This window comes from Erythrolamprus reginae, chromosome 7, assembly GCF_031021105.1.
Source record: "Erythrolamprus reginae isolate rEryReg1 chromosome 7, rEryReg1.hap1, whole genome shotgun sequence".
Classification (NCBI taxonomy): domain Eukaryota; kingdom Metazoa; phylum Chordata; class Lepidosauria; order Squamata; family Dipsadidae; genus Erythrolamprus; species Erythrolamprus reginae.
The window spans coordinates 29,468,213-29,756,570 of record NC_091956.1 but is presented as its reverse complement, the minus strand read 5'-3'; the positions used below and the strand labels follow the sequence as shown (position 1 = coordinate 29,756,570).

The 288,358-nt window shown below is 39.6% G+C and overlaps 1 protein-coding gene across 1 annotated transcript; it reads left to right on the top strand.

Annotated features, from left to right (window-relative positions):
- The first annotated feature begins 55,501 nt into the window (after window positions 1-55,501).
- On the top strand, window positions 55,502-226,149 carry TLL1 (tolloid like 1). Its single transcript, XM_070757256.1, has 21 exons — window positions 55,502-55,751; window positions 151,490-151,600; window positions 159,312-159,392; window positions 164,557-164,709; window positions 169,233-169,350; window positions 174,980-175,158; window positions 177,551-177,656; window positions 179,259-179,383; window positions 185,659-185,774; window positions 190,620-190,722; window positions 192,509-192,625; window positions 195,763-195,908; window positions 197,427-197,622; window positions 200,895-201,020; window positions 204,167-204,327; window positions 207,219-207,399; window positions 207,591-207,716; window positions 209,513-209,640; window positions 219,174-219,387; window positions 219,816-220,066; window positions 224,352-226,149. The coding sequence occupies exons 1-21, from the start codon at window positions 55,595-55,597 to the stop codon at window positions 224,484-224,486; spliced, it is 3,030 nt and encodes a 1,009-aa protein (XP_070613357.1). The 5' UTR covers window positions 55,502-55,594; the 3' UTR covers window positions 224,487-226,149.
- Window positions 226,150-288,358: the final 62,209 nt, after the last annotated feature.

Sequence of the window (288,358 nt, the reverse complement as noted above, 5' to 3'; positions counted from 1 at the left end):
TCAAACCCAACTCATATATTTTATGAAAGTAATTTTTCTCATGAGAAAGGAAAAATAATGCTGTACACTCTGCACTTATTTTCAGGGATACATATACCCCATTGCATAATGTAGAGAAATAGGGGAAAAAAACATGTAAACCTGTCAAAATACAACAGTAATAGAAATCCAGATCAGTTATTCATCACAGTGCTGTTTTTAATCTCTCACACATAGAAATACTTACACCTTCATATAAAAGGTACAGCACAATATTATACAGCACCATGAAAAAAATCTTCATTAAAAAGGCATTTTATGGAATATACTCTTGGACGTTAAGAGTAGTAGATCTATTGAAATCAATAGGAAATAAGTCAGACTTGTTTAATATGCATTGCTAATTTCAATAAGTCTGATCTAAGCTATTTATTGTCTTATTTATTTATATGTTTAATCCACAGCTTAAACTTTGATGAATAAAATTGATTTTCATTGTGGTTGGAAATTTTGGGAACTGCAATTACAATAGAATTTATGAGAAAGGGAACAATGGAAACTAAATCAAGGAAAACTGATAAAATATTTCTTTGGTCTTTATTAGGTGAGCACTTATTTTAACAGAGTTGGAAGGGACCTTGTAGGTCTTCTAGTCTAACCCTCCACCCAAAATGTGATGAAACTCCCACAACATCTGAATGCAAGCTGTTCCATTTGTTGATTGCTCTCACTGTTAGAAAATTTCTACCTATTTACAGGTTGAATCTCTCCTTGCTCAGTTTCCATCTATTATTTCTTGTCTGACTTTCAGGTGCTTTAGAAAATAGCTTGATAACACACGCACACACACACGTCCTCTCTGTAGGAGTCCTATTTCAAATGTAAGTGTTGAATTTCAACCAGTTTCTGGTTTTCTTTTCCATGTAGGAGCACAATTTACCACCATAAGATGGCAACATTTGAAGCGATTCAGATTGGAATTAGTATAAAGTTTACATGAAATACAAGAATAACAGTAAAGAAATAAATCAAATCAACCAAATACATTAATCTCAATGTTTAGCTCACACAGTAGTTTGGACTTTGTTGCCTTATACCAGGGGTCCCCAAACTTTTTACACAGGGGGCCAGTTCACTGTCCCTCGGACTGTTGGAGGGCCGGACTATAAAAATAACTATGAACAAATCCCTATGCACACTGCACATACCTTGTTTTAAAGTAAAAAGCAAAATGGGAACGTACTATTTAGAGGGGGGAGAAGATCTGAAATTCATATATGTTTAAGTTTTGTTTTTAATTTTCTTTGGTTAACATCTGATTGGCTATACAAGGTTTTCTTGGCTTATGAAAAATGTATAAAGAAAGAAGGAAGCACTTTGGCATAATGGTTAATAAGTTAGAAATATAATTGGTGTTGTACTTTTTGAAGGAACATTAAGGAGGGAATTTAATTAAAAGAAAATGAATATAACTGTATGACAAAATTAGAAAAAAAAACTTTTGCAACTTTTTTGATGATTGATGTTACTTACTAACAAAATACCACATTTTATTCATGGAAAATTAGATGGTACACTGTGTTGTTTGAATGTATGTTTAGAGAAAAATTAAAAAAAATTACCCCCCCCCAAACAGTCCTTCCTTCCTCTGTCCCTCCATTTCATTCTTCCTTCCTTCCTTTCTTCCTTGTTCCCTCCATTTCTCCTTCTTTCCTTCCTTCCTTCCCTTCTTCATTCCTCTACAGTTCTCCTTCCCTCCCTCTCTTTCCCTTTTCTTTCTTTCTCTCTCTCTTTTCCCTGTGCTCTTGTCACTCACTGGCGGGCCGGATAAATGGCCCCAGTGGGCCGCATGTGGCCCACGGGCCGTAGTTTGGGGACCACTGCCTTATACAGTGTATACAATATAAAATCAACCACATATTGCTATTACAGGAACATCAGTGATATTCTGTAAAAATATTAAATTCTAGAGAATATTAAGTACTACAGAATAGGATATAAATCAATAGCTATTGTATCTACAAAGTTCCAAAAATACTCAGCTGGTGACCATAGAAACTAAAAATCATCAAACAAGCAGTTTTCAACATAAAAGAACGCACTTTCTTAACATAAAAAACTTTCCAACTATTCATGTCATTCTCTCGTGTGACTGGGCTTCAGCTCATTAAAAACAACTCTTTTACACAAAGAAATTTGTGAGAATCCTTTTGCAAATAGATGAACGTATAATATCAGCTCATTTTAAAGGTTTATGGATAGTAGACTGTGGACAATATCTGGAAAGAGGAGCTTCATGACAGGCTTCTCTAGTTTTAAGAAACTTTTAAAAAAAACTTCAGCATTTAAAAGACCAAATGGTTTATGCCAGGGTTTTTATGTGTCTTGTTCTGTAAAATGTTGGGAAACAGTGTCACTGATTTTGAGCAATTACTGTGGTAGGAGTCTCTGGGAGCTTAAGATGTCCCATTCTTATTCAAAAATTGAACAGCACTCTAGTGTTTCAAATAACTTTTTAAATTCCTTGTATTAATATTATTCTTTTGGCAAATAAAGCAATTTGAGTACTCATTATACTAAATTGTCAATTGGATCTTATTTTTTTATTATGGGCAATACAAATAGGTCAAGAAGCATTGTCCTCACTAACTTTGTTACATCATTACAGAGCCAACTGCATTGACTATCTAACAATATCAGACACCCAGCGAATGTGTTTCCTATGTTTGTCTTAGAATGAAATCAGTGTTTTCATTAAAGATGTTCCTGTAGCTTACAATAGGGGAAGCCATGGGTGAACAATCTTTTCAGTTCTGATGAATGCATATAATGATGGGCTGGGAAGCTGGGATGAGGGGGGAGGTAGTAAACCCATAGGGACACACAGAAGTTCCAAAAGCATTTTTACATCTCAGGGCTGCTGAAATTAGGAGAATTGTGAATGTTGTTAGGAGAGGAAGTTTAAAGCCATCAACATCTTCTTCTCTTGTGTGGCTTTCATGGTTTGTGAAGGACAGCTGTTGTTGATTTTTCTCAAAACCATGAACCATGGTTAAAATCTATAACTTGTATTCTGATAGGACTCAAAAGCTACTTTGTTTTATCATGAAAAAGGCAAATTCCTGAAGGGCTCTTCCTGTAATGTAGCACCACCCATGGGTGAAATCCAGCAGGTTCTGACAGGTTCTGGAGAACTGGTAGTGGAAATTTTGAGTAGTTCGGAGAACTGGTATATACCACCTCTGGCTAGCCCCAGAAAGAGGGCTTAGAGGGAGACTTTGCAATATCCTTCTCCCAGGAGTGGGGAGGGGATGGGGATTTTGCAGTATCCTTCCCCTGCCACGCCCACCAAGCCACGCTCACCAAGCCACGCCCACCAAGAAACACTACACCCACCAAACCATGCACACAGAAATGGTAGTTAAGAAAATGGAAACTAAGCACCAGCTTAGTTTAAGACCTAATATATGATACACATAGTACATGAATGAAGCCTGATTTAAAAAGTACAGTGATCCCTCGATTATCGCGAGGGTTCCGTTCCAAGACCCCTCGCGATAATCGATTTTTCGCGATGTAGGGTTGCGGAAGTAAAAACACCATCTGCGCATGCGTGCCCTTTTTTTCATGGCCGCGCATGCGCAGATGGTGGAGTTTGCGTGGGTGGCGGGGAAGACCCAGGGAAGGTTCCTTCGGCCGCCCAGCAGCTGATCTGCTCGGCAGCGCAGCGAGGAGCCGAATCGGGGTTTCCCCTTTGCGTGGGCGGCGGGGAAACCCCGATCTTCGTCTGCTCGCTGCTGCTGCGGCCGCCCAGCAGCTGATCTGCTCGGCAGTGCAGCAGCAGCGAGCAGACAAAGATCGGGGTTTCCCCGCCGCCCACGCAAAGGGGAAACCCCGATTCGGCTCCTCGCTGCGCTTCCGAGCATATCAGCTGCTGGGCGGCCGAAGGAACCTTCCCTGGGTCTTCCTCGCTTATGCCCCCGCCCGCCCGCCCGCCCGCCGCCCGCCCGCCGCCCGCCGCCCGCCCGCCGCCCGCCAGCAAGAGGGGGAGAGATAGAGAAAGAGAGAGAAGGAAAGAAAGAAAGAGATGAGAGAGGGAGGAAGAGTGTGTGAGAGAGGAAGAAGCAAGATAGAGAAAGAGAGAGAAAGAAAGATGAGAAAGGAAGGAAGAGAGTGACGTCATCGGGTGGGAAAAATCGCGATATAGCGTTTCGCGAAGAACGAGATCGCGAAAATCGAGGGATCACTGTAATAATCATAGCTTTCAACATTCATAATATAAGAAAGGTAAAATGTTCATTTATGAAAGACCGTGAGCTGGCCACCTTAGAGAATGCAATAATATTATTGCATTCTCTAAGGTATTACTTATATTATTATTTATATTATATCTAAAGTATTATTTATATTATTGCATTCTCTCATAGTATGGACCAACAGTAAACAGAAAGTGGGAGGAGGGGTTGTTAATACTTTTAATGTGTAAAATGCTTTCTTAAAATAAGAAAAATGCAAATGGTTCTTTTTATGTACTTTTAGAATAGGGCTCTATTATCTATTAAATCTGCAATATCGCAATGCTCAGCTTAAGCATCTTTGAACTTGATTTTCTGAGAAAATATGCATGGTAGCTGCTATCCTATTCATGCATATTTCAGATTATGCCCAGCTGAATTATGGTGTGACTTCATCCAAATGAATTTGCCTAGGGTTAGGCTACACTTTTAACTGAAAATAAGTCTCACTGAAGTATTTCAAAATAGAAAATAACTGAATATTTGTTGTGCTCTGTCTATTTTATTCAGGAAACAATAAATATTCTGTTGTAAAATGAATTATGCAATAAGGGAAAAAAAGAAGAGTCAATGAAATCACTTCCCATACACTTGAAAGGATTTTAAAAGAAACAGCTACTTTACAGCTGAAATAAACTGACAGCTCAGACATTAAAGTTACCAGCATTAGAAACCTCACATTGATCCAGTGCAATTTTAAAAAACCACACAATTGTGCTCTTATAAATAATACATTATACTTACAACAGTCTGCAAAATTTGATAAGTATTTAGTAAAATATAAACTAAATGTATTTATAAAATGTACTTAAAATGGAATGATGCTGAAGTCTTATGTGAAACATGTAAGACAGGTGACCTGATACTCTACTCTTAATTCTAATGATTTCTTTCCAATACTCTGGATTTCTTAAAGAAATGTAAGTAATGCTGGGCTGATTTCTGAAATAAGATACTCACTAAGCATAGTTATTTGCATGGTGCAATTGGTTTAGTGTAATTAATTTTAAAAAAAAGCATTATAATTAGTTTAATATAAAAGTAAAAGCAAAATCTCTTTTTTGCCTTTTGGTGTAAAAGAAATATATAACTTGTAAACAGTTAAATATTCACAAAAGTTTCTAATAAGATCTTCAAATTAAATTTTAGTCCAATTCAAACATAATAAACATAATAGAAAACCAGGATTAAAACCCCATTAATACAATTTATTATAATAATTAATTCATCTTACCGAATTTAAAATAACTGAAGCAGGTTGCATCAGAAATCTCAGTTAAGATGGTTTTAGGATATAGGAAAAGAATTTAACAAATATTTTGCAATGGAAACTTTGAAAATTTGCCACATTCTTACTGCTCTTCTCTAAGTAACCACATGCTAGTTACACCCATTGGCCAGAGCCCTTACTGGCTTACTGCTGACATTTCGGGCTGATTGAAACAAGTGCCAATAATAACAGCATAGTTCTAAGGGAGAACACAGCAGGAAGTACTTCATGTTAGATATACATGGAGTATTGTTACAATAATCATATTGGGAAACATTATGAGATCATGAATCTAGGGTTTTTTGAAATTAATGAGGATGAAGTTTGTTCTATGTCTCTATAAGCCCCACTAATTTTAATTATGCTTACTATGCAATTTTAAATTATCACTTTCATCTTTGTATTTCTCTATATAAAAATAAACACATGCATGTAACAACTATACATGTATACTTGCACGTGTGCATGTGTGTTCATGAATTTATTTCAAAATAATTCAACTTTCCACAGTCATTTCAGAACTAATTTAGGGATTATATTTATTTCCCATTGTCTTTACTTGCACTCATCATGAGTTTTGCCACTTTTGATTTGCCCATCTTTGCAATTTGCAATGATTTTGGATGATTTTATATGATTTTGGATGATTTTGAATGATTTTGGATGATTTTAGATGATTTCAGATGATTTTGGATGATTTCAGATGATTTTGAATGATCTTAGATGATTTTGAATGATTTTAGATGATTTTGGATGATTTTGGATGATTTTGGATGATTTCGATGATTTCAGAATATTTCGGATGATTTCAGAATATTTTGGATGATTTTGGATGATTTTGGATGATTTCGATGATTTAAGATTTTGGATGATTTTAGATATATATATGTAGATTGTTCTGAGTTCGGGTTTTGCCCCGTGTAATATTTTGAGTGTTTATGCGATGTTTCGGTGAAATCACATTCACCATCATCAGGCTGAAGTTGTAAGCTTCGTGCTGCTGTAGATATAGTTATATATATAGTTATATATTTGTTTTCGTAGATTTTGTAGATATAGTTATATATACATATACATATACATATACATACACACACACACACCACACACACACACACACATATATATATACATATATATATATATGTATATATATATATATATGTATATCGTATGATTTTCTTGTTCTATTTCCAAATGTATTTAAGAGTGGTTTTTTTCCCTTTAAGCAAGCTTGTCACTCTCTTATATAATTGTTTAGTTTAAGAAGGTGTCATTACACTGAAACTTAGGAGAAAGAATCACCCCAACACAAACGCAGTTTTACGAGTTTAATGACAGGCAGGTCAGGAATCGCTCCCTAATCTTACACACTTTTCAGCTCACTGATGACTTAATCCAATGTGTTTTCTTATCTTGAAAGTTGCATCGTGGCAGGTGATTAATTCATGTGAATGGTGGCATCATTCTGCGTGGCAAATTATTTTCTTCCAGTTTTCCAGTAATAGTACGTAGCACAAACACGGACGTATCCTGGCCAAAATAAAATGAAAGTTGACCATTAAAACATTCTTTCAAAATACTTAAAAATTCCCCAATATCCCTGTTCATACTATTTTCCAAGAGCCTTATATCCATACAGTAGGTATGGATAACAGTATAAATGAGAAGTTTACCATTCTTCTTTTTTAGAGGCGAATCATAGATTTTCCGGCACCTTTTATTCCTTCTGCTTGGAGGTACTTTACGTTCTGGATTTCTGCAGGATACTCTTCTGTGCCTTGCCATGTTGTTTGATCTTTCAAGATTTTAGGAGCAGAGACATGATTACGTGGCCTCTTTAGCCAACCTGTCTACTCAGGTGTTCTGAGAGTTTCTGAAGCCTGAATGTCTCTGGTCTCTCTTTTATAAAATCTACACTAGTATGACACTATTACTGTGGCCCTTTGTTTCATGCAATATGACCATATATAGCAACTGCCAGCTATTGGGGGGGGGGCATTTATTTATTTATTTATTTGTTTGTTTATTTATTTATTCAATTTTTATAGAAACATAGAAGTCTGGCGGCAGAAAAAGACCTCATGGTTCATCTAGTCTGCCCTTATACTATTTTCTGTATTTTATCTTAGGATGGATATATGTTTATCCCAGGCATGTTTAAATTCAGTTACTGTGGATTTATCTACCACGTCTGCTGGAAGTTTGTTCCAAGGATCTACTACTCTTTCAGTAAAATAATATTTTCTCATGTTGCTTTTGATCTTTCCCCCAACTAACTTCAGATTGTGTCCCCTTGTTCTTGTGTTCACTTTCCTATTAAAAACACTTCCGCCCTTCTCCTTAGACTCAGGGCGGCTTACAACATGTTAGCGATAGCACTTTTTAAACAGAGCCAGGCTATTGCCCCCACAATCCGGGTCCTCATTTTACCCACCTCGGAAGGATGGAAGGCTGAGTCAACCTTGATGATGATGAGACTTGAACCGCTGACCTTCAGATTTACAAGTCAGCTTCAGTGGCCTGCAATACAGCACTCTACCTGCTGGGCCACCCCGGCTCATTTTCTTTTAACAAAATGAAATATCCTAAAATTTACAGACTAGTTCACTGACAATTATTATAAAGCAACAATTAAGAGATGGTCTTTCAGAGCTGTAGGATAAACTAGAAGTTTAATCTTTTTTACACACGTGTGTTAGAAGTAAGACCCACTAATTTCAAAGAAATTTGCTATCAGGTGATTTACAATAATAAAGAATAGCAATTTCTATTTTTATTTATGCAGTCTTTATTTTATTTTAATAAGGAGGGTAGTGGTAATTAAGAGAAAAACTAAATATATTGATGTGTGAGTTGACCAAATGAGAAACAATTACTCTCTTTTTTAGCTTTACTACATTGGTAACTTTTACTCCCACTTTTAAGTGATGGTGGACTTTGAAGTCAGCAATGCAGGAAGCGTAGTTGTTCAACATATACTTCACAAATTTTAGTTTTGTTTATGTTTAGTTTAGTTCTCTTTAGCTATGCCTGATATAAACTAAAATCAACTTTTTCTGAAATATTATACTCTTCACTCATATTCAATTTGTAAAACTTTTATTTATTTATCATTTTCTCAATTTATAAGAACAAATTAGAGCATAGTTTAAAACTACACACTTCTGAATCTAAACAAAAACAAAAATCCACAGTAAAACAAAATACAGAAAGCAATTTTCCTGGTGTCCGTAGAAGTAAAGTGTAAACTTAAACAATTTGAAACATTTTTCAATGGAACAAGAAAACTTTAGAAGTGCTATCCTCCTTGTCCACATTATGGAAATAAAAGAGAAATAGACCATATTCTTGCAATGCATGAAATTTTTGGGAAAAATAATAAAATATCTGCCCTTTATGCAATTATTTAAAAGGGAGGAAAAAGAGGGGGGGAAGCATTTACCTGCAGGTTTTTAATTGACAACCTGTTAATTTTTCATTTGAACATGAATCAAACTGCCATCTAAAACATCTTCCAAACAAATGTCAATTTGTAATAGAAAGAAAACAATAGAATTTTGCCTAAAAGAAGTAGTGAAGTCCTACTGACATATTAGAGGATCCAATAATAACTTTTATTTATTTCAATTATGAGACTCTTCTAGATTGTGTTCAGAATTACAGGAAGGGAGCTCAGAGGTCATCTAGTCTAATCTCCTGATCAAGCAGTAGACCCCATACCAGGGGTGTAAAACGTGCGTCATCAGAATCACATGACATATCAGGATTTCCTTCCCTTGGCTAAACTGGGTGTGGGTGTGGCCAACGCAAAATTGTGGCCTATGGGCAGCAATTTTAAAGCCCTGCCCTATATCATTCCAGACAACTGGCCATCCAGTCTCTTCTTAAATGTTTCCAGTGATGGAGCAACCACAACCTCTGAAGGCAAGCCATTCCACTGGTTAATTGTTGCTTCTCTCCTTGATTAATTTCCATTGTTTCTAGCCTTGCGTCTGGTGCTTTGGAAAATAAGTTGATCTGCTCTTCTTTGAGGCAGCCTCCCAAATATTGGAACAATGTTATCATGTGACTCCTAGTCCTTCATTTCACTAGTCATATTGAATTCCTGCAAGTGTTCTTCATATATTTTACCCTCCAGCCCTCTAATCATGTTTGTTGCTCTTTTTTGCATTCCTACCAGAGTCTCAACATCTTTCTTATAATATGGTGACCAAAACTGAATGCAATTTTCTAAACGTGGTCTTGCTAAGGCTTTATAAAGTAGTACTCGTACTTCATGTGATTTTGATTCTATCCTTCTGTTAATGGAGCCTAAAATTGCATTGGGATGTTTGGCTTCTCCTGCACACGCATATTTAAGCGATTGTCCAGCAGGACTCCAAGATATCTCTCATAGTTACTGCTTATAGGGCCAGGTTTCACCTAATCTATACCTGTACATTTTTTTTCTTGTCTAATTTTTTCTACATTGAATTTCATTTTGCTAGATAAGGCCCAGTGTTCAAGTCTGTCAAAATCCATCTGGACCTTGAGCCTGTCTTCCAGGATGTTGTTTATTCCTACCAGTTTAATATCATTTTCAATTTGTAAATAACTCTTTTTTATAAAAAATATAATTTCTCAATGAGTATTGCTGAGTATTGCTGAGTCATATACTTACATTCTATGAACTATTAGAATTCTAATAGTTTCCAATTAATGTTTCAAATTGATCAATATAATATTGCAATTAATTTCCCCAGGTTATTCCCTACTAGGATCTTGTGCAACTCCATGCTATAATTTCCTTTTTTCTATTTTGAAAAAGCTTTATTAAAATCCCATTGAATTAAATTTTTGAACCAGCTGTACATTCACTTCATGCAAACTAGCACACTTTTAACTGGTTCACTAATTTTAATCTCATAAGGATACTTTTCCATTATTTGCAAAATATATTATTTGCAAATAACATTTTTTGTTTCTATCTTTCAAATATTTGGAGTTTAACTCATATCATACTGTATTTAGACTTATGTAAGATTGATGGCAATAGCTGTCCAGGACAAAGCAGTAGTATCACTTTGGGTAAAGCTCTCCTAACCACAAATTGTATAATTCGTTAAAGGATCAGTTCACATTCCAATGTCTTTTGTTCTACTATTATAGCTTTAAAGATCCATAGTGGCGCAGTGGTTAGAATGCAGTACTGCAGGCTATTTCTTCTGACTGTGTGCTAGGAGCAGTTAGGCAGTTCGAGTCCCACAGGTTCCTGTTGACTCAGGCGCCCATCCTTCTGAGGTTGGTAAAACGAGGATCCAGATTGTTGGGGGCAATATGCTGACTCTGTAAACTGCTTAGAGAAGTGGTATATAAGTGCTATTGCTAAGTGCTATCAAAGCTTCTATGAGTGGCAAAGAAAAGTAGTAGAGAATTCAGTCATTTGCGCCCCATGAAATTCCACATGTTCTAAAAAAGCTAATAATTTGTGTCTAAAAGAATTTGGATCTAATGTACCCCCAAATACTTAAATTTCATTCTCATATTTCAAACTATGATCAGAGTTTTTCCCAACAGTATATTTTACAGAGACACGAAAAGCAGTCCTAATGATGCTCAAAAAAGTTTATTGTTCAGCATGAATGGTTGCAGAAACTTGGTGGATCAGATATTGCAATCCTGGTCTCCTGACATGTTGCTTTTGGAGTTTGAAGTTGTCTTAGTTCAGGATCTGAAGATGGCTAGTTGTAGAAGAAACTCTTCCGGTAATAAGAGTGCCGTACACCTGTATCAAATAATCAAAAAGGTTGATACAAACATATATAATGTATGAACAAATGTAAATAGTGAAAAAGAATTATCAATTTACAACTTGTAAAATTAATATGTAAAAGCTGCTGTATCTTTAAGTTTAGAACATGGAGTCTCTTAAACTTGCCATTGGAAGAAGTTAATTGAAAATCATGGGAATTATAGTCATAAGAAACATGTTTCATTCATTCATAATAAGTCTAGTATTTCCTAATTACCTTTTCATGATAAAGTTTCCTCTATAATTATTCAATAATTGTACATTTTAAAATATTTATATAATAAATTGTCTTGGAAAATTGAAACTAAAAAGAAAGCAGCACAATTATTTCCTTCTGTATAAGACTTTCTCTCATCCTTTTCTCATTTGACATTTCTTAATCTTCCTTTCAAAACTGTTAGTTATTTTTAAAAACCTTTCTTTTGCATTCTCCGTTGTTTTCTACTAGCTCTCTTCTTTCGTTTTAAATGCCTTCTACGGTTCAGCTTCCTGCTTCTGCTGCTCTGGCGTATGTACCGCGACATAGTTTACAATTTTCAGCCCCAAATAAACCGGAAATTCAATTGCTCATCCTCAGATGGTGGTGTTATTCTGACTATGGAAATACACAAACAAATCACAAGAAGTAGTAGTAAGTAAGTAGTTTTTGTACTTTTTTTTTTTTAAAAAAAGCATTACTTTGTACTTATGCTGTTATTACAATAATTGCTGCTGACAGACTGTTCAATCGATTTCCCTCACTTTATTTTCCAGTGAACAAATGTGGGCAACAGCTTTGAAACAACAAAGACTTGCAGGTGATCTGATCATAACACTCATCCATCCAGAAACAAAACTTCAGTATTTTTTGTCTTTTTAATGCTTAATGTAAACAGTCATTTAAAAAACCTTACCTGCCACTAGTTCACTGCCCCATTGACCGCTGAACTGTTTTGTTAATAACTAAAAAGCAGTATATAGCTGCTACATCACTGACATCATAAAGAGAAATTGTGACATAATTAATGCCAGTACCCTTCAGTATGATATCACTTGTAGATGACCTTCATTCAGTCAAAGACCTTGGAGTGCTCATATCCAATCACCTAAGTGCTGGAGTCCACTGCTAAAAAAAAGCATTAAGAGCTGTAAATCTAATCTTACATAGCTTCTTCTCTAGAAACACTGAACCACTAACCAGAGCATACAAAACATTTGTCAGACAATTCTTGAATACAGCTCACCTGTATGGAACCACATTGCATAACAGACATTAATACAACTGAAAGAGTCCAGAAATACTTCACAAGAAGAGTCTTTCACTCCTCTAAAAAAAAATTACCTGACTCCTCTAGCTTTCAAATAGTATGTTTAGACAATTTACAACTAAGTCGCCTCCGAATTGATTTAACTGTTCATAAAATCATACACCATAATGACCTTCCTGTCATTGACTATTTCACCTTCAACAACAATAACACAAGAGCACGTAATACAAGCAAACTAAATGTAAATAACTCCAAACTAGACTGCAGAAAATACGACTTTTGTTATGTTTGCATGCTGTTAGAAAAATGAAGATCTCTGATTGGAGCAGACGCAGCCAATAGGAACCCGCAGGCTGACCAATAGGAAGCCTGCAAAGCACGACCAACCGGGAGCTTCAGCGCGAAGACTTGAAACAATGTCACCAATCCCGGTGCTGGCAACAAAGTATATAAGTGCGGGTTTAGCCGGGGTTTCCTTTAACTCTCTCTAATTCTTTTCCAGCCTGCGAGCTGGACTCTCGAATGCTCCTGCTGATTTAATAAAGAGCTGTTGTCACTTTCCTCTTGGCCTCTTGCCTCTGATTTAACAACTTTAGCAATAGAGTGGTCAATGCTGGAATTCACTACCTGACTCTGTTGTTTCTTCCCCTAACCCCCAAATCTTCAACCTTACATTATCTACAGTTGACCTCTTCCCTTTTCTGAGAGGTTTGCAAGAGGCATGCAGAAGCGCATCATTGTGCCTACCGTCCCTGTCCTACTGTCTTTTTATCCTATCACTACTTTTTATCATTTCTATCACTACTTTCTACTTATGTTAATAGAAACTATAATTCTATACTTGCTTGACAAATAAAATAAATAAATAAATAAATAAATAAATATAACTTATCAATATTTTTCTTTTTTCTTTAAAAATGTTTTTTTCCCATTCTGCTCGATGAATTATATTATTCTAATTTAGTGATTTTCAAATTTCAGCATTGCATCTTTGTCTCAAGAATGATCATGTCATTGGACTGAGACCTGAAATTTATTGGAAGCCACCATAGCCATATTTCCCTCCTTATTAGCCGCCCCGAGTCTACAGAGAGGGGCGGCATACAAATCTAATAAAATAATAATAATATTAAATATTGCAGTGCTTTGGTTGTAATTAAGGGGCGTGTCTAAGTGCACCAGCGCGCCTTCCATCCCCTGCCCCTAATGTTTCTTTATTTGCTACTACTAGCATGTATATGGATATTATTATTTCTAATGTTTTTTCTTTTTCTATTTTTTTCTTTACTAGTACCATGTGTATGAATATTATTATTTCACATTCTTGACAAAATAAATAAATAAATAAATAAATAATAAATTTCTAAACTTTATCTGAAAGAATCCCCACTTTTCAGGCATTGCATTAATAAACATACCAACTTAGCAAAGCATGAGTAATAAGGGTTACCAGAGCCTCTAGATTTTTGTTTTTGAAAGACCTCAACTGCTACACTACTCAAAGCTGGGCAAAGTTTCTCAGTCACATTCTATACTTGCCTATCCAAAAGTTGTGGATCTACTCTCAGGATACCATCACCCTATCTAAGCTACAGGCAAAGTCCTTTTGGAAATTGAGGATTTATCAAGAATATCCATACATCTCACAAGAGATTGGTCAAGATATCACTGCTTCTTCTCCTGTGCCCCCAAAAGAGATGTAAAGCCAGATATCACAAGCATACTGATAATATTTAAAATAGGGTGAATTATTTGTGATTTCAAGTGGATTTTGAAAAAGACAGAGAAGATGGCTAAGGATCGAGGCACCTTGCACTGATATGTCAAAAAAAAAAATCCATTTTTTTTACCCAAAGAATGCCCATTGATCTATATTAGATTTAGAATATTACATACCTATCTGCAAATTTTCTCCTTTCCTTTCCTAGATGGGACACTCTTCGGAGAAGGGCAGAATAGAACTGAACAGGACTACTCAGTCATTATCTCTCTTCTGCAAGGAGCATCAGCATCACAATTAAATTTCAATGAAATAAAGATTTATTTTCATAAAGATCTAAACATCTAAATTGGCTCATTAATGGGTCAAATAAAATATATTTGACCTCTTTCCATTATTTGTTGCTAGATTTATTATTAAACCCTGTTTATAAATACAACACACATGGCAGATTTGGCTTTGCTATATACAGTGATCCCCCGCTCGTTGCGAGGGTTCCGTTCCAGGAGCCCCCGCAACGAGCGGGTTTTCGCGAAGTAGCGATGCGGAAGTAAAAACACCTTCTGCGCATGTGCAGATGGTGTTTTTATTCCCACAGCGCTAGCGAGGAGCCGAAGATTGGGGGCGGCGCGGCTGTTTGCCGCCGGCATGGAGGGCTTCCTAGCAGCCCCCCAAACCCGGGTTGGGGGTCCGGGGGGCGCTGGCTCTCGCCGCTTTCGAGCTGAATCCGGGAGCGAATTCGCTCCCGGATTCAGCTCAAAAGCGCCGAGAACGAACGGCAAGGAACGGCTTTTCCACGCCGTTCATTCTCGCCGCTTTCGACCTGAATCCGGGAGCGAATTTGCTCCCGGATTCAGCTCGAAAGCGGCGAGAACGAACGGCAAGGAACGGCTTTTCCACGCCGTTCATTCTCGCCGCTTTCGAGCTGAATCCGGGAGCGAATTCGCTCCCGGATTCAGCTCGAAAGCGGCGAGAACGAACGGCAAGGAACGGCTTTTCCACGCCGTTCATTCTCGCCGCTTTCGAGCTGAATCCGGGAGCGAATTCGCTCCCGGATTCAGCTCGAAAGCGGCGAGAACGAACGGCAAGGAACGGCTTTTCCACGCCGTTCATTCTCGCCGCTTTCGAGCTGAATCCGGGAGCGAATTCGCTCCCGGATTCAGCTCGAAAGCGGCGAGAACGAACGTCAAGGAACGGCTTTTCCACGCCGTTCATTCTCGCCGCTTTCGAGCTGAATCCGGGAGCGAATTCGCTCCCGGATTCAGCTCGAAAGCGCCGAGAACGAACGGCAAGGAACGGCTTTTCCACGCCGTTCATTCTCGCCGATTTCAAGCTGAATCCGGGAGCGAATTCGCTCCCGGATTCAGCTCGAAAGCGGCGAGAACGAACGGCAAGGAACGGCTTTTCCACGCCGTTCATTCTCGCCGCCTTCGAGCTGAATCCGGGAGCGAATTCGCTCCCGGATTCAGCTCGAAAGCGGCGAGAACGAACGGCAAGGAACGGCTTTTCCACGCCGTTCATTCTCGCCGCTTTCGACCTGAATCCGGGAGCGAATTCGCTCCCGGATTCAGCTCGAAAGCGGCGAGAATGAACGGCGTGGGTGGGCGAAGGGCGGGCGGCAGCGAGGAGTTTGCGTGGGCGGTGGGGAAACTCCTCGCTGACGCCAGCAAGTGGGGGAAGACTCAGGGAAGCCGCCCAGCAGCTGATCTCCCGGTTGCCATCTACGCATGCGTGCCCACGGGCACGCATGCGTAGATGGTATTTTGACTTCCGGGTTGAAAAGTAGCGAAGTACCCTGTTCGCAATGGTTGGGGACGCAATAAACGGGGGATCACTGTACAACGATATCTACTAGAGGTGGGGGAAAATGATGAATGAAAAACATAATGTGATAGCATGATACAAACACGGCTTTTTATGTGTCTGAATGAGAAATTGGCATTGTTATGTCCACAGTTAAATACAAAGGAATTGTTTCTAGGTAAATTCCATTGCTTGTTGTTAAGCAGAAATCACCCAAAGTAATGTAAACTGTTTACCTGTTTCCTATTGGTTATTGTATTTGGCGCCAAGATCGGATAGCTGTCAGCCGCGGCTTGTTGCTGGGCTAAATGTTATAAATAGGACGGCTTCTGGTCTTACGCGTCTTCTGCTGGAAGCGCGGCTGAGTGAAAGTGTTACAGCCGCTTGTTAACCTCCTGCTGTGAATAAAGAAAAGAACAGAAGAAATCTTGTACTGCATTTCTTACAGTGGCGACGAGGGTCTAGAGGTGATTTTTTTTATACAAAAAATCATAATGTCGACCCCATCGATCATCCAACCTCCTGAGTTGTTTGACCCCGAGAGGTCAACGTGGACTGCCTATATGGCTAAATTTGAAATATTCCTTGAGGCAGCAGGAATGAAGGATGCTGAAGATGGAAGAAAACGAGCCCTCTTTCTTAACTACTGTGGCTCTCAAATTTTTGATTTGGCGGGCACTTTAACTGATCCTGAGCCCGCTAACTCCGTGCCATGGGACACGTTGAGAGAAAAATTGGCATCTCATTTTAAACCCACAAAGCCTGCGCGGGTTTACAGGCACCAATTCTCCCGTACTTCTCAAGCTGAGGGAGAGTCCATTAACCAATTCGCTACTCGTCTCAGGACGATTTTAGCCAAATGCCAATTCGAAAATCCTGAAGCTCGATTGACTGATGCCATTATTTTTGGCATGCGAAATGTCACAATTAGAAACAAACTTTTGGCAGCGGAAGATTCCACCCTGCAGGATGTGATCAAGGCTGCTCAAACAGCTGAGGTAGCCGAAGCCGCTGCAGCTGACCTCAAATCAAATGACAAGCTGCCTACTGTTTGTAAGATCTCTGACACACATCGCACCCCCGGGACTCGTTCCCACGACTACCACCCTCAAGACCTCGATTCCTATGATGACTACTGCTGTCAAATACGAGGACCACCAACGAGACAGCCCCGTCAGCCGTTCCAGCCCTGCGCCGGATGCCGAGGCCAGCACCCGAGATTCAGATGCCCCTTTAAAGATGCCTTCTGCCGCCGCTGCGACAAGCGAGGCCATATTGCCGCCATCTGCCGGGCCACTCTACCAGATGATCTCTCAGGCAACCAAGAGTTACTACCCTCCTTTTCTTCCCAACGCTATTATCGCCCCTTCAGGCAGCAAGGCAGAGGAACCAGACGTCCGTGGAACCCCCGAGGTAATAACCCGCCCTCCGACTGTGGCACCTATGTCTCCCCCCCCAATAAAATTGTTGTCCCGCTCCTCCTCAATCACCTGCCTTGCCACATGGAACTTGACACTGGCTCAAAGTTCACCTTAATGCCGTGGCATAAGTTGCAGCTCTATGTGCCAGCTATGTCTCGAGACTCTTTACAGCCATTGGACATTACCATTAATGACTTTCAGGGACACCCTATTCAGGTTTTGGGGAGAATTAGAATTCCTGTCACTTTTAAAAATGTTCACCATGTGTTGCCAATGTTAGTTGTTGAAGGGGCAAATCACTCCCTTTTGGGTCTGGATTGGATGAATCCTTTAGGTTTGGCTGTCACTGGCCTCCACAAAATTACCACCTATGGAACGCCTAATTTCATACTCGAATTTCCAGAGGTATTTCAAGAGGGTTTGGGCACGTATAAGGGTCCTCCTATTTCTTTTTCATTGGATCCTAATGTCCCTCCCCTTCGTTTAAAGCCCCGGAGAGTTCCACTGCCTTTATTAGAGAAGCTGGATGCACAATTACAGAAGCTGCAGAGGCAAGGCATCCTAGTCCCTGTAGAACATGCCCCTTGGGAAACCCCTATAGTGACCCCATTAAAGCCAGATGGCTCACTCAGAGTATGTGCCGATTATAAATCAACCCTTAACAAAGCCCTGCAGCATAACTCATACCCCATACCTGTTGTACAGCAGTTGCTGCATACCCTAGGGGCTGGAAAATTATTTGCGAGGCTGGACCTTGCCCAGGCATACCAGCAGTTAACCGTTGATGATGCCACAGCTTTGGCCCAGACGATTGTTACACATAGGGGCGCTTTCAAGTGTACGCGTTTACAATTCGGTGTCAGCGTAGCCCCTGGTATTTTCCAAAGATTGATGGAAAGACTGCTGGGTGGGCTTACAGGGGTGGTCCCCTATTTTGACGACATCCTAATTTGTGGGGACACCCCTGCGCAGCTGTATGGCAGAATTAGACAAGTTCTCTCTCGTCTACGGGATAAGGGTTTGAGACTTAAGCCCGAAAAATGTGTGTGGGAATCACCATCTGTTGAATTTTTGGGGTTCCGCATAGACTCACAGGGAATACACCCCACTGACGATAAAATTAAGGCCATCAAAGATGCACCAGCCCCCACATGTAAAGCGGAGCTGCAAGCCTTTCTAGGTCTTTTAAATTTTTATTCCGTCTTTTTGAAGCAAAAGGCATCCGCAGCTGAGCCGCTTCATCGGCTCCTCCACAAGGGGGCAGCTTGGGAATGGGGAGAGAAACAACACCTAGCTTTCACAGCTGTCAAGAATCTATTGACATCAAATAGTGTTGTTATTCAATACAGCTCGACTCTACCACTTAGGCTCACCTGCGATGCTTCACCGTACGGCGTGGGAGGGGTGCTTGCTCATGTATTCCCTAATGGTCAAGAAGCCCCAGTGGCTTATTTCTCCAGAACATTATCTATGGCCGAACGGAATTATGCTCAAATCGACAGGGAAGCATTGGCGCTAGTGGCAGGGGTGAAGAAATTTCACCACTATTTATTAGGTCGCCCTTTTCAATTGGTTACTGACCACAAGCCTCTCCTAGGTTTGCTAGCCACTGGTCGCCCCACTCCTCCCTTTATGTCTCCGCGGATGTCTAGGTGGGCAATATTCCTCGCTGGGTATGATTATGTGCTCATTCATAAAGGTGGCTCAAGCATAAACCATGCTGATGGACTGAGCCGCTGCCCCTTGGGTCAGAGGGTAGAGGACCCAGCCCCTGCAGCTGATGTCCTCCTCATAGATTTAAATACTGACCCCTTGGTTACAGCCAAAGAAGTGGCTATAGAAACAAAAAAAGATACTACCTTACACAGGGTACTACAATATATTTTAAAAGGGTGGCCACCTAATGGAGAAGACCCAGGTGTGGGGGAGTACAAAACTAAACGTTTGGAATTGTCAGTCATGCATGATTGCATTCTATGGGGCGACAGAGTGGTCATTCCCACTACTTTAAGGCCACAAGTCATAAAGATGTTACACCTGGGTCACCCGGGAGTGGTTCGAATGAAAGCTCTGGCCAGAGGTTATGTATGGTGGCCTGGATTAGATAAAGCAATTGAAGATTGGGTTGCCACTTGTGCACAGTGTCAAGATTCGAGACCTAATCCACCTAAAACCACCCCTGCAATATGGGACATGCCCCAAAGTCCATGGTCAAGAGTACACATAGACCTGGCAGGACCTGTAGGCCACCAGATGTTCCTCATAATAGTAGATGCCTACTCTAAGTGGTTAGATATTATTTTGTTGGGATCCACTACTTCTACTGCAATTATAACTGCTTTAAGAAAATTATTTTCCATACATGGGTGTCCAGATGTGATAGTGTCGGACAATGGGCCCCAATTCACATCAAGGCAGTTTGAGGTGTTCTTGGCACATCTAGGGGTCAGACATGCTTTAACATCGGCCCACGCAGCCTGGTCTAACGGGATGGCGGAGAGATATGTGCGTGTGGCCAAAGAAGCCATTAAAAGGTCATCACCAGGGGAAATGCAAGAGAGGCTGGACACCTTTCTTCTTACTCAACATATTACACCCAGTTTGACCACTAATAAAAGTCCAGCTGAGCTGCTTATGGGGAGGAAGTTGAGGTCTCCCCTGGATAGACTGCACCCCTCTTTTGTGCAATTCAAAAATGTAAATATGACTATTCCTGAAAGGGCAATGTGCATAGGTCAATCAGTTTTTGTTAAAAACTTTGACAGGGGCCAGCAATGGGAACGTGGCGTTGTGACCGAACAACCTGGCCCAAAGACTTACATGGTCAAGTTAACTGATGGACGTCTGTGGAAAAGACATATAGACCACATAAGGGAAAGACAGGAGTCAGCCAGTTTAAGACAAAATGGGAATAACAATAATAATGGGGCTTCTACTCCTTCACTCCCCGCAGGGAGTTACAACAGACCGGGCAGAAACCAGGAACAAATAGACTGGGACTTACCTGGGCACTCTGACCTCTCCAGCGCTGCCCCTTCTCTGCCACCTGACAGTCGTGCAGAATCGTATGCATCAGGACATGAGGAACCCTCCTCTTCCGTAGACACCCAAGTATCCCATGATCCTCGACGGTCAGACAGGACACCCCGAAGACCTGCCCGGTTGGATGATTATATTACTTATTTGACAGAATAAAAACTAACCAGAAGGGGGAGGGGTGTTATGTCCACAGTTAAATACAAAGGAATTGTTTCTAGGTAAATTCCATTGCTTGTTGTTAAGCAGAAATCACCCAAAGTAATGTAAACTGTTTACCTGTTTCCTATTGGTTATTGTATTTGGCGCCAAGATCGGATAGCTGTCAGCCGCGGCTTGTTGCTGGGCTAAATGTTATAAATAGGACGGCTTCTGGTCTTACGCGTCTTCTGCTGGAAGCGTGGCTGAGTGAAAGTGTTACAGCCGCTTGTTAACCTCCTGCTGTGAATAAAGAAAAGAACAGAAGAAATCTTGTACTGCATTTCTTACAGGCATGATGAATGTTTGATTGTTTTAATAAGAATATGGGCTGCTTCAGTTACTTCCAGTTATAGTAAACAACCCTATTGTACTTCTACCATCTGTAAAACCTGTTTGATCTTTTGAGTGTGAGGGACTTTGGCTACGTAAACCAATAATGAAAATAAACTGGAATTCAATAATCCAAACAATTTTTTATGAATTATGGCAAGTCTATCTGAGGGTGGCTTTCTAGATTTCAGCTGATGAATTAATTTGCTGGTTTCTAGATTGAGATCTATGGGCAGATCCTCACATTTAAGTTTAAAATCAGAATACTATACCTTCTTTATATACATTTCACCAAAGAATTACATTTATCAGGTGACATGTTAAATCCTGGAAATAAACAGTATTTTGATATTGATGTAGCACAGTGGTGGGATTCAATTTTTTTTAACTACTAGTTCTGTGGGTGTGACTCGGTGGGTGTGACTTGGTGAGTATGGCAGAGGAAGGAAACTGTAAAATCTCCAATCCCACCCCACTCCAGGAGAAGGTTACTACAAAATCCCCATTTCCTCCTGATCAGCTGACACTCGGGAGGCAGAGAATAGGTGGGGGTGAGGCCAGTCAGAGGTGATATTTACCAGTTCTCCGAACTGCTCAAAATTTCTGCTACCGGTTCTCCAGAACTGGTCAAAACCTGCTGAAACCTACCTTTGATGTAGCAAATGACAGAAATAACAGTGTCAGACTGGCAAGTGTTAGTTGGTGTTTTTAATAGTATGCAACCTACTCAAGGAAGAGGAAAAAATTACAGGGCTGGTTTGCAAACATTTGCAAAACACTGCATGGCAAAAGTAGATTTAATAAAAGAGTTCCAAAAAAGAATGAATATTTTGAAAAAAATCCTCACAGACTTAAAGCTATTGTAGACTTTAATTCTGGCCAATTCACTGAATTTGTGATAAATTGTCAGGTTCTGCAAAAAAGAAAGGCTTTTTGAGGAAGTTGATTTGACTCCTTACAAAACAACATTGGTGTGCAAAGTTGAGGTTACTCTGCAGAGGCTTCAAATTATAGAACACAAAATTGAAGTGGACACAGTAAGCAATTTTTAACTGACAAAGCAGAAGTGGAAACCTTTTCAAGTCTGAGCCTGTAGATCTAAGGTCTAACTCCTCAAATAGAGTTTACTTCATTAGAACAAGATCCTCCACTTGGAAAGTGCCACAATGCATGCAGTTTTTTTAAAAAACGAACTTAAATGCCCCTCAAAGAGGGGCGTCATACAAATCCAATAAATAAATAAATAATTTATCAAAATGACATAAATAAATCATTCTATAGAAAAATTTTGTGCAAGAACTGTAGATCTCGATCATAAAAGGTTGGACAATTTAAACACATCTCTTCATCTAACAAAAAGTTTCTCAAAGTTATTTGGATTGAAATATTCATAACAATAACAACAGCATTTAGACTTACATACTGCTTCAAAGTGCTTTTATAGCCCTCTCTAAGTGGTTTACAGAATCAGCATATTGCTCCCAACAAACTGGGTCCTCATTTTACGTACCTCAGAAGGCTGGAAGGCTGAATCAACCTTGAGCGGGTAGCGAGATTTGAACTGCTGAGCTACAGCTAGCAGTTAGCTAAAGTAGGCTGCAGTGCTGCACTCTAACCACTGTGCCACCCTGGCTCATGTAGGCAAGTACTATATATTGAAAAGCCAACAAAGCCTGCCTCCTCATTTTTTAAAATAGTTCTAGATTTTAAACTATTTTTTAAAATAGTTCTAGATTTTAGATAGCAAGCAGAGGCTAACACATGTACTTGTTACTGTCAAAGTGAATATTGAAGTAATGCTCTTGCCAAAATATATATTTTTGATGGTCTGCGGTCAGGGTTGGGCTGCTGCCCAGACCAGGGGGGGAGGAATACAGTGGGGTAGCGAAAATGAAGCTCTACCCCAGAACACCCAACTTGCATTGAAAGATGTTGAAATAAAATGTGGGGCGACCTGTATAAGCCATGCCCACAGTGTCGTAGTAAAAATTTTGGCAGCCCTTCACTGTCTGCTGTGTATACAACTTGAGGTTTGTTTGTTTGTTTATTTATTTATTTATTTATTCATTCATTCATTTATTTGATTTGTATGCCGCCCCTCTCCATAGACTCGTTGTATGATACAAGTATAATATAAAACTTATAATATAAAAATATAATATAGATCTTTGCCCCTTGCCCAATGATTGTATTGAGAGAATGTGGAGTGAATGGAATGATTGTTTTTTATGGGTTTTTTGGGTGTTAGTTTAAATTTTTAATTAGTTAATTGGATTAAGATATTGTGAACAAACTTCCAGCAGACGTGGTAGATAAATCCACAGTAACTGAATTTAAACATGCCTGGGATAAACATATATCCATCCTAAGATAAAATACAGAAAATAGTATAAGGGCAGACTAGATGGACCATGAGGTCTTTTTCTGCCGTCAGACTTCTATGTTTCTATGTGTATTGTACAGTGATCCCTCGATTATCGCGGGGGTTCCGTTCCAAGACCCCTCGCGATAATCGATTTTTTGCGATGTAGGGTTGTGGAAGTAAAAACACCATCTGCGCATGCGCGCCCTTTTTCCATGGCCGCGCATGCGCAGATGGTGGAGTTTGCATGGGCGGCGGGGAAACCCCGATCTTTGTCTGCTCGCTGCTGCTGCGGCCGCCCAGCAGCTGATCTGCTTGGCAGCGCAGCAGCAGCGAGCAGACGAAGATCGGGGTCTTCCCCACTGCCCACGCAAAGGGGAAGACCCAGGGAAGGTTCCTTCGGCCGCCCAGCAGCTGATCTGCTCGGCAGCGCGGCAGCAGCGAGGAGCTGAATCGGGCTTTCCCCTTTGCGTGGGCGGCGGGGAAACCCCGATCTTCGTCTGCTCGCTGCTGCTGCGGCCGCCCAGCAGCTGATCTGCTCGGCAGCGCAGCAGCAGCGAGCAGACGAAGATCGGGGTTTCCCCGCTGCCCACGCAAAGGGGAAACCCCGGCTCCTCGCTGATGCCCCTGCTCGCCCGCCCCGCCCGCCGCCTGCCGCCTGCCAGCAAGAGGGGGAGAGATAGAGAAAGAGAGAGAAGGAAAGAAAGAGATGAGAGAGGGAGGAAGAGAGTGTGAGAGAGGAAGAAGCAAGATAGAGAAAGAGAGAGAGAAAGAAAGATGAGAAAGGAAGGAAGAGAGTGACGTCATCGGGTGGGAAAAATCGCGATATAGCGTTTCGTGAAGATCGAGATTGCGAAAATCGAGGGATCACTGTATATTTTATATATTGTGAGCCGCCCCGAGTCCTCGGAAAAGGACAGCATAGAAATTCAATACATAAATAAAACAAGTTTTAAAGGGGGAGGAGGAAAATTTCCAAATAATCAAAGGGAATAGTTTCACTCAATTCTGCACTGATTAGATCCCATCTTGAATACTCTGTCCATTTCTGGTAACATACTGTGAAGATTGGGAGAAGAGACTTCTCTGCTGTAGCCCTGGCTTTCTGGAACATTCTACCCCCTAGGGTGAGGTTTGACCCACTGAAGGTGGATACTGGACTAATTAGCTGGTCCTACCTCACCCCTCTGCTTCATGTTCCCCCTGTCCACCTTTTAATTGATATTATTGCACTTTTATTTTATGGTTTTCATTGCTTTCCTATTGTTATTTTTGTATTTTTAATCATTTTTTTCCATTTTCTTCTTGTAAGCTGCCCAGAGTAGATCCATGATGACATCGGCAGCAAATAAATGTAATAAATAAATAAATTAAATTAATTAATATTAGGAGAAATATTCAACTCATTAGAACAAATGCAAAGGAGGACAATGCATTGTGAGACCTGGAAACTAGGCCCCGTAGGAAGGATCTGAGAAAGTTGGGACTTTTTGAGAAAATATTATTGAGGAAGTTACGATAACCTTTATTTAATTATCCTAAGGGTTATCTGAAGTTTTCAGATAAAAAAATTACTTATTTATTTATTCAATTTCTATAACCACCCATCTCAGTTAATAACTCTGGGCAGCTTACAATAATACAATGCAAGAGATGGACTTATGGTTGTAAAATACAAGAAAACAAATCCTGCCACAATGTTAGAGAACCTCCCCCACAAATATATTTAGTTCAACGATGGAACCACTTAGGGCACTTCTACACTTACTTTCCATCCTACAATTCCCTGAGGGAAAAACAAATTCAATTTATCTCTATTCATTATTTTTGCTAACCTCAGAATTTATCTTTTCTTTTCTTTTATGTACATTATGTACATTGAAAGCATATGCACCAAGACAAATTCCTTGTGTGTCCAGTCACACTTGGCCAATACATGTTTCTATTCTATTCTATTCTATTCTATTCTTATAGGCTAACTGCCAGTGAAGGGCTACCAAAATTTTGACTACCACACGGTGGGTGTGGCTTATGCAGGACGCCCTGTATTTTCTTTCAACATCTTTCAGTGCAAATTGGGTGATCTGGGGTGGAGCTGTTTTCGCTATCCCACTGCATTCCCCCACATCCAGGCAGTAGCCCCCCCCCCCCGCTAACTGCCCTTTAGCTGATCAGTGGAATTCTCCCCCATCATAAGCTATTGCTGGAGGTGAACAATGGAAAATTCCCTCATCCTCAGTCCATATTAGAAAGGACACACATCTATTTGATTGTTTAAGATTAAGAACAAACAAACAAACAAACAAAAATAATCAACTCTTGCCCCCTCCTCCACAGGAAAAATTGTGAGCAGTTATGCTAAAAGGATAATTGAAAAGCCACCAATTTCTCTGTTGCATTTAAAATCTTTTTGCTAGGCTGTGATGATACAGAAATAGCATCTTGCAAGTGAACACTTTTTCCAATAGCTGTGATCTTAGCTTAAGGCTGCTGAGGTGATCTGGAATAAAGGAGAGGAGATGATGTATTTAAACAATACCTATAGGCAGGTTCCAGGAACAAGGCACTAAAGATTGTCAGTGAAGGGGGAAGAAAATTATTCACCCTCTACAAAATGCAAAGGAAATAAATTGCATAATCCTCTTGTCACCCAAGAGATGGTTACTAAATCCAAACTAAGCAGACAGCTGGCCCCCTATAGCAGGGATGGGGGAAACATAAGACATACCTGCTTACCCCAGATTAAATTGATTCTTTCTTGGGCTTTATGAAGAGTAAGACCAGTTGCAGGGATCTGCAGAGCCCAAATAATCCAGATAAATCACGACAGCATTTTATGCTGAAATCAAAAGATTGGTGTGCATTTTTAAAGTCAAATTTCCTTCCCTCTGCACCCCTCACACCCACAGAAACCTCACCTGTGACTCCTAAAGCTAAAAAATGAAAATCCTGGTGTGAAAAAATGAGGCAAGACAAGAGTCTCCATCAATGGGAAGAAACTGATTCTAAAAACAGTCCACCCACAAATGTTAGAGTTGGCGGGCCCCTGGGGGAGAGCCTTCTCTGTGGCGGCACCAGCTCTCTGGAACCAACTCCCCCCGGAGATCAGGACTGCCCCTACTCTTCCTGCCTTCCGTAAACTCCTCAAAACCCACCTTTGCCGTCAGGCATGGGGAAACTAAACATCTTCCCCTGGGCACGTTGAATTTATATATGGTATGCTTGTGTGTGTGTGTATGTTAGTATAGGGGTTTTTCTTAAATTCATAATATTTTAATTAATTGGATTAATGTATTGGATTGTCTTTTCACTTGTTGTGAGCCGCCCCGAGTTTTCGGAGAGGGGCGGCATACAAATCCAAATAATAAATAAATAATAAATAAATAAAGTTTCAGCATTGTTAAAAATAGCATTTTTGTAAGTCTGGAGGCATTGTAATTAAGATAAATAAATTACCTGAATATATGTGGGGTTGGAGAACAATGGAATTTTGGTTCTTTCTTTCTTTCTTTCTTTCTTTCTTTCTTTCTTTCTTTCCTTCCTTCCTTCCTTCTTTCTTTCTTTCATTATGTATGTATGTATGTATGTATGTATGTATGTATGTATGTATGTATGTATGTTGAAAAGGACCGTGCAGGTCATCAAATCCAACTCCCTGCTTAAGCAGGAAATCCTACACCACCCCAGCCAAATGACAGTCCAATCTCCTCTTGAAAATGTCCAAAGTTGGGGAGTTCACAACCTCCACTGGCAGGCTGTTCCACTGGTTGATCGCTCTGACCATCAGGAACTTCTTCCTTATTTCTAGGTTGAATCTCTCCTTGGTCATCTTCCAACTGTTATACTTCGTCTGGCCCTCTGGTGCCCTGGAAAACAGTGTGACCACTGCTTCTCTGTGGCAACCCCTCAAGTTCCTGTAGACTGCTATCATGTCCTGCCTGGCCCTTCTTTTTTCTGGGCTATCCTATGCCCAGTTCCAGCAATCTCTCTTCATAAGTCTTGGTTTCTAGTCCCCTAATCATTTTGGTTGCTCTTTTCTGCACGTTCTCCGGAGTTTCTATGTCTCTTTGAAGTGTGGTGAGCAGAACTGAATGCAGTACTCCAGATGTAGTCTGACCAGGGCGTTATAGAGTGATATTAATACCTCTCTGGTCTTGGAGTGTATCCCCTTGTTGATACAGTTTAGGATTGTGTGGGCCTTTTAGCCACTGCTGCACATTGCTGGCTCATTTTTAGTTTAGGCTAGATTTAGTTTAGGCTCATATTCATATTTAGGTAGATTCTATGACCTGAATTATTTATTCTAATTTTATGATTTTATTACCTTGTTTTGCCTGAAGGGATAAAAAGTTGATATCAATATAAAATCAAAGACTGTTGTTGTTGTTTTTTTAAAAGAGAAACCTATGTGCCAGAGCCCATTGTTACAACATTGCCAAAAAGGCACTAAGAGTTGTTAATCTAATCTTGTGTAGCATCTTCTATGGCAATATTACACTGCTAACCAGAGCATATAAAAGGTTTGCTTGAGCAATTCTCAAATACAGCTCACCCACACTGCATATCAGATTAATACAATTGAGAGAGTCCAGAAACATGTCACAAGAAGAGTCCTCTACTCCAGTGTTTCCCAACCTTGGATACTTGAAGATATTTGGACTTCAACTCCCAGAATTCCCCAGCCAGCGAGTTGAAGTCCAGATATCTTCAAATTGCCAAGGTTGGGAAACACTGCTCTACTCCTCTATTCTCAACAGAATACTTTAGTTGCTTGTTGTTTGTTTGTTTATTTATTTATTTGCTTACTTATTTACTTATTTACTTATTTACTTATTTACTTATTTACTTATTTACTTACTTACTTACTTACTTACTTACTTACTTACTTACTTACTTACTTACTTACTTATTTTATTTATATGCCGCTCACTCCAAATCGGACTCAGAACGGCTAACAACAAATAAATACAACAGCAATAAAAAAACAGTAAAACACATAATCATAAAATCAACAATAAAAACAATAATATCATAAAACCATACATACTTGCAATCAATCCTAATTTCAGGCCTGCTGGAAAAGCCAGGTCTTAACAGCTTTCTGGAAAACCGGTAGGGTGGAGATAATGCAGATCTCTAGGGGCAGTTGATTCCAAAGGGTCGGAGACAAAGAGAAGGCTCTTCCCCGAAGCCCCACTAACCAACATTGTTTGGCGGATGGGACCTGGACAAGGCTAACTGTATGGGCCCTTACTGGCCGCAGTGAGGTATGAGGGAGAAGGAAGTCCGTAAATAGTCTGGCCAATTTATTCCACCAGAATTGAAATTTTAGGCTTAGAGCTACGTCACCTTCAATCTGATCTAAATGTAATTCATAAAATAATCTACCACAACGTCCTACCTGTCAATGAATACTTCAACTGCAACAATACATGAGCACACAATAAATTCGAACTCGATGTAAGCCGCTTGAAACTCAGCTGCAAAAAATATGATTTAGGGCAACAGAGTGGTCAATGCTTGGAATACACGACTCTGGTTTCTTCCCCAAACCCCAAAAACCTTAACTTTAGATTGTCTACTGTTGACCTCACCCATCCCCATGTTTTGAATATAAATAAATAAATAAATAAATAAATAAATAAATAAATAAATAAATAGGTAAGTAAGTAAGTACAGTAAGTAAGTAAATAAGTAAATAAGTAAGTAAATAAGTAAATAAATAAATAAATTTAAAAAATTCTTATATCAGGTAGACAGTTTTTTGATTTTGCCTTTTTTGGAGGCATCTGGTAGAAGAAGTGGTAAGTTTGTCAGAAGAGAAATAGTGGAGTGTAAACATGTAGGAACAAGGTCACCATGCTACTTTTAAAAGTAATTGAGATTATTACATCAAGATACAGTTTGATTTTTTCCTCCCTGAATGTGAAAATGAAAGCTATAAATTACTATTCTTTATTTCTTTTCTTATTTGGTTTGGTAAATTCCACTGTTCTTTTCTATTCAGTGAACGTACAACATTTCAGAAACAAATTAGGCCTATCAGTTATTTGCCCAAGATAAAATAATTTCATAGTTCATCCCTTTGTTTCATATCTGATCATATTTAAGCCACAGAAGTTGTCATATCAAAGAGATGAGGTCATAATTGCTAAACCCTTTAAATAAGAGTGTAGGAGGCAGCAGAGCTTCACAAACTCAATCACCATCTTGCAGAACAAACTGCTCTGGCTTCGTTGAAAGACATGCTCCTCTTGGTCCTTGACTAACTCAGAACATCCCCAGAACCCCAGGAAAATGTCCCGATGTAGTTGCAGAACTTCTAAGCGAAGCAGGCGAAGACGAAAACGGGGTTCTGGAGGATCAAGGAGAAGAGGGATGGGAAGAAGAAGAGGTAAGGGTATTTTTAAAAAATGAAATACATAAAGGCCTTCAAACTTGGCAAATTTAATACTAGTGGACTTCAGCTCCCAGAATTATGGAAGTTGACGTCCACAAGTCTTATTAAAAAGTTGCCAAGTTTGAAGACCTCTGACATAAAGCAATGAAAATCAGCAAATAATCAAGTCTTTTATTGAAATAATCCATTTTCTTGATGGATAAGAAAATTGGAATTTGAATACAGATGTTCTCTCAATAAGCTCATCTCAAGTCCTTGGAAACCTGAAAGAAATTAATAGCCATTGTCTTTTTCTAGAATATTTCCAATTACCTGGTCTGTCCTAGGATTTATTGGTGTTCCTTGATCAAAATGTTAATGTGGTTACTGTTCCACCCCACCCCTCATAAGATTATTCAAGTTCAGTTGGTTCTTGCCACTTGTTTTTTATCCAGGCATTTGGATATTGGAAACTAAATACTAAGATTTAAGTTTACTGTTTTCTTGGATTCATTGCATTAATTAGAAGGTCAACATTTGTGCAGAGAGAAAAACCTTTAAATTTTTTTGGATTTTTTGTTTCCACAGTCTCTGTAGCTCATACAGTTTACTACTACAGGAAGCTCAAGTAGCTTTGCAAGCCTCCCATTCTATGCAACAAGTTTTGGACATTTCGATCGTCACCAAACCAACAAGATGATTTCTGAATGAACCACAGTTTCATCAAAGCACATTTCCGTTGCTGCTTCCCCAAAGAGGAGCATTCTGTCAATAAACTTGAAGCCGCAATGACTCTTCTGAATTGTCGATTCATATTGAAATGTATCAGTGGATTGTGTGTGTGCGTTTGTGTGTGTGCGTGTACATGTGTGTGTGTGTGCGTGTGTGTGTGTGTGTGACTCTTTTGCGAAAAGGTTTTTGAGATTTTGCAACAATGTTAGAATGATGGAATCTGAAGACCAGCTCATAATAGATCTTGCACATAACAAGATCAGCTAAAGTATATCTGACCAATTATTGGTGACTTGCATACCTCTAGTGAAAGAGAACCCACCACATTTTGTGGGACCCTTTTTCACCGACTGAAAGCTTATACAGTCAAAAATTCCTCCCAACATCTAAACTGATGACAGGAAATAGAGTGCAATAAATAATACCATATTGAATTATGTTCATAGAGCAGCCAGTTAAAGCTCAGAGCACTTTGTCCCTCATAGAAACTTAGCAATTTTAATATAGATTTGATTTAGTTTAATTTAATAACGATTTAATTTAATACCCCAGGGCTGTGTGCTCTCTCCATTACTCCTTTCTCTCTATACCAATGACTATGCCTTTAAGGATCCTTGTGTTAAAACACTCAAGTTTGCAGATGATACAAGAGTTTCAGTATTACCACCCTTGCAAGGACAAAGTCTTTCTGGCTATAGAATTTTATGAAATTTTTTATCTAGCTCAGCTGACAGTATATCACTGAATGTAATAATGTATTTTGTTCAGTATGTAACAGAGGTGGGTTTCAGCAGGTTCTGACCAGTTCTGGTCAACCAGTAATAGAAATTTTGAGTAGTTTTGAGAACCAGTAAATACCACCTCTGACTGGCCTTGCCCCCATCTATTCTCTGCCTTCCGAGTCCCAGCTGATCAGGAGGAAATGAGGATTTTGCAGTAACCTTCTCCTGGAGTGGGGTGGGAATAGAGATTTTACAGTATCCTTCCCCTGCCACTCCCACCAAGCTACACCACATCCACCAAGCCACACCCACAACTGCCAGCAAACATTTTTGAAACCCACCACTGAAGTCGTTGGTCTCACTGGTGTTCTTGAGTCTGTCTAAAATCTCTTACTAGTATCATGTATATAAACATTGTTATATCTTTGTATACTACCAATACGTACCTGACTGGCTGGCTAACTAACTAACTAACTAACTAACTAACTAACTAACTAACTAACTAACTAACCAACCAACCAACCAACCAACCAACCAACCAAATAATAAAAATAAATAAATGAATGAATGAATGAATGAATGAATGAATGAATAAATGAATAAATGAATAAATGAATAAATGAATAAATGAATAAATGAATAAATGAATAAATGAATAAATGAATAAATGAATAAAAAATTAAATAAATAAATAAATAATAAATAAATAAATAAATAAATAAATAAATAAATAAATAAATAAATAAATAAATAAATAAATAAATAAATAAATAAATAAATAAATAAATAAATAAATAAATAAATAAATAGAGGTTAAACAACTGGCCCCATGGGGCTGCCTTAACAATCTGGAACTTATAAATATAGAGATGAAAATAGATTTTACGAGAAGTCCTTCTATCACCTCTTACAATATTAGACAACACAGTATCAAGGGTTGAGACCTTCCTGGGTTCTATAATTTCCCATGATTTGAAAAGGATGCCTAATGTTAGAGCCGTCATTAAAAAGGCAAACAGAGAATGTTCTTCCTAGGTGATCTCAGAAAACTCAGATTGCCCCAGGAGCTGTTAATACAGTTCTACAGAGGAATTATTGAGTCTGTCATCTGTAATTCTATAACTGTCTGGTTAGATACAGACTTCAACAGATTGTTAGAACTGCAGAATAAACAATTGTGATCAACCTGCCTTCTATAGAAGACCTGTATATTGCACAGGTCAGAAAAAGAAAAATATATAGAGACCCTTCACATTCTGGACATAAACTGTTTCAACTCCTCCCCTCACACTGCTACAGAGCATTGCATACCAAAACAACTAGACAGAGGGGGAGATAGGTTTTTCCCTTGTGAGAACACTCTGGTGAATATCTAATTCCCCATTATTTATGAGCACTATTATCATCCTTGCATTTTTCTACTTCTTCCTTTGCACGGATTAATCTAGTGTACCAGTTGTGAACCTACTGGGATCAGGAGGCTCTCTGCAGGGTTACTCATGCCCTTTTCACCTCACAGTTGGATTATTGCTACTCATTCTACATGGGCGTTCGGAGACTACAATTGGTCCAGAATGCAGCTGCATGAGTGGTTGTCGGTGCATCTAAATACATTCACATTACACCAATCCTCCGCGAGCTGCACTAGCTCACTATTGGTCTCCAGGCTCAATTCAAGGTGTTGGTTGTTACCTTTGTCTGTTTGTTTATTTATTATTAGAGTTGAAAGGGACCTTGCAGGTCATCAAGTCCAACCCCCTGCTTAAGCAGAAAATCCTACAGCACCCCAGCCAAATGATAGTCCAATCTCCACTTGAAAATGTCCAGAGTTGGGGGGGTTCACAACCTTCGCTGGTAGGCTGTTCCACTGGTTGATGGCTCTGACCACCGGGAAGTTCTTCCTTATTTCTAGGTTGAATCTCTCCCTGGTCAGCTTCCAACTGTTGTTCCTCATCTGGTCCTCTGGTGCCCTGGAAAACAGCATGACCCCCTCCTCTCTGTGGCAACCCTTCAGGTACCTGCATACTGTTATCATGTCCCGCCTGGCCCTTCTTTTCTCTAGGCTATCCATTCCCAGTTCCAGCAATCTCTCTTCATAAGTCTTGATTTCTAGTCCCCTAATCATTTTGGTTGCTCTTTTCTGCACCTTCTCCAGAGTTTCTATGTCTCTTTTGAAGTGTGGTGAGCAGAACTGAATGCAGTACTCCAGATGTGGTCTGACCAGGGCATTACACAATGGTATTAATACCTCCCTGGAGTGTATTGCCCTGTTGATGCAGTTTAGGATTGTGTTGGCCTTTTTAGCCCCCATTGCACATTGCTGGCTCATATTTAGTTGATCCACCAAGACTCTGAGATCCCTTTCACAGTCACTATTGCTAAGTGGGGTTCCTCCCAGATTGTATGCATGTCTACTTTTTTTTTGAAAGACCTACATGCTTCTAAATTTTTTTTTAAAAAAACCCAAGATGGCAATGCATGCGCAGTGCTGGAAACCCAGTTTCCATGCATGCACAGAAGAAAAAAATCCCCTCTCCCAATTTTTTAAACATTTTTTTTCAAAAAAAATCACCCAAAAAGATGGCGATGTCCACAATCTAGCACTGACAGAACTACTTCTGTGACATCATTGTGACATCACCAGTGGGTTGATACTAGTTCAGGCAAAACTGGTTTGAACCAGGAGAAACCTATCTCTGCCTTTTCTACCATACCCTACTGTAAATTGCTCATATTTTTACTCCTTACTCCTACTCTATTTATAGGAAATTTACAACACAGAAGGTTATAAAATCTTTTTATATGACCTTATTATTGCTTCATTCCTATGCTTTCCTGTTGCATTGATTCCTATGCATTCTAACAGCTTAATGGTTAAAAAAAATTAAAAATCCACATTTCATTTTGTGTATTGTAAAAATTGTTGTCTTAACATTGTATACCATAACCACATATATGCCACACCTTCAGTCACACTCCCTAAATGTAAAACATTCTGACATTCTGAAAGAGATAGAGGCAATGGTCATATTCAAGTTAGTGTGGGGTCTGCATAAATCCATAAAGGTTTTAGATCTCATATAATATACTGCAGGATGAAGCAATTATTGCCTTTTGGAAGATAACTTTTGCAAAGAATAATTGAAATGTTTTCAATGACTAACTTAAACATTCCGAACAGCTACCTATAGGGAAAAAAAGTGTAGATTTTGCTTCTTTGAAAGGAATTATAATTAAGCACCTTGCACATAGTAGTAATTTTCAAAAGTCATTCTAAACCACTGTATTTAAATTTAGAGTTAGATTTTTAGCTTCACTTGAAAATCTTAAGTGCAGGTGCATAGACACCACAGCTATCATTTCCTATTTAGCCAAATGAGTATCTGCCTCTTTAAAAAAAAAAAAAAAAAGCAATAGCTATATAATCTTACTTTGTTAAATTTTGTTATAATATCCCAGTATTCTCTTGTGATAGCATTTTTCTTTTAAGTGCTACTGCTATTATTATGCAATTTTAATATCAAGTCAAAAGCAAGATATATTTTAGTTCTCAAAATTAGATCTATAACTCTTTAAATGGTATGGGACCAGATTACTTACAGGACCACCTCCTGCTGCATGAATCCCAGCAACCAGTTAGGTCCTACACAGTTGACCTTCTACAGGTCCCGTCAACTAGACAATGTTGCCTGGTGGGACCTAGGGGAAGAGTCTTCTCTGTGAGGACCCTGTCCCTTTGGAATAAGTTCTACCTGAGATTCATACTGCCCCCACTTTCCTCGCCTTTCATAAGAGTCTGAAGACTCATTTATGCCGCCAGGCTTGGGGTCATTAGACACTATCCCCTGGCCGATGAATGTATGGTGAGTTTGTTGAATGGATATGAGTGCATTTTAATTGGTTTTCAGGCTTTTAGATTTTAACTTTAATTGGATTTCAATGTACATTGATTTTTTATATGTTAAAAGTCTTCATCGACAGAAAACTAACAGCACACAAGCTCCCACGAACCTCAGTTGAAATGTATTTCCTAAGGGAGAAATAAGTCATTTTAGCAACAGTAATGATCACATAGATTATAAACTTTTGCAGATTCAGTACAAATACCCCATATGGAAAACTTTAGATCAGGAGTCCCTTGTGTGAACACCAAGCCAGTGCCTCCACATATGCAGCTCAACTTGCATGGGCTGGTTCCAGTGGTGAGATTCAATTGATTTAACAACCAGTTCTGTGTCCTGATGATTGGCTGGGTGGGCATGGCTGAGTGGGTTTGGGCAAGGGGCATGACAGCACTTGGCTTCCTGCAGCACTCTGCCTTTCAAAACGGGGCATAGGAGTTAATTACTGTTGTGGTTGGCTCTGGCCCAGCTCCTGCCCCAGGGAATGGGGAGGTGGATGCAGGGTAAACTTCAACATGTCACAGGCCTGTGTTATTGCCGACAGAACCAGTTCAGAGTTTAGTTTCCTCGGACGAAGAAGAAGGTGGGAGTGACTCGGCAGAGGAGGGCTTGGCATTTTGGACCCACGCAAGTGCAGAATTATGCGTAGAAGAGAGCAAGTAAGAACATATTACAGGAAATAAGGGAGGCCACCTGTGTTTGGGTGGGGCTCCAGTAATTAGGGCTGCTGCTATACATAGCAGCATGTGGGTTTGGCCATTGTGGAAGAATATCTGTTGCAGTTTCGTCAGGAATCTTGTGTGCTGGACTTTGTTGCTTTTTCACGCCTTTGAAACCCAAGCAGAGCAACGTGTGTGTGTGTGTGTGTCTCACTTCGTTGGAAGAAAAAGGGGTGTGAAGTTTCTCCACAGCTGCTGGCTAAGTACTTAATGACTGCTTAAGGGACATTGTACAGATTACCCGGTTGTTTTGGGAAGAGTGCTCTTTGCAATACAAAAAGAGTGCTTAGTTTATTTTGACTTTTGTGATAAAGAACATTGTTTTGAATTTTCAAATGTGTATGTGTCCAAAATTTGTATGCTTGAATTTTTGGGAGGTTCCTATCAGAGAGCCCGGCAGAACAATTACAAAAAGTGAACTCTGCTTTGTGACATCCAGATCTAGCGACCTGTGATTTCTGTGAACTGCACAGGAGATACACTTTTGTTTCATTATGAAGAAATATCCCCAAAATCAGATGTACACTAAATGTAGACTGACTTTTAGCTACACATCTTCCCAGCAAACAGCAAATTTTGAAGGTCCAGCTAAAGAGGATTCATTTTAGGATGAGTAACCACAGTTTGCATGATGGAGGTTCCTAAAGGAATGCTGGGTAACACTGTATTTTAAAGAATATTTGAGGGAGGGGTGCAGATAAAATCCCTTTTCTGCCTGAGGCTGTAGAGACCTGGCACCAATCAAAACACTGCTTGTGAAGCAACTGATCACAGACAGGGTAAGCCATTAGTATATGAAAATAAGAGCAAATATTAATTATGTCATTTTATAAATAACAAAAATGTTAGAGTGAATGGAAGAGGCAGACAAAGGTGGCTTCAAAACAACACCTCTTTATTTGGCAACTATTTACAACCCAGCAAAGGCTCTGACCACCAGCCCTTTTACAGAGAGCTGCCAGACAATCTAGCCAATCAGCAGTCAGTATTTTCCCTCCAGAATGGAGGACCTGATTGAAGCCTATGTGCTTCAGTATGAGAATGTAACACCCCTCCTTGGGCTAACCCAGTGCTTCTCAATTATTTTCTGTCTCTCCCCCTCCCCCCGGAAGAAGTAAACATTTCACACATACCCAACTCTCCGCCAGGGCTGTAAATAGTATCAGTATCAGGATTTAGCCAGAAACAAAGTTGAGGAGCTGATCAGCTGTGCTTTGGGTGAAGAAATATCTGTATCTGTATCTTTTGTTTCACCACTGCTGAGATCACCTCGTCTAGTGACTTTTTCTTTTATTCAGTTAAGAATGCCATCCTTCATTTATTCCTCCCTTCCCCCTCCCCCTCTCTCTGTGCATCTGGACATGAGTGAGTGAGGCAGTATTTATTTTCTTCTCAAAGCTTGGGAAGAAGAGGACTAGGCAACGAGACCCCTGCCTTGCCTTCTCTTCCCACCCAACACACAAACACAACTTTTTTTACCTCTCTCTTTGCAACTCCTGGTCTGGGGGCTGTTTCACTTGGTGCTGACTGTGTGTGCGTCTGTTTGGAGGAGAGCGCGAGCTTCCTGGGAGGCAGATTGGCTGACTTGAGTTCACCAACCAGCTCCTGCTCTTCACCACAAATTCTCCCAAAAAGATGGTGGTGCCCACAGACCATGTACCCCCCTTGGCATTGCTCCATGCCCCACCAGGGGTGCGCACCCCACTATTTGAGAAACACCAGACTAACCCAATGTGTGATGCAAATAATCAGAGTATTTAGTTCATTTTTCAGGCCTGTGCAGCTCATTGGAGGTCAGTGAGCGGTTAGGTCATATGAGCTTCTGTTGCTCCTGGCCTTGATCAATGGAAGTTCCTTGATTTCAGCCCAAGGCGTGGCTCAAACTTTGAGGACTGGTTCACTTGGAGCTTGCCCCCAGCCTAAGCATCACAAGGTAAGCCTTTTGGACTTGATTGGCTTGAGTTCTCTTTGTTAGAGACCAGTGATTGCTCCTATTGTTTTGGCATTGGCTCAGAATTTAGTTCTGGTAGCCTAAGAGTGGAGCTGCTGAGTTGCTCATAAGTTTCTTTTCAGTGTCCATAATATATATTTTAGTTTAATTACAAATATTAATAACAAACAAACAAACAAATAAACAAACAAGCAATATTAATAATGATACAAGCAAAATGCTGAAGCTACTATAAAATAAATTATTTTCAGATTTATCTGAACTTTAAGGAACATGCAATTATATATCCTGGATATACAGTATAAACCCCAAACATCTTTCTCTTACAAAAATAATATTATTATTCAAAGTGGGTATGTTTTAATTTTGTGTTAAACTTTAAATTAAAACCGTAAGTGTAGATTGTCGGGAAATATAAGCGATACTGAAATAAAGAAAATATTTAGAAAATATGAAACATTCCAGATCAGGGGTGTCAAATTAATGTCATGGCGTCATCACGTGACATATCACAACTTTGTTAAACCAGGTGTGACCAGTGCGTGACACTTCTGGCCCACGGGCCACAAGTTTGACAGCCCTGTTCTAGATTGTTGTACTATTGAAATATTCATAATATTTATTTGTGTTATAAAACAATGTGATGAATTTTCTACAAGCCCTATACTATTAAAAATGTTGTTATTTTGGCATAGGTTGAAAACAATCTTATACATTATGAACCACTAATATATAATTAAATTCTAACAATAAAAATAACAGCTACCTTCATGTGGTTAAATTTTGACATGGAAAATGACATAATTTATTTAATAACATAAAACAAGGCTGACAATTATGGAAATATTAAAGAGTTGTAAAGGATGGAGACAGCATAACACACTCTCATTGCAGAACAATAATAACGAATTGATTTTATGAAACTAAAACTATGCTATCTTGTGTAATACTAATGCTCCCGGTTCGCTCATGCTTGTGGACCATCAGAGAGCGGGTTGCAAAGGGAGTGCGAAGCTCCACCCACCCGCCCCTACACTGCCATTTGGGTTGTGCAGAGGGTAAAAGAACCCAAATGGCAGTGTCTGGGGATGTGGGTGGAGCCTTGTGTTCCCTTCGTGGCTGGCTCTCCAACGACCCACAGGCCTGAGCAAACCGAGAGCATTTCACTCCTACTAATACCACCAGAGATAGCAAACAAGGTGAAAAACATTTTGACATACCTCAAAGTTATTTAATCTCATTCTCTTTTGCAGCTCTAAACATATATGAAGGCTAGGTGGAGCTGCAATGTTCTGCATCTTTAAAAAGGAAGAATAGTATATATCAATTTACTCGTTTTTCATCTGTTTCTATATCGTCTTCTATATTCTCTGTTCCTGAATATTTTCTTGTCCTACTAAAATATATATGATGTATTAATGATGGTAGAGAATGTTCTCATATCATCATGCCTGAATGGCCTTTCCACCTTACTGAAGAAACATTCCCAGGTGGCATAGTTTCACAGACAATGGAGAACTTCAAAACTCTGCAGTTGTGGGGTAGATATGATAGAAATGCTGCCCCAAATCTTTTATATACTGCTTTTTCTAAAGAGGCATTTGTAACTGGTTCTGGCAGACCTGTTTATACCTGTAGATTTCCCCCCCTTTATTACAGATCAGCAACCTAAATAAATAAGACTTACTACAGAACATAATAAAATAAAATAAAATAAAAAAATAAAACAAAGCATACATGGTGGAAAGTGCCCACTTATGCTTTCACTAATTTGTTTCAACAGTGTGCAAGTTTTACAAGCTGTGAAAACAAACTTTGCAATATTAAGAGCTATCTTCCTCTGCCAGCAAAAATTGAACATACAATTTTTTAGTCTATCTCGGGGTTAGAAAAGGCTTTATAGTTCTTTCCATATATAGAAATTATTATATAATTGGGTATGATTTCATGTTTCAGTATTACCACCCTTGCAAGGAGTTTTTCTGGCTATAGAATTTTATAAAAATGTTCTATCCAGGTCAGCTGACAGCATATGACTGAATTGCAATAATGTATTTTATTCAGTATGTAACAGAGATGGGTTTCTGGAGAACTGGTAGTGGAAATTTTGAGCAGTCCAGAGAACTGGTAAATACCATCTCTGTCTGGCCCTGCTCCCATCTATTCTCTGCCTCTCGAGTCCCAGCTGATTGGGAGGAAATGGGGATTTTGCAGTAACCTTCCCCTGTAGTGAGGAGGGAATGGGGATTTTACAGTATCCTACCCTGCCGCACCCACCAAGCCACACCCACAGAACCGACAGTAAAAAAAATTGAAACCCACCATTTGGCATATTTTGTTTGCCAAAAAGTATTGTTTTTAAGTTAATCTAGGTACTATACTGCTTTGAAGCATGCATTGCTATGGATCAACTGTACCCTTGGGGATAATTTACTATATTCTGTATGCCATTCTATCTCAGGAACCTTTTGCTGAAGATAAGATTGCCTGATCTTGTCCAAGAACATGAATATCTACCTTATTTTTTGTCAATTTGGGGTTTACATGAGGAATCACATTTGTCAAGTAATATACACTGTGTCAGACCTTGATTGGAAATGAAACTTTAACCAGAATCATCTATTAATGCCATAAGTTTTCAATTTCTGGAAATGGAATCTAAGACCTGCTTAAAATCAACAAACTGGGCATATGCAGCCACTTTTGGTGGTTGAGCATATTTTTCAATCATGTGGAAAAGAAACGGTGCCTGATTTGTGACAGAGCAGCCTCCTTGGAATCACCCATGTTTTTTAGCTAGGAGGCTTCCTCCCCCCAGTCAGTCTAAAAAAATAGAAGAAATATTTTGGCAGGCATATATCTTATTGATAACACTCAGAAGACTCACTGGATTATAATTTGCTAACACATCCTTTCTCCCCTTTTTCCAGATGGGGACAAGATGGCTGTGCTCAGTTCCTAGGAATAGTGTTTTATTTAGTAAAGTAAAGAACAAAGCTAATACCCATCAGTCAGAATAAAAGCTCATTAGTTCAGGAGGGATTAAATGTATCTATTCATTTAGATTGTACAATGCCAACAGAATGGAGCAAATCTATACCCTGCAATATGCAATCAAAAGGGGTAAAATAGGAAGGTATCTTGTCTTCAACTTTAGTCAATCAATTGCTTTATTAATGTTTCAGTAAACATCTTATTTTTGAAAAAGAGGATAGCCCATGTCCCACAAACCAGGATGGTGGTGCTATTGTTTCCATTGTTGCAGTGGCCACAAGGCTCTTGCTTTGTACCAAAACCAGAAAAGACTATCAACTAATGAATAGGTGACCAAATAATAAAACCTTGCTACTTCTTCCAGAAAAACTAACAACATCTGCATCAAATAAATGAGATTTAAATATCCAGGCTTCTAGATTTAGCAAACTCTCTTCAGTGAAAGAATCTGTCCAAAAGGGACTAATGTGATAGAAATTTTGGTCATTAAATCACATGAAAATTGCACGACCAATTGTTTGGAAACTGTTGGATATGATAATATTGCATAGAGGAGCACATTACAATGAAAATAGAAAATAGTGATCTTTCCTATCACATAGTGTATTTTATATTGATTTACATTTATATAATTTGCATCTCTTTTATTTTGCCATTATATTTTGAACCAACATAATACATTTTGATATTACTTTGAAAGCTAATGAAGTTTATTGACGGAATAGTGCACATTAATCTTTCCAAGTAGTCTAGTATTATTAGTTCTTAGTCTTCTACTGTTTTGGAGAAATGCAAGTAGTGAATTTAATGGGGGGAAAATCTGGTGCTTAGTATCAGATCACCTGATTCTTAATCAAAATGAACAATTCCATTGAATTTCAAACCTTGCCTGATGCTATCACTGACATTTCACATACTGTTGATGAAAATGTTATTTACACAGTGGCATTAACTTGGAATTATTTTATCTTATGCTGCATAAGAAGACTGCACAAGTTTATAAATAGCAAATCTATGCACATAAATAGCCCTTTGCTAAATAGTTGATATAGTAAATTAAGTAAGAGGCAGCAACCTACCACCTAAGGGGAAACCAACATGGTTTTGGCTGCAAATCAACACTTATGGAGTTTAAAAATAACAGGGAAAGATAATATTCAACGAGGGCTTTCCAGGTGGAAGGAGATAATTAGAAGTTTGGTGGACAAACTAATCAGTAGTTTCCAAACTTCCCATAGTTGTCTAACATAAACATCCAAGTTGTCTTAGTTCAGAGGGTATGTACAGTTGGGATTTTCAAAGTGTGACATTGGTTTCTAAAGGATTGATTGCAGAATCAGGCAAGTAACAGTCAAACTCTAAAAAAGAACCTATCAGTGATGGACAATAATATGATCCCAAATAGATAGGAGCATTTTCAAAAGCAACAAGAGGATAAAATAATATTTTTTGGAGGATTGTACAGAGCAGTTTAAGTTATGTGTTAGCAAAGATTCTCATATCTTTTGATTCTACTGCTATTGTTTCTTGAGTATTTGGCACTGGAAATTTTAATTCCTTATTTCCAGATATTTGTGGTGGTTGTTCAGTAAAGGCACATATTAAGAAATGTACAGCTAACTTTGAGGCACGCTTTATCAAGAAAACACTTTTCCCTTACATTTATCATCACATATATCAAATACTGCTAAAGCCTCCTGAAGAAAAGCTTGAGTGCTTATCATTTTTATGGCAGAAATGGTATCTTCCCCTTTGATATGGAGATTCTCATTGATTTTTGTAATATGAAAAATCACCATAGGGCTTTTGGATAATCTAGAAGAGTATTGCATTGGCAGTTCTGTGTTAGCAAAAACTTCAGAAGAGAAGGATTTAGGGGTAGTGATTTCTGAAAGTCTCAAAATGGGTGAGCAGTGTGGTCGGGCAGTAGGAAAAGCAAGTTGTGATCCCCTTATATAGAGCGCTGGTGAGATCACATTTGGAATACTGTGTTCAGTTCTGGAGACCTCACCTACAAAAAGATATTGACAAAATTGAACGGGTCCAAAGACGGGCTACAAGAATGGTGGAAGGTCTTAAGCATAACACGTATCAGGAAAGACTTAATGAACTCAATCTGTATAGTCTGGAGGACAGAAGGAAAAGGGGGGACATGATCAAAACATTTAAATATGTTAAAGGGTTAAATAAGGTTCAGGAGGGAAGTGTTTTTAATAGGAAAGTGAACACAAGAACAAGGGGACACAATCTGAAGTTAGTTGGAGGAAAGATAAAAAGCAACGTGAGAAAATATTATTTCACTGAAAGAGTAGTAGATCCTTGGAACAAACTTCCAGCAGACGTGGTTGGTAAATCCACAGTAATTGAATTTAAACATGCCTGGGATAAACATATATCCATTGTAAGATAAAATACAGGAAATAGTATAAGGGCAGACTAGATGGACCATGAGGTCTTTTTCTGCCGTCAGTCTTCTATGTTTCTATGTTTCTATTTTGGGGTAAGGTATGTGAGGTATTTTGGGCTTTTACTTCCAGGCAAGACTTTGGAATAGAAATTGTTTGCATAAACTTAGTGTATCTTAGCAGATATCTTAATGTATCTTTGCAGATTGGTAAACTGAATCTTTAATCAACATTTGACATTTTTTATCATTTGGGTTAAGATTCATAAAAGGAACTTTTTTTTGCTATTCTCTCACAGTTAGACAAGTTGCTTCAGCTAAAACTGTTATCCATAGGATTTGCCTTTCCTTTTTTAATGTCTCAAAGAAGGTCAGTTGAAAAGACTATTTGTATTCAATTATAGGAAGTTTCTCACAACAGAAAGGGGAAAAAAAGCAACAATCATTTGCCCTTTCATGTATATAAAGCTTATGGGAAAAAGCATGATCACAAGGCAGAAATAATAAGCTGCTCAAAACTGATGGTTAAATTTAATTTAAGTTTAATTTCCCATTAGAATATAATTCATTTATTAGATTTTTTTAAATGCTACATTTATAGACTGGGTGTTAATACTTTAAGTTCCACATTTTATTAGTATTGCAAACATTTTTTAAATTAAAAAAAAAACAAATTCTCAAAAACTGTGAACCTCTTTTAGTAGTTAAGATTTGATTTTAGTGGTTAAGATTTTAAAAAGGTAAATGTTAAAATGGATATTTGATGAAATAGACAAGCTAAATATTATTGTTATTATAGTGTCAATATTATTGTGATGAATGTTATTGTAAGCATTTTGATTATCTAAAAAAGCTGTACCTGGAGAACACACTGTTTGTTTGAAATTGAATTTTTACATCTGTTCAAATAAAGTAAATAAAGCATTTAAAAAACTGATGAGTGAAAAAACCTGATTTGCAATGTCCCTTTTCTTAAATGCTATGAAATATCTGTTTTCCTTTTGGATATTAACTTACTTTCATGTTCTTATTTCTCCTCTCTTTGTGACTTGACTATTTCCCCCCACTCAATCAAATTAGCATATGAATCAGCCATATGATAACTTGCATGGCTATTTTTATTTGTTAAGAACTGAATTGGAAGCATTCAATCGCATGCTACTGTAGATAATTCATTGGGATGCCTACAGAAAAAAGTCCAAGGAGACGACCAGATTCTGTCAGGAAGAGTTGCTGCAAGTATGCTGGCAGTCATGCTGTTCACTAGAGGTCGCAACAGGATGTAAAAAAAATAATAAAAAATAAAAATCAGGCAGCAGTACCAAAGCTGTAACCTCAATCTTTACAAACTATTGTTAGCACAATCATTTGCACACCAATTGTACTATTTGAGAAAGGACACAAAATTAAAACTGCCCCTTTCATGAATATTATATCTCCTTGTGTTGGTTTATTACATTAGCACCAGGTTATTGAAGGAAGTTAGCAGCAACCCCTCTCCTAGAAAAATGAAATATCTTAGGAAATATAGAAAAGGAAGAATATGTTTCCTTGGATGAGGAAAAAAAATGTTTTAAAAACAAAGCAGCTTCCTGCAGCTCCCTGCCTCCATTTCAGCTTGAGAATGTAACAGGATTAAGACCTTTACTTTTAGGACATGATAGGATTAGCCCTCTACCCGTTTTACCACATAGCCCCCGGGAAGATTGCATCAGGCCCCATGGGAGTCCGACAGCCAATCAGTGTGTATTCCTTGCACAGGAGTGGGAAGCCCCCGGGGCGGGGCCAGCGAAGGGCTACCAAAATGTTTACTACCACACATTTTTTTTTATTTTTACGTGAAAGGACCTCCCTTTGCTTGCGGCGCCACTGCGGCGTCTTTTTCCGTAAAAAAAAAAAATCCATTAAAATAAAAAACGATGGGATTCCGGGGGCAGAGCTTTGATGTCACATATACAGGCAGTGATCACTTCCTGGATTCTGGGGGTGGCACTAGAATAATGGAGGGAGGATGGAATCCAGGAAGTGATCACCTTGGCGTCCTTAGCAATCTGCCGGTATACATGATGTCAAAGCTCCGCCTCCAGAATCTCTTTGTGGGATTCCCCAGCTCCTTTTGTGCCTCCCTCCCAGCCTCCCGACCTGCTGACAACTCCCTGGTGTTCGCCTTCCTCTGCCGCCACCGGCGCCCAGCTCCTCCTCCTCTTCTCAGCAGATGACAGCCGGGTGGTGGCTTTTGTGGTGTTCGGCACGAACGACGAACCGGAGCATGAATTTTTTTAAAAATTCAGGTTCGGGTTCGGCATGCCGAACACCACAAAATTTGGTACGGACCCGAATTGTGCGGGTTCGGTTCACCCAACACTAACCCTTAGCTGTCTTAGTTTATGTATGGTTTGTTTGGGTTGTATGATTATTTTTTAATAAGGTTTTTAAAACTGTTTTAATATTGGATTTGTATATGATGTTTTTATTTGTTGTGAGCAGCTCCCAGTCCTTGGAGAGGGGTGGCATACAAATCTAATAAATAGAATAGAATAGAATTTTTATTGGCCAAGTGTGATTGGACACACAAGGAATTTGTCTTGGTGCATATGCTCTCAACGTACATAAAATAAAATATACATTTGTCAAGAATCATGTGATACAACACTTAATGATTGTCATAGGGGTCAAATATCATAGTCATAATAATCTTTTAAAGGAGGTTAGGTTGAGACAGCAATTTGCCCCAAATTGCATGTGAAATTCAACACGAGTCTTCCTTATTCTAATCCCACCTTCCATTAGAAGGAGGAAGAGTTGTAAGCATCTCTTTTTTATATAATGCATTCCCATTAAAAATGGTATATGATTTTGTAAATATCTTCTATATTTTTCAGAAATATAAGGAGAGAGAAAACAACAAACTAATCTTTATGCTCATCAAGAAATATATGATATACACAGGATATAATTATCAAATATATCTTTAAAAAATATCTCAATTTCTCTTGCAAAAGAAAAAAAAAGTCAGTTAAAATTAGTTTGTTGGTCCACCATCTTATGTTTCCTTCTTTAATTTAGTTGAATCTTGTATGCAGCAGAATAAATATGGCTTGTCAGATTGTAGGAGTGGGATTTTCTTAAACCTCCTCTTCCTCTCCCCGGATTTCCCACAAATAAACATTTAGTATACCAGAAAAAAGATGCTAATTAAACTCTTCTACCTGCAAGTGAATAAGGCAACACACAGCAGCATTCAAAATGTAGTCCTACTTATATTACATCGGTGCAGAAAAAATGATCCAGGGGCTACATATTGATTACCAATAATCCTTTGACATAATGTAAAGCTAATTATAGTGAATTTGCGGCTCCCTATAAACAAAACATTTATCTAAGCCCCTCATGAATCTTGCTCTGTCAACTGTGAGCAGTCTGATGTGATGCCTGAGATAAAAGAAGTTGCATGCTTTTTCCATGCAGTTTAGACAAGTGCAAATCTTTCAACTCCTTGTGCGATTTACAACCCATTTTGCTCTCACATAAAAATTTAAACCATTTAGTGATGCCATTCCATTGGTGTTTTTTTCCCAGTTTTCTTCCTGGAATTTCAAAATTGAGAAGAAAGTACAGTATTTATTTATTTATTTATTTATTTATTTATTTATTTATTTATTTATTTGGATTGGATTGGATTGGATTGGATTGGATTGGATTGGATTGGATTGGATTGGATTGGATTGGATTGGATTGGATTGGATTGGATTGGATTGGATTGGATTTGTATGCTACCCCTCTCCGTAGACTCGGGGCGGCTCACAACACAATAAAAACAGTTCCTGACAAATCTAATAATTTACAATTGAAAATTGAAAATAGTTTAAAAACCCCATTTTTAAGCAGACATACCTACAAACATGCCATACATAAATTATATAGGCCCCGGGGAGATATCTCAGTTCCCCCATGACTGATGACAAAGGTGGGTTTTAAGGAGTTTGCGAAAGGCAAGGAGGGTAGGGGCAGTTCTAATCTCTGGGGGGAGCTGGTTCCAGAGAGTCGGGGCCGCCACAGAGAAGGCTCTTCCCCTGGGGCCCACCAACCAACATTGTTTAGTTGATGGGACCCGGAGAAGGCCCACTCTGTGGGACCTAATCGGTCGCTGGGATTCGTGCAGCAGAAGGCGGTCTCAGAGTATGTTTGTTTCATAAACATTAAAGTGTGCTTTCTCCCTCGTTTCCAATTGTCCAATCATACAAGAAACTATAAAAACTAGATTATCGGAAAAGGAAGGAAGGAAGGAAGGAGAGAAGGAGGGAAGGAAGGAAGAAAAGCATACATTTTTGTTGTTTCCTCTTTTTGCTCAAATGGTCCTCAGATTTGTCCATAGTATTAGCTAAGAACAAACACCTTACAAGTGTTATTTGAGAGAAAGCAGGTTAACAATTTTGTATGCTGTTCAATTTTGTGTATGGCCGTAGTAGTATAATGCTGTGTATACCTGGAAACAGTCTGAAGAAATGCTTTAGATTTTGCATAGGCCCAAAATCTCTGTGGTCCTCATTAAAACAGCCCACTTGTTTCAGCACTTGAATGAAAAACAGAAAGGCTGCACTGGCATCAGGTCCAAAGACATCTTCCAAACCAATTTGGAAGTGTGGAGAGGCAAATATAAGAATTGTCTACTTGGAGCGTCTTTACATAATAGACTTATTCTGATGCTCCCTTCATTAGTTTCAATCAACTGTATACTGGTAGTACTAGAATAATGATCAAACAATAATGTCTTTAAAAATAATGCATTTTGATGGGAAAGAAAGCACTCATTGTGGAATGACAATGGACAGAAAAAGGCATTTTTAAATATAACAATACAATACAATACAATACAATACAATGCAGTAAAGTTTCTTCTGTCCAGTTGAGTCTGACTCAAGGTGTGGTACTCATCTCATTTTCATAGTCAATGGAACCAGCATTGACCAAGGACATTTTCATGATCATGTGGCAAGCATAACTATATGCCAAGGCTCACAGAACACTGTTACCTTCCCATTAAAGTGGCATCTGCTTATCTACACGTAATTGCTTGCTTTTACCTTTACTATATAATTAATCATTTTGGTGCAGATTTTCAAGTGCAGTTACTAGAACTGAAAACATTTCCTGTCAAGATGATAAAGCAAGTATAGGACCTTGGTGGATTAGATCGGGGTCACCAACCTTTTGAACCTAAGGGACTACTAAATTCCTAATTTTAAATCCTGCAGCCACTAATATGATTTGCCCAATGACCAGCTGGGTGGGCCTGGCTAGGTGGTCATGTGACTGGGTGTATGTGACCAACTCAATGTCACTCATATTAAGGGGCACCTTGCCAGCCTCTATTCGCCCCTCCTTTCCCAGCCCCTTCTTGCCTGTCCATCCGGGCGCCTTAGGGCCCCAACAGGAAGCAGTTGTTGGAGCTAAGCAGCGACCATGAGAAAAAGTTGGCAAAACAGCTGGCTCAGTTCAAAGAGGAGAAATAGGATCAGCAGAAACACCTCACTGAGAACTACAAGCATTTCCAGGCAGAGGGAAGGCCTGCAGAAGTGCAAGGCCAGGTACTGATGCCTGAAGGCTCAGTGGGCTGAGATAGTCAGCCAATTCCAGGCCATGATGCAGTCCACTGGAACAAAGTTCTTCGGCTTTTCACCACCAGTGGCACCTCCCCCTTCACCCAAAGCCCCACATCAGAAGGCTGAAGCAGGCCTCAAGTCAGAATTTCTCCCCACCCTCTGACCTGCACAAAAAGACAGGGAGACTCTATGCGTGTATCCGGCCCAGGGGTCGTAGTTTGAAGGCCCCTGATTCAGTACAATATAAAAAATAGTAATAATTTTTCTGCGGACCACCAACATTTTCTCATGGACTACCATGCTGATATGAAGTGATGGGAGATGCAGTTCACATCTGGGGGAAATTTGCTTGGGTAATGTTATTGAACAACAACAATAACAAAAAAATTAACTGGAAAAGCTATTGTCACTTTCATTCTGAAGAGAAAAAGTAAAACAAAAGAAAGCCAATTAAGATAGCTGAGATATGTGTTCTTGAAGTCATTGACATATAGTATTTCTGAATAAAATCAAGAGAAAATTAACCATCACTGCATGAATAGGCTTGAAGGATTGGAAATGTATTAGACTCAATTAATACTTTCTCCCCTTGAATGAAACATTTTTAAAAAGCATTCTATCCATAACGTAAATGCTGCCACATAATAATGTAAATTAAAAGAAGTAGCCAATTGAGCAATAATATAATATAGATGCATTTAAATTTAAGGGACCAGACTGCAATGCACGTCATGAAGAATTTTTCATCTAAATATTTTCTGCTTCTAACATTCCTGGCAGCAAAGAGAGGTTATCATTGTATCTGACAACATTATACAATCAAAATAAAGAGAGATCCTTTAAAAAAAAAAAAGGCTGGCAAACAAAGCTATCTTGAAATAAACTGAAGTGTTACTGCCTAATATTTCTTTGATATTTAATGCTTTTTAAAGAGTATACTGCAATAATACTTGGATTCTTCAGAGGGGGAGGCATATAAATCCAATAAATAAATAATAATAAATAATAAAATAAATAAATAGCCTCTCTAACCTTTGGATAAACAGGAAAATGCAGTAAGGGTCACTCCAATGAGACAGCATGTGCTTTTATTATGTACTTGGGAATGGCTGTATGGACAGACTTTGATTATATATATTGACAGATGGCATGTCAGAGTTATGAGTGGGCCGATATTAGATGTTTATGTGTGATTTGGGAAGGGGGAAAAATCCTTTGGTTCAAAAGTGGCTGGTAAATTTAACAGCTTGCAAAAACATGATTCATGGACTTGTTCTGTTTTTCACAATTTTACTAGAAATGGCAAATTGAAAATATACATTTTTCTTAGGCTATTGATTTTATAATTGTGATTTCTTTGTCTTATCTTTCCAGGTCAAGTTGCCTTAGTATAGGGGTCCCCAAACTTGGCAACTTTAAGACTTGTGGACGTCAACTCCCAGAATTCTCCAGCTAGCTATGCTATACTGGCTGGAGAATTCTGGGAGTTGATGTCCACAAGTCTTAAAGTTGCCAAGTTTGAAGACCTCTGCCGTAGTATCTTGCCATAAACGTGTCCAAGACTTTTCTTAGCTTTCATAGAGGTCTTTAAGACCAATTGTCTTCAAGTATACTATTAGTGAAGCTAAAATCAGGGGCATATTGTTGTCTAGAGGTTAGGAGATTATGTGCATGTGTAACTTTCTAGAATTTCTAGGAAATTCTGAGATATGTGTTATTGAAGTCATTGAGATACTGTATTTCTGAATAAAACCAATAGAAAATTAACCGTCACTGTATGAATAGGCTTGAAGGATTGGAAATGTATTAGACTCATTTAATACTTTCTCCCCTTGAATGAAACATTTTTAAAAATCATTCTATCTATAAGATTCACTATTGATAAATGCTACCACATAATAATATAAGTTAAAAGAAGTAGCCAATTGAGTAATAATAGAATGTAGATGCATTTAAATTTAAGGGACCAGACTGCAATGCATGTCATGAAGATATTTTCATCTAAATATTTTCTGCTTCTAACATTCCTTTTCTTTTGCAGCTTTGACACCATTTGCTAAATACAGGTAATCCTCAACTTACGACAGTTTGTTTAGTGACCTTTCAAAGTTGTAATGGCACTGGAAAAAAATGACTTAGGACCGTTTTTCATTGTTACCAGCTTTCCGGCATCCCCATGATCACGTGATCAGAAATTCAGATGCTTGGCAGCTGGTTCATATTTATGACTGTTGTTGTCTCCCAAGATCATGTGATCACTTTTTGCGACCTTCTGACAAGCAATGTCGATGGGGAAGTCAGATTTGCTTAACATCTGGGCTACTATTTTATCAGCTGCAGTGATTCACTTAACAACTGAGCCAAGAAAGGTTGTAAAGTCGAGCAAAACTTACTTAACAAATGTCTCATTTAACAACATAAATTTTGCACTTCATTGTGGTCTTAAGTTGAGGATTATCTGTAGTCATTCATTAAAATCCTCTTATCTCATGTCTGATTCTATCTCAGGATAATTTCTAAGAACAAGAAAGATACATTTTTTAAAATTTGTAATTAGGGCAATTGATTGAAGTTTTTATTTGTAAGATTTGAAGGCTTTATTAAAGACTTGGATTTCATTGATTGAATTTTTGCAGGGTTTTGTGTGGTTTTTTTTTCAACCAATGCAGTATCCTGTCAGATGTGGATAAAATGAGTTTTATTGCCATACATTTTGAATTAAAAAGCCTTCTACTTGCATCTTACATCCCATTCTTAATGCAGAGGATAATGATTGCACTCCACTGTATTAAAAGTTTAACAAAGTGGAGAAGAAAATTTAAAAGAAAATACGATTTCAGCAACAGAGTGGTCAATGCCTGGGATGCACTACCTGATTCTGTGGTTTCCTCCCCAAATCCCAAAAACTTTAACCTTAGACTGTCTACTGACAACCTCACTCCATTCCTGAGGTCTATAAGGGGCGTGCATAAGTGCACCATCGTGCCAACTGTCCTAGTCTTTACTGCTTTACTGTCCAAATTTACCTGTACCGACTTTGCTTTTGTTTATGGTCATACCAATACCTGCTATCTTGAACATGTTTTGACAAAATAAATAAATAAAAATAAAATAAATAAATCTTTGGATAACATTTGTATGGTTTTAGTCTTGGTAAAAGCTATGGCACTATTGGGCTGAGATCTGTTGATCTTGAATGAAAGTTTGCAGTTCCAATTTTCCAACTTGGTTTTCTTCCAAAATCTTTTTTGAAGTATTTAGCCACAGTATTTATGACACCAAATGTAATGGGAGCTATAATTCTGGGAATTTCAAAAAATAAATCTCATTGTGATTTACAGGGCAGATTCTGCCCAGCAACTGAAGCAATAGGAAGGTATCAAAAGGCAAAGATGCTTCAAGCTTTCCGAGCTCTCCTGCGCTTCCCAAGTGTACGAGAAAACAGAATTCTGAACATTCTGAGCTGTCACCTTGGATTGCTTCTATACGTAGAATACGAGGCGGCTCTATTTTTGTCCTCTGCTTCCAGCAGAAAAATATCATGTCCCAGCTTGAGTTTATTGCATAGCGTCCATAAAATAAAACGAACATGCAGGGTTTTAAATAAAACCATTTTTATTTGATATTCTGCTTTTTTGATTGGTCTCAAAAATAATATTCTGCACCAGCGCAAACATTATGCTGTAGGGATAGAACAGTTTTTCCTACAGACGGGAACAATTTTAAGTGGAAAAATAAGCTTTTCATCAGGACAGCATGTAGACACTGGACCGTTTTTTTTAATTAACCACTAAGGCCAGGGGTCTTCAAACTTGGCCACTTTAAGACTTATGGACTTCAACTCTAAGAATTCTGGGAGCTGAGGTCCACAACCACAAGTCTTAAAGTGTCCAGGTTTGGGGTCCCCTGTCTAAGGCTACTCAAACATGCAAGAGTATTTAATAAATCCTGTGGACAAGATGCCCTGTTTCTCAAATGTTCATTTTAATCATCACATCTACAGCCTCCTGTTGTGCGTTTTCCTCAAACATTCCCTATCCTTTCCAGTCAGCAGCTTTGATGAAGGCAGATGTGATGATGAAGCAGTTTCATTGTAGATGTGGCGATGAACTCGCATGTATACATTAACCTCTGGGTGGAAATTCAGGGCTTTAGTGTTACCGGATAACATCTCAAGTCTTGGTCTTTATCTAAAAGGGCTTTTTTGCCCCAAATATGTTGCAGAGAGCAGCAGAGGGTAAACCTTACTTAACTGTTTGTTATATGCAGGGGTATTTTTGTGTGTGCAACTGTAAGCTGTAACCTGTAACCTGTAAGCATCCCAACTCATAGGAAGGTAGGAAAGCATTTTCTTTTGCATGGCCCAAATTGGAGTATCATCCCAACAGGAGTACTTGGAAAAATCTGATTAACTAAAGACTCTTTCCCCTCCCTTTTTGTATGTGTGGACTTTTTGTAGACAACAGGAAAGTACTGTATTGTGATATTTTTTTTTTAAAAAACCCACAAACATGTGAGCATGCAAGAGTTTGACACTACTTCCATTCTAATACTGGCATGCCTTATAGATCTTATGTCTAAAATGAACTATCCCAGTCCTTCCCCCTCCCTCCTTCCCTCCCCCTCATCTTTCTCCCCTCTTCCCCTCTCTCCCCTCCCCCTCTCTTTCTCTCTCTCCCTCTCCTCTCTCCCTCTTTCCCCCTCCCCCTCTCCCTCTCTCTTCCTCCCCCCTCTCTCCCTCCCCTCCCATTCTTTCTCCCCCCTCCCTCCCTCCCCTTCTCTCCCCTCTTTTCCTCTCTCTTCCTCCCCCTCTCTCTCCCTTCTCCCCGTGCCCCTCCCTCCTCTCCCTCCCCTTCTTTCCCTCCCTCCCTCTCTTTCTCAGATATATTCCCTCGCTGTGATTTTTCTTAGCGGAGCTCCGCGTTTTATTTTTTAGCTTGATCAGCTAAATCCGAATTTTAAACTCGCCGGTTCGTTCGGCTGGCTTAGAAAAAACCAAATCCAGCCCTCAAAAGCCTGCCTACGTTTTTGGAGCCTGGATCGCTGCAAGCCAACGCGCAGCGCGCGCACTTCCAAGCCAGGGAAGGGAAAGAGAAGAAGCTGCGGCGGAAACTTTGTTTCTCAAACAAACAAACAAAAAAACCCGTTAACCTTTCGCATCCGCTTGGAAAAGCCGGGCCCGAGTCTGCTTGCAAAAAATAATAAAAAAAATTAACTAACAACAACCGCTCTCCGCCGCCGCGCAACCTGCTTTAGTTTCACATATTATTCCACGGCTCTCTTCGCTCCGCGTTTGTTTTGGGGTTTCTTTCTTTCTTAAAAAACCTAGATCCGAAGCTGCTTTCCTTGGCTGAACTTTGCCCGTCGACGGTCGTCTTTAACATCCCGTTCGACAAACCGGCGGACGCCTTGAGAGAGAGAGAGAGAGAGAAAACAAACTCAAACAAAAACAACTTTCCTTCCCTTTCTCGCTCTCTGCACGGAAAGCGCAAAAGAGGCGGACTTGGGGGGAAAAGCGCCGCCAGTTCTTTCCTCCTCGCCGTTTTAACCCGTCACCTTCGCCGAACCTGCTTTCCGTCTTGACGACCTAGGAGGGGGGCACTGCGAGGCAATCAAGCCCGGCCTCTCGAGTCCCCCCCCTCCCTTTGCTCCCGGTCGCCGTCTGCTCACTGAAGTTCTTGCTGCGCTCCGCTTATCTCAACAGACAGGAGCTGCATGGCGCACGGGGCAGAGCGCACAGGCGCGCGTGTATCCTCCCCCCCCTTAAGGCTATCGGGGCAGCAGATCGGAAAGCGACCCGGATCCTGGCCCCGCCGTTCGGAATAAAGCAAGCAGGATGCTGACGGGCGAGATTCTGCTGGACGGTTTTGCTCATTAAAGGGAGAAGGAGGAGGAGGAGGAAAGGAAACTCCAGATAAATTATTGGAAAGAAAAGACGGGGAAGCCGTTGCACTTTTCCTTCCTCTCTCTCCCTCTCTCTCCTTTGCTGACGCGTTGCCATCACTGCAGGGCTGCCGTGCTCCCGGCCGTCCTCCTCCTCCTCTCCCCCCCCCCACCCGGCCAGGACATCTCTATTTTCTCCCCGTTTGCTGATGTGCAGCCCGACTCCAGCGCGGGAACAAGCGGAAAGCTCGGCAGGGAGGTCGACCGGGAGAAGGAGGAGGGATCCTTCCAACCGTCGCCACCTCCGGGCAGAAGAGTTCCCGGTAGCCCGGCGGTACTACCGCCGCCGCGGTGGCGGGGAGGCAGAAAAGTTTGCCCGGCCTTTGACAGAGAAGGAGGCGAGGAGGGGAGCCAGGCGCTGCGAGAGGGCAGGCGGGTGAGTCAGCGCCTTCTCCCGCTTTGCAACTTCCCCTCCTCGCGGGGGGTCGGACCCCTTCGCCCTCCACGCGCGCCTACACACACAAACACACAAGCGCAGCACTCACTCACACACACGCAGAGAGAAGCACTGCACGCCCACGCGCACGGTAGCCTCCCGATTCCTTTGCATGGGGGGAAGCCCCAGGCTCCGGGTGCGATCCCCTTGGAGAAGAGCAGAGCCGGTCGGCGCGGACGGAGGAGATCCTCGCGGCCCCTTTTTCCTCCCCACGGCGCCCCTTCCCTCCAGCCTTCCACCTCCCCCGTCCGCCACACGTACGCGCTCCACCGCTCCTGGCACCCGGCGCCTCGCCTCCCTCCCTCCCTCTCCCTCTCTCTCGCTCCCATCTCTCCGCCGAGGAGCCTGACCATGTTTTGCTGGAGGATGGCTCTGTGGCTGGCCGGGGTGGCCCTCTGGAACAAACTCTGCCGCTCCCGTGGCTCCGGCTTGGATTTCGACTACGTTTACGACCTCAGCCCGGAGGATCAGGCGGAAGCCATCGATTACAAAGATCCTTGCAAAGCCGGTAAGTGTCTTTTCCCAGGCGAGGTTAATCCCCTCGTGCTAGTCGCCCTGCCTCTCTCTCCCAGCCGCCCACCCACCCGGCTTCTTCCCCGTTCCAAAAAAATGGATTTTTTTTTCTTTCCAGCCGGCTGGGGCTTCAATGGGGCGGAGGGAGGAGGAGAAGTTCACCTGTTTCCTTCGCTTCGGAGAGGCGAAGTGAGAAACGCCGGAGCCAAGAAAAAAGGAAGCTTTGGGGAGGCGCGCTTGGATTCCGCTAGAGCGATGGGTGCGGGTGTGTGTTTGGGGGGGGGGGGCGGGCAGATCGCTCGAGAACCTGTTGTCTTCTTGAGGAACCCCGCCGGTTCTCTCCACCTCTCCGCGAGCCGTGTCCTCCTCCAGCCTTTTGCGCTTTGAAAAAGCCGGGTCGCTGCTTGTCCGCAAGGCTTGTCCGCAAAAGAAAAGTCCGCGGGAGAAAGGGAAATCTAGCCCCGATCCCCCACGCCCCCACGACCGGCCTTAGAAATGTCATTCTTCGAGTTGGGGGGGCGCGGTCCTCTTCTCCATCTCTCGATATGTACAATACACCTTACTCTTCCGCGTCCTCGCGCTTTAAGGGGGTGGAGGAGTCGAAAAGAAAATTCGTGAGTTTTCATTCTGGCGTGGATCGGGTCCCCCGCGAAAAAGCTGGTCTTGTGTCCCTTAGTCCATAAATGCATTGGCATCCTTCAGTCTCGAAAGGCCATGGTATCATGCCCTGGATTCCCCAGAGCATGAAGCCTGGGTAGATTAGATGAAGAGAGGCTTTAATTAAGGCAGGGCAAGGCAACCCAGAAGCCTGAAAAGAGCTATTGGTTTATTCTTTATTTTATGAGGTCATAAATTTGAACTGGGTTGTTCCTGAGGTTAAGCCTTGGCAAAGTCTATATGTACCTTTAAGAACTTATCATAGAAGTGCTGTTCAAGCTTGGTTTGAAGGCAAGGCAGGATCCATTGGGTAGAAAACTTTTGGACAATTCATTTTTTATTTTTATTTTATTTATTTGTTTTGCCAAGTAGGCATTGGTGGGTCAGGTAGTGAGTTCCGTGCATCAGCTACTCGGTTACTAAAGTTGTATTTTTAGAGCGGTTTACTTTAAGTTTGTATCTGTTGTGTGCTCGAGTGTTGTTGTGGTTGAAGCTGAAGTAGGATTGTAAGTCTAGTTGCGTAGAGTATTCTGTTGCGAGTAGAGGACTGGAGAGCTTTTCTAGTAAAGTATCTCTGGACATTTCTAGAGTGTTTCTATGATATTTTTCCAGAATATTTTCCTAGAATAGCCTGATGGCTATTCTAGCAGTTTAAGAGATACACACACAACGCTGCATCAAGTTTACTTCTGGGCAGTATGTGTGCCTATGGAGAGATTTGAATGATGGTGTCTATGTATGTATACAGGAAAAAAATTCCCAGCATTCTTACCAATTAAACAACAGTGTGTCTGAGCAATGGTAGGTTGTGGATATTGCTCTGTGATTCCCCATAGCTGGTACACAGTAATATTGTGCTGGGTCACCAACCTGGATCACCCACCAACTTTATCAGAAAGAAGCATATCTGCATTCCCGAAACATTGGCAGGAGGAAATAGATACTGAAAAAAGTCACCCATTGAAACCAGCAGGTGTTGCACACTTGGTAAATGCAAATGCAGTTAGATCTTGGGAAGCTGTCCTTGGAAGTTGTGGAAACTGATAGACCTGCAATCTAAGGGGACAGTTCTTAAGGACTTCAGGCTGGGGAAGGTTTAGACATGTCTCAAGGAAAGGAATAACACCAGTCTTCCTTATGCAGATCTTGGCTGCTGGATACGGGAGCATCTGCCCTTTAGATAAGGCCTTGACTTGAAGGAGGCTTCTGTTTTGTTTTATTTTAATGTAAGAAAGAAAGACTCCCTCCCCCTTTCCTCTGGCTGTCAACTGCTACAAAAGGCAGGTTTTTCAGATTTTTCAGAGTTCAAGGAAAAAGCTGAAGTACCATTTCAGGTACATGTAATTTGTTTTAAAAGGGAAAGAAAAAGCTCTTCTGAGAGAAGAGAATATATCTAGTTCAGGTTGAACTAAGGAGTCCTTGGCATTCTCTGACCTTCGCTATTTGCTTGTAGATATTCAACTAGATAACCTCATTGGTGCTGATAATGTTACCTAGTCTGGTAATGAAAAGTCTGCAAACAAACAAGTTCAGAGAAAGCTACCCCCCCCCACCTCCCGGCAAATCCAGAAGATGTTACAGTGGGACATGGGTGAATCTTGGAAAAATATCCAGGAACAAACCCACCTTCTTAAAAAAAAAAATAGCTGCAACTTCATATTGAACAACATTTTTGTACATATTTACCCATATTTGTTTTCCTTATTATATAAAAGTCACCCAAGAAACAATCTTTTGCCAGTCCAGTCCTCTCTATGTTTATTATGAACATTTTTTCTGTTGCGTTCTGTTACTCCAAGGTAATATACATAAAATATCAGTTTAGAAGTAGCATTTATTTCAGGATCTACTGTGTGATATATCTAAAATAAAATTCAATTATGGTTTATTTATTGCAAATGTAACTAGAATATTTTTAGAAGATTTTTTTTATTTTAAACATCCATACATATACCATAATGTCTAAACATACATAATCATACATTTCTGTCTAAAATGTTATAAACAAATATGTTACATTTGCACCTTTTGTACTTTTATTTCCTGTCTGTTTTCCTTCTATATTTCATACTATTCCCCTCTCTCCCTCTCTCCTTCTTTTCTACTTCCTCCCTCCCTCTCTCCTCTTCCTTTCTACTTCCTCTTCTTCCCTCTTATCCTCCTCTAAGTACCTCTGATCCATTTATAGTTAACAGCGATTCAAAACCCTAACTTCATACCAAAGTGGGTGCTACTCTTAAACTTGTATCTTTAAATTAGAATAATTGAGGGGAAAAGTTAGTTAATTATTGGCCTTATTATGGTTGTGCTCACACATCTGTCAGATATTTAGACTGGAATTGGCATTTTGGTCCACTTGTCAAATCCTTCCCAAGAACCTGGAATAGGCAGATGTTGTTGTTTAATAATATGAAGAAGGCATCTTTGAAGGATGTAAACTGTTCCAAGTAAAGCTTGGAATTGACCAATGGTGATATTCATAGTGCTAGTGGTTTTCAGGTAGTGGTCCATTTATTTTGAGAATCTACCCAAACAGCCTATTACTAAGAGTACTATTTTTGTTCTCTTTTGCCACAATAATCTACTTCTGTTTGTGGTCTTTATATTTTGTGATTTTGTCCAATTCTTTCTCTTCTATTTTCATGTCGCCAGGAACTGCAGTGTCTACTTATTCCAGGCTATTTTGTCTTTCCTGTCAACAGTTTTTAAGTCTGAGGTGTTCTATCGCAGTTGCTGGTTGGTTTGAATTCTAAAGTCACAAAACACTTCTAGCTTCTTTATTATTATTTTTTAAATTACTTTGTCTCTTTTGTGATACCCCCCAACTCTTGCTTGCAGGTAAATGGTATTTCCTGCAGATATTCCAATGTGCAAGTGTTGCTATTTGGTCTTTCCACCATTTGTGATCAATCTTTGTGATATTTTTGCAGTAGATGATTAGGTAGTCCACTGTTTCTTCAGCTTTTTTTCTGCAGAGGTGGCATATGCTGTCTGCTGCTGTCTTCTCAATTCTGGCTGTTTATACATTTGTTCTTAATGCTGAGAATTAGATCTTCCATCACTTTCTTCAACTTTCCTGTTCTTAGCCATTGACAGATCTTGTTATTTGCTTTGTCTTCCAGTTGTTATAGAATAGCATAGAATAGAATAGAATAGAATTCTATTGGCCAAGTGTGATTGGACACACAAGGATTTTTTTCTTTTTAATGTACTGGCTACTTTGCTTTTCAGTGTCTCTTTTCTATTCTTCGTTTGCTCTTTCTTGTAGATCAGTTTGGTCTCCTTCGTATTCAGTAAGCCTTCATGGCATACAGTACTAGCTTCACTGCATCTTCTTCAATGTCCAGCTACTTTTTCAATGCCCTATTTTCTTCTTGCAAGTACTGTACATTGTCTGATGTACTTCCATAATTTCATGTCCACCTGTGCTCCTTCATAAATGCAACCTCTTGACATTTCTTTTCTTTCAAGGTTGACTCAGCCTTCCATCCTTCCGAGGTGGGTAAAATGAGGACCCGGATTGTGGGGGCAATGTGCTGCCTCTGTTAAAAAGTGCTATTGCTAACATGTTGTAAACTGTTCTGAGTCTAAAGAGAAGGGCGGCATAAAAATTGAATAAATAAATAAATTTGTTCTAGCTTGCTTGTATTTGATCATAGCATGCTGATCTTATTTTCCAAACTATTAATTTGTTTATTGCGGTGAACTGCTGCTTATCTTCAATACTACGGTGCTAACATTTTTTAATACTTATGCTAGCTGTTCTTTTTTTTTTTTTTGTAAACAGCTTCAAAGGAAGCAATGTTACTCCCTTTTTTTGTGGTATTATAGATACTCAATTATTCTTTGCTTCAGCACCTCTTTCTTCAGTCAGAAGACATTGTTCTTTCTCAGGAGAAAACTGAGGAAGAGTAGCTGGTTTGCTGATAAAAATGGTTGAATATGGCTTCCTCTATTGCAAATTTCCCTGGTTTAACTCTACAGTCTCAGCTTTTATTTGATTTATTTATTATTTATTTATTTGTCAAACAGCTATAGGAAGATAATAGTTTGGATAAATACAAGATAAGTAAAAAAGTAATGATAAAAAAGGACAATAGGACAGTAGGACAGTGACGGAAGGCACAATGGTGCGCTTATGCACGCCCCTTACAGACCTCTTAGAAACGGGGAGAGGTGGACTGTAAACTGTCTAAGGTTAAAGTTTTGGGGGTTTGGGGAAGAAACCAGAGAGTCAGGTAGTGCATTCCAGGCATTCTACGGGCAAGGTCTCAATTACTTTGACAGATCTTTACAGTTCTTCCACGTTGCTCCTGTGAATACTTTATTTTATATTATAAATAAAGTTTGATCTGCTGTTCTCTGTTTTGTTATTTCTGATTTTGGATATTGTTGTTTCCAGATTTGATGAAATTCTTTTCAGATTTCCTTTTCCCATTGAACTTGATTTGTAATAGCAAATTATTATTTCTTTGCTTTCAATCTGTATGTTTGCAAAGGGTGAGCATTTATTTTTTTTCTTCCAGCAGTTCTATAACTGCTGGCCCTGGTTGTTCTATAATTCCTTGGTCACTAGATATCCAGGAACTCCAACGCTTAGCACCTAGTCTTTGTTGGTCTGGGCCATGACTAATCTTGTATAGGTTTCTCTACATTGTTTATGGGATACACATTCTTTGTCTGATTCCTGTCCAGTGTAGTTGAATCTCTGGCATAACTGTCATCTTCCTCATAGCATACAAGTCCCATAACGACTTATTTGGGGTTTTATTATGGTTGATCACACAGTCAGCCAGATATTTAGACTGCTTCTGCATTTTTATCCCAAGGGCTTGTGATAGGCAAATGTTATTGGATACTGTTTTAAGCATTATCATAGAATATAAGTTATTCAAAGTAAAATTGCCTTTTGCAAGTGACTAATGGTTATTTTGTCTATAACTTTGGGGTTCAAGGGGTACTCCAGATGTTTGGGAATTACATCAAAGACACCTATTACAATTAGTACTTCTTCTTTTTTCATTCTACTTCTATTTTAGGTGTTTATATTTTGTTATTTTAGGTTTTTATATTTTGTTATCTTCTCCAGTTCTTTCTCTTCAATTCTGCTGTCTCCAAGTACTCCAGCATCCACTCGCCAGACTTTTTTTGGCCTTTCTTGTCAACAGCTGTTAAGTCTTGTTAACAATTGTTATGTGGCAAATGTTTCTCTTATTTGAATTCTAAAGTCTACAGCACTTTAGCTTCTTTATTTTCTGTTACTTTGCATATTGTGTCTTCCACAACTTTTTGCTTGCAGGCAACTAATATATATATATATATATATATATTTATTTATTTATTTATTATTATTTTTTTACTAAAGAATGGACATTCTTGCACATGTTCCAATACATTATTGCTGCATTGTTTTTTTGTGGTTATTGTTTACAACCAGTTTTTGCTGTCTTCTTAAAGCAGCTAACTAGGTGGTCCATACTGCTGCATTCATTGCTTTGTATCAGTGTTAATTTTTTATGATTGCTTGGACTGGTCCCTGTAGTATTTTGGCAAGCTTTTCAGAAAGTGACTGGTTCAAGGTCATTCAATTGGCTTTCTGCCTAAGATGGGGCAAAGGTGGTTTCTTGCCTTTTACATTATTTGCTGAATCAAACTGGCTTTTTGGAAACCACATTAGACATGAAAAAAGATTACATTCTGGTTTTCCACTATGGAGAAACTATACCAGGGGATGAAAACTAATTCCTTCAAATGAGTATTTTGTATAGAACCAGAAAGCAAGAATTTAGATGCATCTCGGTTTGTCCACCAGTTGTGGCCCCACCTTGACCAGGAGGCTCTCTGCACAGTCACTCACACCCCCATCACGTCTCGTTTTGACTATTGCAATGCGCTCTACATGTTGGCTACCCTTGAAGAGTGTTCAGAGACTTCAGCTGGTGCAAAATGCAGCGGCATGTGCAATAACGGGTATAACTAGGTATGCCTGTATTACTCCATATTTATGCAAGCTGTATTGGTTGCCAGTCGGTCTCTGAACTCAATTCAAGGTGTTGGTTATCACTTTTAAAGCCCTAAATGGCTCAGGGCCAGACTATTTATGGGACCACCTCCCACCTATACCTCATTGCGGCCAGTAAGGACCCACAGATTTGGCCTTCTCCAGGTCCCGTCTGCCAAGCTCCCTACCAGTCTTTCGGAAAGCCATTAAGACCTGGCTTTTCTGGCAGGCCTGGAATTAGATTTACTGCGGTGCATGGTTCTTTTTAGGATATTGTTTTATTGTTTTATTGCATTACTGATTTTATTGTGTATTTTGATTGTATTTTAGTACTGTTGTATTTATTCCACTTGTAATCCGCTCTGAGTCCGTTTCGGAATGAGCGGCATACAAACAAACAAACAAAATATATATAATAAATAAATCAAATCAAATCAGTCAGTCAGTCAGTCAATAAATCAATCAATCGATCAATCTCCAAAGGAGTCAGTCTGGAGAAAAGGGTTCCTTCCATGTATCTCCCAGAAGAATTACTAGCATCTTTCTTTTGAAAAACCAAAAACTTGTTAACTTTCCTTGCACCAAAAATGTATTTAATGATCTTCATTTAATAAATCAGTTTATGGAATTTGGAGAAAAAAATTGTTTTGTTTTAGAACAGATGTTATTTTGATGTGCAATAAAATAGATACAAAACTTCCCTTATGTTCTGTGAATAGTGCTTTATTATTATTAATTTACACACAGTATTTGATTATATGAAGTGTATCTGGTTACTAGCTATTTAAATGCCCCTGTCCACCTACTGTAATATTTTTCCATATTTTTAAAATTACCTTTTGTTAGCGATTGGTTAATATATCAAAAGGGACATCACTGTTTTTCCAGACCTTCGTGAAACATCTGTTGGTTTGCGAGACATATGTTTTAGATTTATATGCTCTTTAAGTGACTTGAGTAAATTAATACAGGATCCATTTAATCCTACTCAGTGGCTTTCCTGGCACCAGGAATGGGGTCATGGTTTATTACATCTAAATGGCAGCATACCTTTGTAGTTTGCATGTGATGTATGTACCATATTATTTTGAAAGAGCTGTTACATGCAATCTGGAGTCATGTAGACAGTTGGAATTTAAAAGAAGTGCTTAAATTTTGCTATTACTTAATTTACATTATTTCTCTTTTCCTTGAGATGTAGTTCAGCCAAAGTTAGTGTTCATGTTGGCCACAATCTTCTAATTATTTATTCTTTAGCAACAAATGGGATTCAGTGGTTTGTGGTCTAAACTGTGATGGGTGTACTCCAAAGTCAGTGGTTTGAGGCCTGGCCCTGGTAAATGTTTTTGGTTGCCTTTAGACATTTTTATTTACACATTCGATGGTACAAAATGTGCTTTATTATTAACATTTTTTTTCTAATTATGTGTGTGTATATACATGTTTGTATATATATATCAGCAGTGGGTTGCTCCTGGTTCTGAGCAGTTCTTAGAACCAGTAGTGCCAGCAGCGGAGGCTCCGCCCACCTGTCCAGGATGCTTCTGCCACATTGCGAGCATGCGTGCGAACCGGTACCAAAATCATTTACAACCCACCACTGATATATTAACATAATATCTTGTGCGTACCTGTGCATGTATGCCATCTATATTTAAATTGCAAATACCCTTTACTTGATTGGTAACAAAACAATCATGTTTAAGTTATAAATTGTTCTAGATGCTTTAAATATCACAGTCATTTTTACCATATTTCATGCTTCTGAACAGTCTTTAGCAAGACTATTATGTGCTGGAGTTCCATGTATTTTTTCCCAATTAGAGGTGCTGCGATTTGGCACTTTGTCCCCATTTACAGTGGTACCCCTACTTACAAACTTAATTTGTTCCGTGGCCAGGTTCTTAAGTAGAAAAGTTTGTAAGAAGAAGCAATTTTTCCCATAGGAATCAATGTAAAAGCAAACAATGCATGCAATTGGGAAAACCACAGGGAGGGCGGAGGCCCTGTTTCCTCTCAGGAGATTCCTAGAGAGGCCCCATGGAGGCTTCTCCCTGCCTTTTCCGGCCCTATTTCCTCCCAGGAGATTCCTAGAGAGGCCCCACGGAGGCTTCTCCCTGCCTTTTCCAGCCCTATTTCCTCCCAGGAGATTCCTAGAGAGGACCCACGGAGCCTTCTCCCTGCCTTTTCTGGTACAGTTTCAGAGGCTCGGGTTTGTAAGTGGGAAATGGTTCTTGAGAAGAGGCAAAAAAATCTTGAACACCCAGTTCTTATTTAGAAAAATTCGTAAGTATAGGCGTTCTTAGGTAGAGGTACCACTGTACTTAGTCAGACACAAGTTTCATTGCTACCAGTACAGTTTACTTTCAAATAAATAAGCTTTGGTTTGCAACCCAGTATGGTAATTACATAAAGCTATATTCAGGGATAAATTCAATTATATTCAGTTGCATTTTTTATTCCCAGGTAAGGATGCTTGTGGTTTCAGCTAATTTGCAGTTCTTATTACTTAGCTGGTAACAAACCCTTTTAATTTTAATTTGTATGCTGCCCCAAGTTGTTGGAGAAGGACGGCATACAAATCTAATAAATTGAATTGAATTGAATTAACTGTAGTAAGGCTAATCTTGTGTGTGCTATTAAATGTGAGTATGGACTTCTATTTTAAATATTTTATTTAATCGTCAATGTGCACTGCAGTGCTCTTTCATAAAATAAGAGGCTCTGAATTTTAGATGGCTGAATAAAAATAAATGATAGTGAAACATGTTATGTGTGACATTTAAAAATATTGTGATATTTTATTTCTTTTGGTATTTTGTACAGAATAAATAAGCAATAATAACAAATAAACAAATGAGCATATATAAGCAAATGTATATTATTTATAATACCAGTAAATGTTAAGTATTCACTTGCTTGTAGTTTAGGAATTCGTGGGTGATTCTGATGGATTGTGAAACTTTATTGCAATGGGGGTGAACATGTTTTTATTGCAGCTATCACATTTCCTGGCTTCTGGTGGCATGCTATCCTGCATTCTGGGGATTTGCAAATGTGTGTGGGTAGATTTATCCAAGTTGCAGCCTGCAACAGCAAATTGCCCTTTTCTCATTTAAAAATTGGTTTGGAATTCCTTAAACTCCACCTCTTGCCCTACCTGTGCCTTGGGATACTTGATGTGAGAATACTATAAACCAGTTAATTAGTCTGTGATTTTTAAAAAAAATGGTGAGACCTCTTGTAGGGAATCGGGGTATTAGAATAGGTGCATGCCATAGTTCATTTTTGATATATTGTGAATAAATCTTATTTATTTTTCCATGCAATTGATGGTTACTATTTGGTAACTAGATGTTCAGAAATTCTCATGGAAGATAAGTTAGTTGTGGCTGACAAAATAAAAAGGTCTTTCTGGGGTAGTAGAACAGTTCCAGGTAACCAGAAGCATAGGTGATATCTAATCCAGGTAGAGGGGTGACATTCAAGTGTTGCAGAGTTTGAGTGTAGATTCTAGACAAAATTTGCCAGAGAAGTAACAAAAAGGCCTTCCCAATGTCCAATGACTCTTCCCAATGTTCAATGACTCTTCCTCTTCTATCTCTGTTGCAACTATAGCAACTATCAAATGTTAAAATGCACACTAGCAAAGTTAGTTTAGTAGCTTTAGCTTTATTGTACAGTGTACAAAATCTTTTTTTTAAAGGAAAGTTAACCTTCCTTTGTACTTCATTTCATTTCTGGATCCCATCTTTTTTATTCCTCTTTTTATAATACTACTGATTTTCTGGCTAGTTTTTATCTTAATTTTGCTCAACTTCTAAAGGCTCCTTACAGCCATATGCCCTTTGATAACCAGTTGATCACTTGGTTGGATAGTTCATAATTTGAGGCAAAAGACAAGATAAGTGCCCTTCCTTTGATCCATTTACAGAAACTGAACAAATTGATGGTTGGGTCAATCTAACTGACCAGACAAGATTTTGAGCAATAGCCAAAGCACTTAGACTTATATACTGCTTCATAGTGCTTTATAGCCTTCTCTAAGTGGTTTACGGTGTCAGCATATTGTCCACAATGATCTGGGGCCTATACTTTACTGACCTTGGAGGGATGGAATGCTGAGTTAGTCTTGAGACGGTCAGGTTCAAACTCTTAGTAAGGAGCAGAATTAGCCTGCAATACTATGTTCTAACCAGTGCCATTGTGGCTCTTTTAAATTGAATATGAATAATCAAGTTGATTCATAGTGATTATGAATCGCCTTATCCACAATGATCTGCTGTAATGGAATCATTCACTTTGGTGCTAGTAGTCTTCACCTTCTCGTTCCATCTAACTCTTCCCAAATTGTAGATTTTTCAAGAAAGGTAAGTATTTGTCTCTAATATGATAACTTGATACTGGTCATGTCTCAAGTGATAACACTGAATTTCTTTCTTTTATGATCCAATTGTTTGTTTTCTTGGCTATCTGTGGTATTTCAGGAGTCTTTTTTAAATACAGTGATCCCTCGAGTTTCGCGATCTCGATTATTGCGAAACGCTATATCGCGATTTTTCAACCCGGAAGTAAACAACACCATCTGCGCATGTGCGCCATTTTTTTTTCCTATGGCCACGCATGCGTAGATGGTGGAGTTTGCTTCCCCCTGGCCAGATCAGCTGCTGGGTGGCTTCCCTGGGTCTTCCCCCTCTTGCCGGGGTTTCCCCTTTGCGTGGGCGGCGGGGAAACCCCAGCGTTGCTTCCCAGCTGAGTGGCGCGAGCAACGGCGTGGGCGGGCGAAAGGCGGGCGCGCGGACATTGGCACACGAGCGGTGTGGCGGCCGGACAAACGGCGGCCGCTCCTGGCGGCAGCACGAGCAACACGAACGGCATGGCGGCCGAACAAACGCACGAGCAACGCAAGCGGCGTAGCGGCCGGACGAATGGCGGCCGCGCCTGGCGGCAGCACGATCAACACAAACGACATGGCGGCCGAACAAACGCATGAGCAACGCAAGCGGCGTGGCGGCCGGACAAATGGCGGCCGCGCCTGGCGGCAGCACGAGCAACACAAACGGCATGGCGGCCGAACAAACGCACGAGCAACGCAAGCGGCGTGGCGGCCGGACGAATGGCAGCCGCGCCTGCCGGCAGCACGAGCAACACGAACGGCGTGGCGGCCGAACAAACGCACGAGCAACGCAAGCGGCGTGGCGGCCGGACAAACGGATTCTCCTCCGACCTGCCCTCACCTTAGCTTCCAGCTGATGCTTCGATCCTTGGAAGAGGCCAGAGCGCCTTTCTGCACCACACTCTGCGCTCGGGTTCCTTTCCAGAAGATGGAAGTTTCTCTCTTTCCATCCTTTCTAGCAATACAATACTCGATGGTTAAAATGGTTTTAACCATCGAGTATTGTATTGCTAGAAAGGATGGAAGGATGGAAGTTTCTCTCTTTCCATCCTTTCTAGCAATAAAATACTCGATGGTTAAAATGGTTTTAACCATCGAGTATTGTATTGCTAGAAAGGATGGAAAGAGAGAAACTTCCATCTTCCGGAAAGGAACCCGAGCGCAGAGTGTGGTGCAGAAAGGCGCTCTGGCCTCTTCCAAGGATCGAAGCATCAGCTGGAAGCTAAGGTGAGGGCAGGTCGGAGGAGAATCCGTTTGTCCGGCCGCCACGCCGCTTGCGTTGCTCGTGAGTTTGTTCGGCCGCCACGCCGTTCGTGTTGCTCGTGCTGCCGGCAGGCGCGGCCGCCATTCGTCCGGCCGCCACGCCGCTTGCGTTGCTCGTGCGTTTGTTCGGCCGCCATGCTGTTCGTGTTGTTTGTGCTGCCGCCAGGCGCGGCCGCCATTTGTCCGGCCGCCACGCCGCTTGCATTGCTCGTGCGTTTGTTCGGCTGCCACGCTGTTTGTGTTGTTCGTGCTGCCGCCAGGCGCGGCCGCCATTTGTCCGGCCGCCACGCCGCTCGTGCGCCCCTTGTCCGCGCGCCCGCCCTTCGCCCACCCATGCCGTTGCTCGCGCCACTCAGCTGGGAAGCGGCGTTGCTCGCGCCAGCAGCGGCGGCACGAGCGGCGCGGCGGCCGGACAAGCGGCGGGCAGGCGGGTCCTCAGCTGTTGGGCGGGGGTCTTCCCAAGTGCGGAAGTAAAAAACACCATCTGCACATGCGCGAGGGCACGCATGCGCAGATGGTGTTTTTACTTCCGCACCACTATATCGCGAAAAATCGAGTATCGCGAGGGGTCTTGGAACGTAACCCTCGCGATACTCGAGGGATCACTGTATTCAAATTCAACAATGCATTCTTCAATACTTCTTTTAAAGTCAAGCCTTAATTTTTGTGATAGTTATTGTGTCTGTACAATTATTTTGACAGAATAATAGAACCTTTACTTATTCTTCTTCTCTTGTGTGTCATATTTCTGTAGATATTCTACTAGTTCTTGCAACTTGTTGATTTGGTATCAGGTTAGCAATTCAAGGTTGGAATCTCCTTCTGAGTTAGGAGATCTCTTGGAATATTTTTATTTTTTATTTTTAGGAGACATCTTCAGTGTAGTTATAGATGTCATTGCAAGACTATTTTTTGTCTCTTAACAGCTCTCTAAAATTATTTGTTACGTATTATTCTGAGATCTTTCTTGCCTTTGACTTGTGTTCTCTTTGTGGCAAAAATCATTTTCTGTTCTAGTGTGCAGTTAGGTATCTTCTTTCTTGGTCTTTTGCAGTTTTTCCTCATATTCATCTTATTTTTTTTCTTTTCCTCTTTTTCTTTCTTAAATTTCATTTATTCTTCAGGTTTGCTGTCACTGACGTTCAGAAGTTTGAAGTTATTTCTTGAAAATGGTGGGAATATGCTCAAGATTGTTTAATTGAAACTTATTAATTTCCCTGTTCCTCTTTAACTTGACATGGAATATCTTCGGTACCGCCTTCTGCTGCACGAATCCCAGCGACCGGTTAGGTCCCACAGAGTTGGCCTTCTCCGGGTCCCATCGACTAAGCAATGTCATTTGGCGGGATCCAGGAGAAGAGCCTTCTCTGTGGCAGCCCCGGCCTTCTGGAACCAGCTCCTCCCAGATATCAGAGTTGCCCCCACCTTCCTTGCCTTTCGCAAGCTCCTTAAAACCCACCTCTGTCGTCAGGCATGGGGGAATTGAAATTTCCCTTCCCCCTAGGCTTATAGAATTTATACATGGTATGCTTGTATGTATGAGTGGTTCTTTAAATTGGGGTTTTTAGGATTATTTTTAATATTAGATTTGTTTACATTGTCTTTTTATACTGTTGTTAGCCGCCTCAAGTTTTTGGAGAGGGGCGGCATACAAATCTAATAAATAAATGAATGAATGAATGAATGAATGAATGAATGAATGAACGAATAAATAAACAAATAAATAAACAAATAAATAAACAAATAAATAAACAAATAAACAAATAAACAAATAAATGGAACTTGCGTATGAGTATTTTGTCAAGCATAGGAAATCCTTAACTTACAATCATTTGTTTATTTTATTTATCTATTTTTCAAGCATGGACAAGATAGCAGGTATATGCATAAACATAACCATAAGCAAAGTAAGTACAGAAAAATGAGGACAATAGGACAGTAAGATAGGGACGGTAGTCACAATGGTGTGCTTATGCATGCCCCTTATAAACCTCTTAGGAATGGGGTGAGATAGACAGTAGACAGTCTAAGGTTAAAGTTTTTGGGGTTTGGGCAAGAAACCGCAGAGTTGGGTAGTGAATTCAAGGCATTGATCTCCAAGACCGCCTTCTATCTCATAGTTCCCAGCAACTGGTAAGATTCCACAGAGCTAGTCTCCTTCAGGTCCCATCAGCTAAATAGTGTTGGCTGGCAGGTCCACAAGAAGGACCTTCTCTGTGGCTGTCCTTGCTCTCTGCAACTAACTACTGCCCCCGCTCTATTGACCTTCTGGAAAGCATTGAAGGCCTGACTTTTCCAGCAGGCTTGGGGCTGTTGATCTCACAATTTTACGAGGTCCGGGCTTGAATGATATGTATGTATGTGATTTTTAAAAACTATTTTTTCTTAATCTTTTATGATGTTTTAAAATGTATTTTATATCCTGTTGTAAGGTGCCCAGAGTTCTTCTGGATTTATACGGCATAGAAATACAATAAATAAATAAATTGAGAACTCTGTTGCTGAAGTCATATTTTCTGCAGTCAAGTTTACAGTGGTTTACATTAAGTTTGTATCTATTGTGTGCTTGTGTATTGTTGTGGTTGAAGCTGAAGTAGTCATTGACAGGTAAAATATTGTGGAAGATAATTTTATGAACTATATTATGATTGTTTTGATGATTTTATGAACTATATTAAGATCATTCAAAGAGACACTAAAAAAGTGACTTATTCTTTGTACTTAAGACCATTGCAACAATATGATAACCAGCATATATTTACAATGGTTGTAGTATTCTGGGGCTATGTGATTGCCACTTGCAACCTTACAAGTAAGCTTCTGACAATCTTGGTCAATGGGGAAAACTGAATTTGCTTAACTGTATGATTCACTTAACAATCATAGTGATTTATTTAACAACCATGACAAAGGTCATAAAATTGGATGCAACTGACATAACAACAGCTTTGATTATTAATGGAAATTCTGTTTCCAATTGTGGTTTTAAGTTGAGGACTACCCATATAGACAAACAGACTGATCTTAGCCACATCTTCACCATTATAACACAAACCTTCCCTCTCCCTGCATCAATAATGTGGTCAATTTGGTTTCAGTGTGGCCTTTCTATTCATTCAATATATAGTGGTACCTCTATCTAAGAAAGCCTCTTACAAACTTTTCTAGATAAAAACCATGTGTTCAAGATTTTTTTGTTTCTTCTCAAGAACCATTTTTCACTTACAAACCCAAGCCTTCGAAACTGTAACCGGAAAAGGCAGGGAGAAGTCTCCATGGGGCCTCTCTAGGAATCCCCTGGGAGGAAACAGGGCTGGAAAAGGCAGGGAGAAGTCTCTGTGGGGCCTCTCTAGAAATCTCCTGGGTGGCAACAGGGCCAGAAAAGGCAGAGAGGAGCCTCCATGGGGCCTCTCTAGGAATCTCCTGGGAGGGGACAGAGCTTCTACCCTCCCTGTGGTTTCCCTAATCACACACATTATTTGCTTTTGTATTGATTCCTATGGGAAAAATTGCTTCTTCTTACAAACTTTTCTACTTAAGAACCTGGTCTCGGAACAAATTAAGTTCGTAAGTAGAGGTACCACTTTACATGGCCACCATCATGGTTATTTGAATGAATTGTTATTATTATTTAATGAAGAACTAATTGAATTGGTATAAACTGATAAGTTGTTTTCCTGCTTTGTTTCTTTCTTACATCAGTTAGTATTTTCAGTTTGGGCGTTCCAATCTACAATCAGTGGTAGCATTTCCTGCTTGTGTGTTCTTTGGATTGTATATTGAACATGGCCATAAAACTAATCAGCTTTCTCTTTTTCTGCTTCAGTGGTTGGAGGATAAACCTTATATGAAAAGATGAAATCTATTCAGTCATTGACTCCATTCTAGCCAAGTGCTGTCTTTATTATAATCTTTCTTGGTTCTGAAAGCAAGTCAGTTGGTAAACAGAGTGAGCTTCTGATTGCATTTGACCAGTTCCATTCCATTTCAATTAACTAATGCCTACAATGTCACTGTGTAGCCAGTTCATTTTATCTTTCTTTGTATTAAGATTTCCCATGTTAATAGTTTTTACATTCCATGTTTCCAATACCATTTTGTCTTTGCAGCTTTGGATTTTCTTTTCTTTCATGTCAACATCAGCAACTAGATGTCCTTAAGCTTTAATTTAGGTGAGTCATAAGCATCCTTGGTATTTGAAAGATCCACAGACCTTAGCAGCATGTTGAGTGTCACTCAACCTGAAGACTCAACATCTGGCACTATGTCATTAGTCACTATATTTCTGTGGTTTTCTTCATAAAATACAAGAGTGGTTTACTATTGCCTCCTTTGCAATATGAAATGATTAAAACAATAATCTGTGTTCAGTAGCATCCTGTATTGCTGCTGTCCAGTATAGGTTCCTCCTTGCTTTAGCTGGGCATTTGGGATGATCTTCATGCATTGTATGACCTTGCTGGAAATGAATGTTCTTGTCATTCTCCTTACTCTTCACTCATCACTCCCAATAATACCCCTCACCATTTGAATGAGGCAGCCTAGGAAGACATGGGGAGTATATTGTGCCCTCAAGTCTATTTTGAATCTGACTATTTGCCTGGACAAGTCTTAAGCAATTTGCCTGGTTGTTTTCTATTGCTTTTCTTGTGGGGTTGAAGAGATATTTTTTATTTTTATTTATTTATTTTGTCCAATACGCAATGAGGGTTTTAGTGGGTGTGTATATACATACATATAGTAAAATACATGATGAAGGTTATAGAGGAGATACTCATAGTAAAATATATCTAAGAAATATATCTAAAATATATCTAAGAAAGAATAGAAAAGAAGATATAGTAATAGAACATATCAATGAAAGAATAGAAGAAGAGATATAGGAATAGAAGAAAGGTATAGGAGATATAGGAGAGCAATAGGACAGGTGACAGAAGGCACTCTAGTGCACTTGTACTCGCCCCTTACTGACCTCTTGGGAATCTGGATAGGTCAACCATAGATAATCATAGGGTAAATTGTTGGGGGTTTGGAGATGACACTATGGAGTCCGGTAATGAGTTCCATGCTTCGACAACTCAGTTACTGAAATAATATTTTTTACAGTCAAGTTTGGAGCGGTTAATATTAAGTTTAAATCTGTTGTGTGCTCTTGTGTTGCTGTGGTTGAAGCTGAAGTAGTCGCCGACAGGCAGGACGTTGCAGCATATGATCTTGTGGGCAATACTTAGATCTTGTTTAAGGCGTCTTAGTTCTAGGCTTTCTAGGCCCAGGATTGAAAGTCTAGTCTCATAGGGTATTCTGTTTCGAGTGGAGGAGTGAAGGGCTCTTCTGGTGAAGTATCTTTTTTGATTGACTCGAAGTCATCCAGTTGATTTCCATTCCTAAGCTAAGATAAGGACTCTCCGCTCTTAATTCAGAAACTTAACAACTAGATCAAATGGGTTATTTTTAAATTTTAGAACAATGTGGACAACTAGGTAGTTTTGGCTTTCTTGGAGGCTCTAGTATAGTTTTTCAACTTTGTAAATGTCACAGAGAAAGTGTGAACCTTCCAACTTCCAAATTTAAACCAAAATTAACTGAAAATAAAAACACAGAGAAGCAGAAAGTTGAGATGCAATGGTGTCAGATGAAATAATGAATATAAAGAGTTGTCATGGTGTGCTTGAGGTAGAAATTTAATTTATTGTCTTGCTGATATGGCATCTTCCATGTGAAAGTTGTTTTGTAGACAGTAATTTATCTCAGAAGAGTACAAGTTATTAGGACAAATGTGACCAATTATATTCTTTGTGAAATCCTAAATCTTCCATGTTTAGTTTTGAGACAAGTTTTTGAGGACTGATTACTGAAATCAATGGAAGTATATTCAGTAAAAGAAAGAATAAAAAGTGATGCAACTCTGAAGTAGCTGTATTTTGTCTGGTATTTTGAAGAACAACTGTGATACTTATAATTCACAGATGATGAAATAAGTCTAAGAGGGACCTGTCCACTCCAATTAGTGAGTTGATACATCAAACACATAAACTCTAGTAGTTGCATTTTCTCTATTTAGTTCCTGTGATGTAAGAATGTGATTTCCCCCTTCAATACTTAAAACCGAGATTCAAAGATGTAGAGATCATTTTTTGCTCTGAAATAGCTTTGGGCTTATATTATTGAGTTATGTGAAAGGTGATGCCTAAGGGAGGGCTACTCTTGGTAATTAACCATCTGCTCTGCATGCTTAAGATTATTGAGGTGATACTTGCTTGACAAGAAGGCCAGAAATGAATAGATAATTATCCCGTAATTGTTTTTATTGGCAGGAATATCAGATAAAAATTTCAAAGGGATTTATTTCCGAGGATCATGTCTGTTCTCTGAAGTAATTAGCTACATAAATGCTCTTTTTATGCTATGAGCCTTAAAATAATAGCAACAAATGTTAGGTGAACAATTATAGTACTCTGGTATATATATTTCTCAACAATGCTCACACTGTAGTACACTATTTTGGTATCTAGCTAATAGACACATTTACTTAAGATTAAAAAAGTCATTTTATTTAAAATGAATGCATGGACCAACAGATACATTCTCCAAACTCAGGGATGGGGAGCAGGAAGGATGGGGTGGAACATAGTTCCACTAGCGGAAATGAAGATGTGTGCACAGCTCTAGCTGATTGGCGGCTGTCACTTCCGGGATTACTGGTCTCGGCTTGGCTCTCCTTTTTTTCCCTTGCTGCTGCTGCATCTGCGCTCCTTGCTTTTTTCCTCTTTCCTGCTTCTTGGCCTCGGTTGAGCTTCCCTCTCTCCTGCCCAGCTCCCCTACAGCCTCACGTGGCCACCTCCTGCCTGAGGTTCAAGCAGAAGGTGTGGGTGGAAGCGGCACTGGCAGCATTTATGCTTCTGGCAATACCTGTTCACCTAGCTACCCAGCCTGAAGCTGGGGGGGGGGGCGACCCAGGAGCATGGGAATCGCGAAGAAAATTGTCACCCCAGCAAGTGACACTGGTAAGGTTGTAAGTTGAGGACTTAACAGTTGACTTGAACGATGATGATCATTCAACCACTCCCACCTGGTCACATGGCTGGCAAGCCACTCCTACACAGTCACATGACCAGTAAGCCACACCCACAGTGTGGCAGCCCACTACTGTCCAAACTCCATATATGCTTTTGAAAAGCATGATAATATATATTCTTGCCCATTTTAGTCAAACTTTTGGCCTGGATAAGATATTCATCTTCATATAATCGTAAATTGCATTTTTAAGATCACATCATTTTGGCCCATCCTCAGGTTCTTATACATATAGCCTGTACATGGCGTTACGTTTGAACTGTTTGTGCAGTTCCAGCAGTGAATTTAGAGTAAAATTTGCCCAAGCTGTGCTTTAAGCCATGGTGTTCCTTACTAATTAGGGTGAGGAGAGAAAAGAATTTGGTAAAGTGAATTATTTTATTGTTGGGTGAAACTGAAAAAAAGGAAGGTGAGCTTGAATGCGCAAACACTATGTATCATTCAATGACAACAAAAATATAACAATATAGCATTTACTAAGTATTTGGCTATTTATTCATGAAAATTATTTCCTAGTTTCCACTTACAAAAGAAGAATACACTGTCTTCTTGTAGTTTTAACTGTAACAGCAACCTTATGAGGTAGATTAAAGAGCTAGTGATTGGCTGAAAGTCACCCATTCACTCTTATTTTAAGACTGTCCTTAGTTCTAGTACAATTCCTTAATTTTGTCATACCAAGCAAGGTGGCCAGTTTTGTAGGTTCCTCTTTGCTGATATTTTCCTGTTCACAACTGGAGGGAACAAACAATGATAATATAAAATTAAATCAATGCGGATTAGTGCTATGTGGTCTTACATTGGCTTCGGGGAGTTATCTGCTTAAATTTATTTGTATTTAGTATCCATGTTTTTCAAAGTGATTAAAATTATTATTTTGAAAATAATTAAGAGGACGAGAAAACTGAATGGCATAATAGAATATTTTTTTAATGTTCAATAATTCACTAGGAGCTCTTTTCCAACAACAAACCAGTCTATATTATTTCCATTTGATTGCTAATTCTGATAATTAAGATTGTACATGTAGTAAAGAAATAGTGCATTATCGAAAAATAATATGAATTGTTTAAATAAATCTTTTGATAAAAACAAAACTGAAAACTATGGGTTATTTTTTAAAAATCAGGAAAAATCTTAATGAGCTAAACATATGGCTTGTAAGATTACATCTATTTTAATACCAGCATAATATAAACATAGATGAAATAATATTTAAAGTACTATTCCCTATCAAAATGAATTTAAGAGTATTCATGACAACTCCCTTTATGTGCTTAGCATATGCCTTATAAGTCCATTTGCAGAAAAGAAGCAATGCTGTTAGTTGTTGTTTTCTTCTGTGTGCATCCTTTTTGAAATACTATTTTTCATTGGAATCCTTTTTACTCCCTATTTGGAGATGTTGTTTTCAAGTTTGTTATTTCAGCACATTCTGAATATGGATAAAATATCAATTGCTCTGTAGGCAATCTGGAGCTTTCACGTACTAGTAAGCATCTGTGAACTGTGATTATGCAAACTACTCATTAATTACTCACTAATTCCATTTCTTATCTTCTGGACCCTATTAGCTAAAATGTAATCCCAGTCTAATCTTTTGAATTTGTTTTAAAATCGTGGCTTAAGGTTTTTAAAACTTATGGTAATTGAAAACTAGTAGTAGCTGAGAAAAGGTGGAGGAAATGCCACCAGGTTTTCATCCTTAAACACTGCAAGTACCATTTGGTAAAGAGTTTGTGAATTTGCAAAGTTCTGTCCTATTCCATTTTGGAAAATTGAAACTCTCTAAATACTTTTGGATTTTTTAAAATTTTATTTATTTTTATTTATTTGTCAATCAAGTACAGTATAGGATAGTAGTTTATATAAACGTAACATAGAAAATAATGATAAAAAAAGACGATAGGACAGCAGGACAGGGACGGTAAACACAATAGTGTGCTTATGCATAGCATGTGTACTATAACTGAGAACTAACTTACTCCACAGTGGTACCATCAGGATCGTGATAAAATTTGCATGTGAGGTTCAACTCAGATTTTTAATTTCTTGAAACATAGTTTGAAATTAATCTTAAACTCAGCAGACAATTCTTCTCCTGTATTTATTTATAATTTATATTTATGAAACCCTAAGACTGGAATACTGCAATCAATTTTGATCACTGTACTGCAAAAAAGATGTTGAGATTTTGGAAAAAGTTCAGGGAAGAGCAAGTAAGAAGATCAAAGGCCCTAAGAACAGCTACAGCATTTGGGTTTGGCCAGTTTAAAGAAAAGAAGAATTAGGGGCATCTTGATAGCAGTATTGATAGCAGTATTCCAGTATTTGAGGGGCTACTATAAAAGAGGGTTCAGATTATTCTACAAAGCACCAGAGGTCAGGACAAGAAACAATGGTTGCAAACTAACCAAAGAAATAAGCGAGCTGGAATTAAGGAGAAACTTCTTAACAGTGAGGACAATTAACTGTAGAATAGCTTGCCCTCAGAAATCGTAGGTGCTCCATCATTGGAGGTTTTTAAGAAGAGACTAGACAGCCACTTATCTGAAATAGTATAGGTCAGTGATGGCGAACCTATGACATGAATGCCACAGGTGGCACATGGAGCCATATCTGCTGGCAAGAGAGCCATTGCCCTAGCTCAGCTCCAACGTGCATGTATGGCTCACACAGAGGCTCTGGGAGGGCATTTTTGGCTTTTTTATGGATGTGGGCACTTGATATGCCATAGCGTGTGCCCACACTCTTTCGGCACCCAAGGAAAAAAAGGTTCACCATCATTGGTATAGGTTGTCCTGCTTGAGCAGGGGGCTGGATTAGAAGGTCCCTTCCAGCTCTATTCTGTTCTATTCTTCACAATTCACTATCTACAGTGTTGCTCTATCTAACCCAGTAAGTAAAAATTGCTGCTTATCAATAGATTAAGTCAATGTTTTTCAATTGTGTCAATTATAACACTTCAACTCCCAGAATTCCCCAGCCAACCAAGCTGGGAGTAGAAGTTGACACATCTTAAAGTCGACAAGGTGGAGAAATCTCTGAGTTCTCGGAGAGGAGTGGCATACAAATCAAACAATCAATCAATCAATCAAACAAACAAACACTACCGGTACATTAAGTTACAGTTTTCAGTCCATTAAGCTTATAAAGTTGGTATGTAGATCCAAATCATTCATAGTACATTTTTTTCTGTGTATCAGACACCCCCCATGTGTCAGACACCCCCATGTTTCATGTAGTTTTTTGTAGCATACTATAAACCAGGGATCCCCAAACTTGGTGACTTTAAGACTTGTGGACTTCAACTCCCAGAATTTTCCAGCTAGTAATGCTGGCTGGAGAATTCTGGGAGTTGAAGTCTACTAGTCTTAATGTTGCCAGGTTTGAAGACCTCTGCCATAAGGTATCACTTGTTAGAATGAGTAATATAGCAAGAACAGGAAATGCATCACAGAAACAATAGAAATAAAATCTAGAGTGGCGATGTGATACAGGAAACAACTACAATAAAGAGGAATGATAGACCTGCATATAAGGTAGAGCAGAGGTTTCCAACTTTGGCAAACTTAAGACTTGTGGACTTCAAATTCCAGAGTTGAAGTCCACATCTTAAAGTTGCCAAGATTGGAGACCCCTGAGATAGAGGTTCATCCAGCATGTGCGGCCTTCTTCTTGGCTTCCTGTGTATAAAATGCACCTCAATTTTCAAATAAATATTTTAAAGAAAAATTAGCGTCTTATACATGGAAAAATACAGTAATTACACCCCCTGTGTGTATTTCCCCCCATTGCCATTCAGAAATATCATAAAGCAAAAATGTACAGTTTGAGGCTTTAGGTCTGACCTAAATAAAGGCCTGTCAAACTGGTGGCCTGCAGGCTGAATATGTCATGTGTAGGTAAAGTGACCAGACATCCTGCATTCAGCGGGACAGTCACGCTTTTCAATCATTTGTCCCGCATCCCGCCGGGTTTCCAAAATGTCCCAATTTTAACAGAGGTCCGTGTTAACAGAACTCTGTCCAGAATTTTTAGGAGAAAACCGAAGCGGTGCAGAGCGGCATTTGATAAGCCTCGGCAGCTCAGGAAGTTCCCCTTCTTCCTTTGCCTCCCCATGCTCCCCTTTGTGTGCTGCTCCTGCTGTCAATACTGTTGCTGCCGGCATCGCCGCTGCTACCGCTCAGGCTATAAGGGAAGGGTGGGGGAGATGGAGGCAGGGGGAGAGAGAGAAGATGGGAGTGGGGTCCATGTGATCCCAATGCCGCCAGTCTCCTCCTCCTCGCCCCCAGTACCTGGACAGAAGGGAGCTCCAACTCCAGGTCACCATGCCCCCTCTTTCCTGACCGCCACCACTTGCCTGTTCGTGGCTTGGTGGCGGCACCTTCAAGTAGCGCCTGAGGCACCTTCTTCAGTCTCTGGTCTTGGGAAAGAGGACGTGCGCTTGGGCCACTCCTCATCACATGTGAAGCCTGCCGTGGGGTGGCCACATTGGCCGGTCAGAGTTTTGCCTCAGGAATGGGGGCATTTAAATCACCTCCTTGGAACTAGCTGAGAATTAAACTGGCGAGAATTGAACCGCATGTTGGGAGAGATTCCGGTGAGAGAAACAGAACAAGAGGTGGAGAAGGAAGGAGAGAGAGAGAGAAAGAAAGAGAATTAGAGACGGAGGGAGAAAGAGAGAGAGAAAAAGAGAGAGGAAGAAAGGAAGGGAGGGAAAGAGAAATAGGGAAGGAGGAAGAGAAAGAGAAAGACAGAGAGAAAGAGAGAGTGATAGCGAAAGAGAGAGAGAGAGACAGAGAGAGAGAGACAGAGTGTGCAAGAGAGCAAGATTTTTTTTTTTGCGAAAAATCTTTTTGTGAATTTTTTTTAGCCCTCCCCCATGGTGTCTCTCTTTCCTAATCTTAAAATCTGGTCACTTTATGTGTAGGCAGGTGTGGGCTGCTGCCTTGGACGGGGGGGTGGGGGAATGCAATGGGGTAGCAAAAATGGAGCTGCACCCCAGAGCACCCAATTTGCACTGAAAGATGTTGAAAGAAAATGCATAAGCCACGCCCACAGTGTGGTAGCAAGAATATTGGTAGCCCTTCACTGTGTGTAGGCCATGCCCACCCTAGCTCTGCAAAGGGAAAAAATGTCATGATATGTCAGGATCCGGCCTGTGACGCAATTGAGTTTAACACCCAAGCTTTAGGATCTCAAATGATCTTGGAAAACCTTAGGTGTGGTCTTAAAATATTGGCAAAATGACAGCTTACTTTATAACAAATTATAAGGACAACTGATTATCAGTTACATTAATTATAATTTTTAATTAAATTGAAATACAATTTCAGTTAAAGCAAATATGGTTTTGGCTGTTCTGGAATAAGTCTTGCAGCATGCAATTTAAAAGACACATACAGCTTTTGCCCTGAAATCATTTGTTTATAATATTTTTTCGCTAGTGAGTCATTTATATTTTTGTATATTTGCACATAGACACACACACATATATTGTTATAGCACTATCAGCAGAATGACGTTCTTAAAGAAATGATATGCAGTAGATAATGTGCAGAATTTCTTCTTACATAATATCTGTGTATTTCAGTATGTTACTTACACAAGCCAATTATTTCTGGTTTCACGTAGGATAGTTTTAGAACAATTCAGTGGGTGTGAGAACATGATGGTGCTGAACTTTCAAAATGAATTGCCCAAATTCACCATCTGGCAAAAAATGCTTTTCTATGTTTATACAAAGACATGACATATTCTATTATTTTAACCTGCATGCTCATTGTGTAATTTCTCCTTTCTTTTGAATATATCTGAATATATTTTGTTGGTTCCTCTTTGAGGTAGTTTCATTATAGAATAATGTATATGAGGTCAAATATTGTAGAAGGGTTTAATGGTTTGCCTATCTGAAAATGTGATAAGTGAATATTCCCATAATCGCTTTGCCTTGCACAGATGTAAGAAAAAAAATACACTATACAGCTGCTAACAAATAAATTAGTACCTCTACCTAAGAACGCCTATACTTACAAACTTTTCTAAATAAGAACCATGTGTTCAAGATTTTTTTGCCTCTTCTCAAGAACCATTTTCCACTTACAAACCTGAGCCTCCAAAACTGTAACTGAAAAAGGCAGGGAGAAGCCTCCATGGGGCCTCTCTAGGAATCTCCTGGGAGGACGCAGGGCTGGAAAAGGCAAGGAGAAGCCTCCATGAGGCCTCTCTAGGAATCTCCTGGGAGGAAACATGGCCAGAAAAGGCAGGGAGAAGCCTCCGTGGGGCCTCTCTAGGAATCTCCTGGGAGGAAATAGGGCCGGAAAAGGCAGGGAGAAGCCTCCGTGGGGCCTCTCTAGGAATCTCCTGGGAGGAAACAGGGACTCCACCCTCCCTGTCGGTTCCCCAATCACACACATTATTTGCTTTTACATTGATTCTATGGGAAAAATTGCTTCTTCTTACAAACTGTTCTACTTAAGAACTTGGTCACAGAATGAATTAGGTTCATAAGTAGAGGTACCACTGCAAATTCAAATATATGTGGATGCTCAAAAGGTAATTTGATTATATTTAATGCATGGAAAAATGTATACAGGACCTTCCCCATTCCCTTGAACTAAAAGGCTTACAAGTGTCTTGTCCCTTCCATACAGAATCAGCTTTTTAACTAAAGGCTTACTGAAACAATTCTGGCACACAACTCAACTGGCCATAGTTACCTAGATACTCACACTAATAATGTTTTTTTCCAATGCTGTTAAGCATACAGGAAAAAGATTAGTATATGAATTCTGTGGTAAATATAGCTGTCAGAGACGTTTGACTAAAAAAACAAATGTTTGCTATCTCATACAATTAATCATTCTGTATTAGAATACCTAATATTTGAATGACTACAAACAGTCTTTTCAAACAGTTAGCTCATTTTTTAACTGTTAAAGTGAGTGATAGATTACTGGAAACTGCACTGCCCCTTTAAAAATTATTTATAAGTATTCATGCAAAATAAATGCTTAAAGCAAATTAGGGGAAAATATAATACAGTGGTACCTCTACCTAAGAACACCTCTACTTAAGAACTTTTCTAGATAAGAACTGGGTGTTCAAGATTTTCTTTCTCTTCTTAAGAACCATTTTCTACTTAAGAACAAGAAGGAAAAATTACCCAGGAAATTTGAGAGTAGCACGAAGGTCTGGCCAGTTTCCTGCCATTCCCCCTTTAGTCCTGGCCATCTCAGGCTTTTCTGGGATCCCAGAGTAGCCTTTCGGTGGCGCTTAAGGAGGCTTTGGCAGCCCAGAGCGAACAGGGTGTTTTCTTTCTCTGGGCGCTTGGAGAGGGAACAAACCACTTCACTGTGGTGACTCCCTTGAGCTGCCTCCCATACACCCGGCATGAGATTGCCTCCCGGAGCATCTGGGTGTGGAAAGCCAAAAGGGGGCACTTTGCCCCAGCCGGATCAACTCACCTTCAGCCAAACTGAGGAGTCACTACAGTGAAGGAAAGGCACCGGCTACAAAGCGAGCGAGAGGAGAGGGGAGCCTTTCAGCATGGGAAGGAAGAGGAAGCAGGTAGAAGTAGGTAGCAGCAGCCGCCTTTTAGTCAAAGGAGTGGGAGGTTCCCCCCTCTTGCCCGCCTGGGTTCCTCTCTCTGGTGCAGTGTATGGGAAGCAGCCTCGTGCCGGGTGTAAGGGAGGTGCATGCTCCTCCTTGCCGCCTCAGTCCCTCTTTTTTTTAAAGCCTTAAAGTTTTGGATTTTTTTAAAAATTCAACTCACCTCACCTTCTCTCGGCAGCGAATATCCTCCTCCTATTCTTCCTCGTCCTTCTCCCACACAAATTCTGAGCTTTTATTTTTTAATTGGTTTGTATGCATTATTTGCTTTTACATTGATTCCTATGGGAAAAATTGCTTCTACTTACAAAGGTTTCTACTTAAGAACCTGGTCACGGAACGAATTAAGTTCTTAAGTAGAGGTATCACTGTCTTACTAAAGAGAGCTTGGCCAAAATAATGTAGATTTATAAAAAGAGTGTATTTGTATTGTTTGTAACTTATTCCAGCTCTCTCCTCCCCACTCTCTCTGTATAATTGTATAACCATATAATCTCCAATCCCACGTATATTAAAAAATTAAAATACAAGTAAATGTATTTATTAATTAATTAAATTACATATTAATAATATAAAAATGACAAAAAATACAAAGTAACCATCATATAACCATCTAGCAGGCTTCATTCTATTATTGGATCTCCAGGCCAATTAAAGCCATGTTTTAAGGGACGTCTAGAAGGCCAACCTGAATTAAAGGTTATTGACAGAAAATGTTGTGTCCTGGGACTGAAGAGGCTTGAGACAAGCTTAAGACAAATAGCTCTGTATTGCAATTATATACAAGATCTAGCAGAGAGCCAGATTGACAGTTTCCCCTTTTATAGGGAGCTGGCAGATGGCTCAGCCAATCAGCAGTCTCTATTTTCCAGCTTGAACAGTGGACCTTGGAGTAACCAGGCAGTCTCAATATTCAACAGAAATATAGATACTTGGAGAGAAATAAGCAGGATTTGGGGCTAGATGTTCACATATGATCCCATTTTAGTTCTACCGTGTTTCCCCGAAAGTAAGACAGTGTCTTACTTTCTTTTTATCCCCAAAAGCCCCACTATGTCTTACTTTCGGGGTATGTCTTATATTGTCCCGGGCACCGGGGCCGGCTCGTTTTCGGCCCGACCCCCTGCCGCCATTCCTGCTCCCCGATCTCGCTGACCGCTCCAGAGATTGCCATCCAATCCGCAAAATGGAGAAGAGTCCTCCACTGCACAGGAAATGTGAGGGAGAAGGATTTATTTCCCTCCGTTCTAGTTTTTCTCTGTGGTTCTTCCGCAGATCTTAAACGTCACCTCCGATTGGTTCCTCTCCTCCCACCTCCTAAAGGCCCTGGAGCTAATCGCGGCCTCCTCTGGCCCGAATTCTCCGCCCCTCCCTTTTCCCCCAACCAGTACTGAGTTGCAGTCCTGAGGCGAAAGAGGGCTCAGCTCGCTCGCTCCCTCCTTCGGATCGTAAAAGAAGCCGTGGCGGGAAGAGCGCGAGGCACCCGTAAGGTTAACGCAATGTCGCGATCTGTAAACCGTCCTCTCCCAGCCCTTAAAGGACTCCTCTCCCCACAGTCCCGTTGCTTTTCAACCCGCCACAGAGGCAGCCCTGACTCCCTCTTCCGAGCGCCTCTCAGTCTGCCTTGCCGCAGTCGGAGCTCCCGCTCGTGCCGCAGCCAGAACCGCGCCGCTTCGCCTCGCCCGCTGGGTGGCCCAAGCTCTGGGCGCAGCGCGCCACCGCCAGCTTGGGCCACCCGGCGGGCGAGGCGGGGGCCCTGGCCGAAGCGGCGGAGCAGTTCGCGGCGCTGGCGAGGGAGCTGCGCGCCCAGGAGAATCTCCCTTACGCAGCCTGGTGCCAGCTGGCGGTGGCGCACTGCGTAAGGGAGATTCTCCTGGGTGCGCAACTCCCTCACCAGCGCCGCGAACTGCTCCGCCGCTTCGGCCAGGGCCGCCGCCTTGCCCGCCGGGTGGCCCAAGCTCTGGGCGCAGCGCGCCACCGCCAGCTTGGGCCACCCGGCGGGCGAGGCGGCGGCCCTGGCTGAAGCGGCGGAGCAGTTCGTGGCGCTGGCGAGGGAGCTGCGCGCCCAGGAGAATCTCCCTTACGCAGCCTGGTGCCAGCTGGCGGTGGCACGCCACGTAAGGGAGACTCAAGCGAAGGACGGCACTGGTCCGAAGCGAGCCGAGCGGGCGGCGGCTTGCAGCGAAGGCGCTCGTCCCAGCAACCGAGTCCTGCCGAGGCTCGGCTGCAAGCGGCCAGCGAGGCCGACCAGCTCAGAGGCGAGCGGCCGGAGCTACGCCCTCCTTCACCCCACCTGCCTGCCTGCCACTGAGCGATGCCGAAGACCTCCCCGAGGCGGAGATCCTGAACAGCCTGAAAATGGACCGCTGCCACTCGCTGGCCGCTCCGCGCCACAGCCCCGCGCAAGGCTCGGCCGGCGAGCGGGGCTCCCCGGGCAAAGGCCGGGGCGCGGTAGCGGGCAAGGTGCGTAAGAAAACCCCAGGCAAGAAGAGCCCTCCGAGAACGGCTCCCCCCCCCTCAATACCCCCCGTGTTTCCCCGAAAGTAAGACATATGTCTTACTTTCGGGGTACGGCTTATATTAGCCGACCCCCCTGAAACCCCCGATACGTCTTACAATCGGGGGTGTCTTACTATCGGGGAAACACGGTATGACAGTTAATAGAAAAGTATATTACAAACCTAAACTTGATGAGCTTACATAGACTTTTAATTTGGTTTCAAATCCACCTAGAAAAAAATGTTGGCCATATTTAAGATGAATGTTAATCCAGATATATTTACACCTTCCCAAAAGTGAGATGTAAGACATAAAGAACACTTTTGAAACCTATATCTCCCTGGAAAAATATTTCATTTTCTATATTAACTGTTGGCCAAAGCTTTGGGTAAGCCAGATTTCAATCTCCCTCAGCTTGAAGGCATTAACATTCCTGCTTTGCTATACACTGATGGTGCACCTGTCATTTCATGTATTCTAACTGACCTTATGAGAACCCTAAAAGCTATTATCCAGTACTGTGGGGAGAACATCCTGGTCATTATGTTTAAACAACAACTGTAATATTTCCCAAAGGTAAAAACACAAAGATGAATAATAGGACCTCCTGTGGAGAAGTTATTGCAATTTGGGCACTCAACAACATGGTTGCATTTACAGCTGTTTGCAACTCTTCCAGCAGTAAAGGGCAGCCATTTGCAGCCCTACTGGAACAGTCTCTCTCTGTGTGTGCATGTGCATCCCCTTTAACTTCCTGCACAGATTCGTATCTGAAGTACAGCACTGGATGCCCAGAACTGACGCGCCCCATTCATGGCCCACGGCACCCATGGGGGCTGCCCCTTTCTGGATTTTGGCCCTGCTTTCCCATAGCCCTCCTGCTGCTTGTGCCAGAGGGTGGCCCGGGCTCCAGCAGTGCTTCGCCAGTCTCCTCCCTGGATTCCTGCAGCTCCTTGATGGGTGGGCTGCTACATTGGCCATCTCTCCAAACTGCTCGGCCAGGATACATGCCTGCCGCCACACCTGCTCATGCCACCTGGCGCATCTCTGGGCCAAGCAGTTTGGAAATATGGCTGATGTAGAGGCCCGTCTGTCAAGGAGCCGCAGGAGTCCGGGGAGGGGACCGGCGAGGTGCTACTGGAGCCCAGACTGTCCTCGGCTGGGCACAGGTGGCAGGAGGGCTGTGGGAAAGCGGGGCTGAGGTCCAGAGAGGGGCAGCCACCATGGGTGCCATGGACCATGGCTACAGCACTTCTGGGGCACTTCTGAGGGGGGGGAGGCTCGAGCAGGCGGGGCGGTGAGTACATCTTCTGGCTGAGCAGCTTGGATAGAGGTGGCCAATGTAGCTGTCCACTGCCAGCTGTGCCTGCCCACATGCCCCACCCTGGAGGATTTCTTCCTGCTGGCTGGCAGCTTCCGGATGGGACTGACTGCCGCCGCACCTCACAGGACCCAGCCCCACACTGGGGTCAGCCCAGTGGCAACAGTGGCAGAGGTGCCCCACACCTGCTGGACAAGTGCTATGCTCTCTGGGTCCACCTGGCGTGTGCACAGCACGTGCACGCCCAGCGGCGATGGAGATGCATGCACAACTCCATTTCTGCCGGTGGAACAGTGTTCCATTCATTCCGCCTGTTGCCCACCCGTCTCCTGGTCATGTGACCACATTTCACAATGGTTTTGCTGTAAACCAGCCCTTACTTCCAGTTTTTGATAAAACAGCACAGTAGCAAACAGTAGGCTTGCTTAATCACTGCAGTGTTTGCTTAATGACCATAGTATTTGCACTTAGAACTGACACATCCATTTAACAACTGCTTCAAGAAACAATGAATGGGGGGTGGAAGGGAAACATTTAGAAGAATGATAGAGTTGAAAAGAAAGTGAATGATGGATGGTGGAAAGCCATAGAAACTTTCTTTTATTTTAGAATTATCATAATATATTTAATTATGATAATAGTACTAATTGTGTATACGTTTTGAATAAATAATCAATATAATTATTTAGTTAAAAGGTTTTTCTTATAGGTTAACAAATTTACCTTAGATTGGCATACGAGTGGTGGCATTAAATTAAATTTAGAATCAATTGAATTAAATATTTGTATTGACAGAGATAAAACAAAGAATAAGAAAGAATGAAAGTGGTCATCTGTTGGAAGAACAAATAAATTGAATAATTATTCCTATATTTGTTTGATATAAGATTTGCATAATTTGTAAATATGATATAATACAGAAATGACATAGGTGATTATTGATGCTTTTGGGATGATATAACATTTTAAAATAAATAATTAATATTATCATAAGGTCTTTATATAAAATTATGTAACTAATAGGTTGGATTTTTCATTGTGGGGAACACAACTAATGGATGGAAGAGTAATGATAAGGATTGTATTTGTTTAAACATAGAGAATGAATTAAAATAGAATTTAAGTAAGAAAGTTGGAAGGGAGGTATTAAAGAGAAAAAGGAATTAGAAATTCAGGGCATTTAGAAATAACAGATGAAAAATGAATGATGACTAAAGAGCTGGGGTGGCGCACAGGTAGAGTGCTGTACTGCAGGCCACTAAAGCTGACTAGATCTGTAGGTCAGCGGTTCAAATCTCATCACCGGCTCAAGGTTCACTCAGCCTTCCATCCTTCCGAGGTGGGTAAAATGAGGACCCGGACTGTGTGGGCAATATGCTGGCTCTGTTAAAAAGTGCTATTGCTAACATGTTGTAAGCCACCCTGAGTCTAAGGAGAAGGGTGGCATAAAAATCGAATGAATGAATGAATGAATGAATAAAGAAAGAAAGAAGGAAAGAAAGAAAGATATTAATTGAGGAGAGGGAGAAAAACAGCTTAAAATTAAAAGGCACATGAGACAATGAATCTTTGGGGAAGTTAAGCTATAGTGGCTAATTTGAAAAAAGAAAAGAAAATTAAATGATGGTTGGCCCAGGAGACCAAATTAGATTTAGAGGAGGCAGCATTAGATTAATAACATATACCCAGAATAAAGAGCTGCATGTACAGAAATGATATAAAAACAATGATTTTAGAAGAGACACCAATAGTTTAAAAATGTATGGGAATATATCCTCAGTGTGTTCAATACAGGATGAACTAGGATAAGAATCACTCAAGGAAAGGCAAAGAGGGACAAAGAGGAAGTAGAAAAGTGAAGGGGGAAGAGAAGTGGAAAGAAGTAGGAAAGGGGAGAGAAGGAGCAAGAAGATAGAATGAAGAGATGGAGACAGAGGGAGTGGAGTGTAAAGAAATAAAAAAAAACCAGACTAATGGACAGGTATAAAATAGGATATTGATTTATGGTTGAGAAAAAATAAAATAAGAAACAAAAAAGATGTATTTTTTAAAAGGACTATATATTTTCTGCAAGACTTATACATAAAGCACTTAGAGCAGAGATTAGGATGCCTAGCATAGAAATAATGTTGTGATTGATTTATTCAGTTTGTGATACGTTGAGCAAGGATGACTTTGAGACATTAGAGCAACAGAGAACACCTATACAGTATCTCAAAGCTGTAGGATAAATGACAAAGATGTAGAAAATGCTGTGAAACAATCAATCTGCTTACTTTCAGATATCCAGAGAACAGCAAGTGTTGGGGTTGGTTCAGTTTGTTTCTTTCTGGGGTTTAAACTGGACTTTAACAGTGATTCATCATTTTGGAAATAAAGAGCTCATGGTCACCAGAAGGTATGTGGGTGTTGGCAGTTTGGGAAGAACAGCAGAAATTGGGAGAAATTCTGATTATTCCAAGGAACATGACTTTCTTTTTAATTTCCTAGCTTGATCACAGGGCATTCAGTTGTTCATAGTTTTAACAGTGTGAGCTTGTTTGTACTTGATGTCTTGCAAGGATTAACTGATAACATTCACATTTTGAAGCCAGGTCTTTAATTTTATTTAATTACATTCTTAACAAATTGCAAAGTGGTAGGCACATTATTTTATAAAATAATGTTGTAAAATTAATTTAGAAATAAGTACCTAAGCCATTTAATTTTATCTTGATTGTGTAGATTGCTTTTTTTGAAAATACTGTACTGTACATATTGGAGGGTTTTTTTTTGCATTAGTCTATTATCTCTAATGTAAATGCTGATTCTGTTTGATGGAGAAATATATACTGGTCCAAAAAAAATAAAAATAAAGGGAACATTCAAACAACACATCCCAGATCTGAATGAATTCAGATGAATACTTTGTTCTGTACAAAGTCGAACTGCACAACAGCATGTGAAATTGATTGTCAATCAGTATTGCTTCCTAAGTGGACAGTTTATTTCATAGAAGTTTGATTTACTTGGAGTTGTATTGTGTTGTTTAAGTATTCTTTTTACTTTTTTGAGCAGTGTAGTTCTGTAGATCTGGTAAGGTAAGCCTGAAACCAATGAAATACATTCTCAGAAGTTTAAAAACACTTGAACTTTAAGATTATAAAACCAAAACATCAAAACTAACATGCAGCTGCCAGATAATCACTAGTCTTTCTCCCATCTTTAGTGATAGCACATTGATGCACACTTTTACTCAGACAATTTGCTGGCCTTGGCAGCCTCAAAATTGGAGTGAAACTGTCATGCATGTTGGAGATGACACCACTTGCCATGACAGGTGAAGAATATATTTATTGGAACATTTTTATAAGAGAAGAAAAGTGAAGAAAATTTGAGATCAAATGTCCATTCAGAATACTCTATAAAATAGATATCCACGTGCAGTGCAGAAAAACTGTTTCTATTAGAGTGGAATTAAAAAGTATTATATTTCTATTACATACTTTTTTCCTTAAAAATCAAAATAATACACAAGGGAACTATTCATTATCTGATCACAGCATCTTCTTGAGCGAAACTAAACTGATTTGTTTGTTTGTTTGTTTGTTTGTTTGTTTGTTTGTTTGTTTGTTTGTTTATTTATTTATTTATTTATTTATTTATTTATTTATTTATTTATTTATTTATTTAATTTGACTTCTATGCCGCCTAATCCTAAAGGACTCAGGGTGACTTACAATACTATAAAATTATAATAACAGCAACAATTAAAAGAAGTCAAGAAAAAGGAACTAATATCTAAAATCCTAATTAAAACTAAGGACAAATCAACCGCATACATACTAGTCATTCATACCAATTCAGACACAGGGGCAAGCTAGTGGTTGATTTAGTGCCCCTAGGCCTGCCGGCATAGCCAGGTCTTCGTGGCCTTTTGGAAAGCCAGCAGGGACCTCGAGGGGGGATATAGTGATTATTCCGAAGTCCCATGGTGATATAGTGATTGCAACTATGATTTTACTAGATAATCTCATCTGATAATTTATGGAAAGACAAGAGCTATGATTTGTCATAATACTGTTTTCAGAATACTAAGGATACTAATAAGGACCAAAAATATTTACTGTTTGCAGTATTCAGTTTTATCTTGGTTTAATCATGTTGCAGATATTTTCTATGATGGAAAAACCATTTTCAAATATTGCCTTTGATCTTTCTGAAGTGAAGTCAACTGAAGGTTAGCAGAATGGATTTCTCACCCTGCTTGAGAACTGACATTCATATTTAATGACATGGGATGATGTCACCCTTCAGTTAAATTCTTGGCTTTCTCATGCCTGATTATCATTCTAATCAGCAGAATTTGCAGAGGTCACTAGCAGAATAATATTGAAGTGCTTTAAAAAAATTAAAATTCACATCCAAGCTTTGAGCAGGTTGGTTCCTTTAAGATTTTAAGAGATTGCTATTATCTTCAGTTAACATGTTTCAATTTTTATAGTCAAATTTAGTAAAATATGATTTAAACTTGTGGAAAATAAACAATTTGAAACAACCTGAATGTCACATATTGTCATGAAAGAAGAAAATAATAAAAAGATCAATGTAAAATCAAAATAAAATGTAACAATGCTTGTCTAAATGAAGGGTAATAATAGAAACACAGAAAAACTAAAACTGTATGACTTCTGATCAATAGTTGAAAGTCAGATGCTCATGAACAAAGAGGGTCAAGGCCCAGATTTAATACCTGCCAACTATTGCTGAGGGCATATCTCAGGTTATGCTATTGAAAGGGAAGACAAATGTATTAAGTGCTAACATGCAAACCATAGCTACAGAAGGATATTTACTTAGGCTTGGGTTTTTTCTTAATTAACCTTGATGAAAATCAGGGGTGGGTTCCTCCAGGTTCGGACCAGATCACCTGAACCATTGGTGACCCGCTGGTGATGTGACAATGGCGTCATGGATCCGGTTCAATCAATGCCGGTCTGTGGGCTCTGACATCTTTTTTTTTTGAATTTTTTGTGATTTTTTTTTTACCGTTTTGAAGATTTTTCCTGTTCTGCTGTTTGTACAAGGGTCCTTCCGCCCACCTCTGAGTTTAAACTGTCCTTTATTTCTTTGCCCGAAGAACAGCTGATCAGTTCCTCAGCTGTGTTTCAGGGTGATTCCAGCTAATGAGCATGCTTGGGAGCCAAATTGCATGAGGGAATGTGCATATGCACGCAAAATGTCGCAACACAAACCAGCAACAAAGGTAAGTGGAACCCACCCCTAATGAAAATGCATTGTTGAATTCTCCTTACAATTATTGGAAATAATACAATGAGCTGCCCAACATTACCAAATTTGGTAAAGTAACACACCCCCCCCCAATATATCTGATTTAATATGATTGATTTGTATACTCCTAACATTGAACATGATGAGCAGTGTTAGATTTTTTTAAAAATAAACTAAAATCATGTGTAAAAGTGTGTATAGCATATTGTTAGGGCTACTAAGATCAGCATATTTTTGAAGAGCGCTATATTTTTCTGTTTTTCAAATACAACTGGATGGAATCCCCAAAAAGGAATGTTGTAATTGATGATTGATGATGGTTGCAAAATATTGTCTCCTTTTTCATCTGTATCTGTGTTCCCACCTCATGAAGTTGTGGTTTTATTTATTTTTCTTATTCCTTCATCACATGATTTATTACATCCTACAAAAATATGCCTCAAAAGTCAGCATGTGGTACAACACAGATGTGTCTTGAAATACAGATTGCTGTATGAAACAGTTCTATTAAAGAGTTATTCCAAAATATTTTTAAGCATTAAAATGACGGCAGAAGCTGAATCACCACTGTGAATTGTCAATGTCATTCCTGTGTCAGATTTACTTTTAATAGGACTGCCTGAACAACTAAATATTATTAAATATCCTATTAGCAAACAAGCATATTGTACTTCAGATAGAAACTGGGCAATCCTGAAAGTTAGCAGTTTTAAAACACAGTATTCAAACTCATTGCACATGACATTGAAATTAGCCTGTATGTTGGGTTATCGGCCAAATGGAGGTATTAATAGGGTAACTTCATCTGAACAAATAAGGCGGAAGAAACTACAATTTCAAAGAGTTTCATAAGACTCATAAGTCTTGCTTGGATATATATCAATATAGAATTTTAGATTATAACTAATTTTCAAAGCAAATTTAAGTATAGTAGAATCTAATTAAAATCCGTATATTAGCATATACATACGGGAAATGGATATTGGGATAATTTTATTTAAAATAATTTAATGAATAGGATAATTCAAAATAAGTGTAAAATAACTAAAAGTTACTTTTTGATATACCATCTGGGTGATGCTTTTTATATCAAAAGCTAAATGAATATCATTCTTTTCAAATATGGCTTTTATAAATGGAGAACAGTAATTTAAAATAAGGGCATGTAATTAATGGAACTAGTTTCAGATGGGAAAACACGTTTTTCACATTTTCTCTTTCTGAGCTTGAAATATGTACTGTATTTGTTTGCATCTTTACAACATGATATATCACTGGAGGGACAGAACTTTGAAATACCCCACACATGGCATTATTAAAAAAATTATAACCCACGTACCTTTTTCTATAGGACAAAAAGAATATCTTCTTATGAATCAAAAGATTCACAGTATGCCTGGAAAACAGAAACACGATCCTTAATTCTAAATAAATCAGTCACTCTATAAGGAAATACTGGAAATAAAAATCTGATTGAAGAGCCTCCATTCACTAAATAAGGCTATAGTATAACTTAAACCAAAAATTCTCAATTTTTAAAAAAGAGACACTAAAGAAAATACTTCAACCATTCAACTCTGGGCAATTATTTCTTCTAACACATGTCTAAATGACAGTTAAAACAGCCCATTCTATAAAGTTCATCCAATCAGTTTTAATCCTTGCTCAACTATTCTTCATATTTGCTACTAAATATTAGTAGTATAGCTACAGTAAGTTTGCTGTTCTTGTTGACAGTGTCTACTCTGTGAGAAATAATTTGTGGGCTTCTTCATTAGTAGATCTGGGATTAGCATGATATTAATACTCATTTGCTTAGTGGTTGCTAGCTGCAAAAAATCAAGTACTTTGGGGGTTGCAATTAATATCCCATGTATTTGAGAACAAGCTCCATTATGGTTAATATAGCTGAATAAATTGTGCTCTTGAAATCTAAAATTTCTACAAATTACTAAATGCTTTCGGATATTATTTAGTTTAATTAAAATTTGTCTTAATTGCTTTAAGAAAAAGAGGTAAAATAAATGTTAAAATATATACACTGCTCAAAAAAATAAAAGGAACACTCAAATAACACATCCTAGATCTGAATGAATGAAATACAGTGGTACCTCAAGATACGAACTCCTCGTCTTACGAACAACTCGTGATACGAACCCGGGGTTCAGAAAAATTTTGCCTCTTCTTACGGACTTTTTTCGAGTTACGAACTGGCGTTCGGAGACTGCTGGGAAGCCGCGTGGCTGTTTTAAAAGGTGACAGCCGGGCGGCGGGGCTTCCCAGAAGCCTCCCGAACGCCGGTTCGTAACTCGAACAAAGTTCGTAAGAAGAGGCAAAATTTTGCTGAACCCCGGGTTCGGTTCGGGAGGTTGCTGGCAAGCCCCCCAGGCCGGCTGCGACCTCTTAAAACACCCGCGCCGCTTCGCAGCTGTCTCCCGAAGCCGAACGCTAAAGCCGAACTTCCGCGTTCGGCTTCGGGAGACAGCTGCGAAGCGGCGCGGCTGTTTTAAAAGGTCGCAGCTGGCCTGGGGAGCTTGCCAGCACTCCCCGAACCCCAAACCCAGGTTCGGGGGGGTGCTGGGAAGCCCCCCAAGCCGGCTGTCACCTTTTAAAACAGCTGCGCGGCTTCCCAGCAGTCGCCGAAAGCTGTTATTTTGCGGGGGGGGGGGGTTTGGTTGCACGGATTAATTGACTTTACATTGTTTCCTATGGGAAACAATGTTTCGTCTTACGAACCTCCTCCTTGCACCAATTAAGTTCGTATCATGAGGTATTACTGTACTCTCATATTTAGTTCTGTACAAAGTTGAACGTGCTGACAACAAAATGAAATTGATTGTCAATCAATGTTGCTTCCTAAGTGGACAGTTTGATTTCACAGAAGTTTGATTTACTTGGAGTTATATTCTGTTGTTTAAGTGTTCCTTTTATTTTTTTTTGAGCAGTATATTTTTTGTATCATGGGTGCTTTTTCAAATTGAATTGAATTCCAAATTAAAACCAAGCAACAATTCATTTAACAATATATCAGCTATGGTTTCACAATTTTTCAGATATTAATGACATCAGTCTATTTCTGGCCTATGTCATTTTCATGCATTCATTCAGTTAATCATGGTGTTCAATTACTGCATTAATCTGATTTTTTTAAAAAAAGATCAGTTGCAAAATTTGTGTGAATTCTCTGTAAAATAGTTGTAGCTCACCTAGATAAATATTCATGTCTTTGAATGCTATCCATTTAGGAGACTATTTAATTAAATTAGCAGCATCAAGACCCCATGTACAAATCCATTTATGGTAGTTTAATCCTAAATTCCTGGAATTGGACATTTCATTACAGAACATAATTTTGAAGACTTTACTAATACTTTGATTATTGAATGAAAGAAAGGCACAATATATTTCAAACAAATACGTAATAACAGATTTGCTTGCAGTGACACCCAAATCATCTTGAAATTGCAGAGCCATCGTTATTTTTCAAAGGATAGGAAAAAAATCTCTTTCCCCCATTCCCTCCAGTTCGGTTTTTTGGCTAACAATGTACTTGGAGCTGTAGGGCACATCCTCTCTCATGGCCTCTCTTTGATATGTGAAACTAAGTCCCAATGACATGGTAAGCTTTGCTCTTGTCAGTTTTCTTTGACAAATGTATATGACATATTTCACAAATCTTTTCTTTCTCACAGCTGTGGCTTCTATTTGAAGCACTTCCCTGCTAATTGTCCTGGCAATAGCAGTCCTATCTGTAGTTATCTTTATTGGCCTGTTTCATCCTTAGCATATGTGCCTAAGTCCCTGTTGATGTTAATAGGAGTTAATCGCACATATCAAAAGGATCATAAACAGTTTCAAGATTCTGCAGCCATCAAGTTGGGAAATGCATCTAATTACCATTAGACTGCTTGAAAATGTCTTTCTTATTGCTTTGTGAGAAAACACACCACGGTACCAAAGTTTAGTCATTCCAGATGTTCTACTGTAGTGACTCCTATAGCTGAACATTGCTTAGCTTTCTTTGTATATCTCCAAACTGAACCTCTCTTCCTGTTTTAAATCCCTTCTTTGTTGGCCCCTAATGAGCAAGACTGCTGAATTATCTCATCGAATAATATAGTGCTAACTTGTATGAGTTTATTTTAAAGTAAATTCAAATGAGTTTCTCCCTTGAAAGTACGTATGTTTAGCCTTGCAGCCCAAAGCTACAGTTCTTTATATCGGGGTCCTCAAACGTGGCAACGTTAAGACTTGTGGACTTCAACTCCCACCCAGAATAGCTGGCTGGAGAATTCTGGGAATTGAATCCACAAGTCTTAAAGTTGCCAAGCTTGAAGATCTCTTCTTTATATAGACATCTTATAGTGTCATCAAAACGGCAGCTGAGTCACGCTAGATGTGAAAGCGAGAGGGGCAGACTCTAAATCTGATAAATAAAAATAAATAAAATAGTGACTTAGTTTGGTTTTAGCTCAGTATATTAAGTGATTGTGCTTTTACAATTTGCAACAATGGATTATAAAGTAGCACAATGTGTTAACTCAGTAAATGTGGCTCACTTAACAAATATTATTAAATCTTGACTTACTATAGTATATGCCAAGGCTACTGTCAATTTATTCTGAAAATTGCATTGTAGATATACATCTTCGGTAAATTAACTTAGTCAATTCCGACCTGGAATTTTGTTTTTCAAACAAAAATCTGGATTTTGCTGGCAATCCCCTTTAATGTTATCCTCCTCTTCCTCTTTATATTTGCGTTTCCATTATCCATTGAAATTAATTGTACAGTATTATGATGTTATGATATTATGAACTTTTGAGTATGTAAACACTTTTGGTGGCTTTTTGCTTTTAGTTATATGTAAGTAGATATGCCTGTAGTTACCGTACTTTTCAAAGACGCACCGGGGTATAAGACGTAACTTAGTTTTTCTGGAGGAAAATAGGGGAAATAATCTGCTTACCAGATATTCATCTGACTTAGGGTCCTTAGTCTGGTCAGTTTCAGCACATTATTTTATCCCCTGGCCAGGGCTTTAGGTGGATCTTATAGTCTGAAAAATATGGTAGCTCATTTGAATAAAAAGGGTAGAATTTTTTCCCCTTTTTTGTGTGTGATTATTTCCTTTGCATACCTTAAAACTGAGAGCTGATGTATTGTAGAATCTTGAGTGATCCATTAGAAGGTAAAGAAATTTGGGTTCAAATTCTGATTCAGAAAGCTGAAACTGGCCAAAACCTGAATGCAGTATTGCAAGTGTGGTCTTAACAAGACATTATGAAGTGGTATTATAATTCGCGTGAACTTAATTCTATCCTTCTATTAATGCAGCCTAGGTTGGCATTGGCTTTTTTTGTCAGCTGCAGCATATTGCTGGCTCATATTTAGGTGATTGTTCACTAGGATTCCAAAATCTCCCTTGTATTCATTCGTTCGTTCGTTCGTTCGTTCGTTCGTTCGTTCGTTCATTCATTCATTCATTCATTCATTCATTCATTCATATGCCGCCCCTCTCCAAGGACTCAGGGCACCATATAAATGCAATTAATATTGCAGTTACTGCTATTGAGCCAGCAGTGTGCAGCAGCTGCCAAAAAAGCCAACACATTCTAGGCCGCATTAACAGAGGGATTGAAACAAAACCACGTGAAGTGTTAATACCACTTTATAATGCCTTAGGAAGGCCACACTTGGAATACTGCATTCAGTTTTGGTCACAATGATGTAAAAAGGATGCTGAGACTCTAGAAAGAGCACAGAGAAGAGCAGCAAAGATGATTAAGGGACTGGAGGCTTAAACTTATGAAGAACGGTTGCCGGAACTGGGTATGTCTAGTTTAATGAAAAGAAGGACCAGGGGAGACATGATAGCAATGTTCCAATATCTCAGGGGTTGCCACAAAAAAGAAGGAGGCTATTCTCCAAAGCACCTGAGGGTAGGAAAAGAAGCAATGGGGGGAAACTAATGAAGGAGAGAAGCAACTTAGAACTAAGGAGAAAATTCCTGACAGTTAGAACAATTGATCAGTGGAATGGCTTGCCTCCAGAAATTGTGAATGCTCCAACACTGGAAGCTTTTTAGAAGATGTTGGATAACCATTTGTGTGAAATAGTGTAGGGTTTTCTGCCCAAGCAGGGGGTTGGACTACAAGACCTCCAAGGTCCCTTCCAACTCTATTATTGTTGTTGTTGTTATTATTATTTTTGTTGTTGTTATTATTATTATTGTTGTTGTTGTTATTGTTGTTATTGTTATTATTATTATTATTATCATTATCATTATCATTATCATTATCATTATCCGCTGTGGCCTTGTCCTTATAGAACAATCCACCACTGGGTGTGAGCACGGCTCCCATCCTTTTGGCCTTCCAGAAGGCTATTAAAACTTGGCTTTGCTAGTTAACTTGGCCCCCAAGAGGAGTGCTCACTGCTGGAGGTAGTTATTGGGGTATCCCCATGCTATCTTTTAGTTTTTCTACAGCTCTAATTATATTACATTTGGGCTATTGCAATGCGCTCTACGTGATGCTAGGTTTGAAGACATTTGGAAGCTACAGCTGGTTCGGAGCCAGAAGCGTGGACAGTTCTCAGGGCCCCTAGAATGGTCTATGTTATACTACTGTTCCATGAACTGCACTGGTTGCCAGTTTGCTTCCTAGTGCTATTCAAGGTGCTGGTTATAACCTTTAAAGCCCTACATGGTATGGGTGTAGGTTACCTGAGGAATCAACTCATCCTGATGAGACTGCCATGACACAGGCCCTGTTGGGCAAGGAAATCTAGCTGGTGGGTGTGGGAAAGGGGCTTTATCTTCCATGGATCCTGTCTTTTGGAACATATTATCCCTTAGGTGAGGTTGGTTCCCACCTTTCTGCAAAGGCCGTAAGACCTGGCTCTGCTAGCTGGCCTGGGGCCCCCAATGGGAAAGCATCACACTGGAGGTGGTTGATTAATTAAGAGCTAATCCTACTTTCCCACTGCACATATGGCTCCTTTCTACCCCATCTTGGGATCATGATTTCATTTTGATTGTATTGTCATTTTATTGGGTGTTCTGTCTGGGGCACTCCAGAAGCCAATACCAACCCAAAAAGAGAAGCCAGACACACTGGTAAAAGGCAAAGGCAGTTTTATAAAATTCAAGAAAAACACAGGTAACAGAAAATGTCCTTACAAACAGGAAAATGCTGTAGCTTCAGATATATCCACGAAGGCAAAAGTCCATGCAGCAATACAGAATTCTTGCTGCCAAGTCGAGGCTGTAGATAGCAGACCTACACCTCCCATGGGTCTTCCAAAGCTGCTGGGCCACAAGCCAGGAACAGAGACGCCGAGAAACAAGACAGGATAACGCAACTCCAAACTGATAACACTCCACATGGCTTCAAGGGCTTGCCTGCCTTTTAAACCCTGCTTAGGAGGACCACACCCAAACCCAGCTGTTCCTAATTCGGTGCTGATAATACTTCTTTAATTGCTCCTTTCTTTGATCTGACCGTCTCTGTCGCATGTCAATGACGGCTTGAGCTTCATCACCTAATGATTCCAAACTACTGGCTGGGGAGAGCCCCCCCCCTGGGGCTCTCATGCTGTTCTCCTTCATCCCATTCCTGATTTTCCTCTCCCCCGTCCGACTGTTCAGCCCCCTCCTCTTCGCTGTCATCCTCCTCCGGGCATGGAGCCAGCAGAGACACAGCCGGTCCCTGAGCAGCCTCAGGCTGAACCACAACAATTGGGTTACAAATATTTATTTCTGGACATTTTAAAGCTATCCAGAGTTGCTTTGAAATGAGGTTAAAACAAGTAAATTTAATAAATGAAAATACTTGTAAAAATTTAATGTATATAATTTTAATGTTTTAACATATATTTGGTTATTTTTCTATTTGCTTTTTATATTCTGTTATCTGCTCAGCATCACCTTATAGGACAGATGGATGGCATAAAAATGTAATAACATTTCACAAGTGAATAAAGTTAGCTTATTTATTTATTCATTCATTCACTCACTCACTCACTCACTCACTCACTCACTCACTCACTCACTTACTTATTAGTATAGGATAGTATTTTGTATAAGCATAACATAAGTAGAAAGTAATGATAAAAGAAGACAATAGGAAAGTAGGACAAGGACGGTAGGCCAAATGGTGCACTTATGCACGCCCCTTACAAACCTCTTAACCCTGCTGTTCTGTTTCGGGTCTATTTGACCCGAAGCCAAGTTTAAGTCCCTGTAAAAATTTTTCCCTGCATATCTGAAACTTGAAATTTCATGACTATTCATCATTTCAGGGGTTCTCTCTATGAGAATTTTTTTTGGGGGTGGGGGGTGGGGGGCTTAGTTTTTGCTGGGCAAAAAAAGTTAAAAATCTGTTCCCGGGTCACCCTGACCCGGACCGAAAACTCTTCATTTGCAGTGCTTATGTTTGGTCTTTTTGAAAGCTTTTTTTCACTTGGAAAGTAGTCTGAACATTTCTGCACACAATGATGTGAAAATTGAAATGAAAAAAGTAAATCTTATTGGTTTATTTTGCTGATATAATGCAGCCCCCCCGTTTTTGTGAAAGTGTTTTCAATTTATGGATAGTTTTGCTTGCAAAATGCATTCTATTTTACTGAAGTTGGTGTGGGATTGGTAGCTTGAACATTTCTGAATATAAGAAAAATATAAAGGAACTGAAAAAAATGATTCTTACTGGTTTTTTAACATCAGAAATAAGCCCCCCCCCCCTCAGCTGCTTGCAACCATTTTCACTTTTTATTTTTTTATGCTCCAAATCCGAAATATTCTTTAAAATCTTAGGCATTCATTTACTCAATTTAACAATGCTGATCATCAAAAAAATATTTGTGGGGGTGGGGGAAAATTTTTTTTTTCTGGGCAAAAAAAAAGTCACGTTTAGTCTGTTCGGGTCATATAGACCCGGAACAAAATGATTTTTTTAGGTACTTGAATTTGGTCTTTTTGAAAACTTTTTCAACTAGAAAACTAGTTTGAACATTTATGAACATAATGATATGAAAATTGAACTGGAAAAATTGAGACTTATATTTTTATTTTGATCAAAAAGCCCCTCCCCCCATCCTTTCTGAATTTTGTGTCAATTTCTATTTTTTAAGGCTACAAATCCCCAAGGAATTTTCCCCCAAAAGGTTTGATATACTAAATTGAACATTTATGAATATAAGAAAAATATAAATGAACTGGAAAAAATGGTTCTTATTGGTTTATTTTTGCCACAAAAGGGCCACCCCCCCCTTCGGCCTTGCTGTGTGCCATTATTGTCACTTTTTATACATATTTGGCTAGAAATATTTGGAATATCCTTTTGAAAATCAACCACATTGTAGCCAGAGAACTAATTTTATGAAACAAATCCATTTTACTAAAAAAAAGTATGTAAGTTTGAAATTAACAGCATAATTTTTATATAAATTGAAATAATTGAACATGGGGGGAGGCATACATTTATGTGCAAAATAAACCAATATGCATCAATTTTTCCAGTTCAATTTTCATATCATTATGTTCAGAAATGTTCAAGCTACCAATCCCACACCAACTTTAGTAAAATAGAATGTATTTTGCTAGCAAACCTATCCATAAAGTGAAGACTATTTAAAAAAAACGGGGGGGGCTGCATTTCATCAACAAAATAAACCAATATGCATCAATTTTTCCACTTCAATTTTCATATCATTATGTTCAGAAATGTTCAAGCTACCAATCCCACACCAACTTTAGTAAAATAGAATGTATTTTGCAGGCATAATTATCAATAAACCGAAACAAAATTCACAAAAACGGGGGGGAGGCATATTTATGTGCAAAATAAACCAATAAGGATTAATTTCTTCAGTTCAATTTTCATATCATTGTGTGCAGAAATGTTCAGACTACTTTCCAAGTGAAAAAAGTATTCAAATTGACCAAACATAAGCACTGCAAATGAAGAGTTTTCGGTCCGGGTCAGGATGACCCGGGAACAGAAGATTTGTAACTTTTTAAAAACAGAACAGCAGGGTTAAAAAAGGGGTTAGAAAAGACTGTAGACAGTATATGGTTAAAGATTTTGGGGTTTGGGGAAGAAACCACAGAGTCAGATAGTGCACTCCAGGCATTGTTCACTCTATGGCTGCATTCGTATTTTCTGCAGTCTAGTTTTGGAGTGGTTTATTTATTTATTTATGTATTGGATTTTTATTCCGCCCCTCTCCATGGAGTTTGGGCGGCTCATAGCATTTCAACAATAAACAATGTACAAATACAATTGGATCCAATTAATTAAATAGTTAATCTAAAACATTATAAAAGTTAGATATCAAAATCATTCATTCAAACACAAGCCAAGCATACTAAGCATTCAGTGGCTAGAGGCTGGGATCTAATGACTTCAAGCCTGGCAGCATAAATAAGTTTTCAAGTTCTTACGAAAAGCAAGGAGAGTTGGGGCAGTACGAATCTCCGATGGGAGCTGTTAGTCCTGCCAAGCAACATTGTCTAGTTGACGGGACCTGGAGAAGGCTGACTTTGTGGGACTTAACCGGATGCTGGGATTCATGCAGCAGAAGGCGGTCCCATAGATAATCTGGAATAATAATAATAATAATAATAATAATAATAATAATAATAATAATAACAACAACAACAACAACAACAACAACAACAACAACAATTTATTAGATTTGTATGCCACCCCTCTCTGAGGACTTGGAGCGTCTCACAACAGTAATACAATATACAATATACAATATACAAATCCAATGTTAAAAGCAAAAACAGTTTTAAAACCCTTAATTGAAAGCAATCATACAACCCAAACAACCCATACATAAAACAGAGCAGCTGAGGGGAATCAATTTCCCCATGCCTGGCAACAAAGATGGGTTTTCAGGAGTTTGCAAAAGGCAAGGAGGGTGGGGGCGATCCTAATCTCCAGGGGGAGTTGATTCCAGAGGGTCAGGGCCGCCACAGAGAAGGCTCTTCCCCTGGGTCCCACCAAATGGCATTGTTTTGTCGACGGGACCCGGAGAAGGCCAACTCTGTGGGACCTAATCAGTCGCTGGAATTCGTGCAGCAGAAGGTGGTCCCGAAGGTATTTTGGTCCGATGCCATGAAGGTCTTCATAGGTCATAACCAACACTTTGAATTGTGACCAGAAACTGATCAGCAGCCAATGCAGACTGTGTAATGTTGATGTAACATGGGCATATCTGGGAAAGCCCAAGATTGCTCTCGCAGCTGCATTCTGCACGATCTGAAGTTTACGAACACTTTTCAGAGGTAGCCCCATGTAGAGAGCTTTATGCTCGTGTGTTGTTGTGGTTGAAAGTGAAGTAGTCACTAAAAGGAAGGACATTTTGGTATATGATTTTATGATTTCATGAACTACAGTTAGATCAGATCAGAGGTGACGTAGTTGTAAATTGTCTAATCACAGTATTTCAAGTCTGGTGGAGTAAAGTATTTTGTTGCGAGAGAAGGAGTAAAGGACTCTTCTTGTGAAATATACTATCAACATTTTAATATAATTTCCCTTTCAATGAAAGTAAAGCTAGGAGCAATGAGCATATCACATCACATTTTGTGCAATACAAACATACAAGGAACAATTCCTGCTGACTCCTATTATGGCATGAATTGCCCTCTGGTATTTCACATACGGTTTGCACTCAGATTTATATATGTGAAATGCTAAGGAGACTACATTTGTCAATACCAGTAAGTGTGGCATTGCATCTGCATTGTAGGTTTATCAGATAGATGGAGAGAAATAAAACATATTTGAAAATTAAAACACAGTTGCTTAATTATATTATGGATAAAATTTCAGCCGGAAGCCACAAAAATAACCTTTGTAGCTTTTACCATTGCAAGGTAAATAAATTAATACCTCTCATAACAAGTGACCCATCCGACTGTATGTCATTAGTATTTAGCATATATTTCAGTAATTTCAGGGTACAATATGGCATACCACAGCAGTTCTTCCAAAATAATAATTAATTCTTTATCTGTTAAGTGTCAGTGCAAATAATTAATTCCAGCAAACATTATGGTTCAATCTTATACTTCCATCTGTCATTTAAAGAAAGCCAAAAAATATGTTTCTAAAATTTTAGTTTAAGAGCTGATAGCAAACTTTTATGCAAAACGTTTAGCAAATATGATTCAAGAGAGTTGGCAGTTAACTATGCAAATTTGGATTTTGTTCACTTGTGCATTAAATGTGAAGATATTCTTACACATTCAAAAATGTTAGAAACAATGGGCAAAAGTTTACAAAATCTCATACTTTATTGTTACCCTTCAATATTTTTTTATTTCATTTTATATATATAAAACAACATAGACCACTTAGCAATTCTGTTTGACCTAGAAAAAATAGAAAACCAATTATCAAGAAACTGGTATATTCCAGTGACAGATAGCTTTACTGAAGGGAGAGAAGGATAGATTTTCAAAAGTGTGAATCAAGATAATGTCATAATAACTGCAACAGGATGCCTCTTTTTCTCCCTTATTTGGGGTTTAATTTTATCAGCATAATAAGCCAATCTGGCACATCTTATTTTTCTTGTTTCTCAGTGAAATTGATGGGCAACTAGGCCAGTAGTTGCCATGTACCATAGTTGTGAAGATTTCAAAAATATTGACCAGGCTTGCATAAGTATGGCAAATATGGGCTGCATGTTCAGCGATGGGTTGCTCCCAGTTTGGTCTGGTTGTTAGAACTGGTAGCGCTAGCACCAGGAGGCTCCACCCACCCATCCAGAATGCTTCTGCTCATGCTCAGAAGTACTCCATGAAACCACTCTAAAACCAGTTTGATTTTAGAAACCACTACTGTAAATGTTGCCCAATAATAATAATAATAATGATGATGATGATGATGATGATGATGATGATGATGATTGATGATGATGATAATAATAATAATAATAATAATAATAATAATAATAATAATAATAATAATTTATTAGATTTGTATGCTGCCCCTCTCTAAGGACTCGAGGTGGCTCACAACAGCATAAACAGTGTACAAATCCAATTTAAAAAAAAAACAATTTAAAATCCTTATAATAAAATAATCACACAATCCAATCAAACGATACACCAACCTTGACAATTGGGATGTGTGTTAATTTCCCCATGCCTGGCAGGAAAGATGGGTTTTTAATAACTTACGAAAGGTGAGGAGGGTGGGGGCAGTCCTAATCTCTGAGGGGAGATGGTTCCAGAGGGCCAGGGCCACCACAGAGAAGGCTCTTCCCCTGGGTCTCGCCAGATGACATTGTTTAGTCGACAGGTCCCGGAGAAGGCCAACTCTGTGGAACCTAATTGGCTGCTGGGATTCGTGCGGGAGAAGGCGGAGGTATTTTGGTCTGATTCTTTATAGGTCATAACCAACATTTTGAATTGTGACTGGAAATTGATCGGCAGCCAGTGCAGGCCGCAGAGTGTTGATGAGACATGGGCATATCTGGGGATGCCCATGATTGCTCTCGTGGCCGCATTCTGCACGATCTGAAGTTTCCAAACACTCTTCAATGGTAGCCCCATGTAGAGAGCGTTGCAGTAGTCAACCTCGAGGTGATGAGGGCATTAGTGACTGTGAGCAGTGACTCCTGGTCCAAATAGGGCCGCAATTGGTGTACCAGTTGCTAAGGAACACAAAAACATCATGGACTACATGTTGCCAATATCTAATATAAATTCATATGAAAGTTGGATCACGAAAATAGTTAACAGTATATATGTGTTACTTATGACTGGTTGTGTATAACTCTTGCTAAGCTACTTAAGAATGTCCTGTAAGAATTCCAGTACAGTGATCCCTCGATTAGCACGGTCTCGATTAGCGCGAAACGCTGCAACGCGGTTTTTCAAAAAATATTAATTAAAAAATACTCCACGTTTTTTTTGCTATACCACGGTTTTTCCCACCCGATGACGTCATACGTCATCACCAAGAGTCACTTCTCTGTCTCTTTCTCTTTCTTTCCTGTCACTATGCTTCAATCATTTTCTCATTTCTCTTTTTTCTCCCCTTTTTTCTATCATTTCTCTCTCTCTTTCTTCCTCTCTCACACTCTCTTCCTCCCTTCTCTCTCCCCCCCTCCACTTGCCCACGAGAAGAAAAAAAGCAACCTCTGCCGGGCAGCTCCCCTTGTGCCCCCGCTTTGTGCCTGCCTCTTTTGGGGATTTTTTTTCTTTTCTTTTTTGCGCTGGCGGCGGGAGCTGTTGGGGAGGGCTCTGCCGGGAAGGCCTCTCAGCTGCAGAGCCGAATGGGGGCGGAGGCAACAGCGGAGCCCGGCGCTGGGGCCATGCGAGGCTGTTCATCCAGGGGGGCGTGGACTGGCAAGTCGCCCTCCTTTCTCTCTCTTTCTCAAGATCGCTTGCCGCTTGCCTATTGCAGCGAAGGAGGCGAAGCAAGGCTCCAAGCTGCAAAGCGGCAAGCGGCAAGCGATCTTGGGGATTCCCCTTTGCCTGGGCGGCGGGGAGACCAAGGGAAGGTTCCTTCAGCCGCCCAACACCTGATCCGCTCCGCAGCGCGGCAGCAGCAAGGAGCCGAAGATGGGGTTTCCCCTTTGCCTTTACCCCATCTTCGGCTCCTCGCTGCTTCCGCGCTGCGGAGCAGATCAGCTGTTGGGCGGCTGAAGGAACTTTCCCTTGGTCTTCCCCGCCGCCCACACGCAAACTCCACCATCTGCGCATGTGCGGCCATGAAAAAAATGGCGCACATGCGCAGATGGTGGTTTTTACTTCCGCATCCAGTATAACGCGGAAATCGGTTAGCGCGGGAGGTCTTGGAACGTAACCCCCGCGCTAACCGAGAGATCACTGTATATGAAGTCCTTGCCTAACAAGATCTCAGGATTGTGAATATATTTCTTTTTTATATACAATTTTTATTGAATTTTTTTAATGTAAAAACTAATCCAAATTAATATAAAGTAAAGAAGAGAAAAAAGAAAGAACAAATGAAAGCCAAATGGGGAAAAGTTTAAGGAAAATAGAAAATAAAGAATAAAGATATAAAAAAGTCTTCCAATATTCTTAAAAGTATACAATTATATTTTAATACGTTTAAAATTACATTTAATAGTCTTTTTTCTATAATCTGTTTATCAAAGCAATAAATCACAAGTTCATTTTTTCCCATTTATATGCTAAAATGTTTTCAGCCATCTCAGCAAGATCTGTTAATTTCACAATTCCTCCAAAGTGAGTAGCAATGAATCTTTTTATCTCTTTGCATACAATAATCCGCCGTGATTACACATTGAAATAATCTCCCATATTCTTCTCTAAACTGTTTACCCATTTATCCTAAAATGAAAAGTTCTGGCTTGGATTTAATATTAATATTTAAAATGAAAAGTTCTGGCTTGGATTTAATATTAATATTTTAAATCCCCTGGATCATAGTGTAATAATATGTATTTAACACCAATATTTTTATCTTTTTATATCTGTTTCTTCTAGTAGTTCACATTTCCAGCATACATTTGGAGTGGCTTTATACATTCTAGATAATTTCTCTGGTGTCGTATACCATGGTTTGTGGACACATTTCTTGATGGGTTAGGACCTGTAATGAGATCATGAATGCATGCCAAAGAATCATTTCTCAACAGACAAGAGTTATCTTCAGGACTGAAAAACAGGAGAAAAAAATGAAGAAAGGGCAAATAATGATGATGATAAGTACAGGTAGTCCTCAAGTTATGACTAGAATTGAGCAGAACATTTCTCTTGCTAAATGAAACAGTTGTTAAATGAGTTTTGTCTCATTTTACAACATTTCTTGCCACTATTGTTAAGTGAATCACTGCCTTAAGTGAATTAAGTTAGTAATATGGTTAAGTGAATTTGGCTTCCCCATCAACTTTGCTTGTCATAAGATCACAAAAGAGGACCACGTGACCCCGGGACACTGCCACCATCATAATAACATGCCCGTTGACAAGGGTCTGAGTTTTGATGTAACCCTGAAGATGCTGCAATGATTGTGTGAAAAATGATCACAAGTCACTTTTTTTTCAGTTCTGTTGTAACTTCAAATGGTCACTAAACAAATAATTGTAAGTCTAGGACTATCTGTACAGAAATGTCTAGAAGAAATATTTTTTTTTAAAAAAACCCCTGCATTTCCACTGTATTTGAGAACTATTTTGATACCTATCTGTGCCGCCAGACTTGAGGCCATTAGACCCTAGCCCCCTGGCCGACGAGTGTAGTATGTCTTGCTGTGTGAATAAGAATGAATGATTTTAAATGTTATTAGAGTTTTTAAAGTTTTTTAGCTATATTAATTGGATTTTTTAGATATGTATATTGTTTATTGTTTTGATATGTTGTGAGCCGCCCTGAGTCCTTGATTGATTGAATCCAATCAATCAATAAACTAAGTAAGTAAGTAAGTAAGTAAGTAAGTAAGTAAGTAAGTAAGTAAGTAAGTAAGTAAGTAAGTAAGTAAGTAAGTATGTAACTAACTAACTAACTAACTAACTAACTAACTAACTAACTAACTAACTAACTAACTAACTAACTAACTAACTAGCCAAAGAGAACATCTATGGGAAAAGCTGAGAATAACCGATAACACAAGGGTGAATGTGAGAGAGTCCAAATATGACTTATGGGGGACACAATATTTAGCCTCATTCCTAAATCCATCTATAGAAAGAAATCTGTTTTGGAACTCATGGAGCAGCTAGACTTTTCACTGTTTAACAAGCGTTCCTGAAAGAAGACAACAATATCATAACATCAGGGATGGGTTCTAACTTACTTCGCCATTGTTTTGCTTCCTCCCGTGCCTGTGTGGCTTCAAACTCCACTTCTGTGCATGCGCAGAAGCAAAACCCACCAAAAATATCAAAAAAAGGGACAAAAACAAGATGGCGACGCATGCGCAGTGCTGAAAACTCTGCTTCTGTGTGCGCAGAAGCAAAAACCAGCAACTCCCCCCCACCAAAACCAGCAAAAAATGGGGAAAAAAAGAAAAAAGGTCAAAACCAAGCTGATGGCTTCCACAGACTGGCACTTACTTACTTCTATAGAACTGGTGCGAACTGGGAGGAACACACCTCTGCATACCACTGATAGTTTCTAGATTTCTCCATGTTGCTTTGAGAGGTATAGCAATTCAGAAACACCCAGAGAAGCTGCAACTTTCAGAGGAAAGCTAATCCTGAGGTAAAGATTAATTTTGAGATAAGATTTTTTATTCTTAAAAAACTCTAGAAAAGTAATGTTAAAATATTGCTTTCAGCCATTTCATAAAAGTACAATACTTTTATAAATTTTATCAAGGATATGAATAAACTTAGAATGGCTGTTTGCCTGAATATAACTTTCCTAAATGATGAGAGTATTGACTTTGCTGCAAGCAGCTGTGAATAGCTGCCTGATCCGATATAAACAAATAGAGAGAAGGTAAATGCCTTACTCCTACCAAAAATCTCTGGATAAATGTTTTTTATATGGCTTTTCCTTGCCGAAAGACAGTGAATAAAAAGGAGTGGAGTTAGCAAGGTAACACTATTGTTTCTTTGTGTTAGACTTCCCTTTACTGGTGATATAAAGTGAGAGAAAAGAAGAGTGGGAAATTTGAATGGTTAATTCATCTTTTTAAATTTCCTTTGTGCTGGGAAGTCCCCAAAAACCTAAGCTCCCATTATCAGTCCAAAATAGGCATTGATGAGTCTAACTAAAATAATTTTTAAGTTCTATTTGGGCTCCTGGAGGACCATGGGAATGCCTTTGTAGCCATAGAGAAGATTAAAAATGCCTTTCTGGTAAGCATTGTGAAATTCACAGAGTAGCTCTGATAGTAAAATGTATCTTTTTTTGTGACCCACAACTTTCTCCTATTTCTTTTTAAGATTAAAGTAGGGAAAAGAATATTAAGGAAACATGATTTAAGTAGTTATGTTAAATCTCATTTTTCTACAGTCAATTTTGGTTTGCTTAAAGAAAAAAAATCACTTCAGTATACCGGTGTTCAAAGTAGCTTGGTGTCCAACCAAAATATTACATAACTTTATCACTGCTAGGTATTCCTGTTTATATTATTGCTAGGAAAAGCACGATGTGAGTATTTGACTGTTCATTTATCTGATACAATCTGTTCTCTTCAAGAACAAAATACACATTGCCAACCTTTTGTTATCTAATTTCCCGGTTGCAGTACAGTATTGAGTCCTGCCAAACTTGCTTACATATTACAAGTGCTCACTATTCCTTTAGTTATCTCTTCCTGGTAGCCTGCATCCTGCCCCTTAGTTGGAAGTCTCGTTTTTTCAGCAGAGAGAGAGACAAAGATGCACCCCCTCAAATTCACTCATCCTGCCTGCTTAGACTTTTTAATATTGAAATTGTTTATTGAAACAATAAATGATCCCATTACATGGGTCTCAGCTAAGTGTTAAATTGGAAAAATGTTCTCACAGGATATTTTGTTGGGATTTAAAAAAAAACCCCACCACCCTCTCATAAAAACCCACCCTCTTATTTGAAGTCCTCTCATTTTTCAAGAATTCTCTCATATTTTTTTGACATTGGCTTTGTTAAACATTGAGCATACTTTAAATACAGATTGATAAAATCCTTGTGTGAGAAATGTTATGCCACTGAGACCTTTCAGGCACAAAGGAGAGTTTTAAATGGCTATTCCTTAAAAGTATATATTTTTGAAAAGTGCAACACAAAAAAAATCATATTGAAAATTGCAGATTGAAAAACATTTCCTTATTTTTTATGCCAACTTGGCTAAAGTATTCAAAATTAATTGAATGGAAAAATAAAATTATTTTTAAAAGTATTCCTCTAACCCCAAAAATAATTGCATTCTATTTACTTCAAAAGTGCCATCTTACGAAAACTAAACATTGAAAAGGGTTCATTTTATATAAATCTTATTATATTTTAAAAATATGGGTTTTTGCCAGATTTGTTAGCAAATGGGGAGCAAAATTGCTCATAAGAAATATTCTGGATTGACAGCATCCAATCAAGTATATGTTATAGAAAAGTTATGCTTGGGGTTAATAATTCTTTGGAAAAACAAATAAACAAAACTGAGTAAAAGGCACTAGGGTGCCCCATTTACTAAAACTTGATCTTTTTTTAAAATAAACAAATAAATTTTGAAGTGAAAAAAGTGGTAGAAGCTCCATTTATTATGTTTATAGATGTAAAGATTTAAAAGGCTTTCACAATGCTTCAGAACTGACAACTAGACACAAGAACAGTTTTTTCCCGAATGCCATCACTCTACTAAACAAATAATTCCCTCAACACTGTCAGACTTTTTACTAAATGTGCACTTCTATTTCTACTAGTTTTTCTCATCATTCCTATCATCCTTTTCCTCCCAGTTAGGACTGTATGGCTGTAACTTGTTGCTTGTATCCTAAGATTTTTAATAATATTGATTGTTTCTTCATTGCTTATTTGACCCCCTATGACAATCATTAAGTGTTGTGCCACATGATTCTTGACAAATGTATCTTTTTCTTTTATGTACACTGAGAGCACATGCACCAAGACAAATTCCTTGTGTGTCCAATCACACTTGGCTATTCTATTCTATTCTATGTTGCGATTATATTATCTACCTGTCTATGCACATTAGGAAGATTGGATATTTCTGACCATTATGATGTTGAACACAGTTTCTTGTAAATATGGATTGTAGTTCACAACAAGTTAGCTATATTTTTGGGATGGAGAAAACAATATTATCTGAGGGAAAGTAAATCAGAATTGAATTATTATAACTCAGAATGGTAGCTACTATGTACAGAGTCTAGAGCAGTGTTTCTGAACCTTGGCCGTTTGAAGATGTGTTGCTGGCTGGGGAATTCTGGGAGTTGAGGTCCACACATCTTCAAACGGACAAGGTTGAGAAACACTGGTCTAGAGGTGAACCTATGGCATGCATGCTGCAAGTGGCACACGTAACCAGAGGTGGGCAGCAGGTAGGACGGGGTGGAACGCAGTTCCACTGGCGGAAATGAAGCTGTGTGCCCAGCTCCAGCAGATATCCCACCACTCCCATGCTCTTCTTCCTCCTCGGAAAGCAGCAGGGAGACCAGCACCGGCAGAAGTTGCAGGGGGTCTTTTACCTCCCCCATCTTTTCTCAACAGCTGATCGGCATCTGTTCGCCTAGCTACCCAGCCTGAGGTGGGGGGGTGGGGGTTGTGATCCAGGAAGGAGAGCGTGGGAAATGCGAAGCAAATTGTCACCCCAGAGAGAGACACTGGTGAGGTTGTAAGCAATGTTCCCTCTAATTTTTTTTTTGGTATGGGCGGAAAAGTATAGTGTCTGAGCGGCAGTCCCTTCTGGACTGGGAGGCATAGAAGTCAAAACAAACAAACAAACAAACAAACAAATAAATAAATAAATAAAATTTTCATGCCTGAGCGCCTGTTTTTTTTTTCACAGATGTCACCCAAGACAACTTATTGCGTACTTATTTGGGGCTCGGTCCTGGGGCAGAATAAGGTCCCTTCCCACTATATTATTCCGTTATTTTATATTTCAATTAATATCATTATCCTCTTATAAATCCAAATAGGCCATCATGCCTACTCCTCCTTCTTATACATTAGTCTTAAAAGAAACAAAAAACCCTTATACAAATTTTTCATAATTAGGAAAAAAAAATCCCTTCTTTTTTATTAAAAGGAATTAATAATAAAACAAAACCAAAATCTATTACTATTAAAACTAAAACAACCAGAAAAATGAAAAACACAACTATTAATAAATCCATGCTTTAAAATCTTCATTTCTTAAATATTTATCATAGTATTATAGTAATCTAATAATGCTATGAAAATCTATCTGAACACCATTGCATCAATTAATATACAGTGGTACCTTAAGATACGAACTTAATTGGTGCCGGGGGGAGGTTCGTAAGACGAAAGGTTCGTAAGACGAAACATTGTTTCCCATAGGAAACAATGTAAAGTCAATTAATCCGTGCAACAACAAAAAAAACCCGCAAAAAAACGCTGCCGCCCGGCTGTCACCTTTTAAAACAGCCGTGCGGCAGGAGATAGGCTTTGAGTTTTTGGCTGGGGGGGGGAGAAGTAGGACCTTCCTAACTCCCCCCCCCCAGCCACAAGGAGCGGCGAAGCGGCGAAGTGACGTGGAGGAATGAAGTGACGTCCCGCTCATCGCCCATGTCTGGCAGAAGCTTCTGCCCGAGTGCTCTTGGCCGGCGGGATTCAAAGTGCTGGGGTGGGAGGTGTCCCGACAGCTCCCCCCCCAGCACTTTGAATCCCGCCGGCCAAGAGCACTCGGGCAGAAGCTTCTGCCAGACATGGGCGATGAGCGGGACGAGCGGCGCGGAAGCCGCTTGCAGCAGCTGCCACAGCCACCGGCTTCCGCGCCGCTCGTTCCGCTCATTGCCCGTGTCTGGCAGAAGCTGCCACCCGAGCGCTCTTGCCCAGCGGGAGGTGAAGCACTGGGGTGGGGTGGGGGGCTGTCGGGACACCCCCCACCCCAGCACTTTGAATCCCGCCAGCCAAGAGCACTCCGGCAGAAGCTTCCCCCTCATCGCCCGTGTCTGGCAGAAGCTTCTGCCCGAGTGCTCTTGGCCGGCGGGATTCAAAGTGCTGGGGTGGGAGGTGTCCCGACAGCCCCACCCCACCCCAGCACTTTGAATCCCGCCGGCCAAGAGCACTCGGGCAGAAGCTTCTGCCAGACACGGGCAATGAGCAGGACGAGCGGTGCGGAAGCCTCTTGCAGCAGCTGCCACAGCCATCGGCTTCCACGCCGCTCGTCCCGCTCATTGCCCATGTCTGGCAGAAGCTGCCACCCGAGCGCTCTTGCCCACCGGGAGGCGAAGCACTGGGGTGGGGTGGGGGGCTGTCGGGACACCCCCACCCCAGCACTTTGAATCCCGCCGGCCAAGAGCACTCGGGCAGAAGCTTCCCCCTCATCGCCCGTGTCTGGCAGAAGCTTCTGCCCGAGTGCTCTTGGCCGGCGGGATTCAAAGTGCTGGGGTGGGAGGTGTCCCGACAGCCCCACCCCACCCCAGCACTTTGAATCCCGCCGGCCAAGAGCACTCGGGCAGAAGCTTCCCCCTCATCGCCCGTGTCTGGCAGAAGCTTCTGCCTGAGTGCTCTTGGCCGGCAGGATTCAAAGTGCTGGGGTGGGAGGTGTCCCGACAGAAATGGGCTCCGAAGTGGCGCAAAGTTATCCTGTCTCTCCACCTCCTCCCCCTGCGGCCGCCTTCCCAAAGGAGCCTTCTGGCTGCCCAGGGGGTGGGGTTAGCTTTGTGCCGGGGGAGCGGGGGCTGCCACCCGAGCGCTCTTGCCCAGTGGGAGGCGAAGCACTGGGGTGGGGGGTGGGGCTGTCGGGACACCCCCCCACCCCAGCACTTTAAATCCCACCGGCCAAGAGCACTCGGGCAGAAGCTTCCCCCTCATCGCCCGTGTCTGGCAGAAGCTTCTGCCCGAGTGCTCTTGGCTGGCGGGATTCAAAGTGCTGGGGTGGGAGGTGTCCCGACAGAAATGGGCTCCGAAGCGGCGCAAAGTTATCCTGTCTCTCCACCTCCTCCCCCTGCGGCCACCTTCCCAAAGGAGCCTTCTGGCTGCCCAGGGGGCGGAGTTAGCTTTGTGCCGGGGGAGTGGGGGCTGCCATCCGAGCGCTCTTGCCCAGCGGGAGGCGAAGCACTGGGGTGGGGGGTGGGGCTGTCGGGACACCCCCCACCCCAGCACTTTGAATCCCGCCGGCCAAGAGCACTCGGGCAGAAGCTTCCCCCTCATCGCCCGTGTCTGGCAGAAGCTTCTGCCCGAGTGCTCTTGGCCGGCGGGATTCAAAGTGCTGGGGTGGGAGGTGTCCCGACAGCCCCACCCCCACCCCAAAGATCTTCCCGTCTGCAGAGGCTGGCTGAGCCGGAAGATCGCAGCGCGCGTTGCCTGCACTGGCAAGGGAAGCCAAGCCGGGAGCGATCTTCCGGCTCAGCCAGCCTCAGCGGATCAAGCCCGGCCCGGCAGCTGCCTTCCGTCACTGAGCCTCGCCGGCCGGGAAGATCACAGCGCGCGTTGCCTGTGGCGGCGAGGGAAGCCAAGCCAGGAGCGGCGGCGACGCTGCTCCGATTGCCTGGTCCTCTCCTGCCTCCCACGCTGATGTTCCCCGCTGCGTCGGGCGCCGCCAGCCCCGAGTCGGACGCACCCTCCCCGCAGCGCCCAGCCGCTGCCCGCCCCGTCCTAGCCGGAGCCTGAGCCGGGTCCGCTCGGTTGCGCCTCCTCGCCCGCCGCCCGCCCAGGATGCAGACCTGCTGCCTCTCCCCGCGCCCGCCGCCGGCCCGATCCTGCGCCTCCTGCTTCCCCCCCCCCAGCCAAAAATACAAATGCGGTTGCCCGCGGAGCAATGAGAAGCTGAAGCCGCTGGCGGTTTCAGACTCCCGCTGCTCCACGCTGCTCCGCCCTGCCTGTCATGCGGCGGTAGACCCTCTTTGTGTTTTTCGCTGAGGGGGGGAGCAGGAGGACCTTCCTGACTCCCTGCCCCAGCGCCGGACCTCCAGCCAAAAACCCAAAGCGGCCTCCCAACCTGCCGCCGCCGCTGCCCGGCTGTTATCTTTTAAACAGCCTCCCGAAGTCGAACGCCAAACCCGAACTTCTGGGTTCGGCTTCGGGAGGCTGCTGGGAAGCCCCCCAGCTGTTTTAAAAGGTGACAGCCGGGCTGCGGGGCTTCCCAGTAGCCTCCGGAATGCCGAACCCGGAAGTTCGGGTTTGGCGTTCGTAAGATGAAAAAAGTTTGTAAGAAGAGGCAAAAATTTCCTCAACCCGGGGTTCGTATCTCGGGTTGTTCGTAAGACGAGGGGTTCGTATCTTGAGGTACCACTGTATTTCCATATTTACTTTTGTATAATTTCATTCAATATTTCCAAGCTCAATTAATTTTCAGGCACTTAGCATTTACTATTATTAACTTTCATCAACCTTCTACATTTCCAAGTATATTTTAAATTCATAATGCAAAGTCATAAAACCATACAGTACATATCATAAACCCCACCAGTGGATACTAGGGCAGCCCCTTCTCCTTTCTCTGCAGATTGCTCCCAATGCGATTCACTTTTTGGATGAGTCTGCTTGTCAGGATATGACCAAAGTACAACAGTCTCTGGAGATCTAGGCTTCAAGTGATATTTTTGGTGAGGTTTTGTCTAGGACTGTGATGGCGAACCTATGGCATGTGTACCATAAGTGGCATGCAAAGCCATATCTCAGGGCATGTGAGGTTTTGCCCTATGTCAGCTCCAGCACACATTTTTGTGCTGGCCAGCTGATTTGGGGCCTTTCATAGGGTGGGGGAGGCTATTTTTTGCCATCCCCAGGCTTCAGGAAAGTGTGGAGACTTCAATGAGGCCTGCACACATGTGCAGAGGGTAGCAAATGGGGTTATGCGTGCATGCACAGTGGGAGGACTTTACATTATGGGTGTGCCCTTTCGGCACTTGAGCAAAAAAAAGGTTTGCCATTACTGGTCTAGGACTTCTTTCTTCATTATTTTTGAAGTCCGTGGGATGCGTAATAGTTATCTCAAGTACCACAGTTCAAAGGCATTCACAACTTCTCATATTTGCCTTTTACAGAGTCCAGGTTTTGCAGCCGTAAGTAGCAATTGGAAAAAAATATTGCATTAACTAATCTACATTTGGTTGTGAGGTAGATGTGTTTATTCTTCCAGATGATATTCATGCCAGACATTGCAATTCTTCCAAAGTCTCCTTTATCTTGGTGACAGCCTTCATGAGTTGAACAGTTTCCCATCAGTCCTGTATCTCAGGTTAACTCCCAAGGAACTGTTCTGAAAGGCATCTGACAGCATGGCTGAAAACATTATGCTGAACAACGTCGGTGCCAACCCACACCCTTGCTTGACACTGTTTTTGATGGGAAAGGCCTCTGAAGCTTCTCCATTGTCCAGAACATGGGCCATCATACCATTGTGAAATTGACGTACCATCAGGATGAATTTATCAGGGCACCCAAATTTTGACATGATGCACCACAGGTCTCCACAACTGACAGTGTCAAAAGCCTTAGTGAGATCCATGAAGGTGATGTACAGTTCACGATTCTGCTCTTGACCCTTCTCTTGGAGCTGTCGGGCTGTGAAGACCATGTCCAAAGTGCCACACCTTTTGTGGAAACCGCACTGTGTTTCAGGTAATAGATCGTGTTCCTGGTGGTCAGTTAGGCAGTTCAGCAACACTTGTGCAAGGATCTTGCCTGAGATGGAAAGCAGTGATATTCCTCTAAGATTATCACAGACTTGTCAATTCCCTTTCCTCTTGTAAAGGTGTATGATGGATGCATCTTTCAGTTCCTGAGGAATGGCTCCTTGATTCCAGAAAGACTGGAACAGCTGAGTGAGTCTGTCAACAAGCACTGCACCACCATCCTTATAGATCTCTGCTGGTATCACATCAGATCCTGGGGCCTTGCCACTGGACAGCTGGTTGATGGGCTGTAGGGTTTCAGTCTTTGATGGTGGGGAATCCAAGCTGTGGTTGATATCCATCTGGGGCATTCTGTTGATCGCCTCATTGTTGATGGAAGATGGGCAGTTCAATACAGATTGGAAGTGCTAGACCCAATGCTGTAGAATCAAGGTCTTCTCCGTGTTGAAAGTTGCACCAGCTGTGTTCAGTAGAAAGGAGCTCCCTAAGGGCTGAGGTCCATACACAGATCTGAGGGCTTCATAGAATCATTTAACATCAGCAAAACTCTGAATTTCATCTGCTTTGGTACTCAACCAGGAGTCCTGCATCTTGCATAGCTTGCTTTGTATGATCCTATGAGTGTTGTTGAAGATATTTTTCTTAGTTGATGATGACAGGTTGTTCTGATAAGCATGATGCACCAGCTAAGCATTGATTTTTATTGACAAGTTTCAAAGTAATTTCATCTCTTTGCTCCAGAATATGTAGTATTCTTACAAATAATTCAAGGTGCAAATATACTTAATATTGTTTCTTTTCCCTGTTTTCACCACAACAATAACTCTGGGAGATGAGTTGGACTGAAACTGAGTGACTGATTCAAAGTAACTCACCCAGCTTTCCTGCTTGAGGTGGTACTAGAACTCACAATCTCCTGGTTTTTAATGTAGGGCTTTAATTATTAGTAGTGTTGGACGAACCGAACCTGCACAATTTGGGTCCGTACCAAATTTTGTGGTGTTCGGCATACTGGACCCGAACCCAATTTTTTTAAAAAAATTCGTGCTTTTGTTCGGCGTTTGTGCTGAACACCGTGAAAAGCCACCGCCCGGCTGTCATCTACTGAGAAGAGGAGGAGGAGCCGGGCGCCAGTGGCAATGGAGGAAGGCGAACACTGGGAAGCTGTCGGGCGGTCAAGAGGATAGGAGGGAGGCACAAAAGGAGCTGGGGAATCCCTCCCACGAAGAGATTCCGGGGGCAGAGCTTTGAATCCAGGAAGTGATCATCTTGGCGTCATTAGCAACTTGCTGGTATACGTGATGTCAAAGCTCTGCCCCCGGAATCTCTTCGTGGAAGGGATTCCCCAGCTCCTTCAAAGGGAGGTCTTTTCACGTAAAAATAAACATTTTTATTTTTACGAAAAAGGACACTGCAGCGGTGCTGCAAGCAAAGGGCAAACCTTTCACGTAAAAATATTTTTACGTGAAAGGACCTCCCTTTGCTTGCAGTGCCACTGCGGCGTCCTTTTTTGTAAAAATAAAAATAAATAAAAATAAAAAATCCGTAAAAATAAAAAACGATGGGATTCCGGGGGCGGAGCTTTGACGTCAGGTAGCATTCGGAGTTTGGGTTCGGCCAAACTTTACGCGAAGTTCATCCGAACTTGCCGAACCCGAACACCGTTGGGTTCGCCCATCACTAATTATTAGACCAAACTGATTTAGATATCCAAACCAAGATTGATATTTGTAAGCAACAAACATATTTTACATTAAATATAGTCAATTTGATTGTTGAAAAACCATTTCTGGTACATTTAAATTATCTTCAGTTATTAGCACCACGTAAAATACACTGTAGTTGCACCCTGTCATGCAACAGAATTAAATTTAGCAACACATAAAATAGTATTAATGCAACATGCGTATATTGTTAAATTATGCTGAGACAGGGCAGAAAAATCTTAAATCACTGTATATTTCCCTGTACATTCTCCCTACTCCAGCACCATTCTTGATGTTAACATATTGGATTCCAGAAACTATTATTGAAGGAAAAAAGTATCCAAGAAAATTGGCTTCATGTTTGGCTAAAGAATGTCAAGCTCTGTAGGCATTTCTGTAATGTAGGCGTGGGGTTGATTTGGCTGCTGAAAAATAAAAATAAAGCGTTAGTAAAAGTTTGTATGGGGAAGAAGATTCAGATAAAATAATTATTATTTTATTATGTAGTCATGTATCATTTACAACATTAAGGGGGAATAGAATGGATGGTTTGGAACACAAAGTATTCCACAAAGGGAATAATAATGTAGAAGATCAAATGAAACAGTAAGTAATTGTATGTACAGTATTTAGAGCTGGGATAACTCTAAAGCTAATTCCAGGCAATTATTCTCCATTATTCTTTAGGAATTTCATAGGAGGAATCAAATATTTACAAATAAGTGGAGGTAAATACACATTGCTAGGATAAGCACACTGAAAATATGTCATATAATTCTTGCTCATCTATGTCAAGAATTGCATGATGCAGCTCTAAAGATTTGAGACATGCTATTCAATAAGTTAAAAAAGTATAATTACCTGTAACTTACCTTCTGTTTTGTGTGTGTGTGTGTGTGTCGGTGTGTATGGTTTGTTGACTATATAAAAAACTATCTGCCTGGAGGGGCCAATAGGCAAAAAGGAAGCAGACCCCACAGATTCAAATCCCAGTAAGGGTATGGCTAGCTTGAGAGGCAAAGAGGAAGCAGTATGCCCCCTCCCATATTTGGGTATACCAAGGTGATTCGACAGAGAAAAAACATATAATTCTTCTCTCGTACAAGCTGAGACAGGAGGAGAACCTGTGGCCTAGAGGTTAAAGCTACTGCCTTATAGACAGATTGCCTAGGTTCAAATGGCTAGTTGATGAGAGCTAAATAGCTTGAAATGTTATACATACACACACACATATATATACACACACACACACGTATATACACACACATTTCTCTAAGATTTTTAAATTTATATTCATTTGAATGTTAAGAAATGTAATTTGTAAGTGACCTCATGCATACCAACATATTAGTAATTCCACCTGTCATAAGAATTAGCCTGTTGCCAAGCATTTAGATCTTGACTATGTGAAGTCATGCCAAAATAGTTGTAAGTACCACTCATTCAGTGCTATTGCAACTTGAGACAGTTGCTGAACAGTGTTCATTAATAAAAACTAGCTTTAGTAGGAACTGGTTTGAAATTGATGAAAGATATTAAAGATTGACAAATGAAAATCCTTTTATCAAAGATGACTTATAAATTTAAGATGTAACATATTAGATTAAAAAATTAAACACATTTTTATTATTATTATTATTATTATTATTATTATTTATGATTACTGTGATTATCATAGCAGCTGATGCCATGTTTAGACCCATGTTCCTAAAAATATGATAGAAGACAGATAAACCTTTGGTTGAGAATAGGATAGGGATAGTGATAAAGATAGGAGTAGAGATAGGACTAGGGGTAGAAATAGAAATATAGAAATATAGAAATATAGAAATATAGAAATATAGAAATATAGAAATATAGAAATATAGAAATATAGAAATATAGAAATATAGAAATATAGAAATATAGAAATATAGAAATATAGAAATATAGAAATAATAGAATACTTTATTTGGCCAAATTAGATACACAAGGTATTTGTCTCTGGTGCAAAAGTTCTCAGTGTACATGCAAATGTAACATATATTGAAGTTTGATATTACGATTAAGAGGTTGATCTAATTTTTATTTTTATTAAAATGACTTGTAATAATTTTTTGGGGAAAAAATCAAAGTACCGGTAAAAATGTGTATGAATACAAATCAAGGACATTGAAGAGAGAAAACATTGTTCCTTTCTAGAATAAGTAATTATATTTGAAATGTGAATTTCAAAATGTTATGAATTAGACCAGCTTTTTCACTACTTTTACTTCACAGAAATAATTTGCACTTAGTCAAAGAAAACTATCTCTCTATCAATTTTTTCTACTTTTTTTCAATATTGAATTTAGGATTCAGCCTTTGATCCTTGAATTTGCTGAAGTGCCTTAACCTAATTTTGGCCAATTTAATGTGCCTCTTTTCCTAGCGCAAAATTATACAAATGATTGAAAATTCCTTTTTTAGCATTCAGTCCTTGGAGAGGGACGGCATAAAAATCCAATTAATAAATTAATAAATAAACATGATGTCTACAGGAGAAAAAAGGAGCAAGTGACAAGATACTGTATGGCGAACCTATGGCACGGGTGCCACAGGTGGCACGCAGAGCCATATCTGCTGGCACGTGAGCCGTTGTCCTAGCTCAGCTCCAATGTACATGTATGTGCCAGCCAGCTGATTTTTGGCTCGCACAGAGGCTTTGGGAGGGCGTTTTTGGCTTCCAGAGAGCCTCCAGGAGAATGGGAGAGGGCGTTTTTACCCTCCCCCCACTCCAAGGAAGGCTTTGGAGCCTGGGGTGGGTGAAACATGAACCTATTGGGCCCACCAGAAGTTGGTAAAAAGGCCCTTTCCAGCCTCCAGAGGGCCTCTGGGTGGTGGAGGAAACTGTTTTTGCCCTCCCCGGGCATTGAATTATGGGTGGGGGCACTTGTGCATGCATTTTATCATGTGCACATGCTCTTTTGGCACCCAAAGAAAAAAAGGTTCGCCATCTCTGCTATAGGTAATTGTTGACTTGCAATTGAGGTCAAAATTTGACCATTGTTAAGTGACTTTTGCCCCAATTTTCAACCTTTGTTGTCACTATTGTTAAGTGAATCACTGCAGTTGTTACATTAGTAACAGTTGTTAACTGAAACTGACTTCCCCATTAATTTTGCTCGTCAGAAGGTTGCAAGAGGATCACATGACATTAAAAAAAAACGATTTTAAGATTTATCTTTCATTTACATATACTTTTTTCAAATTGTGTATTTAATAAATATTGAATTTGGATGAATTTTAAAAAGAAACATTTTTTTTAAAAAATGCACTAGTTAATTGTTTAGATCAGCAGTTTCCGAATACCATAAAATCAAGATTTTGAAAAGAAGCCAAGAGCAATGTCCTGTCCAGAAACGGGATATCCTTCAGAAAAAGCATTGCAAACATCTTCAAAAGAGATTCCTCAAAGCATCTTGTTGTAGTGCTAGAATACAGTCTTTCCTAAATAAACTATGTGTCAAGGTTCCAAATAGTATTGAAAACTAAATAAGAGTCTGAGGCAAAGTATTCCTCAAATACTTCCACAGCTTCAGCTACTGCTTTCTTGGGGTTCTCCCATCCTTTTTTTCAGTATCTCCATCAACTCAGTCAGGGACATCGAAGTGGGGGCATCCGGAGGTAGTTCAGGCCATAGGAATGAATTCCATGCCGCTGATAACCCGAAAAGGAGTTAGTCCAGTGCTGCTATGAACAGTGTTGTTGTACATCTTTTTTCCAAAAGGCAACAGCTCTGACCAATTATCTTGTCCTGGGTAGGAGTGTTTGGTTGTCTGGCTTGGCCCCGGGGGGGGGGGCGGACAGAGTGGACTTCTTGCTCTTGTCATATTGTGGTTTTCTTGACAAGGCATCAGCCAATAAATTCTTCCCAGCTGTTGTGGCCCACCAGCAGCCCATGCAGCTGATAGTAGATCCCGTTCAAGAGGAGACTGACTTGCAGTCTCCCAGCCTATGCAGTTGGCATCCGAGTCGGACAATGAGGAGGCTGGCAAGAGACTCGGTGCTAGAGGCAGAGGTTCAGCCTGGGCCTTTGGAACTTCCAGCACCTCTTGGCAGTAATGAGGAAGAAGAGGCTTCTCCTCTTCTTAATGCAAGAAGCTGCCAAGAGGCAGGAGTGGTTACTCCAGAAGAGGTGTCTTCGGGAGTAAGATTTGGGGCTAATTGGCCACTCATCTACTCTATTTAAGGACAACAGAGGCAGCTGAAAGGCTGCAGGAAGCAATTTTTTAGAATCATGTAATCTGTCATGAGTAGCTCATGTCTAAGAAACTCTCTTCTCTGCTTTCCTGCTTTGGCTTGCTTATCGAGCAAGACTTTGCCAAGCCTTTGAAATTTTGTGAGATAACAAAAAATAATTGCATTGCTCTGATTTAAGACTTTGCTGAACTTATGTCAGCTGCTAATGAAGATTAAGTAGCAGCTGAGCTTTTTGTATGAAAAGATTGCTTTTAGCTTTGTGTGTCTCCACTACTAAGCCAGTTATTAGCAGTGGTTTATTGATTAAATTAAGTTTTTACAGACTGTGGTTTTTTTACATTCGTAACTGTGGCAGAACATCAGCTGGGATGTGCTTCAGTTCAAATTTGAATCTTCTGAAGTATTGCTACCAATGTTCTTTTTTTGGTGACAGTTTCCTGGGGGGTTTCAATGCTTCAAGGTTCTTATGATCTGTCCATACCTCGAACGGTACCTTGCCCCCCTCTTGGAATAGTCTCCAAGTGAGTAGTGCCCACTGAACTGCATAGGCTTCTTTCTCCCAAATGGCTCATGTCTTCTTGGTGACTGTGAACTTCTTCAAGACATGGCAGGAGTTGGCCCCTTTTATCTTTCTGCAACAGCACCACTGCCACTGCCACATCACTGGTACCTGACTAAATTATGAACTGCCATTCTGATTCGGGATGTTGCAGAATTGGTTCTTGGGCAAAGAGTCACTTCAGCCTTTTCAACATTTTTGGCATTCCATTGTCCACTCAAGGCTTTGGCTTGGTGGTTGATGGGCCTGTCTTTAGCAGCTTGGTCAGTGGTAGACCACCTTGGCAAACGTGGGGATGAATGCTGATAGACGTTCGTGAAGCCCAAGAATCTTTGAAGTTGCTTGGAAGTGTGCCAGTCTAGCATCACTTTCACTTTTCCTGGATCCATCTCTATGCCCTCGCTGGAGATGTGATATCTCAGGTAGTCTAGGGAGTTTTTGTGAAATTCTCATTAGGAAAGTTCTGTGTACAACTTGGCAGCCAGAGGTTTTTCTAAGACGTGTTGCACTAGCTTCATGTGCTCAGTGAAGGGCTACCAAAATTTTTACTACCACACTGTGGGCGTGGCTTACGTAGGATGCCATGCATTTTCTTTCAACATCTTTCAGCGCAAATTGGATGCTCTGGGGTGGAGTTTCATTTTTGCTACTCCACTGTGTCCCCCCTGCCCCAGTCCAGGCAGTAGCCCACCCCTGCATGTGCTCCTCTAGTGTCTCACTAAAGATGACAATATCATTCAAATACATGAGCATCTCCTCGTACAGATGAGGGTTTAGTACCTTGTTAATGAATTGCATGAAGACCCCAGGGGCCCCTTGAAGTCCAAAGGGCATCTTTGAATTGGAAGTTCCCCAATGAGTTGTTAAAGGTGGTCTTTCATTCATTCCACTCTCTAATGCCTATGTGATAATATGATTCCCTCAAATCCAGTTTGGTGAATATCTTGCCTTCAGACAAGTGGTTCAGCAAGCTTTTCATGAGAGAGAAGGGATATGTGTTTTGCACACACATGACATTGATCCCATGGAAGTCAACACACATACTTTTTTTCTCTGAAGAGCGTGGAGGTTGCTATCCTCGATTTTGCCGGCTAGATGAACCCTCATTCTAAATTGGCATCAATGTATCTCCTTAGTTCCTCCAATTCTTTTGGGGTTATCAAGTACATATTTTGATTTGAGAGTGAAGGCTATTGCGCAGTCTGTCAGCTGGTGTGGGGGGAGATAGTTGTAATCTTTCTCACTAAACATCCCTTCCAGGCCCAGTGTTCTACCAGCACCTGCTGGGTTTGGCTTCAATGACCTGCTGGGTTTGGCTTCAAGGACCTGCTGGGTTTGGCTTCACGGATTGCCGGCTGGGCATGGTCTACCCCTAAGGGCTTTGCCTCCATCGGGCTGCTCTGCTTCCCTTTGGGGGTTAAAGGCCTGATGCTCATGGTTAGCTTTCAGTAGCCATACTCCCATTTAATGGTGGGGGTCCACTTGTCTAGCCACACAAGCCTCAAAATGATTGCCTCTGACATCTTGGGGGCAACTATAATTTAGTTTATTACATTTGTATGCCGCCCCTCTATGAAGACTCGGGGTGACTATGAACTCAGGGCGGCTATGAACTATGAACTGGATGAGCTCATGGTGTGTCCTATTTGCAAGGACAAATGTATATTTACCTACATTTATTTGTGTGGAGCCCACCCACTTATTGGAAGTGGATGGGCCTGGCCAAGGGCCTGGTGTGGCTCTCTAGCTTCTGTACCACTGCTTTGCTTATTAAGCATCGTGAGCAGCCTGTGTCTGTCATCACCTCCATCTCTCCTTCCTCCCTGGTCTCTGGCACCGTGTTTTTTACCTTTCGTAGGAAAGGACGGACTGCTTCACTCATAATTGAGTCATCTTTGCCACTGCCCCCCTTGTTTCAATGCAGAGATGTTTCCTCTCCCATTGACGTCTTGGCCTTGTCAAATTGGAGAGGGGTTTGTTGAGTCAGGTGGCTTTGCTCCAGTGGCTTTGGGTTTTTTTCCCTGTGTCCCAGGGGTTGGTTGGCTCTCGCTGTGGAATTGGGGATAGTGCTAAGTATTCCGAAGCCCAATACAGTGGTACCTCAAGATACGAACCCCTCGTCTTACGAACAACTCAAGATACAAACCCAGGGTTCAGAAAAAAAATTGCCTCTTACGAACTTTTTTCGTCTTACGAACGCCAAACCCGAACTTCCGGGTTCAGCGTTCAGGAGGCTGCTGGGAAGCCCCCCGGCTGTTTTCAAAGGTGACAGCTGGGCTGTGGGGCTTCCCAGCAGCCTCCGAACGCCAAACCCGGAAGTTCGGGTTTGGCGTTCGTAACACAAAAAAAGTTCATAAAAAGAGGCAATTTTTTTCTGAACCGTTCGGAGGCTGCTGGGAAGCTGCGCGGCTGTTTTAAAAGGTGACAGCCAGGATGGGGGGCTTCCCAGCAGCCTCCGAACGCGGAAGTTCGGGTTTGGCGTTCGGCTTCGGGAGGTTGCTGGGAAGCCCCCCAGCCCGGCTGTCACCTTTTAAAACAGCCGCGTGGCTTTCCAGCAGCCTCCGAATGCCGAACGCGGAAGTTCCGGTTTAGCGTTTGGCTTTGGGAGGCTGCTGGAAAGCCGCACGGCTGTTTTAAAAGGTGACAGCCGGGCTGGGGGGCTTCCCAGCAACCCCCCGAACCCTGAACCCGGGTTCAGGAGGTTGCTGGGAAGCCCCCCAGCCCGGCTGTCACCTTTTAAAACAGCCGCGTGGCTTTCCAGCAGCCTCCGAACGCCGAACGCCTAAGTTCCGGTTTGGCGTTCGGCTTCGGGAGGTTGCTCGGAAGCCCCCCAGCCAGGCTGTCACCTTTTAAAACAGCCGCGTGGCTTTCCAGCAGCCTCCGAACGCTGAAGGCGGAAGTTCCGGTTTGGCGTTCGGCTTCGGGAGGCTGCTGGAAAGCCGCACGACTGTTTTAAAAGGTGACAGCCGGGCTGGAGGGCTTCCCAGCAACCCCCCGAACACCGAACCCGGGTTAGGGAGGTTGCTGGGAAGCCCCCCAGCCCGGCTGTCACCTTTTAAAACAGCCGCGCGGCTTTCCAGCAGCCTCCCGAAGCCGAACGCCAAACCGGAACTTCCGCGTTTGGCTTCGGGAGGCTGCTGGAAAGCCGTGCGGCTGTTTTAAAAGGTGACAGCCGGGCTGGGGGGCTTCCCAGCAACCTCCCGAAGCCAAACGCCAAACCCGAACTTCCGCGTTTGGCATTCGGAGGCTGCTGGGAAGCCCCCCAGCCCGGCTGTCACCTTTTAAAACAGCCGCACGGCTTCCCAGCAGCCTCCGAACGGTTCAGAAAAAATTTGCCTCTTCTTACGAACTTTTTTTGTGTTACGAACGCCAAACCCGAACTTCTGGGTTTGGCGTTCGGAGGCTGCTGGGAAGCCCCCAGGCTGTTTTAAAAGGTGACAGCCGGGCGGCAGTGTTTTTTTGCGGGGGGGTTTTTTTTTGGTTGCAAGGATTAATTGACTTTACATTGTTTCCTATGGGAAACAATGTTTCGTCTTACGAACCTTTCGTCTTACGCACCTCCCCCTGGAACCAATTAGGTTCGTAAGACGAGGTATGACTGTAGTTGGTTTGGCCACATCTATAGCACTTTACACCTCTCATTGCTTTGGGACCTGGGGTCACAGCTTGCTTCATTTGAAATCAGAAGCCCAGAGGCCTTTCACTCAGCCAGCATTCTTGGTTGTTTGCACCTAACGGCATCCATATTATGGCTGGCAATTATAATATCTATATAATATTGGTACCTCAACATTCTAATTTACTTTTTTCCTCACAATTTTTTTTCTTTTGTATCATCTTTTTAAATAGTAAACTAGAGGTCAGGAACTTTCTATTTATATTGAGGAGTAAGCCTTTTTGGGAAACATTCCAGTTGAAAAAGAGGCTGGATATAGCACAGATAAATAAGTACATTAACCACAGTTTCTCTTTCTCTTTCTTTCTCTTTGAAGTTTTATGAAAAATGAACCATAAAAATCTATTTATGGAATACTACTTCTAAATAGACAAAAGTAATCAAAGCTATATTATTTCCCTTATTTTATTTCTGTATTTGTAATTTTCCAGGTTATTTTTATTTGTATTATTCTCTTGAGGAAATAATTTTGTTGGAATTGCGTTTTGTGTAGGGATGCATTATTACATACTGTTGATCATCTTAACTGCTTATGATAATACTAGATACCTCTAAAATGCTCCATGCTAATGTGGACATACCAGAGATGCCATTCCTTAAAAGCTCCATTAACTTTATAGAGAATTACTTGTGACAGAAGAAAAAGAAGGAAGACTGCAAAAAGACAAGTGAACAGATTAAACTAGATAGCTGGTATGCTTTCTAAAGAATAAAAGCTAAATTGTTTTTAATCCATCTTAATTCCTCACAAGTTTGATCATGCTTAACACATTTTTGAGATATGCAGAACTAAATGTTTGTATATACAGATAAATGAAATAAAATGATTCGCAAGACTAATATTGCTGAAAATCTATTCCCATCTCCACAAAGAGTATGCATGCATGCATGCATGCATGCATGCATGCATGTATGTATGTATGTATGTATGTATGTATGTATGTATGTATGTATGCCTTCTCTGTGGCGGCCCCGGCCCTTTGGGACCAACTCCCCCCAGAGATTAGAATTGCCCCCACCCTCCTTGCCTTTCGTAAGCTTCTTAAAACCCACCGCTGCCATCAGGCATGGGGGGACTGAGATATTTTTCCCCCCTTGGCCTTACAATTTACGCATGGTATGTTTGTATGTATGTTTGGTTTTATAATAAGGGTTTTTTTAGTTGTTTGGTATTGGATTGTTACATACTGTTTTTTTATCACTGTTGTTAGCCACCCCGAGTCTGCTAAATCACTGTTGTTAGCCATCCCCGAGTCCAATAAATAATAAAATAATAATAATAATAATGTATGTATGTATGTATGTATGCAGTAATGGGCTGCTGCCCCCACGGGGGGCAGCAGTGGGGGTAGTAAATTTATGCTCTATTTATTGTATACTTAATAGTTTTTTTATTGTCCTTCCTTCTCTAGTGCCTTAGAATTATCCTTAATTACTTTTAAAATAGGAAATAATTAAATTATTTAAAATTAATTATTAAATTAAATAATTAAATAATTAATGTTTTTACCCATAAACGCTTTAATCGTTTTAGTCATTATGTAGAACTGAACTTTTATAGCAATTAAAGAAAATTGAGCTACTTGCCTAATCTGTTATCATACTGAACCTTGTGGGTTCAGTACAAAACCTTAAAATGTTACTGTGCTCCTCAACAAATAATGCTATCTATCATTTGCTATTTTTGTGGGTATTCAAATAATGTGACTTAATCAACTGAAAGAGTCCAAGCACCTATTTGAAAATTTATCTTGGCCGGTAAGCCACTCCCACCCAGTCATGTGACTTTTAAGCCTCTCCGGTCACATGATTGTCAAGCCACTCCCACCTGGTCACATGGCTGGCAAGGCACTCTTACCCGGTCAGATGACCATCAAGCAACACCCATAAAATAAGCCACACCCACAGTGTTGCAGTAAATTTTTTGGCAGCCCATCACTGTATGTATGCATGTAAATATATATTTGTCCTACAGCATTGGATCCAGACTAAGCCACGTTCCCTTTGATATTAATGGAATATGACTAAGTTGTCATAGTGATTTAAATGGGGTAAGGTGAGTACAGCCCAACCTTAATGCATGGAATTAACCATAGTTGTTAGTTTACATGGTTTTAAAATTGGATAAATTCTCAAGATACAGTAGATCAGTGGTCCCCAACGTTTTTTCCACCAGGGACCAGTTTCAGCAAGACAATTTTTCTATGGCCCAGTGGGGGCGGAAAGGGGCATGGTTGGGGGCGGGATTAAGTATGGGGGTGCTGGTCCTCCCCGCCCCTCTTTCCCGCCATCGTCCTGTGGCCGGCAGAACCTGCCTCCCAAGCCCTCTTGCCCAGCGGGAGCTAAGCACTGGAGAGAGGGGGTCAGGCTGGCCCTCCTGCCTCCCCCCAGCCAAAAACGCAAAAGCGCCCCGCGGCAGAAGCCAAAAGAGGCTTGAGCCTCTCGGTCCTTCCCGCCCCTCTGTCCCATCCATCGTCCTGTGGCCGGCAGAACCTGCCTCCCGAGGCCTCTTGCCCGGCGGGAGGCGAAGCGCTGGAGGGAGGGGGTGGCGGCATGAGGGCCGGCAGCTGCTGACTCCATGGACCGGTGCAACATGCCCCGCGGCCCGGTACTGGTCCGCGGCCCGGTGGTTGGGGACCCCTGCAGTAGATGACCAAATGCATCCTCCTCCCCTGATCTATAGAACATATTTCCTATGGTTTCTGTTTCTCTGTTTCAGACAACAGGGCTCTTTTTATTGCAATTCATTTTAACTAATGCTATTCTGGAATTTAGTGTAACCTGAAGTACATTTTGAAGGTCTTGACAAATACTAACAAGGATGTGACTGTCTGGAATTTCTGTAGGGGGAAAATAACAAGTTTCAATTTATGAGGAGAAAATGGAGTTCATAGCTATTATACCAAAGCTTAAGATGCTTCTTAGTTGTTTAGGAAGGAAATCTTAACCCAAAGAGATGATCTTTGTCTGTGTCAGGTATCAAGCAAAATGCTACAGGAAGCAGATTTGTAGATTCACTCCATCTTACCAAAAGATTTTGTTTGGTCAGCTTTTCACTTCTGTGTCTTTATTTATTGGAAAAGTCTTTGCATCTTAACAAGCATCCTGTTCATGGGAAAAAAGTGTCAACGTGTTTCCTTGCCAAGTTTCTTCTCAAATATTCAGACTTGGTAATAATATGATCATAGTGACCCATACAGCAACAGCTTGTGTGAAGCTGTATCCTGAAGCATTGGGAAAACATTTTCTTACTCATATTTTTTTCCAGTAGCTAGATATACCTGACTTAATCTTATAAAAATGTGCATGCAAATATATTTATGGAACACTTTCTTAACTTTTGAATTTCCATTGTGTTTTCCCTCTTTATACCATAGAGAAAAAGGCCAAATATTTCTGTATTGTATTCCATATCATTTTACTTCACCATATAAACTCAAATTTATTACCCATCAACTCAAATTTAATGCAAATATTATAGTACAGTATTTGTTGCATATATTTACAGTAATAGTCTCTTATCAGTTTGACATCTTTTTTCTTTCATTTATGCACTATGTTTCTGTATGACTTTAACTACTGCAGTATCTTTCTGTTGTACAACAGAAATCTTTCAGTTTTCATATCCTTCAGATAATCTGAAACATTTCACACAATTGACGAATCATTATTATATTATTAACACACTTGTGTGTCTCAAAGTGTGTCTTTACATTAATCTGAAGTCTCAATATGCCTACTAGTTACTCTTCTTCTTATTCTCCTTTTACTATATAGATAATATATAATCTAATCTTGATTATTGAAAAATACTAGCATTTTCTAGCATTCTGTATCAGTTGTAATTTATCATTAATATTTATTATAGTACATACTTTTAATATATTTGGTATTAAACGTTTCTCGAGGCAGCACAAATCATTACATTCTTCTTTAAAAAGAAGTAAATAAGCAAAGTAAACTCCTTGGAATTTCCTTAAGTTATCTTAGAAATCCTACTTAATTTATTTCTAGGTATAATGTTGTACACTTAGCACTAACAACTTAAATTCTTGTAATCATTACATAGTAAAGCTTTAACTTCCTTTTAGTATTTATTCAGAAGTTTTATCATTAACTGAGCCGCCTTCCTGTTAATTAGTTTTTCCTCTTCCTGAATTAACAGAACTACTATTTACTGTTTACTAATGGCATGAAATACTGCTATTGTTGAAATAACTTCAGCAAATACTTTGAAACAATACATATGTACTTTTCACAAAGTGATATATGCATTTATTTAGCCTAAATAATCACTTAAAGTAAGTCTATGGAACAAAAGACAGAAAATACAAACTTCATGTTATAGCCCAAGTTGATCCTGGTAAACCCTTACAATATATAATTATCTACTTTACTGAATTATAATTTCCTGTTATTTTTTACTTACATCAATGTCTCTAGGTGTTACAATTTAATTTAATTAGGCTTAAGAAGGAAAACATTTGATTGATTGGTTTTTAATTTTCAAAATGGTACTCTGTGATAACATCCCCTTTTACTAAAAAGTGAATTGTTAAATTTAGGAAGATAAATAAGCAAAATCATAGGATTTAAAATCTGTGATCCTTTGTAAAATTGAGAGACCCTTTCTGAAGAGAGAATTATATATTCATAGTAATTTTATAGAATTATATTTTTATACTAATTATAGATTATATCTATAGGGTTTTTTCTTGCCCTTAATACTACTTTTTAAATAATAAATGGTAACATATTTTACAATTATTGCACTGGAAAATCGCAAAGAGCTTGGAGGAGATATTAGAGTACAATTGCCATAATAAACTATAAGAAATAGAATGTCTATAAAAGTTTGCAGAAAAAAATTGGAAATAATGCAGAGGGGTTTTTAAAGACCCTTTGCAAATTGTTATAATATTGACTTATTGTACAGTGGAACCTCAAGATACGAACCTAATTGGTTCCAGGAGGAGGTTCGTAACACGAAAGGTTCGTAAGGCGAAACATTGTTTCCCATAGGAAACAATGTAAAGTCAATTAATCCGTGCAACCAAACCCCCCCCCCACAAAAAACCGCTGCCGCCCGGCTGTCACCTTTTAAAACAGCCTGGGGGCTTCTCAGCGACCTCCCGAACCCCGAACCCGGAAGTTCAGCAAAAGTTTGGGGTTCGGGAGGTTGCTGGGAAGCCCCCCAGCGCGGCGGTCACCTTTTAAAACAGCCGCGCAGCTTTCCAGGAGCCGCCGAACACGGAAGTTCGGCTTTGGTGTTCGGCTTCGGAAGGCTCCTGGAAAGCCGCCCGGCTGTTTTAAAAGGTGACAGCCGGGCTGGGGGGTTTCCCAGAACCCCCCCGAACTTTTGCTGAACTTCCGGGTTCGGGGTTCGGGGGGTTGCTGGGAAGCCCCCCAGCTCGGCGGTCACCTTTTAAAACAGCCATGCGGCTTTCCAGGAGCCTTCCGAAGCCAAACGCCAAAGCCGAACTTCCGCGTTTGGCGTTCTGAGGGTCCTGGAAAGCCGCGCGGCTGTTTTAAAAGGTGACAGCCGGGCTGGGGGGCTTCCCAGCACCCCCCCGAACCCCAAACCTTTGCCAAACTTCCGGGTTCAGGGTTCGGGGGGTTGCTGGGAAGCCCCCCAGCGCGGCGGTCACCTTTTAAAACAGCCACGCGGCTTTCCAGGAGCCTCAGAACGCCGAACGCGGAAGTTCGGCTTTGCCGTTCGGCTTCGGAAGGCTCCTGGAAAGCCGCCCGGCTGTTTTAAAAGGTGACAGCCGGGCTGGGGGGCTTCCCAGCACCCCCCCCGAACCCTGAACTTTTGCCAAACTTCCGGGTTCGGGGTTCGGGGGGTTGCTGGGAAGCCCCCCAGTGCGGTGATCACCTTTTAAAACAGCCGCACGGCTTTCTATGAGCCTCAGAATGCTGAACGTGGAAGTTCGGCTTCAGCGTTCGGCTTCGGAAGGCTAATAATTTCTGTACTACTATTTTAATCTATATGACACATTAAATTAAGTATACAGTGGTACCTCAAGATACGAACCCCTCGTCTTACGAACAACTCGTGATATGAACCCGGGGTTCAGAAAAATTTTGCCTCTTCTTACGAACTTTTTTCGAGTTACGAACCGGCGTTCGGAGGCTGCTGGGAAGCCCTGCCACCCGGCTGTCACCTTTTAAAACAGCCGGGGGGCTTCCCAGCAGCCTCCCGAATGCCGGTTCGTAACTCGAAAAAAGTTCGTAAGAAGAGGCAAAATTTTTCTGAACCCCGGGTTCCTATCACGAGTTGTTCGTAAGACGAGGGGTTCGTATCTTGAGGTACCACTGTACACTTAATTTAGTGTGTCATATAGATTAAAATAGTACAGAAATTATTAGCCTTCACTCTTGCCAAATATGTACTTTTTGCTTCAAAATGCTAAAACAATACCTTTTACAAGGAGATATTTTATAAATGCACAGTTAAAACATAGGAACATTAGCAATGCGCTGCTGGAATAGAGTTCTGGCCCATCTCACAATAGCTAACTCATTGTATAAGGAAGTCCACTAGTCTCCTAGGAGGTACATTGCAGAGACAGACTCATGGTGATCAAAGCTTACTATACTATACATATAAACACTTATACTCATATACACATACATACATACATACATACATACATACATACATACATACATACATACACACACCTGTATTTTAGGGGCTGATGAGAAGAATGCACAAGAATGAATATCAGTGACTTTTAGGAAGGTAGGCAGGAAGTCAGAATAGCCTTGGCTGGATGATGCAAGCAATCCAGTCATCCCCTCTGCCAGTAAAATAACCCATTTACTTGCATTAATAGCATACATTTCCAGTGACTCAGTTAACTCATGTGACAGCTGTCTTCCTAGCTATGATAAAAGAGACTGAAAAGCAGTTATTTCCCTGTCTGACTTCCTTTCCTTTTACCTTATTTCTCCTCTGGAGTAGAAAGAGCCATTATGTCTAGACGTAATAATGACGTAGTAGTATGTTACCATTATTATTTAGCAGATTTTAAGTTTAAACCCACTAATGTCTTTGGAGAAATGAGTGATTTGCATTTTCCTAGTCTGTCCTCATATTGGTTCTCTCTCTCTCTTTTTTAACAATTCTATTTCAATTTGAATTCTAGTCCAAGGCTAAAATTTAAGGCATTCCTCCCTTCTTATGGTGTTTAAAATATACTTACTATTTAGCATAATGATCTCTTCCTCCTTTCCTGATGACATCATTATCTATCCATTTTTACAGAGTTGCAGATTATTCAGTTTGGGTACTTCCAGAGCCGTTACCCCCCAAAAAGCTGCCAAGTATGTGGCCCAGAAATCTGATGGAAAAGTAAAATTGTATTATTAGGTCATTGGAAAAATCCAGTAATTTTTCCAAGTAATAATGTAGACAAGGAGAGGGGCGGCATACAAATCTAATAAATAATTAATAATAATAATAATAATAATAATAATAATAATAATAATAATAATAATAATAATAATAATAATATTCTATCTATGATTTATCATTTGTTGTACCTTATGAGTAATTATTGTAACTATGAACTATGACCTATCACTTTGTGGTTTGTATCAGTGATGGTTTGCTGCCAGTTCAGACCAGTTCTTTAGAACCAGTAGCTCTGACTCCAAACTGAGAGAGAACCGATTCTCTGTATCCATGAAAGTGGGCCAACCCGCTCAGGGCTATGCTTACCTTTATCTCTGCTTCTGATGCCCAGCTGATCAGGGGTGGCAGATTGAATTGCCGCTCTGCAGCTGTTTTCCATGCTCCTCGACTAGTTTGTAATGCAGAAATTCTATTCCCTCTGAACTATGTGCATGCAGCAAAGTGTGCAGCGAAGCGCAAAGCACACACTCAGAGTACTAGCAGCGATGAAAAGCAGAACCCACCCTTGTTTTATGTGTACACTGAGAGCTTCTGCACTGGAGACAAATCCTTGTGTGTCCAATCACTCTTGGACAATAAAGAATTCTATTGTACATAAGAGTTGAACTATGAAAGAATGGAAATCAGTCAAAATCCTAGTTGAGTTTGAGATTTTAGTGGAATTTATGGCTCAAGATTCAGAGACAACATGTTTACATTCAAGCTGATTTGAGATTTCATTTAGTAAAATGTTTTCCTGTATGATACAAAGGGGAATATAAAATAAGTGTAATAAACAGCAGTGTATCCATTGATTACCATAAAGACTACAGTATAGTCCAGTGATAGTGAACCTATGACATGGATGCCACAAGTGGCACGTGGAGCCATACCTGCTGGCACGCAAGCTGTTGCCTTAGTTGAGCTCCAATGTGCATGTGTATGCCAGCCAGCTGATTTTTGGCTCACACAGAAGCTCTGGGAGGGCATTTATGGCTTCCAGAGAGCCTCTGGGGGGATGGGGGAGGGTGTTTTTACCCTCTCCCTGGCTCCTGGCAAGCCTTTGAAGCTTGGGGAAGGTGAAACACGAGCATACTGGGCCCACCAGAAGTTGGGGAACAGTCCGTTTCTGGCCTCCAGAGGGCCTCCTTAGGGTGGGGGAAGTTTTCACTCTTTTCAGGCATTGAATTATGGGTGTGGGCACTCGCATATATGCAATAACACATGCCACGCTCATTTGGCACCCGAGGAAAAAAAGGTTTGCCATCACTGGCAGAGTCCATCTTTTTGCCTCATCAAGGCCCTGTTGAGTGAAAAGGAATTGTCATGGGCCATATATAAAATATATAACATGGCTGCCCAATCTTAATCACATAATGATATTAAAAGTTTATGATTTTGTGGGGATGCGTTATTGGCTGTACATAGCTGCATGTTACTTGCAGGCCATGGGCTGGACATGCCTAGTCTAGAGATTTGCATTGCCTGTCAATTTATCAGCCGGCGAGAAAATGCTCCAGGGCTGGGAGAGCAAAGCGGGCATCTTATGATGCGTTTCCAGCCGGCGATCTCGCAAGACGTGAGATTGCCCATGCACATCAGCACGATTTCCGGTTTCCGGAGGCCGGTGCCTGGCCTGGCCTATTTAAGGCACCTGGCCACGCTGCTGCTTCCTTTTCATCCCTAGCTGTCCTCAGGCGAACACCCGCCCACCCTCCCTATCTTTCAGTGTGCCTGCGGCGTTGCCCTTGGGACTAACCTAACCCAATAACTGGACAGGGATTGGACGGTGAGCCCTCCCACACACTTAGCGTGGCTAGGTAACTGGCATTGGCACCCTTCACCTGTTTCAGCAAGGAGTTACACCCAGAATTGCCCAGGAATGTTATGGAGAATGTGTTTCCACCACAAAAGTTATTTTGTGGCCTCTGCAGGTCCAGGTCGTTTGTAAATAATCATTAATGTTTGTGGTTTATTTAATAAAGTGACCCCATTTCATTCCAGCTATATGTTGTCCGTGTTCTTTCTCCGCATCCGGCACAAATTGCATGTACCAATGCAGAAAGTTTCTGTTTCACCTAAAGAACATAAGAACTTTAAAATGGTTTTAAAAGTCTTACTATTTACTAAAGAATCCTTGGATTGCTTGGTTTTCTGGGCTGGCAGAATTGTTGGCATGGGTTATTAAGGATTGTGCTCTTCTAGATATGATGCATTACATGATATTTATGCAACCATTTAAGAAACCGCAAAAGGATGTGTGTTACTATTATTGTGTGTAAAATGAGCTATGTGGCAAAGAAGTAGTCTTTACAGGCAATAAATAGCAAAGTATTTTTTACCTACTTGCATAATTAGTTAAAAAGCTAAACTATCTAAGCAAATTTTGGCAAAAGAATAAAAGATATAAGCAACAGAGTGCCACTCTCTCATAGGTAGAGAGTTTGAAGAAGGGATAAAATTTTCTGGCTGATTACATCTGTCAACATTAGAGAGGCCATCAACCTGCCTTTAACTTTTCCATATATGGAAATAAATCAGCAATAGTGATTGAGACTCCTTAAAGCCAGTATATCAACAGAATCAATGAATACCTCACATTTCTTCAACGCCTTTAGGCACTGCTTTGATTGTATGGCAGTCAATTCAAATATTTATTTTGTGAAGGAGAAATCATCCACTACTATAAGCATTGCATAGCTAGTGAAAAATTCATTATATGAAATATTTGCATTATTGGAGAAATTGTACATTCCAAAAAAAAAAGAAAATCGGATGGACAAAGAATTGCAGGAATGACATGATGATATTGTAGCAGAATTTATATTGCGTCACAATTAAAACATTTTAAGAATGTTATACAGTTTCTCTATGATTTCAAACCCAAGAATGAAATCTGATTCTGTGTTTGAAGTGGGTGCTACTCAGTGGTGATACCCATCCTATTAAAGCATTTTGTAGCATTCCATTCCATTCCATTTTATATCATTCTGAATCTCTAGCAGGAACAGGAATAGTTGGGAAACAAAGAAGACTCAGTTGCTTGAACAGCATAGGCTTTTATTTCATAGCATCTCACATAAATCACCTGATCTCAATAGGATGAAGTATTTTGGTAGTAAAAAGCCAGTTTACTGAAGTGGTTAAGGTATCAAACTGGAAACTGGTAGACTATCAGTTCTCGTCCCACCAGAGGTGGGTTCCTCCTGGTTCAAACCGGTTCATCTGAACCGGTAGTGATCCGCCTGGTGACAGCCGCTGGTGACAGCCGCCCTGAGTCTACGGAGAGGGGTGGCATACAAATCCAATAAATAAATCACAATGATGTCACGAAACCGGATTGGTCAGTATTGGTCCACGAGCTCCACCATCTTTCCCCCCCAATTTTTTTTGATTTTCTTTTTTTGGGGGGGGTTTCTGGTTTTTTTTCTTCTGCACATACACAGAAGCCGAGTTTCCAGCACTGTATACGTGGTTATCATCTTGTTTTCAAGTTTTTTGAATTTTTTTGGGATTTTTTGCCACTGCGCATGCACGAGAGGCAGCCACATGGAATGGGAAGAAGTGAACGGGCAGCAAGATAAGTTAGGACCCACCCCTGAGTCCTACGTTGGGCCAGCCACTGTCTTTTTTAATAATAAATTTTATTATGATTAATTTTTTATAATAACAGGTACACGCTACATAAAACATAGTGCACAGTGATATGTGCCCCCACCACCCAACATCATTCACACCCCACCACCAAAATGAGGGTGTACCTTATTTATAGCATTTTAAACCAAGAACATTACAATATGGCCAGCCACTATCTCAGAGCCCAAAGAAGGAAGCAAATGGCAAATCACACATTCCCCCCCCCAAAAAAAAAAATTGCAGAGAATTGTCCAGGCAGTGTCTCAAAATAGGACATGATCAAATAGAAAGAGAAAACGTTGTTGATAATAAATACAGTTTATCCTAGGATGGCTAAGGAAAAAGCATTTATGAAACACTATTATGAAGAGAAACATTAAACAGGCTGGTTAAGAGATTGCAATCTCGTATGTGCAATAATCATAAATAATCTATTTTAAACTATTAAACTATACTACTTTGAACTAACTAAAAAGGGAAATGAATTTGGGGGAGGTGGGGAGGTAAAACAAGTTGTTCAAACTGTTATTGTTAATAAAAGATTCACATTTCAAGTTTTTATCAGCTTGATAGTTACAGTTTGGAATTTTATGTAAGAAAAAAAGCAATTAGATGATTTTAACAAAGTCCCACCCTATTAATTTGATACATTTAAAAATGCATAAATGGACAACTGTGCTCACAAAATGGAAAATTCTGCAGATGCAAGCATATTTTTATGCTTCTGTGGTAACAGTGAGATCACAGAACAATCAGTAGACTGTTCAATTCTACAATAAACAGTTATGTATTTCTAGCAATGTTTCCAGTGCTACTGATGTGCGTTTTACTATAATCCCTTTGCTGAAGACAAGCAGCAAACACGAACTAATTTTGGCTTATGTGCACTTAGTTATGTTTTTTTTCCTGTTTCTATGCTTTATTACAGCCATAATACTCCAGAGAAGTCAAGGTTCTCAATATTTCAAGCTGCTCTGATCAACTTTTTATGCATATAGTATGTGGGCTTGGAAATCTAGGCGTTGCTGTCTCAACATATTTAGATCACATAATAATAACAGGAACCAGCAGTGTAAAGCGATTGTAGAAAAGGCAAATGTAATTTAAGCTACAAGGGAAGAGTTTATATATATCTACAGAATTAGAGTTCCACCTTACTCTGCTTTGAACAGATTGCATCTTTAGTATTATGTTCTTTTCTTACATTCTGCTTTAAGAATTCATAGATGTTGGAACATTTGTTGAAAGGCTTTCAGGATGATTAGAGGTTTCGATACTCACCTGGGTATATTTAGCAATTCAAGTGGGACTGATTTATTCAGAAAGGTAGGGGTTCCTCATCAACAGATATGTCCAAATGGAGGCTCACACCTATACGTTAGGGATAGCTTAATAAGGATTCTTGCACAAGCAGTGTTTTAATTTGATAGTCTAAAATGACATTTTCAGAGACTATACTCTTTTACCATGTTAAGGAAGGTTAAAGATTTAGCGGAGAATGAAATAATGTTAAAAAACAAATACAGTGGAACCCCGACATAAGAGCTGCTCGACTTAAGAGCTACTCGAGATAAGAGCTGGGAGAGGAGAGACATTTTTTTAAAAAAAATTTATTACTTGGATTTGTATGCCGCCCCTCTCCGCGATACGAGCCGAGAAGAGCCGGGCTGGCTTACTTTCCTTCCTTCCCGCGCTGATGCAGAGCCACTCGAACAAAGCGTCGCGCCCCTCTGATGCTTTCGGCGGCTTCCGAAGCGAAGCTGGGATCTTTTGCCGCCAAAAGCATCAGGGGGGCGTGACGCTTTGTTCGAGTGGCTCTGCATCAGCGCGGGAAGGAAGGAAAGTAAGCCAGCCCGGCTCTTCTTGGCTCGTATCCCGGCACTTGGTGAGTGGAGAGGCGGTCGCCTCCCCTGCCGCCCCACTCTGGGGGTCCTTGGCTTCTGCTGGGGGTGGGGGGATCCGAACGCTGTTTTGAATTTCACATTCCGAGTGGCCCAAACGCCAAAGGCGAACTTCCGCACCTCAGGAGTTAGCTCGCAAACGGCGCGGCTGTTTTAAAACATCGCTGCCGGCCTGGGGGGGGAGAGGGAAAGGGGGGAGAGGGGGGGAGAGAAAGAGAGAGGGAGAGAGAGAAAGAGAGAGGGAAAGGGGGGGAGAGGGGGGAGAGAAAGAGAGAGGGATAGAGAGAGAGAGTGAGAGATGCTCAGTGAGCCTTTCTTTGAAGTTGCCTTTCTTTCTTTCTTTCTTTCTTTCTCTCTCTCTTTCTTTTTCTCTCTTGCTTTCTTGCTCTTTCATTCTTTTTTCTTTCTTTCTCTTTCTTTCTTTCTCTTTCTTTCTTTCTTTCTCTTTCTTTCTTTCTCTTGCTTTCTCTCCTTCCTTCCCTCCTTCCATTTCTTTCATTCTCCCTCTCTATTTTTATTTCTCTTTCATTTTCTTTCTTTCTCTCTTGTTGCTTTCTTTCTTGCTCTTTTTCTTTCTCTCTTTTACCTTCCCTTCCTCTATTTCTTGCTTTCCTTTTCCTTCCTTCCTCCCTTCTTTCCTCCCTCTACAGGATTGGGTGGCAGTGAAGTTACTCTCCCCTTTCATAAGTTTCCTTGCTTCCTTCCTCTGTTCCTGTCCCTTCACCCTTCCTTTCTTTCTTTCTTCCTTTCTTTCTTCCTTCCTTCCTTTCTTTCCTTCCTTCCTTTCCTCCCTCCATTTCTTGCTTTCCTTTTCCTTCCTCCCTTCTTTCCTCCCTCTACAGGATTGGGTGGCAGTGAAGTTGAATAAATAACTACAGTTTAATGAATAAAAATAAAAGTTTGCCATGTTGATTGTTTTGGGTAAAAAGAGGAAGGGAAGGAAAGCTCTCAGCTTATCATCTTATTAATAAGTAAAGTTACATTTATTCTTGCAATGTCTTTTTGCATAATTTAGACTAACTTTGTGAGTTTTTTGAGGGCTGGAACCAATTAAAATTATTTACATTAATTCCTATGGGGAAAAGTCGTTCGAGATAAGAGCTGCTCGACTTAAGAGCGCAGGTCCGGAACGAATTAAACTCGTATGTCGAGGTACCACTGTATATAACTTTATTGAGCCCAACTGATTTCTTGTTAAGTTCTTTAGACTTTAAAGAAAACTTTCATAGTAACTAATACCTTTTCCTAGACCAATGATGGCAAACCTATGACACAGGTGCCACAGGTGGCATGCGGAGCCATACCTGCTGGCACGTGAGCTGTTATCCTAGCGCAGCTCCAACGTGCATGTTTGTGCTGGCCAGCTGAGTTTTGGCTTACATAGAGGCTTTGGGAGGGCATTTTTGGCTTCCCCCTTGGGGATGGGGAGGGCATTTTTACCCTCCCCTCGCTCTAGGGAAGCCTTTGGAGCCTGGGGAGGGCAAAACACGAGCTTACTGGGCCCACCAGAAGTTGGGAAACAGGACTTTTCCAGCCTCCAGAGGGCTTCCAGGGGGATGGGCGAAGTGGTTTTTGCTCTCCCCAGGGGTTGATTATGGGTGTGGGTACTCACACATGTGCGATAGCGTGCCCACACTCTTTTGGCAACCGAGGAAAAAAAGGTTCGGCATCACTGTCCTAGACAAATCTGTCAGGCAGAAAACTGTAAAAACTATATTATTCTTAAGCAGAAGATACATAATTAGAACTATGATGTCAGTTAAAATATTAACTACAACTATAGGATTCAATTGATGATAAATTACTGCTCTGGAATTCAGGAAAAAACCCTCTTTCTCTGTAAATATACAGGTGTAAAGCAGGATTGGGTTCTAACTTACCTCGCTGGGATACTACTCCACAATCAAGGGAATCAATTGGAGTGGAGAGAGAATACTGTTTTGTACTGTGATACTATACTATTTATTGGTAAATAGTAATACCAACTTATTAGGATTCATTTCAAACTTGTCTTTTCTCATCCAGAGCCTTTAGGCATCACAACATCAGCAGTATCAACAAGTCTGTTTTGAGGTAATGATACAGAGTTGGGTATGGTTATTGGCAATACTAGTCCCTTTATCTTCAGGTGACCTCTCCTGAAATGTACATGGCTTAATGTAAATTTTAAGTAAGAGAGGGGAGAGAACTAACTTTTGTAACATTCTGTACAAGAGTAGCCATTGTACTGACCTCTACTCTTCCCTGCCCCAAACGGGAACCATCCTTCAAAAAATGAACAGAACCAGGGCAACAGTTTTTCTCAACTCCAGCCCCTATATAGGAATACCATAAACAGTAGTATTGAAGACTGTTGTGATGTCCAAAAGAACCAGGATGGATGCCTGTTTTCAACTCATATCCCAACCATTATCATTCATTTGCAAGCATCAATATCACCATTCCATGTCTGGGTCTATACAGACTCCAGGATTGGTTTGTAGGCATTTGAAAATTCCTAATATTGTTCAAAGAATCATTTGTCTTGATTCTTTTAACTTATCCAATACTTTATTACAAATTACTGGGTTTGTCTCGTGTATTTTTTAAAAAAAAATCCAAGTGATGGAGTCATATTGTTTGTGTTAAGGCTGAATATAGGGTCCTTGCATAAGAGCAGATTAGAAAGCAGATTAGAAAACTCATTCTTCAACAGCAATTACTTTTATAAGAACAAGCTCATACAAGATTAAATAAATACACATCTTTGTAAAATAGTACAATGCTAACACCAAAAAATATAACCAATGGCACAACGCCAGAAATTCCCAAATCCTACACGGGAAGAAACCCGAATATACCAAGACCGTCATATATATATATATATATATATATGTATAATATATAAAACATATTATATATACATGTATATAAATAATCTTCAATTGTCACAACTCTACACACACACACATCTATATCTGTCTTTCTGTGTATGTGTGTGTTTTCTGTTGAGTCACCTGATACACCTAAATATGGGAGGGAGCACACTGCTTCCTTTTGCCTTTCAGCCGCAGTCCAGGGGCCATCCAGGCTACAAACCATATTTTCCAGACTTGCAAAGAACTGATAAAGAAATAAAGGGAGACGAGTATAACTCTATTTCAAGCTATTTAGCTCTTATCAGCTAGCCATACCCTTCTAGGTTTCGAACCTGGGCTGCTTTGTCTTGCTAGGCAGTGTTTTTACTCCCTAAGCCCATACGCACACACACATACATACACGCATACAAACACACATATATACAGTATATATAGGGGACATATATACACACATACATACATACATACATACATACATACATACATACATACACTGCTGAAAAAAATAAAGGGAACACTCAAATAACACATCCTAGATCTGAATGAATGAAATATTGAATACTTTGTTCTGTACAAAGTTGAATGTGCACAACATCATTTGAAATTCATTGTCGATCAGTGTTGCTTCCTAAGTGGACAGTTTGATTTCACAGAAGTTTGATTTACTTGGAGTTATATTGTGTTATTTAAGTGTTCCCTTTATTTTTTTGAGCAGTGTACATATATAGTATAACATGATTTATCTTACATGCATCTTAGTTTCCTGGTTTATCTTTTTAGCAGCTGTTTTGTAAAAGTACTAGTAGCGAGTTAAATATAACGGTTTATTTCTGTTTGAGGTTATTTTTGTTCATTCTTATTTTACAGCTCATTAATACCACAAAATAATATGTGCAAAATGTTCAATTTCTATTTGTATTTGGTGGGGAGAGTGAAAGAATAGTTTTAAATTAATAAAACTTTTACCAACATGTCTATGTACAAAATTAATTCAATGTAGTTTTTAAGGTTCTATCTCAGTAGTACAGGGTTCTATCAGCCTTACACAGGAAAAGACCCAAATATGCCAAGACCTACATACCTATACCTGTAAAAATCTATAAAAACACATACACATATATATATCAGAGCTGTAGACGTCTTATCTCATGAAGGAATGCACCAGTGTCTTTGATCTTTGGCAGCAGCCTGGCCGCGGAACTGTTATATCTTAATTACCCTCGCTGAGAAACTTGCCAAGATTATATCACATGCATGACTTTGGCTTGTAAAAATGGGACTTTATATATACAAAGACTGATTTGAAAATATCAATGAGTGGATTCCTCTTTGTTTTCAAGCTGTGTGGGCCAGGCTAGAACAGGTTTCATCATTTTCTCAAATGAGACAAATCACTGTTGTATCATCTGCAAACTTCAGTAGTTTAACAGATGGATAGTTTGAGATGTAGTCATTGGTATATAGAGAGAAGAGATGGATGAAGTCTTAACATAAATGTTTGTGATTGCCACCTCTATCTGTATTATTATAATGTAGTACAGGGGTCCCCAACCACCAGGTTACTGGGCTGTGGCTTGTTCAGAGTCATGCTTACTACTTGTGCAAATAGACCAGTGCATGTATTTGAATGCTCACCTGCCACTCACATGGAACCATTCTTCCCCCACCCCACCCCCTCAAAAAGAAAATGGTCTGAAAATCTGGAAAAGACTGCTGGCATAGTGAATGTAATTTCATTGCATTTCATATCTCTTTTTAGAAAATTTATTAATTGTAATTACAGGTTAGTGGATTTTGGTGTTATGGTCTCTTGACTAAAGATTGTAGTAAGATGGTGTAATGATATCCTGCATGATTTCCCCACTTTGCATTTTCATGTTGAACAATAAGAATATCTATATATAATAAAGGGAGTAAACAATGGAATGGAGAACAGAATAGTTTCTACTTGTCACATTGTCCTTAAAATATTATTAAAATTCATATATGTCCAGGTGTCTTCTAACCTGACAACTTTAAGATATGTGTACCTCAACTCCCAGAATTCCGCAGCCAGCCTGATCTAATCCAAGCAGATTTTATAATTGCATTATGCATATATATTTTGGTTTTATTTGTGTTCATTGATTAAACTTTGTCATTTGTGAGCGCTCTGCATAAAAACTGCCAGTAGTCTGACTGCCAGCAGCTAAAGATTGACTCAGCCTTCTCTCCTTCCGAGATGGGTAAAATGAAGATCTAGATTGTTGTGGGCAATATGCTGATTCTGTAAACTGCTTGGAGAGACATGAAAGTACTGTGAAGCAGTATATGAGTGCTACTGCTATCTCTATCATCTCTGTGCAGTTATGACATACTGAAATAATAGGCAAGGGCTTCAGCTTTGAGGTCCGTTGACCTAGTTTTCTAAAACCTAGAAAAATTAAAAAGATTGGAAAGACTGATACTGGTTTAATTTAGATGATCCCAGAACGATAAGCATTTCAATAGCAGCTAGGTGAAAAACCTTTTTCAGCACCTAAAGTTAGGAATAAACAAAAATAACAGTGGAAAATGAATTCTGTGAATAGAATTCAAACACTTTTTGTTTAGCTAGCGGACACATTGTATTAAACAGGTGGAAATGTCCCTATGTAAGCACCCTCACTTGGCACTTACTTTCTCCTAGTAAATAACTGCAGTTAATTGCTAGTTGCATAGACAAAAATGTCAGGAGAAATGTACCGTATTTTTCAGAGTATAAGATTCATCTTTTTACCCCCCCAAAAGAGGGTGAAAACTTGGGTGCATCTTATACACTGAATGTAGCCCCAGTCACCCCCACTTTTTGGCCTCTTCCTCCCAGCAATTTACCTCCTTAAAGCAAACAGAAGAGCCTGTTAAGCCAAGCAACTCATCAGCATCTTCCCAACTTTCAGCTGATTTGAGGCTGCAGACAGGACAAAACTGAAACTGAAACTAGTTGCAAGTAGGCAAATTGGAAGGGAGAGGCAGAATTTTATTTTCTTGTGCTAATCAGTTGCTGAATCTGGATACATTTGATTACATTTAAGAAAACTTTCTGACATTAATATAATGCCATAATGTACATTTATCCAATTCTTTGCTATTTATAAGGGCCAGGCATACATGCACAGAAATACACAACAAACATTGTATATTGTATGTGCTGGGAAGCAGAGGCCTTTTTTCCTTGTTTTCCTCCCTCCAAACTAAGGTGCATCTTATACTCTGGTGCATCATATACTCTGAAAAAATGTAGTATATCTCCCATGTAAAAGTGCCTTAAAAGCATCTAATGTCCACCAGGCGAAACATAATAGTAATCTAAGATGGATCATGGCCTGATTGATATTTTGTTACATATTACAGCTTTCCAAATCACTCAACCAACGTATCTGGAGGACAACTATAGAGGAAGAATAGATTAAGTAATTTGGAAAAGGTTATGATTTGTCACTGAACTTTCCTTGCTGTTTATACATTTATAAAATGTTTGAGAAGTAGATTTAAGTAATAGAACAATTTGACTTTAAACAGAAAAGTAAAGTTAAACAGAAAAGTAAAGTTTCTTTTAAAGTAGGTACAAAGTTTCATAGTGTCCAATTTACTTATTCATTTATTCATAAAATATTTATGTGTTTTTGCTATGCAATGTTTCCCCATGGAGTGGTTTATGTAGTCCTTTAAAATAGTGAGCTGGGGAAAAAATTACTTTCTTCAAAATTGTATCAATCCAAAAAAAAGTGATTAGCACCCCGCAGTGTAAGTATGTTGATAGATTTTCTAAAGGTTTTTTTTAAAATGAAAATATAAAAATAATTCATTCACCCTGGGTTGCTGACAAGTTTGGACATGTGCTTGATTTCATCATTTTACATTCATTCCAAATTTTAAAAGAGTTAAATTGCTATATAATTGTTCTGCCTTCCAGTACTATCTGGCCTGTTGCCTATTTTGTATTTCAATATTAGTTTTTTTTACAACTTTGTGCAATGTGCCTGTCAAATTGGAATGCTGAACTACAGTTCATTTGAAAAAAGTGAAAGAGACAGAAAATATATTTGGCTTGATTATTCTTCTATGTTATTGCTTTCCTTTGCGAAATCAATATCAATGCTAGACACATTTTTAAACAGGGAATATAATTGTCAGAAAATGTAGAGAAACATAATCTTTACAGCAAAAGGAACACAGTAAAGATACCTTTTCTGATAAAAACTCCTTAAGAAAGATTGCTGAGTAACAGAATCTCTGATAAATTAAGCCATAGGTATTATAATTAGGGAGTATTCAAATTATTATAATAGTATTACTGCGAATATATACCAAAACAATATACTATAATGAAAACCACACAATTAAACAGATATTTTAGGGGGCGGGGAGCATCTACATTTAGGCAGAAGAAGGTTTGAAGGTAAGAAGCCACATTGAAGAATTTATCACTTTTATCAATAATGTAACTCTGAAGGGCATTGTACAATGTAAATACATATATTCCAGGCAAAAACTAAATACATATTCCAGGCATGATGTTAGTGCTCATTATCAGAAAGTAGAAATTTAATCTTTGCAATACCCTACTTTAAAGAAAACATTTTTCTGTATATGAAATTTACCATGATTTTTATTTGTGACAAAATAGGTGTCTTCCTTAATTCTTTGGCTTTGGGACTGGAACCACATAGAATATTTATCTGAGGCTTCCCTCATCACCCTGCCAGATAACTATCTCATTGAATGTTTCAGTCCCAGAGTTACATTTTAATTACACTTTTAAATTGCAGTCCTCATTCCACAATCTTAATCTCACCAGACTCAATTTATTTTTTCATAAATTCCATTGTCAACAATTCATTTTCTTTCACCCTTTTGATTAAGTGCTTATTAGTTATCAGAGATAAGGAGTTAGTCTAATTGGTTTTCATGAAAAAGTAAAAACAAAATACAAAGAACCCTAAATGTAAGCAAAATTTTAAAATAAGAGCTTTAGTTATTAAATGCACATTACATTGTGCTATTTCCATGATGGAGAACCTATGGCACGCGTGCCACGTGTGGCATGTGGAGCAATATCCAAGGGCACACGAGGCGTTGTCCTATATCAGTTACAGCATGCATGCGCATGAGAGCAAAGTTCCTTGTTTCTCTGTGTGTAAAACCAGCCAAAGGCGCTTGCCTCCCTTTGCCTGCTGCTCACCCACCACTGTGGCTTGCCACTGCTGCTTCCTTCCTGAAGTGAGGGGAGAGGAGAGCGAAATCCGAAAGGGACTCGTCCCACCCAGGTTTCTCCAAACAGGTCTCCCTAGGTAGCCTCCCTGTTGAACTACACCAGTAATTGCCCACTCAAAAGGAGCCCGCTCGGCAATCTCTTCTGAGCACCTGCTCTTGAGCTGGGGTCGCAAAAAGCTCTTCCCCTCTAACTGCATGTTGTTATTGGTTCTGCAACCCCCCTCCAAAGTCCAACAAGACACCGCTACCTGGGGCCACTGGCTACTACCTAGGTGCAGAGGGTTTGTGTGAAGAGCTAGGAACAGCATGTAGATAGAGGGCTAGCACTTTCTGTGCCCCCATGTCATTTGCTGCAGAAAGTCTGGGTGCTTGGAAGAGATTGGAGGGCGGGCTCCTTTTGGGTGAGTGATCAATGTCGGATTGCATAATTTATTGGGGAGTCTACGTAGGGAGACCGGTTCAGAGGGACCTAGTGGGGCGAATCCCGCCTAATTTGGCTGCATTTTTTTTTGCTTTCCAGATGAGCTCCAAGCAAGTGGTGCAAGTTGCGGTGCAAGAGCTGCTGAAGTTTGTGCACAGTTTGCTTGGAGCTGGTCTGGAAAGGAAAAAAAGGCTCTGGCAGTGAAGGAGGGAAACTCCAGCCCGCTATTCCTGCCGCCCCACCCCTTTACTCCTGGCAGCGACAGTTCTCGCACTGCTGCTTCCCTGGCGGCTGAGGTAAGCGGTAAAAGGTTGTGCTGGAATCCTCTCTAAAAAAGCTGATGCCTTAGACTTCTTTTAAAAGTTGTAATTGGTTATCCTATTATTGTGGTCGTTTTTGTGAGAATATATATTTAGACAAAAGTCAATCATGCTGAGGTCGCTGTTGGAAAAGGGCTCTATTATTTGTAGTCCATAAATTGAATGTAAACCGTTGTAGAAGATGAGATTAAGACAATTGCTGAGTCTAGTACTGTTAGTTGTTAGTTGTTAAAGCCCTAGATTAGTAATAGAATTGTAAAGGGTTGAGTGTATGTGTTTGGTTGAACATTAATATGAGGTAGGTTGAGTTGTCAAGAAAAATGAGAGGGTGTAGGTTAGAGGCTGCCCATGTTAGTAGTGAGGTTAGCTTGTTTAGTATGTTTGTGGGAATGTAAATATGCTGTAAATGCTTGTAGACTCTTCAAGAATATATTGTGGAATACCTATAGGAAGGAAAGACATAAAGTGACAACTCCCGTTACAGTTTCAAAAGTATAATGCATTGAGCTTGCATGTGAATAACCATGTTTAAGAGAGTGCCATAAACTTGTAGCTGGAAGAATAATTATTCGTTGAAATAAGTTGTGTTTTTCTTACTGGTATTTAATTTCTTGTTGAATATGAAAATTGTGTGGATGTCAATTTAATATTAAAAATGTGGGAAATAGAAACAGCATGGAATTATCTAAACTTTGTTCAAATTGATAATAATGTTGGAAGTTCTAGTTTTAAAAATCTGTTAATTTAAAATATATATACTAACGTTCCAAATTGGGACCGCAGTCACTCACATGGTAAGACGTTGGGCAGGCGGCTCGATTTCTGTGAATAAATAAATCATGTAGGGACAAGAAAGGCATTCAATGGATAAAAGATAACCACCTGAAAAAAAATTTGCAGAGGCAATCAGCCACCTCGATGATCCTTGCTAATACGTGCCATACATACATACATACATACATACATACATACATACATACATACATACATACATGTATACATGCATGCATGCATGCATTCATACTCCAAACAGTGTTGAAGTTATGAATTAAAGTTCTTTGGATTATGATAATTCTGAGTAGGAATTCCTTCTCTTCCTTTACAGGAGGCACTTTAGACATTTGGAGCTTTTGGTTTAAATCAGTAGGGTATGGCCGTGCACATGTTAGTACACAATCTGTTTTTTCTCTACTGTTAACATTTGTCCATAATGAAAGACAGTGTTTAATTGTATCTTCAGGCTATACAGTAATATATTTGACATACATATGTAATATTTCAGAACTTTCTGGTTAATAAAAAAGTAATAATAAATCTGCTAAGGTATGGTCAGAGATTTCTTAGAGATTTTATTTTTTACATGCCAAGCAGTTAAATTTTCCCACATCCATATCTAGAGATGGGACCATATTGAAAGTGTAATTACAACATTTAATCTATAATAAATATATTTTAGTGACACAAGGTGAGAAAAAACAAGTTTATTTTGCTGACAGATGGGTAGGGCTAACATTGATACAACTTTTCATATTAAAACAATATTACATAGTAAAGCAAACTTGTTGAAAATATTATATTTGTGAAAGATTGGATGGTGAAATTTAATATGTTAAAACTTACATATTTTAATAACAAAATGTTTCCTTATTGATTAGAAAAAAAGGATAACATATTTTTAATTATTGTAAAGTGCTAATTTTACCAAGGAACTGTGTAGAAATTAAGAATTATATTTCCATGGTATGTCTTTTCTATAGTTCATTTAATGTTTTGATTTTTTTTCTCTTAATGATTTGTATCCTTAACTTCCTATCCTCAAATATTCAATATTGTATAGAATACATTTAGAACACCTACATTCAAAGTCAGTATAACAATAAAGACTTCTGTAACACTGCAGCATTTAAACTCTATGATTTATCTTGTGTATTATTTATTATTTATTTATTTATTTATTATTTAGATTTGTATGCCGCCCCACTCCGCAGACTCGGGGCGGCTCACAACAAAGTGAAAACAATTTACAACAAATCTAAATTAATATTTAAAAATTTAAAAAACCCCATTTTCTAAACAAACATACATACAGACATACCATTCATAAATTGTAAATGCCATGGGGAGATGTCTCAGTTCCCCCATGCCTGATGACAAAGGTGGGTCTTAAGGAGCTTACGAAAGGCAAGGAGAGTAGGGGCAGTTCTAATCTCCGGGGGGAGTTGGTTCCAGAGGGCCGGGGCCACCACAGAGAAGGCTCTTCCTCTGGGGCCCGCCAACCGACATTGTTTAGTTGACGGGACCCGGAGAAGGCCCACTCTGACTTTTGCAAGAGACTTGAAGAAGAGATTCTTGATTTCAATATATCAAACTATCCTTAAAGATTTATATTTAATTATATCAATAGACTTCAAATAAATAATGTGTAATAGTATTTTCATATATTTATATGAAGCTTTCTTTTTGTATTTAAAGCTGTCTTTTGGGGAGATATTGCCTTAGATGTTGAAGACTTAAAAATCTTTCAGATTGATAGGACAATTGATCTTACACAACATTCAGAGGGGAAAAATGGACATTATTCTGGTAAGCTATTTATTTATTTATATATTCATGAGTTTATATATATTACACTGTTTTGTAATGTGAATTTGTAACATATTATTGGTTATGAATAATTGTAAGTTTGCAAATAAGTATAATATATATTATTTGTTCAAGTTAATTAATAAATGTAGCCAATTAGTTAATAGACATGAGAGAAAGACTATTGTTCTATTTGATACAATACAATAGAATAGAGAATGGAATAAAATTCTTTATTGGCCAAGTATGATTAGATACACAAGGAATTTGTCTTTGGTGCATATGCTCTCAGTGTACATAAAAGAAAATATACATTTGTCAAGAATCATGTGGTACAACACTTAATGATTGTCATAAGGATCAAATAAGCAATCAGGAAACAATCAATATTAATAAAAATCTTAAAGATACAAGCAACTAATTACAATCATAAGTTGGAGGAGATGGGTAAAAATTCAGTGCATTTTTACCCATCAATAGGTACCTTGTACCTATCGCTGTGAAAACTGAATTACTGACATGAAAATAAGCTGATCACCTGAGCAACAATGTAGTACAAATAGTTGAGAATATCATGGGCTATCAGAAGAACAAATGATTCAATAGTTAATGAAGCAAAATCAGAGTGATTATTGGAAGATATGACAATAAAGAAAGGGAAAAGAATAGAGATTTTACTCTGCTAGGTTGTTGCTATAGGGGGCGGTGCTCATCTCCATTTCGAGGCCTTGAGCCAGTGACATCTGAAGACATTTCTTTGATCATGTGGCCAGCATGTGACATTGTGTAGTGCTGTTTCCTTGTCAACAAAGTATTATCTGTATGTCTACTTGCAATTGCAAATAGACAGGCAGGAGCTAGGTGAAGGCAAGTGTTCAACCTGTCGCACAGCACTTGGATATCAAACCTGGGCTGTCATCTTTCCAGCTGACAAACTCATCAGTTTGACAAACCCATCCAGCTGATAACTGCTACCTGTAGTTCAGCAGTTCAAATCTCACCACCAACTCAAGGTTGATTCAGCCTTCCATCCTTCCAAGGTGGGTAAAATGAGGACCCAGATTGTTGGGGGCAATATGCTGATTCTGTAAACCACTTAGAGAGGGCTGTAAAAGTACTATGAAGTGGAGCATCAATTTCAGGTCACAATTCAAAGTGTTGGTTTTGACCTATAAAGCCCTTCATGGCATCGGACCAGAATATCTCCGGGACCGCCTTCTGCTGCACGAATCCCAGCAACTGATTAGATCCCACAGAGTTGGCCTTCTCCAGTCCCGTCGACTAAACAATGTCGTCTGGCGGGTCCCAGGGGAAGAGCCTTCTCTGTGGCAGCCCCAACCCTCTGGAACCAGCTCCCCCCTGAGATTAGAATTGCCCCCACCCTCCTTGCCTTTTGTAAACTCCTTAAAACCCACCTCTGCCGTCAGGCATGGGGAAACTGAAATAACTTCCCCAGGCCTATATTATTTATGTATGGTGTGTTGTGTGCATGTTTTTAAATTATGGGTTTTTAGTTTAAATTATTAGATTTGTATTACATATTGTTTTGCCACTATTGTTGTGAGCCGCCCCAAGTCTACGGAGAGGGGTGGCATACAAATTTAATAAATAATAATAATAATAATAATAATAATAATAATAAGTCTAAATACTATTGCTATCATCATAAACACTGAGCCATTACACCACAAATAATAAAGTAGGTAAAGTTTAAGCCTTTTGGTTGCATAAAATGAAGAAAGTGTCATTGTAAATAGTATGATGGCTTGAAAAAAAATATTAAAAGTATGGTAAAAAGAGTCCTGTGGAAGATAAGGCTACTAGATACTATTACTGATGACTCAAAGTAGGAGTTTGTATTAATTTAAAGAAGCTATTGCTGGCATACAATCTTAGTAAAAGGAAAAGTAATCAACTAAATAATAAATCCTTGTTTTATTTGTATGTTAAATGCAATAGCTGGCGTGCAAGAAATATTTAAAATTAAATTAATTAAAAATATAGAACAACATATATAAAAAATATTAAATTTTATCTGTGATACTTATTTGAAGCTAAATACCATCAAACAGGGCATTTCGGTATCAGGTCGGGAAGTAATAGGAGTATTTGTCACGTACAAATTGATAGATGTCATAGCTTCTTTTACCTCAATGTGGAAGTTGTATAGAAGGACATAAGTTTGAAAACTCATCATAGCTAAACATTACCCAAAGAAATAATCTATGCAGAATATCAATCTTCTTTACTCCAGTTGTACTGAAAGTTGAATCAGATACTAACATTTTCCACAAACACTAGAATGAGACTCAAACCTAGCATGGTGGTATTTTGTGAGTGCATTGCCCTACGATGCTGTGAGGTATTATTTTTACTGTTTCTGTTGTTCTATCAACCGCCCAGGGTTGTAATTCATAATATGAGTGGCTACATAAATCTGAATTAAAAAGGGATTTGGCCAAAAGGGGGTTATGATTTGTTATGACATTCAGTAATGAATGAAGACGTCAGGAAGGTTTATTGGCCCTTAGATGGAGAGTAGGACTATGGACATCTCTTTATAGAAGTTTGGTGCACCTTCCTTTGAAAATTCTGAGAGATAGGATTTTTAGGAGTCCCCAAATTTGCAGAAATTTAGTGGGAATACTTTCTTTAATAGGCCAAAGTTTTCTGAGTCTTGACCTTTTCATTCCGGAAAGTTTCTAATGCAGTCTAATTGTCTTTTGGGGTGCATGGAACTATGTAGTTCCTTCCTCAGTCTCAGCCATCTCAGGATCTTTCTCAGATTATTTATTTTATTTATTTATTTATTCAATTTTTATGCCGCAATATAAAGCAATTTGCAATTAATATAATATTATTTAAATTGCATTATTGTATTAATTTCCTTGAAAAAGAGCATTTCACTTAAAACATTACTTCCTAAATTAAACCTTACTTTGAAAAATTGTTGCGTCACTGGGCAGTAAATATTTGCATTCTGGGAAGTTGACAAAATAGCTCATAGAGTAGGAATGTCTTAACGTATTACCTCATTCTTCTAAAATCTAAGAGAAAAATTCAAAGCATTTTTCTCAAGGCTTGCTACAGTTATGTGACAGGGGAAGGCATTAGGTAAATTACTCAGCAATGACACAACACATTTCCCTTATATGGTGCTGTGCATTTTGTTGTAACCCTTTAAACGTCATTTAGAAGATTATATAAAGAATGCATATTGCAAAAAATCTGAGGAATTACTGAAATTGCTAACCTATGTTTCATTGATTGAATGGGCATGAAGTCTTTTTATGCATCTCATAGGCTACAAGTGTAGTGATTAAACATTCACTCATGATCTTTTTACTAATGGTAACTAAACTTGTTTTTCAGAATTAAATAGTGTAATTAGTTCAAAGAAACATAATGTAAAAGTTTTGAGTGTGATTACAAAAAATCAATTACAAGCACATTGAAGTGTTAAAACAAATGTTATACACAGTATTATTTGAAAATATTTGTTTCAAATAATGCTATATACTGTATGTTCATTAGTTAGAAGCAACATAATGTAAACTTTTAAGTGTGATTACAAAATGTCAATTCTAAACACAGTCAAGTGTTAAAATAAACAGTGTAACTAATATAAATATTATGTATAGTATTATATGTACTGTATTCTTTGTTAGTGTGTGATAGACTTCAGTGAGTTACACTGTTTTTAGTATCACATAGAATGGAAAGTAGTATCCTTGGTTAAACTTTATTATTTATTTTATGAATTCTTTGCCACAGCCAAATATACTTTACAGAAAATTTTATTAAGCTTCCAAACCTTCATTAATGTCACCAACTGGTTCTTAAGTAAGTTAGGCTTAAAATTGATCAAATTATTAAAGGTATTTATCAGGTTAAAATATTTTTAAGTTTTTAAGTGAAAATTGCAAAAGAATTGATGAGGTCACTTGGCAAAATACATTATATTTTTTACGTAATTATACATGCTTAATTTTTCTCAATCTTTTATCTAAATTTTGCATAAGGCCACAAACAAGTCCTTATTTGCATATAGTACTTGCATAAGTAGTATATAGTTCCTACTTATACTTGCATAAGTAGTATATAGTTCCTAATATAGTATAACTTGTGCAATAATTCCCTGACCATAGTAGTTTTCTCTTCTTTTTTTACAACTTTACCTATGTCATTCCCAAACTGTCAGTGAAAGTTATTCCAGGATTAAAATTGTACTTTCCCATTATACTGATGTTGAGTAAATAACCTCTTTAAAGTGTATGAAATATTTCTGATGTTTTTGCCCTTGAATGTTTACTTAATTATTTACACATTAATTAATTAATTAATTAATTCTTTAATTCATTTTTCAAATTTATGATCAACCATTTTATGAAAAGTGACTCTGATACAATACAAATTATAAAACAGTAATATAAAAATAATTAACAAACCCAGAAACTGCAAAGATGGCACAGCTATGGAAGCACCAAGAAATCCACTGGTTCCTTCAGGGCCCAACTGGGTGGATGTTAGCAGAGCATCATGTAGACCTTACTTCACAGGGAAATCTGACTGAACAAATAACAGATACATTTGGAACATTTTTCATTTTTTTTCATAAACAAAGACATCTAACATATAATATGTCTAGGTCCTCAACAGGATTCAGGCCCGGCTACAGCACAGAAACTGCTTTGGTCGCATTGATAGATGATCTCTGGTGGGCCCGGGACAGGGGTTTATCCTCCGTTCTGATGCTCCTTGACCTCTCAGCGGCTTTCGATACCATCGACCATGGTATCCTTCTGTGCCGACTTGAGGGGTTTGGAGTGAGGGGCACTGTTCTTCAGTGGTTCTCCTATCTCTCTGGTCGGTGTTAGTGGGGGGTCAGAGGTCGACCTCTAGGTCTCTCCTTTGTGGGATGCCTCAGGGGTCGGTCCTCTCCCCTCTGCTATTTAATATCTACATGAAACCGCTGGGTGAGATCATCCAGGGGCATGGGAGGAGGTATCATCAATATGCGGATGATTCCCAGCTGTACATCTCCACCCCATGTCCAGTCAACAAAGCAGTGGAAGTGATGTGCCGGTGCCTGGAGGCTGTTGGGGTCTGGATGGGTATCAACAGGCTCAAACTGAACCCTGACAAGACGGAGTGGCTGTGGGTTTTGCTTCCTAAGGACAATTCCATCTGTCTGTCCATTACCCTGGGGGGGATCACTGATCCCCTTGGAGAGGGTCCGCAACTTGGGTGTCCTCCTCGATCCATAGCTAACATTAGAGCACTATCTTTCAGCTGTGGCGAGGGGGGCGTTTGCCTAGATCGTGCAGAATGCAGCTGTGAGAGCAATCATGGGCTTTCCCAGATATGCCCATGTCACATCAACACTCTGCAGTCTGCATTGGTTGCCCATCAGTTTCCGGTCACAATTCAAAGTGTTGGTTATGACCTATAAAGCCCTTCATGGCATCGGACCAGAATACCTTTGGGAACGCCTTCTGCCGCACAAATCCCAGCAACTGATTAGGTCCCACAGAATTGGTCTTCTTCAGGTCCCATCGACAAAACAATGCTGTCTGGTGGGACCCAGGGGAAGAGCCTTCTCTTCCCGACCCTCTGGAATCAACTCCCCCCGGAGATTAGGACTGCCCCCACCCTCCTTGCCTTTCGCAAACTCCTAAAAACCCACCTTTGCTGCCAGGCATGGGGAAATTGATTCCCCTCGGCCGCTCCATTTTATGTATGGTTTGTTTGGGTTGTATGAGTGTTTTTAAATCAAGGGTTGTTAACTGTTTTGATTTTTTAATCATTGGATTTGTATTTTGTATTCCTGTTGTGAGCCGCTCCAACTCTTTGGAGAGGGGCGGCATACAAATCTAATAAATAATAATAATAAAATAATAATAATTGTGAAAAAGTAAACCTTCTTAAGGGAAATAATACTTTTTGAAACAGTGGAGTGAAGTAGGAGTCAGGTTCTACATGTTTAGGAATCAGATCAAGTAACCAGTGGTAGATATAATCAAATATATGTTTATTTGCTGTTTAAACACTTATTTCCCTTCCGGTCAGCTTCTTCTATGATTATTTTGCTTTTCTGTCAGTAAAGACACAACATCATGAGCAATATCAATTTTAGCATGTGTTGCAGCCAGGAAAATTACATCAGTGTAACCATAGCACAACTCTGACTTGATAAAAACTTTGCTTCATGTATATAGAGAGTAAGAGTAGGGATCAGTTCTGTGTCAGGTAGGACACATAAAAAGTCTTTTCACTCTGATTTGTTTTTAAATGTATTTTCTAATTTAGGGTAAGGCTGAATAGCACACCAATAGAAGAATCAGATAGGGCAGAGATCCCCAAACTTGGCAACTTTAAGACTTGTGGACTTCAACCTGAAACCCACAAGTCTTAAAGTTGCTAAGTTTGAAGACCTCTGAGATAGGGAAAAAATACTAAATAAAAATCTTGTGTCCCGGGAGATTTTTGCTGTGAATCTATTTCATTCTTTTTATTAAACTTATAAAATACTTAACTTATAAAATCTTATAAACTACTTTATAAAACTTACGACGACATAGAATATAGGAGAGAAAGGGACTTCCAAAGCAGCCTATAGAAGACAGATTGAATCCTAAAGTCACAGGCATTTGTCCTACACCATTGCGTTTGTTAGAAGATAGTCTGTCTCTTGCAGATATGCAAAAAAGCCACAGAATTAAACCAAGATTTTTGTTCTCATAAGCAGCTTCTGCCGTCAATCTTCTATGTTTCTATGTTTTCTACAAAACTATTCACATCTGAACTATTTTCAGCTGTAATAAATCATGTAATAATAGAAACTCCAGTGCCCCAATTTGAATGAGGTGCTTTAAAAGTTACTTACAAAGACAGAAACAACTTATTTCATTTGTAGGCTATCAATCTCTGGGGGGAGCTGAAGGCTCTTCCCCTAGGTCCTGCTAGCCAACTGTCAGCGAACCAAATAGTATCTGAGAAATAAATAACTTCCACGCCTGTGCTTCTCACAAGGTACGATTTATTAACAGCCATATCTGGATTCAACTTGAATCATTCCAACTCTGAGTCCCTTAGATTACATCCGGGTCAAAACCCCATATCACATCCCCACACCCACAAGTGCAGTCATGAGGACCAATCCTATGCAGGATTCCTGATTCCTTCCTGTGTTTGTTACTATGGCATCTCCAGAAAGGAATGTGTGGTGGCATATCTCTCTCTCTCTCACTCCCCCCCCCCGTTCCTCTATCACTACCAAACTGTGTCAGGCCAACCTTTGACTTCACATAATGACTTTGGGCCTGACACCGACATTGTCTGGCTAATGGGATCCTGAGGAGGCCAACTCTGTGGAACCTGACCGGATGCTTGGATTCGTGAGGCAGAAAGCGGTCTCGGAGGTAATCTGGTCAGATGCCATGTAGGGCTTTGTAGGTCATAACCAACACTTTGAATTGTGTCCAGAAACTAATCAGCAGCCAATGCAGTCCACAGAATGATGGTGAAATAAGGGTACATGCTCGGAATGGACAGCTCCATAATGCACAGTCCCTGTTGGAAAAATGAAGGGATAGGGAAGATGTTACAATAATTCAATAAAGTAACTATTTTCATTTATTTTTTTGTAAATGCATTTGCTAAATGTATGCATGCAGTTTTCCATTTACTTTTACTTTTTTTTTTTTTAAAGGTGGCTTTGAAGAACGTGAGATGTCAAAAAAAAGCAATGTTCTCTATCAGCTTATAGACAGGATAAGAAGAATTGAGTCAGGTATGGGCAAACTGCTTATAGTTCGTTCATCGTTGCATGAAATATGACATTTCATACCTTTCTTGGTTCAATCTCTTGAGTATCCATGACAGTCATTAGATAAGCTAATTGTGAATGCCAATAATGAAAGATTTTTGAGATGTTCTAAATCCAGTTTATGCAAGTGCCTAATATATGTGTATGCTATCTGTGGTCAAATTAAATTGAAATTTTAAAAAGCCTATAATACATCAGTATCCTAAACATCTCAATTGCTTTCAAATAGAGGTAGAGTATGTTTTGCAGTATATTTTTTATCACAGCATAAAGAAACCTGTTTTGGTTCCAGATATTTTACCTAATCCATTTTTTCTCCTTATTTTGCCAACCCTAATGTTCATCAATTTTAACATAATTTTCCTTACAAATAACACTGATTTTGACTTCATTTTCCTAAATGTGTTCTACCATTTATGTATGCTTCCAGTGAAAGTTGATGCATTGCAGTTGATTATATTGATACTGCTTTTCATGCAATTCATAAGTTTAGATTTTTTTCCTTTTGCAATAGCTAATTTAAATAAGTCCATAGTGGATGCATTTGATAAAGCATGCTGTAGAATTTGTTCTGAGTTCAATTTGCATTTCAGTTTCTAGAGAAGTTTCTTCTGCATATCAACTTTAATTCAGTTCAATAAAGAGAGCAACATGAAGTGTTTCTCAGCTTGGGAAGTTCGCATACATTTGAACTACAAAACCTTTTGCTTTTTAAAAATATCATTTTCATTAATCTTGATTTACATTATACATCTGAAAAGAAATTCTGCATACAAATAAAATAACTATTAGAGTTTTAGAGATATTCGGTACAAAAAATATTATTCTTTAACTAAAATATAACTTCCTTGGTACAGAAATATTGGTATGATTCATGGCATATTATTTAAATACATGTTAAGGGAAAAGGCAGGAGGAGGAGACATTTACAGTACCAATAGTGAATCAGCATAGCAGGCTGGCAGGAGAACAGAAAAGTGAATATTCTAAATACTGATAAATAATTCCTTCGCATTGAGCCAGTCATTAACGTTACTATATATTTCTTCAATCATATATATTCCCCATAATGCAAAGCTTGACTGTATAACATCAACAAACATATTGCCACCTTCCTCAACGACAATCCCTCATTCTACTATTCCTGCCCATCCTGCACACCCAAGTCAATCTCACTCGACAATTTATCCGAAGTAATCTTATCTGCAGTCTCAAAAACCCATCAAGCATATACCGAAAGTATCGAACCACGGTTCGCCTCCATAGAAAAAAATATCCAAGACCTGATTAACACCAAAACACCTAATCAACCACCCTGCAGCAGCCCACCACCACCACCACCACCACCATACTCCCAACCCAGACCACCAAAACCTCTTCCTCTAAACCCTACCACCGACATCTCCACCCTGGTGAACGATGCCATGGAAAGGGCACAAAAACGCCACAATGCCATCCTTTTTGGCCTTGAGGAAAACGGGGAAACTGACTTAACAAATATACAAAACATAATCCACAATCTACATCCTCAAACAATTACCCCTGATGTCATCCTAGAGGTCTCCAGAAGCGGCCCCACACTAAAGTACAGCGATGGATCAACGGCTCCCCGACTGTGCAGAATAGTCTGCACTAACGAATCTTCCAAACAACAATTCATCAGGACCATGAACACCATTGCCAGAAACAACACCAAATACAACAAACTCAGATGCAGACCTGACTTAACATTACTCCAACGTATCCGCTCCCGTGAACTACGCGTCGAACTCAGGAGACGGTGCGAACTCGGCGAAAATAACCTCTACATTGACTACCGCTCTGATTGCATCAGAACCAAAACCTACAACCCTCCCTTCATCGTCAAACCCACTACCCCTCCACAACTTTCCAACACTTCTCCACCCACCATCCCACATCAACAATCGGACCTCCCCAGCACCTCCAGCAATGAATAGGAAAATGCGCCCCTTACTACCTTGCCTCAATCCTGCCACAACTCAACGCGATCCAATCCCCTTCCTGAACTCAAACACAACCTCAAATGCAAACTAATCAATGCAAGAAGTTTAATCAACAAGTTATCAGAATTCCTCCTTCTGCTCAACACCAACTTATTTGACATAATCTTTGTTTGCGAAACATGGCTCAACTGTTCCTTTCCTGACTCCATCATTACACAAAATAACTACCTGGTTTTCCGGTCCGACCGCGAATCCCGCAGAGGAGGTGGTGTAGCCATATTCTACAAAAGCTCACTCAATCTAAAAAACATTCAAGTTGCACAAGATTTATTCCTTCCTGAAACCCTAATCTGCGATCTTTCCCTTAACACCACTCTCCGCTTTTTACTGTGCTACAGAGCTCCAAACTATGACACTTCCCATGCATCAAAATTAACTTCCCTACTAACATGGGCATCCTCCTGCCCCTACCCCATCATCTTCCTAGGTGACCTCAACCTACCACACATCAACTGGACACTAAACGAATGCTCCACCGAACCTATACATACCGCCATCTACAACACCGTCACCAGCCTGGGACTGGAACAATTAGTATTAAACAACACCAGACTCAACAGCTGCCTCGACCTCATCTTCTGCAATAGTAAAAGTGCTATTTATGGACTGCATATCATAGAACCCTTCTCCAACAGCGACCATAGTATGATCAACTTCAACCTCAACCTACGCCATCATAACATTCAACAGAACAACGTGTCACCTAAGTACAATTTCAGGAAAGCCAACTACGAACTCATAGACGTCAGTCTCTCATTTATTAATTGGCAATCCCTCTTCTCCAACTGCATCTCCATCGATGACCTCTACAACACGTTCTTACTCCAAATCAATAGACTTATAGATCTGTATGTTCCAATTACTCCTCCCAGAAGAAAACAGAAAAACAACATTCCCATCTCACTAAAGAAACTACAAACCAAAAAAAGATCCCTCTGGCGTAGAAACAAAAAAGGTCCTGTAAACAACTTTAAAAACCGCTACAGAAGAATATGCCAACAAATAAAAGTAGAATGTCTGAACTACCGCAGTAAACAAGAGGAAAACCTCCTACGCTCCAAATCTAACCGTGCCTTCTACAACTTCGTCAACAACAAACTTAACGACTCCAGACCTATTCCACCTCTCATTGGACCACACAACAAAGAGTACCACGACGACCCATCCAAAGCAAATCTTTTCAACTCCTTCTTTGGCTCCGTTTTTGTTAACAGTAATAACTCATTCCCCCTCTTCGCAAATCGCACTCCTAACTCATTAAATAACCTAAGCCAAATCATCTTCACCACAGACTACGTTGAAAAAGCAATCCGTGATCTCAAACCTTCCCTATCTGTCGGTCCAGATGGTCTCTGTGCATACTTCCTAAGAAAACTCTCATCTGCCATAGCTGAACCTCTAAGCATTATCTTCCAAAATTCCTTCATGACCAGCACTCTCCCCAAACTGTGGTCAAAAGCAGTAGTCATCCCCATCTTCAAAAAAGGAGACCCATCACTAGTTGACAACTACAGACCCATATCACTATGCTGTGTACCTTGTAAAATCATGGAATCAATTATAAATCGTTCAATCACTCTCTACTTAGAATCTAACAACCTACTATCAAAAAAACAATTTGGATTCCGTAAGAAACTATCCTGCAACCTACAACTACTCCACTGCAAAAACATCTGGACTACCCACCTTGATCAAGGAAAATTCATCGATGCAATTTATATCGACTTCTGCAAAGCCTTTGACTCAGTGGTTCACGACAAACTTCTCCTAAAACTCAAATCCTACGGCATCTCAGGACTCCTCCACAACTGGATTACCGCATTCTTGTCAAACAGACAACAAGTTGTCAAAATCGGAAGTGCCATTTCCTCCCCTGTCCCTGTCAAAAGCGGCGTTCCCCAAGGCAGCGTACTAGGTCCTACTCTTTTCATCCTATACATCAATGACCTCTGCGATAATATTGTAAGCAACTGTGTACTTTTTGCCGACGATGTGAAACTCTTCAACACCACCGACAACACACTCACTCTTCAAAAAGACCTTGACTTCATTTCAGATTGGTCCAACACCTGGCAACTTCAAATATCAACCAACAAATGCTCTACCCTCCACATCGGCAAAAAGAATCCAAACCACTTATATGAACTGAATAAACAAATCCTCACTACCAACCAACACTCAGTAAAAGACCTCGGAATACTCATTTCAAATGACCTAAGTGCTAAAGCCCACTGCAACAATATCGCCAAAAAAGCCTCCAGAGTTGTTAACCTGATCCTACGCAGCTTCTGCTCCGGCAATCTCACACTACTCACAAGAGCCTACAAAACCTATGCCAGACCCATTCTCGAATACAGCTCATCTGCCTGGAACCCACACCGCATCTCAGACATCAACACTCTCGAAAACGTCCAAAGATACTTCACCAGAAGAGCCCTCCACTCCTCCACTCGAAACAGAACACCCTACGAAAATAGACTAACCATCCTGGGCCTTGAAAGCCTAGAACTACGGCGTCTAAAACACGATCTAAGTATTGCCCACAAGATCATACGCTGCAACGTCCTTCCGGTCAACGACTACTCCAGCTTCAACAGCAACAACACAAGAGCACACAACAGATTCAAACTTAATATCAATCGCTCCAAACTTGACTGCAAAAAATACGACTTTAACAATCGAGTTGTCGAAGCGTGGAACTCATTACCGGACTCAATAGTGTCAACCCCCAATCCCCTACACTTCTCCATTAAACTCTCCACGATTGACCTCTCCCGATTCCTCAGAGGCCAGTAAGGGGCGTATATAAGTGCACTGATGTGCCTATCGTCCCCTGTCCAATTCTCTTTTCTTACCTCTTTTATCTTATATATTCTCTCCTCTATATATATTCTCTTCCTATCCACTTCCCTTCTTTTTACTTCCTATTTTTATATATATATTCATAATGTATATTCTCTCTCATATGTATTGTATATTGGACAAAGAATAAATAAATAAATAATAAAATAAAATGTAAGAGGAAAAAGCTCATTTATCTGAAGAAAATGTTACTGTTAGCACAATATTAAGAATGGTATTTTGCAACATAAATGTCATTGCAGGTTTTGAACAAAATAATAAAACAAAGGCAAGACCAACTTTAACGTTCTCAGGGAACAATGAGAGAAAAAGATTTTCCCGGGCAGCTACATCGCGCACAGAAAGAATATGGCCAGGAGGTGTTATTCCATACGTCATAGCAGGAAATTTCACTGGTAAGGCATGTCAGAAATAAGTTTATTTCTGGAGGTAATATTACAATGCAAGTAAAATGGTTTGTAACCATGGGAAAGACTGATGTAAGCCATAATCAGCATGTAATCATGGGTTTGCTAATTGTGTTGCAACCTGATTGGCTGTAATCTATATAATAGGAGTAACACCCTTGCATGGATGTGGTTTGTTACAGTGGCTTGTTATAGAGTGGTTTTTTGTGCTAGATGGTTTGTAGTTAGTGGTTGCAGTGGGGATGTAATAAGAGTTATATGGTAGTATTGTGGGTAATTTATTATAGCGGTCAAATGATAGTTTATTTAGGTCAGGTGATAGTTTATTTAGAGAAGCAGTTTGATAAGAAGAAAAGTAAAATATATTTGTACAAGAAAGCCTGCTGCAGTGTTTTTCATTGACGACTTCAATTAGGTATAGTGGTTAACTGTGGCTACTTAGTGGGTTACCTTCCGCATGCACAGAACCCTCCCAACAATGCAAACCAAGGCACATATTTATCAGATCCTGAACTAAGCCTTCAAAAATAGAAAAAAATATATTTAGCAGTTCAAATGGAGATGTCTTGAAGACAATTCCTTCTTTTATAATTTTATTCTATTCCATGAAATGGCAATTATTCTTAATCCACTTAATAATACCAAATTTTAAATGATTTGCATATTCTGGAATCTGAATGATGCAGATGTATTTCCATGCGTTATGACCCATTCAATGAATCCTTAAAATAAATTACATAATAAGTAAAAGTACTTATTATAAAGCTATGGAAAAGTGATCATTAACAAATTGAACCAATTTCGCTTTTAGAGGAATGTAACATACTATATTTTCTATTGATATTAAATTGGTTTTTTCCCCAGACTTAACTTTCCAGATGTTATTGCATTATAAGCTAATATTCCTGCCTGCTGTTGTTGCTGAATGGAAATAATGGTTGCCGTAATTCAACAACTCACAAAAGTTGGAAAATGCTGTTGTTAATATTGGGATGCCAAATCTATTCCTTTATTTATTTATGCAACATTATTATGCAATAATTATTATTATGCAATGGATGTGGCTTTCAAGGTTCTAATTCTGTAAATGGGATATACACATCAACAAAGGATGCACACTGTCTTTAGCAATACAGTAGTAGAGAATGCAGCTTGTAGTGTGGTATGATTAAGATGGGTAACTTAATCTACACTTTTTAAAATCTTACTAATAACGTTCAAGTAAATTGTTCAATTCATTGAAGACAAAAGGTTTTGTGGGCCTATCTTTTCATGACCAAGGTATCTGTCTACCTATGTCTAATGGACTATACCTATACCTACTGGGACAGGGTGGCTCAGTGGTTAAGACCCGGAGCTTGTTGGTCAGAAAGGTTGAGAGTTTGACAGTTCGACTCCCTAGTGCCACGTAACGAAGTGAGCTCCTGTTACTTGTCCAGCTTTTGCACACCTAGCAGTTGAAAAGCATGTAAAAAATGCAAATAGAAAAATAGGGAAGGTAACAGTGTTCCGTGCACCTTTGGCATTTAGTCATGCCGGCCACATGATCATGGAGACATTTTTGGATAGCACTGGCTCTTTGGCTTGGTAATGGAGATGAGCACTGCCCCCTAGAGTCGGGAACGACTAGCACATATGTGTGAAGGGAACCTTTATATCTATATACCTATGTCATCTATAGCAATATCAATAGGCTTATATATGGCTTTACAGTGGTTTACATCCCTCACTAAGCGGTTTACAGAGTCAGTATATTGCGGTGGAGGCGGAGTAATGCTCGAGCACAGATAGTGGGTATAAGGGGTCACTTTATTGAAATTTGATTAATTAATTATTCATGACCTGCAGAGGTGAATACTATCAATGGGGCAGAATACATTTCCAAAACATTTCTAAGCAACTATAGGGTAAAAGCTCCTTGCCTTGGTGAAGGGGAGTGGCTTTTCTTACACCTGTCCCCTTCCCCGTCCCACCTGGCATGTGGGACGGCTCACTCCCAGTCTCCCAATGGCAGCTCCCCTCCTCCACCCAGGCCGTCCGAGCCCTGTAGTTCAGGCGAGAGGCCGTCCATCATCTCCCAAGAGGTGCCCTAAAGGAGATCACACGGTTGCTGCTTACACCCATTTCTGGCCACAGCAGGGAGTAAAATGTTAATTTACGCCCCCTGCCCCCCCCTGCATGCATGTGCGCAGGAACCTCTGCAGGTTGGCCAAAAATAGACTGTTACCCTCATATGTTAAGTGAACCCCATCAGCCCTGTATAAGCATAATTTAGATGCCTTTATCTCAGGGTGGTCAACAACCCCACCCCCTTTGCAACACTCACTTTTCCATCACTCTGTTTACTCTCTTCCTGGCCCTGTTCACTCCCTTAGGGTCTCTGGCCTGTCTCCAGCATCATTGAGGGATCATGGTAGACCATACTAAGCGTGTGCCCGGCCAATGAGCACCAATGACCTCAAGGTCGCCCATTATTTGCCACAGCAGGTCAACACCTGACATAGCGCCCAAATCATTTCCTCCCAGGTGTAACACCAACCAGTCCGGCACCCTATGCACCTCCCCACTGTCGAAGAGCAGCGGGCGCAAACCACTCCAGCGCAGGCCCCTCCAGCCTAGCCTTTGGACCTCAGTCTGGTGGCCCAGCTCCAGATGTGTTCCAAGTGCCATCCTCCAGGCTCTCCTCTCTGCCCACATGACCATGCTGTTACCGCAGACCAATACCCTAGGTTTGACCCCAGCAACTGTCATCTTAAAGAAAGGGGGTAACAGAGCAGTGTAAAAAGACAGTCATTGCCGCCCCCCCAAAAACTCACCTACAGGCGAATATAGGCCTGAAATGCCATAGATCGCCATCTGCCAACCAACCTGATCTGGTCTGTGCTGAGCCCATCGATCACTGCCAGGGTTGCTGCCCCAATCTGGAAGGAATGTGACCCATACTGCTTAGGGTCCAGACCCAATTGTACTAGGGTCTTCTTTGTCACTGCCCAAAATTGAAACCGGGTCAACACCCACCCACCCTGCTGCAGTGACAAAACAGTGGGCCTGGAGCCTCACCCATTTGGGTCCAATATGTTGCTAATGCAAAAACCCGGCACACGCTAGCATCCATGGCCTGAAATAACCGCACCATAGTGCTTCTGCCCATCTGATTAGTCTTGGAGCATCTAAGCTGCAAATAAACCACCCCATGCCCCAGTGTGAGGTCACCGGCCATAAGGGCCCAGCCAGAGGTGTCCCTCCTGGATGCCGCCAAAAGTTCACCAATACGAAATGCTCCAAAAAACAGGGCAACAATGGTTGTGTGAAAAAGGGCAGCCTCATAACTGGAATTGCATAGCCTGCACCATAACATCCCAAGGCCCAACAAATGCTCCAACCCAAAGGGGTGTCTGCTATTACCCATTGTATGGCCCTTCTCCCTATGCCATGAATAAATACAATATGTATGGAATATAGAAAGGAACATCCATGTGAAAGAAGCGCATTGAAATGATTTGGTTGTATAATGAAAACAAATGACGATTAACTCATGAAAAAAATATAAGAAAGGGTTGAGAGAAAAAGGAAGGCTGAAAAAAATAAAGTTGCTGAGGTCCTCAAAATGATAGGTGAGAAATCTAAAAAAGAAGAGGTACTGGTAAGTAGATGAAGCATTGCATGTACATAGCCATAGACTCTGTAAAGGCAAACGGCATGGAGACCTATAATGAATGATGTTGATATAAACTAGATTTAATTATAATTCTTTTTCTTATCTTAAGTCTTAATTGGTTTACTCTTTTTTTTTTGCTCCTTATATAAATTGCATACTCTGAAAGAGAATAGTGTGAAGAAAACGTATATAAGTGTGTGTGTGCCCAAACAGTTTTTCCTTTGGGATGACAGTAAACATATCAATCACTGGTTGCCTTTTGCTGTATTGCCCATTATTTAATTGAATTATTTCCCATTTTGTGCATAGTTTAATGCTATGGCATTGGCTAACAGTATGTTGTTTATTATCTTGCATATACATAAAAGACCAAGACATATTATTTCCATGTTAATAACAGCTGTTGGACAAATGGCATAGCAGTAAAAATGAAATGTATTTCATGCACCAATGATAATTCACTAAGGCAAACTAATTAAGCATGTTGTACAAGGTTTGGCTGATGGCTTTGTGTCCAACTTGATGGCCACAAATTTTGTGAAATGTCAGTCTGGCAGTTGATATTTTTCTTTCTAACCCTGGGTAATTAAACATTCTTAGGTTAACATGTTTAACGTATGCAGTTTGTTTATAGAGTACTACAGAGTAAATTCTTAATGGAACAAGATTCTTGCTTTGTAAGATTTCACTAGTTACTACCCAGCTCTTCCAAAGTACTTCAGAATTCTGTTGTCTTTAAAACCTTCCTGCTCTCGTTTGATTCAAAACTGAAAATTTAACTTTACTATTGTTGCGGTGATACGTTTTCTTTTGTTTCTGAAAGTTTTGATTTTGTTACAAATTTTGATTTCAGGCAGCCAACGAGCAATGTTCAAGCAAGCAATGCGACACTGGGAAAAATATACCTGCGTTACATTCATTGAAAGAAGTGATGAAGAAAGCTACATAGTGTTTACATACCGGCCTTGTGGGTAGGTTGATATAAAAGATATGGATTCTAATGAATTATGAGCCACACTAGGGCAACCAGACCAAAAAACCAACTCCATAGAAGACTGGAACTACATTTTATTGGGAGACTATGATCAGAAAAACATGTATGAATGTGATAAATGGAAGCAGTATGAATGATAGACTTTGCCCACCTGACGCCGGAGAGGCGGGAGGGGAGGGGGCACTAATCTCTGGGGAGACAGAGGGTCAGAATATTCCTGTGTTGCTGGGGAGAGGCAGATATGGCGGGGGCCGCGGAGTTAGCCGTTCCAGGGGAACGAGGGACCGTTGCTTAATAACGATCCCTTGTTCTGGCTCCGTGAGCCCAATCTTGGGTACTGGTGATGAGTGTAACTCTGGCCCTGGGCTCAGGTTGCTGCTGCTTAATGCCAGGTCGGTGGTAAATAAAGCTCTCCTCATCCGGGATCTGATCCTGGATGAGGAGGCCGACCTGGCATGTATTACTGAAACCTGGCTGGGCCCAGAGGGAGGTGTTCCTCTCTCTGAAATCTGCCCAGCTGGGTTTCAGATATGGCATCAACCTCGACCCCAGGGAAGGGGGGGAGGAGTGGCTATTATAGCCAGGGAGAGCCTTTGCCTACGTGGACTCATTGCTCCGGAAATTGCGGGTTGCGAGTCACTCTTGATGAAGTTGGACTTAGGGGTTCAGGTGGGCTTATTTCTCACGTACCTGCCTCCCAGCTGCGTGTCAAAAGCCCTGCCTGTGCTACTCGAGGAGGTAGCCGGGTTGGCGGTGGAGTTCCCAAGACTTATTGTCTTGGGGGACTTCAACCTGCCGTCACTCGGCGAAACCTCTGGGCTGGCACAGGAGTTCATGGCCACCATGACAGCCATGGACCTGACTCAAGTAGTACAGGGTCCGACTCATGAAGGGGGGCACGCACCCGACATGGTATTCCTTTCCGAGCAATTGAGTAATGGTCTGAGACTAAGGGGCTTAGAAGCAGTGCCTTTGTCATGGTCAGACCATTTTCTACTACGGCTTGACTTCCTGGCTCCAATCCTTCCCCGCAGGGAGGCGGAACCAATTAAGATGTTCCGCCCCAGACGCCTGATGGACCCAGAGGGCTTTCAGACGGTGCTTGGGGTTATTCCAGAGGCACTTGTCCACAGTTCGGCAGAGTCTCTTGCGAAAGCCTGGAACGAGGCTGCAGCAGAGGCTCTTGACCGGATTGCGCCTTTGCGACCTCTCCGTGGCGCTAGACCCCGTAGAGCTCCATGGTTCAACGAGGAGCTCCGGGAGTTGAAACGCCAGAAGAGACGTCTAGAGAAGCGATGGAGGAAGAGTAGGTCTGAATCTGATCGAACACTTGTAAGAGCTTTTATTAAGACTTACAAAGTGGCGCTCAAGGCGGCAAGATGCGCGTACCATGCCGCCTTGATTGCATCAGCGGAATCCCGCCCGGCTGCTCTGTTTAGGGTGACCCGCTCCCTTCTTAATCAGGGGGAGTTGGGGAGCCCTTGCAGAGTAGTGCCGAGGACTTTAACACGTTTTTCGCTGATAAAGTCGCTCGGATTCGGGCCGACCTCGACTCCAATTGTAAAACAGAGTCGACTGACAACGAGTCAGTCGAGGTGACTGGGGCACGTACTTGTCCACCTGTCTGGGAAGAGTTTGATCTGGTGACACCTGATGAAGTGGACAAGGCCATTGGAGCTGTGAGTTCCGCCACCTGTTTACTGGATCCGTGTCCCTCCTGGTTGGTTTCGGCCAGCAGGGAGGTGACACGGAGCTGGGCCCAGGAGATTACCAACACTTCCTTGGGGAGGGGAGTTTTTCCATCACTCTATAAAGAAGCGCTTGTGCGCCCCCTCCTCAAGAAGCCCTCCCTGGACCCAGCCGTACTTAACAACTATCGTCCAGTCTCCAACCTTCCCTTTATGGGGAAGGTTGTCGAGAAGGTGGTGGCACTCCAGCTCCAGCGGTCCTTGGAAGAAGCCGATTATCTAGGTCCCCAGCAGTCGGGTTTCAGGGCCGGTTACAGCACGGAAACCGCTTTGGTCGCGTTGATGGATGATCTCTGGCGGGCCCGGGACAGGGGTTTATCCTCTGTCCTGGTGCTCCTTGACCTCTCAGCGGCTTTCGATACCATCGACCATGGTATCCTTCTGCACCGGCTGGAGGGGTTGGGAGTGGGAGGCACTGTCCTTCAGTGGTTCTCCTCCTACCTCTCTGGCCGGTCGCAGTCGGTGTTAGTGGGGGGCCAGAGGTCGACTCCTAGGTTTCTCCCTTGTGGGGTGCCTCAGGGGTCGGTCCTCTCCCCCCTGCTATTCAACATCTACATGAAACCGCTGGGCGAGATCATCCAAGGACATGGGGTGAGGTATCATCAATATGCGGATGATACCCAGCTTTACATCTCCACCCCATGCCCAGTCAACGAAGCAGTGGAAGTGATGTGCCGGTGCCTGGAGGCTGTTGGGGCCTGGATGGGTGTCAACAGACTCAAGCTCAACCCGGATAAGACGGAGTGGCTGTGGGTTCTGCCTCCCAAGGACAATCCCATCTGTCCGTCCATCACCCTGGGGGGGAATTATTGACCCCCTCAGAGAGGGTCCGCAACTTGGGCGTCCTCCTCGATCCACAGCTCACATTAGAACAACATCTTTCAGCTGTGGCGAGGGGGGCGTTTGCCCAGGTTCGCCTGGTGCACCAGTTGCGGCCCTATCTGGACCGGGACTCATTGCTCACAGTCACTCATGCCCTCATCACCTCGAGGTTCGACTACTGTAATGCTCTCTACATGGGGCTACCTTTGAAAAGTGTTCGGAAACTTCAGATCGTGCAAAATGCAGCTGCGAGAGCAGTCATGGGCCTACCTAGGTATGCCCATGTTTCACCATCACTCCGCAGTCTGCATTGGTTGCCGATCAATTTCCGGTCACAATTCAAAGTGTTGGTTATGACCTTTAAAGCCCTTCATGGCATCGGACCAGAATATCTCCGAGACCGCCTCCTGCCGCACGAATCCCAGCGACCGATTAGGTCCCACAGAGTGGGCCTTCTCCGGGTCCCGTCAACTAAACAATGTCGGTTGGCGGGCCCCAGGGGAAGAGCCTTCTCTGTGGCGGCCCCGGCCCTCTGGAACCAACTCCCCCCGGAGATTAGAACTGCCCCTACTCTTCCTGCCTTCCGTAAACTCCTTAAAACCCACCTTTGCCGTCAGGCATGGGGGAACTGAAACATCTCCCCCTGGGCACGTTTAATTTATACATGGTATGTCTGTGTGTGTGACTGTTAGCATATGGGGTTTTTTAAATATTTAAATATTTTAAATTTGTCTGATTGCTTATGATTTGTTTTTACATGTTGTGAGCCGCCCCGAGTCTTCGGAGAGGGGCGGCATACAAATCTAAGTAATAAAATAATAATAAAATAAATAAATGTGTGAAATTTTCAATGTAACACTTTTAATGTAATATAAACCATATTCCCCTGTATGTACGGTATGTGTGTGTGTGTGTGTGTGTGTATGTGTGTGTGTGTGTGTGTGTGTGTGTGTGTATATATATATATATATATATATATATATATATATATATATAATTTAATAATTTATAATTTATAATTTAATATAAAATATTAATTCTTTTACAAAGAACATAAACATTAATACAAATTAATATAAAGTAAAGTGGTTCAAAGGAAGAAGATAGCAAATGAAAACTGCAAAACGAAAGAATAAAAGAAATACAAAAAGCTTCCATTTCCTTTTGAGCAAACATAATTACCAAATTATCTCCTATTCTATTATTACAAAAAGAAAAGCTCACTTTTTTCTATTATCCAATTTTTCTAATTATTAAGGTCATAAATTATAAGTGCATTCTCCACCCCACCCCCCAAAAAAATTTCATACAAAAAGTCTTTTCAGGGGTTTCCGCTCAGCCATGATTATAGATACTGTTTTTTTTCTGCTCAAAGAAATTAATTCAGCCATTTTTGCAAGTGCCATTATTTTCACGAAACATTCCTCTATTGTGGGTAGTGTCGAACCTTCCCAAATTATATCTTCTTATTATAATCAAGCATGGATTTTTGTCAAATAACTTTTGCAAATTGTAATCTGAAAAGCCCTGAAAGGAGGGTTACCTGAGTATTCACTTCTGTTCCGTAGAGAACTAAAATGTTCAGGCAGGGAGCAGATGGAAATAGTGGGACAGACAGATGGAAGAAGAGATTATATGTACTAAGGACTTAGAATGATTAACTTAGAAATGATTTTCCCAAAATGTGATGCTTATTAAAATGTTTCTATTGTGATTTTATTAAATGTGACCTACATGTCCTGAACAAATAGTGGATTTCTGAAATAGGTCAAAAGCTTCTCATTTTCAAAGTGTTTAAATCTCATATGTAAAGTAGCACAATACAACCTACATTATACAATGAGTTCTGTTTCAATAGTTATGTGGCTTTAGCCCCAATCCTATAGTCTAATAACAAGCTCGGTTTCTTAATATGGATTATTATGGAAGCAAAGTATATCATCTTTACACAAGAGGAAGGTTTACCAGACTTGGAAGCATTTGCAGAAAAAACAAGAACAGCACATTTTGAAAGAGAACAGGATAATCTAAGTATAATACTCAGAGCTTCAATATATCTCATTGTGACATTTTGTTCTAAATTCTACACGTCAGTATAATTTCCAGTCTGAAGAATTCTTGAAAAAGTTTATGAATGCCTGGATGATTTGCTTTCATCCTTTAATTTTATAGTTGAAGAGCTTCGAATCAAAAGACAATAGGAGATGTGAACTTAGAATGTACATATCAGCACTACCCACTGCAGTCGTCTTCTATCCCATAAAGATATTGAAAGTTATTAAAAAATAAGCACTGTGAAAAAGCAATAGCCAAAAAAGAAACATAAGTGTCAACTTCATATGAGGTTGCAGTTTTGACCTAGAATATTACAGTACATTTTATTCAGTTTCACTTGTCTTCTCTGTAGTCACTAAAAGCTGCTATGTGCTAGCCAAAATTGTGTAGGCTTTTATGGCTTTTTAAGAGATTAAAAGTGACATATGATATTTATGTTTACTGCCTTCTTCCTGCCCCCCCTTCCAGCTCCACTTCTTGAAGAGGAATTTCAATTGTGAAAGGATTCATGTTTCTTATTTCAAAACCATATCCCCATTAGAATCGTGCACAGTTGATTTAAAAAGTAACTACTAGCTAGCACCCATGGTTAACATGTGAGCTAGTGGGGAGTTTTTGGGGGGACATATACTGTTTTAGTTACAGGATCAGGTTGCAATTGATCATATGTGAACAATCATTTTATTTTTTATTTATATTTACTCACACTATATCTAGTATATACAACATATGAAAGCATCTAGATACAAATTTATGCATCTAAGAAAATATATATTATAATCTATCATATTTATATATCTATATTTACTTGTATTCAGTATATATAATATACATATTATATAATAAATATATTTAATAAAACAATTTATTAAAACAAATCCTAGAATAAAATGTGAAATAAAAAGCTAAATAAAGATCTTGGCTCTTTCTTGGAAGTGTACATTCAAATGATTTCACTTCTTTTCTTACCCTAAATTACAGATGCTGCTCCTACGTAGGCCGAAGGGGCAATGGTCCTCAAGCAATCTCTATTGGCAAGAATTGTGATAAGTTTGGAATTGTTGTTCATGAATTGGGACATGTAATAGGATTTTGGCATGAACACACAAGACCAGACCGAGATGATCATGTCAGCATCATCAGAGAAAACATTCAGCCAGGTGAGATGATTCTAGGATGGTGTCCCACATATTTTAGGCTAATAGGTTTGAGCTTTTGACAGTTGTAGTTTCTGCAACATCTAGAACAGAAGTGTCAAACTCAATTTTATTAAGTGCCGTATCAGGACTGTGGTTAACCTCGGGGTGGCCGGGCGAGCATGGCTGACAGGGCAGGTGTGTTCAACCTGATGCCACTCCCAGGACTGTTGACATGTTTCCTCTATGCACTGTATAGACCAGGCCAAAGCTACATGGGCCTGATCTTTCCTCTTTGCACTGGGTAGACAGGATGAAGTTATGTTGGCCTAATCTTTCCTTTTCTCACTGGGTAGACCAGGGTAAAGCTACACTAGTCTGATCTTTCCTCTTCACATTGGGTAGATCAGGCTGAAGCTACGCTGGTCTGATCTTTCCTCTTCGCATTGGGTAGACCAGGCCAAAGCTACATGGGCCTGAACTTTCTTCTTCACATACTGTATTTTTTTTTGGGAGCATAAGATGCATCTTTTTAACCCCCTCCCCCTCAAAGAAGGGTGAAAAGTTGGGTGTATCTTATACCCCGAATGTAGTCCCCACCCCAGCCACCCTCACTCTTTGGTCTCTGCCTGCTAGAAATTTATCTCCTTGCAGCAAACAGCAGCAGAGCCTGAAGCACAAGCCACCGATTATCTGACTCTCAACACTCAGCTGATTGATTTAAGTTGCCCGCAAGCCCACCTGCTAAAATGAAAGTGAAACTAGAGCTGCATGGAAGCAAATTGCAGGGAGAGGCAAGGCACACTTTTATTTTCTTGTGCTAATCAAACTGTGCTGAAACTGACTGTTTCTTTTTTTGCTGCAAGGAGGTAAGTCAATAACTATAAATGCCTATAGAATGTTCAAATTATTAGACTTACTTTTAAAATAAATACTGCTTTATTATTGTTCTAGACAACTTAACAAAATAAAGAAGCTTTTTAAAATAAATGCTTGATCTGAAGAGGCGCAGTGCTATTTGTATCTTATTTTAAATAGCAGAGAATGCTTCCAGGAAGTGACATCAATTTTAAATATATGTAAAAATATAATCTAAAATGTCCTATTTTACTATTAAGTACTGGTATTAAGTATTAGTATTAAGATAAAGCAGTTGAGTTAAACCCTGATTTAGTCATGTTTGGAGTAGATCTATTTAAATAATTGGACGAGTTAGTGTGATTACATTTAAGAAAACCTTCTGGCATTAGTATACTGCCATAATATACATTTCTACAATTCTTTGCTATTTCTATGGATCAGGCACACATGCACAGAAATACACAGCAAACAGTGTACATAATCTGTGCTATTTGCTGTTTGGCAAATTGCTGGGAAGCAGAGGCCTTTTTTCCTTGTTTTCCTTCCCCAAAATTAAGGTGTGATTTATACTCCGGTGCATTTTATACTGCAAAAAATGCAGTACTTTAATTATTTGGATTATTGGTTTTTTTGATGGAGTTATTTATTACTACCTGCCCAGAGGCCTAGTAATGGGATGTGTGACCATAAAAATTGTTTATGTAAATAAATGAAGGATACCTTCACGGATGGAGTACTGTGGATGGAAAAAAGGAAGGAAAAAAATCTTTAGATGGGGATCATTATTGAAGAAATTACAAAAATAAATGTACATAATGATAATCCCCAATAAAGATTAAACCAATCTTTAATTAATCTTTAATAATAATTATTATTTGATAAATAATAACAACACAATCTTCTTTTATCAATCAGATCTGAGTCCTGTTGACTTCATTAACATATTCATATAGTTTCTGAGAACTATAGTTTGTTAGTATCACCTTCAGGGATATCCCATTCCCAATCAAGCCTACAGACCTGAAGTTTTCTGGTGGTCTGTCCATCTAAGTACTAACCAGATTTGATCTTGCGTGGGTTTTTGAGATCAACCGGGTTCAACTAGGTACTGTTCCTTCTAATGCCTGGCCTATGTTGTATTGTTAACTAATATGTGCTATAAAATTGCAACCAATGTCTTTATGTTTCCGCAATGCATTGTAGAAAATAAGAAAGTAAGCATGGAATAATCAAGTCAGAGGGTGGCAGGAAATAGTAGTTTTCTTAATATGCTGCATACCAAGATGACATTTCAGATCATTATTCCATCAGTAATTCAGTCCATGAGCAAACAGGTACATTGTTATTGCTGTTTAAAGCAAAAATAATAATAATAGGAAGCTGCTTTTTTTAACGTGTGCAAATATATCACAATCAATTAATTATTTGTTAGCCTTTGCAAGAAAACCATTTATATCTTCCCGTAATATATTATAATATTTCAATAAAAAGGAGTTATGGATTCCCTTCCTTTCTTTTTTCCTTTTGAAAAACTTTGAAATCTTCTGATTTACAGGCCAGGAGTACAACTTTTTGAAGATGGAGCCTGGAGAAGTGAATTCTCTGGGAGAAGCATATGATTTTGATAGCATTATGCACTATGCCAGGAACACCTTCTCAAGGTTGGAGTCTCAGGTTATACCTTTTGTCTTATAATTCTATTTTTCAATGTGAATATTCTGTGTGTGTTGTTCTAATGTAGGCAGTTGTCACAATTGCTTTGTGATGTTGAACCACTTTGATAGGTGCCCAAATGTATTTTGTGGCTTCATTGAAGATTTCATAGTATTTTTTTCCTTATGATTGTTTTAAGGGAAGTTTCTTAATTATGCAGTTTTGTGTCAGATTCTTTCCAAATACTTTCTGGACAGTGGGATTCAAATGTTTTTACTACTAGTTCTGTGGACCTGGCTTAGTGGGTGTGGCAGGAGAAGGATATTTTAAAATCTCCATTCCCTCCCCACTCTAGGGGAAGGTTACTGCAAAATCCCCATTTCCTCCCAATCAGCTGGGGCTCAGGAGACAGAGAATAGATGGGGGCAGGTTCAGTCAGAAGTGGTATTTACCTGTTCTCTGAACTATTCAAATTTTCTTCTACTGTTTCTCCAAACTACTCAAAATTTTTGCTACTGGTTTTCCAAAACTGTTTGAACCTGCTGAAACCCACCTCTGATTCTGGAAAACTTGTCTGATAAATGATAGGGGAATGCCCCGTGTAGACATTGCTTTCAGAATCACTGGAACCTGAACTAACAAAGGGAAGGATGGTTTCTTAGAATACTGGCGGGAAAGGCTTTAAAAGCCAGGCTTAATATCTTTAAAAAACTATCCTGTAGAAAAAATAATCACTGTGCCGATAATAGACATACTGTATAATGCTCCATCTATTTTATGATAAAAAGTAGTTTAGAGATAATATATCTTTTTTAATTATGAAGGACAAATAATTTGTCCATTTAAAATTAATTATTTTGAAAATGATGTATGTAATTACAAAGTGAATCAATCCAGTCTTATTTATCCAGGCATATATTTTGCATACAATTACATTATTTTTAAACTTTTCTGAATAGAGACATGGTTTTCGTTTCTCCTATCACTTGGATAGCCTCTTGAATGTTGATTGGGTTTAATATTATTAACATTTTACAATAATTAGTTTGTTCCTATTTGAAATGCTGTCTCTTTTGATTAAGGAACTGAAAGCCTTTTCTGATTGTGTCCCTAAGGTTTGCTGTTATTTTAAATAAATAGTTTAAGTATTCTTGTCACTGTAATGAAAATTTCAACAGAACAATGCATTAATCTCACACACATCAAAAGCTGTGAAAATTATTGTGTGCACAATAGATTCCGAGGTTTTGAAAAAGCAAATGAAGGCCTTAGGTGCAGGTTTTAATGAACTAATTAGGAATACGAGAACCAATAATTGTATTGTGGAGGGTATTTTTTGTTCCTAATATTCTGTTGAAATAAGTATAATTAAAATAATTGGTCAAGATCAACATGATATGCTGTTAGTACAAGGCCTTGAGCAGAACAGTTTCTTCACCTATTGTGTGAATGTCAGGAACAAGCCAGACTAATCAAATAACCATGTTATTATAATTGTTGACTTTTCCATTTCACTGGGTGTTTTTTGTTACTAAGGATAATCTTGTATAAATTCAGCACTCTTGATATGAAAAATAAGTTGGTTTTTTTGGCTTCTTAATTATTTTTAGGGGTATGTTTCTGGATACCATACTTCCTTCCCGTGATGATAATGGGATCCGACCGGCCATTGGTCAGCGCACACGATTAAGTAAAGGAGATATTGCACAAGCCAGAAAGCTGTACAGATGTCCAGGTATTGAATCATAGAGAATAAGCATGAAGAAGCATATTCTAAAATAATTAATGAGGTCTAACTATAATTCTGAATAAGGTGTTTTCTTATCTGCTTCTATTCAGGCAGTTACTTAAGGTGAGATCATAAGCATTCTTAAAGCATTAAGGGATCAGTGGCTTGAATCTGAGTTTACCCATCTCAAGAGGCATTTCTGTGCTTTCCTAATGTAGCTGTTCACTTGCTGGAGATGACAGTGGGAAAAAACATGATTCATTCTATCATTTCTTATTTAAGGTAGTGTACTTTAAATCCAGATCTATATTTAGACCGATGATGCATTTGTTTAGCATACTTCAACAGGGAAATCTAGCTACTCTGCAGAACAGTAGTCCTAGTTTTTTGGGTTTTTTAAAAAGAGATTTAATGAGCCATAAAGTAAGTGCAACATTTGATCAAGAAATCTAGAAAGCCTTGAAACTTGATTATTTGACTCTTACAGAAAAATTGGTTCATTTGGCCCTAAAAACCTAAGTAAATTCCTTCCTTACTGCATTTTCTGAGCTATGTAATAGATCAGAATTCCTTCCATGTTTCAATTTCTTTCTCTTCCTATGAAGTCCTATCTGATAGTACCATTTACGCAATACTCATTTTGAAATGGAGCTTTTTTTAATGGGTGCCAGTTAGGGAGGGAGATCAAAAAGAACAGTTCCCTATTTCCAAGACATGCAGTGTATGTTTGCATGTTTGCCCATCTATGTGTCTCCCCAATAGCTTCCAGCTTATAACCCTATCACAAAATGAACAACTCAGCTTAATAATTATGGTCTTTAATCAGTTTAAGTTGATAATATAAATGTTCAACATAATTGCATCTAATGACCTTTTAAGGGCTTAAAATTACACTCTTCCTAAGACTAGGTAGATATATTAATTATTATTTACTGTGCAATTTTATTACTAGTTTGGTGCAATTAGTTTAAAGGCCAATACTTTTTTATAATCTTTCTGTGCATGAAAGAGGTGGTGAAAGGGATGAGAAACACGTAGGCTTGAAACTCACAGAGATTTCTTCATTCTTTGGGGGGGGGGGGGGGTGATTCTATAATTTCCAAACTAAGCATATAAATCTTTTATTGTTTTAAGTCTTTGTAACTTAGTTGTGTTACAAAAATGAAATTGAATGGGTTAGGAATAAACTAATCCTCCGTCATACATAAATATGATCCTCATTCATATTACATTGCAACATATTATTTAATAATTGAGATTTGGTAAATGTATATATATATACATCCATAATTCTACATGAGGGCATATGTGAAGCTATATATAAAGAGATGACTTTCATACTACAATCTACAATTGATTTTTCTGTGTCACTTTAAATGTTCTACTTTTTCCGACATTGTATGTATATAAGTCTTCAACTTACAACCACAGTGAAGCCCAAACTTTTTATTGCTGAGTTGTTAAGTGAATTTTACCCCATTTTACAATCTTTCTTGCCACATTTATTAAGTGAATCATCAAAGTTGTAATGTTAGTAACATGGCTGCAATGTTAATCTGGCTTCCCCATTGACTTCTTATCAGAAAGTCACAAAAGGTGATTACGTGACCTTAGGGAACATTACAGCAGGGGTGGGTTCCTCCCGGTTTGGACTGGTTTGGATAAAGTGGTAGCAACCCAGTGGTAATGTCATAATGATGTCACCAACCTGGTTTGGTTGGTGCCAGTCCATGGGTGCCACCATCTTTTTCATTTTTTAATTTTATTTTTCTTCTGAGCATATGCAGAAGCCGAGTTTCTGGCACTGTGCCTTTGGTCACCATCTTGTTTTTTACTTTTGTTTATTTTACTTTGGGGAAATTTTTCAGCATTTTGCTTGCACGCGCGCGCCTAATGTGCTTGTGGCCACAAGGCATGTCCACTCAGCGTGGGAGGAAATAAACTAGCAGTGTGGTAAGTTAGAATCCACCCCTGCACTGCAGCCATCATAAATATGAACCAGTTGCCAAATATGCAAATTTTGATCACATGACCACGGGGATGCTTCAACCGTCATAGGTAGGGAAAATGGTTATAAGCAGGGGTGGGCAGCAGGCAGGACAGGGTAGAACGTAGTTCCACCAGCAGAAATGAAGCTGTGTGCCCAGTTCCAGCTGACCATCCCCCACTCATCCTACTCTTCCTCCTCGGAAAGCGGCAGGGAGACCAGAAACGGCAGGGATTGCAGGGGGCCCATTTCCATCCGCCTCATTTCTCAACAGCTGATTGGTGCCCATTTGCTTAGCTACCCAGCCTGAGGCGGGGGCGACCCAGGAAGGAGCACGGGAAACGTGAAGCAAATTGTCACCCCAGAGAGCAACACTGGTGAGGTTGTAAGTCGAAGACTTAACAGTTCACTTGAATGATGATAATTTTTCAAGCCACTCCCACCTGGTCACATGGGCAGCAAGCCACTCCTACCCAGTCACATGACCATCAAGCCACACCCACAAATAAGCCACATCCACAGTGTGGCAGTAAAAACTTTGGCTGCCCATTACTGGTTGTATGTTACTTTTTTCAATGTCATTGTAACTTCAAATGGTCACTGAAGAAAGGGTTGTAACTACCGGTATTGCCAGCCTGTTTTAGACTTCCAAATTATTATTATACCTCATAGTAAAAAAACAAAACCTGAGGAAAAATAATCTTTTAAATCTATATTGCAGGTGAGCATTTCAGATTGGCCGCTTCATATTGCATTTAACTCACAGATGAGTTTTGGTGACACTGCTGGCTGTCGTTCAATGGTTTTATTGTTTGTTATTCTGCTGGTTTGTTTCTTTTTTGTCCCTAAGAAGTTTTTCAGACGAGAAACAAAGTTTGATGCAGCTTTAATTCTACAGCAGCCAGCCTCAAGAAACCCAAGAAACCAAACCTCTGCTAGTTTAGTGGAATTAATAATGATTGCAGAGTTAAAAATATACTGTTGATAATTAGCTATGGTATTTACTTTGAAAATGTCTAGTGCTGAATAAATTATTTAATATGCAACTCATATTTGATTAGGATGTCATGTGATGCAGGCTTGGTGTTTAGAGTGAAAGGGAAAATATTTTAGGGTAAGCCAACAATTATTTTTCTTCAGATATGGAAAGATGTTACTCTGTGCTATTAGACATTTTCACATGGCATTACAGATTCTTTCCTTTCATTTTAGAATGAATATTAAAATTGTTATAGTCCTATATTATATATTACTGTATTATTTGTATGTATTGTATTATATTATATTGTTATATCATATCATATCATATCATGCTATACTGCTACTATTATTATTATTATTATTATTATTATTATTATTATTAGTATTAGTATTATTAGTATTATTAGTATTATTAGTATTATTATTATTATTATTATTATTATTATTATTATTATTATTATTATTATTATTTTGGCATGTTGTCATTTTTAAATTTAAGCATAACATTAGCCATAAATATAACATTAGCCAGAGAGCAATATCAGCAGTCTATCTTAATCCAATTGATAGGTTTTTTTGAGTTAACATCTAAAGGCTTTGAAAATATCTTATAATTAATTTGCTTTCAATTATTCCTGTGACTGGCCTACTGCTCTGGGATAAGGAAATGCAAGTCTCAAATATGAGATATTCGGAAGACATTCAGATCTACAGAATAAGCCACTTGTTAATTGAAGCCCATAAAGTTAATTAAGAAAGTGTGTAGTAGCAGAGGTGTCTGCAGGGGTATGATAAAAAAGGAAAGGATGTGATTGAAGCTCCACCAATGTATTGCACACTCTGTAACATTCCTGTATCAGGGAGCAGGGAATGGGTGCTCCAAAGTTTTGATACACTCCTTATTTCCTACTCAAGTTCAGCACAAAGTACAAGCCTTAGACCCGGGGTGAAATATTCCCGGTTCGCTTGTGGATGTTGGTCGTCAGACAACCTGTCATCAACAAGGTAGAAGGCTGCATAATGACTATTGCTGGGGAAAAAGGAAAGGACAATTTTTGGCTTCTTCAGGTTTCAACTTAGTTTTAAAATTAAGGTGGAAGAAATGTTGGCCTCTGCAATCTGAAAATTCTCCTACCATATCGAATCAGCTGCAGGTTAAACGTCTACAGCAGGGGTGTCAAACTTGTATCATCATGGCAGTGTCACATGACATATTGGGACTTTTTTTCCCTTTCCTTAAACTGGGTAGACCAGCAGGACCAGCATCCGGCCCATGGGCCGTGAGTTTAATACCCCTGATCTACAGTATTAGATCTATTTGTTGAGATTTTGACCTGAGTGCTGTACTAACTTTGCTTTAATCATCTTGGTGGATAACTTTACCGGATTCTGAAAGGGGGTTTATGGCCTTGCTCGTTGCTTCTGGATCTGTTTCATGTGCCCAACCAGCATGATTCACAAACATTCCTTACATGTTTAATCTCAAGTCGTTTAAACAGCCAGAGGATCATAATGTTGCTGTGTCTTAGTGATGAAACATTTAAAAATAAATTATTGCCACAACAAATACAATCTGGCATATATCCTGGATCAAATGGTTATTAAATAAAAATGGTAGTTGATTTCCTGCATCATTTATTTATTATTTATTTATTCATTCATTTTCTTTGCTGACCAACTTCCTAGAGACTTTAGGGGGCTCACAACAGGAATATAAAACAACAATAGTAATACAAATCCTCTAAAAACAATTTAAAAACAATTTACATTTAAAACAGTTAAACTTCTGCATACCATTCATTGCCAGATCTCACTGGTTACCCCCATAAGATTAACGGCCCCAGGCCTGTCGGAAAAGCCAATAGGGTGGGAGTGATCCAGAACTCAGGAGGTAGCTGGTTCCAGAGAGATGGGGCAGCCACAAAGAAGGTCCTTCCCTGTGGACCCGCCAGCCAACACTGTTTAAACAGCCAGACTAACCCTCTGGGTCCTTACTGGTCTCTTGGAGCTATATACTAGAAGGTGGACTCGAAGATAGTCTCTCCCTAAGTCCTGTAGGGCCTTAAAGATAATAGATTGCATCCAGAGATCAATCAGGAGCCAGTGCAGTTCGCAGAAGATTGGTATAATGTGGGTGTACCTAGGTGCACCCACAACAACTCACGCAGCTGCATTCTGGATCAACTGAAGTCTTCTAACACTCTTCAAGGGTAGGCCCATGTAGAGTATGTTGCAATAATCTAGCCATGAGGTGACTGTGGGAAGAGCCTCTTGATCCAAGTAGAGCCACAGTTGGTGCACTAGGTGAACCTGTGCAAAGCGCCCCCCCCCTAGCTACAGCTATCAGATGTTGGTCTAATCTTAGCTATGAATCTAGGCAGACACCGAAATTGAGAACCCATTCAGAGGGGGGCAATTTCTCTTCCCCCTCCGAACCAAGGATGGAGAGTCGATATAGTCTTTCGGGGAGAATACCTACAGCTACTTGGTCTTGTCAGGGTTAAGTCGGAGTTTATTAACACCCATCCAGATCCCCACAGCCTCCAGGCACTGGAATATCATATCCACTGCTTCACTGAACTGGCACGGGGTGGAGATATATAACTGGGTATCATCAGCATATTGCTGATACCTCAACCCATGTCGTCGGATGATCTCACCCAGTGGTTTCATGTAGATGTTAAATAAGAGAGGAGAGAGGACCGAACCCTGAGGTACCCCGCAAACAGGGAGTCTGGGGGTTGACCTCTGTCCTCCTGTCAACGCCAACTCCTGTCCCACTCCCAACTCCCTTAGTTGTTGCAGAAGAATACCATGGTCAATGGACTCAAAAGCAGCTGAAAGCTCAAGTAGCACCAAGATAGAGGAATGATCCCCATTTCAGGCTCAACAGAGGTCATGCATCAGAATGACCAAAGCAGTTTCCATACTGTAGTCAGGTCTGATGCCCAAATTGAAAAGGGTCTAGATTGAAAAGGGTCTCACAGCAATTGTTTAATTTTCTCAGCACTGTTTTTCTCCCCCTTCTGTACAATATTGTAGCAAGAAAAAAGAAAGTTTCCTTGCCTGGTTAACATAGCAGAGCAATTTTTAAAGCCTGCTGTAATTTTGATTTAAAGAAAACTATCTAGAAAAGTATTTACTCAGGGCAGACTCTTGAAATAAGGGTTTTGCTTAAAAGAATGGATAGTCATTTGAATGCAAGCATTTCTCTTTTCTGTGATGAATCTTATTAATCCCAGTAAAAAGAAGCCTGTTTACTCAAGCAAATCCCAGAGAGCTCACAATTTCTCTATAACCTGCTGTCTTTCAGCATGCGGTGAAACCCTGCAAGAGTCTACAGGCAACTTTTCCTCTCCAGGATTTCCCAATGGCTATCCTTCCTACACACATTGCATATGGAGAATTTCAGTCACTCCTGGAGAGAAGGTACTTTGCTCTGATTTCCAACTCTAGTTCCTGAGAAAGAAAACATAAATTGTATTAGAAATTTTAAAGTGTTAAAATTGTTAAGAGTGGGTTAATCAAATAAAGCCTTCAAACTACTTCATCATCAGAAATGATATTCAGCCAGTTTGAACCAGTTCAGACGAATTGGTAGTGGCGACCGGGTAGGCTCAGCCACATGCCTGGATGTAATGCTGTCTTATTGAGCTATATTTTGGAGGCTGGGTGAATATATGGAAGACATGTGCATGAGCAAAGCACATGCGTAGTAGGCTAGGTGTATGTGCAGAAGGTAAAGTTGGGCACATATGCAGAAGGTGCACATACGCAAGCAAAGTAAGCATGTGTGCATATGGAGAACCAGTGACTAGAATATGTGAAACCCACCATTGATCTTCATCCCTTTTGTTTTGACTTTATCTCTTATTGCAGGTCCATTTATGCTTGAAAACTCATGTGAAAATGAGTAGTCTGGCAATTTCACAATTAGGAAAAAATAACTACCAAACTAGCATCATGGATTTTAATTATATTAATAGTGGTGCACACCGATGGAAACTCAAAAACAGATTATCCTATTATTTTTGTAGATAGCATAGGGATTTAAAAGAATAAATGTTCTGGTCTTTTTCTTTTTTTAGAAATTTCTTAATGTTTTTCAACATACATCCCTTTAATTTGGGGAGGGGGAATAAAGTAATGTACAGCCGGTGATTTAAACACCGGCCGAAATTGCCCTGGAGCTCTGAACTTCTGGTTTCCGTCGAAACTGGAAGTTCGGCTTCTGGCAGTGCACCAAGATGGCGCACTGCCTCCTGGGCCTCGGGGGAGGTCCTAGACTGCCCTATTTAAGGGCAGTCCGAAGCGGACCTCCTCCTTTTCCCTTGGGCATCCTGAAGCGAACACCTGCCCACCTTCCTCTATCATGCAGTGTGCCTGGAAGGGGTCACTTCAGGGCCGAATAGGAATTTTTTGCGGCCTCCCCTATATGTGCCTATTCCACACTGACGGTAAGGATGGACTGGTTAGGGGGCACGGCGCCATATAGATTTACATTCAATTAATTTGGCTTCCCTCTGGTCACTGGGGTTGGCAGATTAGGGGCGGAAATGGGCAGTAGGAGCAACTGTGCGTTCTCATTTTGGGCATCTTTTCAAAAGATGATGGACCGCCTCTCTCCAACTATAGGTTGGTGCAACTTCGGGGATTGGAGAGAGGATGCCCATGGGACTCACCGGATCCAATTTCCCTCGGGGATTGGAGGGTGAGCTCCTCCCACATGCTTATGGGCGTGGCTCGGATCCTGGTTCAGCAAAGAGTTATGCCCAATAGTTGCCTAGGAAGATTTTGATAGGAATTTCCGCCCTGTTAGTTTTTGGCCTCTGCAAGTCCTTTGTTTACAGTTGAATTGAAGTTTTTTAAATTAACGTTATTTAAATTGACGTTGTTTAAATTTATGCTAATTTAATAAAGTGACCCTATATTTAAATCCATATACAGTACTGTCTTAGCGTCTTTACTCCGCTTCTGGGGCAATGTTTTTAAACTTCAAGAATCATCCATTCTGTTACCCACTGTCAGAACCATAGCTCCCCTAGAAATGTGAAGAGTTTTTAGTCCCAGATCAAAGGATGTTAGGTATTTCTTTGACACAAATGATTATTTGAAAATTGTTCATTTGATGAAAAGATTGCACTTAATTTCTTGTTTAGTTTTGTCAAATTTTGAGAACCTATTTGAGTTATCCCCCTGCATTCTGACATGTCTGTGAAAATGAAACAGATTAACTCTGCATCAGACATCATAGCTACTTCCAACTTTTTTATATAGCCCAGGGGTCCCCAAACTTGGCAACTTTAAGACTTGAGGACTTCAAGGCCCAGGATTTTGGGAGCTGAAGTCCACAAATCTTAAAAGTTGCCAAGTTTCAAGACCTCTGATATAGCCACTCAGTTTTTAATTGTGTTGGCCAATGTTCATTGATTGTTATTTGTAATCATACAATCCTCTTTAACTCTTGGTCTGCTTTTTTCTCCAGTTTTTCTGTGTCTCTGAGTTGCAGAACATACATATTAAAGTAATTTTATTGATCTTGGAGAACACAAGTAATGTCATATTTAGCTGCTGTATTATCATAACTACCAGTTTTGAAAGATTTTTGTTCTGTTGTGAAATTTCATGCCCAGTATGCCATATCTCTCCCTCGTTTAATATGATTTTTTTCTTCTTCTATTGAATGACTGTGCTATAGTACTGTCCCACTAGCCTCATTTCATAACACAAGGGAAAGAAATGTAACAAATAGTTTTTCATCCTGCCTTCTGCATTCTCAGAAGGAGAAAGAATGGAAGAACAAAGCTGAATTCTATAACTTCTTTCTTTTAGTTCAAATAATTGAGTCTGTTATGCAAGTGTGCTTGCGTTTTGGAAGAAACAGTCACTAGAAATTGACTTTTGAAAATAATTTAAAATATGCTTAAAATTTTATTATGAAGTGTGCAATTTACTTTGATTAAGCAAATCATATTTTTTAATTTCTTGCCTGTAATAAAAATATGTATGTCAGAAATCCTACAACTTTTAGCATGTAAGAAAATGAAAATAACATATTGCTAATATATCAAAGCTTTTTGGTAATTGTCCAACAGTGCTCATAAAGCTTTAGTCCATCCATTTCAATGGGTGGGCTGGAGCATGCCTAATTTTTTATTCAGTCATGGAAGTAGTTGGCAGTCGTAAACACAGCTGTGGTGCCAGACTACCATGTGTGTCAGTTCAACTGCATTGTAAACCAGTTCATGTGTGTTAACTGTTTGGATCCCAGTTTTGAACCTAAAATATTATGAACAGATTGCACCAGTCCTAATAGTCATGATCAAAGGACAGAAAAGTCCAGATGTTTACGAATGCCATAGCCAGAGTCTTAATAGTTGAATATAATGAGCATTATAGAAATCTGAAGGCTGAATTCACCACTCTGGCTCCTTGGACATCATTTGCTCATGGGAAAACAAACAGAACTTAGGCATGGTGTTAAAAGAATAAATATTGCAGATAATATCTGAGCATTATGTTACTGGGCATATTTTAACTAAAAGAAATATTGAAAATATATCTTCAAAACACATTTTTATAATAATACTGAAGTATTAGTAGAATTTAGTGTAGTACTACCATATTTGCTATCATTACTCATCCTGATTGTCATAACAACACAGGATGGTAAAATATGGTCACAGATCTCTCACATAATTACCATTTCTACTTGCTTAGTTTAAAAAAAAATAACAATGTCAATGATATAAAACAATTGCTATATAAATTATAGGCAACAGAGTAATCAGTTCCAGGGATTCATCAATAGAGAAACCAGTGAATTAACTAACTAGGTTGGTTGCCTTTTCTTCCAAGAATACATAGAGTTTAATAAACAAAGTAACAATTTTTTATATTTCATTAAGACCTTGCATGCTACTTTGTATCTTGATATATGTTGGGTGGTTATAAATCTCTAAACATAAAATTAGATAAAACTTTCCATAACTTCAGTATGATGTGAAGTTATGAAAAAATGTTTCCATAACTTCAATGTATGTATCATATATTTCAGAGTATAAGATGCACCATAGTATAAGATGTCCCTTAGTTTTGGGGAGGAAAACAAGGAAAAAAGGCCTCTGCCTCCCAGCAATTTTCTAAAGAACAGATGATATACACTGTTTCCTGTATATTTCGGTGCATGAGTGCTTGGTCATAGAAATAGTAAAGAATTGTAGAAATGTATGTTATGGCAGTATATTAATGCCGGAAAGTTTTCTTAAATGTAATCTAGTTCCTCCCAATTATTTAAATAGAGTTACTCCAAACATGACTATGTCACGATGTAACTCAGCTGCTTTATCTTAATACTAAAACATTTCAGATTATTACATTTCAGATTATTTCAGATCTTTAAAATTAATGTGGCTTTCTGGAAATATACATTATTTTCTATTATTTAAAAAAGACATAATAGCATTGGGCCTCTTATAATAGCATTTATTTTAAAAAGCTGCTTCATTTTGTTAAATTGTCTAGAACAATAATAAAGCAGTCTTTAAAAAACAAGTCTAATAATTTGAATATTCTACCAACATTTATAGTTATTAACTTACCTTCTTGCATCCAATTCAGCAAAAAATAAAAATCTGTGTGTGTCCCAGCGATTTGCCTCCTTGCAGCTGGTTTCACTTTCAGTTTAGCATATGACCTTAAATCAGCTGAGGGTAGAGAAGCTGATAATGAGTTGCTTAGCTTAACAGACTGTTCTGTTTGCTGCAAGGAGGTAAATTGCTGGGTGGAAGAGGCCGTAGGGTGAGGGTGGATGAAGCTACATTCAGTGTATAAGACATACCCAAGTTTTCACCCTCTTTTGGAGTGTAAAACGTTATGTCTTATCCTCGAATAAATACGGTATGTACCATGAAATGGATGCAATCTGTTAGGGTCATAACAGCTAACAAAAATAAAAGTTCAAAATCCTTACTACTGGATTTTATCAGAAAAATTAAGAACCCCTTCCTTCAGTTACGTCTTTAAGAGAAATTTTTGACCTCACATTTAATCGCCCAAATGTCCTCTTTTCTTCTTCTGTCTGTGATAAACACATACATGCCCCGTACGATGCTATTCAGGAGGTAAGATTTCCAAAATTATTTTAGAAATACCTCCTTCCATTTTAGAACCAATATACTGGTAACGACAGCTTTGCATTTTCCTTTTTCCTTTTCCTTTTTTCTTTTTATCAGGCTGCAAACCAATTTACTGGTTCCTTTACATTTATTCCAGATTGTTCTAAACTTTACAACAATGGACCTCTATAAGAGCAGCCTCTGCTGGTATGACTACATTGAAGTAAGAGATGGCTACTGGAGAAAATCTCCTCTGCTTGGTATGAAACTATTGTGATCAGTTTTGAAAAGTGAAGGGTAGAAATTACAATAACAAAAATGGAAATAGAGTTAATCTTTGAATCGGGTAGGGGTGTTTGTAGGGAGGGTTAAAAAAAATCAAGGTTGCAAACAAAATCATGCCATCAAAATCCTACTTCTTTTTTCATGGAAATGCTGGGAAAGATGTTAAAAGATGATGTTATGTGATGGGTACCTCAAGAAATGATTTCAGAATTAACATAGGTAAGAGTGGTTTAACAAGCATACTAAGTTAGTGTTGGTTATTTACACATCTGGCTCATTTCTGCTTCACAATAAAGTTTTTTAAAATAAATGAAATTATTTTTTTCTACGATGTTTGTTCCACATTACATTTTTATTTTATTTTCATTGGGCCGTTTATAGATCTATAATTGTCTGGTATTGTGAAATACAACTCCCTACTTTATTCCAAGGAACCTTACCATATGTCTTTACCTGAGTAAAAGCAGTGGCAGAGTGAAAGCTGAAAGAATGACTAAATCAGGGTTCCGAAAAAGCTTTGTGTTTGTGTGCGCATCGGTCCTTTGTTTTATAATCTCTTAAAGTTCCCCTAATTGTGTGACACATTGCCATTTTCTACTAGGGAATTAAATAAATGTACAATTCTAAGCCAAATTTAAACAATTTTTTCAAACTAAAATAGTACCTACCTACTTACCTGCCTGCCTGCCTGCCTGCCTGCCTACCTGTCTATATCTATCCATGCAGAGGTGGACTTCACCAGATTCTCACCAGTTCTGGAGAACCAGTAGTGGAAATTTGGAGTAGTTCAGAGAAATGGTAGTGGAAATTTTGAGCACTTCAAAGAACTGATAAATATCACCTCTGACTGGCCATGCCCCCATCTAATTCTATGCCTTCTGAGTCCCAGCTGATCAGGAGGAATTGGGAAATTTGCAGCATCCTTTCCCTGGAACGGGAAGAGAATGGAGATTTTGAAGTATTTTTCTCCTGCCACACCACCAAGTCATGCCCACCAAGCCAACCCCCAGAACCGGCAGTAAAAAAAAATTGAATCCCACCACAGGATTGATCTATCTATCTATCTATCTATCTATCTATCTATCTATCTATCTATCTATCTATCTATCTATCTATCTATCTATCTATCTACCTACCTACCTACCTACCTACCTACCTACCTACGAACCAACCTACCTATCTAGCCCTACATGGCATCAGACCAGATTACTTACGGAACCGCCTTCTGCCCCACAAATCCCAGTGACCAATTAGGTCCCACAAAGTTGGCTTTCTCCAAGTCCCGTTGAGCAGACAATGTCGTCTGGCGGGACCTAGGGGAAGAGCCTTCTCTGTGGTGGCCCCGGTCCTCTGGAATCAGGTCCCTCCAGAGATTCGCACTGCCCTCACCCTCCTTGCCTTTCGCAAGAGCCTTAAGACCCATCTATATTGCCAGGCATGGGACAGTTAAATCATGCCCCCCTTTCTGACCATTAAATGTTATGTGTGGATGTGATTGAGTTACAGTAATTGACTGCTTATAGTTTTTAATTATTAGATTTGTACACATATTGTTTTTGTATTGTATTCTGTGACCCACCCAGAGTCTTCGGAGAAGGGCAGCATACAAATCTAAATAAGAATAAGAATAAGAATATCTATCTACCATCTATCTTCTAGAACTGTAGTTTGTATCTCACACTGTTTATATCATACTGCAGGGCATCATCTTTAGAGATGCCTTAAAATGCACTCTCTGTCTCACTTTTTACATTTTTTTAGGCAGATTCTGCGGAGATAAACTCTCAAACATCCTCACATCTAGTGATAGTAGAATGTGGATCGAGTTCCGTAGCAGCAGCAACTGGGTAGGAAAAGGTTTTGCAGCCATTTATGAAGGTGAGTCCATAGGAAAATCAACTAGGTTAAAGTTTTATACCAGATTAATTTAAAAGTGGCCCAAATTCAGCTGAACGTTCATTTTGGCATGTGAATTTTAAGAAAAGAAGGGAAATACTAAAATACTAAACCATGGCTCTTGAGGTAATCACTTGCTAAAATTCTTTCCTCAGACTGCTTTTACAGTTCAAAGAGAAAAATGGAGGAAAGATTTGAGCAATTATTTAGATTACTTTTAGGATAATTAGCAGTATTTCCTACTGACCAAATTTGCTGAGCCTTTTGAATTACAGACCCAGCACATTTATAATGGATCAGATTGGGGGAGATTCCCTTATGTGTTAAAAGTAAGGATAGGTGGGTAGATGTGAATGCAGGTGTGGATATGCATGTGAAGTCCAACCCACGGATTGAATGCAAATTTGTTGCATTTTACCTCTGAATAATTACCAGGTGCCTCTCGCAGAAAATTCTTGAGTAATACAGTTATTGTTTTACGCAACTTTCAAGTATCTTAAAGTTCTTTTTATGTTTTAATCTATTTATTTATTTTGTCCAATACACAATGAGGGTTTTAGTGGGTATATTAGAGGAGATACTCATAGTAAAATATATCTAAGAAATAGAAAAGAAGGTATAGTAATAGAACATATCAATGAAAGAATAGAAAAAGAGATATAGGAATAGAAGAAAGGTATAGGAGATATAGGAGAGCAATAGGACAGGGGACGGAAGGCACTTTAGTGCACTTGTACACGCCCCTTACTGACCTCTTAGGAATCTGGATAGGTCAACCGTAGATAATCTAAAGGTAAAGTGTTGGGGGTTTGGGGATGACACTATGGAGTCCAGTAATGAGTTCCACGCTTCAACAACTCAGTTACCGAAGTCATATTTTTTGCAGTCAAGTTTGGAGCGGTTAATATTAAGTTTAAATCTGTTGTGTGCTCTTGTGTTGTTGTGGTTGAAGCTGAAGTAGCCGCCGACAGGCAGGACGTTGCAGCATATGATCTTGTGGGCAATACTTAGATCATGTTTAAGGCGTCTTAGTTCTAAACTTTCTAGGCCCAGGATTGAAAGTCTAGTCTCGTAGGGTATTCTATTTCGACTGGAGGAGTGAAGGGCTCTTCTGGTGAAGTATCTTTGGGAATTTTCATGGGTGTTAATGTCTGAGATGCGATATGGGTTCCAAACAGATGAGCTGTATTCGAGGATGGGTCTGGCAAAAGTTTTGTAAGCTCTGGTAAGTAGTGTGAGATTGCCAGAGCAGAAGCTACATAGGATTAGGTTTACAACTCTTGAAGCCTTCTTGGCTATATTGTTGCAGTGGGCTTTGGCACTTAAATCTTTTGTTATTAGTATACCAAGGTCTTTAACCGAGTGGGGATTATCTGTGATAATTTGATTATTCAGTTTGTATTTGGAGTTCAGATTCTTCTTCCGAATGTGTAGGACAGAGCATTTGCTAGTTGAGATTTGGAGTTATTTCTGGACCCTTCTCCGTAGTAATAAACCTGCAAACTGTGGCAGAATACCAGGTTCTGTATGCTTAGAGCTTCCTTTCTGATGGGAAGGGAATTTTCCATGCAGTGCAGATTTCCCATAGTGCATGCCAAGCATTTCCCTTTCATAGATGACAAAGGGAAACCCCTACATTAACAGGTATTGGCCTAGACACTGAAGCTGCTCGGTCATTTCCTATGGCTCCTATCCAGTCTGCAATTTACAATACATTCAAGAAAGTGTTCACTTCAATTTTGTTATGCTGCAGCCTAATTCTGTGGTTATTGAAATTTATTTCTTCTCTTATTAATCTGTAATCGGTAGCACATAATGACAAAATGAAAACAGAATTTTAGAAATATGTGTAAATTTATTTTTTTTAAAACCTGAAATCTCTCATTTGCATAAGTATTCAGACCCTTTGCAACAAACCTTGAAATTTAGCTTTAGCACCCCCCCCCCCCCCAATTTCTCTTTATGGTTGCTAACATGTTTATACACTTTAATTGGTGTCCACCTGAGGTAAATTTAATTGATTGGACATGATTTGGAAAGGGACACTGTTGAATATATATTGGGTCTATGTAAATAGTTGAATCAGAAATGTTTAAATGTGATTGGTTTAGAATTTACCGGGAAATTCAAGAAAGTGACAGTTGTGTTTAAGCGGGAAAGTGAGAGTATAAAAGAGGCATGCTGACACTGTTTCAGTCAGTCGCACCAAGAGCTGAAGTCACAAGTTCAATTGTATCTATGCTACCGAAAATAAAGCAATTTTAAAGAAGATGAAGTCACAGTATTCTTCAGACACATCTCTCTATAGAAGGCCTCGCAGCTGACAATGCATACTGTAGCATAACAAAAGCCAGGAGGTCAAAGGAATTCAACAAAGTTCTGAGTGAAGGGTCTGAGTACTTATGTCAATGTGATATTTTAGGGTTTTTTTCTTTTTACAGACATTTCTAAAATTCTATTTTCACTTTGTCATTATGCAGTACTGAGTGTAATGAGAAAAAAATGAATTTCAGCAACTATAGAATCAGGCTTCAGCAGAGGTGGGTTCCTCGTGGTTTGGACTGGTTCGCTGGAACCTGTAGTGACCAGCTGGTGATATGATGATGTCAGAGAACTGGGTTGGTCTTTGGACGCCGCCATTTAAAAAAAAAAAAATTGGAACTGTTTAATGTTTTTTAAATTTTATTTTTCTTCTGAGCATGAGCAGATGTTAGCTTCCGACACTGCACATTTGTCCCCATCATGTTTTTGGCTTTTTTGGGGTAGTGGTGTTTATTTTGGATCTTTCAGCACTGCGCATGTGTGCACCCACGAGGCCACATGGCATGGGAGGAAGTGAACCAGCAGTGAGGTAAGTTAGAACCCGCCCCTGGGCTGCAGCATAACAAAATTGATAAAAGTGAAACGGGTCTGAGTACTGTCCGAATGCACTGTATACATACAGTAGGTGGATTGCACTGCATACAGTTTTAAACATAAATTTTATCAGAAACACTTGATGAAGTATTCACATATTTGTCATTTGAATGGGTCCTCCAGACACAAGTAACTTCTCATTTTTTTAAAAAAAAAAGGAAATACTGGAAGTAAGCCTACATTTCTTCTTTTGTATTCTTTAGCAATTTGCGGAGGTGAGATACATAAAAATGAAGGCCAGATCCAGTCTCCTAATTATCCCGATGACTATAGACCAATGAAAGAATGTGTGTGGAAAATTACAGTGTCGGAGAACTACAATGTTGGATTAACCTTTCAGGCATTTGAGGTAAAGCCTTTTAAGTGATCTGAGCAAACCATCTTGTAGCTAACTGACACTGACATTTAAGGGAATCCTCATTAAGCCAATATAGACACAAAGCATTCTCTGTATAATATAAAGCCATACAGTAGTTCATATTTCCTTTCACTCAGAGTTTCATTGCAGAAATTTCAAAAGATGAAAGGGTTTTATATTATCTCGCTATTTGAATAGGAATGTTTTAAAAACTGACAATAGTTTCTTTTAACAAGTAACTAATCCTATTCCCAAGGCTATTTGAGGAATAGGGCTTTTATTTCTCTCTAAAATCTCGTTGTTCTGATTTCTCTCTTCATACAATTACATCATGCTGATATTTTATAAAGGGATCAAAATTGTACTGAATTTTATAATTATTTCTAATTTTAATTTTTATACAATGTAATTTTATTCAGAATAAGCCTGTAACATTAAATTTTTCTGATTTATGTTATAATCAAGGTCAGGAAAATATATTTCATAGTATTGTTCAAACTCCCTTTGTGTCATAGGGATTAGAAAGTAGGTAGATAGATAAATAGAATTATATAAGTGAAATGTAATTAAAAAAAAGTTTTATAAAGTTTTTATACAGGGTGTGCTATTTTTTTTACTATATCTCTCCTTTCTTTTCTTTTCATTAGCTGTTAAAATAATAGGAATTCAAACTGTAATCCTGCTCATAATCATTCAACTCAGTTGTAGAATTGTACTTTAAAGAAATTTCAAAAGAGCCATTCTCATTAAACTCATCTGTAGTAAAAACTGGGAGAAAAGTACCAGTATACTCAGAAAAATATAAGATACGCCCTAAATAGCATAGTTTATAGAATGGAAACTTTATGGTGCTAATATCTCTCTTTAAAGATACTGGCTTCCAACTTAGAATTGCTAGTGTCAATAGACCATCAGAGATGGGTTCTTTAGAACCAGTAGTAACTTGATGATGTTGTCAGTTCTGCCAGTATCTTCATGGGAACCACCATCTTAGATTTTGCTTCTGTACATGCGCAGAAGCTCATTTTTGCTTGCTGCATGCATGCAAAGCACATAGCACAACCCTGAGCAGCAAAAGAATCCAGAATCCACCCCTGGAGACCACTGGCCTGAATCATTGTAAAGACATTGCTTTTTTACTGTACTAAGTTTTTAAAGTCTTATCTCAATCTAATCTACATGTGGTCATATTAAAAATTATTTTTCTTGCTCAATAAATTACATTATCTGTTGAATTTCCAAGCTTTATAACTTTTCCTATTTTTGAATTTCGCATCTACCTTAAGTTCAGCTTCATACTTATTTGGCCACAGTATGGCAGTTAAACATCTCTTGGTGCCAGCCTAATTTCTCTCCAATTTAATTTTAGTTTTGAAAGAAGCCCTGCTCAGAATTTGAATAGGTTCCCAAAGAACCTATATTTTTATATTAGAATCTAAGTAATACAGTTAATTGTTAGCAGAAATATACATATTATAATTGTGATAAAATACCATTTTATATTTGCAGATTGAGAGACATGATAATTGTGCCTATGATTATTTAGAAGTCCGAGATGGAATGAGTGAAAGCAGCCCTTTGGTTGGCCATTTTTGTGGCTATGATAAACCTGAAGATATAAGATCTACCTCAAATACCCTGTGGATGAAGTTTGTTTCTGATGGGACAGTCAATAAAGCAGGATTTGCTGCTAATTTTTTTAAAGGTAACAGTTTGGGCAATTAGTGGTATAGGAGCCATGGTGGCGCAATGGTTAGAATGCAGTATTGCAGGCTAACTCTGTTCATATTGCCAGGAGTTTGATTCCCTCTATCCCGAGGGGCTCAAGTTTGACTCAGTCTTCCATCCTTCCAAGGTTGGTAAAATGAGGACCCAGATTGTTGGGGGCAATATGCTGATTCTGTAAACTGCTTAGAGGGGACTGTAAAGCACTGTGAAGCAGTATATAAGTCTAAATGCTATTGCTATTGTAAATGATAAACCTGAGAAAAAAATAATCTAGATATTTTCCTTAATTTAAATTGTATCATTCAGACATTTTTTCTACTTCTACCCCTGATCCTGTAGCCTTCACTATTGAGACTGTAAGATTGGTTTGATCTATGAACTTGCATGTTTCCTTTTCATCTTTCATTTATTCTTACTGTGAAACGGTTTCTTAACCGGAAGATCCCAAGTGGTTGGAATGCATTTCTGGGGGCAACTTCTCTCTCTAATTTTACTAAGAGCTCATTTTAAAGTTGAGATCGCAACATAATTATTTGGAAGCTCAGATTTTTTATTATACTGAAGGTAGCCTAAAAAGGAAAACCTAAACAGGGTGGAGATGGAACCTCTCTGTATAAAGTAATGACAACATACAATTAAGTGGATACAATACAAGAATCAATCCAATATACTATATTTTTCAGAGTATAAGACGCACCCTTTTCCTCCCTAAAAAGGCTGATAATTTGGGTATGTCTTATACTCTGAATGTAGCTTTTTCCCCCCCAGCCCTAACTAGCTGCTAACGATCTTCCCAGCTCTTACCTTGCAGACTCTTTCATTGTTTCTCTCTGGGAAGAATGTTTTCCAAGCCCTAAGTCTTTGCAGGTTTTTTTCAATTTCTCTACCTGCTCAGACTGTTTCTTTCCAGGTGCTAATGATGTTCCCAGATCTTACTGGATTGCAAGCGTGTTGCTTGTTATTTGTTACTCTCTCAGAATAAAAAAAAATTTAAGCCCTTAACTGGGGATAAACTAATGTGCTGAAGTTGAACAGACTATGGATGCTAGCCAGATGAATACCTGGTAAGCAGATTCTTTTCCCTGTTTTCCTCCCCCAAAACTAAGGTGCGTCTTATATTCCAGTGTGCCTTATACACCAAAAAATATGGTAATTTATTTATTTAACTGATTTATACAGTTGCTCAACTCAGGGCAGTGTATACCATCAGAAAATAGCAGAAATCAATGAAAACCTATAATCAAAGTATAAAACTATATACCAAAGCAACCATGTGCAAACAGATAAATGCCAAGAAAAAAAAATCCTCATCTAGTGGGTCACACCAGTCTCATACCCTGCATTTAAGATATTTAATGTCTTTAATATTTTCAGCAAAGATTACCAATATTATATCCATACTGTGCCCAGCTTTGAATCAAATTGAAAGTGATCTAGATCAGGGGTCCTCCAAATGTGGCAACTTTAAGACTTGTGGACTTCAACCCCCAGAATTTTTTAGCCAGCCGTGCTGGACGTTTAAAGATCTCTGATCTAGATAATCCTTTTCATCTAGTCAACAATCTTCCCTTCCTCCTTAACCACTTCCAGGCCATTGCCTCCTTAACCACATCTGGAACCATTCCTTCTCTCCAGGAAGAATCCACCATCACTTGGACCCAACCACATGTCATCTGTAGGAAGATCTTAACCAAGAAGAAGGTGCACCATCCTAAAATATAGGCTGATGCAGTTATAGCTCCACTGTCTCTATCCAGTTCCTGTTTGTCAATAGGACAAAAACTCTTCTTAGATAACCAAATCACCCCCTAACTCAGCCAACTCCAAAGAACCTCCACAGAAGAAATCCAACACAAGTGAATCCAAGAGGTTTTAATTGATCGACACAGTGAGGCAATCAGAAATTCTACCAAGCACCCTTAGAAACCCAACTGCCATCATCAGCAGAGCAGATGAATAAATCATCTCTCTGTAGAGGGGAGCAGATAAGGACAATGCCAAAGCAATCAAAAACTATATTACATGCTAATGGAATCAATGATGGGTGGTTCTTATGAAATAATGGATAATTGCAAAAACTGTGCTTCACTGAATGAAGAAAGATAGCATTCTAAGAAAAAATATGGTAGGGGGCTATCTTGTTTCCTAGAGTGTCTTCTATTAACATCATTCTTTGGCCCTCTAAATGCTTTATGGCTGAGCTGACAAAGTTTATTATTTTTCAAGTCCCTGATTAAGTAATTGGGAGGGAGGCAGTTTTGCTTTATTTTACTCCTCCTAACCAGTTCTAATTTCTCCTACACATTACCTACACTAATTTTGAATTCTTGAGATTACAAAGCATATTATTTCAGTCTCAGCTGTATCCCTAGCTGATCAATCTAAACAACAGAAGTAGAGAATAACAAGTCTCTAGGTAACAGATATTATGGACGTATGTTTCTTTACTTAGGAAAAGGAACAAAAACATTTTTTTAGATCTAGAGCAATGAGATAACACTTGGAAGCAGCTCAGGCAGACTTCTACGGTATAAAAAGGGGGATCAGGTACAACACAACAAGATTCTGTTACTGTAGCCAGTCTCAATAAAAATAATTTCAGCCTTCCTGTAGAGTTGATTTTTTGGTCTAGTCTAATGAACTGGAACTAACAGAATATAAGGCTAATGCTTAACCCTGAGGTCATAGTTTTCCAAAATATTCGAAACACCCTATTTTTAGAAATGGACCATTCCAGTTGCGAACAGAAATTTATAAAATTTGTTAATTTGATCAATAAATGAAAATTGTTAATTTGATCAATAAATAAAAATCGTAACTATATGAAGTAAATTGAACAATGCATCCTACCTATTATTTTCATAGATTAAGAAAATTGTATGAGCAGTCATTATGACCTCAAGTCTATACTTGCGTAGCCGGAATAGTACATCTGTGGTTAAGAGTTAAAGGCAGGGCTCTCCAACCTTGGCAACTTTAAGCCTAGAGAATTTCAACTCCCAGAATTCCCCAGCCAGCTTTACTTTGCTGACTGCAGAATTCTGGGAGTTGAAGTCCTCCAGGCTTAAAATTGCCAAGGTTGGAGACCCCTGGTTAAAGGGGTATGCCTATCTTCTCAGATCATTAGATGTATCCTACTTTATAAAAATGCATAATCAAACATAGTTTGAGTTATAAATGCAAATTTATTGTTATTTTATAAAAAAAAGTATGTTTATGTTTGAATGCAATGCTATTTTTATTTCTCAGAGGAAGATGAATGTGCCAAATTGGACAATGGTGGATGTGAACAACGATGTGTGAATACGCTGGGCAGTTATCAGTGTGCTTGTGATCCAGGTTATGAGCTTGGGCCTGATAAGAAGACTTGTGAAGGTAATTGAGTCCACTAATTTTCAATATTCCAGAGACTATTTTATTACATGGCTTGCTTTTATGGTAAGCACTGTATCTGCATTAAGCCCAATTTTACATTCTTGCCGAGACTGGTTTTGTGTATGTATTATAAACCTTACATCAGCTATTTCTCAAAAATGCTGACCTGACAATAGATTCCATGCACAGCGAGTTAATAAAAGTTTACTCTAGCCAGCTGGCTATTTTCAATGTCAGTATGTCTTAGGGAGATGGGTATGGATTTTATGAAATCATAGAAAATATTTAACTATTAAAAACATCTCTATTTATAACATGTGTATGTTCTAAAAGTAGCACTGCGTATATAAATAAAACAGGAAAAAGCTAAAACTTACTAGGCTGCTACTCTGTTAAGTCTCTTTACTCCCTTTATCCCTCTTTGTAGATAAGGCAGAAGACAAGGATCCCTAGCCACAAAGAACTATTAAATAAACATATAGCAGTTGCCTAATATACAGTACCCGAGTGAACCCCCAAGTGTCCATTACAGTAACTCAGAAAGATAGAAGTTAAAACATAGTGCTACATAAAGCTTTTGACTTTTTTCCATGGCAGAGGGGAAAATATCTTTGTGTCGGTAGCTTCATTCATGCTCTCAATAATTGCAATAAGGAGATGAATTAGGGCAGTAGTTTTCAAATTGTGGACCGCAGATTCTTGATGGGTCCATGATGCCATCTCACAGCGTCCATGAAGGCTTGAAGAAATGTTATGACTTAAATCTTGAGTTAAAAGCAGTCAGTCTGTGGTAAAGAATTGAATTAGGCAATGTATGTCTGGAAATCTTTTGCTGAATAAGCCTACATGTGAATAAGGAGTTAAATGTCTGGTTTAAATGAGCTAGTCCTGACAGTAGAAAAAACCAAACTCCGTCCCCAAATTTTCTTTCATTACAGAGCAATACTCCTTCAGAAAATCTGAGAAAAAAAAACACTTTTGCTTGAACAAATATAATATTTTATATGGATAACTTTACCTCAAAAGCAGTACATTTGTGAAATCACTCCTTTTCTGTATAAGAACTTTCCAGAAGAAAAGGTGTTACATATATCTTATATCTAAATATTTGTGGCATCATGTCTTTTCTCTTATTGCATTAGTATAATATAGTGTGTCTTTAAGATATTCTCAGCTCCTAGCAACCAGATAAGTAGATTTTCTTCATGATGACCTATCTGTAACCTGGTCCTTCAGCTCTTCCAACAGCATATTTGTTGTGGTTCAGCCTAAGGCTGCTCAGGGACCAGCTGTGTCTCTGCTGGCTCCATGCCCGGAGGAGGATGACAGTGAAGAGGAGGGGGCTGAACAGTCGGACGGGGGAGAGGAAAGTCAGGAATGGGACGAAGGAGAACAGCATGAGAGCCCCCCGGGGGGGGCTCTCCCCAGCCAGTAGCTTGGAGTCATTAGGTGATGAAGCACAAGCCGTCATTGACATGCGACAGAGATGTTCAGATCAAAGAAAGGAGCAATTAAAGAAGTATTATCAGCACTGAATTAGGAACAGCTGGGCTTGGGTGTGGTCCTCCTTAGCAGGGTTTAAAAGGCAGGCAAGCCCTTGAAGCCATGTGGAGTGTTATCAGTTGGAGTTACGGTGCCCTGCTTTGTTCTCGACGTCCCTGTTCCTGGCTTGTGGCCCAGCAGTTTGGAAGACCCGTGGGAGGTGTAGGTCTGCTATCTACAGCCTCGTCTTGGCAGCAAGAATCCTGTATTGCGGCATGTACTTTTGCCTTGGTGGATATATTTGAAGATACAGCATTTTCCTGTTTGTAAGGACATTTTCTGTTACCTGTGTTTTTCTTGAATTTTATAAACTGCCTTTGCCTTTTACCGGCGTATCTGGCTTCTCTTTTTGGGTTGGTATTGGCTTCCGGAGTGACCCAGACAGAACAATATTCATGGCCAATATAATTCTTGCACCTTGTTTCTGGTCTTCTTGTTCTCTCCTTTTTGCCTTTTTTAGTGTCAGTGCCTTTCCTGGAGAGCTGCAATGTCATATAATATATCCAAAATAGAATAATTTGAACCGGGGTGAAATGCTACCAGTTCAACCCGGTTCAAGTGTACCGGTAGTTTGGAGAACCAGTAGCAATGGGAGCTCAAGGCTCCACCCACCCGCCCAGTTGATGCCATTTTTGTTTTTTCATCCTCTGTGTATGCTCAAACCCTCCTGTGCATACGCAGATAGTGAAAAATTGTGCGACCTCTGAGCCAGTAGGGAAGGTAAGTCACAACTTATTTGAATCTGATCGTGTGCATTTTGAAGGAGAATTCTGAGTTGATTTGTTTTGTGATCTATTTCTTTGCTGTTGTCTAAGTGCCTAAGATATTCAGCTCTAAATTCATGAAATTCATACCTTAATTAAAGAAATTGAATCAATATAATCCTGCATGAATTACTTAACAGATTTACAAATTTATCCTGAGTTGGACAGCCTTTTTAGGGAGTGGTCACCATTCACATTCACAACAAATTCCATAAGATTTCAATTGTGTCTCCACGAATTTTTGCAGCTATTACTTATTTATTGAAGGAGGGTTGAAATTCTATGGATAATATTCCACTGTTTTGGTCACAGACATTTCATAAGTATTGGAGTGTCCATAAATACTGTATACTCCTCTGTCTGGACTAGCTTAGAATATGACCATGGAGTGACAGATTTCACATATTTTCACTAGGAAAATATATAAATATTCTAATACAAGCTCTTTAGCATCCTGGTCTCAGACCCATCATGAATTTAGTTTTGATTTGTCTTTTATTTTCTATTTTGACTTTCAGCTACAGTTTGAATTGATAACAACATTGACAATATGTGAAGAAAAGAGGGAACTGCATGATTTTCTGTGAATCACAAGATATAATCCATTACTGTTTTTTTTTAAAGAAACAATATTTATGCATGCATTTACCTTGTTCTTTAGTCTCCTTACCTCAGTCCAAATATGCCAGTAGACAATTTTGGCCATACTTTTGGATTTATCTGTTTTGTTTGTTTGTTTTCAAAAAAATAGATTACTGAATTCATTTACTTCTTGTGTGTACAGACTATGATTTTATGAACGTATAACTTTATGAATCTGTTCTTTCACTTTTATTTCAGCTGCCTGTGGGGGTCTTCTGACAAAGCTGAATGGGACTCTAACAACACCAGGATGGCCCAAAGAATACCCCCCTAATAAAAACTGTGTGTGGCAACTTGTTGCTCCCACCCAGTACAGAATCTCATTGAAGTTTGAGTTCTTTGAACTGGAAGGGAGTGAAGTAAGTTAATGACAGCCGAAGCTAATATTTACTTAGGTAATCAATAGTAGCAGAATGCAAAATAGATCCTATTAATGCAAAATATCCATCATAATTCTTGTTTACTTAATTGGCTTTTGGGTCTTATTTCTTGGGGCTGTTTTAGCTGCATGCTGAATAATTCACTTGAAATCAACACACAAATGAAATCATGACCATCTTTCTAAAATCCACTTTGAGATTGGAGATTATTACATGAGCATGCATGAATACACTCCCACAATTAAAAGCACACATCAACACATGATCAAAATCATTAAAGTTTGTTGCAAAATCAAAACCAGAAGCACACACAGATGACTGATTCATCTGTATTCAACAACTTTTTTATATAAATATAATAATGTAGATGAAGTAAATTTTACAATACCAATATGGACTCTTTTTCAAGTACAGTAATACCTCATGATACGAACTTAATTGGTGAAAGGAGGAGGTTCGTAAGGTGAAAAGTTCGTAACATGAAACAAAGTTTCCCATAGGAATCAATGGAAAAGCGATTAATCCGTGCAAGCCCAAAATTCACCCCTTTTGCCTCATTTCCGCCGGCATTCGGATTTTGTTCGGGTGTGGGTGGAGGGGGGGAGATGGGGGGAGACAGCGCAGGCTGCCCGGAGGGAGCCTCGTGGGTGGATTAACGGAAAAGTCAACAGTTACTGTCCGGCTTGCAATGACTGGAAGGGAAGGGAGGGAAACGCACGGGTGGTTTGTACGTGCGTCTTCTCTGATTTCCTCCCTCCCTCCTTCCCCCTCTCCCTCATGGCTTCCCTCCTCCTCCTCCTCCTGTATTCCGCCTCCCTCCCAGCCTCCGAGCCACATTCTCCGGCCGGCTGTCATCTTCTAAAGAAGCAAGAAGAGGAGGAGGAGCTGGGCGCCTTCCTCCGCCACTACTGGCGCCCAGCTCCTCCTCCTCTTCTTGCTTCTTTAGAAGATGACAGCCGGCCGCGCGGAGACTGGGGATGGTGTGCGTGTGTGAAAAGGGTCAGCGGGAGAACTGGGGGGAGCCGTGGCCACTGCCCCGTGGAAGGGACCCGGCTGGGAAGCTCCCGAAGGTGTGGGCTGGGGTCTTTCTGGGAGAGCAAGCAGCCCAAAGCCGAAAGAAACGCGTGGAGGCTTGTAAACAAAAGGCAGAACTTTCGGCTTCTGGGTGGATGGGAGGAGCTACAGCCCAGCGGCGTTTTACATTGATTCCTCCGGCCGCTTAGCTCCTCCCATCCACCCAAAAGCTGAAAGTTCTGCTTTTATTTACCAGCGTTTCTTTCAGCTTTGGGAGAAACTAAGCAGCAGGGAGATTTTACCAGCCCAGCCACTTAGCTCCTCCCATCCACCCAGAAGCTGAAAGTTCTGCTTTTATTTACCAGCGTTTCTTTCAGCTTTGGGAGAAACTAAGCAGCAGGGAGATTTTACCAGCCCAGCCACTTAGCTCCTCCCATCCACCCAGAAGCTGAAAGTTCTGCTCTTATTTACCAGCGTTTCTTTCAGCTTTGGGAGAAATTAAGCAGCACGGAGATTTTGCTAGCCCAGCCACTTAACTCCTCCCATCCACCCAGAAGCTGAAAGTTCTGCTTTTATTTACCAGCGTTTCTTTCAGCTTTGGGAGAAATTAAGCAGCACGGAGATTTTGCTAGCCCAGCCACTTAACTCCTCCCATCCACCCAGAAGCTGAAAGTTCTGCCTTAGGTGCCTCTTCCACACACCCTCGCCGCCCCCAGCCTCTGCGCCGCCGCCCGACTTTCAACTTGTAAAGAAATGAGAAGACAAGGAGGAGCTGGGTGCCGATGGCGGCGGAGGAAGGCGAATGCTGCCTGAAGGCTGGGAGGGAGGCGGAATACAGGAGGAGGAATAGGAGGGAGGCAGGGAGGAAATTCCGGAAATGACAGTCACAAGGCAGGGAAATCCCTGCTGCAGTAAGAGAGCACAAGGTAGAGCGCATGCGCAGTAGGAGAGCCCACGCCCCCGGCTCGGGTTCGTAAGGTGAAAATGGTTCTTAAGACAAGGCAAACAAATCATGAACCCCGGGTTCGTATCACGAAATGTTCGTAAGACGAGGGGTTCGTATCATGAGGTACCACTGTAGTTACAGGTAGCAGAGAACGGTTAGTTTCATTTCAGCAGAGCTCAGAGGAAGAGTGCAGAGTGGAGACTGGAGCCACACCTAGCCTTAAGCTTAAATATTCAGTTTTGATTCTCTGCACAGACTCAGAAGTGGTTAGCTCCCATTGGCTGACTTAGTTGCTATGCCTATTCATTGGCTGACCTTGTTACCATTGGCTCTCCCAGTTCATGAATATCTTAACAAAGATATTAGGTCCAGAATTAGAATCGCTAAGTGCAAGGAAAAACCAAGATGATTAAACACTAGGTCTTTTCATAAAGAAGTAAAAAAGGTAACAATATTTCAGTTAACAAATTAATTAAAATGTTCCAACTCATTTAATTCCAGTCTACATACAAAGGAGAGAATCATAATTCAGGTAACCAAAATGGAAAACTAAGTTTTTTAATTAAACCAAAAATATGGAACAGCAAATTAAAATGAAAAACAAAATAGATGTGGCAATACTCTTTGCATTGCTTATTATTATTAATACCAAAGGAATTTCAATCATAATGCAACTGAGCTAATATTAAGATCCTGGCATCAGTAGAGATCCAAGAATGTCACTCAAGAATAAAACCTCTATCCAGATACTCTTGTACATTTGATCAATTGTGGTATAATGAGTAATATAAACAATAAAATAAAGAAAAGGAACTAAACCACATTATGTCTCATGGTTGATGATATAAGTTAAAAGATAAATGCATTTCTTAATTTCCTTAGGATTAATGCTGGCATTTCATTTTTTTAGGTGTGCAAATACGATTATGTGGAAATCCGTAGTGGCCTTTCTACTGATTCCAAACCACAGGGCAAATTTTGTGGTACAGAAGTGCCTGAAGTTATCACATCCCAGTATAACAACATGAGAATTGAGTTCAGATCTGATAACACAGTTTCAAAAAAAGGTTTCAAAGCTCACTTCTTCTCAGGTATTAAAACAAATACAATACAGCAAATACAGTAAGTGTGATCTCTATGAATGTTTGGAGTTTTTGCAAATACAACTAAAGCTTTTCATTTTTTGATTCCAATGAAGATGAATGGCCAGCATTAAGTTTCTTTTTTACGAAATATAGAGGTAAATTCTCTTTGTAGAGTAAATGTGTTGTATATTTTATAGATAAAGATGAATGTTCAAAGGACAATGGTGGCTGCCAGCACGAATGCATTAACACTTTTGGAAGCTATGTATGCCAATGTCGGAATGGATTTGTTCTTCATGAAAACAAACATGACTGCAAGGAAGGTAAAAAGTAATATGCCAGAGAAGCTTATTTTAAAAAGTTGCTTGAGTGCATTTTATCTTATGCATGTAATCCTTATATTTGCACCTCTTTGAAGATTGTAAGATATTTCATTGAAAAGTGTTATGTAATAGGCCAGAAGTTGGCAACCTTATACACTCAGAGACATTTGGACCAGTTTCCCAGAGAAAACAAAACATCCGGAGCCACAAAACCTGGATGGTCATGGACAACTCGATGTCACTCCCACCGAGTCACATGACACCACCTCAGCCACACCTATGCAGCTTTTGTGGCTCTATATTTTCTTTTCTATGAGAAAAATGTATCTCCTTTACCTCTCTTTCTCTCTCTCCATCTCTCTTCCTCCCTCTTTATTTTTTTCTCTTTCCCTCTGCCCATCTCTCTCTCTCTCTCTCTCTGCCTTCCTCCTTCATTTCTCTCTTTTCCCCATCTCTCTCTCTCTTCTTTCACTCTCTCCCCTTTTCTCTGTGTGTGCTGAGGAATGATCACCACCCCCAGCAGAGGCTTCTCTTTGGGTGACTCTCCTCCCTCTCTTGTGACTCCCTGCCTGGCTGTGGCGCATGCAGGGAGACCAGCCTTAAGCAAGTACCTAAGCTCAGCAGAGGTGCACATGGAGGGCAAGTGGCTGCTTGTTTAAGGAGCGTCTTTGAACGTAGCTTCTCTCCTGACCTAAGGATCCATCCATTGCCTTGCTGTGTCCTGTCCCATCTCCTCTCCCCACCACCAAGCTGGGAGGTCATGAGCTCCAGCCCGAAGCAGCAGGAAGTGAAATCAGCCTTATGTACAAATGTGGCATGAAGGCAGTTACAGGGCTACTTCTCTCCTGTCCTAAGGATCCACCCATCACCTTGTCGTGCCCCTCCCACCTATGCACAAAAGAAGGAGGGAGAGGAGGGTCACTGGAGCGAAGGCAGCCTTTGCTTCCTGTCACTTTGGGCTGGAGTTTATACCACCCCGCTCAGCTGAAGAGCTGCGGAGTGGGATGGGAAGGGACATGGCAAGGCAATGACCAGATCTTTAGGGCAGGAGAGAAGCCACATCCAAAGACCCTCCTTAAGCGAGCAGCCACCTGCCTCCGCATGCACTTTTGCTGTTCTTTGGCACTCGCTTGAGGTCTCCCTATGCATGCTCACCCTCCTGACCCCGCCACAGCCAGTCAAGAAGTCGTGAGTGGGGGAGAAGGGTCACCCGAAAGGAAGCTTCTGCTGGGGATGGTTATGTTCCTCAATCAGTGCTGGAGAACCAACCCCGTCCACTTCTCCATTCCCCCCATTGCCCATATCTTCTCAGGCCAGGTGAGGGAGAGGAGGGCTAGGCCAGCCAGTGATGAGACAGGGAGCTACAACAGGAGGCCTAAAGAGCCGCATGTGGCTCTGGAGCCACAGGTTGCCGACCCGTGTAATAGGGTATACAAACTATTCAAATATTGTATGGCCATGATACCTCAGAATCAGTGAAAGCATCTTCTGTGCATGATGAATGTACAAGTGAATGAATGGGAGGGCCATTAAACAGCCACACCAAATATTCAAGAGAATGAAGATCTCAACTTGCACAACTCCCCAAATTAGTTTTATGGATGTTATAGCACATTGTTGTCAGTAATGAGTTTGCTAATCGTAAATGTTGATAGTTAAGATTGAATTATTACACCATGTTAGCTTCTAACAAATGCTTCCTTTTTCATAAAGCATAGAATTAATATCTGAGTTATCTAGCAGTGTGATATATTTTCACACGATTCATTGATGCTCTCTATCTATCATTAATCCAGCTGAATGCGAACAGAAAATCCACAGCCCAAATGGAATTATCACAAGCCCCAACTGGCCTGACAAATACCCAAGCCGAAAGGAATGCAGCTGGGAAATAAGTGCTACACCTGGTCACAGGGTCAAAATAGTAAGTAGTAATTAATATTGGTAACAAATCTATCAAAGGTTTAGCCTGAATCGATAGTACCATTAATGAAATAAAATTTGAATCCACAGATTTTTAAAGTATTATTTTGTTGGTACGAATGTTAGATTAGAGATCTCTGATAAGTACCAATACTCATATTCATATTCTAAAAGGCCAAAAAAGGTATTTCAGCTTGCATGGACACACATATAACCCCTGTCAGGAGTACCTCATAAGCAGAAAGCAAATGTGAAAGCCAAGAAAAGATGCAATTATATTGAAGTATTCGTGACCTGGTGTTATGTGTATGTGTATTTTTTGCCCTTCAAAAACAGATCTATGAACAGTGCTGGACTCCTATATCGTATCCATGGTATAGGTATTTCAGCATATCTTCCACCATCCAGACCCCATACCCATTGTGAATTCTTAATTTTCCAACTGGCTATACAACCATATTGTGATCAGAGAAGTTTCCCTCCCTGCAACATGCATTATTCTAAGTGTGCAAGTGTCCAAAAAGGTTAGAGACTTCTGTAGTAGAAGTAAAAATTTGCAGAGACATGTGGTATTTAGCACATTATAATGTAATGCTTAGTAGCTGTACAATTTTATTTTAAAAGATTTAAAAATACAAATGGGAATTCGGTAAAAAATATCTATTTCTTATTTCCCAAGTGGGGTTGAAATGACTTCATTTATTAAGTGTGGTTGAAGAGCCATTTATGAGGCCAAAAATAATCCTATCATCATGTGGGAAGTACTGGACATGTGTAAAAGTTGACAATTTGTTCTGGATTTGCATTAGAAACATAGAAACATAGAAGACTGATGGCAGAAAAAGACCTCATGATCCATCTAGTCTGCCCTTATACTATTTTTTGTATTTTATCTTAGGGTGGATATATGTTTATCCCAGGCATGTTTAAATTCAGTTACTGTGGATTTACCAACCACGTCTGCTGGAAGTTTGTTCCAAGGATCTACTATTCTTTCAGTAAAATAATATTTTCTCATGTTGCTTTTGATCTTTCTCCCAACTAACTTCAGATTGTGTCTCCTTGTTCTTGTGTTCACTTTCCTATTAAAAACACTTCCCTCCTGAATCTTATTTAACCCTTTGACATATTTAAAAGTTTCGATCATATCCCCCCTTTTCCTTCTGTCCTCCAGACTATACAGATTGAGTTCATTAAGTCTTTCCTGATATGTTTTATGCTTAAGACCTTCCACCATTCTTGAATTGTAGCCTGTCTTTGGACCCGTTCAATTTTGTCAATATCTTTTTGTAGGTGAGGTATCCAGAACTGAACACAGTATTCCAAATGTGGTCTCATCAGCGCTCTTTATAGCGGGATCACAATCTCCCTCTTCCTGCTTGTTATACCTCTAGCTATGCAGCCAAGCATCCTACTTGCTTTTCCTACCACCCGACCACACTGCTCACCCATTTTGAGACTGTCAGAAATCACTACCCCTAAATCCTTCTCTTCTGAAGTTTTTGCTAACACAGAACTGCCAATGCAATACTCAGATTGAGGATTCCTTTTCCCCAAGTGCATTATTTTACATTTGGAAACATTAAACTGCAGTTTCCATTGCTTTGACCATTTATCCAGTAAAGCTAAATCATTTACCATATTACAGACGCCTCCAGGAATATCAATCCTATTGCGCACTTTAGAGTCATCGGCAAATAGGCAAACATTCCCTACCAAACCTTCCCCTATGTCACTCACAAACATATTAAAAAGAATAGGACCCAGAACAGACCCTTGTGGCACACCACTTGTAACCTGTTTCTGCTCAGAATACTCGACATTAACAATAACTCTCTGATGTCTACGCTTCAGCCAGCTGCAAATCCACTGAACTATCCAGGGATTGTCCAATCTTCACTAATTTATCTATCAGCTCTTTATGTGGAACCGTATCAAAGTCTTTGCTGAAGTCCAGATAGGCAATATCCACAGCACCACCTTCATCCAATACCTTTGTGACATAGTCAAAGAAATCAATGAGATTAGTCTGACATGATTTGCCTTCAGTAAAGCGATGCTGATTTGGGTCCAATAAGTTATTGTTTTTTAGGTGCTGATTTATCCTCTTTTTGAATAGAGTCTCCATCATTTTAACTAACTTCTTCTTTAAAAAAGAACAGAGTGTTTGACATTTTCTCTACTTTATTTAGAGTTTTTATCACATGGCCTTGAATTCATTTGGTAGGGAAGTTTTTTTTTTCTCACTGTCATTTAGTGACAAGTTACCTCACTTAATTTAAATAACTCAAGAATCAGTTATATTCACAATGTATCAAAAATAGCATCATTTATTCTAAAGTCACTTTCTATTCTGTTCCCGAATTTGCAGTGTTGCTTATCCATCATTTATAGCCACTAATCTTTGTCTGTAAGATTACTGGCTTGTGCTATCTGAGGAAAAGAAATGCCCTATTCCCTTTGATTCCTCATAAGGTGATAGCAGTTGTTGAATCATATCCACCCAGACAACAGAGTAAGATCCTATACCTCAGTTGGGACTAGCAGGTTCTCTGACCCCTACAAATGTTTTAAAGGTGTTTGTCTAGTATTGTATTGATCACCAGAAAGGGGGCAGCAATAGTAAAGGTACCTGGTTTGAGGGCTCTTGTATGAATTTGGGGAGCTGAGTGGTTTGTCTTTGGATGGTCTGGCAAAAATGTCACTTGCTGTTCTGTCTGGGTTCCCCCAGACCTCAACACCAACTGGAAAAAACAGCTAGACACTCTGGTAAAAGCAAAAGTACTTTATAGCTGGAAAAAATAAACACAGAGGAAAACCTGTTCTTCCCAACAGACAGGCTATAATACTTTACAGCAGAGTCCTGATGTCCAGACAATACAGCAAGCTTCTTGCTGGCACACCCACCCCAAGGTTTCAGTAGTCAAAGGCACAAACCAGGATTCCAAGACGCCAAAGTTCACAGCCAGGTCCCAAGACTCTCAAAGATAAAACTCCACAAGCCAGGAAGGGTGGGTCTGCCTTTTAGCCTTTCCAAAGAGCACCACACCCAAACCCAGCTGTTGCCTCTTTAATGCTGAAAGTACCTAGCCAATTGGTCCCTTCGCTGTGTAGCTCTTCTCTGTCACAGATCAATTATGGCTTGTGCATTTTCCTCTAAGGAATCCAGGCTGCTTGCTGGGGAGAGCTCCCTCTGGGGGGACTCTGGCTGTCCTCCCTCTTCTTCAGCCTGGGATTCCTCCTCCTCGTCTGCCTGAACCTCCTGTTCCTCATCCTCTCCCTATGAGCTGGAAACCGACAGAAGATCAGCCGTTCCCTGAGGGGCCTCAGACGGAACCACAACACTTGCTGACTGTGTTTACAATGAATTACAATTCAAGGGTAGGAGGAGTGCCTTACCATCAGTTTGAAATGATGCAACACGCACAATATGAAAATCAGTTGGATGTTGTAATTAAGGCATCAAAAACTGGGAGACCATGAGTGCTAGTTCTGCCTTATACACAAAGCCAACTAGGTGATCTTTGGCCAGTCATTTTCAGCCCTAGGAAGCGGGTGACAGCAAACCACTTTTGAAAAACCTTGCAACAGAGTAGAATCCTAGTAGGACTTAAGTAGGCAGTCTTCAAGAAACTAACACGTTTCAACAGAAGAAAAACAGGAAAAGATATAAACTACACATACACAAACAAAACAAACATTTCCTTCAAGTATTAATGGGTTAACGTATTACTGAAACAACAAAAAAACTTTTATAACTGTATTGCCTTTTAGGAAAAATGTAATTATGATCAAATTTGGGCTTTGGGCTAAGATGAAGTGTATTGTGTAATTTAAATGTAAAGTTCTAGAAGTACAGTCTGGTACAATTTACCTAGGACATTCCCCCCCCCCCCCCAAAAAAAATGGAAAATCTGTACATGGGATTGTTCTATAAATCCACAATTCTATGCATACGGAGTTCAAAGATATCCCATTAAAACATGCTTCCTTTTGTGCATCAGCAGAAAGGGGGCAGCAATAGTAGAGGTACCTGGTTTGAAGGCTCTTGTAAGAATTTTGGGAGCTGAGTGGTTTGTCTTTGGATAGTCTTGCAAAAATGTCATTTTTTAAATTTATTTTTTATTTTATTCATTTGTCCAATACACAAATACATAGGAAGAAAAATAGACATGTGGTAATATATATAAGGGTAAAAGTGAACTTAGAGGAGAGGATATTTGCTGACTGTGTTTACAACGAATTACAATTCAAGGGTAGGAGGAGTGGGCAGGAAGTAAGGTTTTCCCCTGTGCAGCTGTTTGCATCTGTGGGATCAATGCTCATCTATATTTCTTAGCAGAGGAAGCCAGCATTGCACAAAGACATTTCTGTGGTCATGTGGCCAGTGTGATATAGAGAGAGAGGCATACATACATACAATTTTACAGTAAAACTAACACGTTTTTATGTGCAACACAATGGGTTGCATGCTGAGTATTAATTCTTCCAGATGAGTCTGTTAATTATGCAGCCATTTTACTATCTTTATAATTTTATGGGCTCTGAACCAGTGATGGGTTCGTACCGGTGCGGTCCAGCACACTGCTCTGGTAGCAGCTCTCCAATTGCATAATTCTGGCACTACGGCTCTAGTCTGTCTTTGTCGGTCTTTGTGCACCACCATCTATTTAATATAATTTTATGTGATTTTCGGCTCTCTGAGCATGCATAGAAGGAAAATCATCCCACCATGAGCAGAAGCAAAATCATTCTGGGGGCATGTGTGTGACTGTAACAAGTGAGCGTATGCATGAAATATTGTGATACACACGCAGAGCACCGGTAGTAAAAGGTAAGCAACGTGTCCCTGCTCTAAACAATCTAAGTAGTCACTTATTCTCCTATACGCATACCCCCACTAATTTCATCCAGTGGTGGGTTCCACTTATCTTCCCTACCGGTTTGCATCATGTTGAAAGTGCATGTGCCTATGTCATGTTGGGCAAATAACCCTCTACGCATGCACAGAAGCCTTTGTGCATGTGCAGAGGGTTTTTTTGACAGCCACTTAAAGGAGTGGTGACTGGAGGATCTGTATGGGGGTGTGGCCAGCTGGCCATCGCTGCCGATTCGGTGAGCGGGGACAAATTTCCGCCACTGGTTTGAGTGAACCGATCCGAACCGGCAACAGCCCACCACTGATTTCATCCATCTTTCCTCTGAGCCTAAGAAAAACCTCCAAAAAAGGAAAACAATATAATGCTTTCGACTAATAGCATTAGCAGTCTTTCATTGGAAAAATCCCTTTAGCCATACTTAGTTATATTTCTGTTATACAAAAGAGACATGAATTAAGTAGATTGAATAGATCAAGTTCTCTTTTTAATAGAATGAAGTAGATGTCAAATAGTACAATGATTTGCCCTTTGAAAGTCGTACAGTAATAGTGAACAAAATTTATGACTGCCATTTGAGATAATATTTCAGCTGTTAATATTGTATCTGCAGCTTTTTTCTATTAATAAGAATGCCTGATCTTTCTTAATGTAGTACGCCAAGAGAAAGTATCTCTGTTTCAGCTTGCAGTACTTGAGCTTGTTCTGATTATTTCTATTTTACTGCCAAAATGTCAACACTTGAGCGATATGAAATTTCTCAAGGACAGCTGTTAATATAAAGTGGCAACACATTGTACTTTGGCTGACTTTCATTAGGGAGTCTGCAGATTAGAACAGCCTTATTGTCCAAGACATTTTAACAGATCTCTTTGCTTTGTATTTCATTCTTGATGATTTTTATTCCTTTTAAATAGACTTAGCATTTATTTATTTATTTATTTATTTATTTATTTATTTATTTATTTATTTATTTATTGGATTTGTATGCCGCCCCTCTCCGGAGACGCGGGGCGGCTAACCACAATAATAGACAGCGTATAACAATAATCCAATACTAAAAACAATTTAAAACCCATTATAATAAAAAACCAAACATACATACAGACATACCATGCATAAAATTGTAAAGGCCTAGGGGGAAAGGGTATCTCAATTCCCCCATGCCTGGCGGCAGAGGTGGGTTTTAAGTAGCTTACGAAAGGCAAGGAGGGTGGGGGCAATTCTAATCTCTGGGGGGAGTTGGTTCCAGAGGGCCGGGGCCACCAAAGAGGAGGCTCTTCCCCTGGGTCCCGCCAAGCGGCATTGTTTAGTTGACGGGACCCGGAGAAGACCCACTCTGTGGGACCTAACTGGTCGCTGGGATTTGTGCAGCAGAAGGCGGTCCTTGAGATAATCTGGTCCGGTGCCATGAAGCATGTTAATATTATTTGCTAGAAGGTTCTTCTGATGCTCTTATTCCTATCTGATGTTTTAATGTGGGCTAGAAAACTTAAAGGTAAAGCTTTCAAGGATGTTAAATTCATTTAATATATACGTTAAGCCATGTGTGTATCAGAAAAGATGGATATTTCTCTTTTTCAATAGTTGTATTGATAAGTTTTTATAAATAATAAATAGTGGAAATCCTATGCAAATTTAGAATACTGTATTTTAAGTTTATACCAAATAGAAAAATGCTATTACTTTTAATAGAGTTATTAGGAATAATATATATTTTTTAAAAATTCTATACAGTGTTCCCTCGATTTTTGCAGGGGATGCATTCTAAGACCACCCGCGAAAGTTGAATTTCCGCAAAGTAGAGATACAGAAGTAAATACACCATTTTTGGCTATGAACAGTATCACAAGCCATCCCTTAACACTTTAAACCCCTAAATTACCATTTCCCATTCCCTTAACAACCATTTACTCACCATTATTACTGGTACTCACCATTGAATAAGACAGTTAGTGATTCTTATATTTATAAACATAATTACATATTAACAATAATTATTTTTTGTTATATATTTTCAAAAATTATTAGTTTGGCAATGACATATGACATCATCGGGCAGGAAAAACCGTGATATAGAAACTGTGGTATTTTTTAATTAATATTTTTTAAAAATATTATTGGCTATTTGCTTATCAGGCTATTTGCAAAGTTCGAACCCCCGAAAATCGAGGGAACACTGTATTCTAGCTTGCTGTTCTTCAACCTAACGGACTTTTCCTGAATCCCAAACTTCAGATAACATTTCTTTTTTGCTTTCAGTGGAAATGTCTATTTTAATCCATTTTAATTCAATTCTGTGTTCTCCTATAATCCAACGAAACTCTCAACTTGGGAGTTACTTGCCTTAAAACTGAATTTTCTATGGATTTTAAATGAAAAAAATGATGTATGACAATCATTGTCATACATCATTTTAACTTATATTATAACTTATTTTAACTTATATTAGAGCCACTGATTCCCATATTCAAGAAAGAGGTTTATAGGGAAGTTACAACTAGCAGAATGTGACTAATATCCTTAAAAGAGCATGAACTTTGTAAAGGTTTGGGCTGCAATGGAGCATTGTAGATAATGAAGTGCTGAGGAATATTTTTTTTCCAAATAATTTATATTCAGGTTGGTGAAAAGTAATTTAATGCTGAAATTTTGACAAAGGAGCATTTAATTTTGTAGACAAGGTGCATGAGTCAAATGCTGTGTGTTTCTTTTTCTTTAATAATGAGATTCTGAGGGGTGTATAATGTGTCTTTCATTGTACAGTCATCTCTCTGGAGAGCCTGGTGTCTCTACAGATCCCTACACTTAATTAAATCCTATGGGAAGACATTATAAAGGAACCATTGGGATTTTTAAATAAAGTATGTCTCCCAGTTCCAGTATTAGAGAATTTGTGTTTCCCCAGGGGTAATTCAGAAATATTATTCACCCAACTTCTATGCTCAAGATTTAGTTCAATAATTTTGAAGAGCTATTTCTGTCTGGTTCAAGTTATAACTACGTCATTCGTCACAGTCTTTTCATGTCAACATATCAAAATCAGAAGGAGTTCTATTAATCTACATATCTATTAACTGCTGAAGGACACTTGAAAAATATTTATATTGAACAAAAGAAAATAACATATAGGAATGAAAAAAAAAGAAATATTTGAATATTTAGATTTATGGAAATTGCCTCCTTTAAATATATATAAGTTGAAAACTATATTCAAAGTAGCACGAAGCTAACAACTTCTGCCTGAGGATGGTGAATGTGATTTCACCGAAAGGTCGCATAGACACTCAAAATATTACACGGGGTAAAACCCGAACTCAGAACAATCTACATACATATACCTGTGAACATCTACGAAAACATATATACATACATACATACATACATACATACATACATACATACATACATATATATACATACATACACACACACACACACACACACACACACAGTGGTACCTCATCTTACGAACTTAATTCATTCCGTGACGAGGTTCGTAAGTAGAAAAGTTCGTAAGATGAAACAATGTTTTCCATAGGAATCAATGTAAAAGCGAATAATGCATGCAATCCCAAAACTCACCCCTTTTGCCTTGCGCCGCTGGGAATCCCCACCTCTGGACTTCCATTGCCAGCCAAAACGCCCGTTCTTGTCCTGCTGGGATTTCCCTGAAGCTCCCCTTGCTGGGAAACTCCACCTCTGGACTTCCGTTGCCAGATGAAGCTCCCATTGTTGCACTCACTGGGATTCAAAGCAGTGCCAGCAAAAATGAAGGGAATCCCAGCGAGGGGAGCCTTGGGGGAATCCCAGGAGTGCAAGAATAGGTGCTTCAGCTGGCAACGGAAGTCCGGAGGTGGGGATTCCCAGAGAAAGGTGGCTCAGGAGAATCCCAGCACTTTGGCTGGCAACGGAAGTCTGGAGGCAGGGCATCCTAGCAGCGGCGGTTTGGGTTCATAAGGTGAAAATAGTTCAGAAGAAGAGGCAAAAAAAATCTTAAACACCAGGTTTGTATCTCGAAAAGTTCGTTAGAAGAGCCATTTGTAGGACAAGGTACCACTGTGTGTGTGTGTGTGTCTGTTCAGCCAAAATACCTTTTAAATTTTAGTTTGGGGCTATTTAATGAATTCATTTCTAAAAGCCCTAAAATATAGTTTTGAAATTAGTTTTATAACACACTTCTGAAATTTTCTTTAGCTTTATTTTTATTTATTTATTTTATTCAACTTCTATGCCGCCCAATCCTGAAGGACTATCTTTCTAGATATCTGAAAAACATGAAACCATCATATAAATTTGAAAAATCAACACATATTAGACATACTCTAGACTGTCTTACTTCTATCACAGATAGATGATAGGAATAAATATCTTGGTATTTTTAATGCAGATGATGATTGCACACTGAGAAGCTATTAAGAGCACAATTAGATCCAACACAAAATAACTTGTAATAAATCTGGGTATTTATTAAATCTGGAGTTCTTATAAATATATCTATACTTGGGCTAAATTAGACCCTTATTATTTTATTGCTTGCTTCTTCCAATACCACTTTCTTATATTTAATTTAATATTTAGAATTATTCTGATTAGTATGTATGACTGTAATTGGGATACACTTAAATTCTGGATTAACATTTTGCTATTTTTTCAGGTATTTATTGAGTTTGAAATTGAACAACATCAGGAATGTGCTTATGACCATCTGGAGGTGTTTGATGGAGAAAATGAAAAATCCCCAATTTTGGGGCGTTTATGTGGAAATAAGATCCCAGATCCTCTTATTGCCACGGGAAATAAAATGTTTCTCCGATTTGTCTCTGATGCATCAGTTCAAAGAAAAGGCTTCCAAGCAACCCATTCAACAGGTGGGAAAATTTTACTAACTTCATGGATGCCTGTTTAACACTATTGTGGGTAAAAGTTTAATTAGGTTCCTTGTGCAGAAAACTGAATATACTTTTATATACATATACTAAATACAGAATACATTTTAGTAATCCATTCTGTTGTTTCTTGGAAAACCAAATCATAGTGTTTTGCTGCAGAATATATTTTAAATCAAGTCAAAATTCTTTCACTGCGATGGGGGGGGGGGAGTTTCTGCCAGCAATTAAGGTTTTTTTCCTGCTGGAATCTAACAATGTTTTGTGATGTCTATTTCTTTGTTTACACTGACATCTAGTGGTTTTCTTTTGTTCTTGGTGCTTCTCAATCGTGCTAGAAAAATAAATCTGATATCTTTCAAAACTAGAACTGAGACACAAATCTTTTCTTTCCCACATCTTGCACACAGAGTGTGGTGGTCGTCTAAAAGCTGAAAGCAAGATGAGAGACCTTTATTCTCATGCTCAGTTTGGAGATAATAATTACCCAGTTCAAACAGATTGTGAATGGTTGCTGGTGTCAGACCACGGCTATCGAATAGAGTTAATCTTTCAGACATTTGAAGTGGAAGAAGAAGCAGACTGTGGCTATGACTACTTAGAAGTCTACGATGGTCACGATACATCTGCTCTGAGGATTGGTCGGTTCTGTGGATCAGGGGTAGGTCATTTTAAGTTTTGAAATTATCAAATTTCTCCATAAAATATCAGAACAGCATATGTAAATGTGCCATAGAGACACAGGTGGGTTCTAACGTACTTCACTGCCGGTTTGCTTCCTCCCGTGCCATGTGGGCAGTGCCAAAAAGAAAAAAGAAAACTGGCAACTGCTGGAAACTTGGCTTCTGCACATGTGCAGAAGGGGGGGAGCAAAAAAATGCCCCCCCAAACCGCCCCCCCAAAAAAAATTCCATGACGTCATCCTGACGTCATCAGCAGGTTGCTACCAGTCCAACTAGGAAGAACTCATCTCTGCATGTACCAGCATATATTTGCTGTTTTCCATTTTTCTCTAGCAGATGTTCATGTCCACAGTTTATAGCAGTTTATAACAACAAAAATCTCTCTGAATTTAAAGAAAGCTTCAGTGCAGTGGAAGGATTATTGTCTGGGGGGTGGATTAAACTCCTGAAAACGTGTGCTTAGAAAAATAGTGTTAAAGTAGCTTACTGGATTGTATCAGTAATTAGTTTTTTGCAGTCAAAGTATTTCTTTCTTAAAGCTAAGAGACTCAGATAATTTTTGTTTGGGGGAAAACAAAAATTGTTACTGAGAAGCAGATAGATAGAAACAATACATAAGAATAAAAGAATATAGAAGAATAAAAAGTTTAGGCATTCTATTACTGCTTAAAATGATTTCTGGGGTGCTGTCTGAAAACAGAAAACAAAACAATTGTGGAAGCTACCATTTTTATTTAATATAGAATCTTTTGTACCTTTTTTTGGAGGGGAGATTAGTTCTGAAGAAAAATTGAAATTTTCCTGTGAGATTGACTGTAAAAATGTTTCAGGTAGTATTTCCATGTTTCAATTTCATCTTTAATTTGTAACAAAAAATAATAATAATTTATTTCAAATGGAACACTCTCATATCTAAACCAAGTGATTACAATAACAAAGGAGTATACAATTTCAGGCCATGTCAAAATATTACTAATCTAATTGAATATCTAATTTAGTTTTTTTACATTTTATGATATTGATTATTTTATATTAATGTTTTTAATTGACTTTTTAAATTTTAATATTAGATTTGTAATGTATTGTGCTATTGTTACATTGTGAGCTGCCCCGAGTCTTCAAAGAGGAGTGGCATACAAATCTAATTAATAATAATAATAATAATAATAATAATAATAATAATAATAATAATAATAATAATAATAATACTTATTATTATTATTATTATTATTATTATTATTATTATTATTATTATTGCTGCTACTACTACTACTACTACTACTACTACTACTACTACTACTATTACATATCAAAAATCTGGTAGCTAGTAAGACTTGAACCAATTTCTTAACCCTGCTGTTCTGTTTAAGAAAAGTAACAAATCTTCTGTTCCCGGGTCACCCTGACCCGGACCGAAAACTCTTCATTTGCAGTGCTTATGTTTGGTCAATTTGAATACTTTTTTCACTTGGAAAGTAGTCTGAACATTTCTGCACACAATGATATGAAAATTGAACTGAAGAAATTAATCCTTATTGGTTTATTTTGCACATAAATATGCCTCCCCCCCGTTTTTGTGAATTTTCTTTAGGTTTATTGATAATTATGCCTGCAAAATACATTCTATTTTACTAAAGTTGGTATGGGATTGGTAGCTTGAACATTTCTGAACATAATGATATGAAAATTGAACTGGAAAAATTGATGCATATTGGTTTATTTTGTTGATGAAATGCACGCCCCCCCCGTTTTTTTTAAATAGTCTTCACTTTATGGATAGTTTTGCTAGCAAAATACATTCTATTTTACTAAAGTTGGTGTGGGATTGGTAGCTTGAACATTTCTGAACATAATGATATGAAAATTGAACTGGAAAAATTGATGCATATTGGTTTATTTTGCACATAAAGTATGCCTCAATTATTTCAATTTATATAAAAATTATGCTGTTAATTTCAAACTTACATACTTTTTTTAGTAAAATGGATTTGTTTCATAAAATTAGTTCTCTGGCTACAATGTGGTTGATTTTCAAAAGGATATTCCAAATATTTCTAGACAAATATGTATAAACAGTGACAATAATGGCACACAGCAAGGCCGAGGGGGGGTGGCCCTTTTGTGGCAAAAATAAACCAATAAGAACCATTTTTTTCAGTTCATTTATATTTTTCTTATATTCAGAAATGTTCAATTTAGTATATCAAACCTTTTGGGGGAAAATTCCTTAGGGATTTGTAGCCTTAAAAAATAGAAATTGACACGAAATTAAAAAAGGATGGGGGGAGGGGCTTTTTGATCAAAATAAAAATATAAGTCTCAATTTTTCCAGTTCAATTTTCATATCATTATGTTCATAAATGTTCAAACTAGTTTTCCAGTTGAAAAGGTTTTCAAAAAGACCAAATTCAAGTGCCTAAAAAAAATCATTTTGGTCCGGGTCTATATGACCCGAACAGACTAAGTGTGACTTTTTTTTTGCCCAGAAAAAAAAATTTTCCCCCACCCCCACAAATATTTTTTTGATGGTCAGCATTGTTAAATTGAGTAAATGAATGCCTAAGATTTTAAAGAATATTTCGGATTTGGAGCATAAAAAAATAAAAAGTGAAAATGGTTGCAAGCAGCTGAGGGGGGGGGGGAGGCCTTATTTCTGATGTTAAAAAACCAGTAAGAATCATTTTGTTCAGTTCCTTTATATTTTTCTTATATTCAGAAATGTTCAAGCTACCAATCCCACACCAACTTCAGTAAAATAGAATGCATTTTGCAAGCAAAACTATCCATAAATTGAAAAAACTTTCACAAAAACGGGGGGGCGTGCATTATATCAGCAAAATAAACCAATAAGAATTACTTTTTTCATTTCAATTTTCATATCATTGTGTGCAGAAATGTTCAGACTACTTTCCAAGTGAAAAAAGCTTTCAAAAAGACCAAACATAAGCACTGCAAATGAAGAGTTTTCGGTCCGGGTCAGGGTGACCCAGGAACAGAAGATTTGTAACTTTTTTTGCCCAGCAAAAACTAAGCCCCCCACCCCCCCAAAAAAAATTCTCATAGAGAGAACCCCTGAAATGATGAACCTACATGAAATTTCAAGTTTCAGATATGCAGGGAAAATTTTTTACAGGGACTCAAACTTGGCTTCGGGTCACATACGACCCGAACAGAACAGCAGGGTTTTAAGCTGCCTATGTTTATATATCTTAGGTTATTTAATGAACAGTGAAATTAATTCATTGTGGAAAAACTTTTGGATAATTTCTCCAGAACTTTTCAAGCAGGACTTTCTTACTTAATACAGCCATTAAAGATAACAAAATGTACCAATTTACTTTCAATCCAGCAACAGGAATATAGAAGAGTTAGACAAACAAAGTAACATCTAGGGATTATCTTTCTGGCAAATTCTTAACGATTTCTGCAGTATATCTCAAAGTTTTATATTTAATTAATCAAATATAATCATAATTAAATTTAAATAAAAGCCATTTTTTTCTTGCTTACATGTCCTTTCACTTCAGCAGTCTTTTGGCAGGTAGTTCAGCATACCATATAAAAGCCAAAGGGAATCCTTACTGTGCCAAAATAATTTTCATTGACAGATGAATGAGCAGAGCATTTAATTGAACATAATATTTAAACTACCAGGAGTCCTTTTTTAAAGATGGCTCAAGATCCGAAAGAAAGGGTATTTTTCTGTGTTTTATTGATATTATTGAATGCAAATTTATTAAAAGAGAATCTCTGTCTAAGGAGAAAGTGAATAGATAAGCACAATGTCAAAGGGAAACAACCATTGTTTCTGATTCAAGACAAATTTTCTTTATGCTGAAGATGGAAAGTGGAGCAAGAATATTCTGTTATTTTTTTTCCAGTTTTCTTTCTTTATAGAGCAGGAGAAATGCAGAGGCCAAGCTGGGTAATTTTGAGTGGAAAATAACAAGGTTTAATTCGTTTCGTACCACCTTTATTTTACAATGCTTTATTCTGCCTTTTCTTTAAATAAAAATAGAAGAATAAGGAATAGCATATGACTGCATCTGTCATTCCAACTTCAGGTTTGGGTTTTTTTTTTAAGCACTATTTTGTTTGCTGGCTCTAGCAGAAGAAACACAAACTATTATAGCGCATTTTATAAAGATTAAGTATACTGTATTTTAGCTAAAAGGACAATGTAAATCACTGCACTCTGAACAATTTATTATTGTTTCTGGAATAGCCTTGATAAACCTCTCTCTTTTCTTCTTCCTCCTACAGCCCCCGGAAGAAATTTATTCAGCAGGTGATTCTGTTTTACTCCATTTTCATACAGATGATACAATTAACAAAAAAGGTTTTCATATACGATACAAAAGTATAAAATATCAAGACAACGTTCACACTCAAAAATAACACAAGACACCCCTTAAGTCATAAAATTAAACAGAGAATGACTGTTTGGAGGGGTGGAGGGATTCTTTTAAAAAATACTGACAATATTAGTAAAAAGCAAAGATTTTTTTTTAGCCCATGATTTCAAACAGAAGAAAAACTGAAGCATCTCACTTTTAGATAAACTCCTCTCTGTAGAGGACAGACATTATGACGACATTTGGTCTCCATTCATGGTTGTCTTTGGTGAAACTGGTGAAAAAGATATTGCATGCTTCCAAGGAGACTGTTTAAGAGCTTTGTTCACAGTTTGACAATTGTCAGGATCATTTCCATCTTCAACAATAGGAAAAGATCCCACTGACTGTAACTTTTTGACAAGTGACTTGAATCCAGGAGAGGAGGAAAAACTCACCTGCTACACAGGTCATGCACTTGAAATGTTGTCTTTGTATTTTTCTTATTCTAATTGCATTTGGTGGCATAGCCAATATTTAAAATGTACAAAAAAAAGTCATGGGAAGAGAAAACCTGATCCTGTTTTCTATCCCTCCACATACTCACATAAAACCTGTAAAACTGTATCTGCAAAATCATTAAATCTGTGGGCAGTTTTGGTTCAATAGCAAAGTAGAACTGAATCATTTTACATTCATGGTTCACTATGAATACATTCAGACTTTGGATATTGTCAGTAACTGAGGGTATTATTAAGTGTATTATTGCTGAAGTACTGTAGTATGCTAAGCTCTTACATAAGACTAAGAACCAAATCAGAATTGGTCTTTTGCCAGCCTAAGGCTAACTTCTTCCCAGTGATCAGCAATGGAATCAGGACCAGAATAACCCAACACATCAATCATAAATTTCACTCCACTGGCGAAAATGAACTGTTCTTTTGCATTTCCTGGGAAATGTTTGGGAATGAGCTAATTATTTTATTATTATTTTAAGCCAATAAAAATGAGGGGATATATTTTTTTTTTAAAGTTTCCCAAGCAATTGAAGAAAGAGATTTTTTTTCTTTCTGTTGTGGCAAAGACTATTTCTATGGTGCTATTCCATGAACTTTAAAAGAAATCTCCACATCCCAAGATACTAGATTTTTGAGCCAATAACCTGCTGATCAGAAATGAGTCATTATGCCTTGTTGCATATTAACAGGAACAGCTTTCTAGACATAAGAAAAGGATTATAACAATGGCAGCACAAACCCTGTGGAACAAACTACAATTGCCTTAGAATATTTGTACACGATCATACAGATCTTCTTGTAGATATATATCTGATTTGATAGTTGATAACAACTTGAACATTTTAAATGTGTGTTCACAAAAACAATCCTTAAGCAAATTGCCATTCACAGTACCAGATCATTAGTTGTAAATACAGCGCAGCAGACTTGTTACTAATGTGGAATATGTTATTTTTAGAAATTTTGTTGTATGTGCTTTAGGCCATATGTGGATTTAGTCACAATGTATATGCATCTTGTAAGTTAGTATGAATGAGTAAGAGTGAGAAGTGTTGTGTGTGTATGGACAGGTAAATTGTACTTCATGTGCCAATTTGTACCACAATCTCAACTGAGTGTAGCAACTTCTTTAAAGCTTTCATAAACATGACTGTAATAAAGAATCAAGAGCTATGAAATGTTTATGTTCCATTAAAAGAACTATTTTGATATCATTCGACGTTGGTTGCTACTTCGTTTAGTTTTCATTTTCTTACCAGAATAAATACACTGGTATTAATTTTTTTTAAATAATAATAAAATAAAACTAAGCATGTGTAGGTCTCATTGCTTCTATTTAACAGGTTTTTCAATAGCAAATGACAAAACAACAACAACAACCTTTAACACAGTCTTTAGAATATATTATTTAGGAGCTGGCTGACAAGTGTTAATTTCATCACAAATTGGTGACATATGGATGTGTTTGTATAATGCATATAACCAAAAACTAGATAAGCATATTTTAATTTAGTGCATTTTTTCAAACCCAGGCTATATGGTTAATTTATTATTCACTGTATCCCTTGAAATTCATTATATTCATTGTATTACACAGAAAGTGATGTAAACCATGTTTAAGCTAACCACGTGCAAGCATGTTACATAAACGCAGCCAATGTTTTCCCTTGGGAATAGCAGATAGTGAAGCTTGAAGAAACAATGGTCAAGTTGAGCTTGACTGCATATTTTAATAAGTACAGAATAGCGGAGACTGTATATTGGGACAAGAGCAATTTTTTATTCCAATGCTCATTTGTGGTATAAGGAAGCACTGTATGTTTTTGCTATATGGCCAAAATGTTCTTGAAGCACACATGTGTGAATATATGCATACACAAACGCAAACAATCCTGAAGCAGAAGCAAGTTTAGAAAGAACAACGGTGGGCATACACAAGAACAACTATGGCAACATAAGAGTTTTGTTTATAATCTTTGCTTCAACAAACTTCTTAAACATTTGGCAGATCTTGGCATCAGGATTATATTGGCTGATTTAGATATACGATTATGATTTGAGAAATCCAATCTGCATGTTCAAGTAGATGTCTACCAAAGTCAAACATATCTTAGCAATAACATTGTAGTTTTGAATGTATGATATTTGTATCATGAATTGTGCCAGTTTATTTAACAAGTTTACATTAGGGTTGCCATGGCAGTGCTTTCCTCGACAGTGTTTACTAAGAACTCTGTATTGTGAGATATTTGTGTGTGATTGCTGAAAGGCTTGAAAAAAATTGTTGAGAAATGTAAAATGCATTATTACCCAAATTGAATAAAAATCCTTCAAACTACACATTATCAGAAGTCTGTAGAAAACTCCTGACTACTGATTTCTAATTACTTATGCTGCCTTTTCTTGGTTTAAATTAAAACATGTAGTTAATAGGACAATTGTATTTAGAGTCTTTAAAATGTGAAGATTGCATTCCAGCCCGTCATAATGTAGTAGCAACCTATCTGCACATTCTGGAAGTAATGGAAGTTTTACAGAAGAAATTTAAAAGAAAAGGTCCTTTTTTATCATAATTTTTAACTGAAGGAGGAGTTTGTATTGTGGGGGACACACAAAAATACTGATATTAGGAATGTTAATAACCATACCTTCTGTTGCTGTGTATAAAGAATTTGGATTGATTATATCTTAAATATGTGCAACTGAGTGCCTATTACACACAGAGACATACACACACACTCAAGAAAAGAGTGATATCATTATGGTATAAGTGTAATTAAATTTATCATAAATGTTCTGCATTATCTCAGCTCTACTACACTACTAAAATTACTGTGAAATAGATATGTTTATATATCTTTTATTATAATTCTTTGATTGTATCTGTTCAGTATTTTGAATATATTATTTCTTAATTAAAACTCAGTAATGGAAGGTCTTTTCCTTTTGTGTATATAATCCTTGAGTTACAACCACAATTGGTGCCAGAATTTCACTCGCTAAGTGATGCAGTTAAGCAAATCATCCTGTGAGGAAAACTGATTTTATAACAATTTTTACCAAGGGCCATCCCACAGTTAATAAGCAATTAGGCCATCGGCAGTCAGGATTCAGGCCCGGCTACAGCACGGAAACTGCTTTGGTCATGCTGATGGATGATCTCTGGCGGGCCCAGGACAGGGGTTTATCCTCTGTCCTGGTGTTTCTTGACCTCTAAGCAGCTTTCGATAACATTGATCATGGTATCCTGCGCTGAGTGGAGGGCACCGTTCTATGGTGGTTCTCCTCCTACCTCTCTGGTCGGTCACAGTCGGTGTTAGCAGGGGGGCAGAGGTTGACTCCTAGGTCTCTACCTTGTGGGGTTCCTCAGGGGTCGGTCCTCTCCCCCATGCTGTTTAATATCTATGTGAAACTGCTAGGTGAGATCATCCAAGGGCACGGGGTGAGTTACCATCAGTACACTGATGATACTCAACTGTACATCTCTACCCCATGTCCACTCAGCGAAGCAGTGGAAGTGATGTGCCGGTGTCTGGAGGCTGTCATGGTCTGGATGGGTACCAACAGGCTCAAGATCAATCCAGACAAGATGGAGTGGCTGTGGATACTGCCTCCCAGGGACACATCCATTTGTCTGTCCATTACCCTGGGGGAATTATTGACCCCCTCAGAGAGGGTCCACAACTTGAGCATCCTCCTCGATCCACAGCTGACTTTAGAACACCATCTTTCAGCTGTGTCGAAGGGGGCGTTTGCCCAGGTTTGCCTGGTGCACCAGTAGCGGCCCTATTTGGAGAGGGAATCATTGCTAATGGTCACTCATGCCCTTATCACCTCGAGGTTCAACTACTGCAATGTTTTTTACATGGGGCTATCTTTGAAGAGTGTTCAGAAACTTCAAATTGTGCAAAATGCAGCCATGTGAGCAGTTATGGGCCTTCCAAAGCATGCCCATATTTCGTCATCACTCCCTGGACTGCATTGGCTGCCGATTGGTTTCCAGACACAATTCAAAGTGTTGGTTATGACCTATAAAGCCCTACATGGCATAGGACCAGATTATCTCTGAGACTTGCTAACATGTTGTAAGCCACCCTGAGTCTAAGGAGAAGGGCGGCATAAAAAAATTGAATGAATGAATAAATAAATAAACAAATAAATAAAGTACAAATATATATATCACATGTCTAAAATTACATCATATTTATCTCCTTTTATGATCTGTCTTATCTAATAATCAGAACCATAAGTCACATTTTTTTCATTTTATGCAAAAAGTCCTTAAGAGTCTTCCAGTTAACAATAAACATAGATAATATAGAATGATGAAAATGATGAAACAAAGTTCTAGCCAGTAATCAACATTGCTTCATCAAAAACAAATTATGCCAAACAAATTGTACTTCATTCTTTGACAAAAAGACTAAATTGGTGACCAGTGAAATGCTGTGATCATAGTATCCTTATAATTTAGTAAAGCTTTCAACAAAGTAAACCACAACCTACTTGTTGGTAAACTAGAAAAATGTGGGATAGAGAACATCACCACTAGATGGCTTTGTAACTGGCTAACAAATCATGCTCAACAAGCAGGGGACTGGACTAGAAGACCAAGGTCACTTCCAACTGTATTCTGAATCCAACTGAATTTTCTCCTCCCTTCTATTTGACAGGAAATGATCACTGTTATCAAGACAACTTTACTCAATTAGGTATATCTCTAAAAAGATAAGGACCATTGTTAAATAATAGATAATTTGCTGAATCAGACAACAATAAACTTAGCTTCATCAAGACCATGTAGAGAAATAAACAAGGCATCAAAAAAAATTCCAACAATGCATAGAAAAATAGTTTTTACTGCTCTTTTGCATTTATTTTCTGAAATTAAAACAAAACAAACGCTATTATTCTGAATGGTCTCCTTATGCAATCCTCTGCTAACTGAGAACTAAGGAATTCATCAAGATGTAGGATTACTGGGTATATTTTGTGCAGGTTTGTGGTACGTTAACAAAACTGATTTTGTATTGCAATTCAGACCAAGAATTATCATTTTAATTTAATTATTTCTAGTGATATTTGTATATGCCTATATTGAATTGTGGCCCAGGACTTTATATCATCTGTTTCAGGGCACTTATGTTGAGCTTTTAGTTAAAAACGTACTAAATATTATACTTCCTATAGGTGAAATGACTTTAGTTTTTTAACAAATAAAAAGGCACATCATCCTCTGCCCATAATATCAATTCTTCTTGGTGAAGATATTGATTTAATATTTCTCTTTTACCTAATCTCTCATTATTTCTGATATATCCAACAAGCTCAATGTTTTTTTTCTAAGAATGTGCTTTCCTGTTTTGTGACTGTATGTATGTATGTATGTATGTATGTATGTATGTATGTATGTATGTATGTATTTATTTGTTTTTGTAGATTTTCACGGGTATATGTATGTAGATTGTTCTGAGTTCGGGTTTTGCCCTGTGTAATATTTTGCATGTCTATGCGACGTTTATGTATTTATGTATCCATTCATTCATTCATTCATTCATTCATTCATTCATTCATTCATTCATTTATTTGGCTTCCATGCCACCCTTCTCAACTGACTCAGGGCAATGTACAACATAATAAATACAGTACAAGTGTGTAGAAATCTAATATTAAAATACTAAAAAAGTAAAAAGTTCTAAAACCCCGTTCATCCTAACACAACCATCCACATTCATCCCAACTGGGTCAAGCCACACACAACATCAATTGCAGTTAGGTCTCAGCATTCATGGTTCCCTATGCCCACCGGCAGAGATGAGTCTTCAAGGTTTTGCGAAAGGCCAGGAGGGAGGGGGCAATACAAATCTCTGGAGGGAGTTTTTTTCAAAGGGCCGGGACTGCCACAGACAAGGCTCTTCCCCTAGGTCCTGAAGATGACATTGCCTGGCTGACAGGACTTGGAGAAGGCTGACTCTGTCGGCCATAATCGGTCACTGGGATACATACAGAAGACGGTCCCATAGGTAATCTGGTCCTAAGCCATGCAGGGCTTTATAGGTCATAACCAACATTTCTCTATGATCAACAAAGAAGTCAATTTTCTTAGGCTCAAATTGCAGTACTTAGATTCATATTGAAACCGAAACAGCCTAAATTCATGGTGGGGGGGGGGGGAGAAAAGAGTCCCACTGTAATGTTACAAGTAACATGAAGTTCATTCTTCCTTTGTAGTTTATTTTATTAGTCTTTCTGCTTGTATCTTCCCTTTCATAAAGATATCCAATGACATGCTTTACAATAGGCCATGTCAAACTGTTCTTTCTCCATTCGCTTTCCAAAGTAAATATTTCAAACTTTTCATGAGTGTTTGGAGCAATAAAATGAAGAGAGAAGAAAACGTTCTTCTATTACTTGATGCATAAAGAGAGCATCAATGTAAATGAAACACATCTAAAAATTGTAGTCTTAGCAGAAAATTAGAGAGCTTATTGGGAACCTTCTGAATTTATTACCATGTATCTTTCTGAGCTAATCATTTCACTGTATTTCTCTTCTTGCTATTCTGTCAACCAAATGATAAGGAAATGTCACAGAAAATTCAGACTATTTTTTTTGCAAGGCACACAAATTAATGTACCAGATCAAGTTGAGATTGTTTGTGAACTTAGTATTGATTGCAAAGCACACATATAATAATTTTCTATAGGATCAAATATCCATTACAAAAATCATGCTATTCAAATTCAAAGACTCTGTGCATCTATGATATATGGAAGTAAGCCATACTAAAAATATTGAATTAAAACAAAAATAGAGAGGAGTGGGGTACAATGGAATCATTCCAGCAAGCTTCATATTTGTTTAATAATATTAGTTTTTCCCAAACTTGTGCCTTTCAGCTATATTAGACTGTGATTCCCATTATTCCCAGTCAGCTATTATGGAAATTGTAGTCTACCATTGCTTCTTAATTGAATATCCCTTTTTTTTCATATGAGGTGAGTCTTTATTGATTAGCCCTTGGGTCATATCAAAATGCAAAGTTCCAGAAACAAAATATTACGATATTAAAATTTGATAAAAACAATTTAAAATGGAATTTGAAAAAATACAATTTAAAATGAAATTGGAATAAAATACAATTTTAAATAAAGTTGAAATAATATACAGTCTGAAATGAAATTGAATAAAATTCAATAATTTAAAATATAGATAAGATATGATAAAATTATATTTCAGTGTCACCCCTGCAATCTATCCCAATCATACCCACGTACGCGGATCTCAACTGGGCCATTTTGTTTTAATACTGTGCTGTGTTACTGTTAAATGTTATTTTCAGGTTCTGACTACACATAAGGTAAGTTGTTTTGATATGGGGATCCCAATGGGTCACATTTGGTATATAGACCAAGGTACCTGTATAAGGTACCCCCTTCTACAATCAAATAGAATGTGAGCCAGGTGTTCTACCTCTGCCGCTCCGCAAATGCAGAGATGCTCATTGTAGGGTATACATGGAATCTCCCATATCTGACCATTGTGTCAAGATGTTCGAATCTTGCTCATGTAAATATCTCTCTAAAATGTTTTGGCCGTTGTTTCTCTCTCTGGCACAGTGTATGGGAGGCAGCCTCGCACCAGGTGTATGGCAGGCGCGTGCTCCTCCTCGCCACCTCAAAGTCCCTCTTTTTTGCACGCATTATTTGCTTTTACATTGATTCCTATGGGAAAAATGCTTCTACTTACAAACTTTTCTACTTAAGAACCTGGTCACTGAACGAATTAAGTTCTTAAGTAGAGGTACCACTGTACCATCAACATAAAATAAAAAAATAAAAAAAAATAAAATATAAAATAAAATAAAATAAAATAAAAAATAAAGTAAAATAAAATAAAATAAAATAAATGAAATGAAATAAAATAAAATAAAATAAAATAAAATAAAATAATAAAATAATAAAAAATAAAAAAAATAAAAAAATAAAATTTTAAAATGAATGTTACAGTAAGTGTTTAGGATCATCGGCATGTGTAGTATGGGATCCTTCATTAACTCTGGCAGGTCATTGATAAGAACATAAGAAGATCCATGCTGAATCAGGCCAAAGCCCATTGGGTCCAGCATTCTGTGCCACACAGTGGCCCACCAATTGTACATGGGGATCTTGAGCAGAAAGAGAAGGCAAACCCCTCCCTTTCCCATGACCCCCATCAAATGGTACCCAAATAATAATGTGGTCAGGATACACCCTTGCCCTACCCCTTTATTTGTGTGAATCCTGTTAATCAGAGCCCCATTAATCCCATATCGCACCCTCAGCTGGGTACTTGTGTAAAGGGCTTTAACCAAAGCTAGGAGCCCACATTCTATTCTAAAATATGTTAGTTTACTCCATATTACTTTTCTGTTTACCATATCAAATGCTGCCGTATAGCAGCAGCTGCAAGGGTCTTCTCTTATATGCATATTTGGCAATTAGATGGTTCAAGACAAAGCAGTTATCAATATTGCAATATTGTATCTTATTTATTGCTTCTTAATTTAATATCCCTTTTTTCATAATTAAAAACGATCCTTAAAGCAGAATATAGATAGCTGAGAATTAATGATTATTTTGATTATACCAAAACTGAAAGCCTGCTCTTTTTAATTTCTTCTTTAAAAAAAATTAAAAGAAAACTCATATCATCTATATAAATGCAAGTTTTTAACTTATTGTAAAGTCATTTGGAAATTTACTAACTCATTGCAGTTAACCTTCCAAGTAAATAAGAATCTAGAGAAACATTACTATAACATTTATTTTAATTACAGTACATATTTTATTTGATTATATTGCAAAATTTGTTTCTGTTTTGGGATTTATTTGATTACAAAATATGCCTGTGGACCAGTGGAATAATGTAACCATTTAATAAAGTCTTGATTTTGTGAGACACTTTCAGTGGATGCTTTATGAACTTTTTAGCTGTGAACAATGGATGGCAGCAGACTCCGTTTATTGCTGCTATCAGAATTCATTTCGCCAGTTCACTGTTTCTATATAAAATACATTGTGACAGATTTCTTTTACATTCTTATATACAGAATAAATGTATTCAGGAACATTCTGGAGCAAGCTTTGGGAAGTGTAGAATGAAGACGTGCTGTAGTTTGCACTACACTTAGTTTGCAAATGAAAAGCACTGGATACAGTCCTGGAAATCCAATGTAACGGCAACATTTTATGCAATAATGTTTTCTGCACAAGTTTGGTTTTTGTCTTTCTCCAAATCAGCAGAATTACAATTTCTCCAAATCAGCAGAAATGTATTTCTATGTTATCCAAATATGCATAAATATGTTTCTATGTTTCATAACAAAAATGCTGATTTGTCTTGAATACACATTATTTTCTTTTGTTTATCTTCAGGAAGAAGAATTGAAGTCTGGTGCTTTTAGGACTGGAACTGTTGAGAGAACTTGTGACATTCCAAAATATCAACTCATAAGCCACATAGCTATCAAGAGTTTATTAGAAGATATCTGGAATTTCTTAACTTCTATTGAGGTAATTTTAGTCAACTTATTTTCTTGAAGAACTTGTACATACAACAGAATACATAATCAGACTAAAATAAAATAGAAGATACAGTATGCCCATTCCCCTATGCCCATTTTAGTGGCGGCACAGTGGTTAGAATGCAGAAATGCCACCTAACTCACTGCTCGCTCCAGGAATTTGATTCTGAATGGCGAAAGATTGACTCAGACTTCCATCTTTCTAAGGTCAGTAAAATCAGGACTCAGATTGTTGGGAGTAATATGCTACCATGTTTCCCCCAAAATAAGACCCTATCTTACTTTTTTCAACCCTGAAATAAGGACTTGGCCTTTTGGGGGGGTCTTATTTTTTTGGGGGGGCACAATTTGGGAGTGGAGTGCGGTGGGGGAGAAGTGAGAGGCAGGAAGCCCTGCCACGGCCGGTGAGGAAGGGAGAAGAGATGGCAAGAATCGCAGCTGCTTTTGCAGTTGATTGAGATTGCAAAAGCAGCAGGACGCTCCACGTGTCTTGCTTCCCATTTCAAGAACAGTCCTACCTCAATCGGTTGCCAAGAACTTGGCCCCAACTGAGGCTCCTTGGGGTGGAGCCCAGAGCCCAGTGCTTGAGAGAGTCTTGGGGAGGAAAGCCCCTTTATGCAACCCAGCGTCTCTTTCAGGGGGACAGAAAGCTACTGAGCAACAGCTTTCATACCTACTTGGTGCTTCAGGTGCGTGGCAGTTCAAGAGATCAATATCTCTATGTGTGTGTTAGCAACAGAGATTGATAGAAAAAGAAACGGTGGAGGGAAATGTGGTAAGAGGACCAAGACTCCCCTGCCTAGAAGCAATGTGCAGCCTCTCACATTAACAAGAATTGACTGCAATTCTTACTGTAAGAGGCTGCAGGTTGCAAAGAAGAACAAAGCAAGGTGGGGTGGGGTGGAGGACAAAGCAAAGCAGAGACTATGGAACTGCTCCAAGACCCCACATCACATTATACTATCGTGCAGTAGTGAACCCCAGCCTCAATGGTGGGGAACGTGGTTCTGGTGGCAACCATGTAGTGCATAGGCTAGCACTGGTGGTGATGCTGGGCATGCACACACGTGCACATGCATGCATGCACCAGCGGAGCTTCCACGGACCTATGCCTGCCCTGCCCTGCCATGAGTGCTGCCTTCCCCCGCCGTTCGCCCCTTGATCGCTTCTCGTGCCAGCTCCCACCACTACCAGTGCTGCCGCCTTTCACCCCAAGAGTGAGAGGCAAGTATGGCAAGTGGGTAGTGGGGGGGGGGCAAATGGCGGTGGGCAGTGGCAAGCAGGCACTTACTTGTTTGCCCTTTCCATGGTTTTATTGCTTCTGTGCATGCGCAGAAGCAAAAAAGCCCAGAAATTGCACTCACACACACGCATACGCAAGGGGGAAAGTGGGGGCACGCTCCCGGCCTGTTCCAGTAGGGCCAGGAATGGTAGCCCATTCCTGCTATCATGTGAGTATATATGGGTTCTTTTAAAATGTGATTTTTTTGGTCAATTTTTATAATTTTATAGTTATTTAGGTTTCTTGTATATTGTTATATTTAACAATATAATTTAACGCCGCCCTGAGTCATCTCGAGAAGGGTGGCATAGAAACCTAATAAATAAATAAATAACTTACCCAAAGGCCCTTCAGTCAGGCAACCCATGCCACCCCCGCCCTTTCTCACTCTTTCTCTCTCATACACACACATATGTAGAGAGGTCCATCACACACACACCAACCCTCCCAAGACAGCCACATCTCTTTACTAACTTGATTTCCAGTTCTGTTCTCCACAATTGCATGCGGGGCAAGAAAAGTAGTTTGTTGGACTATGGTTAAAAAAACATACTGGTAGTTCAAATCTTCCAACTTCTCATGAAGAAGAAAAAAATCGCATGAATTTGGAAGGTGTTTTTACTATAATCCCACAGACTGCTGCACATGTGCAGAAGCAAAAATATCACCAGAAATCGCCGAAATCTCGCTCCCGTGAGTGTTCTCGCACACGATTCTGCTTGCTGCACATACACAGAAGCGAAATCTCACTCCAATAGGTGCATGCGGCTGTGACATCTTCAGAGGGTGCACCAGGAGTGCCGAAGACGGCAGGTCTTCCCTGAATACCACTGTTAGTGGAACTGATGAATATCTATGGTGATACTCAGTCATCCAGGTCAAAGTCATCATTGGTGCTTTTTCAAGAGGCAACTGGACTTTCCATCTTTGGGACAGTGGAACTGAATGAGCAATGAGCAATCGCTCACTTAAAAATCATCATCAACTCCTGAGTTTTCCAAACCTGCCCAGAAGCTGAGAGGGAAAGAGTGAGAGGGAAGGAGAGAGAGAGGAAGAGAGGAAGAGAGAGAAACAGATAGAAAAAAGAGAGGAAGGAAAAGAGAAAGAAAAAGAATGGGAGTAAGGAAGAGAGAAAGAAAATCAAAATCTAGTTTGAAACTAGCTCAACTATTTAAGTGGCATTTTGATATTGATAGAGTTGCCCTATTATGAGCTCACTGTTATAGACACACAGTACAGTATTTTATTTTGAAATTCTCTGAGGCAAAACAGGGTGGGTTTTTTATTTGTTTGTTTGTTTGTTTGTTTACTTACTTACTTACTTACTTACTTACTTACTTACTTACTTATTTATTTATTTATTTATTTATTTATTTATTTATTTATTTATTTATTTATTTATTTATTATTTCTGTGCCGCCCAGTCCCAAAGGGACTGCCGCTCAGACACTATACTTTTCCGCCCCCCCCCCCAAAATTAGAGGGAACACTGACCAGAAGTACTGAATTTCTCTTGGTTCCTGCAAGTCACCTGCATTCCTACAAGTACCTGTAGAAGCTACTTTCATTTTTACAGCAATTTTGAAATTTTGACAGGACTGAATTATTTATACCGTTAGAAGCATTCTGGTCTTTTTACCCCCCTTGTGTAGTTCAGCAAACCAGAAAAAGGCCTCGGGCAGTATTGAAGCATCACATATTATTGTGTGAAATTCATGAATCTATATTTTTGGAGATTTTTTTTTTAAATCAGTAGGCAACACACATAGCTAAGTTGTTTGCCTCAAACACTATTCTTTCTGGGATGTTTTTTATTTGGAACACTGCAAAGAGACAAAGAGCAATAAGTGATTAATAATTAATCACATTTCTCGGTTTTAAGGATGATATCTCTAGTTTCCTCCTAGAAATTTTGCCCACTTATAACAAAGTTCTGTTCTCTAAATTAATTAATACTGCCCATAACTTTGTGCTGCCAACATGCAAACATAATTCCTTAAATTATGGTACTTATCTTTATGTTTACTCCAATGGTAAATCTTCTCTGATAAGTTTGCTTGCAGCAACCCAGAGAAAGAATATAACACATCTTCATAAACAAGTTATTAAACATTGTTAATCCCCTCATCTACACTAGATGTCAGTCTTGTCTTTTAGGGGGGGAAATTGATCACTTCAGACCTTGAATAAAGACAGCTTCATGTACATACTGAGCAACCTCTTTACATGAAGATCCTTTGGAGAGTGTTCTTTGTAATGATTTCTCTTTCTTTAAATGTTCTATTCCCCTTTAGTGAAAACTAAAAGCTTTGTACTAGGCAGATCGCTCAGTAGTTTCTTTTTTTTTACAGCTTTTGTTTGAAAGAGTGAGGAGAGGAATATGGGACAGAATTGTGAATTAAATATGTTTGTACAGTGAATGGACCTATTATTGAGAGACTATGGATCCTGGGACAAACTGAGGTAAAATAAGTTAATGGTGCTGCTAAACAAAACTAAGGTAAGTGCCAATATTTTTCGCCAAGGTTTTATGCTCATGTGCAAATTATATTATATGAGATGGCTGGGACCATAATTGATACTTTATTATTTAAAAAATATACTGGCATGTTACCAAATACTTTCATGGTACAGTAGTTGGTCAAAAGGCTGAAATCCTGATAGTGCTCTTAGCTAATAGGAATAGTCCACTTGACTAATAATGAATTGTGAACCAGAAACAAATGCCAGTGATTCTATTGAAAAGTGAGGAAATTATTCCTTCCCTCTAGTATAACCATGAATTGCTTATAAGGTCACAAAAGTTGATTTAAATACAATGGTCCCAGTAGATGTTCAGGGATTTTTTCTCCCATATTTTTCCTTTTTTAGATTTTAAGCTTTTTTATTTAGAGCAGTGTTTCTTAACCCCAAGAACTTTACGATGTATGGATTTCAATTCCCAGAATTCCCTAGTCAATCAGGTTAGCTGGGGATTTCTGGGAGTTGAAGTCCATGTCTTTTTTAAATTTTTTATTATATACACATAAAACACATACATAAACAAAACAGACAAACATATATGGGCACAATTCCCCCATGTTTACCATAAGCATCTCTCAGTTTGCATCCACCAATATATTTTCCCTATACAAATATATTTGCATTTTGATAAATTACTTGTTCTTTCTCTCTTTTTTCTTCCTCTACATTGTTCTATATAATCAGGGGTGGGCTGCTGCCTGGATGGGGGGGGGAATGCAATGGGATAGTGAAAATGGAGCTCCACCCCAGAGCACTCAATTTGCACAGAAAGATGTTTAAAGAAAATGCATAAGCCACACCCACAGTGTGGTAGTAAAAATTTTGGTAGCCCTTCACTTTTTAAAAATTTTCCTTGTTAATTGGTCCATTTCACTGCAATCCAATGTCTTAAAAGTTGCATTTAGTTCCTGTCAGTGGTATGAATAACCCACAGCCCCAAATAATCTTTGTGGCCCTTAATTTATGATGTCACTGCTGGACCTGCAGCAGTCCTATCTCTTAGGGGAAAAAAATCAAATGCAGCCCATTCACCCCCATCTGTTGCAAAACTGTTATTTACCATTTGTCCAGGGGGCTGCAGTGGCTCAGGTGATAAGACACTGAGCCTGGGCTCCGCTGAGGTTGGCAGCTCAGTGGTTCGATTCCCATGAGCGAACAAATCATGCAGGGGCAAGAAAGGAACCTTCCCCTGATTGACTACGGGCATTGAGGCATCCCACAGGTAAAATAACCCTGCCCCAAAAAATTACTTTCACAGAGACAGACAGCCGCTTTAGTGATCCCTGGCTAACACATGCCATATGCTTAAAAAAAAAAACCCACCCCAAAACAAACAGCCTATTAATCCAACTATTGCCTCACTGGGAATGGGAATGGGTATCATGGATAAACTAATTGTAGCTCTTAACTCTTTCTCTATGCAACATCTAATAGAAGCTTTGGCACTGAGGAGGGAGGGAGTGGTGGTGATGGTTAGTCATTTAGCCTGAGGGTAGTGAGTGAGTCAGTGGAAAGGGGGAATAACTTGAATACAATTTGTTTTGCAACAGAGTAAACTAGTAGAAATTATATAACATGTTTTATAAGATGGCCTAGTGGCGAATATACTCACCTCCCACTTGGAAGACTGAGAGTTCAATCTTAAATAGCGGCAGGCATTTCTCTCCTAGGGCGCGAAGAGAAAATATCTTCTGCCATCTTCACTAGTGATGGGCGAACCCAACGGTGTTTGGGTTCGGCAAGTTCGGTCGAATTTTATGCAAAAAAGTGGGATTCCCCAGCTCTTTCAAAGAGAGGTCTTCACATAAAAATAAATATTGTTATTTTTATGTGAAGACCTCCCTTTGAAGGAGCTGGGGAATCCCTCCCACAAAGAGATTCCGGGGGTGGAGTTTTGACGTCACCGGCAGGTTGCTAAGGACGCCAAGGTGATCACTTCCTGGATTCCATGGAATCCAGGAAGTGATAACCTTGGCATCCTTAGCAACCGGCTGGTGACATCAAAGCTCCGAATGCCAAACACGACCCTGAACTTTGCCCGAAGTTTGGAAAAACTTTGTGTTCGTGTTCGGCATACCGAACACCGTAAAATTCAGTATGGACCCGAATTGCGCGGGTTCAGTTCGCCCATCACTAATCTTCAGTAGACATCAGGAAAAGCATCTGGCCAGTAAATGGTCAGTTCCATCCTGTTGCCCCAACTCAGCTATGAATACTGGGTCACAAAAAGGGGGTATTTTTAAAATAGGTTGCATGTGATATTCTTGTAAGCAAACTTATTAATGCTAATGGACCTTTTATTCCAAACAAGGATAATGAATGTTGACAACCAAAAATGCATTCTTTTTAAAAAGTTACATACCATTTATGATTAAAGACTTACATCTTTGATATGTATATTGTTTTTCCACTTTAAAATATAGAAGGAAGAGTACCTGGATGCAACAATTCCCAAGATTCAGTAGCTTTTTTCCCCCCTGGAATTATTCTAAATAATAACCAATTGCAATAAACAAAGTGTAATTTGTTTTCAAGCAAGGACTGTGAAGAAAAAAGAATTGTTATCACCATTAAACAGCACCAAAATATCTCTTCAGACAGGCACTCTCGCTATAAGTCACTTGAGAGTTTGAATTAAATCCTGGGAGGCATACCTTTATCTGGTACCTAGCAGTTACAGATTGCAGGAATATTGTCTGCAGAATTTGAAAGATGAAACTGAAATTAATGTTTGAATCAAGTTATAAAAGGAAAAAGAAAAAGAAAAGAAAAGCACACCCTGTACAATGTAATTTTATTTTGATGAAACCGAAAGAAAGCTACTGTAAAGTTATTATAACTGATATAAGTGCCATAGGTCTTTAATAACATTTTGCGAGAGAAATAAATTCGCAAATAGAAGAGGAAAACTGGAAAGCATACTAATAGAATACGTAATGGTGTACAGTTTGAGAAGAACAATATGACAGTTTTGATAGACTACTGAGTTTATATACGTTGTCAGTCTAAATCCAATCATATTTGGTAAGGAGATCAAGCCTTTACACACATTTTCAACCTTATCATTGCCTGGTGATTAATTTGATAGAGTTTTTCCAATACATGCAAACCAGCTCATATGGGAATGTTAAGATGCAAGTAGTCCATTCTGCAACCTTGTGGTACTGTCAACATCTGTGAGCATTGTCTGACAGATCTGTGAAAGGGAGATTTTAATTAAGATCCACAGGTTAATGACATGCAAGGTGCAAAGACGTGTAAGTGTATGGGCTAGAAAAAATAGCATTTACTAAAAAAGTTGGCCCTGTGTAGATTCTATCTAATGTTACTGTATGATTCACTGTCAAATGATGCCAAACATTTTGTGGAAACATTTAAATACTTTAAAGTCTGTGTATGGTCATATGCAGTAATGGGCTCTAAAACACTTTGCTACCATTTCATGCTGCGCATGTGCAGAAGCATCCCGGATGAGTGGGCAGAGCCTTCTGCCACTGGTGCTACCAGTTCATAGAACTGATCTGAACCCACCTCTGGTCATATGGCCACCTTCTACTACCTTCTGCCACCGGCATTACCAGTTCATAGAACTGGTCTGAACTCACTGCTGGTCATATGGGACTCTTTGGCACTCATTTGACACTCTTTCATAAGACCCTAAAGACCTGATTAGGGAGTGGAATGGAGTCCATCAAATGGCTTATTTGGCTCTGTGTTGCTGCTGGAATGAGTTTGTTGGGGGTCATTGGTTATTTTTATTTTATTTTTATTTTATTTTTCTATACAGTGTTTTTATTGTTTGTAAGCTGCCTAGAGTCATTGTGAGTAAGCAGGCAGCTATATAAATGTTATAAATAAATAAAAAAGATTAATAATGCTGAATAACAACTGGTTTTCTAACCGGCCCTGCAATTAACAAGCAATTCTTTATTTCTTGGTTATTTGTTAGCAAATAGGTGTGTGCATTTTACCATCAAAGTTGTATAATGGGCGCAGATAATCATACATGTCCCTTAACTCTCCTCTCAAAGAAATTTGACCTCAAAACCAATTGGGACAAAATTGGAAAACCTTGTCTGTTTTCAGCGTCTTTTGCAGGAGTCATGTGGCAAGAGCAGGGGGGGTCATGCTCACATGCACAGGTGGGAAATGGAATTATGGGCATGGACACACACATGCCCCCCCCCCCCCTTTTGGCACATGGACCAAAAAAAGTTCACCATCACTGGTATAGGGTCTCCGGCTTGAGCAAGCGATCGGATAGAAGATCTTCCCACACTGTTATTCTGTTAACCATCGTATACAAGAGCCATCCAAATTAATTTGTGTCATTGCACTAATCAGGGAATCCTAGATTTTTTTTTAAAAAAATCCCTACCAGCTTTAATTACCTAAAAAAGTTTGAAAACCTTATGGCTGCTGTACATTTTTATGGTCAACATATTTAAAAAATTCTACTTTTATGACAAATGCAATAAAATGTATCCAAAAAGGTATAACTGTGTTTTAAAAAGCCAAGACTTACACCAGTGAATACCTACATTGAAAGAGTCTGCATGTGGGAAAATTTAAATAGTAAAGCATGGCTTCATTAATTTTATTTTGAAAGCATTTCACACACTATTAACGTCAACTGCCATATACATTAAGGGAAATTATATACAGAAATTCAGTTCATATAAGAAGAAAAATTGTGAACTGAAATAAACCTTTTAAAAAAAAAAATTGCAAAGCATTACATATATATCCAGAAAGACTGGAATAATATTTTACTTATATTGACAGTAAAGCAGACCCAATTTCTGCTAGTCAGATAATACTATATATCCTGAGGTGTGCTTCTTTTATTACTTATTTGTAGAATTTATATGGCTGGTTACCTTAAAAACCCTGTGGTAGATTAACAAAAAGCATGCATAGAATAACAAAGTCTAAGACCATAAGACAACACATAATTAAAACAAATGAGGTTCCTCATAAAACTCCCCATAGATGGAACAAAACACGCATGTTGGTCTCCACTCCCTGAGGGAAAAACTAGAACATTAAGTCTTAGTAGCCAACAGGATCATTTGCATTTCAGAGGAAAAAGTTTTCAGTGTAACAGAAAAGACACTTCTATAGATAAGGGGTCTCCAACCTTGGCAACTTTACAACTTGTGGACTTCAACTCCCAGTGTTTGCTGGCTCAAGAATTCTGAGAGTTGAACTCAACAAGTCATAAAATCCACAAACATGGAGACTCCGACTCTAGATGACTCTATTGCACAAAGATGTCTGCACTATGTCCAATCTGTCAGTCCTGGTGGGATGGGCAGAAAACCATTAGGCTAGTTTTGTCGAAGAACTACTGACATACTCTCTCCCATTTCTACTCAGCATGTAAGCAAATGAATGCTCCATCTGTCATTTTCACCATTTTTACTTACCCTTATCAGATGTGAGGGCAATCTGGCTATGGCATCTGTCACCTCCTTGATTGCCAGTGTTGATTTGACTGATCTGGTTGGCTAGTCGGGTGTCCCCTTCCTCCCCTACCACTCCATGTGTGTTCCTCTCGAAGCTGTGCGCTTGGTGGAAGACCATCCCAGGAAGAAGGTGTGTACTGATCTTTGGTCAAGGGTATATGATAGCTGCGCTCCCCTGTTAGAACCTCCAAATGAGCTTACCCTTAATGGCTAGAACAGTAGCCCCACCATTGTTGTATTCACCAAGAGGGGAAGGCCCATTAAGTTCTGCAGACATTTAGCCACCACCAGCCTCAGACCAATGCTGAGCATCTTCCACTTGGTACCAATTACATGGTACCAACCAGCTAATCAGCAACACTGTTAGAGCCACCTACCACTATCATCTCTGCAGAGAATCTCCATTTTTTCATGTCCTGGTCTGGATCTGAAACCGATCTGCTGAAATTCTTCCACTGGCTAACAAACAACTCTTCAGCCACCCAGCAAATAACTCCTGAAATTCCCTTCCTTATCTTGCTCCAAAATAACCACCACAGTGGTTAGAGTGCAGTACTACAGGCTACTTCTGCTGCCTGCTGTCTGCCTGCAATTTGGCAGATTGAATCTCACCAGGTTCAAAGTTGACTCAGTCTTCCATCCTTCCAAGGTGGATAAACGAGGAGGAAATATGCTGACTGTAAACCACTTAGAAAGGGCTGTAGGAGAGTCTACGGAGAGGGGCGGCATACAAATTTAATAAATAAATAAATAAAGCACTGTAAACTGGTATATACAGTAAGTCTATGTGCTATTGCTATTTCTTGCACTGCATGATACCGCAACTCAGAATAACTCCTACAATTCTCGTGTCCTGATTCCAACCACCAACAGTTTGTTGTAGATTACTATCAATATGTTACTACCAACTAACACCCATCAAGTCTCAGTGTCATGTTTTTTAAAATGAAAAAGATCTTCCCTTCCAGATTCTTTTTGAGAAATGGGAAATTATTAGTGTCCAAAATGTATTTGAATCTGTTGTATTTGTATCTCTTGTGTGTGTTCCCTGTCAGCCTTTAGCATTCTTGGATTCAGAAGATGGAGATGACATAGAACTGTCAATTGCCCTGATTTAAGAGATGTGGGGGAAGATATTGAGGAAAGTGAAACAGAACAGCCATCTGACAAAAGTATGCAGAGTCATGTTTCTTCTGATAGTGGAAGCTTAGAAGACAGCCCTTGGTTAAATCCAAAGTTCAGAAGTGATGTAATTAGGTGATGTAAGTGATGAATTCTGGAAGTGATGTAATTAATTAATTAATTTACACACACTGAAATATGCTATTTCAGAGTGTGTAAATTAATTAATTAATTACATCACTTCCAGAATTCAACGGAAGTGAAGAATGCTTTCTTCAAAGTGATAGAAAACCAAGATGGTGATTTATGTCATCTCTCTTAATAAGTGAGTGTTTCTATTGCATGATAAACTGCTTTTTAACAGTGTGAACCTGACTCAGAGATAAAAAGATGTTTTTAAGTAGACAGCTTGTTAATTAGAAAGACTTATAACTTTGTAATTTAGTTTGGGCTGGAGCTGTAGTGACGAGATCCAAAGTGGAAGGAATAAAAGAAATGTTATTTACCAGCCTCCAAAGCTCTTATTATTGGAACAGTCAGCCTGATCAATCCAGGTCCAGAACAGTATCTGTAGGTTTAAGTGCTGCCGGGCAATGAGTATTTGATGCCATCTAAAGTAATTACCAACATTATCTGTTAAGTTGATTAAAAAGATACATATTTTTTTTGTAATGTCTTAAATGTCTTAACACTTATGTAGCATTAGCCATTTGATAGCTGCTAGATAGAAAATGTTCCTTTTTCTTCCCAGAAGTATGACAATATAATTGAGTTAGATAAATGCAAAAGGACCTTTTAAAAAATATCAACAACTTATCCTGCTTAAGCAGCTCAAATTTCTTCAAGAAAAAAAAAACCCAGTGTCAATAAATCTATTTAAAGCTTTAAAATCTGAAAGAAATAATCTTGCCTCCTTGAAAAGAAAAGGACATATTTCTGGGCAAATCGATAATATATTGTACATGCTGCTAAAGACAGGTAATCTTGTATCAGAGATGTGTAACCAGGATAAGAAAATGACCCTGCTCTATTTGTCATTCTAAAACAGGCACCTGGAAGGGAGATAGATTTTCTGAAGCAGAAACCAACAAACAATATGCTTGCCCTGGGTCAGTGGCATTTCAGCTCAAGGAAACAAATGTGCCTATCTGAGCTATTATCTGCAAACAGCTGAAAAGATTTCTTTGATCAAGTCTGGGGAATGTGGCATTTTCTCCACACCAGAGGTCTTCAAACTTGGCAACTTTAAGACTTGTGGACTCCAACTCCCAGAATTCTCCAGCCAGCATAGAATTCTGGGAGTTGAAGTCCACAAGTTTTAAAATTGTCGAGTTTGGTGACCCCTGCTCCACACACTATATCTTACACTCCACACACTATGTCGGCGAAGCAGTGGAAGTGATGTGCCGGTGCCTGGAGGCTGTTATGGTCTGGATGGGTGTCAACTGGCTCAAACTCAACCCTGACAAGACGGAGTTGCTGTGGGTTTTGCCAATCCCACCTGTCCGTCCATCACCCTGGGGGGGAAAACCATTGACCCCCTCGGAGAGGGTCCACAACTTGGGCATCCACCTCGATCCACAGCTAACATTAGAACATCATCTTTCAGCTGTGGTGAGGAGGGCGTTCGCCCAGGTGCGCCTGGTGCATCAGTTGCAGCCCTGTTTGTACAGGAAGTCTCTGCTCACAGACACTCATGCCCTCATCACCTTGAGGTTCAACTACTGCAACACTGTCTACATGGGACTACCTCTGAAGAGTAGGTCTATGAGGGAGCCTGATTAGGCCTGCACAGAAGCCTTTGATTGAGCGTGGCATGGCCTAAATGGATCACCTATCCCCACCTCATTGTGGTGGCCTGATCTCTCGGGAAACACCTTCAGCCTGTGTTCCCAGGATCATTCTTCGCCCCAACTCAGGCTTAGGCCTCCCTTACACAGTAGACCTATGAAGTGAAGGGAGCCTGATTAGTTCAGTACAGAGGCCTTTGATTGAGCATACCATGGCCTAAGGGGATCGTCCAACCCTACCTCACAGCTTCCACTTGTATTCCCAGGATTGTCCTTTTTTCCAACTCATTGCACTAAAGATGGGAACCCCCAAACCAAGGTGAAACAGGAATGGAGGCCAGAGAGGAGATCCAGCCTATTGCAGCAGGGGTGGAGGAGGCGCCGGCTCAGAGATTTATGTTTCAGGCCCAGGCCCAGTTTGAAGAAACGGTAAAATGGCTGGTGGCAGAGGCGGGGTGGTGGTGACGCTTCTAAATCCCCCAACTGTGCACAGAATCCATAGCTAGGATTTGAACAAGACCTTTATACTTTTAAAATCCTGTAAATAAAATTGCTTTGATTTGACACTATAGATATACAGTAATTCATTCCTTTTCCTGTCTAATACAAGATTGGGGTAAATAAATGCCGGGTAATCAGCTAGTGAATTATATATGATAAATACTATCCAAATACACAAATGTGCAGCTAAATAGAAAGCAAATACAATGGCATATTAGAATGGACTAAAACAATGATATGCCAGAGACCAGAAAAATCTCAAAGTGTGATTGAGGGATAAATGTGAAAAGGGTCAGGGGCATGAACTACCACAGTGATTTTCAACCTTTTTTGAGCCGCGGCACATTTTTTACATTTACGAAACCCTGGGGCACATTGAGGGAGGGGGGGGGGGCTAAAAAAAGTTTGGACAAAAAAATTATCTCTCTCTCTCTTCCTCCCCTTCACTCTATTTCTTTCTCCCTCCCTCTTTCTCTCCCTTCCTTCCTCTTTCTTTCTCTCTCTCTCTCCCCATCCCTCTTTCTTTCTCTTCCTTCCTTCCTCTCTTTTTTGCTCTCTTTCTCCCTCCCTCCCTCTATGTCTTTCTCTCTGTTGCTCTCTCTTTCTTTCTCTTGTTTTCTCTCTCTCTCTTGCTTTCTTTCTCTCTCTCTTGTTCTCTTTCTCTCGCTCTCGCTCTTTCTCTCTCTTGCTTTTTTTCTCTCTCTTGCTTTCTTTCTATCTTTCTTTCTCTCTCTCTTTCTTTCTCTCTCTCTTTCTTTCTCTCTCTCTTGCTTTCTTTCTCTCTGAGCTTCGCGGCACACCTGACCATGTCTCGCGGCACACTAGTGTGCCACGGCACACTGGTTGAAAAACGCTGATCTACCATACTTAATATCTGCTCAAAAACACCTAAAAAACTCTCCTTCCCAATTATCTTCTAAATTGTAACACTATTCCATGGCAAGATTGATCAAAATTAGCTAGTTAGAGTCCATAATTAGATTATACTACTGCTGCTGCTACTACTACTACTACTACTACTACTACTACTACTACTAATAATAATAATAATAATAATAATATATTGTCAAGAATCATGTGGTACAACACTTAATGATTGTCATAGGGGTCAAATAAGCAACGAAGAAACAATAATAAAAATCTTAGGATATAAGCAACAAGTTACAGTCATACAGTCAACATGGGAGGAAAAGGGTGAAAGGAATGATGAGAAAAATTAGTAGAATAGAAGTGCAGATTTAGTAGAAAGTCTGACAGTGTTGAGGGAGTTATTTGTTTAGTAGAGTGATAGCGTTCGGAAAAAAACTGTTCTTGTGTCTAGTTGTCTTGGTGTGCAGTGCTCTGAAGCGATGTTTTGAGGGTAGGAGTTGACACAATTTGTGTCCAGGATGTGAGGGGTCAGTAAATATTTTCCCCGCCCTCTTTTTGACTCGTGCAGTATACAGGTCCTCAATGGAAGGCAGGTTGGCAGCAATTGCTTTTTCTGCAGTTCTGATTATCCTCTGGAGTCTGTGTCGATCCTGTTGGGTTGCAGCACCAAACCAGACAGTTATAGAGGTGCAGATGACAGACTCAATGATTCCTCTGTAGAACTGTATCAGCAGCTCCTTGGGCAGTTTGAGCTTCCTGAGCTGGCGCAGAAAGAACATTCTTTATTGTGCTTTTTTGATGATGTTTTTGACGTTAGGTGACCATTTTAGGTCTTGAGATATGATAGAACCTAGAAATTTGAAGGTCTCTACTGTTGATACTGTGTTGTCTAGTATTGTGAGAGGTGGAAGGGTTTCTCTTAAAGTCTACGACCATTTCTACGGTTTTGAGTGTGTTCATTTCTAGATTGTTCTGGTCACACCACAAGGATATTTGTTCAACTTCTCGTCTGTATGCGGATTCATCATTGTCTCGAATGAGTCCGATCACTGTTGTATCATCTGCAAACTTCAGTAGTTTAACAGATGGATCATTTGAGATGCAGTCATTAGTGTATAGAGAGAAGAGAAGTGGTGAGAGTACACAGCCTTGGGGGGCACCTGTGCTAATTGTACATGTATCTGATGTGATTTTTCCTAGCTTCACCTGCTGCTTCCTGTCTATTATATAATAATAATAATAATAATAATAATAATAATAATAATAATTATTATTATTATTATTATATAATTACATTATAATACCAGGTGAAATAATACCAGGTGAAAGAGCTTGTGTGAGGATGTAAGATATGTGAGTGAACGAACGCATATAGTGTGCAAAAACTTCTCAGTTCTTTAGCTTGTTATTTGTTTGCTGATTTTTGTGCCCTCTTGCTAGCTTTTTCACACTGGGAAATCTTTCTGGAATTAAAGAACTATAATATAAGGGTTGGTAGCTACTATATTTCTGATTAAAATAATCTTTGTGCTTATATTATATGAGCCATGGTGGTGCAATGGTTAAGGGGAAGTACTGTAGGCTATTTCTGCTGACTGTTGGCTGCCTGCAATTTAGCAGTTCAAATCTCACCAGGCTCAAATTTGACTCAGCCTTCCATTCTTGCGAGGTTGTAAAATGAGGACCCCGATTATTGAGGTCAATATGCTGACTCTGTAAACTGCTTAGAGAAGGCTTTAAAGCACTGTTAAAGCGGCATATAAGTCTAAGTGCTATTGCTCTATTACTGGGCAAAATCATGCCAATTAGTGATGTGTACCTCTAATTAGTTGTGCTGAAACTGAGAAATGTATAAAAAGGCAATTGGATTCAATATTTGAGCCAATAAACCTATGATTGTGCCTATTGGAGAAAAAAAGGAAGGAAGCTTATTCTCTGACTTTGAGTATAATAATACAGACAAATGAAGAATTAATATGTTCTATGGCTACAGAAATAGGTGAAATGACGAAGCCTAAAAATATATACTGTTGGATGGTTGGAATTCTGAATAAAAGCACTTCAGACTGTAACATTTGTTTCAGGTTCACATTTACAACTATCGGATAAAGCAAATCCATTCATCTGAGAGAAAGAAAGGAAGAAGAAATGTTTGATATTCAGTAGTTTGCATTTGGGTTTCCTGACTGTAGGTCCATCAACTTTATTCGAAACAGTGAAGTTACAGCTCTGAAGAATGATATAGTTTCTGAGTCACATTTATAATTATCAGTGGCTTTTTGGCCTTCCGATTTTAGACTACTCAAAGATGAATCAGAGATGCTGGTGCACCAGAAGAACTTGCTATTTTATTTGGCTCGTCTCTGTGATACGTTTAACTTCTTTCTGCCCTGGCTAATTTTGGAGTGCTTGTACCAGGCCTCAGGCAGATGGGTGCTCTGGCTTTGGCCCATAAAATAAGCACTGACCCATTTTCTACCTCAGTTACTGCTTCCCAGATGCATTTTACAGTTGGCTTTACTTCAGTTGGGCTTTTTAAAATTATTTATTTGGCTTGCTCTGAGGATTGGTCTGCAAATGCTGAATTCCAGTCTGTCCTTATCAATCTATTCTGCTTTCCATCAGGGCCTAAATGACAACAGTGTAGAGCAGTGATGGCGAACCTATGACACGCGTGTCACCACTGACACGCCTAGCCATTTTTGGTGACACGCGGCCGCCGGAGAAACGGAGCTTTAGGGAGTGCAATTGCAACCGCAATTATTATTATTTTTCCTCTCCCCTTAATTAAGAGGCCGGGCGATTTTCGCCCCGCCGATATTTGCGATGGCTGGGAGGGGCGAGAACACCGCCTCCCAGCTGATTGGCGTGGTGCCAAGCATCGAACGGTGGTTGGCTCGCAGGGGCCGCTGGGAGCGAGGGGAGGGGTTGCAGGCCTCCTCCCTTCCCCCTGCCCAGGAAAGAGTTGTAAGAAAAAAAGTTGTAAGAAAGCGCGCTGCTTTCTCGGAAAGCCAGCTTTCCTGGCCAGCACAGGGCTTTCCCGCCGCTCCCTCCCTCCGAAAACACAACGGAGGTCCACAGCGAAGCTGAGTGGAGCAACGGGAGGCTCAGGCTGGTGGCGGTAGACCTCCGGGTTTTTTTCGGCGGGGGGGGGGGGCAGGAGGACCTTCCTGGCTTTCCGGGGCAGCTGGCTTGAGACTTATGCCGGTCAGCAAAGCCAGCTGCACGCCGGAGATGTGGAGAGAAAGAAGGGAAATAGAGGGAGGGAAAGAGGAGAGGACAGAAGGAGGGAGGGAAGGAAGGGAGAGAAAAGTGAATGAGAGGGAGAGAGAAAGGGAGGAAGAGAGGAAGGAAGGGAGACATAAATATAAAGAGGGAGAGAGGGGAATAGGGGAAGGAAGGAAAAGAGAAAAAAGTGGAAGGAAGAGAGAAGAAAGGAAGGGAGAGAGAGAGAGAAAGAGAGAGAGAAGATAGGAAGGAAGAGAGAGTGAGAGAGAGCAAGAAAGAAAGAGGGAAAGATTGAGAAAGGCAGCGTGTGTGTGTGTGCGCGTGTGTGCGTGCCGCTGATGGTCCGGGAGCTTAGCGTGTGCGTGGAGAGATGAAGAGAAAGAGGGAGAAACGCAGCGTGTGTGGGGTGTGTGCGCGCGTGTGTGTGTGCTGCCAGCGTGTGCGTGGAGAGATGAAGGAAAAGAGGCAGTGTGTGTGTGTGTGCTGCTGATGGTCCGGCAGCTGCAGCGTGTGGGGGGGGGCGCCAATGCTAAGGCAGTCCGTCCGTGGTGGGGCTGCAGGGCAGGCACAGCAGCCCAGGGAGAAAGAGGGAATTGAGATAAAGAGAGAGGGAGAGATGAAGGGAAAGAGGGAGAAAGGCAGGGAGAGAAAGATAGAAAGGAAGAGGGAGGGAGAGATAGAAAGGAAAGAGGGAAGGAGGAAAGGGAGGGAGAGATAGAAAAAAGGAGGGAGGGAGGAAAGAAGGAGGGTGACGGGTAGTAGGATAGGGAGAGGGAAAAGGAAGGGCTTGGAGAAAGGCAGGGTGAGAGAAAGATAGAAAGGAAAGAGGGAGAGAGGAAAGAGGGAGGGAGACATAGAAAGGATAGAATTATAGATGCAAGAACTCGCTCATGTGTGATAGCGCACGCCCACACTTTATTTATTTCTTTATTTCTTTATTTCTTTATACTTATATGCCGCCCAGTCCCAAAGGGATTGTCACTCAGACACTGTACTTTTCCGCCCACCCCGAAAAAAAATTAGAGGGAACACTGCCCTCGCCCCTCTGCTCCCTGCTCGCCTTCCAGAACGGTGTTACAGGAGACGGTGCTAAGGTAAACCCTTTCCGGGTTATTAATTTGTAATTTTAAAAAATCATGCCGGGCTCGCAAAAAAGAGAGTCTGAAAAAAAAACCTGCGTGGATGTCGCACCATTTGCTTCCTCCTTTGGCGGCTCATAACTAGATTTTTACAACCCCCCACCCCCCTTGATAAGCTTTTACTTGAATGTGAACAGTTTGGGGTTTCGCCAAAGAGAGAAAAGTGAACGAGAGGGAGAGAGAAAGGGAGGAAGAGAGAAAAGTGAACGAGAGGGAGAGAGAAAGGGAGGAAGAGAGGAAGGAAGGAAGAGATAAATATAAAGGGAGAGAGGGAGAAAGAGAGGGAGGGGAAGATGGGAAGGAAGGAAAAGAGAGAGAGAAAGAGAAAAAAGTGGAAGGAAGAGAAAAAAAGGAAGGGAGAGAGAGAGAGAAAGAGAAAAAAGTGGAAGGAAGAGAGAAGGAAAGAAAGGAAGGAAGGGAGAGAGAGAGAAAGAGTGTGAGAGAGAAGATAGGAAGAGAGAGGGAGAGAAATGATAGAATAAAGGGGAGAAAAAAAAGAGAAATGAGAAAATGATTGAGGCAGAGAATGACAGGAAAGAGAGAGAAAGATAATTATGCATATTTGTTATTTAAACTATAAATATCACAAAATTATGTTTTTTTCTCAAGGTGACACACCACCCGAGTTATGCTCAGTTTTTTGGCGAATTTTGACACACCAAGCTCAAAAGGTTGCCCATCACTGGTGTAGAGGAACTAAAATTGTACCCCGAAATGAATGTCATGAACTTCAGTTCTCTACATTATCCTGACAGTAAGATTTATTGGTGGCCAAAATTACCTATTCTGCAATGGTTAAAATGTGGGATAGTAAGTAATAATGTTGTACAAATGTTCAAAGTGAAACATGAAGACAAGGAATAAGGAAGTGGTACCATGACAAAAGGGGTGGCCCCCGCCCCCGCCCTCTACGGTGGGGAATGCCATTCCAGTAGTGGAAATGGAGCTGCGCTGTGCACGCAGCTCCATTACTGACCACTGAGCATGCACCATGCTCTGGCCACATTGCCTGCTCTCTCCCCATCCGCGCTGCAGGGATCTCTTGATGCATGCGTTGATGGCACCCGAGCGAGTAATGGCCTTGTCAAGGCCACAACTTGCTCAGGGCACCATTGCTATGCTGAGAGATGTCTGTGGCATGGGGGAGCACAGAGCAGGCCATATGGCTGGAGCTCGGGACTGCCTGGCTTGCAGATCGCATGTCATCTTATTGGCGCGGCCCCTTCACGAGCAAGGTGGAGGAGGCCCCAAAAGGTAAGGAGCAGGTGAGGCGGGCCGGAAGTGGCATAGCTGCTGTGAGCAGCAGGGCAGGGTAGCAAGCAGGGTAGCCGCTGTGAGCGCAGGGTAGGGGGTGCGGCGGCAGAGCAGGTCACTTAACTTATTTTTGGCCTTTTTTGCTTCTGTGTATGCATGGAAGCAAAAAAGCTAAAAATTGGCAAAATCTCATGTGTGTGAGCATTCTGGTGTGAGATTTGACTTCTGCGCATGCCTAGGAAGACAAATCTCATGCCGGTAGTGCATGTGTGTGCTCCTGCCATGTTCTGGTAGTGCTGAGTTCTGGTAGTGCCGGGCGATGGTGGTCCACCGCTTCATGACAACTATGATCCATGCTCATACCAGGAAGCATCCTTTGTTCTGAATCCCCCCCCCCTTTTTTTCCTTTTGTATGATAGAGATAAGGACAAACAGAGGTGAGATTTCTGGTATGTTACTCGAAGGAAACACCCAAAACTCCAAGTAATTTTCTGCAGGTAAACAGAGCCTTCACATTGTCTTGTCCCCCTTTCAGTAAGGTGCAGAAGGTTGGACAAGAAAGCTGCCACTTAACCTCTCACTACTAGAATATTTACTACTCTGCAGCCAAACTTACTACATGTCAGGGTTCGGACCAATGTTCTAATTAGATCATGAGCCTCAAGCCAGGCTTCAAAAGAAACCCAGTTATTTATTGGGAGCTTTATTTTGGCACAGATCAAATGAAGCCAACTCTGGCCACACTTAATTTACATGCTGGCTCTGATCCTGTTTATCCCCTCCCCTCCAAAGTGTGTCATCAGTGATATTCTCTGACAAAGCAATTTTGCAGGTCATAGAGGTCACTCCCTGTGGGTTTCCGTGGAGGTGACCTCGGCATATTGTTTGGAATGTGCCTTGTTTTGACTGAGATACCAGTTCCTTAATGCTGCTGTGGTTCTTTTTCCCATCCCCTTCATCCATAGCAATTCAAGAAGAGGCCAGGAATGATTTGCGAGTTGACACTACACATATCACATCTTCATAACTACTGCATTAGCTTGCTATACCTGACCGTTGAATTGATTATGAGAGGAGATCAACTCATTTACAAAAAGTGGGACAGGGTGGAGAAGTTAAGATAAAGTAAAATAAAGGCAACAACAATTCAAGTAGCAAGTAAGAGGCAAATGTTTGAATTAATAATATATGTTTGGTAGACATGATTTATGATTTATTATTATAGATGTTCAAGAAATCTTAATAGATCCATGGTAGCAATAGTATGTTTAGTGATGAGCCAAACCACTCATGTAGCCTATCTCCTGTAGTGTTTCAGGTATTGCACCCTAGTGGTGGTAGGAAGGTTGGTAATTATCTAATGTCCTGGAATAGCCACAGCACAGAAGAGCACTTAGACTTCATGGTATTTTACAGCACTTAAACTCCAAGGTGTTTTACAGCCCTCTCTAAGTGATTTACAGAGTCACCATGTTGCCCTCAGAAAGATGGAAGGCTAAGTCAATCTTGAGCCTGTCAGGATTGAAATGCTGGCAGTTAGCAGAATTAGCCTGCAATACTGCATTATAAATACTGTGCCACCACAGACCTTGGAGAAATGGAGTATTTGTCCTTATTCAGATGTTGGATTGTTTTTCCATGCCCTCTCTGCAAGAAAATATGGCCCAGTATCTTGTCTCTTTTTGGCCCTTAATTTCTTTTCCCTATAAATTTTGCCAAAGTGATTGTGTAATACATTGCAAATATTATAATGTAATGTTCTCTGACTTTGAAGGAATGCACTTTTTACAAGGTCCTATAATTCCTGAATAGCGAAAAATTACATCTAAACCATACTGACAGAGTAATATGTTAAAAAAAACAATTGGTTCAAATTTGTAGGATTTATTCTACAAATTTAATCAATTTCATTTTCTATTTTTGCTCCACCCTCTCTTCCTTTGCACTTCATTAGCTTCTGTTATCTTTTATGTGTTTTGTAAAACTTTAATATATTATATATTTATTCTATAACAATAATTTAAAAATTATAACATTTTTAAAAAAACAGAATTTTTGAAAAGTTAAGGGTTGATTCAATCATATATACCTTTCAATCAAAAGGTTGATTCATTTCATATACAGTGATACCTCGTCTTACGAATGCCCCTTCATACGAACTTTTCATGATACGGATCCGGGGTTTACGATTTGTTTGCCTTGTCTTAAGAACCATTTTCATTTTACGAACCTGAGCCCGGTGAGTGGGCTCTCTTTCTACGTGTGCGCTCTCGTACTGCGCGTGTGCTCTCTGGCTTGTGACTGTCACCGCCAGGATTTCCCATTTGATTACACCCCACACAGGGATTCCATGCTCAGAGAAAGTGCTCAGAGAAAGCACTCTCGCAGCCTCTTCGCTGGGAGCGCTTTTGCCAAGTGCTTCCGGAACGCCCACCCTGCCTCTCCTGCAGCCCCTTCGCTGACAGCCCTGGATGAAAGCGCTCCCAGCGACGGGGCTGCAGGAGAGGCGAGGAAGGCATTCCCAAAGTGCTCAGAGAAAGCGCTCTCGCAGCTCCTTTGCTGGGAGAGCTTTCATCCAGGGTTGTCATTGAAGGGGCTGCAGGAGAGGTTGGGTGGATGTTCCAGAAGCACTCGGCGAAAGTGCTCCCAGCAAAGCGGCTGCGAGAGCGCTTTCTCCAAGCACTTTGGGAATGCCTGCCCTGCCTCTCCTGCAGCCCCTTTGCTGGGAGTACTTTCGTCCAGGGCTGTCAGTGAAGGGGGTGCAGGAGAGGAGGGGGGGCATTCTGGAATTGCTCAGCGAAAGTGCTCCCAGCGAAGCGGCTAGGAAAGCACTTTCTCTGAGCGCTTTGGGAGCACCTGCCCCTCCTCTCCTGCAGCCCCTTCGCTGGGAGCACTTTCGTCCAGGGCTGTCAGTGAAGGGGCTACAGGAGAGGTGGGGCGGGCGTTTTCAAGAAGGCCCAAAAATTAGCTGGCTGATGCACACAAGTTGAGAAATGGGCCATTTCTAGCCTCTGTAGGGCCTCCGGGGGATGGGGAAGGCCATTTTTGCCCTCCCCAGGCTCTTAGAAAGGGTCTGGAGTTTGGGGAGAGCAAAAAAACACCCCTTCACCACCCCCTAGAGAGGCTGAAAACAGGCTGTTTCCTGACTCCCAGTCAGGTCCAGAAGGTCTAAAAATCATGCGTGCACCAGACCAGAGCTTGCATATCCATCAATATGGTTCTGCATGCCACTTTTGGAATAAGTGCAATGCCATAGGCTCACTATCATGGCACTATAGTGTGTTCATGTGTACGTAGCCTGGATAGGTTACTGTACCTACTTTCTTATTTATCTGATAAATAATTAATTCACATTGCCAGAAAAAAAAACGATGTGATGGGTCTATGTGGATATTGCCGAAATCAGCAAAACAATACATAGAAACATAGAAACATAGAAGTCTGACGGCAGAAAAAGACCTCATGGTCCATCTAGTCTGCCCTTATACTATTTCCTGTATTTTATTTTACAATGGATATATGTTTATCCCAGGCATGTTTAAATTTGGTTACTGTGGATTTACCAACCACGTCTGCTGGAAGTTTGTTCCAAGGATCTACTACTCTTTCAGTAAAATAATATTTTCTCATGTTGCCTTTGATCTTTCCCCCAACTAACTTCAGATTGTGTCCCCTTGTTCTTGTGTTCACTGTCCTATTAAAAACACTTCCCTCCTGAACCCTATTTAACCCTTTAACATATTTAAATGTTTCGATCATGTCCCCCCTTTTCCTTCTGTCTTCCAGACTATACAGATTGAGTTCATTAAGTCTTTCCTGATACGTTTTATACTTAAGACCTTCCACCATTCTTGTAGCCCGTCTTTGGACCTGTTCAATTTTGTCAATATCTTTTTGTAGGTGAGGTCTCCAGAACTGAACACAGTACTCCAAATGTGGTCTCACCAGCGCTCTATATAAGGGGATCACAATCTCCCTCTTCCTGCTTGTTATACCTCTAGCTATGCAGCCAAGCATCCTACCTGCTTTTCCTACCGCCCGACCACACTGCTCACCCATTTTGAGACTGTCAGAAATCACTACCCCTAAATCCTTCTCTTCTGAAGTCCCCGCTAACACAGAACTGCCAATGCAATACTCAGATTGAGGATTCCTTTTCCCCAAGTGCATTATTTTACATTTGGAAACATTAAACTGCAGTTTCCATTGCTTTGACCATTTATCTAGTAAAGCTAAATCATTTACCATATTACAGACCCCTCCAGGAATATCAACCCTATCAACCCTAGGCAAACCTTCCCTACCAGACCTTCCCCTATGTCACTCACAAACATATTAAAAAGAATAGGACCCAGAACAGACCCTTGTGGCACACCGCTTGTAACCTGTCTCTGCTCAGACAATGCAAACAATGAGTACTTCCAAGCTAAGCTTCCATCAGATTACAGTTAATTAAAGCAAGGGGTACAATTTCAAACTAAGCAAATTAAGGGCATTTTAATTAAATGCAGCACCATTTGGTGTTCAGATAACATTTGCCGCTTAACTTCATATCAGCTCGAAGGGATGGAGAAGGAGTAACTACTCTATGAAGTACTGTGGTTTATATAGAAGAAACAGATTTATTTTGCTTCCAAAGAGCTGATTCTTAGAATTGTTGTTGTTCAACTCTGTTAGCTATATCTAGCTTCCTCTTCTGATTTTGAACACAGTGCCTGTGGCATATTCACCAAAGCTCGGCTGACAACTTCGCCCATTGAGCCCCTAACAATTAAACTAATTGGGGCATTGTAAAATCTGCAACTCATATATTTATAGTGCTCAGCATTGTTTGCAATTCACTGAGCTTGAAAAAGCTTTTATTGGGGAGCATAATATGAGAAGAGAAGGACTCTCAGTGATACATCACATGCTTTGCTTGCAGGAGATATTGGATTTCTAGTTGAATGGCTCATATGCTGGTAATGGAAAAAGCTTCTCCTGAAGACACTAGCAAACTCTCAATAGTTAGTAGAAAATAGTTGGCTAATTGGATAAATTAAGATGACCCTATAGTCAGGCAGAAAAGATTCTATTAGGCCAAAATATGCTTTTCAAAGCTACATTATGAAAATAAATCTTCCATTATCAATATCCATCTTTAACATGGACATTGTTCTGTATATCTTAGTATAAAAACAGATGAATAATTACATATAATCAAAAAGTTTAAAAATTCCCAGGTCACCAAAAAGGGAGGGGGGCATGTAATTTTGGATAAAAATTTCATATACTAATTTTAAAAAAAATATATTTCCAGAAATGGAGTAGAGCAGAGGTCTCCAATATTGGAATCTTCCATAATTCCTCAGCCAGTTTTGGAGTTGAAGTCCACAAATCTTAAAGTTGCCAAGATTGGAGACCTCTAGAGTAGAGTGTATTTGTTGAGATGACTATCTCATTTCAGTTTGTTGTTTGGCCACTAGTAGGTAACTTCATGATCTGCGCTCTTCCTTCTATTTATTTTAAAATCTTTGTTCCAGACTTTGACTGAATCAATCTGTCCTTTGTACAAAAGGATACACAAAGTCATTTTATTTGTTTGTTTGTTTGTTTGTTTGTTTGTTTGTTTGGTTTTTTTGTTCGTTTGTTCCTTTGTTGGTTGGTTTGATTAATTTTTATGCCGCCCTTCTCCTTAGACTCAGGGCGGCTTACAACATGTTAGCAATAGCACTTTTATCAGAGCCAGCATATTGCCCCCAAAATCCGGGTCCTCATATAACCAAGGTTGGTCAAATCCCATATTTTTTAATTCTCTTATTCACCTCTCCCATGTGCCCTGCCATGTCACATACCTGAAAAACTGTTTAACAACAGCTGAGCAGAATATAGAAGAGCAAAGCACCGTAACTGCCACAAAAATGGCACTGCCTGCCACTGCATTTTTGAAGCTGTTCAGGTCAAAAATTATAGACCAGTGATGGCTAACCTTTTGTCATCGCATACTGAAAGCAGGGGGAGTGCGGAGGGGTCATGCATGCGCATGCCCACACCCATAATGCAATGCCTCCCCATGCACCACTTCACTGCACATGCACATGAGATCCCCCCTGTTGTGTCCAGAGGACAGTTAGGCCTTGTAACCACCCCATATTCCTTGGGCGGGAAAATACTGCAAGGTGATTGGTTGGCTCAGCCTGGCAGCCCGGTATATATATAGCTGCCAGGCACGGCCATGTTTGTCTTGTTTGCCAGACTTCCCTGAAGCCTCATTGGACAAAAAATGGGCCATGAGGGAGAGGCATTGCACCTCCTGTGGCCTGTTTTGGGCCTAGCAGACCTCCCTGAAGTTTTCTGGGACCAAAAATGGGCCATGGGGCCCCCCGCTGCACCCCCACGGCCCATTTTGCCACTTCCCCTGCCTCCCCCATGCATGCATGCGACTTCCCACCCATAGAGACCCCAAAATCCCACAGAGTGGGCCTTCTCCGGGTCCCGTCAACTAAACAATGTCGGTTGGCGGGCCCCAGGGGAAGAGCCTTCTCTGTGGTGGCCCCGGCTCTCTGGAACTCCCCCCGGAGATTAGAACTGCCCCTGCTCTCCCTGCCTTCCGTAAAGTTCTTAAAACCCACCTTTGTCGTCAGGCATGGGGGAACTGAAACACCTCCCCCGGCCACGTACAATTTATGTATGGTATGTTTGTGTGTGTGCTTGTTAATATAGTGGGGTTCTTTTTAAAACTATTTTAAATACTTAAATTTATTGAATCTATTTGGATTTGTACGATTGTTTATATTTTTGTTGTGAGCCGCCCCCGAGTTCGCGGAGAGGGGCGGCATACAAATCTAAATAATAAATAATAAATAAAATCAGCTGGCTAGCAAGAGGCTGTGAAGCAGTAGTGAAATTTTGTGAATCCCACACAATTGTGGATATGAGGTAAACTGCTTGTTCTGCCAGCTCCACAAAACTGAGTTTCCTTCAGGCTTGTAATATTCAGTGTTTCCTCCTTCACAGAGCTGAAATTATCTTCTTCAGGCTGTGTCCTCCATGCCCAGAAAACAATGGCAGATTCAACGGAGTCTACAATACTGAAATAAAAATAGTTTCTAAATACATAGTACAGCTAACATGCATTGCAAATACATCACATTACATCATTGATAAGTCTGGAGCAGCATTAATTCACTATGTATATTACATGTAGATGCACATCTTTTATAGCAAGTCAATTTTTTTTGGAAATTGCTTGAAAAGTATTAGACAAATTCTGCTTTTTAAAGTTTCCCATTGACTTAAGAATTGTTACAACAATGCCACTGAATGAATAAGTTGGAACATTAGGTTTATTATCATTTGTAATACAGTACTTGACAATTTAAGATAAGCAATGAAGAGAAAATGAAGATGATAAAACAGCTCTGTTAAACTCAAGATGGAGAAGTTAATGGAGTTTATCCTGGAAGAATAAATTGCTAGCAAAAAAGAAAACAAAAAGATTGGTTGCACTATATTGAAACTATCCTTGTGGAGGCTTTTTGTCAATCACTTTTCTTCTAGATTAATATTTAGCCATGACTTATCCTATAAATCATTATTGGCTACCTTAGCATAATACACTAATTTGTAAAATATGGTTCACAGATCGCAGTGATTCAGATCACAGAATTGGCTAAGCAAAAACTAACCATCATATTATATTACCTTGTGGAATGAAGTTTAATTATACAAAATCAAAGAATACCTATAAAACATCAATCTTTCAAAGTTAAAAGTGATCATCCGAGTGTTAGCACATTTGCCCATTAGCAAAGTATTAAAATTTCCTGAAAAATGTTTTTTCAAACATGTATTTCAAATGGTACTTACATTCAATATGCTGCGTGACATAAAAATTACTGTGTACACAAGACTTTCTTTAAACAAAGCAACATTTTAGAATCAGACAAATTAATGAGAACATCAAAGTAATTGTTCTCTTATCTCTAAGCCACCAAGCATCATTCATGTGCAAAAGTCATGGCTGTCAGTCAGAGTGAATAAAATACCGTATAATGAATCCTTAGGCATTACAACTCGATCAAAGGCCTGGACACAAATTAATGGTTTGGAAAGAGTTGTCAACGCACAATTGACATTTGAATTTCTCTATCATACTGTGTGTAAAACAAAATTAATCTTCCTGACTAACTCAGAACTGCAGTTAACCAAAACAGTAAAAAATTAAGGAATGTGAAATCCAAAGAGAACTTTAGATTTCCGAAATATATAAAAGTGGGTAGATAGGAAATTAGATTATTGGTGGCCTAAATTTATCAAAAAAATTAATCAAACATGAATTATTAATTGCTGATTATTATATTATAGTGTTACCACTATTTTTTCATATTGTTTATTTTGGACATTATGTTATATTAAAATGAATATTTTAATTTTTATCTTTGTTGTGAGCTACTATGAGCTTAAATGGAATTGGCAGTATTCTAATAAATAAACCAGAAAATTAATAAATAAGTGATATTTTGGGATTGTACTTTTTGGCATATCTTATTTCTAATAAAATAAAAATAAATGAAGGTTGAAAGATATTTTTTTCTGTAATTCTGACTCTAAAACATGTGTTTGAATATATAACTTTTTCCAACTTTGTCATTCTCTGCTTGCTATTGTTGGTCAATGATCAAAACATAATATAAGATTGTTATTTATAAAAAATAGATACAAATGATTGAATTTCATTCCTTGCATACATGTTGTACATATTAAAAACTAAGTATATATTAATCTCATCCAGCCACAATGTTGAATGAAGCATGATTTTATTCTGTTCTCTGATCTAATAATGAGAAAAGCTTTTAATAGTGCCTGATTGTGTATTTTAAATAAATGTATAATCATTTAATAGGAGTGTTACAATTAGCACATAAATGTAAAGGTTCCCATCATACTATGTTGTTCCCGACTCTTGGGAACGGTGCTTATCTCTGTTTCAAAGCCAACAAGCCAGCACTGTCTGAAGATGTCTCTATGGTCATGACAAAATGCCAAAGGTGCATGGAATGCTGTTTCCTTCCCACCAAGGTGGTCCTTATTTTTCTACTGGTATTTTTTCCCCAATAATTTTTTTTAAACTCCACATCCATACATATATCAATGCATATAACTTTTTTTAAAATGATATCAATATTATACATAGTTACATAATTCTGTCTAATGCATTCTATTTTCTTATCTGCACCTCTATCATATTAATAAATTTGTCAGTCTGTATTCTTCTTTTTCTTTCTCACTCCCCTCTCACTCTCTCCAACTCTTCTATTTACTTTCCTTCCCTTCTCTCCTTTCTTCCTCCCTCCTCTCTCCCTCCCTCCCTCTCTCCACCTCACCTCCTCCTTTCTCCAGCTACTTCCTCTTTCTCCCTCTAAACCTTCCTGGACCAGAATATCTCCGAGACCGCCTTCTTCCGCACAAATCCCAGTGACCAGTTAAGTCCCACAGAGTCGGCCTTCTCCAGGTCTCATCGACGAAACAATGTCATCTGGCGGGACCGAGGAGAAGAGCCTTCTCTGTGGTGGTCTTGACCCTCTGCAACCAACTCCGCCCAGATATTAGGATAGCCCCCACCCTCCTTGCCTTCTGCAAACTCCTTAAAACCCACCTCTGTCGTCGGGCATAGGGAAATTGATTCCCCTGGACTGTTTTGCAGAAGAGACAGAGTAACGACTCGGACACCAGAGCTGGATTTAAACTTGGGTCATTTTTATTATAACAAATTTGCATAATTTATTAATTAAATTAGCATGAATTAGCATAAATTTGCATAAATCAACATATTCAACTATGACCCGGAAACAGTGGACCTGCAGGGTCAAACAAACACTTCCGGGGCGGAAATGACGTAAAAGGTCAACATTCCTGGGCAACTAAGGGCGTAGTCGATGCTGGTCCAGGTGAGGGACCTCTCCCTCACCTGAGACCCTGCCATGCACTCGCATGAGGGGGGTCCCGCCGGCTCACCCCTACCCTGGGACTTCAATAGCGGGACCCAAAGACAGGTTCCCCCCAAGTGCGCAGGTAGCACCCACCATGGGCTTGGAGAGAACCTGTCAATCATCCCCAAAGATGCCCAAGGGAGAACGCGCAGTTGCTGAACCACCACCCAGATTTCCGCCCCTAACCTGCCTACCCAAATGACCAGAGGTAAGCCAATTAACCTATTAAATGCAAGCACCCCCTAACCGCACGTCCATCTCCCCAGTGTGGAATGGGCGAAAAAACAGCCCAGCCGAATGGGCGAGGCTGCAAAAAATTCCCATTCGGCCCCCGAAGGCGACCCACCATGCACACTGCAAAATAGGGAAGGGCGGGTGGGTGTCTGCTCCTGTGCTGGGTCCGGGCGAAAAGGCCTGCTTCGAGGCCTGCCGCCCTTAAATAGGGCCAGCAAGCCCCGCCCGGACCCCACGTCATGCCCAGCCACGTGGGCAAGGCATTCCCAGCCGAAATCTCGCCTCGCGAGATTTCGGCCGAAAACAAAATGGCGGCCGCCATAGAAGGGTCCGAGTCTGCCCGGCCCTTCTGCAAAAGCGCCGTGGGCCGGTAAGTCGAGCCGGCGATATTGCAGAAGAGACGGAGTAACGACTCGGACACCAGAGCTGGATTTAAACTTGGGTCATTTTTATTATAATAAATTTGCATAATTTATTAATTAAATTAGCATGAATTAGCATAAATTTGCATAAATCAACATATTCAACTATGACCCGGAAACAGTGGACCTGCAGGGTCAAACAAACACTTCCGGGGCAGAAATGACGTAAAAGGTCAACATTCCTGGGCAACTAAGGGCGTAGTCGATGCTGGTCCAGGTGAGGGACCTCTCCCTCACCTGAGACCCTGCCATGCACTCGCATGAGGGGGGTCCCGCCGGCTCACCCCTACCCTGGGACTTCAATAGCGGGACCCAAAGACAGGTTCCCCCCAAGTGCGCAGGTAGCACCCACCATGGGCTTGGAGAGAACCTGTCAATCATCCCCAAAGATGCCCAAGGGAGAACGCGCAGTTGCTGAACCACCACCCAGATTTCCGCCCCTAACCTGCCTACCCAAATGACCAGAGGTAAGCCAATTAACCTATTAAATGCAAGCACCCCCTAACCGCACGTCCATCTCCCCAGTGTGGAATGGGCGAAAAAACAGCCCAGCCTAATGGGCGAGGCTGCAAAAAATTCCCATTCGGCCCCCGAAGGCGACCCACCATGCACACTGCAAAATAGGGAAGGGCGGGTGGGTGTCTGCTCCTGTGCTGGGTCCGGGCGAAAAGGCCTGCTTCGAGGCCTGCTGCCCTTAAATAGGGCCAGCAAGCCCCGCCCGGACCCCACGTCATGCCCAGCCACGTGGGCAAGGCATTCCCGGCCGAAATCTCGCCTCGCGAGATTTCGGCCGAAAACAAAATGGCGGCCGCCATAGAAGGGTCCGAGTCTGCCCGGCCCTTCTGCAAAAGCGCCGTGGGCCGGTAAGTCGAGCCGGCGATATTGCAGAAGAGACGGAGTAACGACTCGGACACCAGAGCTGGATTTAAACTTGGGTCATTTTTATTATAATAAATTTGCATAATTTATTAATTAAATTAGCATGAATTAGCATAAATTTGCATAAATCAACATATTCAACTATGACCCGGAAACAGTGGAACTGCAGGGTCAAACAAACACTTCCGGGGCAGAAATGACGTAAAAGGTCAACATTCCTGGGCAACTAAGGGCGTAGTCGATGCTGGTCCAGGTGAGGGACCTCTCCCTCACCTGAGACCCTGCCATGCACTCGCATGAGGGGGGTCCCGCCGGCTCACCCCTACCCTGGGACTTCAATAGCGGGACCCAAAGACAGGTTCCCCCCAAGTGCGCAGGTAGCACCCACCATGGGCTTGGAGAGAACCTGTCAATCATCCCCAAAGATGCCCAAGGGAGAACGTGCAGTTGCTGAACCACCACCCAGATTTCCGCCCCTAACCTGCCTACCCAAATGACCAGAGGTAAGCCAATTAACCTATTAAATGCAAGCACCCCCTAACCGCACGTCCATCTCCCCACATAGCAATCCAGTGACTTACTGAATGTAGAAGGATTAGCCCTTAATTCTTACAATGGATTTTAAATATTTATGGAGGTAGATAATTGTAACTTTTATGTTGTATGTCTAACACTATTGTTCTAAGCCAGGGCTGTCAAAATCACGGCCCAGAGCCCAGATGTGTCACATGCTGGCCATGCCGGTACCTAGTTTAGCAAAGGAGAGGGTTACAATATATCACATGATGACATTGTGATGAACATGAGTTTGACACATATTCTAAGCTCTTCCTTTAGCAGGCAGAATAAGTGCAGAAAGAGAACTACATGGGCTACATTGATGAATTACTAAGGGCTGAGCTGCATTTATGAAAGAGTTCGCCTTTAAAGCAACAATCTTTCTTTAAAAGAAACAGAAAAGAGTTGCTGCCTCGCTTTTTCTAAAGAAGCACTTCTAAAGAACTAGTTTTCCACAGCTATATTTTCACACCAACTTTTTCCCCTGTGCTGCTATGGTAAGCTTTTGACCTGATTGGACATAATGCCTTGATCTTCCTGTCTGTGTGCTATGTTGAACAGCTTCTGCAAATCTATTTTGCCAGCTGTTCAAAGAACAAGAAAGTAATTAATTTTTCATTTCTCTGTGTGCAGCCTTATCCCAGTTGTAGGTAGGGAAGTTTACACTGGGCATTAACTCACAGTCTGGATGCAAAGAGGGAGGAGAAGGCAATTTCAAATGTTCATTTTTACTTTCCTTTGCACATCTTCTCAATCTTTCCCTATAACAGCAGCTACAAAAGGAAGATATAGAAGTGGGATAAAGAAAACGTAGGATTTTAACTCAGGGGCTACCTGTTGGTTAGATTCGTAGCTCTGTGGAAGCTACTTTTCATAATTACTAGAGTTAATTCCTATCTGCAGTAGACCTCATCTATTTAAGCCTTGGAAATTCTTGAAAATGTGATGGAGCCTCTAGAGCAGGACTGTCCTACCCTGGCAACTTTAAGACTTGTGGACGTCAGCTCCCAGAATTCCCCAGCCAGTTTCAAATTGGAATTAGCAGTAGGTCTACAGCAGGGGTATCAAACTCGCGTCATCACAGCATCGTCATGTGACATATGCGACTCTCCCCTTCATTAAACTGGGTGTGGGCATGGCCAGTAGGTGATGCATTCAGCCCACGGGTTGTGAGATTGACATCCATGGTTTAGAGAGAAGAATTATTGTAATTGCTTGAGTATGATTCTAATTATACTCATGTCTATTAAAGCTTAAGGTCTGTAAGTGAGATATGGGTTTAATATCTAGAAGCAAAAGAGAAAGAAGATAAAAGCAGAAGATTTAAGTCATAACTAAAGGGTAAGGTCAGTGTGAAGTCTGGGCATTCCACCACTAACCCTGCAATTAAAAGCCACAGTGGGAATAACAAGTGTGACAGATTGGGTGATTCAAAGGTATGGTACTGGCTTGGTTGATTCTAGGAACCAAATGAACTGAAATAGAAACATAGAAACATAGAAGACTGGCAGCAGAAAAAGACCCCATGGTCCATCTAGTCTGCCCTTATACTATTTCCTGTGTTTTATCTTAGGATGGATATATGTTTATCCCAGGCATGTTTGAATTTAGTTACTGTGGATTTACCAACCACGTCTGCTGGAAGTTTGTTCCAAGGATCTACTCTTTCAGTGAAATAATATTTCCTCACGTTGCTTTTGATCTTTCCCCCAACTAACTTCAGATTGTGTCCCCTTGTTCTTGTGTTCACTTTCCTATTAAAAACACTTCCCTCCTGAACCTTATTTAACCCTTTAACATATTTAAATGTTTCGATCATGTCCCCCCTTTTCCTTCTGTCCTCCAGACTATACAGATTGAGTTCATTAAGTCTTTCCTGATACGTTTTATGCTTAAGACCTTCCCCCATTCTTGTAGCCCATCTTTGGACCTGTTCAATTTTGTCAATATCTTTTTGTAGGTGAGGTCTCCAGAACTGAACACAGTATTCCAAATGTGGTCTCACCAGCACTCTATATAAGGGGATCACAATCTCCCTCTTCCTGCTTGTTATACCTCTAGCTATGCAGCCAAGCATCCTACTTGCTTTTCCTACTGTCCGACCACACTGCTCACCCATTTTGAGACTGTCAGAAATCACTACCCCTAAATCCTTCTCTTCTGAAGTTTTTGCTAACACAGAACTGCCAATGCAATACTCATATTGAGGATTCCTTTTCCCCAAGTGCATTATTTTACATTTGGAAACATTAAACTGCAGTTTCTATTGCTTTGACCATTTATCTAGTAAAGCTAAATCATTTACCATATTACAGACTCCTCCAGGAATATCAACCCTATTGCACACTTTAGAGTCATCGGCAAATAGGCAAACCTTCCCTACCAAACCTTCCCCTATGTCACTCACAAACATATTAAAAAGAATAGGACCCAGAACAGACCCTTGTGGCACACCGCTTGTAACCTGTCTCTGCTCAGAATACTCGCCATTAACAATAACTCTCTGATATCTATGCTTCAGCCAGCTTGAAATCCACTGAACTATCCAGGGATTAAGTCCAATCTTCACTAATTTATCTATCAGCTCTTTATGTGGAACCGTATCAAAGGCTTTGCTGAAGTCCAGATAGGCAATATCCACGGCACCACCTTGATCCAACGTCTTTGTGACATAGTCAAAGAAATCAATGAGATTAGTCTGACATGATTTGCCTTCAGTAAAGCCATGCTGATTTGGGTCCAATAAATTATTGTTTTTTAGGTGCTGATTTATCCTCTTTTTGAGTAGAGTCTCCATCATTTTAACTATAACTGATGTCAAGTTAAAATGATGGAGACTGTATTATAGTAATGTATTATGTATTATAGTAATGTATTATTAACTACAGCATTATATATCACATGGCACTTTCTGGCCTAGCACATTTTGTCCTTTAAATCTGAAGTCCACTAACTGAGGTATGTTAAATTGAGAGTTACTATAGTTACAAACAACCTTTGGATTGAAAAAGAGATTTTAGCTGAATTTTTCATTATTCAATTATTTCTCAATAAAGTTGGATTCCAATGATTAATTACTCATGTACAATAGCTGTAGTAATTGTTCAGGGATTTTTTGTTATTTTTAACCTTTTTGCTATCTTCAATCAAGTCTGTCTATATTTTCCCCTTTTAAAAGGAATTTTGTTTGTTTCAAGCATTCAACTACTTCAGAAAGGCAGCTCCTTTTTATTCTGACAACATTTGGAAAGGGAGCCTGAAAACAAAAGCTGAAAGTTCAACTGTCAAAGAGGACAACTGTTTTTCTGTGTAGTGCCATCCATACATTCTACTGTGACATTTGACTATTGTTCATATGAATTGGCACCTATCTTAAAGATACAAATCTATAGTTGCCAGTTCCATCAACATGTTCTCTCAGCAAACAGCTGCCAAGAGTGATGGATGGATCATTTTTCGCCTCTGTGTTTGTTTGTGGAAGGAAGTGGAAAAGGAAGAAGAGTATGGAAATGAAAGGAGGAAAAAAGATGAAGAAAAGGAGGAGACAAGAAAAAAGGGAACCTCTGTAAAATCTCAGTCCTTTAAAAATAATTAATTCTATTCTGTCATAGATACAAATATACCAACTAATGAAACATACAACTTTTTAAAAAGGGTACAGAATCAAATTGATTTTAAGGCCAAATTGGCTTAATAATTAAAATATGAATACTTATTTTTCCACAAATATATAGAGGGAGGAATACAATGTTTGTGTTCTGGAAATTTAACATTCATTGAACATTTACATTAAAGTCAGTTTTATTAGAAATTCCATAGTCAAGTCAAGGTTTGATATTGGTTTAATTAAAGAAATAGCTAGATGTTACAAATAGCACTGACAAACCTTAAGAAGCTTGTAATAGTATTTAGACTTTATACTGTTTGGGAGATTTAAGTGTGTACACAGGCATTCTGATGTGAGTATGGGTAACAAAGGGAGCAAATAAAGATATGTGTATATTGAAATTATCACACAGGTGTCCTGTATTAGGTCCTAGGATGCAAGTACAGTGGTACCTCTACCTAAGAACACCTCTATTTACGAACTTTTCTAGGTAAGAACCGGGTATTCAAGATTTTTTTGCCTCTTCTCAAGAACCATTTTCTACTTATAAACCCAAGCCTCTGAAACTGTAACGTCCGTGGGGCCTCTCTAGGAATCTCCAGGGAGGAAACAGGGCCGGAAAAGGCAGGGAGAAGCCTCTGTGGGGTCTCTCTAGGAAACTCCTGGAAGGAAAAAGGGCCTCCACTCTCCCTGTGGTCTCCCCAATTGTACACATTATTTGCTTTTATCTTGATTCCTATGGGAAAAATTGCTTCTTCTTACAAACTTGGTCACAGAACGAATTAAGTTCGTAAGTAGAGGTACCACTGTACTGCTAGAATTTGACAATAACTGTAAATAATGACATAATTTTCTTGATAGTGGTATGCGTATGTGTGTTGACATTTTGGTGACATTCTGTTGATCCAAGTATAAAAACTATGCATGCTTTTAATTAATATGTTAGATTAGTATGCCTATAATTAGAATGTTTGTTTTTCAAAGTTTCTTGTAAGAGAAGCAACTTGAAGTAGATAATGTTTTTAATTTAATGCTTTAAAAATATCCTTTCATTTTGAGTTTTATTCATTATGCACAATTTATTATTATATACTATTATTTTTCTAAATCTATTCTGCTAAACCTCTGTCTTTTTTTATCTGAAGATTTTAGCAATGTGGCCATGGCAAAACCTCTGACTTTTTTTGTTGTTTCAACTTCTTCAGCAGATGGAAGCATCTTAGCTGACACACACTGACCTCAAGAGCTAAGTAAGGTCTTTGAAGAGTGACCACCAGGGAGGGAGGGAGGGAGAAAAGAAGGAAGGAAGGCAGGAAAGAAGAAAAGAAAACCATTTCTCTACTGGATGCAATCAGGAGTAGTTAAACTTGGCTCAGAGTCATTATTTATTTTTCTCTGAATAGTGTTTTATATATTTCTTTCATACTTTTTGTTTCTTTACTTCACATTCTCTTATTAAAAATAATAAGGGAAACACTATACTTGTATCATTCAGCCTCAGTTTCTGTTCACAGTCTTCTCTTTGTAAATTGTCTTTCACCAAATGTAAAGAATATAATGATATAATATAATGTAAAAAATATAACATCCAGAAGGAATATCGATACCTTCCAGATAACTACTCTTTTCATCTCCTGATCCTTCCAAATCAGTATAAAAGATACCCAAGTTTTCCAAGGCTTTTTGATTTTGTTGTGGTTGCTCTTTACAGCTCTGTTCAGACAACAAAAAAACAACAACTATAAAAGCATCCAGGTCTATATATGCAAGTAATCTGAACTTTGCAAATATATACGAATATAGTTATCAAAATGTTAGAATTAACAATTACCCCACTGCATACCCCCCTGTCCCGGCAGTAGCCCATCCCTGATTATCTACTATATAAAGTGTATGTACACAGACGCATGCACATCCCTGGTACAAGCTAATACAGCAGATGAGCCTGTAGTCTAATGGCTGAGACCTCTGCCTTAGAAGGAAGAGGCCGCAGATTCAAATCCCAGTAAGGGTGTGGCTACCAGATAAAGGCAAATAAGCCCAAAATAGATCTATAGTAGTCTCCCTTCCTTTTCATTATCAGCAAAAATATGTTACACACAAAACCAGACACACACACACACATTTGTTTTCGTAGATTTTCACGGGCATAGGTATGTAGGTCTTGGCATATTTGGGTCTTTTCCTGTGTAAAGTTGATAGACTCCTGGCGATGTTTCAATGAACACCAGCCTGAAGATGAACCTTGACAAAATATTGCCAGGAGTCTACCAACATTACACCATTTTAACCCAGAAAACAGATAATGTCTAAAGTTAGGCAACAGAAAGAAGTCAGTTCCTGGAAAAATCTAATCTGATTTTTAGAAAAAAATCCCATATATGTTCTTCCACCCAAAGCACTTTTAAGTAGGAGAAGATATGAATAAACTAAGTTAAATAATAATAATAATAATAATAATAATAATAATAATAATAATAAATAATAATAATAATTTATTAGATTTGTTTGCCGCTCCTCTCCGAGGACTCGGAGCGGCTCACAACAACAATACACAATATACAAATCTAATGTTAAAAAACAATTTAAAACCCTTATTATAAAAAACAATCACACAACTTAACAGACCATACATAAAAAACCATAGTAGCTAAGGGGTATATCAGTTTCCCCATGCCTGGCGAATTAGGTGGGTTTTCAGGAGCTTTTGAAAGGCAAGGAGGGTGGGGTCAGTCTTAATTTCTGGGGAGAGTTGATTCCAGATGGCTGGGGCCACCACAGAGAAGGCTCTTCCCCTGGGTCCCGCCAGATGGCACTGTTTAGTCGACGGGACCTGGAGAAGGCCAACTCTGTGGGACCTAATCGCGTGACACTCCATGCTAATGGTAAGAATAGTAAATCCCATTTTATCCCAAGTGTACTAAAAATATTTTATGTGATGTATGCCCTCTAGTTCTGAGACTGCCTTCTTCCAACCAACATACTGCTTCTTGTAGCCATTAACTAGGAGATACAATACATTCAGTACACTTCATTATTGCTAAACTGGTAATTTATTAGTATCATACTGACTGACACACACATTTCATCACACAGATATAATTTATTTCCAACAAATAGTTTTGTGTCCTGGACAACACAATAGGGCTATTATCAGGTGTCCGTTCCAAAGCAAAAGATTTAGAGATGAAAGATTACCCCTGTGAGACATCCATGATACTTTCCAATCTATTATACTATTCTTGTTAATAAATACATCATTTTAGTGATGAAGCCTATACCATCATTGGCAGAAAAGAATCTGTGTCTGTCATTTATGTTTCCCCTCTAATTGACTTAGGAGTTCTTGTTTTTTAGTCAGGGGACACAGGATTTCCTTCCTTCCTTCCTTCCTTCCTTCCTTCCTTCCTTCCTTCCTTCCCTCCCTCCCTCCTTCACTCACTCACTCACTCACTCACTCAATCACTCACTCAGCCATTAGGAGAATGGAAATGCCACCTTTGGTCTGTCACATTGAGTCGTTGTTCTCCGTGGGGTTCCCAGTACTTTATTAACTAATGAAAGTTGACACATCTTTATGAAAAGTTATTTATGAGAGATCTTGACTTTTCACAATGTTGACGGTTCGCTATGAAACCTGTCTACTCATCTCCCTCCCTCCCTTTCCAGTCTGTATCAAAGCTGATTTTTTTTCAGGGATAAATATTGTGTTAGCATAATGCCTGTCAAATTAGACTTATCAAGAGTGATGTATCATATTGTCTAAGCCTGTATGCTGTATAATTTTGTGTGTATGAGCTATTTTCATAGTTAACAATAGAACTTCCAGAAGTCTAAACACTTGTTCTTAACATGTGGCTCGGTGGCGAGACTTTTCATAGTGGAATATACTTCAGCCTTTGCTGAAACTATACAAAAATTGTAAATTCTAATATAATGATATAGAAAATGTAAAGCGTTAGAGGGAAAAAAATGCTTTAATTTTAAGTCTATCTTTTCGGGATCTGATTCATTTTGCCTTGTATCCAGAAAGGATAAGTTTGTCAAATTATAAAGCCACAATAATTAGGAAATATCAACTGAATAATATGGTTTTGAAATGCCAAACCTAGAATAGCCAGTAAATTGAACTTTGAATTTTTCTGAATTTCCCCTAGCCTGTTTATGTTTGTTTTACATAAAATTCCATGAAAAACTATTCGCTTCCTTTTAGATTTTGGCCCATTCCTCCATGGATACTTTATATCTTCTGTAAATTTTTAGAAGTTTATAATGGGAAGTTTTTGTTTCAGAATCTGCTAAAATATTTCTGTTCAGCTGAAGATTTGACAGACATTCTAAATTTCTTCTTTGTCCATTCTTTTGTTTGTATACTTGTGATCACTGCCTTGAAGTTTGACTTCAGCTGATAAACAGAGCATGAAACCCTCTTGTACAATTATCTGAGTCAATGGAATGTACTGAAGAAGAAAAAACAAGGCTTCCTTCAATAATGGCAAGTTGTCCAAGGCTTGAGGCAGCAAATGTTCCCCACACCACCATCTCTTCGTATTGTGAAATGCAGTATCTGGCTTTTGCCACACATAATGATACCCAAGTAGTCTAAAAAAATTGCAGTTTAGTCTCACCTGTTCCTAGAATGTTGATTTAAAGGTATGGGAAGTTATCCAGATACTTTTTGAAGAAATTCAAACAATGGCTTGTGCTTTGCTCTTCTCCTATTAACTAAAGTTTATATATATTCGCCTTAGAACAAGGACAGAAACACCAGCCTGAAGATGACGACTGGGGCCTTGTCGAAACGTCGCCAGAAATTTCCAAATCCCACACGGGAAGAAACCCGAATATACCAAGACCGTCATATATATATATATATATATGTAGATTGTTCTGAGTTCGGGTTTTGCCCCGTGTAATATTTTGAGTGTCTATGCGACGTTTCGGTGAAATCACATTCACCATCATCAGGCTAAAGTTTTAAGCTTCGTGCTGCTGTGAATATGGAATGTTTGCAACTGCCATTTGTTCCTTATATATAGTGTTGGGGGTGGAGATTTGGTTTGAATGTAGCAAATAGATTGGGTGACTATGTTTTAGTGATTTGATTGGTTGGTGGAATCACAATTACTTGAAGGATTGACATGGTGATGATTATGATATGTTTTTTTGTTTAAGGCTGGTTTCCAAATCTCTGGTAGGCGGGACGTGTCATCACGTTTGTTCATGCTGAAGGGGTGTTTCTCTATCTCTATAGCTTCCATAGTAATTTTTCTGTATAAATTTTCTGTTTTGGAAAGTAATTTAGTTTTTTCAAAGTCAATTTCGTGCCCTGTTTTTTAAATGTGCTGGACAAGGGAGGAAGTCTTTTCTTCTTTTTTAACTGCATTCTTATGTTCTGCAATGCATGCGCTCACTCTTCGATTGTTTTGTCCAATGTATGTGGCTGCACATGTTTTTCAAGGGATTTCATAGATTCCTTGGTGTTCTAGTTGGATTTTATCTTTTGGGTTTCTTAGGATGTTTGATATTTTTTGGTTAGTGACAAATGAAGTTTTGATGTTTGTGTAGAATTTTACTAATTTTGTCTGTGGTGCCCTTGATGTAAGGGAGGAGGGTGGTACCATTATCCTGTTCTTGGTCTTGATTTTTGGGGGGTGTCTCTTTTTTTATTAGGTTTGTAATTGTTTTCCTTTCGAATCCATTAGAAATTAATACATCTTTGAGTTTGTTCCATTCAGTTTTTAAGTGCTCATGGTCAGCTAGGCATTTGGTTCTGGTGATGAGAGTTTTGGCTACTGAGGTTATCTGTGCGGGGTGGTAGTGGGAGTGTGCATTTCAATAATGGTTGGTGTTGTGTTCGTTTAAAAATATTCACAGAAAATCTGTGATTGGTTAAGACGCGTCTATTTAGAAAATAGCCGCGATGGTGTGTCCTAGGGTGCCATTGGGTTTTTCTATAGATTAGTACATCCAGAAAGGGAAGTTGATCATTGGCTTCTGTTTCCATAGTATATTGTATTTTGGGGTGTAGGCTATTGAGATGTGTGAGGAAATTGTCTAGTTTTTCTTTTCCATGTGGCCAAATTACAAAAGTGTCATCAACATATCTCAGCCAAAATTTAGGTTTGTGTTTAGATTGCTCCAATGCATTATTTTCAAAATATTCCATATAGAGGTTGGTGATGACAGGTGAGAGGGGTGATCCCATGGGGGCTCCCTCTATCTGTTTATATCTTTGTTCATTATAGATGAAGTATGTATTAGTCAGACAGTGGTTGGTTAGATCTAAGATATATTTGGGGGGCTTGTGTTTGTTTTGGATAGCTGTTAAGGCTTCTTTAATAGGTATTTGGGTGAAAAGGGATACGACATCAAAACTCACAAGTAGGCCACCAGGTTGTAGGTTTTGTTTTTTAATTATTTGTATAAAGTGGAATGAATTTTGTACATATGAAGTGATAGTTTCTGTATAGGGCTGAAGATATTTGGCTAAAAATTTGGCAAGATTTTGTAGAGGGGAGCCTATGGAGCTGACTATTGGCCTGAGAGGTATTCCTTCTTTGTGTATTTTTGGAAGGCCATAGAGTTTTGGACATATGGAAGATTTTTCTCTGGGGATGATTCTTTGTTAGATTTCTTCACTGATGGGAGAGGCTTTTATTTTGGATTTGGTGATTTTTTTTCTAGGTAGGTGGTAGGATCTGTGTTTAGAAGTTTGTAGGCAGGGTTTTGTAGTAGGATGGAAAGTTTTTCTTTGTAGTCTGATGTGTTCATCACTACTGTGCAGTTTCCTTTGTCTGCTGGGAGAATAATTATATTGTTGTCTTTATTCAAATTGATAAGTGCATCTCGTTCCTCCTTTTGTATGTTGCTTCTAGGTGGTTTGCTGGAGCAGAGAATATTGGTGACTTCAAGTCTGATTTTGTTGGCTTCATCTGGGTTGATTTTATTTAGGGTAGTTTCAACTCCACATATGATGTTTTCAGTTGGAATGCATTTGGGGGCTTTTGCAAAATTGAATCCTTTTGAAAGAACATTGGTTTCTGCAGTGGTGAGTGTCCTGTCTGATATGTTATGTACTGTTTTTGTCATAAGTTGTTGTGGAGGGCTGGGTTTCTGCTGTTTTTCTAGTTTGTGGAGTTTTTTGTTATGTGTGTCTGTCTTGTATTGGGTTTCTGTTTCAGCTCTCCAGATTGATATTTGTTTGAATTTATCCCAGAGTATAGGGTGCATTTTGTTGCTGAGTTTAAGGTGAAGAGAGAGTAGACTTTTGTTGATTTCATCAAGTATGAATCTTTTCTTGTGGAGTTCATTTCTAATTAGGGCTAATTCAGTTCTTTTTAGGAGCCTCTCAATGGCTGGGGTTTTTGGGTGGAATTTTAGTTGGAATTATTTGGGAATTATTCTTTTGTCCCTGCAGTTGCGTAGGATTGTGAGATCACATAAGATGGAGGCGTTTTTGACTTCAAGTTTTTCATAGGTCCTAGTCAGTAGGAAAGTATCCTCCCCATAGAGGTAAGATATTTGTTTTCGTAGATTTTCATAGGTATATGTATGTAGATTGTTCTGAGTTCGGGTTTTGCCCCGTGTAATATTTTGAGTGTCTATGTGACGTTTCGGTGAAATCACATTCACCATCATCAGGCTAAAGTTTTAAGCTTCGTGCTGCTGTGAATATGGAATGTTTGCAACTGCCATTTGTTCCTTATATATAGTGTTGGGGGTGGAGATTTGGTTTGAATGTAGCAAATAGATTGGGTGACTATGTTTTAGTGATTTGATTGGTTGGTGGAATCACAATTACTTGAAGGATTGACATGGTGATGATTATGATATGTTTTTTTGTTTAAGGCTGGTTTCCAAATCTCTGGTAGGCGGGACGTGTCATCATGTTTGTTCATGCTGAAGGGGTGTTTCTCTATCTCTATAGCTTCCATAGTAATTCTTCTGTATACATTTTCTGTTTTGGAAAGTAATTTAGTTTTTTCAAAGTCAATTTCGTGCCCTGTTTTTTTTAATGTGCTGGACAAGGGAGGAAGTCTTTTCTTCTTTTTTAACTGCATTTTTATGTTCTGCAATGCGTGCGCTCACTCTTCGATTGTTTTGTCCAATGTATGTGGCTGCACATGTTTTGCAAGGGATTACTTTAATAAATTACTTTCCAAAACAGAAAATTTATACAGAAGAATTGTTCTGTTAATTGAGTAGAAACTTGCAATAAAACTTCAATACGTTCACAATTCATAGTGATTTCAAGGATTTTCTTAGACCCTCTGGATTATCCAATATTTTCGGCTATCCAACTATCAGCCCGCCCGTTTATGTTGGATAATTGAGACTCTACTGTATTTTATTCCTTTTTAAAAACATTAACAAAATATCAAACCTACATTAGTATTAAAGTAATTTAAAATGTCCCCCCCCCTTGTTCTAATAGGATCTAACCCAGGGGTGAAATGCTCCCGGTACGCTCATGAATGTCGGTTATCGGAGAGCTGGTCGCGAAGAGAATGCAAGGCTCTGCCCACCTGCCCAGACACCACCATTTGGGTTCTTTTACCTTCTCTGCATGTGCAGAGGGTAAAAGAACCCAAATGGTGGGTCTGAGTGGTGGGTGGAGCCTCAGGCTCTCTTCACAACCAGCTTTCTGGTGACCGACAACCACGAGTGAATCAGGAGCATTTCACCCCTGGTCTAAGAGCAGTTTCAAATTGTATGAATTCTATTAGGATTTGTCACCATCATTTAGAAGAGAGAATATCAACGTTGGGGCTTATGGACACTGCTGCTTTATATATTTGCAAAGTTGACACATAGTTGCAGCCTAGAAAAATTGTATATTGGGAAGCTTGTAAATATAACATTTTACCAGCAACTTTGTTCATATGTTTATTTTATGTCTTCAGCTAGGTGAGAATTTATGATGCCTTTTCTTCTGTAGTTATATAGTTCACAAAATAAAGAAGAAAAAAGGAGGGAGCATGATTCAAATTGGACTACCTGTTTTACTGAGTCAGAGTACTTGAGCGCCTTCTCTCAGTGTAATTTCTTCATAAAAGATAACACACACACAACACACACACACAATGATAGCTCAATGAAACAACAACAATAGTCATCTAAACCATGACCGTCTGAGCAACAAGGAGGACCCTTGCAATAATAAAAGACATTTTGGTTTATTTGTGAACTGAAAACAACATAATAGCTTAAAGAGAAAAAGAACTCAAAGTAGTCTTATATCTGCAAAATAAATTTTATTCTCTCTTGCTTGGTCCATCAATATGTGAGCTGTGCTGTGTGTATGGTAACATATCCCTCGATATATCTTCTCCTGCTATGTAATAGCACTCCTGTGAACACAGAAAATTATCCAGCAAGCAAGCAGTCAAGGAAAACTACACAAATGAATTATGGATTTCTAAAAGAAAGCACACAAAACCCATAGCTGTACACATACATGGATTGTAGAGTACAACTTCTTCAGAAGTATCTATGGCACAAATCACCAAGGGATAGTGTTAAAATGGTAAATAAGTAAGGATTAAATATAAACATTATATTGAGAAAGTAACTCATACGATAAGTTTGTTCTGCCTCATGCATATTGTTGTTCTCTATATATTTTCTTTTTGTCTAAATATATAACATCACCGATAAGGGATACACTGGTTCAGAAATTTTTGAAAGACTGAGCCTTAGCAAAATTTGTCAGGTGCTTCTTTGAGCGTTAAGATCAATTCTTCCTGTAGAAAGGGCACAGAGGTGAAGCACATTTGGACTTGCTTTTTAATTCAGAAGCAAAAGGATATTTGACTCAAACTAAGAGAATATGTGATGCAGTACACAAAGAAAGCACATAATACACATTATTGAACTGTAATATTTATATTTTCCCCTTTCAAAATATAAATACATTCCGATATGTAGACGTTTGCTATAAAAATTCCTCAACCAGCATTTCATTCTGGCAGTTGCAGACCAAACACTAGGAGAACACCCAGATTGGAAAAGACTGTTTTGTGCTAACATAATAAGGATAGTCAGATTTTCTATTGTTTATATGTGTTTATGAACATGCGGCTGAAAGAAAATAGCTGTCTTGTGGAACTTCAAAAAACAAAACTGAGATCTGGAAAGAGTTCCTGATTTGTAGTTTACCCACATAGCCATTAGGTTAGGTTATTTCTCTAAAACTTTATTTATTTAAAGAGTTTGTATGTTACTTTTTAGTTCTCAAAATGGTTTACATGGAGTCAATGAAAAAATACAGCTTATTGAAGATTTAGAGTCTAAAAGACATGCAGCAAAAAGGGAAAAGGAAACTAGAAATTCAATAATTTCTAGAAACCAGAAACATTATTCCTTTAGATACTAGATCCAAACATAAAAAACCAACATCATTATATTATTATATTACACATTCTCACGGTAGTAAGAATCATTCGGGCACAATACTGGAAACAAGGAGGGATACCAACCGAAAATGCTATCATCAAAAAGATTTTGGATTGTGTAGAACTTGATAAATTGATGATAGAATTGTAAAAGAAAGAAGATTCAGAATATTATAAAACTTGGGATTTACTGTATGAGTGGCTAGACAGAAGGAAATAAATAATACATAAATAATGACATGATAGCACTGATATAACTTTTGAGGGGCTCTTTTAAAGTTGAGGGTAAATCTATTTTCCAAAGCACTAGAACACAAGGCAAGGAACAATATATGGAAACTAACCAAGGAGAGAAAGAACCTATAACTAAGGATAAAATTCCTAATGGTGAGAGCAATCAAGCAGTGGAATAGCTTGTCTTCAGTGGTCATCACTGGAGGCTTTTAAAAAGAGACTGGACAGCCATTTGTCTGAAATGTTATAGGGTCTCCTTCTTGAGCAAGGGTTTGGACTAAAAGACCTCTAAAGTATGTTCCAACTCTATTCTATGTTCTAGGCAGAGGTGGGTTCTAACTTACTTCACTGCCAATTCACTTCCTTCTGTGCCACATGGGTGTACCTTGTAAGAACGCATGCACAGAGCCAAAAAATAAAATTTAAATTTTTTAAAAGATGGCAATGCATGAGCAGTGTCAGAAACTCTGCACATGTAGCAGGAAAAAAACTGGAACAACCCCCCCCCCCCAAAAAAAAATTACTCCCCAAAATTTCCCCCCAAAGAGATGGCAGCATCCATGGACCAGCCCTAACAGAATCAGTTCCTTGATGTCATTGTGAAATCACCAGCGGCTTGCTACTGGTTTGGACGAACCAATACGAACCGGAAGGTACCCACCTCCCAGTTCTAGGTATTAATTTATCATGTGAACTACAATTTCTTAAATAATAGCCGCCCCGAGTCTTCGGAGAGGGGCGGCATACAAATCTAAGTAATAAATAAAATAGCCACATAATAATAATAATAACAATAACAACAACAATAATAATAATAATAATAATAATAATAATAATAATAATAATAATAATATAATAACAACAACAACAACAACATAATAATAATAATAATAGCCCTTATTTATAAAATCTTAAGAAATAGAAATAACAAGACTCTGCAAGAAAGAGAACTATTGCAGACTTATATAGGATTCTGGATAATTCTTGAAGGACTGAGACTCTGTTTTTTAAATATTTAAATATATGCTATGTCCTAACATATCTTTAATAATTTTAAGTGGTTTGAAAAACTTTTAAAATATCTTTTATAGCACTATTTAAGATCTATGAGCCTTGTTTTCTAAATTTAACTATATATTTTGTTACCATGTTTTTAGGATAGATTTTAGGGTTTTTATTAATTATTGGGAAGGTTTTTTAAACTAATTAATTACTAAGGGGATAATTTTTTTAATTTTAAGATGGATGATTGTGTATGATTTAGTATATTTAAGTATTGAGTAGATTTAATATTAATGAATTGATATGATTGGAAGGTGAATCTGTGAATGAATGGGATGAATGGAAGGGTCAGTTTACCTGGTGGCCTGAAGGCAGGAGGAGTGGGGGAGCCTATATCTGGGGTGTAGAGCGCCAGAATATTCCAGTCCTGCTGGGGAAAGGCAGATATGATGGGAGACATGGGATAGGCCACTCGCAGGGAACAAGGGATGGCTGCTTGAAAGCGGTCCCTTTTTCCAGCCCCATGGACTCAATCCAGAGAACTAGTGACAAGCAAAATCCAGACCATGGGCTCAGGCTGTTGCTGCTTAATTCCAGGTCTGCTATAAATAAAGCTCCCCTCATCCAGGATTTACTCCTGGAAGAGGTTCTGTCCCAGATGCCTGATGGATCCAGAAGGTTTTCAAAGGGTGCTTGGGGTTTTGCCGGATTCACTTGTACACAGTTTGGCAGAGTCGCTTGCTGCAGCCTGGAATAGGGCTGCGACGGAGGCTCTAGACCAAATTGCGCCTTTGTGACCTCTCTCTGGCAACAGACCCTGGAGGTCTCCTTGGTTTACCGAGGAGCTCTGGGGAATGAAACGCCAGAAGAGAAGTCTGGAGAAGTGTTAGAGAAAGATCTGATCAGAATCTGACCGAATACTTGTAAAAGCTCATATTAAGATTTACAAAGTGGCGATCAAGTTGACAAGATATGCATAAAATGTTAGCCTGATTGCATCTGTGGAATCTCACCCAGCTGCCCTGTTTAGGGTGACTCGCTCCCTTCTTAATCAGGGGGGAGTTGGGGAGCCCTTATACGGTAGTGCCAAGGCTTTTAACAAGTTTTTCACAGATAAAATTGCTCAGATCTGGACTGATCTTGACTCCAATTGGAGTGCAGAGTCGGCTGACAATGAGTCACTTGAGATGACAGGGGCCCATCCACCTGTTTGGAGGGAGATTGACCTGTGACACTTGATGAAGTGAACAAGGCCATTGGAGCTGTGAGTTACGCCACCTGTTTGTTGGACCCGTGTCCCTCCTGGCTGGTTTCGTCCAGCAGGGAGGTGACACGGAACTGGGTCCAGGAGATTACCAATGCTTCTTTGAGGGAGGTGTCCTTCCCGGCTCCCTACAAGCAGGCACTTGTGCACCCCCTCCTCAAGAAGCCTTTCCTGGCCCTGGCCCTATTTAACAACTATTGTCCTGTCTCCAATCTTCCCTTTATGGGGAAGATTGTTGAGAAGGTGGTGTCGCTCCAGCTCCAGCGGTCCTTGGAAGAAGCCGATTATCTAGGCTCTTGGCAGTCAGGATTCAGACCCAGCTACAGCAAGGAAACAGCTTTGGTCACACTGATGAATGATCTCTGGCAGGCCCGAGACAGGGGTTTATCCTCTGTCCTGGTGCTTCTTGACCTCTCAGCAGCTTTCGATAACATTGATCATGGTATCCTTCTGTGCCAACTAGAGGGGTTGGGAGTGGGAGGCACTGTTTTATGGTGGTTCTCCTCCTACCTCTCTGGTCGGTCAAAGTCAGTGTTAGCGGGGGGTCAGAGGTCAACTCCTAGGTCCCTACCTTGTGGGGTTCTCTCTACATAGGGCTACCTTTGAAGAGTGTTCGGAAACTTCAGATTGTCCAAAATGCAGCTGCACAAGCAATTTTGGGCCTTCCAAGACATGCCCATATCTTGTCATCACTCCGCGGACTGCATTGGCTACCGATCTATTTCCAGACACGATTCAAAGTGTTGGTTATGTCCCATAAAGTCCTACAGGGCATAGGACCAAACTATCTCTGAGACCGCCTTCTGCCGCACAAATCCCAGCGACCGGTGAGGTCCCACAGAGTTGGTCTCCTTAGAATCCCATTGACCAAACAATGTTGGCTGGTGGGACCTAGGGGAAGAGCCTTCTCTGTGGGGGCCCCAGCCCACTGGAATCAACTTCCCCAGAGATTTGCACTGCCCCCACCCTCCTTGCCTTCTGAAAGAGTTTAAAAACTCATCTTTGTCACCAGGCCTGGGGTTATTAGTGCTTCCCCCTGGCCAATGAATGTTTCCTAGTATGATTGTTATATGAATTGTTAATTGAAGTTTTAAAATTAGAATTTTTGAACAATTGTTTATGTTATTAATTGGATTGTTTTTCTACTGTTTTATTATGTGCTGTGAGCCGTCCCGAGTCCTCGGAGAGGGGTGGCATACAAATCCAATAAAATAAAAATAAAACATAAAACATAAATAAGAGTTAAAAGGAAAGATTTCAACCAGGAAATCCAAAGCCTATGTTAAAAAACCTGTGTCAACTAATAGCTGCCATTCAATATTCTAAAATCACCCAACCAAGATAAATGTTCCCTTTTTTCCATTACCAATATGACTATCGAAAGTAATAACATGTTGACAGAGTACAGTATTATCAACTTTCTCAGTTAAATGGCTATTGACCGACCAAAAATAGATTGAATTACCAGTGAAAATTTTAATATCCATCACTTTAAGCCTTACCTCACATGAAAAACAAAAGTAGCCACGTAAATCATATATTTCATATTTTCACGGTGACATTTAATATGAATGTTAAAATGTTTGATGTTCTTGCCCCTGTATTTATTTTTAAAGTATCTGCCATTTTCTAGTTCTCTTCCCTAACAACAGGTAAAAAGTTTCACTGCTTCATTTAAAAAAAGCCAAAACACTCCTCCAAATATTATGTTGCAGCTTTGCAAGTAAATTTCTGACATGTGAATAGTGACAACCTACTTAGAGCTATAATATTAACAATTTATAGCAGCAGACAACTATAGCTATATCCTTCTGTGCCCCACAGATGGTGCAAAATTATATGACTCTATGCCTCAAATATCAATATGTAAATGATTTTTTGTCAAAAGGACACTTGGTTTTTTAAAACTGTTTCTCAATCTATTCATAAACTATAACCTTCTTCCATAACTTCTTAAATGTTCAAAACAAATTTACATATATATATATATATATATATATATATATATATATATATATATATATATATATGTAAATATATATACATATATATTTATATATGTCACATGTTTTTTTGCTGAATTTGAAAGCTAGGATAGATCTATTTCGGCCTTATTTTGGCCACACCAGCTAGCCATACAGACTGGGACTTGAACCTGCAACCTTTGCCTTGTAAGGCAGAGAATTATCCTCTAGGCTACAGTATCCAATCCCTTCAGCTCTGCACCAGGGAAGGGTTAAATATTTTTGTGTCAAATCACCGTGGTGTATTGAAGGAACATCACAGCTCCTTATTTGCCTCTCGGACCATATAAATATAAATATAATTAATATATTTATAAATAAATATATAATATATAATATATATATAATAAATAAATATATAAATAAATATAATTCAGTAATAAACTTAGAATAAGAATGGAGCTTGTTGATTTTTAAATAGTTTAGTCTTTTCTCATTTGCTCTTAATTATTGCTGTCGTGCATTTGAACAAATCCACCTGCACAATACATATTCTTGATTTGTGACATTTTTTTGGTGTTTCATTCACGATGTAAATCCATAGGTTGTTCTTCTATTCCTCTCTGCAAACAAATATGGCCCAGTATCTTCTTGTCTCTTTAAGTCAGCGATGGTGAACCTTTTTGGACTTGGGTGCCAATAGAGTATGTTTGTGTGTGTGTGCCCATACCCATGCCCTCCCCCATGCATGCTCAGAATCCCTGTGCTGTCCCCCATGCATGTGCACAGGCCTCACTGAAGCCTAGGAAGTCCTGGAGCCCGGAGACGGTGAAAAATGGCCAAACAGGCCAACTGGAAGTATTGTTGCTACCAGTAATGGGCAGCCAAAATTTTTACTGCCACACTATGGGTGTGGCTTATTTTGTGGGTGTGGTTTAATGGTCAAATCCACCTGGCTTGCCAGCCATGTGACCAGATGGCTTGAACGATCATCATCGTTCAAGTGAATTGTTAACTCCTCGACTTACAACCTTACCAGTGTCGCTCGCTGGGGTGACAATTTGCTTCACTTTTCCCACGCTCTCCTTCCTGGGTCGCTCCTCCTGCCTCAGGCTGGGTAGCTAGGCAAATGGGTGATGCCAGAAGCATAAATTCTGCCCAAGCTTCTTCCACCCATGCCTTCTGCTTGTACCTTAGGTGGGAAGTGGCCGCGTGAAGCTGGAGGGGAGCTGAGCAGGAGAGAGGGAAGCTCGTCCGATGCCAGGAAGGAGGAAAGGGGAAAAAAGCAAGGAGCACAGATGCAGCAGCAGCAGCAGGGAAAAAAAGGAGAGCTGAGTCGAGACCAGTAATCTAGGAAGTGACAGCTGCCGATCAGCTGGGTCTGCAGACGCATCTTCATTTCTGCCGGTGGAACTGTGTTCCACCCCTTCCTGCTTGCTGCCCAACCCTGGTTGCTACTCTCTAATGCAATTACTTGTAGTTAGTCTGTGTGATATAATTATTGTTATTGTTATTGTTATTGTTATTGTTATTGTTATTGTTATTGTTATTGTTATTGTTATTGTTATTGTTATTGTTATTGTTATTGTTATTGTTATTGTTATTGTTATTGTTATTGTTATTGTTATTGTTATTGTTATTGTTATTGTTATTGTTATTGTTATTGTTATTGTTATTGTTATTGTTATTGTTGTTGTTATTGTTGTTGTTGTTGTTATTGTTGTTGTTATTGTTATTGTTGTTGTTATTGTTGTTGTTGTTGTTGTTGTTGTTGTTGTTGTTGTTGTTGTCATCACCATTTATTTGCAAAGTAATTTTAAGTGCCAGAGATCCCCATTTCTTCCTCTGTTGCCTTTCTCCCTCTTTTCCTCCAATCCATTTTAAGACAAGTGAAGGAAAAGAAAATAGATATGGTTTCACCCTTTCTCTACCTCCTTTTTTTCGACAGTATAGACCTGCTGAAAATAGTGGATGGGTTAAAAAAAAGGAACTACTATTGATTGTTCTCTGATTCCATGACATTTAAGACCTGCCACTTTTTCTCATCCTTATGTCATCTACTGTAGCACTAGTATCAGTGAAGGGCTGCAAAAAATTTTACAACCACGCTGTGGGCATGGCTTACTTTGTGGATGTGATTTGCCGGCCATGTGACTTGGGAGTGGCTTGATGATCATGTGACCCGTGGTGACTTAAAGGTCATGTGACTGGTTTAAATGTGGCCAACTTGACGTCACTCATGTCAAGGGTTTGGGATAGGATTAGGGTTAGGGTGCCTGGCCTCTCCTCACCTGAAAGAGATACAATTTCCCTATCTATTTACTATTACTGAACATCCAAAATATACTATTTAATTCTATGTATATAAGCCATATGTGCACATACATATTACACACAGGCACACAAATCTACTAGATGAACTGTATGTGTATGTACACACACACATGCACTCACAGGTCTTCTAAAATTATACACATTCAACCTCATTTACTGTGATAGGAAAAACACACTCAGAGCCCAGAAGGGAAAAAAGAGAAGAAAAAAATTCTACCGTATTGCGTACCTGACCAATTTTTTTCTACCAGTACTGTGTACCTGACCGTACCCAGAGGAACCTATCACTGACTGGTATTGCAGGAGAATCAAGAAGGAGAAAAATCTGAAAAAAGGTCTCTTCTTCATTTGCTAGGTAATAGGGTTCTTTTCTTTTTTCTTTACCAAAGAGGTGCTGGCTACAAAGCCTATGCTGCAATGATGGGATGCAACTGGTTTGGACCAATTGCGTGAGCCAGTGGCAGAAATTTAGGCCTTGTTTGCTGAACCAATAGTGATAGCCAGCTTGCCACACCCCTGAACCGGTTCCTGGTTGGCACTGCTTGAGTGTATTTATTTTTTTCTTATCCACTTTCAAATAGATTTATGCTATAATATCCCTGCTAATGAGTTTATTATAGCCAGAAGTCTGATATCAGAAGTTGAATGTCATTATAAAGTTTCTGTGCAGTGCGATCAATACAAACAGATGACATACAATAACAAGACATTCATTCAATGATATCAGAAGACATTAATACTGTTCTAGGGTTGAAGTTAGGAGAAACACAATGGCAGGCATAGCTATTAATTTGTAATCTGATAGATAGATAGATAGATAGATAGATAGATAGATAGATAGATAGATAGATAGATAGATAGATAGATAGATATTTACTATCACCTACATTTGAGATCAGATGCACCATGGAATTATTCAAATGACACAAATTATGTAATTTGAGTAAAAAAAATGCAGAAATATTCAGGATCAGTAAAAGAAAATGAATCTTTACACAATTCAAGTATAATTATGGTAGAATATTATTATTATTGTTGTTGTTGTTGTTGTTATTGTTATTATTATTATTGTTGTTGTTAATAATAATAATAGCTGGTTCCAGAGGGTCAGGGCCGCCATAGAGAAGGCTCTTCCCCTGGGTCTTGCCAGGCGACATTATTTAGTCGATGGGACCTGAAGAAGGCCAACTCTGTGGGACCTAACTGGTCGCTGGGATTCGTGCGGTAGAAGGCGGTCCCGGAGATATTCTGGTATGATGCCATGAAGGGCTTTATAGATCATAACTAACACTTTGAATTGTGACCGGAAATTGATCGGCAACCAATGCAGAGGATAAAAGACTTTTTGTTCAATTACAGTTAACAATGTTGGCGGGATCTATGGTGTTCTGCTGGGCTTCTCGACACTATTTTTTAAACCAGTTTGGAAAGAGCTAGAGCAAATATATTCTCTGAAATTTCTAGATTCCAATATTCTCTGAAATTTCTAGATCCAGAAAATGTAGATCTCCCAAGAAAAATAGTGTCATGAAGCACAGCATATAGATCTCAAAGGAATAAAAGCAACCTGGAAGTATTCCAAGTTATATAAATGTTCATTGTAAAATAGATAAATTGATGATCTCAAAAGCCTCAAAGCCTTCTTGACAGGGTGGGCTGTATAATTAAAGGATGAATAAAATATATGTACTTCTATGAACTATTGCTTATAACCTAGAATGGTGACTCTCTTTTTTGCTACAATTTATCCATAAAACTAATTACTTAAAATAGGCCATGCATCAAATAACACAATTTCCTTAAGCTCAGA

Coding starts and splice junctions, on each gene's coding strand:
- TLL1 (XM_070757256.1), top strand. CDS start 55,595: ATGTTTTGCTGGAGGATGGCTCTGTGGCTGGCCGGGGTGGCCCTCTGG. Junction 164,710..169,232: donor CATAGCAGGAAATTTCACTG/GTAAGGCATGTC, acceptor TTTTGATTTCAG/GCAGCCAACGAGCAATGTTC. Junction 207,400..207,590: donor CAAAGCTCACTTCTTCTCAG/GTATTAAAACAA, acceptor TATATTTTATAG/ATAAAGATGAATGTTCAAAG.